Source organism: Hirsutella rhossiliensis, assembly GCF_020360975.1.
Source record: "Hirsutella rhossiliensis strain HR02 chromosome Unknown scaffold00001, whole genome shotgun sequence".
Taxonomy (NCBI): domain Eukaryota; kingdom Fungi; phylum Ascomycota; class Sordariomycetes; order Hypocreales; family Ophiocordycipitaceae; genus Hirsutella; species Hirsutella rhossiliensis.
The window spans coordinates 7,397,169-7,637,310 of NW_025408667.1; the positions used below are offsets into that span (position 1 = coordinate 7,397,169).

A 240,142-nucleotide genomic window follows, 5' to 3' on the forward strand; every position below is an offset into this window, starting at 1 on the left:
CCTTTTAATAAGAACCCTTATAGAGGCCTCTAACGTAGCGATACTAAAAAAGAGGCCCTATAAGGGATCTAAACCTTAGTAGACCGACGAGCTAACCTTCCTTTAGAAAGCCCTAAGCCTAGCCTAACGGGCTTATAGGCTAGCCTAGGACGAGGAGAACTAGAAGAGCTTTATAAAGGCCCGAAATAGCTTTAAGTACGCTATTAGGGCTGCTAAAAAGCAATACTAAGAGAGCTTCCTAGTAGAAGTAGTAGGAAAGGACGTCTTTACGGCCTTTTCCTATACTAAGGCTAAAGCTAACCCTACCCTTCTAAGTATCTCGTATATAAAAGAAGGGATAGAGGTAAAAGCTAATACCTTTACGGAAAAATACGAGGCCTTCCTAACGACCCTTTTTCCGACCCCGGACCCTAGCCCTAGCCCCCCTAGCCCCCCCTAGAGCCTAGAAAAAGAAGAACCCCTAGGCCCTATAGGCAGTAAGGGCACGGCTAAGTAGGACTAGTAAGAGCTAAAGGACCCTGAGATTAGAAGGGCTATCGTTAGCTCTTCTAATAAGAAAGCCCCTGGCCCGGACTCCCTTAGCTTCCTTCCTATTTAACACGCGTATAAGGTTATTCCCACGGTCTTTAATAGGGCCTATAAAGCCCTATTTAACTAAGGATACTACCTTAAGGCGTAGAAGGAAGCTATAGGAATTATACTCCCTAAGTAAAATAAGCTAGACTATACTATCCCTAAAGCCTATAGGGTTATAAGTCTACTTAACTGCTTAGGGAAGGTCCTCGAAAAGCTATACGCTACCTAGCTAAGCTACTTAGCTAATATAGCCGGGCTTTTAAACCCTACGTAGCTAGGGGGACGAAAATAGCGGTTAGCTATCGACACGGCCTTCCTCCTTCTATACCACGTTTAAAAGTAGGAGTCTAATAAGAAGGCTATTACTAGCACCCTCTTATTAGATATAAAAGGCGCCTTCGACTTCGTATCGAAGGAATAGCTTATAAGGGTCCTAAGGAATTAAACCTCCTAAGGCCCTTATAAGCTAGGTAGACTACTTCCTTACCGAAAGGAAGATCTAGCTAGCCTTTAAAGGGTAAACCTAGCCCTTAATAGACCTAGTAATAGGGGTACCTAAGGGTCCCCTATTAGCCCTATACTATTCCTCTTATACGTAAGGGGGATACTAGCGGCTAAGGGGTACTAGCTATCCTATATAGACGATTTTAGTATCTCTATAACGTCGACCTCGGCTAAGAAGAACGTCCGGTAGCTAGAAGCTATAGCTACTAACTTATTCGAATAAGCTAAGGACTAAGGGGTCTATTTCGACCCCTCTAAGACGGAACTTATCTACTTTAGTAGGCAAAGGCAGCCTATTTTAGAGGGTATAAAGGTAGGAGGCCTATTTTTCGAAGCGAAGCCCTTAGTACGGTAGCTAGGGGTCTTCTTCGACTTTAAGCTCCTATTTAAATAATATATCGAAAAGAAGGTAGCCTCTATATAAGCTGCCTTCGAAGGGCTATCCCGCCTAGTCTCTATATAAAGAGGCCTATCGTTTAGAGCTTCGAGGTAGCTCTACTAGGCCTACGTAACCTCGATAGTAGACTATAGGGCCTAGCTTTAGTATAAGGGGCCTAAGACCCCTAAGAGCCTAATAAAGCCTTTCTAAAGGCTTTAGAACTAGGCCCTTCTAAAAGTCCTAGGGGCCTTTAAAGGATCCCCTATTAGGGCCTTAGAAGCCGAAGCAGCCCTCCTACTACTAGAGGTACGGTTTAAAAAGGCATGCCTCTCCTATGCCCTTCGAACCCTATACCTCCTACTAAATCACCCTATAAGGCAGGCTTATAACCTAGCTATACGAGACGACCTCGCTAACTTAGGCTCCGACCTAGGAGCCCTAAGCTATATTAGGCCCTATATATAACTCTTCCGCCTCCTTAAACGCCTAGTAGCTATTATAGGGCCTAACTATAGCTTAGAAAGAAGGAAAGCTAGCTAGGAGCCCTTATAGGCTCTAGAGCCTAAGGCCTTTATTACGATAATAAAGGCCCCTAAGCCTCTAGCTAAGAAGTAGCACTAACGCCTCTTAGCTAACCTAGCTAGCCTAGAAGACTTCGGGTTACGGCCCTTAGTTTTCTATACCGACGGCTCTAAGGGGTGCCCTAAGGGGTCCCTTATAGAGACTAACGCCTGCTCCTTTTACGAGATAGGCCTAGAAAATAGGCTTAGTAAGGCGTACTACGAGAACCTAGGGCCCTCTATCGAAGTAGCTAACGTAGAGCTATTCGCGATACTAAGGGTCCTAGAGGACCTAGCTAAGAGGCCTCGGCCTCTAAGGTCTAGCCCCCTTAACCCCCCTATAAAGGCTTATATCTTTATAGATAGCTAAGCCGCTATACGAAAGGTTAAGGGCTACTTAGACCTCGCTATACGTATTAGAAAGCTCTTAACTAGCCTAGAGGCCTCTTATAATATACGGCTATACTAGTGCCCTAGCTACCTAGGGATCTTCGGTAACGAGCTAGCCGACTAGCTAGCTAAGAGAGGCCTAGGGGCCCCTACGTAAGGGACCCCTATAGTCTCTATTAGCTACCTACGAAGAAAGGTCCGATAAGCGGCTAAGGACTACTAGAAGGGCCTCTAGGCTACCGAGGTAGCTAAAGGCCCTAAGGCTAAAGGCTTAGGTAAGCACTATACGTCTATTCGAAAGACCCCCCGCTTAGCCTTTAGCCCGGAAAAGGACCTTATAAGAAGGCCTAGGCCGACCCTTTCGGCCTACTACTAACTTCTCCTTAGGGCCGGCTTCTTATTATCCTTCTTAAAGAGGGTTAATAAGGTAGGCCGAGACGATTGCCGCTATAGCTAAGGAAGGTATACGGCTAGGCACCTTATCTTAAGGTGCCCGAACTATAGGAGGGAAAGAGAGGTCCTTTACTAGGCCTCGAAGGGACGGAAGGAGGCCCTTAGCCTACCTCTTCTCTATAGCACTAAGGAAGGAAGGGAAGCCCTTCTAACCTTATTAGCTAAAATAGAGATAGGAACGGCTAAGTAGCTCGAAAAAGAGTAACCTAGGGGCCCTAGGGCCCTTAGAGGGGAAAAACACCGCGTAGGAGGAACTAAATTAACCTTTCCTTTATCTTCGCTTTTATAGCTACCCTTTCCTTAATTAGTTATAAGCCCCCGGGCTCTATAGCTAGCTAGGACTACTAATAGGGGCCTAGGCCCCTATTAGCCTCGCTATGGCCCTAGAGGCTATATACGAGTAATAATAATAATAAAAAAAAAGATAGTAAGCTAGAAAGCGGTGGGTTTAGATAGCGTCCCCTTAAGGTTTATTAAGAAGTATAGCCTAGCCCTAGTCTAGCGACTAGCTACGATCTTTAATGCCTATACCCGACTCTTTTATTTCCTAGGTTGGTTTTATAGCGCGAATATAGTAGTTATCTAAAAGCTAGGTAAGAGGCCGGACGCCTACTATATAGTAGGGGGTTAGAGACTAATGTCCCTCCTACTTATAGTAGGAAAAGTACTTAAGTAGATACTAGCCTAGAGGATCGCGGGAGTAGTAGAGGCGAACGGCATCCTATTAAACGGATAAATGGGGAATAGGAGGGAACGCTCTATAGAAGCGGCGATCCTACTAATAATAGAACTAGTACGCGCGATATAGGCCTAGAGGGGCATCGTATTATTCTTATAGCTAGATATTAAGGGCGTATTTAATATAGTTAACTATAATAAGCTTATAAGGGAACTAGAGCTTAGGGGATACCCTAGGTAGCTTACGAGCTTAATACTAAGCTTCGTAAGCGATAGAAGATCGACCCTTTACTTTAATAGGAGGACCTTAGAGCTAACTTAAGTACCGACGGGAGTCCCCTAAGGCTCCCCCCTATCCCTAATCCTATTTCTATACTATATAACCCCCCTATATAAAAGGCTTAGCACGATATATAGTATTTATACCGTTAGCTTCGCTAACGATATAAATATAGTTAGTATTAGACCTAATAAGGCTACTATAGTAGCACGCTTAAAGGAAGCCTAGAGGGTATACGCGGAATAGGCGACCGAGTTCGCGGTTACTTTCGAACTATCGAAGAGCGAATTACTATACTTTATACGAAGGAGATAAGCGATAACGACGCTAGTCTGCCTTAGGGCTAATATAGTAACCCCGGTCTAAGAGGCCCGCCTACTAAGGGTTTAGGTATACTAGAAACTATACTAGAAAGCGTACCTAAAATAACTCTAAGCGAAGTTAAAGCGCTAGACTATAGCCCTAACCGGGCTCGCGGCGTCTATATAGGGCTATACCCTACTACGCGCTAAGGAAGTCTATAGTAAGGTAATCCGGTCCTTAATCTCCTACGCTATAGTTATATTCTATAAGATAACGCCTATAGGGGGGAAACTACGCGGAATCGCGCGGGACCTTACCTAGGACTAATTAGCTTACCTCTAGGTAGTAATAGGTGCCTACTACGCGACCTTAGTCTATTAAGTCGAAGTAGAGGTATAGGTGCCCTTAATCGACCTTTACCTAAACTAAAGAATAACGGATACCCTCTAAAGGCTAGAAGACTTAGGGCTCCTAGGCTAAATCCGACGCGCGTTTAACGCGGTCGCGGGTATACTTAAAAGGAGGCGACGCTAGAGAAAGGGTAGACCCCCGGCGGCACTACCTCTAGGTAGACCCCTCCTTATAGAGGAGATAAGGGGGGTCTAGAGCTAGATAGGAACGGACGACCTCCTAGATAAAGCTAAGTCGCTTAAAAGGCTAAACGAGGAATAGGCCGCCTAATAGAACGCTAGGGAAGACGCGATCCGATAATACTAGACCACCCTTTACCTCGCCGACTTCCCGCTTCGGTTCGATAAGGCGATAACGCTAGACTATTACGAGGGCCTCCCTAAGTATATTAGCACGGCAATTACCTAGATACGTATAGGAAAGATCGGGCTTAATAACTTCCTCTTCGACTAACGGGTCCCTAGCGTGGTTTCGCTAATATACTTTAAGAAGGTATAAGTAATAAGCGTAGAATCGGGTAATCGATAACGTAAGCGGAAAGATCGGGCTTAATAACTTCCTCTTCGACTAACGGGTCCGTAGCGCGGTTTCGCTAATATACTATAAGAAGGTATAAGTAATAAGCGTAGAATCGGGTAATCGATAACGTAAGCGGAAAGATCGGTCGAAGGAGTATAGGGTAGGATTTCGTTTAGAATTTATAACGAGTATATAAGGGGCTGAATAATATATTAAAAGAATAGCGTTGTAAAAGATACTTATAAACTTACTTATCCTATCTACTACTCCTAGGGAAATCCTTTGTCTTTTATAGACTATTGCTCGCCTATTAGTAGACTAATTAGTTAGCTTTCTAGTATATTCTATAGTGCTTAAAAAGCTCTATCTATAGTATATCTTCCTAACTTAGTAGGTGGTTTAATTATAGCGTAATAGTTAACGTAAGACTATAGGTTCTAGTATAAGTAGTAGATTTAACTAGAATGTTCTATGCCCTACCTATTCTCGTATCGCGGATATCTTCGGAACCGCTAGGCCAAAATAGGCAATAGGGTATCCGTTCTGCTCGTAATTAACTTATGCATTTTATGCATATTTTTATTTATAAGGATAGGCTTATCCTAACCCGCTTTTCCTAGAGGAAGGTATAGTTATCTAGTAGAGGTCTTTGTCTTTTAAGGGTTATTCCCTTAGACTATATTATAGAGCCTCTTTTTACTAGCTTATTCTATAAAGCCTCCCTATACCTATTATTTCTTTATAATAGTAAAATAGGAATATAAGGGTATATTCTTATAGCCTCCCTTAAAGAGTACTAAGTAAATAGTGCTTTTTACTAGTTATTTCTTTTATAGTAGAATTATCCTTATTAAGAATAAGGTATATAATAGGAATATAAGGGGAAATTTTAAAACCCTTTCTAGGAAAAACCTTAGTAGGAAAAATCCTAGTTATAGTTATAATTATTTCTCTTCTTTTTAGGCAAACCTTTATAAGGAAAAAGCCTTATAAAGTTATTATTATAGGAAACCTTTTAATAAGGAAAACCCATATTTTTATAAGTTGTTTTTTACTAATAGGAAACCTTTTTAAAGGAAAAAACCTATTAGTTATATATAGAGGAAAAGCTAAGAAAGTAAAAGACTAAAAACCTCTATTAAGGGGATATAAGCTTTTCTTTTAAGGCTCTTTTAATTCCCTAAGGAAAGAAGCTCTTAGAACTTAAAGAATTTTTCTCTTCTTAGTTCCTTAGTAAATATATCGGCAATATTATCTTCGGATTTAATATAGAAAATCCGAATATTCTTTTCCCTAATATTTTCTTAGGTATAGAAGTAAGTAATATATATATGCTTTGTCTTTTTATAAAATTCCGGATTTTCAGCTAATTTAATAGCTGCCTCGTTATCCGTTAAGATAGGAGGTATAGTATTAAGAATTCTAATAGACAAGCTATTATTTATCGTATAAAATAGCCGATTTAGATATAAAGCTTCTTTATTAGCCTCCTTAAGGGCAATAAATTTAGCTTCGTAGGTTAATAGGGCTATAGATTTTTGCTTCTAGTAGGCCTAACTTATAATATTTTTATAAATATAAAAATAGTATCCGGAAACGGATTTTCTATCTATAAGGTTAGACGCCTAGCTAGCGTCGGAATAACCTTTTATAAAATTATAAGTATAAGGGATATTGCAATAATAAATTATCCCTAGGTTAGGATATTTATTTAAATATTTCTAGATAGTATTTAACGCTTTAAAATGCGTATTATCTAGTTTAGAAGTAAATCTAGCGCAGGAAATAATAGTATATAAAATGTCTAGCTTGCTTATTATAGCTAGATATAATAGAGCCCTTATTTCCCTTTAGTAAATAAGGATTTCTTTTTACGAAGGCGTTATAGTAGCCTTTTTAAGCTTTACTCCTACTATAGTAGGCGTATTAGAAGTCCCTAAGTCTTCTTTATTATATTCTCGTATTTTATTACGAGTATATTTTTCCTAGGATATAAATATCTCCTTTCTACTTTAGTTTATAATTATATATATTCCTAAGAAGTCTTTTAGTTCGCCTAGAGGCTAAACCTTTATATAATCTACTCCTTTTTTAAGTAGACTATTTATTATACCTCTATTAGGCCCTATTATTAGGAGGTCATCTACGTAGATTGCTATTGCAATTTTATATTACGTATTTATAAATACCCCTTTGTCTATAGGAAGGGCCGAAAATCCTATCTTAGCTAATATAGAGCTAAGATAGTTATACTAGAGCTTTAGGCTTTATTTAAGGCCGTATAATACTTTCTTTAATTTTGCTACTAGCCTTTTCTTTTATATAGCTCTAGAAACTATAAATAGCTAATATTATACTTATACTAGTTTTTATTAAACTAGTCTTTAAGTATTAGCTCTTTATAGCCTATAGGATTTTATATAAATATCTATATCTATTTCGGTATATATAAAGGCATTTTTTATATCGTATTATAGTAGAGTATAATTATTAGAAATAGCTATTATAAGTAGCATTCTAATAGATTCGGGTCTTACTATCGTAGAAAAGGTTTCTAAATAATCTAGGCTATAGACCTAATTAAATCCTTATACTACGTAGCGGGCTTTATATTTAATAATATTATTATTATTATCCCGCTTTATTTTATAGACCTAACGGCCGCCTAGGGCCTCCCTATCGCTAGGAAGAGGCTTTAATTCCCAGGTATTTTAGTTTAAGAGCTCTTCTATTTCTAGAAACATAGCTCTTTTCTATTCTATAGCTTCTAAGCTATTTATAGCCTATTTAAATGTTTTAGGCTCTATAGGATCCTTGTTTTCTAGTAAAGATAGAATAATCTCTTTACTTTTACTATTTAATATAGTATTTATTTCGGGGTATGCGATATAGTCTTTATAAAATCCGTTTAGCTTCTTAGGTATATTAATATAGATTTTTAGATCCTTATTTAATCCCTTTTCTAAAAGAGGATTATTTCCCTTTTTTATAAAAGGGTTATCTTCCTTTTTTATAAGAGGGTTATCTTCCTTCTCTATAAGAGGGTTATTTTCCTCTTCTTCTAAAAAAGAGTTATTGCCTTCTTTATATATAGGTTCCCTTTATAAATAATTATCCGGGACCTTATTTATAGAAGGTAAGGTATTAAAGTCGAAGTCCTTAGGTCTTCTTCCTTTTAATTTTCTATAAATTTATTTTGTAGGATAATAATATCTCTAGAAATTATTACCTTTCTTTTCGAAAAGTTATATATTTTATAAGCATTTTTAGTATAGCCTATAATAATACCCTATAAGCTCTTATCTCTAGCTTATCTAAGGGGTCTTTATTTTTATAATAAATAGTACTTCTAAAGGTCTTAATTTTCTCTAAGTCTTTTAAGGCTAGAGATTTATTTTCCTTCTTCTCTATAGGAGTTTAGAAGCCTATTCGTAAGTAAGGGGTCCTATTATATAAATAGGCTGCTATTAGAATAGCTTCTCCCTATAGATATTTAGGTAGTCTTACCGTAAATAAAATAGCTCGGACTTTATTTAAAATAGTCCTATTAATCCTCTCTATTACTCCGTTTAATTTAGGAGTCTTAGGAGGGCTAGTATAATATTTTATTCCCTTTCTTAAGCAGTAGGGTTTTATTTTATATAGGAATTCTTTTATATTATCTAAAAAGACTTCCTTTATAGTAATATTATCCCGGTTATTTTCAACCAAGGCTTTATATTCTAAGAATTTATCTAGGGCTTCTACCTTAGATTTTATTAAAGATATTTCTAAATATCTTATCTCTATATCTAAAAAGGATATAAAGGAGGTATATTTATTATAAGTAGGGGTCTTTATAGGTCCCTAAATATTAATAGCAACTCTATTAAGGTAATTATATACCTTATTAGATAGGGATTTATTCCTTTTATTAGTTGCCTTTGCTTTAATATAAGCCTTATATTCTTTGATTTTTATAATATCCTTCTTAGGGATAGTTATTTCTTTATTATATCTTTTAAAGGTTTCTAGTAAGGCTTTAAGACTTATATATCCTAGCCTTAAATGCTATAAATAAAAGTTAAGGTTCTTTATATTATTCCTTATATTATTAATATTATATAGGAATGTCTTCTTCTTTAAGAAAGGAATTTCTAAAGAGAAGATATAAAGGTTATCTTACTATTTTCCTTTAGATATAATATTAGCCTAGTTATCTAGCAGGAAAATTTCCTTGCTATTAATAAAGGCATAAGTATTTTTAAAATACGATTAGCTTATAATATTTACCCTTAATTCGGGTATAAAAAGGCAGTTTCTTAAGATAAATAGCCTTTTATTTTTCGGAAATCTAAAAAGAAGATCTCCGCAGCCTTTAATACTTATATAGGATGCCTTTCCCTAATTAACCTTAGTAGAGATAGTTCGAAAATTAATAAGGAATTTCTTTTCTAATACTATATACCTAGTAGCACCGGTATCGTATATAAAATTATAGAAATTTCTATTCTCTAAGGTTTTATAAGGGATTTCCTTCTCTTTTACCTTATATATAAGGTCTTTAATTTAAGAGGAATTTAAAGGTCCTTTACTTCTTCTTCGGAGCTTTTATAGCCTCCGGGGGTAGGAGGAGGAATAGAAAAATCGATTTCCGGTTCTTCGTCCGTTTAATTATCGATTTCTATTTTTTCTGCTTCCGATATATATAGAGAAGAGGGTTTTTTCGTCTTCTTATCGACGTAAGAGTCTAATTCGATAGGATTTCCTTCTATAGAAGGTTTTCTAGGCCTCTTAGAAGGTATTCCTTTCTTTTAATTTTTTAAATTTTTTAAAAAGCCTTTAAGGGCCTTTTCTAGGTAAAGATAGTAGCAATCTTTAACTAGATACCCTTTCCTCTTATAGTAAGTGCATTATAATATAATTTTTATCTTTTTCTAGGGCTTCTTAGTAAAGAAAGCTTGCTTAGGAGGATTTTCTAGAGACTTAGTCCTCTTAAATTCGTTTATAAGACTACTAGAGAGAGACTCTAGATTAAAAGCTTCTAAGTTATTTCGAAGAGCTTACGTTATATTAGTTATATAGCTAGAAAACGAGCCCGAAAGGCTGTTTAAAATCTAAGCTATAATAACTACTTCCGGAATTATAATATTCCGTGCTTTTAGCTCTTTAAATACCTCTTTTACCTTATTTAGGTAGCCTTCTAGGGATTCGAAATCCCCTACTAAAGTATTAAAAAGCTCCTTTATAAGTAGGTAATTCGAGGTAAAGGAAATAGGGTTATATAGGTTTTTTAACCTATCCTACGCCTCTTTAGTATTTATTATATACTTTATTTAGGTTAAAGGACTATCTTTAATATAAAGAAAAATCAAAGTAAGTGCTTCTTCTATTTTCGAGTAGTTTTCTTACTATATAGTAGTAGAAAGCTTCTCTTTAACTAAAAGAGCCTATATTTAAATAGCCTAGAAGGTATAGTTAAAACTACCCTTAAGTTTAGTAAATTCGAACTTATCCCTAGAGCCTATTTTAGATATTTCGAGGTCGTATAGTTAGTATTAGAATTTCGAAGATTTTTCGAAGTTATTACCCGACTTATAGAGAAGCCGGGCTTATAACCTATAAGAAGGTATAAGTAATAAGCGTAGAATCGGGTAATCGATAACGTAAGCGGAAAGATCGGTCGAAGGAGTATAGGGTAGGATTTCGTCTAGAATTTATAACGAGTATATAAGGGGCTAAATAATATATTAAAAGAATAGCGTTGCAAAAGATACTTATAAACTTACTTATCCTATTTACTACTCTTAGGGAAATCCTTCGTCTTTTATAGACTATTGCTCGCCTACTAGTAGACTAATTAGTTAGCTTTCTAGCACATTCTATAGTGCTTAAAAAGCTCTATTTATAGTATATCTTCCTAACTTAGTAGGTAGTCTAATTATAGCGTGATGGTTAACGTAAGACTATAGGTTCTAGTATAAGTAGTGGATTTAACTAGAATGTTCTATGCCCTACCTATTCTTATATCGCGGATATCTTCGGAACCGCTAGGCTAAAATAGGCAATAGGGTATCCGTTCTACTTATAATTAACTTATATATTTTATGTATATTTTTGTTTATAAGGATAGGCTTATCCTAACCCGCTTTTCCTAGAGGAAGGTATAGTTATCTAGTAGAGGTCTTTATCTTTTAAGGGTTATTCCCTTAGACTATATTATAGAGCCTCTTTTTACTAGCTTATTCTATAAAGCCTCCCTATACCTATTATTTCTTTATAATAGTAAAATAGGAATATAAGGGTATATTCTTATATATATACCTATAGATAAAGACGGGATACTATCTACTATACGATAATCGACTATCTATTAACGGTAGAGGCAAGGGAGTCCCTCTTAATACGGGCCCGGGACATAGGTAATATAAGAGCGGGCCTTTAAGGGAAAAGGACTATAGCGCCGCTAGCGTAATAGTTCCTCCGCTTAGGCAGGCTCCGCTAGTTCGACCTAGCTTAGAGGCTATACGTAGATATACCGGATAATAGAACCAGGGTCGCGCTAGGGATAGAGCGGCCCCGACTAGGACTACCCTAGCTAACTACCTCCCCTACTAGGGCGACCTAAAAAGGGAGAGGACTTACGATTATAGGACTATAGCTTTAACTAAACTAGACTTAAACTAAGCGTAAACCTCGCCGATTAAACTATAGACCGAATAGAACTAATATAACTTAACCGAACTAACCTTAATAGCTATAGAATAAGACTTACTACTAAAAGACCGTAACTAAATAAGACCCGACCTAGAACCGAACTAAGATAGAGCCGATAACTAGCCCCCCTTAAACCACGACCTTAGCCTAGCTCGTTAGTAGTAACGTTCGCCTCGTTATCGCGGTAAGAACGATAAGACCCCCCTAAGGTAGTACGTAGAGTATAGGAGGGAGTAACCTAAGGCTTACGAGGAGTATAGGGACTACTACCGCTATAAGAACCTTAACGACGACCGAATAGACCTAACCCTAAACCTAAACTAGAGCTAGCTTAAACGGCTAGCTTACGAGATAGAGTAACGACCGGGGTCTATACTAAGGTAGGACCTATACCGGCGGCGGTATAGAGGCGTTCGCTACGGCCTATATTATAACTATAGATCTAATCGAGGTTAAGATTAATAATAATCTTAGCTAGGACTAAACCGCGATAGCTATAAAGACGCTACTAGATAAAGTTAGGAGCGTTAATAGGATCGGTAGGCGATATAAGATAGGGACGCTTTAGGGCGGGCTCGGTGCTAGGAGAACTACTAGGCTATAGCTTAGCGTTAGAGGGAGACGCGGTTAGCTCCTAAGCTAGCTCCGCGACGGCCGCGGGCATAGATACCTTAGCCTTAGCCTTAGATAGGGCCTTAGACGCGGCTACCGCCTTACCCTTACCTTTACCCTTCCCCTTATTAATAGGGATTAAGGCTAGAACGGGCCTAGTAAGACTAATAAGATTAAAGCCGCTATCCTCTACGTTAGGGCTATCGCTAGTAATAAGATAGAAATAGTTAGCGAGATCGTTAACCGCTATAAGAGTCTTCTAGGCGACTAAGAGCGATCTAGGCCCGACCTAAGCTAAGGTCTTAATAGCGTCGCTAAACTTACCTAAGTACTTCTTTAAGGACTTATATATATAGCGGGTATTATCTATAAAATAGGTAAAAGCTAACGTAAGCGTCTCTATATTCTTAGCGACTATAGCTAGACTAAGGGCGGACTTACCTAATGCGCCCTTACCCTTAGCGGCGGGGGCCTTCCGACTAGCGTAAATATAAGTTTCTAGAGTAGTATAATAAAGGCGCTCTTATATTAAACCCTTAATAAGGGAAGGGCTATCGACCTTAGACTATACTTAGTAGAGGGTATTAACGGCCTCCTCGCCTTTAGAGGTAATCTAGAACTTAGATTAGCACTAAACTTAGATAGTACTATAGTAGGAAGGGGTTACTTACTTAGTAATAAGACTAGTTAAAGTCGGCGTAAGCGATATACGCTTTAGCCTTTATAGCTATTAAAGTTAGTAAAAATACTAAAGGTAAGACCGACCTAAGATAAAGCTAGGATTAATATATATAAGACTAGTTTTAATAGCTAGCGAAGGACTTATAGGTAAGCTTACTAGTAAGACGCCCGATATATATAAAATATAGGATAGAGCGCTCCGATCCCGCTACTATAGCGACTTTCTTATAAGGAAGGGGTTTTAGAGGAGGTAAGCTACTACTACCTAAGTCGGCTTCTTAGTTAGATATTACGACGCGACGACGAGCGAACTAGATACGGTATTAAGGAGACCTAGAGTTATAGAAATAAGGCGGGTAAGGTAGTAGTTAGGCCTATAAAAGAGATAGATAATAAAAGGATAGGAGAAGGTATATATAGAACTAGGGGGGGAGGGTAGGTATATATAGGAGCGAGCCGGGCGCGCGTAATTAATAACTACGAGATAGAGGGTAAATATAGGCCGCCGCGCCCTTAATCGGGAAATCGCGTAGCTAGACGGGAACCGATTTACGATTAGCGGAGCCGGCCGACCGAATTTCGATTAGCCGGCCCTACCTAGGAGCGACCTATATTAGCGCCCGGCCCGGTAACCGGATATTACCTGCCCTACTAACTAACGGACCGATAAGCCGACGTAACCGCGGCTACGCGGCTACGACGCGGGAGCTAGGGTAAATAAAGGCGCCCGCGAGTTAGGCCCTTAGAGAGAGACTACTGCCTATAACCCTAGGCCTAGGCTAGCGAGCCCGGGCCGCGGCCGCTCGGGATAGTAGCGGCTATAGCCTAAGAGGGCCCGCGCCGAGACGCGATTTCGTAGGAGGAGCCCGCGGTAGCTAGCGTAAATTTCCTATATACTACTACTACGACCTCGTTCGAGGCGGACCTATACTAAAAGAGGGGAGGGTTTTCCCTTAGGCACTTTAGTTTTTCCCTCCTATTTAATATTAAAGTTCTAGATACTTCTAGCTAGGTCCTTAGCGTAATCTTAATAATAATAATAATAATATATATATCTTATATAACTTTATCTTATAATTCTAATAGTATTTAGATTTTATTCTTATATATTAAAACTTTTAAATATTCTATATTATATTTATTTAGTGCTTTATATTCTTTTATTTATTTTAGGATCTTTTAGTAAGTTAAGTTATTAGGTTATACTTTAAATATTATATTTAGCTATTATTACTAGTAGTTCCCGTTTTCGTTGATTTCTAAGAGCTATCCTTTCTCTATAAGTGCCTTTATATTATAGTCGCTTCGTTAACTAAAGGTATTAGCTCGACCGTTTTTTATTCCTTTTCTATAGATTATTTTATAGTTAAATTCTAATAAGTATTCGGCCTATTAAATCTATTATCTATTTAACTATTACGTTATTATAAAATATAAGATATTCTTATAATTTATATAGACCTTAACTTTATACTTACTTTTAAGAAGGTGGTATTAAAATTCTTTAAAAGCTTAAATAATTATAATAAATTCTTTATTATAGATAGGGTAATTAAGTTCTACGCTATATAGCTTTTTTAAGTAAAATATAATTAGTTATAGTCTTCCTTTATTATCCTTTTATCTGATTTATACTCCTAAAGTAAAGTCTAATATATTAGTTTTAAGTTCGATTTATTATTTTAAATTAAAGGTAGTTAAGACTAGTTCTTATATAATTATAGTTTTAATATATTTAAAAGCTTTATTAGCTTTATTATCCTATATAAATTCTTTTTCCTTCTTTATTAAGTTATATAATAGTATTACGATCTTTCTAAAATCTTTAATAAATCGTTAATAGTAATTTATAAATCCTAAGAAACTTTATATATTCTTAACGTTCTTTAGTATTAGCTATTCTTTAACTAAGTTAATCTTATCTTATTATATTTATATCTCTCTTAATAAGATTATATATCTAAGGAAGTTTACTTCTTATATATAAAACTTACTTTTCTTTAGTTTAACTAGTAACTTTATATTTTAAAGTACGTAGAGTACCTTATAGATATATTCCTTATATTCTTTTAAGGTATCTAAGAAGATTAGGATATTATCTAAGTATACTACTATAAAGATATTTAAGTATTTATATATAATATTATTAATTATTTATTAAAAGGTAGCTAGTATATTTATAAGTCTAAATAGTATTACTAGATATTTAAATAGTCTAAATTTCGTTTTAAAAGCTATTATCTATTTATATCCCTTTTTTATATATATTAAGTTATAAGCGCCTTTAAGGTTAAGGGCTATAAACTATTTTTTACTATATAATTAATCTTATAGTTCTAATATAAGTAGTAATAGTATTCGGTCTTTTATTATAATATTATTTAAGCGTCTATAGTTAATAACTAGTTATAGCTTACTATTTTTCTTTAAAATAAATATAACTAAGTAGCTTACTTTAAATATTAACGTTTATATATATACTTTTTATAGATTCTTATTAAGGTAATCGCGTAGCGTTTATAGTTACTTTTCGTTTAAGTTATAGATCTTATAAAATATCGGCGTTATTTTATCCTTAAGATAAATTTCGTAGTCCTATTAGCTATATTTAAGTAACCCTATCTTAAGTTCTTCCTTAATATTACGACTATAGCTACTAGGCCGCTAACGGTCGACCGCGTTAAGTACGTAATACGGTTTAATAGATAAATAGTTAGTATAACTATAACGACCGGTGTTATTCCTAAGGGATAAACCTATCGAGGGGTTTATATTAGCAGATATAATAGGGCGTGGTCTAAGCAATAATAAGTATATTACGTTAGTAATAAGTCGGAGGTTATAGACTATAGACTATAACTAGGTAATTAGAATTAGAGATAGAATCGTAATAAAGATCTATATTAAAAGCTAGAGAGCTATCTATCTAAAGGAGTAAAAGTAGGTAGCTATATATACCTATAGAGACTATCCTTAGATTATAGGCCTAGCTATAATCCCTAACGTTAGATTATATAGAGCGTAGTAATCCTATTAATCCTAGATTACTTAGATCTCTACGATCCCCTCGATCCTATATCTATTAGATAGTCGTGCTAACTATTTATCCGTTAGACCGTGTTACGTGCTTAACGCGGTCGACCGTTAGCGGCCTAGTAGCCGTGGTCGTAATACGATGTCTCCCCTCCTTTTAGTCTTATCCGTAAGACCTACTATAGCTGCCTTAGCCGCCGTATATAAATATACCCTTATTGCGTCGTGCGTAAGTATATCGTTCCTTGTTTCTTTATCCTTTCGGGATATGCTACTAATAGTATATCTAGTTATATACTAAAAAATCGTTCCCGAAAAGCCTCCGAGCGCGCTGCTCTTACCGAATATATCGACTTAAGTAGAGATCCTACCGATATACCGTGTACTCGATGCTTTAAGGCGAAGAAGACGAATTATTAGATAGCCGAAAATTCTTCGCGCTATAATAATTATATTGCTAGTAGTCGTCCCTATTATAATAGTGTTTTAGTTGCCTCTTCTTATAGGTGTTTTCTAATTCTTTCTATATATAGTAGCTAATATATTTCTTCTAGTAACTAAATTATTAGCGGAGTAGCGTAGGCTATATTCTAAAGAGGAGGAAGCTAGAGAAGCCTTATTAGAGCTTTAGGCATAGCTTACGAACCTTTAGTCGCAAATATCTATCGCCGTTAATCGTTTAGCTTATATCTAGAAGATTCGGAATCGTGCGAAGGAAAAGAGTTCTAAGTTATTTCGTCGTAGTATCTAAGAAGTAGATGCCGAGGATAGCGTTTCGCCTACGCTCGATGCGTATAAGCATTAGGTAGTAAATAATTTATAATCGTTAGGTATTCCTAATAAGGCGAATTAGTCCTCGTTCGGTGTTAGCGAGGAGTTTACGGATCTTAGTCCTTTAATCCCTCCTAAACCTTCTAGTAAAATTATCGAAGTAGAGAGCTATAGTAGGTTAAGTGCTTAAGTAGTTCCTAGGTATTTTCCTCTAGTCCGTATCCCTTCTACTTAATAAGGTATTCTTATTACTAACCTTATTTTCTTATATCTAGTATTTATTCTACTTTATATTTTTAATCGTTATCGACTTCGATTTTTTCCTATAGTTTAGCGTTTCGTAGCGCTAGTTCTAATAATAAGATATAAAATATTAGGTATATCTATATTATTATTAGTAGCGAAAGTTCGTAGTTAACTTTTAAAATAGCTTTCTTAACCTTAAACGGTCTAAGTTTCTTAAAATCTAATTTATTACTTAGTCGTTTTATTTTAATGTTTCGTCGTACGAGGTAGACTATATCTCCCTCTCGAAAGATTAGTCCCTATAATCTTTTCCGATTATAGTAAGTAAATATTCGTTTTCTAACGAATTAAAGTTCTTATTATATTTCTTTATATAATTTTTATAGCTAATCTACTTATAATATCGCTCGTTCCGCTTATAGTCCTTATTAAGTAACCTTAAATACTTCTAGGTTATATCTATAATTAGCGTATACTAGTAAGAGCTTAGTTATTTCCGTAACTAAGCTATTATAAGCTAGTTACGCTATTAGTAGCTATTTAACTTAATCGTTTTATTCGTAACTAATATAGCATTATAAATATTATTTAAGCGTTTAGTTAAGTCGTTCTATTTATCTATCTATTTATAGGTAATAAGCTATACTAAGCTTATATTTCGTCCTTAATTATACTATAAGAGCTTGCTAAAACTTAGCTATAAATATACTTCCTTTATTAGAGATAATCTTATTTAGTAGTCCGTAATTACTAATAATTATTTATAGGAATATATATACTAGCTCTTCTATATTACTTACTTCTTTATACGGTAAAAAGTATCTATACTTTATTAATCTATCGGTAATAATAAATATGCTATTATATTTAACGTTAGTTATAGGTTCTTTTAATAGTAGTAGCTTTATAATATAGTCGAAAGCTATCGAATCCTATAGTTTCTCTAGTACTAGTAGCGGTTATAATTCTCCGTATAGTTTATATCGTTTAGCTTTACTTTATACGTAAAGTTTATATTCTTTAATAACTTATCGTACTACTTCTTTAAGCTATAAGAAGTTATATTATTATTTAATCCGTTCTATTATTCTTCGGATTCCTTAGTATCTATATATTAGATATTTATATATATCTTATATAACTTTATCTTATAATTCTAGTAGTATCTAGATTTTATTCTTATATATTAGAACTTCTAAATATTCTATATCGTATCCCTTTAATACTTCGTGTTCTTTTATCTATTTTAGGATCTTTTAGTATATCGAGTTATCGGGTTATACTTTAAATATTATATTTAGCTATCGTTACTAGTAGTTCCTATTTTCGTTGATTTCTAGGAGCTGTCCTTTCGCTATAGGTGCCCCTATATCGTAGTCGCTTCGTCGACTAAGGGTATTAGCTCGACCGTTTTCTATTCCTTTTTTATAGATTATTTCGTAGTCGAATTCTAATAAGTATTCGGCCTATTGGATCTATCGTCCGTTTAACTATTACGTCGTTATAAAATATAAGATATTCTTATAATCTATATAGACCTTAACTTTATACTTACTTCCGAGAAGGTAGTATCGAAATTCCTTAAAAGCTTAGATAATTACGAGGAATTCTTTATCGTAGATAAGGTAATTAAGTTCTACGCTATATAGCTTCTTCGAATAGAATATAATAGGTCGTAGTCTTCCTTTATTATCTTTTTATCCGATTTATACTCTTAGAGTAAAGTCTAATATATCGGTTTCGAGTTCGATTTATCGTTCTAGATCGAAGGTAGTTAAGACTAGTTCTTATATAATTATAGTCTTAATATATTCGAAAGCTTCGTTAGCTTTATTATCCTATATAAATCCTTTTTCCTTCTTCGTTAAGTTATATAGTAGTACTATAATCTTTCCGAAATCTTTAATAAATCGTTAGTAGTAATTTATAAATCCTAGGAAACTTTATACGTCCTTAACGTTCTTTAGCGTTAGCTATTCTTTAACTAAGTTAATCTTATCTTATTATATCTATATCTCTCTTAGTAAGATTATATATCTAAGGAAGTCTACTTCCTATATATAGAACTTACTTTTCTTTAGTTTAACTAATAACTTTATATTCTAAAGTACGCGGAGTACCTTATAGACGTATTCCTTATATTCTTCTAGGGTATCCGAGAAGATTAGGATATTATCTAGGTATACTACTATAAAGATATCTAAGTATTCGCGTAGGATATTATTAATTATCTATTAGAAGGTAGCTAGTATATTTATAAGTCTAAATAGTATTACTAGATATTCGAATAGTCCGAATTTCGTTCTAAAGGCTATTATCTATTTATATCCCTTTTTTATATATATTAAGTTATAGGCGCCTTTAAGATCGAGGGCTATAAACTATTTTTTACTATATAATCGATCTTATAGTTCCGATATAAGCGGTAATAGTATTCGGTCCTTTATTATAATATCGTTTAAGCGTCTATAGTCGATAACTAGTCGTAGCTTACTATTTTTCTTTAGAATAAATATAACTAGATAGCCTACTTTGGATATTAATATTTATATATATCCCTTTTATAGATTCTCGTCGAGGTAGTCGCGTAGCATTTATAGTTGCTTTTCGTTTAGGTTATAGATCTTATAGAACGTCGGCGTTATTTTATCCTTAAGATAAATTTTATAGTCCTATTAGCTATATTTAGGTAACCTTATCTTAAGTTCTTCCTTAAAGAGTTTATCGTATTTCCGGTATTCCTAGGGGATATTCTTTATTCTATCTTATAGGCTTTATTCTTTCTTTTAAGAGCTAGTTTCTCTTAACTTAAGCTCTTTATTAATTTATTTAAGGTCTTTCCTTAGAGTAGTAATAACTCTTTAGATCTTCGTATTATATCCTTTATTCTATTTATATCGGATGCTAGGTTATATAGCTATATTAGTTAGTATATAGGTCTTATTAGTCGATTTTATTATATCCGCTAGTTCGGTTACTATTTTCGTTTATATCGCTAAAGCCTATAATAATTTACTTAAACGGTTATCCCTTTTATCCTATTTAGTAGCTAAATTATCGTAAAATTTTACTTTCTTTTAAATCTACTAGTCCTAGAAACTTATATCTTCGTTTTAATATAGCTAGCTAGTTTTCTAGTTAATTAGTAGGTTGCTCTCCTATAGCTATAGAAGTCCTAATATAAGGTCGTGTTCTTTAATATCTATAATATCGAAGTTAACTCGTTCGTCGTAGCCCTAGATATTAATATTAAGGTAATTAATCTCTATATTAATAATTCCGTTATTATAGTTAAAGGCCTCTCCTTTAATATTCGTAAGTTTATATAGATCTTTCTTATATCTCTATATAAGTGTCAGAACGGTGGTTCTGCGGCTCGGGCCTAATGAGGAAATATGTGGGTATGTACGATGGATCAAGGCTTAATGCAGCAGCTTGTGTGCAGCTGCAAAAGAGGTTGTATCGATTGTGATGATCTGTGTTCTTTTTTCTTCTTGAGGCCTCCAAGGAGGCCTCGTCCCTAAAGGGGAAATTGGCTGCCGGATTTGCCCGGTGTCTGCACGTGATGGTGCACGTGATCCGACATGTGTTTCTACCCGTCAGTTCCGACACACCCCCCCAGCCGAGCCCTCTTCCATGTGGAAGAGTGGGAGGCTGGCCCATGATCATGTTCTTGCTCCCTGACTCATGGAGGAATCCCCCCTGCAGTCTACAGTGCCCGTAGGCAAAGGGCCCTTCTTTCTAGGCCGCTGCTATGTGCTGCCTTACACAACTTGGTCCTCCCACATCTTGTATGATTGTTCTTGAAGTATTGAGTCGGTCGATTCGGGGAGCTCTCGTGACGCAAGGCGGTCGGAGATATCGTGGAGGCCGATTTGGTTGACAAAGGCTTGGAACTTAGGTCCTTGGAGGGCCTTGGTGAGACCGTCGGCCATCATCTCGGCGCTTGGTGTGTATTTGACTTCGAGGGTTCCGTTCGTGATTTCTTGGCGAAGCCAGTGGTTGTGAATGTCGACGTGCCGCAGCTTGGTTCGTAGCGTTGCCACCTCCGCGGTTACGATGCGTATTGTTTGCGTGTTGTCGCATTGGATGCTGATTCGAGTGGTCGAGTTTTACGTCGAGTTCTCGGATCAGGCGGCTCACGTATATCGATTCCTTTGCCGCTTGTGAGGGCAAGTAGCTCCGCCTCTGTGGTTGAAGTGGTGACAGTGTCTTGTTTGTTTGCTCGCCAGCCGATGAGGCCTCCAAATAGCTTCATTGCGAAAGCTTGAGAGCTCTTGCGGTCTGATGAGTTGTCGGCGAAAGAGGCATCGCTTGCCACTTCGAAATCGTCCCCACCCCCCAGGCGGAGCGCCAGCCCTTTTGTCTGCTGCAGATAGCAGATCACGCGGTCGGCCGCTTCGTGATGTTTGGGTCCCGGGTTGGAGTTGAACTTTGATAGCTTTGAAGTTACAAACGCGATGTCTGGGCGCGTGATAACCGCAGCGTATAGCACGGAGCCTATTTTCACTTGGTACGAATTGATGTCAGCAAATGAAGCAATGCCGTTGAATGGGAAAAGTTCGTTAACCCCCATCGGGGTGTCAAAGCTCCTGTGTTTCTTCGCGAGGCGCGAGATCTTGTCGATGTATGAGGCTTGTGATAGCCAAATGAAGCCTTTCTCGCGGTCTCGAAGAATCTCGATGCCAAGAAACCACTGAAGGCTGTTACCACCTGTCAGCTGGTATTTCTCACGCATTTGTGCTTCCAGGGCTTGCGCCCTCGTCTCGTTCTTTCGCTGATATGCGAAGACGATGTCGTCAACGTAGAAGAAAACGATGATTCCGTTGAGGTGAGGCAGCAGGGCTCGTGTGGCACTGGCTTGAAGCCGAGCTTCTTGAGCGTGTTGGTGAGCTCTCGATGCCACAGCAATGGTGATTTCCTCAATCCGTAAAGGGCTTTGTTAAGCTTCAATACGGTCCCGTGTTTCCTATGGCCTGGTGGCATCTTCATGAAGACTTCCTCATCAAGAGAGGCATTTACGAACGCGTTGACAGCGTCGTATTGGATCAGTTCGGGGTCGAACCTTGCCGCCATCGCCATCAATGTGCGAAAGCTTCTTCCAGCAAGCGTGGCTGCGTAGGTTTCTTGCCCATTTCGGAGCTGTTGATCCCCTCGCACCACCAGTCTTGCCTTGCATTTTGAGAGCCTCCCGTGCTTATCGAATTTGTATACGTAAACCCACATGCAGTCAAGCACTTGGGCCTTCTTCGGGAGCTCTGTAGAGCTCACCTCGAACCAAGACTTCATGTCTTTATGGCTCTGAAGGTGTACTTCCTCTGCCTCCTCGAATTGATGTCCGAGAGGGTGGTCTCGCAGTTGGGAGTGGTGTTTCGGCACGTCTGGAAGGTCTCGGCGATGGATCTGTTTCTTCATGATCAGCCGTTCAAGATATGCTTTGTCTTTAATCTTGTGGCTCAGCTTGTCTTTTGCAAGTGGTCCTGCTTGTGTGCCTGCCATGAAGGCGGCATGCCAGTTGGCTGTGTGTTTACGCGAGGGAAGGATTCCTTGACCCTGCTGCTGAGAGGATTCCTCAAAGCGGTGTGGTTGTTGCGAGAGAGGGTTCCTCTGCTCGCTGCGACGAGGTTCCTCAACGCGTGGATGTGGTTGCAGAGAAGGGTTCCTTCTACTTGCCGTGAAGAGGGTTCCTCAACACGTGATTGTCGCAAGGGAAGGCTTCCTTCGCCTTGCTGCGAAGAGGGTTCCTCAACGCATGGGTATGGGTGCAAGAGAAGGGTTCCTTCTACTTGCCGTGAAGAGGGTTCCTCAACACGTGATTGTTGCAAGGAAGGATTCCTTCGCCTTGCTGCGAAGAGGGTTCCTCAACGCAGTGTGTTTGTGTGGGAAGGATTCCTTGCTCCACTGCTCCAAGCTTGAGGGTTCCTCGTTGCCGGGCATGATTTGCACTGTGCGTGGGAAGTGTTCCCAGCCAGGCGTGCTCGAGGGAAGATTCCCAATGTGAGCTTCCATCAATGTGCGAGGGAAGGATTCCTTGACCCTGCTGATGGATGATTTCCTGGGGCTCGTTGAGATCAACTCGCTTTTCAGGCAGATTTGTTTGTATTGATGCGGCAAGCAGGGCCGCCGGAGGAGTTGAAGGAGGCGTCGGTAGCAGCTCGAATCGGGCTTCTGTGTATCGACTTTCCTGACCTTCCGGGTCTTTCTCAGGCTCTGCTGTGTGCTCGTCATCGTCATCGTGGTCAAATTCGAAGATTTGCTCGTCAAGCGCCTGTGGGGCTGCTTTCGGGGCGATTTCGTCGTCTTCTGGAAGACTTATGTGTGAGGGCTAGAGCTAGCTCCTCGAGGTCTGCTTCCTTGACGTTTTGAGCGAGGCTCTCGAGTGTTCCATCGAAAATCTGTTGCTCGTCAAAAATAACGTCTCAGGTAGAGATCACTTTGCCTTCTGATGGTACCCAAATTCGGTATACGTTGGAGGACGTGTATCCCACAAGGTATCTATCCAAGCCCGTGGGTCAAGTTTCTTGAGGCGATTCCTCTTGTCTTGGGTTGATGGAGTCATAGCAAAGGCTTTGCAGCCGTAAGCTCGGAGATGCTCTTGTGCGGGCTTTCTCCCTGTTAGATCTTCATATGGCGAAGTCCACTTAATTCTGCATTTTGGCGTGCGGTTGTTGAGGTAGACGGCAGATTTGTAAACTTCTCTCCACAGTTTCGAAGGAAGGTTGCCTCTCATTGCACGTGCCTTGTCTTTGATCACACCCCCTGAGCGCTCGGCACCTCCGTTTTGGTCTTGAGTGTAAGGGGCCGAGGTTCGACTTTGAGGTTTCTTCCGAGCAGGAACTGTGTAACTGCCGGCTTTTGGCTCGTTAGTTCATTGTCGCATTCGATGACTTTGACCTTAAAGTCAAATTGGTACGTAAGGTAGTCGACAGCGTGTTTAAGGGTAGTGATGATGGTATCGGCTTTCCGATCTTGGAGGTAGTAGTCCCAAGAAAAGCCGCTTGCTCTATCGGTGAGAAGCATCAGGGAGTTAAATCCTTTCGAATCAGGCTGAAGGTCGTGAAAATCGATCGCCAGTCTCTCGCCTTTACAGTGGTCTGCAGTGCGAGGCTCTCGTCGAATCATCCGTTTTGCCTTTGCTGTCCCGCAATTGTCGCATTGCGCGGTGGTGATTCCCTTGATTCTAACTCCTCTGGAGCAGTTGACAAGGTGTTCTAGGGCCCTAGGTCCAGGGTGTCCTAGTCGCAGATGCCATACCTCGGCTGATGCCTTTTGAGGCTTCCGCTTGGTGAAGGAATTGAATGTGTTTCGGCGGGTGAAGAATGCCCGCCTCGAGAAATGTTGAGGAATATATTCAAGCACAAATTGACCATGGCGTCGTTCCACGAGGCCGACGATGCTTCGGTCAGGGGCGCGCAGGCTTGGTTTCCTGCTTGGGTCTTCATCCCACCAAATACCCTGTTTCTTAAGTAGCTGGTAAGAGACGAGGTTGCAAGCAAAATTCTCGCAGTAGGCGGCATCGAGCAGCCTAAGCACCTTTGATCCTATTGGAGTCTTGACCTGGATGTCGACGTCGCCGTATCCCTGGATAGGGACCTTGTCCTCGCCGGCCCAGAGGAAGTCTCCTTCTTGGGCTGTGTGGAAGTTGATGAATCGAGTGATCTCGATGAAGATGTGGATTGTGGATCCAGAATCAAGGATTGAAGAGTGGCATAGAGGGTAGGAATCAACAGTAAATGATCCTTTGACCTGACTAGGAAGAGTGATGAGGAAAGACGCGATTGAAACCTTCCCCATCGCTCGTACGAGTCAATCGTCTTTGTTGTCTTCCCAGTGCACCGTCTTCTTCTTTCCTTTGAGTTTTTCTACCTCCTTGGCGATCTCTGGATCTTGAAGGTTCTTCTCTATGATGTCTGCCCTCTTCCCAGGCCACCAGCTGGCGGCGCCTTTTGGGTCGACGCTCCAGCATTTTTCGATGGTATGGCCGTTGAGATCGCAGAGTCTGCAGAGCTTTTGTCCTTGTTCGTTGGTAGTAGGGGCTCTTGGCCTCTTTCCTTTCTTGTTGGACTTGCCCTTGTCGTTGTAGGTTGGGCCAAAGGCTCCTTCTTCACCACGGTGGGTGTTGCAGGTAGGGTGTCGATGAATTCGGTGAATATGTTTGACATGGTATGCATGTCGAAACTTAGGTCTCTTGTTCTTCCAGATACTTGGACTGATGTCACCCACGCGGGGAACTGTGGCGAGATAGCCTTAAAGAAGTCGCGGATCCAAATTGAGTGGTGGAAAGCTTCTGGGAGGCCCTCCTGGATTCCTTCGTTCATGGCTTTCTTCCAGGTATCCAACCAGAGGTGACAGTTTCGAGGGGCCTTCACGAGAGGCTTGACTGCATCTTCGTAGTTGTTTTGAAGAGTGCGGAGAACTTCTTCCTGTGATCCCTTGGCGTGTTTTTGCAGCTTTGCGTACCACACGCGCAAGGACTCATCGGGGTTGCAGCAGGTCTGATAGTATGTATGACATATCGTCTTTGAGATCCAGTCCCGAAGCTCGCGGAGTGAGTCTTCCTGTTTTTCGTATAGTCGAAAGTGATGGGTGTAGATTTGCCACTGTTGGGAGTATTCTTTCTGGGCCCTATCTCTCTCTGGGGCCGTCTGCAGCTCCGCAAAGTTTGGAGGCACTGGCTCGGCCGGGAACCTCTTGAGGAGCCCAGCGGCAGGGTCGTTGGCAATCCACAGCCAGAGCTTTCGGTCGCAGGCGTGAGCGTGGAACTTGTTGTTCCAGATGGACCAATCTTGCGGGTTGTTGAGCAAGACCTCCATCTTTTTCGTGTTGGTGTCCATCTTGCTTAGTGTTGGGTGTTTTATAGGTATATTTCGATCGCTATGTATTCGGGTTGTTGGTATTTCTCAAAGGAGCCTTTTCGTAATGGATGGTTGGTAGCAAATAGAGATGTGAGACTCTTAATTGTCAGAACGGTGGTTCTGCGGCTCGGGCCTAATGAGGAAATATGTGGGTATGTACGATGGATCAAGGCTTAATGCAGCAGCTTGTGTGCAGCTGCAAAAGAGGTTGTATCGATTGTGATGATCTGTGTTCTTTTTTCTTCTTGAGGCCTCCAAGGAGGCCTCGTCCCTAAAGGGGAAATTGGCTGCCGGATTTGCCCGGTGTCTGCACGTGATGGTGCACGTGATCCGACATGTGTTTCTACCCGTCAGTTCCGACAATAAGTCGGTAACGATTAACGACTTTAAGTAAAACGTAATTGCCTATCGCGCTATAGTTTAAAAGTATACGTATATAATATCCTGCGATTTAAATATCTAATACTATTTAGTCGCTATAGCTTACCGTTGCTATATATAGGGTCCTTAGATCTTATCGTATCGTGCTAGTCTATAGCCCTTTTATAGATAGCGTACCTCGTTTTTTACTTAGTCCTTATTCGTTTATTTAGGTATTCTTCTTTAATTTATTATTAATATCGTTTCTTTATATTTTCGTTGTATAGTATTATATTAGGGCTTAAGAGACTAATTTCTTATAGCTAATCGAAGATTTCTTATTTCTTAACGCTATATCGTTTATATTATACTACTTCGTAGTTAATTATATACTATACTTCGCAATTCTATTCGTTTTCGTACTAAAGGTTAAGTTTTCGTTTTATATCTTTCTATTTCGTACGTAGTATTTTTATATCGATTTTTCCTTAGTTAAATACGGCTTATAGCCTTTATATATATTACTAATAATCTTTTAGTATACCGTTATATCGTTTATACTATACTTATGCTTTTTTATATTTATAAACTTTATAGTTTAGGTATATATATTCGTTATAATCTTCTTCGTTATATTTAACTTATTACATAAGTCTTTAAAAGATTAAGGGTTTAGATATCTTAGAGCGAGTAGCGTTATACTATTCTTTTATTTTAGCGTGTTTATAGATTTTATATATCTCCGAAAGATATCTCGTTAATAAACCGTAATTATCGCGGTATTTAAGTAGCGTGCTATAATCGGGTTCTAATAATATAACTTAGTCGTTTAGGTAGCGTTAATCGATTTTCTAGTAGTTTAGTTTTATACTTAGGTAGGGTTTCGAAAGTACTTATCCCTTAAACCTAACTAAGAAGGCGTCGTATCGTGCCTTTACTTAGAAGTATATTATATAATCTAGGTAGACGTATAATATCTATAAAATATACTTATAGTACTTATAAGTAAGTAGTATTTATAGATCGTCTTTAAATTCTCCTTATAGTTACTATTCTCGTTATAGAGCTATAAAGGTATCGACTACGGCGATAGCTATAGTATAGTCTCCTCTATATAGTACCGGTTAATATTAAATTAGTATAGCTTATTAGTTTTCCGTGAGAATTTAAGGTATTTATTAGGTTCTAATTTTAAGTATTTCTTTAAATTCTTTAAAGTATAGAGCGTGTTCTCTAATTATAGTATTTTCCCTTAGTAGCGAGGGTAGTAGTATAAGTTCGTTCTTATCTTCCGTTTCTCTAGGTATTTCTTATTTTTTAGAGCTTATATCGTTAATACTTCGTTATTCTTCCTTAGGTTATTATCTAAGTTTCGTAAGTATAAAGGCTATATCTATATCTTCTTTATTATATTATTTATAGACTACCTATCGTTATTATCGATTTTTATTTCGTATATCTTCCTAGAATCGTTTACTATTCTTCTTAATCTAGTCTTAGGAGACTCCTTTAAGGTAGGGGTATTCTAGTTTTATAAATTTAACTTATTTCTATATTTTAGGATCCCTTTATTATATTATTATAAGGGTTTTCCTTAATAGCTTTAAGAACTATCTAGTACCGTTCTTATCGCTTAGGTATACTATATATTTATTATTATAATATATAGTCTAACTAAGGAGTTTATACTTTAGTTCCTATCTATTAGTAGCGTTTAGGTATTTCTTACCTTCTAGGGCCAGTACCTAGTAGGTTTTCTTCTCCTTACGAGGTTATCTATATTCTTTAAAGTAATATCTAAGTTTTCTATAGTTAAAATACTTTCTTTTACTTTTCTATATTATATCTAGATCTATCCTACCTAGGTTAGTTATATAGGCATAGGCAATAGGAGTTTCGCGCTTCTTTTTATAGTTAGCGCGTCGGTTAAAGTTATTCTTATAAGAAGGGTTTTAGTTTCCTCTTCCTTATTTCTTTTCTTAGCATCGCGTATACATACTATCTATCGTCGATTTATACTACTATAGTAATATAGTTCGAGAGGTTATTAAGTTAATTTTCCTTATAGAGCTTATCCTTAACTTCTTCTTTAAGCCTATTATAGAATCGTAATATAAGAGGTTCGTTATCCTAATTAAGCTTTAAGGTAACTTAATAGAACTTCGTAGTATAATCTAATACTAAGATCCTTTATCGGAGTTCTCGAAGTTTCTATTTAGCTTCTCGTTCCTTATTAGTTATTCTAAATACCTTTATAATAGCTTCTTTAAATCCTTAGAAACTAGTAAAGACTTTATCTATCTTATTATCTTATCGCGCTAGTTAGTTATCGAGAAAGTCCCTTATAATAGGTCTAAACTAAGTAAGTACCGTTCTAGATAAATAATTTCCTATATAGAGTACCTTTTCGACTAGGTCTAAGAGTTTAGTAAGGTAAAACTAGTAGTAGGCCTTAAGTTAAGTAAGAAAGTCTTAAAGTATACTATAAGTACCGTCGAATAGTCTTAGCTATTTTAGTTTAACTACTTCTCTAAGGTCCCTAACTTATCTATTACCTTCTTTATTCCTAAGTAACTATACTTTATATCGAAGGGTAATAATCTCGCGTATTATATCCTAAGGCGATATAGTAGCTCTAGAGTTAGTTAATCTAGTTTACTATATAGGTATATTAATAGTTACGATATTACTTAGAGTAACGCGGTATTATACTAAATAAGAGCTTTTAACGTATAACGACCGGTATTATTCTTGGTTTATATTAGTAGATATAATAGGGCGTAGTCTAAGTAATAATAAGTATATTACGTTAGTAATAAGTCGGAGGTCGTAGACTATAGACTATAACTAGGTAATTAAAATTAGAGATAGAATCGTAATAAAGATCTATATTAAAAGCTAGAGAGCTATCTATCTAAAGGAGTAAAAGTAGGTAGCTATATATACCTATAGAGACTATCCTTAGATTATAGGCCTAGCTATAATCCCTAACGTTAGATCGTATAAAGCGTAGTAATCCTATTAATCCTAGATTACTTAGATCTCTACGATCCCCTTAATCCTATATCTATTAAATAGTCGTGCCGACTATTTATCCGTTAGACCGTGTTACGTGCTTAACGCGGTCGACCGTTAGCGGCCTAGTAGCCGTGGTCGTAATAATAACTATCTAATAAATATAGGATTAAGGGGATTATAGAGATCTAAGTAATCTAGAATTAATAGGATTACTATACTTTATACGATCTAACGTTAGGGATTATAGCTAGGCCTATAATCTAAGGATAGTCTTTATAGGTATATATAGCTACTTACTTTTACTCTTTTAGATAGATAGCTCTCTAGCTTTTAATATAGATCTTTATTACGATTCTATCTTTAATTTTAATTACCTAGTTATAGTCTATAGTCTATAACCTCTACTAATATAATATACTTATTATTACTTAGACTACGCCCTATTATATCTACTAATATAAACCCCTTAATAGGTTTATCCCTTAGGAATAATACCGGTCGTTATATATTAAAAGCTCTTATTTAATATAATACCGCGTTACTTTAAGTAATATTATAACTATTAATATACCTATATAGTAAGCTAGATTAACTAACTTTAGAGCTACTATATTGCCTTAGGATATAATACGCGAAATTATCGCCCTTCGATATAAGGTATAGTTACTTAAGAATAAAGAAGGTAATAGATAAGTTAAGACAAAAATAGTTAAACTAAAATAGCTAGGACTATTTAATAGTACTTATAGTATACTTCGAGACTTTCTTACTTAACTTAAGGCCTATTACTAGTTTTACTTTATTAAACTCTTAGACCTAGTTAAAAAAGTACTTTATATAGGAAATTATTTATCTAAAATAGTATACGCTTAGTTTAGACCTATTATAAGGGACTTTCTCGATAACTAACTAGCGCGACGAGATAATAAGATAGATAAAGTCTTTATTAGTTTCTAAGGACTTAAAGAAGCTATTATAAAAGTATTTAAAATAACTAACGAGGAATAAAAAGCTAAATAGAAACTCTAAGAACTCTAATAAAGGATCTTAGTATTAGATTATACTATAAAGTTCTATTAAGTTACCTTAAAGCTTAATTAAGATAATAAACCCCTTATATTATAATTCTATAATAAGCTTAAAGAAGAAGTTAAAAATAAGCTTTATAAGGAAAATCGACCTAATAACCTCTTAGACTATATTACTATAGTAGTATAAATCGATAATAGATAGTATACGCGACGCTAAGAAAAGAAATAAGAAAGAAGAAACTAAAACCCTTCTTATAAGAATAACTTTAACCGACGCGCTAACTATAAAAAACGCAAACTCCTATGCCTATATAACTAACCTAGGTAGGATATATCTAGATATAATATAGAAAAGTAAAAGAAAGTATTTTAACTATAGGAAACTTAAATATTACTTTAAAGAATATAAATAACCTTATAAGGAGAAGAAAACCTACTAAGTACTAACCTTAGAAAGTAAGAAATACTTAAACGCTATTAATAAATAAGAACTAAAGTATAAACTCCTTAGTTAGACTATATACTATAACGATAAATATATAATATACTTAAGCGATAAAAATAGTATTAAATAGTTCTTAAAGCTATTAAAGTAAACCCTTATAATAATATAATAAAGGGATCTTAAAATATAAAAATAAGTTAAATTTATAGAACTAGAATACCTTTATCTTAAAGGAGTCTCTTAAAACTAAATTAAGAAGAATAGTAAATAATTCTAAGAAGATATATAAAATAAAAATCGATAATAATAATAGGTAGTCTATAAATAATATAATAAAGAAGATATAAATATAGCCTTTATACTTATAAAACTTAGATAATAACCTAAGGAGGAATAATAAAGTATTAACGATATAAGCTTTAAAAAATAAGAAATACTTAAAGAAATAAAAGATAAGAATAAACTTATACTACTACCCTTACTATTAAGGGAAAATACTATAATTAGAGAATATACTCTATACTTTAAAGAATTTAAAGAAATAATTAAAATTAAAACCTAATAAACGCCTTAAATTCTTATAGAAAACTAATAGAATATCTTATATTTTATAATAATATAATAGTTAAATAGATAATAGATTTAATAGGCTAAATACTTATTAGAATTTAACTATAAAATAATCTATAAAAAAAGAATAGAAAATAGTCGAGCTAATACCCTTAGTCGATAAAGTAACTATAATATAGGAGTACCTATAGTAAAAGGATAGCTCTTAGAAATTAATAAAAATAAAAACTACTAATAACGATAGCTAAATATAATATTTAAAGTATAACCTAATAACTTAACTTACTAAAAGATCCTAAAATAGATAAAAGAATATAAAGTACTAAACGGATATAATATAAGATATTTAGAAGTTCTAATATATAAAAATAAAATATAGATATTACTAAAATTATAAGATAAAGTTATATAAGATATATATAAATATTTAATATATAGATATTAAGGAATCTAAAGAATAATAAAACGGATTAAATAATAATATAACTTCTTATAGCTTAAAGAAGTAGTATAATAAGTTATTAAAGAATATAAACTTTATATATAAAGTAAAGCTAAACGATATAAACTATATAGAGAATTATAACCGCTACTAGTACTAGAGAAACTATAGGATTTAATAGCTTTTAACTATATTATAAAGCTACTACTATTAAAAGAACCTATAACTAATATTAAGTATAATAGTATATTTATTATTATTAATAAACTAATAAAGTATAGGTACTTTTTACTATATAAAAAAGTAAGTAATATAAAAGAGCTAGTATATATATTCTTATAAACTATTATTAGTAATTATAGACTATTAAACGATATTATCTTTAATAAAAGAAGTATATTTATAGCTAAGTTTTAATAAGCTCTTATAGTATAATTAAGGACGAAATATAAGCTTAGTATAGCTTATTACTTATAAATAGATAGATAAATAAAACGACTTAACTAAACGCTTAAATAATATTTATAATACTATATTAGTTATAAATAAAATAATTAAGTTAAATAGCTATTAATAGCGTAACTAGCTTATAATAGCTTAGTTATCGAAATAACTAAGCTCTTACTAGTATATACTAATTATAGATATAACCTAAAAGTATTTAAGGTTACTTAATAAGGACTGTAAGTAAAATAAGTAATACTATAAGTAGATTAGCTATAAAAATCATATAAATAGATATAATAAGAACTTTAATTTATTAAAGAATAAATATCTACTTATTATAATCGGAAAAGATTATAGGGACTAATCTTTTAAGAGGGAGATATAGTCTACCTTATATAATAAAATATTAAAATAAAACGACTAAGTAATAAATTATATTTTAAGAAACTTAGACTATTTAAGGTTAAGAAAACTATTTTAAAAGTTAACTATAAACTTTCGCTACTAATAATAATATAGATATACCTAATATTTTATATCTTATTATTAAAACTAGCGATATAAAACGCTAAACTATAAGAAAAAATTAAAGTTAATAATAATTAAGAATATAAAGTAAAATAAATACTAAATATAAGAAAATAAGGTTAGTAATAAGAATACCTTATTAAGTAAAAGGGATATAAACTAAAGGAAAATACTTAGGAACTACTTAAGCACTTAACCTACTATAGCTCTTTACTTTAATAATTTTACTAAAAGGTTTTTTTTTTTTTATATTATTACTCGTATATAGCCTCTAAGGCTATAGCGAGGCTAATAGGGGCCTAGGCCCCTATTAGTAGTCCTAGCTAGCTATAGAGCCTAGGGGCTTATAACTAATTAGGGAAAAGGTAGCTATAAAGGTAAAGATAAAGGAAAGGTTAATTTAGTTCCTCTTATATAGTGTTTTTCCCCCCTAAGGGCCCTAGGGCCCCTAGGTTACTCTTTTTCGAGCTACTTAGCCGTTCTTATCTCTATTTTAGCTAAGAAGGTTAGAAGGGCTTCCCTTCCTTCCTTAGTGCTATAGAGAAAAGGTAGGCTAAGGGCCTCCTTCCGTCCCTTCGAGGCCCGGTAAAGGACCTCTCTTTCCCTCCTATAGTTCGGGCACCTTAGGATAAGGTGCCTAGCTATATACCTTCCTTAGCCGTAGCGGTAGTCGTCTCGGCTTACCTTATTAACCCTCTTTAAGAAGGATAATAAGAAGCTAGCCTTAAGGAGAAGTTAGTAGTAAGCCGAAAGGGTCGGCCTAGGCCTTCCTATAAGGTCCTTTTCTAGGCTAAAGGCTAAGCGGGGGGTCTTTCGAATAGATATATAGTGCTTACCTAAGCCTTTAGCCTTAGGGCCTTTAGCTACCTCGGTAGCCTAGAGGCCCTTCTAGTAGTCCTTAGCCGCTTATTAGACCTTTCTTTATAAGTAGCTAATAGAGACTATAGGGGTCCCTTATATAGGGGCCCTTAGGCCTCTCTTAGCTAGCTAGTCGGCTAGCTCGTTATTAAAGATCCCTAGGTAGCTAGGGTACTAGTATAGCCGTATATTATAGAAGGCCTCTAGGCTCGTTAAGAGCCTCCTAATATATATAGCGAGGTCCGAGTAGCCCTTAACCTTTTATATAGCGGCTTAGCTATCTATAAAGATATAAGCCTCTATAGGGGGGTTAAGGGGGCTAGGCCTTAGAGGCCGAGGCCTCTTAGCTAGGTCCTCTAGGACCCTTAGTATCGCGAATAGCTCTGCGTTAGCTACTTCGATAGAGGGCCCTAGGTTCTCGTAGTACGCCTTACTAGGCCTATTTTCTAGGCCTATCTTATAGAAGGAGCAGGCGTTAGTCTCTATAAGGGACCCCTTAGGGCACCCCTTAGAGCCGTCGGTATAGAAGACTAAGGGCCGTAGCCTAAAGTCTTCTAGGCTAGCTAGGTTAGCTAAGAGGCGTTGGTGCTGCTTCTTAGCTAGAGGCTTAGGGGCCTCTATTATCGTAATAGAGGCCTTAGGCTCTAGAGCCTATAAGGGCTCCTAGCTAGCTTTCCTTCTTTCTAAGCTATAGTTAGGCCCTATAATAGCTACTAGGCCTTTAAGGAGGCGGAAGAGTTATATATAGGGCCTAATATAGCTTAGGGCTCCTAGGTCGGAGCCCGAGTCGGCGAGGTTATCCCGTACGGCTAGGTTATAAGCCTGCCTTATAAGGTGATTTAGTAGGAGGTATAGGGTTCGAAGGGCATAGGAGAGGCATGCCTTTTTAAACTATACCTTTAGTAGTAGGAGGGCTGCTTTAGCTTCTAGGGCCTTAATAGGGGATCCTTTAAAGGCCCCTAGGACTTTTAGAAGGGCCTAGTTCTAAAGCCTTTAGAAAGGCTTTATTAGGCTCTTAGGGGTCTTAGGCCCCCTATATTAAAGCTGGGCCCTATAGTCTACTATCGAGGTTACGTAGGCCTAGTAGAGCTACCTTAAAGCTCTAAACGATAGGCCTCTTTATATAGAGACTAGGCGGGATAGCCCTTCGAAGGTAGCTTATATAGAGGCTACCTTCTTTTCGATATATTATTTAAATAGGAGCTTAGAGTCGAAGAAGACCCCTAGCTACTATACTAAGGGCTTCGCTTTAAAAAATAGGCCTCCTACCTTTATACCCTTTAAAATAGGCTGCCTTTACCTACTAAAGTAGATAAGTTCTATCTTAGAGGGGTCGAAATAGACCCCTTAGTCCTTAGCTTATTCGAATAGGTTAGTAGCTATAGCTTCTAGCTACCGGACGTTCTTCTTAGCCGAGGTCAACGTTATAGAGATACTCAAATCGTCTATATAGGATAGCTAGTACCCCTTAGCCGCTAGTATCCCCCTTATATATAAGAGGAATAGTATAGGGCTAATAGGGGACCCTTAGGGTACCCTTATTACTAGGTCTATTAGGGGCTAGGTTTGCCCTTCGAAGGCTAGCTAGATCTTCCTTTTAGTAAGGAAGTAGTCTACCTAGCTTATAAGGGCCTTAGGGAGGTTTAATTCCCTTAGGACCCTTATAAGCTATTCCTTCGATACGAAGTCGAAGGCGCCTTTTATATCTAATAAGAGGGTGCTAGTAATAGCCTTCTTATTAGACTCCTACTTCTTTTAGACGTAGTATAAAAGGAGGAAGGCCGTGTCGATAGCTAACCGCTGTTTTCGTCCCCCTAGCTACGTAGGGTTTAGAAGCCCGGCTATATTAGCTAAGTAGCTTAGCTAGGTAGCGTATAGCTTTTCGAGGACCTTCCCTAAGTAGTTAAGTAGACTTATAACCCTATAGGCTTTAGGGATAGTATAGTCTAGCTTATTTTACTTAGGGAGTATAATTCCTATAGCTTCCTTCTACGCCTTAAGGTAGTATCCTTAGTTAAATAGGGCTTTATAGGCCCTATTAAAGACCGTGGGAATAACCTTATACGCGTGTTAGATAGGAAGGAAGCTAAGGGAGTCCGGGCCGGGGGCTTTCTTATTAGAAGAGCTAACGATAGCCCTTCTAATCTCGGGGTCCTTTAGCTCTTACTAGTCCTACTTAGCCGTGCCCTTACTGCCTATAGGGCCCGGGGGCTCTTCTTTTTCTAGGCTCTAAGGGGGGCAAGGGGGGCTAGGGCTAAGGTCCGGGGTTAGGAAGAGGGTCGTTAGGAAGGCCTCGCATTTTTCCGTAAAGGTATTAGCTTTTACCTCTATCCCTTCTTTTATATACGAGATACTTAGAAGGGTAGGGTTAGCTTTAGCCTTAGTATAGGAAAAGGCCGTAAAGACGTCCTTTCCTACTACTTCTACTAGGAAGCTCTCCTAGTATTGCTTTTTAGTAGCCCTAATAGCGTACTTAAAGCTATTTCGGGCCTCTATAAAGCTCTTCTAGCTCTCCTCGTCCTAAGCTAGCCTATAAGCCCGTTAGGCTAGGCTTAGGGCTTTCTAAAGGGAGGTTAGCTCGTTAGTCTACTAGGGTTTAGATCCCTTATAGGGCCTCTTTTTCGGTATCGCTGCGTTAGAGGCCTCTATAAGGGTTCTTATTAGAAGGGAGGCTATCCCCTCTAAGTCGTCTCGTTTTATAGCCCTCTCTATAGCTATAAGGAGGTCCTAGTCCTTCTTAGCTAGGTGTTCCGAGAAGGCCTTCTAGTCTGCTTTCCTATAGTTATAGGTAGTAGGCCTAGCTAATAGGGGCCTATTAGGGCCCCTTAAGCTAGCTTCGAAGGCTATAGGCTTATAGTCTAAGCCCGTAGCCTCTAAGAAGCGGAAGTTAGCCTAGGTTAGTTGCTTAAAGGGGCTATAAAAAGCAAGGTCTATAACCGAGGTCCCTTTTAAGCCTTCCCTCTAGTAGGTGCCTTCTATAGCTACCGTAAGGTCCGTTAGTAAGGAGGCCTTATAGCGGTCGAGCTAGCTAATAAGGGCTTCTGCCTTATAGGCCTTAGAAGATTCCGTAGATAGGTTCTACTAAGGGTAGTATAGGTTAAAGTCCCCTACTAATAGAAAGGGCTGCTATAGGAGCTAGGCTATTAGTAGTAGCCTTTCTATTATAAGGGGCCCTTGCCGGCCTTAGCTAGCTAGGGCCCCTTTAGCCTCTTTTTCGTTATATAGGTTAATAAGGGTAAACGGCTCGGCGCCTTCTACCCTTATAGCCTATATATCGGGATCGTAAAAGAGGTCGAAGCTAGGGCTAGCTTCTATCCGGGCTTCCTTCCTCTTATAAGCTATAACCCTAGGCCTCCTATCGAGCTTAGGAAAGTTAGTAGAGGGGATAGGGGTTATAACGTTATAGGCCGGATGCTATATAGGGATATAGCTATTATCGATCTTATAGAGGTAAGGCTCTCGTAATAAGATAAGGTCCGCTCTTATTTCTAGGGCCTGCTCTAAGATCGATAGGTTCGCTATTTCCTACCTATTAGTATTATGCTATATAATACTAATACGGTCGTAGTTAGGCCTAGGGGGCCTAGGGGGCTTCGGGGGCCCTATAAGCGTAAGGGGGCTAAGGCTATTAGGCATTAGTTATTCCCTTATAGACCCCGTATTATACCTTATTAGTCGTAAGGTATTCTCCCTTATAGTTATAGTATTAGGCCTTAAAGTAAGAGCACCCTTAGCTAGCCTTATAGCTAGGGTAGCTATAATCCCTAGTTAGGTGCTTTTCCGGGTAAAAGGCATACCTAATAAGCTACCGGTAGGTCCGGGGGTTATAGCTAAAGGAAAGGTATCTATAGCACTACGTGCGTATAGTATATTCCTTATAGGCCTCGACTCGAAGCTATAGGCCTACTATATAGAGGCCTTTTTTCCGGCATTCGGCCCCTATAGCCTCCGAAGGGACTATAAAGACGACGGACCCTATCTTTTACGTTAGGCCTAGGGTGCCTAGCTACCTAGGCTGCCCTAGGATATCGATCCCGCTAAAGGTCTTAGCCTCTACGGCGAAGATATCGAGGATAGGGGTCTCTAAGAGGTTAGGGACGCTCCGGGCTACTAGCTTAGTCTAGATAGTAGAAAGGTCGGCCGATTCGATAGGCAGTCCCTTAAAGTATAGGGACTACTTATTCCGCTACTCTAGAAGTTTCTTCGCTATATAAGGGGCTTTTATCGTTATAACTATATTACCTCTATTTAAAGTCGATAGAGCTAATATAGCTAGTTCCCCTATAGCCTTATTAAGCTTATTACGAAGAGTAATAGGGTTAATAGTCGGCGTTAGCGATCCCTTCTTTAGCTTTAGGATAAGCTAGAAGTCCTCTTTTATATTCCTCTTAGCCGGGGCCCTAGCCGGAGCCTTAGCCGGGGCCCTAGCCGGGGCCTTAGCCGGGGTCTTAGCCGGGGCCTTAGGCGCCTTCTTTACGGCGACCTTAGCCTACGAGCTAGCTTCGAGATTTCCTTTCGTGGCCTTAGGCTGCTAGGCGGCCTTAGGCTGGTGCGGGGGCTATTGCGGGGGCTGTTACGGGGGCTGTTAGCGGTCCGGGGTCCCTATAGCTGCCTTTTCGAGCCCTTCTATAAGGGTCTTATAAAAGGGTTCGATTTTTTAGGCTTCCTTAAGGGCCTAGAGGGCCTGTTAAAGGAAGCCCTAGGCCCGGTCCCTTAGGAAGGGGTGCTTAGGCTAGGGCTTAGGCTGCTATTGCTATAGGCGTTAGAGTATAAGCTGGGTAGGCGTAGGGCTAATAGGGCTGCTAAGAGCAGCCCTCTTTCGTCCCTTTACCTGCTTAAGGGGCTGGTTTAGCTAGAAGTAGCTAGCCCGAGGCAGGGATAGGCTAGGCCTAAAGATACTAATCTTAGGCCCGCTAGGCCCGCTAGGCTAGATCGGGCTAGTAACCTAGGTAGGTACTAAGCTTATTTCGTTATCTTCTATCTCGATATCCTCTTAGCCTTAGTCTTAGTCTCGGGCTTTAAGCTTCCCTTCTAAGGTCCTTAAAGAGCGTTAGCCTTCTAAGGCTTCTTCTAAGCGGGCCCTAGCCTCTAAGGTACTTATTTCGTCCCCTATATTAAAGGGGTCGAAGGGGCCCGCCTAGGGCCTAGGCTAGGGTCCTAGGTCGGGTCCGGGCTTAGTTACGTTTATAGGGGGTACGTATTAGTTAGCGAGGGCGGGGAAGGGTTTTCTACCTATATAGGGGAAAACCTAGCTTAGCTCGCTATCTTCGGCAGCATATTACGCACCCGCTAGTAGCTACGCGAGGCTGCACTTAGGGGGGCGTAATATACTATTCGCGAGGGTTCTAAGCGTATGCTTTTTTCGTATTTTAAGCTTAGTTTCGAAAAGTTAGCTAAGAAGACATAATAATGTTTTTATAGCTATATCTATAGTAGTTATAGTACCTTTATAGTTAGACTAACTTATTATAAGGTTTATATTAAAAGATCTATACTTTAAGGACTAAGCTTAGGTCGTAGAGCCTATTAGCCTCCTTTAAGCTACTAACCCTAATAAGTATAGTCGTCGCCGTTAATATCTTAGATTAAGGGCGTAGCGCCTAGGCCTAGAGGACCTCGACTTTATTTACCTCTATAATCTCGTAGAGTAATCGCTCCTTATTTACTATCGCTACCCTTAAAGGGACGTTCTTTATAACTACCGTATACGCGCGGTAGGAGATTATAGCCTCTAGTTTAAATATGGCCTTAACCTAGCCTTAGTCCCTTTAATAGGCTCTTACCGCGGTATTAAATATAACCGCGATATCTCCGCTTTAAAGGCGCCTCGCCGCTATAGCGCTTATAGCTTTTAGGGCTATATTTACCGCTTTTACTATATCCTTTAGTTCGCGGCTTAGGATTTTAGGCGGTGCCTTAGTAGGGACTATAATAATCTCACGTTTATAGCGCGGTAGGACCTATTTTACTATAGCTTTATATTAGGTCGGTCCCTTAGTCTTAGCTACGACTACGGCTTAGGTTCGCTTAGGGCCCCCTAGGCTTAAAGCGATACCTAGGCGGAGTTCTTCCTTAACTACCTCCTTAATTATATCCTAGATTATTATCTTAAAGCTCTCGTCTTTATAGAGCACCGCCGACGAAGCGCTACTAGCGCGGCTCTTTGCCCTAGAAAGCCGTTCGACTACTACTTATACCCTACTAAACTATACGCTTAGGATAAAGCCCGTAAGTTTATCGTATATTACTTTTTTTATAAGGTCGCTCGGCGCCTAGGCTAGTATCGTATCGCTGCTTTAGGTTTATTAACTCGCTTTATTAGGGTATATAAATTTAGGTAGCATCTCTTCGCTTTAATCGAGCCTAGTACGTTAAAGGCTACTACTACGTTTACCTACCCCTTAGCCTTAGCGTAGTATTATTACTAAGGGTAATTAATACTACTAAATTAATTCTTAGTATTAGTTAGTATTTTAGTCGCGATATATACTTACTATAGGCGTATATTAGTTTCGCGAGAAGTTTTTTCTTACTAAAGCTTATAATAATTTACTTAAATAGTTATTTATCCCTTTTATTTTATTTAGTAGCTAAATTATCGTTAAATTTTACTTTCTTTTAAATCTACTAGTCCTAGAAACTTATATCTTCGTTCTAATATAGCTAGCTAGTTTTCTAGTTAAAAGTTACTTTCTTATAGCTATAGAAGCCTTAATATAAGGTCGTATTCTTTAATATCTATAATATTAAAGTTAACTTATTTATTATAGCCCTAGATATTAATATTAAGGTAATTAATCTCTATATTAATAATTCTATTATTATAGTTAAAGGCCTCTCCTTTAATATTTATAAGTTTATATAGATCTTTCTTATATCTCTATATAAGTCGGTAATAATTAACGACTTTAGGTAAAACGTAATTACCTATCGCGCTATAGTCTAAAAGTATATATATATAATATCCCGCGATTTAGATATCTAATACTATTTAGTTACTATAGCTAACCGTTACTATATATAGGGTCCTTAGATCTTATTATATCGTGCTAGCCTATAGCCCTTTTATAGATAGTATACCTTATTTTTTACTTAGTCTTTATTTATTTTATTTAGGTATTCTTCTTTAATTTATTATTAATATCGTTTCCTTATATTTTCGTTATATAATATTATATTAGGGCTTAAGAGACTAATTTCTTATAGCTAATTAAAGATTTCTTATTTCTTAACGCTATATTATTTATATTATACTACTTTATAGTTAATTATATACTATACTTTATAATTCTATTTATTTTTATACTAAAGGTTAAGTTTTTATTTAGCGTCTTTTTATTTTTCGCGTAGCGTTTTTATATCGATTTTTCCTTAGTTAAATATAGCTTATAGCTTTTATATATATTACTAATAATCTTTTAATATACTATTATATCGTTTATACTATACTTATACTTTTTTATATTTATAAACTTTATAGTTTAAGTATATATATTTATTATAATCTTCTTTATTATATTTAATTTATTACGTAAGTCTTTAAAAGATTAATAGTTTAGATACCTTAAAGTAAGTAGCGCTATACTATTCCTTTATTTTAGCGTATTTATAGATTTTATATATCTCTAAAAGATATCTTATTAATAAACTATAATTATTATAGTATTTAAGTAGCGTACTATAATTAGGTTTTAATAATATAACTTAGTTATTTAGGTAGCGTTAATCGATTTTCTAGTAGTCTAGTTTTATACTTAGGTAGGGTTTTAAAAGTACTTATCCCTCGATCTTAACTAAGAAGGTATTATATTATACCTTTATTTAAAAGTATATTATATAATCTAGGTAAATATATAATATCTATAAAATATACTTATAGTGCTTATAAGTAAGTAGTATTTATAGATTATCTTTAAATTCTCCTTATAGTTACTATTTTTATTATAAAGCTATAAAGGTATTAACTATAGTAATAGCTATAGTATAGTCTCCTCTATATAGTACTAATTAATACCGAATTAATATAGCTTATTAGTTTTCTATAAGAATTTAAGGTATTTATTAGGTTCTAATTTTAAGTATTTCTTTAAATTCTTTAAAGTATAAAGCGTATTCTCTAATTATAGTATTTTCCCTTAATAGCGAGGGTAGTAGTATAAGTTTATTCTCGTCTTCTATTTCTCTAGGTATTTCTTATTCTTTAAAGCTTATATCGTCGATACTTTATTATTCCTCTTTAAGTTATTATCTAAGTTTCGTAAGTATAAGGGCTATATCTATATCTTCTTTATTATATTATCTATAGACTACCTATTATTATTATCGATTTTTATTTTATATATCTTCCTAGAATCGTTTACTATTCTTCTTAATTTAGTTTTAAGAGACTCCTTTAAAATAAGGGTATTTTAGTTCTATAAATTTAACTTATTTCTATATTTTAAGATCCCTTTATTATATTATTATAAGGGTTTTCCTTAGTAGCTTTAGGAACTATCTAGTACCGTTCTTATCGCTTAGGTATACTATATATTTATTATTATATAAAAAAACATTATTATATCTTTTTAGCTAACTTTTCGAAACTAAGCCTAAAATACGAAAAAAGTATACGCTTAGAACCCTCGTAAATAGTATATTACGCCCCCCTAAGTATAGCCTCGTGTAGCTACTAGCGGGTACGTAATATACTACCGAAGATAGCGAGCTAGGCTAGGTTTTCCCTTATATAGGTAGAAAACCCTTCCCCGCCCTTACTAATTAATACGTACCCCCCGTAAACGTAACTAAGCCTAGACCGGACCTAGGACCCTAGCCTAGGCCCTAGGCGGGCCCCCTCGACCCCCTTTAATATAAGGGACGAAATAAGTACCCTAGAGGCTAGGGCCCGCTTAGAAGAAGCCTTAGAAGGCTAACGCCCTCTAAGAACCCCGGAAGGGAAGCTTAAAGCCCGAGACTAAGACTAAGGCTAAGAGGATATCGAGATAGAATATAATAAAATAAGCCTAGTACCTACCTAGGCTACTAGCCCGATCTAGCCTAGCGGGCCTAGTAGGCCTAAGATTAATATCTTTAGGCCTAGCTTATCCCTGCCTTAGGCTAGCTACTTCTAGCTAAACTAGCCCCTTAAGTAAGTAAAGGGATAAAAGAGGGCTGCTCTTAGTAGCCCTATTAGCCCTACGCCTACCCGGCTTATACTCTAACGCCTATAGTAATAGCAGCCCTAGCCCTAGCCCTAGCACCCCTTCCTAAGGGACCGGGCTTAGGGCTTCCTTTAATAGGCCCTATAGGCCCTTAAGGAAGCCTAAAAAATCGAACCCTTTTATAAGACCCTTATAAAAGGGCTTAAAAAGGTAGCTATAGGGACCCTAGACCGCTAACAGCCCCTATAACAGCCCCCGCACCAGCTTAAGGCCACCTAGTAGCCTAAGGCTATAAAAGGAAATCTTAAAGCTAGCTCGTAGGCTAAGGTCGCCGTAAAGAAAGCGCCTAAGGCCCTAGCTAAGGCCCTAGCTAAGGCCCCGGCTAAGGCCCTAGCTAGGGCCCCGGCTAAGAGGAATATAAAAGAAGACTTCTAGCTTATCTTAAAGCTAAAGAAGGGATCGCTAACGCCGACTATTAGCCCTATTGCTCTTCGCAATAAGCTTAATAAGGCTATAGGGGAACTAGCTATATTAGCTCTATCGACTTTAAATAAAGGTAATATAGTTATAACGATAAAAGCCCCTTATATAGTAAAGAAACTTTTAAAGTAGTAGAATAAGTAGTCCTTATACTTTAAGGGACTACCTATTAAATCGGCCGACCTCCCTACTAGCTAAACTAAGCTAGTAGCCCGGAGCGTCCTTAACCTCTTAGAAACCCCTATCCTCGATATCTTCGCCGTAGAGGCTAAGACCTTTAGCGGGATCGATATCCTAGGGCAGCCTAGGTAGCTAGGCACCCTAGGCCTAACGTAAAAAGCAGGGTCTATTATCGTCGTAGTCCCGTCGGAGGCTATAGGGGCCGAATACCGGAAAAAAGGCCTCTATATAGTAGGCCTATAGCTTCGAGTCGAGGCCTATAAGGAATATACTATACGCACGTAGTACTATAGATGCCTTTCCTTTAGCTATAACCCCTAGACCTGCCGGCAGCCTATTAAGTATACCTTTTACCCGGAAAAGTACCTAACTAAGGACTATAGCTGCCCTAGCTATAAGGCTAGCTAAGGGTGCTCTTACTTTAAGGTCTAATACTATAACTATAAGGGAGAACACCTTATAACTAATAAGGTGTAATATAGAGTCTATAAGGGAATAACTAATACTTAATAGCCTTAGCCCCCTTATGCTTATAAGGCCCCCGAAGCCCCCTAGGCCCCCTAGGCCTAACTACGACCCTATTAGTATTATATAGTATAATACTAATAGGTAGGAAATAGCTAACCTATTAATCCTAGAGTAGGCCCTAGAAATAAGAGCGGACCTTATCTTATTATAAGAGCCGTACCTCTATAAGATCGATAATAGCTATATCCCTATATAGTATCCGGCCTATAACGTTATAACCCCTATCCCCTCTACCGACTTTCCTAAGCTCGATAGGAGGCCTAGGGTTATAGCTTATAAGAGGAAGGAAGCCTAGATAGAAGCTAGCCCTAGCTTCGACCTCTTTTACGATCCTAATATATAGGCTATAAAGGTAGAAGGCGCCGAGCCGTTTACCCTTATTAACCTATATAACGAAAAAGAGGCTAAAGGGGCCCTAGCTAGCTAAGGCCGGCAAGGGCCCCTTACGATAGAAAGGCTACTACTAATAGCCTAGCTCCTATAGTAGCCCTTTCTATTAGTAGGGGACTTTAACCTATACTACCCTTAGTAGAACCTATTTACGGAATCCTCTAAGGCCCGTAAGGTAAAAGCCCTTATTAGCTAGCTTAACCGCTATAAGGCCTCCTTACTAACGGACCTTACGGTAGCTATAGAAGGCACCTACTAGAGGGAAGGCTTAAAAGGGACCTTGGTTATAGACCTTACTTTCTATAGCCCCTTTAAGCAACTAACCTAGGCTAACTTTCGCTTCTTAGAGGCTATAGGCTTAGACTATAAGCCTATAGCCTTTAAAGCTAGCTTAAGGGGCCTTAATAGGCCCTTATTAGCTAGGCCTACTACCTATAACTATAGGAAAGTAGACTAGAAGGCCTTCTCGGAACACCTAGCTAAGAAGGAATAGGACCTCCTTATAGCTATAAAGAGGGCTATAAAACGAGACGACTTATAGGGGGATAGCCTCCCTTCTAATAAGAACCCTTATAGAGGCCTCTAATATAGCGATACTAAAAAAGAGGCCCTATAAGGGATCTAAACCCTAGTAGACCGATAAGCTAACCTCCCTTTAAAAAGCCCTAAGCTTAGCTTAACGGGCTTATAGGCTAGCCTAGGACGAGGAGAGCTAGAAGAGCTTTATAGAGGCCTAAAATAGCTTTAAGTACGCTATTAGGGCTGCTAAAAAGCAATACTAGGAGAGCTTTATAATAAAAGTAATAGGAAAGGACGTCTTTACGGACTTTTCCTATACTAAGGCTAAAGCTAACCCTAGCCTTCTAAGTATCTTATATATAAAAGAAGGGATAGAGGTAAAAGCTAATACCTTTATAGAAAAATACGAGGCCTTCCTAACGACCCTTTTTCCGACCCTAGACCCTAGCCCTAGCCCCCTTAGCCCCCCCTAGAGCCTAGAAAAAGAAGAGCCCCCGGGCCCTATAGGTAGTAAGGACATAGCTAAGTAGGACTAGTAAGAGCTAAAGGACCCCGAGATTAAAAGGGCTATTATTAGCTCTTTTAATAAGAAAGCCCCTAGCCTAGACTCCCTTAGCTTCCTTCCTATCTAATACGCTTATAAGGTTATTCCTATAGTCTTTAATAGGGCCTATAAAGCCCTATTTAACTAAGGATACTACCTTAAGGTATAGAAGGAAGCTATAGGAATTATACTCCCTAAGTAAAATAAGCTAGACTATACTATCCCTAAAGCTTATAGGGTTATAAGTCTACTTAACTACTTAGGGAAGGTCCTCGAAAAGCTATACGCTACCTAGCTAAGCTACTTAGCTAATACGGCCGGGCTTCTAAACCCTATATAGCTAAGGGGACGAAAACAGCGGTTAGCTATCGACACGGCCTTCCTCCTTCTATACTATATCTAAAAGAAGTAGGAGTCTAATAAGAAGGCTATTACTAGCACCCTCCTATTAGATATAAAAGGCGCCTTCGACTTTATATCGAAGGAATAGCTTATAAGGGTCCTAAGGGAATTAAACCTTCCTAAGGCCCTTATAAGCTAAGTAGACTACTTCCTTACTAAAAGGAAGATCTAGCTAGCCTTCGAGGGGCAAACCTAACCCCTAACGGACCTAGTAATAGGGGTACCCTAAGGGTCCCCTATTAGCCCTATCTTATTCCTCTTATACGTAAGGGGGATACTAGCGGCTAAGGGGTATTAGCTATCCTATATAGACGATTTTAGTATCTTTATAACGTCGACCTCGGCTAAGAAGAACGCCCGGTAGCTAGAAGCTATAGCTACTAACCTATTTAAATAAGCTAAGGACTAAGGGGTCTATTTCGACCCCTCTAAGACGGAACTTATCTACTTTAGTAGGTAAAGGCAGCTTATTTTAGAGGGTATAAAGGTAGGAGGCCTATTTTTCGAAGCGAAGCCCTTAGTATAGTAGCTAGGGGTCTTCTTCGACTCTAGGCTCCTATTTAAATAATATATCGAAAAGAAGGTAGCCTCTATATAAGCTGCCTTTAAAGGGCTATCCCGCCTAGTCTCTATATAAAGAGGCCTATCGTTTAGAGCTTTAAGGTAGCTCTACTAAGCCTATATAACCTCGATAGTAGACTATAGGACCTAGCTTTAGTATAGGGGGCCTAAGACCCCTAGGAGCCTAATAAAGCCTTTCTAAAGGCTTTAGAACTAGGCCCTTCTAAAAGTCCTAGGGGCCTTTAAAGGATCCCCTATTAGGGCCTTAGAAGCTAAAGTAGCCCTCCTACTACTAAAGGTACGGTTTAAAAAGGTATGCCTCTCCTATGCCCTTTAAACCCTATACCTCTTACCGAATTACCCTATAAGGTAGGCTTATAACCTAGCTATATAGGATAACCTCGCCGACTCGGGCTCCGACCTAGGAGCCCTAAGCTATATTAGGCCCTATACGTAACTCTTCCGCTTCCTTAAAGGCCTAGTAGCTATTATAGGGCCTAACTATAGCTTTAAAAGAAGGAAAGCTAGCTAGGAGCCCCTATAGGCTCTAGAGCCTAAGGCCCCTATTACGATAATAGAGGCCCCTAAGCCCTTAGTTAAGAAGTAGCACTAGCGCCTCTTAGCTAACCTAGGTAGCCTAGAAGACTTCGGGCTATAGCCCTTAGTCTTTTATACTAACGGCTCTAAGGGGTGCCTTAAGGGGTCCCCTATAAAGACTAACGCCTGCTCCTTCTATAAGATAGGCCTAGAAAATAGGCTTAGTAAAGCGTACTATAAGAACCTAGGGCCCTTTATCGAAGTAGCCGACGTAGAGCTATTCGCGATACTAAGGGTCCTAGAGGACCTAGTTAAGAGGCCTCGGCCTCTAAGGTCTAGCCCCCTTAACCCCCCTATAGAGGCTTATATCTTTATAGATAGCTAAGCCGCTATATAAAAGGTTAAAAGCTACTTAGACCTAGCTATACGTATTAAAAGGCTCTTAACGAACCTAGAGGCCTTCTATAATATATAGCTATACTAGTACCCTAGCTACCTAGGGATCTTTAGTAACGAGCTAGCCGACTAGCTAGCTAAGAGAGGCCTAGGGGCCCTTATATAAAGGACCCCTATAGTCTCTATTAGCTACCTATAAAGAAAGGTCCGATAAGCTACTAAGGACTACTAGAAGGGCCTCTAGGCTACCGAGGCAGCTAAAGGCCCTAAGGCTAAGGGCTTAGGTAAGTACTATATATCTATTCGAAAGACCCCCTGCCTAGCCTTTAGCCCGGAAAAGGACCTTATAGGAAGGCCTAGGCCGACCCTTTTAGCCTACTACTAACTTCTCCTTAGGGCCGGCTTCCTATTATCCTTCTTAAAGAGGGTTAATAAGGTAGGCCGAGATAACTACCGCTACGGCTAAGGAAGGCATACGGCTAGGCACCTTATCCTAAGGTGCCCGAACTATAGGAGGGAAAGAGAGGTCCTTTACCGGGCCTCGAAGGGATAGAAGGAGGCCCTTAGCCTACCTTTCTCTATAGTACTAAGGAAGGAAGGGAAGCCCTTCTAACCTTCTTAGCTAAAATAGAGATAGGAACGGCTAAGTAGCTCGAAAAGTAACCTAGGGCCTAGGGCCCTGAAAAAACACTATATAGGAGGAACTAGATTAACCTTTCCTTTATCTTTACCTTTATAGCTACCCTTTCCCTAATTAGTTATAAGCCCCCGGGCTCTATAGCTAGCTAGGACTACTAATAGGGGCCTAGGCCCTTATTAGCCTCGCTATAGCCTTAGAGGCTATATACGAGTAATAATATAAAAAAAAAAAGTCTAAATAGTATTACTAGATATTTAAATAGTCTAAATTTCGTTCTAAAGGCTATTATCTATTTATATCCCTTTTTTATATATATTAAGTTATAAGCGCCTTTAAGGTTAAGAGCTATAAACTATTTTTTACTATATAGTTAATCTTATAGTTCCGATATAAGCGGTAATAGTATTTAATCTTTTATTATAATATCGTTTAAGCGTTTATAGTTAATAACTAATTATAGCTTACTATTTTTCTTTAGAATAAATATAACTAGGTAGCTTACTTTTATAATAACCGGTATTATTCCTAAGGGAGAAACCTATCGAGGGGTTTATATTAGTAGATATAATAGGGCGTGGTCTAAGTAATAATATATATATTACGTTAGTAATAAGTTAGAGGTCGTAGACCGTAGACTATAACTAGGTAATTAGAATTAAAGATAGAATCGTAATAAAGATCTATATTAAAAGCTAGAAAGCTATCTATTTAAAGGAGTAAAAGTAAGTAGCTATATTTTTTTTTATTACTCGTATATAGCCTCTAGGGCTATAGCGAGGCTAATAGGGGCCTAGGCCCTTATTAGTAGTCCTAGCTAGCTATAGAGCCCGGGGGCTTATAACTAATTAGGGAAAAGGTAGCTATAAAGGCAAAGATAAAGGAAAGGTTAATCTAGTTCCTCCTACGCGGTGTTTTTCCCCCCTAAGGGCCCTAGGGCCCCTAGGTTACTCTTTTTCGAGCTACTTAGCCGTTCCTATCTCTATTTTAGCTAAGAAGGTTAGAAGGGCTTCCCTTCCTTCCTTAGTACTATAGAGAAAAGGTAGGCTAAGGGCCTCCTTTTTTTTATTTTTTTTTATTACTTGCATGCAGCCTCTAGGGCTATAGCGAGGCTAATAGGGGCCTAGGCCCCTATTAGTAGTCCTAGCTAGCTATAGAGCCCGGGGGCTTATAACTAATTAAGGAAAGGGTAGCTATAAAAGCGAAGATAAAGGAAAGGTTAATCTAGTTCCTCTTACGCGGTGTTTTTCCCCCCTAAGGGCCCTAGGGCCCCTAGGTTACTCTTTTTCGAGCCACTTAGCCGTTCCTATCTCTGTTTTAGCTAAGAAGGTTAGAAGGGCTTCCCTTCCTTCCTTAGTGCTATAGAGAAGAGGTAGGCTAAGGGCCTCCTTCCGTCCCTTTAAGGCCCGGTAAAGGACCTCTCTTTCCCTCCTATAGTTTAGGCACCTTAGGATAAGGTGCCTAGTTATATGCCTTCTTTAGCCGTAGCGGTAGTCGTCTCGGCCTACCTTATTAACCCTCTTTAAGAAGGATAATAAGAAGCCGGCCCTAAGGAGAAGTTAGTAGTAGGCCGAAAGGGTCGGCCTAGCCCTTCTTATAAGGTCCTTTTCTAGGCTAAAGGCTAAGTAGGGGGTCTTTCGAATAGACGTATAGTACTTACCTAAGCCTTTAGCCTTAGGGCCTTTAGCTGCCTCGGTAGCCTAGAGGCCCTTCTAGTAGTCCTTAGTAGCTTATCGGACCTTTCTTCGTAAGTAGCTAATAAAGACTATAGGGGTCCCTTATATAGGGGCCCTTAGGCCTCTCTTAGCTAGCTAGTCGGCTAGCTCGTTACTAAAGATTACTAGGTAGCTAGGGTACTAGTATAGCCGTATATTATAGAAGGCGTCTAAGCTCGTTAAGAGCCTTCTAATACGTATAGCGAGGTCTAAGTAGCCCTTAACCTTTCGTATAGCGGCTTAGCTATTTATAAAGATATAAGCCTCTATAGGGGGGTTAAGGGGGCTAGACCTTAGAGGCCGAGGCCTCTTAGCTAGGTCCTTTAAGACCCTTAGTATCGCGAATAGCTCTACGTTAGCTACTTCGATAGAGGGCCCTAGGTTCTTATAGTACGCCTTACTAGGCCTATTTTCTAGGCCTATCTTATAAAAAGAGTAGGCGTTAGTCTCTATAAGGGACCCCTTAGGGCACCCCTTAGAGCCGTCGGTATAAAAGACTAAGGGCTATAGCCCGAAGTCTTTTAAGCTAGCTAGGTTAGCTAAGAGGCGTTAGTGCTGCTTCTTAGCTAGAGGCTTAAGGGCCTTTATTATCGTAATAAAGGTCTTAGGCTCTAGAGCCTACGGGGGCTCCTAGCTAGCTTTCCTTCTTTCTAAGCTATAGTTAGGCCCTATAATAGCTACTAAGCCTTTAAGGAGGCGGAAGAGTTACGTATAGGGCCTAATATAGCTTAAGGCTCCTAGGTCGGAGCCCGAGTCGGCGAGGTCATCCTATACGGCTAGGTTATAAGCCTGCCTTATAGGGTGATTCGGTAGGAGGTATAAGGTTCGAAGGGCATAGGAGAGGCATACCTTTTTAAACTATACCTCTAGTAGTAGAAGGGCTGCTTCGGCTTTTAGGGCCCTAATAAGGGATCCTTTAAAGGCCCCTAGGACTTTTAGAAGGGCCTAGTTCTAAAGCCTTTAGAAAGGCTTTATTAGGCTCCTAGGGGTCTTAGGCCCCCTATACTAAAGCTAGGCCCCGTAGTTTACTATTAAGGTTACGTAGGCCTTAGGTAGCTATATATACTTATAGAGACTATCCTTAGATTATAGGACTAGCTATAATCCCTAACGTTAGATCGTATAGAGTATAGTAATCTCGTTAATCCTAGATTACTTAGATCTCTACGATCCCCTTAATCCTATATCTATTAGATAGTCGTACTAACTATTTATCCGTTAAACTATATTATATACTTAACGCGGTCGACCGTTAGCGGCCTAGTAGCTATAGTTATAATAACTTTAGATATTAACGTTTATATATATCCCTTTTATAGATTCTTATTAAGGTAGTTATATAACGTTTATAGTTACTTTTTATTTAAGTTATAGATCTTATAGAACGTTAGCGTTATTCTATCCTTAAGATAAATTTCGTAGTCCTATTAGCTATATTTAAGTAACCCTATCTTAAGTTCTTCTTTAAAGAGTTTATTATATTTTCGGTATTTTTAGGGGATATTCTTTATTTTATCTTATAGGCTTTATTCTTTCTCTTAAGAGCTAGTTCCTCTTAACTTAAGCTTTTTATTAATTTATTTAAGGTCTTTCCTTAAAGTAGTAATAACTCTTTAGATCTTTATATTATATCCTTTATTCTATTTATATCGGATACTAAGTTATATAGCTATATTAGTTAGTATATAGGTCTTATTAGTCGATTTTATTATATCCGCTAGTTCGGTTACTATTTTTATTTATATCGCTAAAGCCTATAATAATTTACTTAAACGGTTATCCCTTTTATCTTATTTAGTAGCTAAATTATTTATAAGAGCGCTACTAGGAGGTATAAGCTAATAAAGTACTCGGATATATAGTACTAATATATCGGTAGGGTATTAGTAGGGAATTATGCCTACCCCGCTTATATATTATAGACCTCTTACTACTTTAACTAAAGAGGAAAAATCCCTCTTCCTATAAGCTTTAGTCTTATAATAAGGAGAATATAATATATATAGCGTAGTACCTCTAGCTATCTTTACTACCTAACTAATCGTACTATAATACGTATTCCCTTATAATTTCTAAAGCTTCCCTTTTTAGTTACTTAGTAGAGATAGCTACTTAGAGAAGACTATATAACGCTCCTATAGCGTAATATAGTAGTTAACTAGTTAAGGCCTCTTTATTACGTATATTAAGTATCTATTTAAGAGATAAAGAACCGGAAGATATATCCTTAAAATAGACCCTTATTATAGACGATATTCTAATTATATCGAAGATATCGCTACCTATAGTCGTAAGACCGTCGACTTATAAAGAAAAGCTTACGGCCCTATAAGCGCGTATTAAGGAGCTAGAAGAGACGAAACGCCTATAAGACCGCGTTATATAATTAAAGGAGGAAATTGCTAAATATACTAGCGCTATCGCTATCTATTCGGGAAAGTATTAATAGTCCTACTCCCCTAAATCGGACGGTAGTCGCGGTAGCGAGGTTAATATTAAAAATATCGCTTAATTATCTTAACCTACTAATATATAGAAATATCTAGACTAGACTTACGATCTAAAGGACGCCTTTAGGGCAGCGCTTAGACGCTATTATCGCGATAAAATAAAGATCCTCTACGCGGTAAATTATATATATAGCGACTATAAAGTAAGATAGAGCCGATACCTTAAAGAATAGGCGTTAATTAACCGAACTAAATATAGTATAGATTAGGTATACTTTAAGGAATAGATACTCGTCCTAATTAAGGATACTATAAATAAGGAGATACTATTAGCGACGTAATTAAAGGAGGCTTATTAACGAGAAGGCTAGTCCCTCCTAGAGTTTAGCTTATATCTTAACTCCTTAAAGAGGTATTTTAAACGCCTATTAAAAAAGGCGCGTACTCTTTTATTTTTCGCTAAGCTAGAGCTATAACTTTAAGACTAAATTAACCTTTATTTAATACCTATTTATACCTACTAATAGGAAGAGCTTATATAAGTCGCCTAATAATATTAAGATACTACTATTAATAAGAGGCAATATATTAATACTACTTTTACCCTTAAAGGAACCGGGAATAAAAGTAATACTATACCCTAAGGCGGTATATATAGGGGAAGGAATTAAAGAGGCCGATAAGCTAGGCTAAATCGTTAAGGAAATACTACCGATTTAACTAATAACTAGTAAGCTAGCGATATACCTATTAAGGGCTAAACTAAGGAACGTTATTAAGGAAGAGAATCTTTTACTTAATAAGGAATTATATATTTTTAATATAATAAGCTAGGATACCTATTTATAGAATATACTAATTCTTTAAAAGTAGAAACCCTAGTAAAGACTCTTAGACTTAATATTATAAAATAGGGAAAAGGTAAGATATTAGGGTAAACGCCTCTCTTTTAGTAAACTTAATACTTATAGGATAGTTACTTAAAACTCCTATAATAATATTAAGGCGAAACCCTACTAAAGTCCCTATATACTTAAATACTTATAGTACTATTAACCTCGTAAATATATACTTTACCCGATAATAGGGATTACTATAAGTAGCGCTATTATACCCTAAGTTATTAGGGCTTAGTAATAGTAAGGTAAGGGAGTATAGAGTATAGTTAGTACCGCTCTAAATAATAAATATAAGAGGCACTAAAAGGATAATTACTTATTTCTATATCGGTACCGATAAGTTAACGCTAAACGATTAGGTATTAATCCTTTTATTAGTTACTACCTTAGAGGATAAATATATCTATATTATCCTATAGAAACGATAGTAGTAGTTTAAGTATTAACTAAGTAGCGAAACCCTATAGAATCCCTATAGATTCCTTTAAGAATATAGGAATAAGGTAAGGGTATATATAATAGCGCTTAATCTTAAGCTAATCCTACTACTAGATAAAGATAAGGATAAAGGGATTTTATAGGAAAAATAGGCTAAAATCCTACTAACTCTCTATTAGTTTAAAGATACCTTCTTAGCTAATAAATCCGATTTATTACTAGCTAAAAATAGAATAGATTACTTAATTAATTTAATCCTTAATATAGAACCTCCTTATAGACTAATTTACCTTCTATCGTAAAGGGAACTCTAAGTATTACGCGACTAGATCTAAGACGCAATAAAAAAGAAAATAATCTAGGAGTTAAAGAGCCTAGCTAAGGCGCTTATCCTTTTTATTTTAAAAAAGGATAGTACTTTATAGCTGTATATAGACTACTAAGGACTTAACTAGGTTACGTAAAAGAATTAGTACCCTTTACCCCTTATTTTATAGATTATTAACTACTATTAAGGGGCTAAGTATTTTTCTAAGATTAATATATAGAATATATATTAATATATTCGAATTTAGGAAGGAGATAAATAAAAGACCGCTTTTTAAACGCGTTATAGATATTTCGAATACTTAGTAATACCCTTTAAACTTACTAACGTACTAGCTACGTTTTAAAGCTATATTTATTAAGCGCTTAAGGGGCTTATAGATATAATCTATATAGTTTACCTTAATAATATCCTTATATACTTTAAAATAAAAGAAGAATATATTAAATACTTAAGATAAGTAATAGAAAGGCTAAGGGCTATAAAGCTTTATATAAAACCATCGAAGTATATCTTCTATTAATAGTTAGTTAAGTTCCTTAAGTTTATATTATCTATTAATAAGGTATTAATAGACCTTTAATAGGTAAAGGTAATAGCTTAATAGCTTAAACCTATAACCTACTATAATATTTAGGTTTTCCTTAGGTTTTATAATTTTTACTAATAATTTATATATAGGTACTTAGGAGTTATAGCGCCCCTAACTATATTACTAAAAGGGAGTAAGAATAAAAAGAAGCTAGGGAGTATAGAGCTAAACCTTACTAAAAGGGCAGCGTTTTAAGCTTTTAAGGATACTTTTTAAGGAGCCCTACTCTTCCGATATTACGATCTAGAAAAATATATTTATATTAAAATAAATACCTTATAATTCGCGATAGTAAGGATTATCTCTTAACCTAATAATAAAGGGCGTTACTATTTAATTATATTTTAGTTAAGGAAGTTTACTAGAGCCGAACTTAATTATAGTATTCTAAACTAAGAACTCTTCGCTATTATTAAGTTATTTAAATACTAGCGATATTATATTAAAGGGGTAGCGTATAAAGTAAAGGTATTATTAGACTACTATAACCTTTAGACGTTTATACGCTAGACCTCCCTAAATAGAAGGTAAGTAAGATAGTATATATATTTAGTACTATTTAACTTTATAATTAAGTATTATATAAGTAAATCTAACCTAGCGGACGCGCTATTAAGAATGCCTAGATATAAGGGCGAGAAGCCCCTATCTATAAAACTATTACTAAAGCTATAAGCGAAACTAGCTACTATTAATACCGTATTTATATAAAGAAATAATAAGGCATTTTTATAGGTAAGGAGATACTTAACCTTACTATATATCTATTTAAAAGACCCCCCGCCTAGCCTTTAGCCCGGAAAAGGACCTTATAGGAAGGCCTAGGCCGACCCTTTCGGCCTACTACTAACTTCTCCTTAGGGCCGGCTTCCTATTATCCTTCTTAAAGAGGGTTAATAAGGTAGGCCGAGACGACTACCGCTATAGCTAAGGAAGGCATACGGCTAGGCACCTTATCCTAAGGTGCCCGAACTATAGGAGGGAAAGAGAGGTCCTATACCGGGCCTTAAAGGGACGGAGGGGAAAAACACCGCGTAGGAGGAACTAGATTAACCTTTCCTTTATCTTTGCCTTTATAGCTACCCTTTCCCTAATTAGTTATAAGCCCCCGGGCTCTATAGCTAGCTAGGACTACTAATAGGGGCCTAGGCCCCTATTAGCCTCGCTATAGCCCTAGAGGCTATATACGAGTAATAATATAAAATAAAAAAAAGATACCTAACCTTAAGTTAATATAAGTATAGTAAAGTGCTTTTATATAAGGAAAATATATAAGCTTATCTATAGCGAAACTATAATAATTTAAGCGTAAGACCTAAATAATTAGCCGATTAAGCTAAAGAAAGAGCTAGTTATAAATAGTTACTCTTAAGGAAGACCGCTAAAAAAGCGGCCTACTATATAAAGGTTTATATAGTAGAAGTTCTAAAACTATTACTAGAGTTACTAAAACGTACTTAGTTAGTTAATATAGCGATTAATAGGCTAAAGGAGACCGAAGACTTCCTAAAAGGGAAGGGTTTCTAGTTAATACGCCTAGATAGACTACTATTATAAAAGGGTTATATTATAGTGCTTCTAAAGGCAGCCTTATAGTAAGAGCTAATATAGCTCTTTTATAACGATCCGTTAATAAGATACTTTAGCTCTTAACGTACTAGTAAACTACTAGTAAGGAACTTCTACTAAGATAGAATAATAAAAGATATAAATAAATACGTCTAGTTATACCTAGTATATTAAGGTATAGTATCTAAGAGGCATCGCCCTTATAGTATTATATAATTATTACTATATCTTATACGACTATAAGAAGAATTATTAATAGACTTTACTATAGGTCTACCTAAAGTATAGTATAATAGATAAGACGTTAATACGATCTTAGTAATCGTAGACCGATATACTAAGTATTGCCTTTTCTTTCCTATATCTAAGATAATAATAGCCCTAGAGCTAGTAAAATTATTCTATTATTAAGTTAAATTAGTATATAGACCTCTAAAAGGTATTATCTTAGATAAAGGGTCCTTATTTATAAGTAAGTTTTAGTTAGATCTCTATTTTATCTTATAAGTAAAACGTAGGCTATCGATAGTATTTTACTTATAAACCGACGGGTAAATAAAATAAATAAACTAAGCTATATAGTACTACTTAAGATACTTTACTAACTTAGAATAAACTAACTAAGCGTTACTCTTATATATTACTTAATTTATATATAATAATATAAAGAACGTAATAACTAGGTTATTACCTAACGAAGCGTTAATAGGTTACTAACTAAACTTTTATATTAATACTAAGGACGATATTATTTAAAGGGGGGTACTTAAAGTAAGAGTAAGAGTTACTAGGCTATAAGAGCTATAAAAGAGGCTTAAGGAATACTAAAGAAAGGCTATCGAATCGTAAGTAAAATACTACGATTTAAGGCACTACCCGCTTATACTAAAAGTAGGAGACCTTATAGTATTATCGATAAAGAACTTACGCCTTAAGGATAAAAAAAGAAAACTCTTACCTAAGTATATTAAACCGTTTTAGGTCCTATAAGCTATTAGAAAGTAAGTATATCGTTTTATACTCCCTAAGAAGTACTTACGCCTTTATAACGTTTTCTATATTAGTCTTTTAGAGCTATAGAAAGACTATAAAGGCACCTATAAAGATAGCAAAACCCTATTAATACTAGACTTAGAGGATAATAAAGGTAAATAAGAAGTCTAAGAGATTAAAGACTAAAAAAGATCTAAGGGCGATACCTTTTTCCTTATTAAATAAAAAGGATAGCTAGCTAAGTATAATTAATAGGTCGATGCTAAAGATATAGCGAATAGCTAAGACCTTATTAAAGAATATACTACTTACTTAACTAAGAAAAAGAGGTATAAGACTAAGTAAGGTAGGGAAACCTACTAGTATAGGGAGACGCTACTAAATCGGTAATAAATCCCTACTAAATTGCTACTAACTTATTAACGTATTAGTATACCTAAACGTCTTATAACTATATATAAAATAGTAAAATAAGAGAATAAGGGAAAAATATTTATACTACCTATTAAATCTTATTAAGGGACGGTAGATATTATTATATCTTTTTAGCTAACTTTTTAAAACTAAGCCTAAAATACGAAAAGAGTATATACTTAGAACCCTCGCGAATAGTATATTACGCCCCCCTAAGTATAGCCTCGCGTAGCTACTAGCGGGTGCGTAATATACTACCGAAGATAGCGAGCTAAGCTAGGTTTTCCCCTATATAGGTAGAAAACCCTTCCCCGCCCTCGCTAACTAATACGTACCCCCCGTAAACGTAACTAAGCCCGGACCCGACCTAGGACCCTAGCCTAGGCCCTAGGCGGGCCCCCTGACCCCTTTAATATAAGGGACGAAATAAGTACCCTAGAGGCTAGGGCCCGCTTAGAAGAAGCCTTAGAAGGCTAACGCCCTCTAAGAACCCTAGAAGGAAAGCCTAAAGCCTAAGACTAAGACTAAGGCTAAGAGGATATTAAGATAAAAGATAACGAAATAAGCTTAGTACCTACCTAGGCTACTAGCCCGATCTAGCCTAGCGGGCTTAGTAGGCCTAAGATTAGTATCTTTAGGCCTAGCCTATCCCTACCTTAAGCTAGCTACTTTTAGCTAAACTAGCCCCTTAAGTAGGTAAAGGGACGAAAGAGAGCTACTCTTAGTAGCCCTATTAGCCCTATATATACCTAGCTTATACTCTAACGCCTATAGTAATAGCAGCCCTAGCCCTAGCCCTAGCACCCCTTCCTAAGAGACCGGGCTTAGGGCTTCCTTTAATAGGCCCTCTAGGCCCTTAAGGAAGCCTAAAAAATCGAACCCTTTTATAAGACCCTTATAAAAGGGCTCGAAAAGGCAGCTATAGGGACCTTAGACCGCTAACAGCCCCTATAATAGCCCCCGTACCAGCCTAAGGCCACCTAGTAGCCTAAGGCTATAAAAGGAAATCTTAAAGCTAGCTCGTAGGCTAAGGTCGCTATAAAGAAGGCGCCTAAGGCCCTAGCTAAGGCCCTAGCTAAGGCCCCGGCTAAGGCCCCGGCTAGGGCCCTAGCTAAGAGGAATATAAAAGAAGACTTCTAGCTTATCCTAAAGCTAAAAAAGGGATCGCTAACGCCGACTATTAGCCCTATTACTCTTTATAACGAGCTTAATAAGGCTATAGGGGAACTAGCTATATTAGCTCTATTAGCTTCGAATAGAGGTAATATAGTTATAACGATAAAAGCCCCTTATATAGTAAAGAAACTTCTAGAGTAGCGTAATAAGTAGTCCCTATACCTTAAGGGACTGCCTATTAAATCAGCCGACCTCCTTAACCTCCTAGAAACCCTTATCCTTAATATCTTCGCCGTAGAGGCTAAGACCTTTAGCGGGATCGATATCCTAGGGCAGCCTAGGTAGCTAGGCACCCTAGGCCTAACGTAAAAGGCAGGGTCCGTTATCTTCGTAGTCCTATTAGAGGCTATAAGGGCTAAATACCGGAAAAAAGGCCTCTATATAGTAGGCCTATAGCTTTAAGTTAAGGCCTATAAGGAATATACTATATATACGTAGTGCTATAGATGCCTTTCCTTTAGCTATAACCCCTAGACCTACTAGCAGCCTATTAAGTATACCTTTTACCCGGAAAAGCACTTAACTAAGGACTATAGCTGCCCTAGCTATAAGGCTAGCTAAGGGTGCTCTTACTTTAAGGTCTAATACTATAACTATAAGGGAGAATACCTTACGACTAATAAGGTATAATACGGAGTCTATAAGGGAATAACTAATACTTAATAGCCTTAGCCCCCTTACGCCTATAGGGCCCCCGAAGCCCCCTAGGCCCCCTAGGCCTAACTACGACCCTATTAGTATTATATAGTATAATACTAATAGGTAGGAAATAGCTAACCTATCGATCCTAAAGTAAGGCCTAGAAATAAGAGCGGACCTTATCTTATTATAAGAGCCTTACCTCTATAAGATCGATAATAGCTATATCCCTATATAGTATCCGGCCTATAACGTTATAACCCCTATCCCCTTTACCGACTTTCCTAAGCTCGATAAGAGGCCTAGGGTTATAGCTTATAAGAGGAAGGAAGCTTAGATAGAAGCTAGCCTTAGCTTCGACCTCTTTTACGATCCCGATATATAGGCTATAAAGCATTATTACGTCTTTTTAGCTAACTTTTCGAAACTAAGCCTAAAATATAAAAAAAGTATACGCTTAAAACCCTCGCGAATAGTATATTACGCCCCCCTAAGTATAGCCTCGCGTAGCTACTAGCGGGTGCGTAATATGCTACCGAAGATAGCGAGCTAGGCAAGGTTTTCCCCCGTATAGGTAGAAAACCCTTCCCCGCCCTCGCTAACTAATACGTACCCCCCGTAAACGCAACCAAGCCCGGACCCGACCTAGGACCCCGGCCTAGGCCCTAGGCGGGCCCCTTCGACTCCCTTTAATATAGGGGATAAAATAAGCACCCTAGAGGCTAGGGCCCGCTTAGAAGAAGCCTTAGAAGGCCAACGCCCTTTAAGGACCCCGGAAGGGAAGCTTAAAGCCCGAGACTAAGACTAAGGCTAAGAGGATATCGAGATAGAAGATAACGAAATAAGCCTAGTACCTACCTAGGTTACTAGCCCGATCTAGCCTAGCGGGCCTAGTAGGCCTAAGATTAGTATCTTTAGGCCTAGCCTATCCCTGCCTCGGGCTAGCTACTTCTAGCTAAACTAGCCCCTTAAGTAGGTAAAGGGACGAAAGAGGGCTGCTCTTAGTAGCCCTATTAGCCCTACGCCTACCCGGCTTACACTTTAACGCCTATAGCAATAGCAGCCCTAGCCCTAGCCCTAGCACCCCTTCCTAAGGGACCGGGCCTAGGGCTTCCTTTAATAGGCCCTCTAGGCCCTTAAGGAAGCCTAAAAAATCGAACCCTTTTATAAGACCCTTATAGAAGGGCTCGAAAAGGCAGCTATAGGGACCCTAGACCGCTAACAGCCCCCGCAACAGCCCCCGCAACAGCCCCCGTACTAGCCTAAGGCCGCCTAATAGCCTAAGGCTATAAAAGGAAATCTCGAAGCTAGCTCGTAGGCTAAGGTCGCTGCAAAGAAGGCGCCTAAGGCCCCGGCTAAGGCCCCGGCTAGGGCCCCGGCTAAGGCTCCGGCTAGGGCCCCGGCTAAGAGGAACGTAAAAGAGGACTTCTAGCTTATCCTAAAGCTAAAGAAGGGATCGCTAACGCCGACTATTAACCCTATTACTCTTCGTAATAAGCTTAATAAGGCTATAGGGGAACTAGCTATATTAGCTCTATCGACTTTAAATAGAGGTAATATAGTTATAACGATAAAAGCCCCTTATATAGCGAAGAAACTTCTAGAGTAGCGGAATAAGTAGTCCCTATACTTTAAGGGACTGCCTATCGAATCGGCCGACCTTTCTACTATCTAGACTAAGCTAGTAGCCCGGAGCGTCCCTAACCTCTTAGAGACCCCTATCCTCGATATCTTCGCCGTAGAGGCTAAGACCTTTAGCGGGATCGATATCCTAGGGCAGCCTAGGTAGCTAGGCACCCTAGGCCTAACGTAAAAAGCAAGGTCTATTATCTTTATAGTCCCGTTAGAGGCTATAGGGGCCGAATGCCGAAAAAAAGGCCTTTATATAGCAGGCCTATAGCTTCGAGTCGAGGCCTATAAGGAATATACTATACGCACGCAGTGCTATAGATACCTTTCCTTTAGCTATAACCCCCGGACCTGCCGGCAGCTTATTAGGTATGCCTTTTGCCCGGAAAAGCACCTAACTAGGGACCATAGCTGCCCTAGCTATAAGGCTAGCTAAGGGTGTTCTTACTTTAAGGTCTAATACTATAACTATAAAGGAGAACACCTTATAACTAATAAGGTGTAATACGGAGTCTATAAGGGAATAACTAATGCTTAATAGCCTTAGCCCCCTTACGCCTATAGGGCCCTTAAAGCCCCCTAGGCCCCCTAGGCCTAACTACGACCCTATTAGTATTATATAGTATAATACTAATAGGCAGGAAATAGCGATCCTATCGATCCTAGAGCAGGCCCTAGAAATAAGAGCGGACCTTATCTTATTATAAGAGCCTTACCTCTATAAGATCGATAATAGCTATATCCCTATATAGTATCCGGCCTATAACGTTATAACCCCTATCCCCTCTACTAACTTTCCTAAGCTCGATAGGAGGCCTAGGGTTATAGCCTATAAGAAGAAGGAAGCCCGGATAGAAGCTAGCCCTAGCTTCGACCTCTTTTACGATCCCGATATATAGGCTATAAGGGTAGAAGGCGCCGAGCCGTTTACCCTTATTAACCTATATAACGAAAAAGAGGCTAAAGGGGCCCTAGCTAGCTAAGGCCGGCAAGGGCCCCTTACAATAGAAAGGCTACTACTAACAGCCTAGCTCCTATAGTAGCCCTTTCTATTAGTAGGGGACTTTAACCTATACTACCCCCGGTAGAACCCGTCTACGGAATCCTATAAGGCCTATAAGGTAGAAGCCCTTATTAGCTAGCTCGACCGCTATAAGGCCTCCTTATTAACGGACCTTACGGTAGCTATAGAAGGCACCTACTAAAGGGAAGGCTTAAAAGGGACCTCGGTTATAAACCTTGCTTTCTATAGCCCCTTTAAGTAACTAACCTAGGCTAACTTCTACTTCTTAGAGGCTATAGGCTTAGACTATAAGCCTATAGCCTTCGAAGCTAGCTTAAGGGGCCTTAATAGGCCCTTATTAGCTAGGCCTACTACCTATAACTATAGGAAAGTAGACTAAAAGGCATTCTCGGAATACCTAGCTAAGAAGGAATAGGACCTCCTTATAGCTATAGAGAGGGCTATAAAACGAGACGACTTAGAGGGGATAGCCTCCCTTTTAATAAGAACCCTTATAGAGGCCTCTAACGCAGCGATACCGAAAAAGAGGCCCTATAAGGGATCTAAACCCTAGTAGACCGACGAGCTAACCTCCCTTTAGAAAGCCCTAAGCCTAGCCTAACGGGCTTATAGGCTAGCCTAGGACGAGGACAGCTAGAAGAGCTTTATAGAGGCCCGAAATAGCTTTAAGTACGCTATTAGGGCTGCTAAAAAGCAATACTAGGAGAGCTTCCTAGTAGAAGTAGTAGGAAAGGACGTCTTTACGGCCTTTTCCTATACTAAGACTAAAGCTAACCCTACCCTTCTAAGTATCTCGTATATAAAAGAAGGGATAGAGGTAAAAGCTAATACCTTTACGGAAAAATGCGAGGCCTTCCTAACGACCCTTTTTCCGACCCCGGACCCTAGCCCTAGCCCCCCTAGCCCCCCCTAGAGCCTAGAAAAAGAAGAGCCCCCGGGCCCTATAGGTAGTAAGGGCACGGCTAAGTAGGACTAGTAAGAGCTAAAGGACCCCGAGATTAGAAGGGCTATCCTTAGCTCTTCTAATAAGAAAGCCCCTAGCCCAGACTCCCTTAGCTTCCTTCCTATTTAATACGTATATAAGGTTATTCCTATAGTCTTTAATAGGGCCTATAAAGCCCTATTTAACTAAGGATACTACCTTAAGGCGTAGAAGGAAGCTATAGGAATTATACTCCCTAAGTAAAATAAGCTAGACTATACTATCCCTAAAGCCTATAGGGTTATAAGTCTACTTAACTGCTTAGGGAAGGTCCTCGAAAAGCTATACGCTACCTAGCTAAGCTACTTAGCTAATATAGCCGGGCTTCTAAACCCTACGTAGCTAGGGGGACGAAAATAGCGGTTAGCTATCGACACGGCCTTCCTCCTTCTATACCACGTTTAAAAGAAGTAGGAGTCTAATAAGAAGGCTATTACTAGCACCCTCTTATTAGATATAAAAGGCGCCTTCGACTTCGTATCGAAGGAATAGCTTATAAGGGTCCTAAGGGAATTAAACCTCCCTAAGGCCCTTATAAGCTAGGTAGACTACTTCCTTACCGAAAGGAAGATCTAGCTAGCCTTTAAAGGGTAAACCTAGCCCTTAATAGACCTAGTAATAGGGGTACCCTAAGGGTCCCCTATTAGCCCTATACTATTCCTCTTATACGTAAGGGGGATACTAGCGGCTAAGGGGTACTAGCTATCCTATATAGACGATTTTAGTATCTCTATAACGTCGACCTCGGCTAAGAAGAACGTCCGGTAGCTAGAAGCTATAGCTACTAACTTATTCGAATAAGCTAAGGACTAAGGGGTCTATTTCGACCCCTCTAAGACGGAACTTATCTACTTTAGTAGGCAAAGGCAGCCTATTTTAGAGGGTATAAAGGTAGGAGGCCTATTTTTCGAAGCGAAGCCCTTAGTATAGTAGCTAGGGGTCTTCTTCGACTCTAGGCTCCTATTTAAATAATATATTGAAAAGAAGGTAGCCTCCGTATAAGCTGCCTTCGAAGGGCTATCCCGCTTAGTCTCTATATAAAGAGGCCTATCGTTTAGAGCTTCGAGGCAGCTCTACTAGGCCTACGTAACCTCGATAGCAGACTACGGGGCCTAGCTTTAGTATAGGGGGCCTAAGACCCCTAGGAGCCTAATAAAGCCTTTCTAAAGGCTTTAAAACCAGGCCCTTCTAAAAGTCCTAGGGGCCTTTAAAGGATCCCCTATTAGGGCCCTAGAAGCTAAAGCAGCCCTCCTACTACTAAAGGTACGGTTTAAAAAGGCATGCCTCTCCTATGCCCTTCGAACCCTATACCTCCTACTAAATCACCCTATAAGGCAGGCTTATAACCTAGCCATATAGGATGACCTCGCCGACTTAGGCTCCGACCTAGGAGCCCTAAGCTATATTAGGCCCTATACGTAACTCTTCCGCCTCCTTAAAGGCCTAGTAGCTATTATAGGGCCTAACTATAGCTTAGAAAGAAGGAAAGCTAGCTAGGAGCCCCCGTAGGCTCTAGAGCCTAAGGCCTCTATTACGATAATAAAGGCCCCTAAGCCTCTAGCTAAGAAGTAGCACTAACGCCTCTTAGCTAACCTAGCTAGCCTAGAAGACTTCGGGCTACGGCCCTTAGTCTTCTATACCAACGGCTCTAAGGGGTGCCCTAAGGGGTCCCCTATAGAAACTAACGCCTGCTCCTTCTACGAGATAGGCCTAGAAAATAGGCCTAGTAAGGCGTACTACGAGAACCTAGGGCCCTTTATCGAAGTAGCCGACGTAGAGCTATTCGCGATACTAAGGGTCCTAGCTAAGAGGCCTCGGCCTCTAAGGTCTAGCCCCCTTAACCCCCCTATAAAGGCTTATATCTTTATAGATAGCTAAGCCGCTATACGAAAGGTTAAGGGCTACTTAGACCTCGCTATACGTATTAGGAGGCTCTTAACGAGCCTAGAGGCCTTCTATAATATACGGCTATACTAGTGCCCTAGCTACCTAGGGATCTTCGGTAACGAGCTAGCCGACTAGCTAGCTAAGAGAGGCCTAGGGGCCCCTATATAAGGGACCCCTATAGTCTCCATTAGCTACTTATAAAGAAAGGTCTAATAAGCGGCTAAGGACTACTAGAAGGGCCTCTAGGCTACCGAGGCAGCTAAAGGCCCTAAGGCTAAAGGCTTAGGCAAGCACTATACGTCTATTTAAAAGACCCCCCGCTTAGCCTTTAGCCTAGAAAAGGACCTTATAGGAAGGCCTAGGCCGACCCTTTCGGCCTACTACTAACTTCTCCTCGGGGCCGGCTTCTTATTATCCTTCTTAAAGAGGGTTAATAAGGTAAGCCGAGACGACTACCGCTACGGCTAAGGAAGGCATATAGCTAGGCACCTTATCCTAAGGTGCCCGAACTATAAGAGGGAAAGAGAGGTCCTTTACCGGGCCTCGAAGGGACGGAAGGAGGCCCTTAGCCTACCTTTTCTCTATAGCACTAAGGAAGGAAGGGAAGCCCTTCTAACCTTCTTAGCTAAAACAGAGATAGGAACGGCTAAGTAGCTCGAAAAAGAGTAACCTAGGGGCCCTAGGGCCCTTAGAGGGGAAAAACACTACGTAGGAGGAACTAGATTAACCTTTCCTTTATCTTTGCCTTTATAGCTACCCTTTCCCTAATTAGTTATAAGCCCCTAGGCTCTATAGCTAGCTAGGACTGCTAATAGGGGCCTAGGCCCCTATTAGCCTCGCTATAGCCCTAGAGGCTATATACGAGTAATAATATAAAAAAAATTTTTCCTATAAATAATTATTAGTAAATATAGACTACTAAATAAGATTATATTTAATAAAGAAAGTATATTTATAGCTAAGTTTTAGTAAGCTCTTATAGTATAATTAAGGACGAAATATAAGCTTAGTATAGCTTATTACCTATAAATATATAGATAAATAAAACGACTTAATTAAACGCTTAAATAATTTATAATACTATATTAGCTACGAATAAAACGATTAAGTTAAATAGCTACTAATAGTATAACTAGCTTATAATAGCTTAGTAATAGAAATAACTCAGCTCTTATTAGTATACGCTAATTATAAATATAACCTAGAAGTATTTAAGGTTACTCGATAAGGACTATAAGCGGAACGAGCGATACTATAAGTAGATTAGCTATAAAAATTATATAAAGAAATATAATAAGAACTTTAATTCGTTAAAGAACGAATATCTACTTATTATAATCGGAAAAGATTATAGGGACTAATCTTTTAAGAGGGAGATATAGTATACCTTATATAACGAAATATTAAAATAAAACGACTAAGTAATAAATTAGACTTTAAGAAACTTAGACCGTTTAAGGTTAAGAAAGCTATTTTAAAAGTTAACTATAAACTTTCGCTATTAATAATAATATAAATATACCCGATATTTTATATCTTATTATTAAAACTAGTACTATAAAACGCTAAACTATAACATAAAATCGAAGTCGATAATAATTAAGAATATAAAGCTAAATAAATACTAAATATAAGAAAATAAGGTTAGTAATAGGAATACCTTATTAAGTAAAAGGGATATAGGCTAGAGGAAAATACCTAGGAACTACTTAAGCACTTAACCTATTATAGCTCTCTACTTTAATAGTTTTACTAAGCGAACCCTTAATTAAAAATATAGGGTTACTAAGAATAGCATCCTAGTTTAATATATTTAAGGCACTAAATAATTAAACCTCGCTAATAGTAATAGTTTCCTTATTTAATAAATAAACTAATTTATCTTAAGAAGAACGCGTTATATTATCTTCTTTATTAATAGCTTATATACCCCGCTAAAATAACTTACTACCTTAGTCCTTTAAGAAACGCTTCTATTTCTTAATCTAAGCTAGGCGAGCTATCGCTTCTTTTAACGTTTCTTTTACTTCCTATTCGTCTAAATTAATCTTTTACTATTAATTTATAATATAACGAACTAGAAAAGAAGGAATATTAGTAAAAAGAACGATAGGGAAGGAAAGGGATAAAACGAATAAGTAGACGCTATATTATAACTATTATAAGAACGGCCTATAGAGGTATATTTAGAATACCGATTAAAACGCTCGCTAACTTTATAAGTTAAGCTTAACCGAAAATAATAGTAGTAAGGTATAATTTTAATACTATAGATCTCGGTCTAGGATATTAGCTCCGATCGTTAACGCGATTTATTAGAATTATAGGAACGGGATTTTTAAATATAACTAAATATACTATTAGTAGTATATCCTAAAAGGATAAAAGAATAAGGAACGATATTCTTATATATAACGCGATAAAGGTATATTTATATACGGCGGCTAAAGTAATAGGTTTTAAGGATAAGACTAAAAGGAGGGGAGGTATCTTATTATAACTACGGTCTAGTAAACCGCGGGGACTAATATATATTATAAGGTTATATAACGTAGGGAGTAAGGAATATTAGATAGACTAATAGGCTAATTAAGTTTAGAGCGACGGGTTACTTTAGCGCTTTAACGCTCTATAGCTAGGATCGTAGGATCGCTCTAGCGCTCTAGCGCTCCTAGACGATAGGATTACCTAGCGCTCTTAGCGATCTAGGGAAGCTCTTAAGATATATAAGGAAGGAACGGAATACTCCTTTAAATAGATAGCTTAATAGCTTTTAATATTATAATTATTACGATCTCTATTATAATCTTATCTTTAATTCTAATTACTTAATTACCTAGGTATAGTCTATAGTCTATAACCTCTAACTTATTACTAACGTAATATACTTATTATTACTTAGACTACGCCCTATTATATCTACTAATATAAACCTCTTAATAGGTTTATCCCTTAAGAATAACACCGGTCGTTATAAGTAGCGGAATAAGTAGTCTTTATACCTTAAGGGACTACCTATTAAATCGGCCGACCTCCTTACTAGCTAGACTAAGCTAGTAGCCCGGAGCGTCCTTAACCTCCTAGAAACCCCTATCCTTAATATCTTCGCTATAGAGGCTAAGACCTTTAGCGGGATCGATATCCTAGGGCAGCCTAAGTAGCTAGGCACCCTAGGCCTAACGTAAAAGGCAGGGTCTATTATCTTCGTAGTCCCTTCGGAGGCTATAAGGGCCGAATACCGGAAAAAGGGCCTTTATATAGTAGGCCTATAGCTTTAAGTCGAGGCCTATAAGGAATATACTATACGTATATAGTGCTATAGATGCCTTTCCTTTAGCTATAACCCCCGGACTTAGTAGCAGCTTATTAGGTATACCTTTTACCTAGAAAAGCACTTAACTAGGGATTATAGCTGCCTTAGCTATAAGGCTAGCTAAGGGTTTTCTTACTTTAAGGTTTAATACTATAACTATAAGGGAGAATACCTTATAACTAATAAGGTATAATATAGAGTCTATAAGGGAATAACTAATACTTAATAACCTTTGCCCCCTTATGCCTATAGGGCCCTAGAAGCCCCCTAGGCCCCCTAGGCCTAACTACGACCTTATTAGTATTATATAGTATAATACTAATAAGTAGGTAGCCCCCCCTAAAGCCTAGAAAAAGAAGAGCCCCCGGGCCCTATAAGTAGTAAGGGCACGGCTAAGTAGGACTAGTAAGAGCTAAAGGACCCTAAGATTAAAAGGGCTATCGTTAGCTCTTTTAATAAGAAAGCCCTTAGCTTAGACTCCCTTAGCTTCCTTCCTATTTAATACGCTTATAAGGTTATTCCTACGGTCTTTAATAGGGCCTATAAAACCCTATTTAACTAAGGATACTACCCTAAGGCATAGAAGGAAGCTATAGGAATTATACTCCCTAAGTAAAATAAGCTAGACTATACTATCCCTAAAGCCTATAAGGTTATAAGTCTACTTAACTACTTAGGGAAGGTCCTTAAAAAGCTATACGCTACCCGGCTAAGCTACTTAGCTAATACGGCCGGGCTTCTAAACCCTACGTAGCTAAGGGGACGAAAATAGCGGTTAGCGATTAATACGGCCTTCCTCCTTCTATACTACGTCTAAAAGAAGTAGGAGTCTAATAAGAAGGCTATTATAAGTACCCTCTTATTAGATATAAAAGGCGCCTTTAACTTTATATTAAAGGAATAACTTATAAGGGTCCTAAGGGAATTAAACCTCCCTAAGGCCCTTATAAGCTAGGTAGACTACTTTCTTACTAAAAGGAAGATCTAGCTAGCCTTTAAGGGGCAAACCTAGCCCCTAATAGACCTAGTAATAGGGGTACCTTAAGGGTCCCCTATTAGCCCTATCCTATTCCTCTTATATATAAGGGGGATACTAGCGGCTAAGGGGTACTAGCTATCTTATATAGACGATTTTAGTATCTCTATAACGTTAACCTTAGCTAAGAAGAACGTCCGGCAGCTAGAAGCTATAGCTGCTAACCTATTCGAATAAGCTAAGGACTAAGGGGTCTATTTCGACCCCTTTAAGACGGAACTTATCTACTTTAGTAGGCAAAGGCAGCTTATTTTAAAGGGTATAAGGGTAGGAGGCCTATTTTTCGAAGCGAAGCCCTTAGTATAGTAGCTAGGGGTCTTCTTTAACTCTAAGCTCCTATTTAAATAATATATCGAAAAGAAGGTAGCCTCTATATAAGCTGCCTTTAAAGGGCTATCCCGCCTAGTCTCTATATAAAGAGGCCTATCGTTTAGAGCTTCGAGGTAGCTTTACTAGGCCTTTTTATTTTTTATTTTTTTATATTATTACTCGTATATAGCCTTTAGGGCCATAGCGAGGCTAATAAGGGCCTAGGCCCCTATTAGTAGCCCTAGCTAGCTATAGAGCCTAGGGGCCTATAACTAATTAAGGAAAGGGTAGCTATAAAGGCAGAGATAAAGGAAAGGTTAATTTAGTTCCTCCTACGCGGTGTTTTTCCCCCCTAAGGGCCCTAGGGCCCCTAGGTTACTCTTTTTCGAGCTACTTAGCCGTTACTATCTCTATTTTAGCTAAGAAGGTTAGTAGGGCTTCCCTTCCTTCCTTAGTGCTATAGAGAAAAGGTAGGCTAAGGGCCTCCTTCTATCCCTTCGAGGCCCGGTATAGGACCTCTCTTTCCCTCCTATAGTTTAGGCACCTTAGGATAAGGTGCCTAGCTATATACCTTCCTTAGCTATAGCGGTAGTCGTCTCAGCCTACCTTATTAACCCTCTTTAAGAAGGATAATAGGAAGCCGGCCCTAAGGAGAAGTTAGTAGTAGGCTAAAAGGGTTAGCTTAGGCCTTCCTATAAGGTCCTTTTCCGGGCTAAAGGCTAGGCAGGGGGTCTTTTAAATAGACGTATAGTACTTACCTAAGCCTTTAGCCTTAGGGCCTTTAGCTACCTTAGTAGCCTAGAGGCCCTTCTAGTAGTCCTTAGTAGCTTATTAGACCTTTCTTCGTAGGTAGCTAATAAAGACTATAGGGGTCCCTTATATAAGGGCCCCTAGGCCTCTCTTAGCTAGCTAGTCGGCTAGCTCGTTACTAAAGATCCCTAGGTAGCTAGGGCACTAGTATAGCCGTATATTATAGAAAGCCTCTAGGTTCGTTAAGAGCCTTCTAATATATATAGCTAGGTCTAAGTAGCCTTTAGCCTTTTATATAGCGGCTTAGCTATCTATAAAGATATAAGCCTTTATAAGGGGGTTAAGGGGGCTAGACCTTAGAGGCTAAGGCCTTTTAGCTAGGTCTTCTAGGACCCTTAGTATCGCGAATAGCTCTACGTTAGCTACTTCGATAGAGGGCCCTAGGTTCTTATAGTACGCCTTACTAGGCCTATTTTCTAAGCCTATCTTATAGAAGGAGTAGGCGTTAGTCTCTATAAGGGACCCCTTAAGGCACCCCTTAGAGCTATTAGTATAGAAGACTAAGGGCTATAGCCCGAAGTCTTCTAGGCTAGCTAGGTTAGCTAAGAGGCGTTAGTGCTACTTCTTAGCTAGGGGCTTAAGGGCCTCTATTATTATAATAGAGGCCTTAGGCTCTAGAGCCTACGGGGGCTCCTAGCTAGCTTTCCTTCTTTCTAAGCTATAGTTAGGCCCTATAATAGCTACTAGGCCTTTATAGAGGCGGGAGAGTTACGTATAAGGCCTAATATAGCTTAGGGCTCCTAGGTCGGAGCCTAAGTTAGCGAGGTTATCCTATATAGCTAGGTTATAAGCCTGCCTTATAGGGTAATTTAGTAAGAGGTATAGGGTTTAAAGGGCATAGTAGAGGCATGCCTTTTTAAACCGTACCTCTAGTAGTAGGAGGGCTACTTTAGCTTTTAGGGCCCTAATAAGGGATCCTTTAAAGGCCCTTAAGACTTTTAAAAGGGCCTAGTTCTAAAGCCTTTAAAAAGGCTTTATTAGGCTCTTAGGGGTCTTAGGCCCCCTATACTAAAGCTAGGCCCTATAGTCTACTATCGAGGTTACGTAGGCCTAGTAGAGCTACCTCGAAGCTCTAAACGATAGGCCTCTTTATATAGAGACTAAGTAGGATAGCCCTTCGAAGGCAGCTTATACGGAGGCTACCTTCTTTTCGATATATTATTTAAATAGGAGCCTAGAGTCGAAGAAGACCCCTAGCTACCATACTAAGGGCTTCGCTTTAAAAAATAGGCCCCCTACCTTTATACCCTCTAAAATAGGCTGCCTTTACCTACTAAAGTAAATAAGTTCTATCTTAAAGGGGTCGAAATAGACCCCTTAGTCCTTAGCTTATTCGAATAGGTTAGCAGCTATAGCTTCTAGCTACCGGGCGTTCTTCTTAGCTAAGGTTAACGTTATAAAGATACTAAAATCGTCTATATAGGATAGCTAATACCCCTTAGCCGCTAGTATCCCCCTTATATATAAGAGGAATAGGATAGGGCTAATAAGGGACCCTTAGGGTACCCTTATTACTAGGTCCGTTAGGGGTTAGGTTTACCCCTTAAAGGCTAGCTAGATCTTCCTTTTAGTAAGGAAGTAGTCTACCTAGCTTATAAGGGCCTTAGGGAGGTTTAATTCCCTTAGGACCCTTATAAGCTATTCCTTCGATATAAAGTTAAAGGCGCCTTTTATATCTAATAAGAGGGTGCTAGTAATAGCCTTCTTATTAGACTCCTGCTTCTTTTAGATATAGTATAGAAGGAGGAAGGCCGTGTCGATAGCTAACCGCTATTTTTATCCCCCTAGCTATATAGGGTTTAGAAGCCCGGCCGTATTAGCTAAGTAGCTTAGCCGGGTAGCGTATAGCTTTTCGAGGACCTTCCCTAAGTAGTTAAGTAGACTTATAACCCTATAGGCTTTAGGGATAGTATAGTCTAGCTTATTTTACTTAGGGAGTATAATTCTTATAGCTTCCTTCTATGCCTTAAGGTAGTATCCTTAGTTAAATAGGGCTTTATAGGCCCTATTAAAGACCGTAGGAATAACCTTATAAGCGTATTAGATAGGAAGGAAGCTAAGGGAGTCCGGGCTAGGGGCTTTCTTATTAAAAGAGCTAACGATAGCCCTTTTAATCTTAGGGTCCTTTAGCTCTTACTAGTCCTACTTAGCCGTGCCCTTACTACCTATAGGGCCCTAGGGCTCTTCTTTTTCTAGGCTCTCTAAGGGGGCTAGGGCTAGGGTCTAGGGTTAGAAAAAGGGTCGTTAAGAAGGCCTTATATTTTTCTATAAAGGTATTAGCTTTTACCTCTATCCCTTCTTTTATATATAAGATACTTAGAAGGGTAGGGTTAGCTTTAGCCTTAGTATAGGAAAAGGCCGTAAAGACGTCCTTTCCTACTACTTTTACTAGGAAGCTCTCTTAGTATTGCTTTTTAGTAGCCTTAATAGCGTACTTAAAGCTATTTTAGGCCTCTATAAAGCTCTTCTAGCTCTCCTCGTCCTAGGCTAGCCTATAAGCCCGTTAGGCTAGGCTTAGGGCTTTCTAAAGGGAGGTTAGCTCGTCGGTCTACTAGGGTTTAGATCCCTTATAGGGCCTCTTTTTTAGTATCGCTACGTTAAAGGCCTTTATAAGGGTTCTTATTAAAAGGGAGGCTATCCCCTTTAAGTCGTTTCGTTTTATAGCCCTCTTTATAGCTATAAGGAGGTCTTATTCCTTCTTAGCTAAGTGTTCTAAGAAGGCCTTTTAGTTTGCTTATAGTTATAGGTAGTAGGCCTAGCTAATAAGGGCCTATTAGGGCCCCTTAAGCTAGCTTTAAAAGCTATAGGCTTATAGTCTAAGCCTATAGCCTCTAAGAAGCGGAAGTTAGCCTAGGTTAGTTACTTAAAGGGGCTATAGAAAGTAAGGTCTATAACCGAGGTCCCTTTTAAGCCTTCCCTTTAGTAGGTGCCTTCTATAGCTACCGTAAGGTCTATTAGTAAGGAGGCCTTATAGCGGTCGAGCTAGCTAATAAGGGCTTCTACCTTATAGGCCTTAGAGGATTCTATAGATAGGTTCTACTAAGGGTAGTATAGGTTAAAGTCCCCTACTAATAGAAAGGGCTACTATAGGAGCTAGGCTATTAGTAGTAGCCTTTCTATCGTAAGGGGCCCTTACCAGCCTTAGCTAGCTAGGGCCCCTTTAGCCTCTTTTTCGTTATATAGGTTAATAAGGGTAAATAGCTCGGCGCCTTTTACCCTTATAGCTTATATATTAGGATCGTAAAAGAGGTTAAAGCTAGGGCTAGCTTCTATCTAAGCTTCCTTCCTCTTATAAGCTATAACCCTAGGAAAGTTAGTAGAGGGGATAGGGGTTATAACGTTATAGGCTAGATACTATATAGGGATATAGCTATTATCGATCTTATAGAGGTATAGCTCTTATAATAAGATAAGGTCCGCTCTTATTTCTAGGGCCTACTCTAGGATCGATAGGTTAGCTATTTCCTACCTATTAGTATTATACTATATAATACTAATAGGGTCGTAGTTAGGCCTAGGGGGCCTAGGGGGCTTTAGGGGCCCTATAAGCGTAAGGGGGCTAAGGCTATTAAGTATTAGTTATTCCCTTATAGACTCTATATTATACCTTATTAGTTATAAGGTATTCTCCCTTATAGTTATAGTATTAGACCTTAAAGTAAGAGTACCCTTAGCTAGCCTTATAGCTAGGGTAGCTATAGTCCTTAGTTAGGTGCTTTTCCGGGTAAAAGGCATACTTAATAGGCTGCTAGTAGGTCCGGGGGTTATAGCTAAAAGAAAGGTATCTATAGTACTATATATATATAGTATATTCCTTATAGGCCTTAACTTAAAGCTATAGGCCTATTATATAGAGGCCTTTTTTCCGGTATTTAGCCCTTATAGCCTCCGATAGGACTACGAAGATAACGGACCCTGCTTTTTACGTTAGGCCTAGGGTGCCTAGCTACCTAGGCTGCCCTAGGATATCGATCCCGCTAAAGGTCTTAGCCTTTACGGCGAAGATATCGAGTATAGGGGTTTCTAGGAGGTTAGGGATACTCTAAGCTACTAGCTTAGTCTAGCTAGTAGGGAGGTCGGCCGATTCGATAGGCAGTCCCTTAAGGTATAAGGACTACTTATTCCGCTACTTTAGAAGTTTCTTTACTATATAAGGGGCTTTTATTATTATAACTATATTACCTCTATTTAAAGTTAATAGAGCTAATATAGCTAGTTCCCTTATAGCCTTATTAAGCTCGTTACGAAGAGTAATAGGGCTAATAGTTAGCGTTAGCGATCCCTTCTTTAGCTTTAAGATAAGCTAGAAGTCTTCTTTTATATTCTTCTTAGCCGGGGCCCTAGCTAGGGCCTTAGCCGGGGCCTTAGCCGGGGCCTTAGCTAGGGCCTTAGGCGCCTTCTTTACGGCGACCTTAGCTTACGAGCTAGCTTTAAGATTTCCTTTTATAGCCTTAGGCTACTAAGTAGCCTTAGGCTAGTACGGGGGCTGCTATAGGGGCTGTTAGCGGTCCGGGGTCCCTATAGCTACCTTTTCGAGCCCTTTTATAAGGGTCTTATAAAAGGGTTTAATTTTTTAGGCTTCCTTAAGGGCCTATAAGGCCTATTAAAGGAAGCCCTAGGCCTAGTCTCTTAGGAAGGGGTACTAGGGCTAGGGCTAGGGCTGCTATTACTATAGGCATTAAAGTATAAGCTAGGTAGGCATAGGGCTAATAAGGCTACTAAGAGCAGCCCTCTTTTATCCCTTTACCTACTTAAGGGGCTAGTTTAGCTAGAAGTAGCTAGCTTAAGGTAGGGATAGGCTAGGCCTAAAGATACTAATCTTAGGCTCGCTAGGCCCGCTAGGCTAGATCGGGCTAGTAGCCTAGGTAGGTACTAGGCTTATTTCGTTATCTTTTATCTTAATATCCCCTTAGCCTTAGTCTTAGTCTCGGGCTTTAGGCTTCCCTTCTAAGGTTCTTAGAGGGCGTTAGCCTTCTAAGGCTTCTTTTAAGCGGGCCTTAGCCTCTAAGGTGCTTATTTCGTCCCCTATATTAAAGGGGGTCGAGGGGGCCCGCCTAGGGCCTAGGCTAGGGTCCTAGGTTAGGTCCGGGCTTAGTTACGTTTACGGGGGGTACGTATTAGTTAGCGAGGGCGGGGAAGGGTTTTCTACTTATATAGGGGAAAACCTAGCCTAGCTCGCTATCTTCGGTAGTATATTATATACCCGCTAGTAGCTACGCGAGGCTATACTTAGGGGGGCGTAATATACTATTCGCGAGGGTTCTAAGTATATACTTTTTTTATATTTTAGGCTTAGTTTCGAAAAGGTAGCTAAAAGGACGTAATAATACTATGTTTTCCTTTACTAAGCCTATATAACCTTAATAGTAGACTATAGGGCCTAGCTTTAATATAGGGGGCCTAAGACCCCTAGGAGCCTAATAAAGCCTTTCTAAAGGCTTTAGAACCAGGCCCTTTTAAAAGTCCTAGGGGCCTTTAAAGGATCCTCTATTAAGGCCCTAGAAGCTAAAGCAGCCCTTTTACTACTAAAGGTATAGTTTAAAAAGGCATGCCTCTCTTATACCCTTTAAACCCTATACCTCCTACCGAATTACCTTATAAGGTAGGCTTATAACCTAGCTATACGGGATAACCTCGCTAACTTAAGCTCCGACCTAAGAGCCCTAAGCTATATTAGGCCCTATACGTAACTCTTCTGCCTCCTTAAAGGCCTAGTAGCTATTATAGGGCCTAACTATAGCTTAGAAAGAAGGAAAGCTAGCTAGGAGCCCCTATAGGCTCTAGAGCTTAAGGCCTCTATTACGATAATAAAGGCCCCTAAGCCTCTAGCTAAGAAGTAGTACTAATACCTCTTAGCTAACCTAGCTAGCCTAGAAGACTTTAAGCTACGGCCCTTAGTCTTCTATACTAATAGCTCTAAGGGGTGCCCTAAGGGGTCCCTTATAAAGACTAACGCCTACTCCTTTTACGAGATAGGCCTAGAAAATAGGCCTAGTAAGGCGTACTATAAGAACCTAGGGCCCTTTATTAAAGTAGCCGATATAGAGCTATTCGAGATACTAAGGGTCCTAAAGGACCTAGCTAAGAGGCCTCGGCCTCTAAGGTCTAGCCCCCTTAACCCCCTTATAAAGGCTTATATCTTTATAGATAGCTAAGCCGCTATATAAAAGGTTAAGGGCTACTTAGACCTCGCTATATATATTAAAAGGCTCTTAATAAGCCTAGAGGCCTTCTATAATATACGGCTATACTAGTGCCTTAGCTACCTAGGGATCTTTAGTAATAAGCTAGCTAACTAGCTAGCTAAGAGAGGCCTAGGGGCCCCTACGTAAGGGACCCCTATAGTCTCTATTAGCTACTTATAAAGAAAGGTCCGATAAGCCGCTAAGGATTATTAGAAGGGCTTCTAAGCTACTAAGGCAGCTAAAGGCCTTAAGGCTAAAGGCTTAGGTAAGTACTATATATCTATTTAAAAGACCCCCTACTTAGCCTTTAGCCTAGAAAAGGACCTTATAAGAAGGCCTAGGCCGACCCTTTCGGCCTACTACTAACTTCTCCTTAGGGCTAGCTTCCTATTATCCTTCTTAAAGAGGGTTAATAAGGCAGGCCGAGACGACTACCGCTTTAGCTAAGGAAGGTATATAACTAGGCACCTTATCCTAAGGTGCCTAAACTATAAGAGGGAAAGAGAGGTCCTTTACCGGGCCTTAAAGGGATAGAAGGAGGCCCTTAGCCTACCTTTTCTCTATAGCACTAAGGAAGGAAGGGAAGCCCTTCTAACCTTCTTAGCTAAAATAGAGATAGGAATAGCTAAGTAGCTCGAAAAAGAGTAACCTAGGGGCCCTAGGGCCCTTAGGGGGGAAAAACACTATATAGGAGGAACTAAATTAACCTTTCCTTTATCTTTACCTTTATAGCTACCCTTTCCTTAATTAGTTATAAGCCCCCGGGCTCTATAGCTAGCTAGGACTACTAATAAGGGCCTAGGCCCCTATTAGCCTCGCTATAGCCCTAGAGGCTATATATAAGTAATAATAATAAAAAAATTCTTAGTAACGCCTCTATAAGCTTCGTCGGCGTCCCCTTATATATAGTAGTAGCTACTATATAGATAGGACGTATGCCTATAGCGACTAAAAGGGCGGCTAAGATATAAGAAGGCCGCTAATATAATATAACTATAGTAAAAGGGAGTGCCTATATAGCCCTATATAAGAGGGAGCGGAGCCTTATATACTAAAGTACCGTCCCTTACGTTATAGTACTAAGAGCTACTACTATACGCCGATATAAGGGGGGCGGGATACTATAAGCTTACTAAAGCTAGCTACGCGCCGTTTTATATACCTCTACTCCTTAGCTAGAAGTACTAAAGCCCGACTCCTAGGGCGCGGCCCCTACTAATAATATAGTCTATCTAAGAAGCTCGCTTAAGAGGGTATTATACGTTATTTACTAACGTTTTTTCCGCGACTAGGCGTACGTAGTCCGCGTAAGGGTTCCGTCCCCCTAAGCGTAGTATTAGGTATTATTTAGAGGCGCGCCTCTTTAAAAGCTAGGTAGGGGTATAATATAAGGGCTTTTACCCTATATAGGCCTAGACTAGGGTCTAAGCTAAGTCTATATATAAGCGGCCTCTACGCCTAGGCCTATACTTCTCTTTTTTTTCCCTTTTATAGATTATTAACCTTCTTTTAATAGACCGTACTTAAGCCTACGCCTCTACCTACTCCGTAATACTTAAGCGCGCTTAGAGTATTTACTAGTAGATTAATATATATTAGTAATCTAAGATAAAACTCTTAAACTTAAAGGCGAGATTTATACTATCGATCTTATAGTCTTAATTTAATATATAAGATAGTATCCTTCTTTAAGATATAAAGATTAATAATAGTATTAACCTTATAAAAGAGTATAACGATCGGCTATATAAGCTTAATATAGCTTTAAAGATATCTTATACTCCTAGAAATAGGAATCCTTTTAATAGAATTTATTATAATAAAGAGGCTATAATACTATATAAAGAAGATTAAGATTAAAGTAAGAGATTTTATACTTACTTATAGCTTATATATATTATTTAATAAAAGCTTTTTATAGACTTTCTTTAAATATAAATATAAAGCTAGTAAGGGAGAAATAAGGATTATAATATAATTAATATTGCTTTACTATATAATAATAAGTTAAGGGAAGTAAAGGAGTTAAAGGAAGTAAAAGAGATAAAGGAAGTAGAGGAGATAAGGGAAGTAAAAGAGATAGAGGAAACTAACTCTTATTAATAAGAATAAGTTTAAAGCTATAAGAAAAAGTAAAAAGGCTATATAGTAATAGAGGCAATAGTCGCCTCCTTTATAAAGAGAACTAAATATAGGGAGAATATTCGACCGCGATAATAGGACTTTAAATATTAAAAGGATAGTTAAGGTAAAGAATAAATAATATCTATAAGATCTTATCTTTTAATTTAATACTACTTTTAGCTATATAGCTTATATATATTTTATAGGTACCTTATATTAAGATAAGTATAAATAATTAGTATAATAAAACTAAATAGGTAATACCTATAAGTAGCTTAAATATACCTATATATATTTTTAGGTACTTATTTTAAACTTACCTACCTACTAAGTATTTATAGTAGCCCTAAAATAGCCCGTAGGTAGGTATAGGTATTATAGAGTAAGTAGAGGCGTATACGTAGGTACCGTCCGTAAGATAATATTAATAAGCTATATAGAGCTCTTCTATATACAGCTAGCCCGCCCCTATACTTACGGGATCCGGCCCTCTATACGTAACTATACGGCTTAGGCCGCGGCCTAAGCCTATTACCTATAATAGTTAAAGACTCTTATATAATGCCCTCCCTCGAGCGCGGTATAGCGCTGCCCTATTAACGGCTCCCGTATAATTAGGCCCGTGCCGCGGGCTCTTCCCTACCCTTTCCCGTTAATAGGGCCGGCCCTACTAGCCCTATTATCCCCGCGCCCGTTAGCCCGGGCAGCCGGGACCTAGCTCTATAATCGTCGGCCGGCTAGCCGTTTAAATAGGGGCATAACCTATTATATACGCTCCTAGGTAGCCGGCGGCTAGTCCGGACCTACGTAAGCCTTAGGTTACCCGTCCCCTCTACCTTAGGTAGTATCCTCTACTAAGGGGTATATAAAGCGGCATCCCCCCCTTCCCCCTTCCCTTCCTTCTCTCCCTTCTTTAACCGTAGTAGTAGTATTAATAAGTAAGTTCCGCTCTACCTAGGGCGTTAGTCCGTTCCTAGCTATATAGGCCGCTCTATTAACGTATGCTTATAGTAGTAGCGGTAGTAGTAATAATAGCCCTAATAATAATAATAACTCTAACTAGTAAGTTCCGCGCCTTATAGAGCGGGAGGCCGTATTCCGTCGTGCTAACTTCCGCGATAGATATATCCGCCTCTCCCTCTCCTACCTCCTCCTTCTTAGAGCGTGCGGAGTCGTTTGTTAACGCCGTGCTAGCCGCGGCCGACGACGACTCCGCCGCTGCCGTCGCTCCTGCCCGCGCCGCTGCTACCGCTCCTACCGCCGCCGCCGCCGCCTCTACTACGCTATTCGCTCTTACGTCGCCCCTTAGGGTAACGACGCTATCCCCGCCGCTACCTATAACGCCCGGCCCCTTAGCCCTCGCCTCCGTCTCCGCTACCCCCGTAAGTCCGTAGTTAGGTAAGCGTAATAAACGTTGTCCGCTAACCTCCTATAGCATAAGCGCTAAGTATAGGCCGGCGCCGCCCGCTCGGCCCCCTATATACGTTATACGTTGTAGGAGCTCGACTACTCCGACTAGGCCGGGCGCCGCCGCGGCGGCAGCTACTACTAGTGCGCGCGAGCCGGCCGCGCTTATAAGGCGGCGCCTCCCGTCCTACTTACTACGGCGTCGGCTTAGAAGGCCGGCTCGCACGGGCAGGCGTAGGGGGCTACTAAGAAGCGCCTTACCGCCGCCGCCGCCGCCTACCGTAACCTCCGCGCCCTCGAGCGATAGGGCCTTATACCTAAGTAAGTCCTACTCCTCCGCTCCCCTATTTTCGCCTTTAACGTACCCGGCGCTAAGGATACTACCTCTATCGCCCTATCGGCGGTCCCCTTAGCCGTGCCCGCCTCCGCTACCGCCGCTGCCCCTACCGCCGCCGCTAGCCGCCGCCCCTTTGCCCCTAGAGCCGCCGCCGCCGCCGACTAGCTTACGGGCTTAGAGGGCCGCCTTAGCGCCCTAGAGACCGCCGCCGCCGCTAATAAGAAGGAGGAGGCTAACGAGGATAACGATAATAAAGATAATTATAATAATAACGATAAGGAATAGGCCTAGGTAATCTAAGGGCTCCGCCTTATAATAAACGCTATTTTTATCTCCGCCTATATTATTGCGCTTATATTGCCTATATTACTATAACTGCCCCCTCCGCTATACCTACTTTATAGTCCTTACCTAGGCTACTATTAGTAGTCCGCTAGTCCGTTATTCTTATCTACCGTTCTAAATAAGGCTTTAAACTTATCGAGGGCTATAGTTCCCGTAAACTTATATATAGGTTCCTATATAGGGTCGAGATACCCGCGCTACTTAACGAGGACCTCCTAGCGTTTCCCCCTACCGACCTTTTTCTAGCGCGCGGCCTATATCTCTTTAACCTCGAACTCGTCCTTTCCCTCTACCTTAATTATAGGCGGTTAAGCGTCTGCTACTTCTTATCCGGGCAGCGGGTTAAAGGAAGCTCTATAAAAGAGGTCTATATTAATCTTATTATAGACCCCCGTTAAGAGACTATTAAGCTCTATAACCTATAGGCTAATAACCCTCTATACCGTAAACTTCGCGTATAGCTAGTTAAGCTTCTTTTTTAGCCGTGCCGACCTATAGTTACGGAGGTCTAGCTATACCTTATCTCCTACCGTAAACCTATCTACTAGGGCCCTAGTCTTATTAGCGTACCGCTCTTAATCTTACGCCGCGGCGGCTATCGCGGATTAGTAATAATCCGTAGTCTCCTATAGCTTTTATATAAACGCGGAGGCATAGCCCTCTAGTAACGAATTACTATACTACTCCGCTACTACGTCTATAGTAAAAGGAACTAGTAAGGGTAGTTCGAAGCTATATATTATAAAGAAAGGGGCTATCCTAATAAAGGTATATAGTCTACTATTTAACGTAAGTTAGGCCGCGGGGAGCTAACGGTCTTAGTCTACTTAGTTATAGGCTACGACGGCCTATAGGTAAGCCTATGCCTCTTAGTTAACCCTCTCGGGCCCTCCGTCGGTTTATAGGTAATATACCGTGCTAAGTAGCTACGTAATTTAAAGTAGCTAGTATAGGTGCTACTAAAAGCGGCTAGTTTAATTCGATCCCTTATTACTTATAATAGAGGCTAGCTAGCTATACGAGCGGGCCTAGTACTATAGGAAGCGCTTTATATAAGACTCTATATCTATAGATAGTATTGGCTTTAATACTATAGACTTACTAAGTCGGTCCTTAATTACCTATATATAGCGGTTACCGCCCTCTATAAGTAGGAGGTCCGTTATAAAGTCTATCTATATATATATATAGAACTGGTCGGGTACCGGAAGCTACTTAAGTAGCCCCTTAAGCTACGCCCTTTAAATCTTAGTACGGCCGTAGATATCGTAGTTATAGAGGAAGCGGCGAACGTAGTGCTATAGGAGGGGCTAGTAGAAATCCCTCGCGAGGCCTACTACTATGCCCTGCCTACCTAGGTAGCCTATAATACTAGAGTTATAGACGAGCTAGACTAGCTTCCCTTAGAGCTCGTTCCGTTCGTCTAGCTCCGGCGGTCTATCCTTCTCCCTAGCTTCTATAGTATATAGCGCGCCCGGCACCTATAGTCTCCCCCGCTAACGTAGGTGCCCCTATAAGTCGATATAATAGTCGGCTACTTATACCTTTAGCTTTAGCTTTAAATCGAGGCGTCGAGCGCTAGACTTAACGGCGCGGCGCACGCTCTCGTAGGTACGGTCTAGAGACGATATCCTATCCTATAAGCGCTAGAGGACCTTATCTTAGAATACCCGCGCTGTACGCGCCCCTAGGCCGGTCTATCCCTCCTTGCTAGGCCGAGGCGAAGGTATAAGGGAAGGCTTATCTATTAGCGCCGCGCCTTCCTTTACTAAGGAAGCTCCTATATAAGTCCGTAGCGCTTCTTACGGGATAAGCTATAGATCCTAGGCCTCGATATCCGCTCCCGTCGGCCGGTCCTAATCCCTCTAGGAAAGCGTATCTAGGACTACGGAGTCCCGCCCTAGCCGGTACTTAATCGAGAAGTTAAAGTATAAGAGATACTCCGCCTAGCGGGCTTACTACTCTGAGAGGTGCTAGCGAGTTATAAGTACTTAAGGTTCCTATAGTCTATAAGAACCTCGAAGCTCTTATAGCTCTAGAGCTCCGCTTACTATTACTTAAGGTAGCTAATAATCGCTAGTATCTCCTTATCGTAAATAGCGTAATTCTACTTTACTAAGGTTAGCTTATAGGAGTAGAACGCTACTAGTTACTTCCGCCCGTTTACCTCCTAAGAGAGCGTTCCTCTAAGTGCTTAGCCGCTATAGTCCGCTTTAACTAACGTAGACCGGTCGAAGTCCTACTAGAGTAGTACTAGGGCTTAAGAGAATAGGTCCTTAAGCGTATAGAACGCTCCTTCCTATATAGGCCCCTAGCGAAAGGCGGTCCGCTTTCCGGTAATCTCGTTTAAGGGCATTATAATATAGGAGAAGCCCTTAATAAATATCTTATAATAGTTCGCGAACCTAAGGAAGCTCTATACGCCTATCTACGTAGTTAGGGCAGCCTAGTCCTAAATCGCCTAGATCTTTATAGGATCCGCCTATATACCTATGCTAGTATAGATAATAAAGCCTAGGTACTTAACCCTCTTAACCCTAAATTCGCACTTATCTAGGTTAAGGTAGAGCCTATAAAGTTAAAGGCGCTCTAAGACCTTCTATACTTTCTATATATAGTCCTCGTAGGAGCCGCTTATATAGATAAGGATATTATCTATATATATAGAGGCGAACTTATCGAGGAAGTCCTAAAGCACGTTATTAATATAATGCTAGAAGGTAGCGGGCGCTCTTAAGAGGCCGAAGGGCGTTATAAGCTACTCGAATAAGCTATAGCGTATATAAAACGCTGTCTTTTACTTATTACCCTCTAAGATCTATACCTTATATAACGCCTATTTTATATCTAGCTTTATAAACTACTTTGCCTTTAAAAGGTTATAAAGCGTATCTAAGATTAAGGGTAAGGGGTAGCGGTCTAGCTTTATAATTACGTTTAGAGCCCTATAGTCGTAATAGAACTATATCCCGCCCCTTAGTTTATATATAAATAGGACCGGCGCTCTTACTTCGGAGCTACTTACTTAAATAAAACCCTTATTTAAAAGGTCCCTTAGCGTCTTCTTTAGTACTAGCAGTTCCGCGTATAATATACTATATAGCGGTCTAAACGGTATAGGCAGTTCCTACCCCTTCTTATTAGTATAGAGTACGATCTTATAGTCTACCCCTAGCTTATATAAGTTAAGCTTATCCGCTTCCTAGGACTTAAATAGCGGTAGGAGGTCGTAAAAGCGCTCCGGTATCTACTACTATAGCTTAGAGGGCGACTTCGGCTTCTTCGCCTAGAGGGCCTTATCGATATCCGCTAAGCTAACTACGTAGACCGCTATATTAGCCGCTGCCCGGCCTTCCTCCCGCTCTAACCGTCGCACGGTTCTTATAAAGATAGAGGTAAGGACTTCTTATACTAAGTATAAAGCTTATACGCTTAGTCCTATGCCTATAGAACCGTCGTTATAGCGGACCTACCGTTATATAGGCCTAAACTATAGCTTCTTTTAGTATAGAACTAAGTATAACTCTATATATAATAACTAAGGTTTCCCGAGGATTAAGGGAAACTCTAGTTAGGGGATTATATAGGCTACGATAAGCTTATAGTAACTATCGACCTTTATAGCTAGCTATATAATACCCCTAATTACCGTACCCTCTATCGCGCCTAAGGCGCCCTTTACTCGCCTTAAGGCGATCTTTTCTACTAGCACTTATATCTCTTATATAAGCGCCTCGTTAACTACGGCGTAGTACTAGTAGCCCTTATCTATAAGGGCGGCGATAGGTAAGGAGTTATTAACTATAACCTATATTAAAGTAGGCTCCTCTTCTATATAAGCGGATAATTCCTCCTTCTCCTTTACTAGTATTAGTAATTAGAGCTCTAGAGCCTATCTTTACTCCGGAGCTACTCTTTTTCCTCTAGGCCTAAGGGAGCGGAGTCCTCTTCGTCGTCTAAGGTAAGGAGCGGTTCTATCTTCGCTACTTAAACTACTATAGGCCGCTTAGCTAAAAGGAAGGGGCATTTTAATATAAAGTATATAGACGCGCCGTAACGTAGGCAGCGGCCGTTAGCCTTCCTTTTCCTAATTTCCTCGCTTATTACCTACTTCGCCCGCTACTTAAAGAGCGGGATAGTATAGGGGATATTCGAAGATAACTTCCTACCGCGTTTAGCTCGGTCTATATAGGTAGCCGATATTAGGGTATCTCTATTAGTATCGATAGTCGGCTATTCCTCTTATAGAGGGGCGGTAATCCCGTTACCGCTATACGGCGTACGCTTACGAAGCTTCTAGAAACGCGGCGTCTACTTATAGCCCTATACTACCTTTATTAACCGGCTTATATACTCGCCGTAGTTAGTAGGTATAATTACGGGGATAAGTAGCTCCTATAAGGCCGGCGTAATCGAGTTCCGTAACTATATAAGCTTCGCGCTATCTTCCTATACCGTGGTTCCCGCTACTCGTAAGAGCGTCTCTTTAAAGTTAGGGAGGAATTCGCTAAAGGTTTACCCGTCCCTCTACTTAAGGGTCTATAGCCTATCCTACGCCTTCTCCTACTTCTATACGTTGCCGAACGTATATATAAGGTATTAGAAGAAGTCCTATAGGTCGCGTTTACCTCTAGGGCCGCCCTTATCCTAGAATCCGGAGATCTGCTATATCTAGGGCTCCGGTAGCATATAGAGGAGCGAATACTACGCTATATTACGATAGCCGTTTAGGCCCTATTTCTCGTCTATTATAAACTTCGTCTATAGCCGGCTAAGGAAGAAGTAGAAGGACTTAGGCTTACCGTCTTAAGTCGGCTAGGGAAGCGGCTTCCGTATTAGTAGTGCCGCCGCCGTAACCGGTGTTGCTAAGGTCGTAGGGGTTAACGCTAGTCTCGTAGACGGCTCCCTTAGTATAGCGAGAACCTCGTTCTTCTCGCTAGCCGTCGCGCTTCTAATCGCTTCTAGGATAGCTATAATACTTCCTATCCGCCTAGGGGGTAGCGGGGTGCTCCCTTAGGGAAGCGGCACCCTTTCCGGGGAGATATCTATTAAATCTATTAGTTAATAGCTTATACTATCACGGAGTAGGCAGAGGCGTATACGTAGGTGCCGTTTATAGGATAATATTAATAAGCTATATAGAGCTCTTCTATGCGCGGCTAGCCCGCCCCTATACTTATAGGATCCGGCCCTCCGTACGTGACTATATAGCTTAGGCCGCGGCCTAAGCCTATTACCTATAATAGTTAAAGACTCTTATAATAAGTAGCCTATAAGTAAATACCTATAAGTATTTTTAAGTCTAGCGGCTATAGCCTAAGAGGGCCTACGCTAAAATATAAATATGCGGGAGAAGCCTATAATAGCTAGCGTAAATTTCCTATATACTACTACTATAACCTCGTTTAAGATAGACCTATATTAAAAGAAGGGAGGGTTTCCTCTTAAGTACTTTAGTTTTTCCTTCTTATTTAATATTAAAGTTCTAGATACCTTTAGCTAGGTCCCTAGTATAATCTTAATAATAATAATAATATAGGTTATATATATAGGCTATATATATATATAAGCGGGCGTAAGTATAAGTATAAGTATTTAGGTAGTATAGGTACTTACTAAGTACGCGCGGTATAAATAGGTAGGGTAGGCTAGCTTTAGTATATATCTTAAAAATAGGTTAAGTATATAAATAGTAATATACTATTATATAAATAGTAATACTTATCTTAAAAAGGAGTAACCTAAGGGCCCTAGGGCTATTAAAGGGGAAAAACACTACGTAGGAGGAACTAAATTAACCTTTCCTTTATCTTTATTTTTATAGCTATACTTTCCCTAATTAGTTATAAGCCCCCGGGCCCTATAGCTAGCTAGGACTACTAATAGAGGCATAGGCCCCTATTAGCCTTGCTATGGCCCTAGAGGCTGCATGCGAGTAATAAAAAAAAGATACCGCTTTAGTCCCCTAATATTTTTTAAGCAAGCGTTTAATTCCCTCTTTACGTGGAACAGCCTGCGAGCCGAACTATATTAAGAAGTAAAAACCTCTCTCCCCTGGGTGAACACAGCCACTATATTCCGATCGTCTCCTGTCATAATGAATTTATCGAACATGGTCCTAGAGGAGTCCTCGGGCTGCAGGGGAGTGGCCACGCCGCCTCGCAAAGTGCCCATGTCTACTAGCAGCGCATCGAACTGCTTCCCAATGGTAAAATCACCGATCTCGTCCCCAAATCCAACCACACGCGCCCCCCCGATGGTGGCCATGTGGAAGACCTGGTCGAGCGACAACGAAGCATCCCCGTTCTTAGCATAGATGAAATCGCGGGCAAAAGAGGCCACTAGTGCATGACGCATGGCGTTTAGGATGGACGGGGAGTAGCCGCCTCCAGAGTCAGTCCCCAGGCCAACATCGATACCGCGCTCGAGGAACTCGTGCACAGGAGCCGCCATGAAACCCCCTCCCACGGTCATGTTGGCGGTCGGGCAGTGCGCAATGCCACAACCAAGACCCTGCAAGCGTTGCATCTCGTACGGCGTCATGAGGGTGCAGTGGGCGAGGATGGAGTGGGGGGTGAGCAGACCGTAGTGAGCGTAGAGGTCCGCCTCATTCGCAAAGCCCGGGAAAAGTGACAGAGTGGTCGACGTTTCCTGCTCGGACTCGTTGAAGTGCGTCTGAATGGCCATGCCGGGGTTCTCCGCAGCCAACTCGCCGAGTCCAGCCAGAAGCGACTCCTCGCAGGAGATGGCAAAGCGAGGTGTCAACACTGGTCGCACCAGCTTGCCCTCGGGGTCGATGCTCTTGATGTGGGCAATGCAGTCTCTTGTGACTCGCAGGGACTCGTCCACACTTGCGTCGCGGTAGTAATCAGGCGAGTTTCTGTTCATGTTGCACTTGCCCACGAGCGCCCTCTGGCCTTTGTCAAGACAGATGTCAGCCAGTATTTCCGTGGCTTCACCATGCAGTGATCCGTAGTAGCTTGCCGTGGTGACGCCTTGCCTGAGCATCCCCGTCACGACGGCATTGTACGCTTTCCTGGCATAAGCCGTGTCCTTTAGCCGGGCCTCGTTCGGAAAGGCAATCTTGGACAACCAGTCGAGGATTTGCATGCCCTGACCTAAGCCGCGGTGCATCCACTGAGGAGCGTGATTGTGGGTGTCGACGAAGCCTGGGATGAGAAACTGCTCGCGGGAAAGCTCCCTGACGGGGCATTGGTCGAGGTTCAGCTCCGCCAGTTTCCAGGCAATATCGGCCCTTGGCAAGTCGGCTTCCAGCGCCACGATTCGACCGGCCGAGTCAACCACGATGAGAGCACTGTCCAAGACCTTTACTTCTGTCTGGCTAGCCGAATGGGCGACGACGCCATAAATCGCTTGCAATCGATCCTGATTCTTTCCGGCCATGGCGGATGTAGCGCTGCTTTTCCTGGAAATTCTCCGCCCTTTTTCTCTCTAGACTTCGCCCTGCTTTTGGGTAGAGAGGTGACTGATTCAGCGTTCGTTTCCTAAGGGCGTTCGCGTGATGTGATGGCAATCCAGGTCGTTATACCGCGGCGGAGTGTGCAACCTTGGGAGCGGGCGCGTCAATCAGGCGGGGAGACGGACTCTCCCGACGCAAATCGGCCGTCAGTACGTCAGCATGACAACACCAGGTCGTATCTGACAGGCCGTTGTTTCCATATTGGGCCGCCTCGCGTTTCTGTTCGCGCGCTGCATCAGTAGGTAGTTGACGCCCTCTGCAATACACCGCTACGCCTCAGACGGCTGCAGTTATTTCAGTCTACTTGCAACGCTGGAAATACTCATGTCGGAGAATAATCCCCATTCCATCGCGTCGCTCAAGGGAGCTGTACCGGTGCCTTCTCTCGTTCCAGACCTCGCAAAGATTCTTCAGTAGGTGTCGACGACACGCTTTGAGACAATGTCAGCGGTTGATCCTCCGACAATAGCCCTTAATTGCGTAGGAATTTGTCGGTGGAGGCTATCGATTGTTCTTTGCTCCTAAGCAGTGGCTTGAGAGCACAGTGGAAGATGCATAACTGCTTACCTAATGAGAGGATTGACCCCGCGGGATAAGATAAGGATCTATACAGGTATGTAAAAGAAAAAAAAAACGGCGGTGATCGTATTTTGAGAAGAAGATTGTGCTAAACCTCCTCAGCCAGACAAATCTGCCAGTACGGTTTAATTCTTTATTTCGCTGCGCTCCGGGTGTGCGCGATCCCGACTTTTTCGCTTCTAGTCACAACATCCAGATTGAAATCGCTCTCAATGAGTCGCCCCCAATCTTCTCGCAAGCGGAAAAGCCTTGCCGCAGTCGCGCATGTCTCCGATAGCGACGAATTCGATGGCGACGTCCTGGAAGGCATCCTTTCGCAGAGCGATGACGGATCGGAGGATGAGCTTCCCAGCTCCAGTGAAGAGGAATCCAACCTGGAAGGCAGCGACTGGGACGGGCACAGTGCCTCCAGCGAGGATGAGCTCGAACACTCTGGCGACGACAAGGGCGTAGATGCCAGCCACTCAGTCATGAGCCGCCCTACGTATCGCATTGTCGCTGACGCCAACGGGGGCGAGCGGTACGAGTACAAAGAGATCGATCCCATTTACGACAGCGACGACTCAGACGCGCAGGAGCCCGTCAACACCATTGGAGACATTCCGCTCTCGTTTTACGACTCGTACCCTCACATTGGGTACGACATCAACGGCAAGAAAATCATGCGCCCCGCTACTGGCGAGGCTCTCGACGCCTTGTTGGACAGCATCGAGCTGCCCAAGGGCTGGACTGGCCTGACAGATCCCCAGACCGGCAAGCCACTGAATCTTACCCAAGACGAACTGGAGCTGCTCCGGCGACTGCAAACCGGCGAGGTGCCCGAGGACGGCTACGACCCCTATCCCGTACGCTCCTATGCGGTTCTTTGTTACCAGGCAGTGTATTTTGCTGACATGCATCCAGGAATTGGTCCCCTACTTCACCAGCACCGAAGAGAAAATGCCTTTGAGTGCGGCGCCAGAACCAAAGCGCAGGTTTGTTCCATCCAAGCATGAGGCTAAGCGCGTAGCGCAGCTTGTGCGGGCCATCAAAGATGGGCGCATCCTGCCCTACAAACCCCCCGAGACCGGCGACAAGGAAGAGCAGGAAAGGGGATCTTGCTACGACATTTGGGCCAACCAAGAACCCCAAGAGCCCCATGTGATGAGCATTCCTGCCCCCAAGCTGGCACCTCCTGGATACGATCTCAGCTACAACCCGCCTCCGGAATACCTGCCAACCGCCGAGGAAAGACTAGCTTGGGAGAACACGGATGCTGAAGATCGCGAAAAAGACTATCTCCCAGCCAAATTTGACTCCCTGCGCAAAGTGCCTGGCTATGCTGGGTTCGTCAAGGAGAGGTTTGAGAGGTGTCTGGATCTTTACCTAGCCCCGAGGATCCGCAAGAACAGGCTGAACATTGACCCCAACTCGTTGCTTCCCAAGCTCCCCCGCCCAGAAGAGCTCAAACCATTCCCAACAATGTGCCAAACCATATTCAGGGGACATGATGGGCGAGTGCGCTCGATCGCGTTTAGCCCCGACGGAGAATGGCTTGCATCTGGTGGCGATGATGGCACTGTCCGTGTGTGGGCGCTCAACGGACATCAGGACTGGACCGTCAGGCTTGCCTCTGAAGAACCGGTCAACGTCGTTCGCTGGCGACCCAACAAGGACACGTTTGTTCTTGCCGCCGCCACCGGAGAGGATTTGTTCTTCATGGTGCCGCCTCTGTGCAGCGACTTGGTTCAGAAGTCGAGCCGCGACGTTCTAGATGCTGGTTTCGGCTATGCAGCTAATGGCGCCCAATCGCTCGCCGTCCACAACGGTGCGCAACGAGAACCGCCGGCACGATGGTCTCGGCCAGGCTCCAAGCTTGAAGAGGCTGGCGTGCTTATCAAGGCCACGGTGAGGACGCCGATCAAGACGTTGAGCTGGCACCGACGCGGCGACTTCCTCTGCACCGTCTCACCAACCGGGCAACGGAGCTCCGTCACCATTCATACGCTCTCAAGACATCTAAGCCAAATTCCTTTTCGCCGGCTGCCTGGACTCGCCCAGACCGCCCAATTTCATCCCTCACGGCCGCTCCTCTTCGTCGCCACGCAGCGCATGATCCGGTGTTACGACCTGCAGAGGCAGGAGCTTGTCAAGGTGATACAACCAGGGGCTCGCTGGATTTCGTCTTTTGACGTCCATCCGGGGGGGGACAACTTGATTGCCGGGTCGTATGACCGAAGGCTGCTGTGGCACGACCTGGACCTGTCAAGCCGACCGTACAAGACCATGAGATTCCACACCGAGGCAATCCGAGCAGTCAAATATCACAGGGGCTTGCCGCTGTTCGCCGACGCCAGCGATGATGGGACGTTGCAGATATTCCACGGCAAGGTCGTCAGTGATTTGATGGAAAGCGCCACCATTGTGCCCGTCAAGATGCTCCGGGGCCACACGGTCGTCAACAAGATTGGAGTCATGGACGTGGACTGGCACCCTCGGCACCCATGGTGCTTGAGCGCAGGAGCGGACGGAACCTGTAGGCTGTGGGCGTAAGAGTCTGTCGTCTAGCGCGTCATGAAACTCGACATGAACAATGGCCGAGTTGGGGCCATCTCAACTCGCCCTCGGGCTTGCGGGCCAGCCTTGGTGCGTCGGAGCCCCCGTGATTCTAGGCACGGATGACCTCGCCATGCATGTTGAGCCATGTTTCATTTTCACGAGGATACTGCGACTGCTTACCAATGGCCTCGGTCTGGTCAACCGGTGGAGTCATCTCAACCACAAGCACAGACCATTGATTGAGGCGAGCGCGGCTTTTCAGCACAGAGACAGGCCCCTGACTGCCGGAGTTGTGCTGAGGCGCCCGGTGAAGGCCTCGAATAAGACATTGGCTCGTTGGGTCAATACAGATATGTATGTCAAAACACTAGGCAGAAATCGCGGAACGACAAAATTCTTGCTTGGGTTATCATGTAGTGTTTTTCTTGCCATGATGCACATACAGCCGTTTCTGCCCCTCAGCATCTTATTGCGCTGCTTGACTGTCTCGTAGCCTGATTGAGGCCCGGCGTAGTTGGTCGGAGAGCGCACATGTTGCACAACGACGCCAACCACGGACCCAATTCACCTCGCCAAAAAGAACTGGTTGCACGCCCAACTTTAAGGCACACGACATCCAGCCAAGGCCGATAGTTTGCCAAATGCGCCGCAAAGAAGCAACTGTAAACTAGACTAAAGAGTCACTTTCCCTGGTGTACCGCATCCCGAAGCGTCAAACTCTGCTCTGCCCCAGTCATAGCTTCATAGACATCGTTGGTCGATAACGTCATGCACAAAGCACGTTTTTTGACTGTTCCCCATAACTGTCACGATTTCAACGTGGAGACCAGCGGAGAATACTACCAAACCGTCGTCCATGCACTTACAGCTCCTCCCTGGCCTCTTTAGCTTTAGCCTTGGCTGCTGCTTCGGCTTCGGCTGCCTTGTCCTGAGCCGCTTGGTTACCCAGATTGAGCTGCTGAGCAACCCATTTCCAGCTATCCTTGGCCGTCTCCTCGAGCTTAGCGAAGAGCGTTCCGCCAGGAGACGATGTGCCATATTTGAAGTACGTCGAGTGTTTGCGGGCCAAAGCCTTCAACTCCTCGACCTTGGATCCCTGGGGAACAGGGACGCCATAGCTGTCGAGATATGCCTTGAGGTCGGTGTCCGACCAAGCATCGAAAGTATCCGTCTTAGCAGTTCCAGTGGCCGCTGCGATGGCGCTCGTCATGGAAGCAAAGCCGGCCCCGCCTGCGGTCGAAGCCGACGAGTAAGCCGAGTGTGCCACGCTAAGCAGCTCGTCACGAGAAGCATCCTTCTTCTCAGCCGCAGCCTTGGCTGCCGCATCCCCGTTCTTGGCCAAGTAATTCTTCAAACTTTTGCGTGACAAGTCATCAAAGGTCCAGGCATTGCCGCCCGTCCAAGCCTTGTGGGAATTCTTGCGGACAAGCGCCCGAAGCTCGTCCACATTGGACATCTGGGGAACGGGAACGCCACGAGAATCGAGGTAGGCCTTCAGGCGACTCTCGGACCATGCTCCCACTGCCTGGTTGAACGCATCCTGGGCCGCCAGCGAAGCATCATCCGAAGCCTTGGCGAACTGGTTGCTGGCCTTGGATGTGGCGGCACCGAAGGCTGAAGATGCACTGGCGCCAGCAGTATCGCCAAGGATCTCGGCGCGGTTCTTGCGAACGAGGGCGCGGAGTTCGTTGGCCCGAGTACCCTGTGGGACGGGAATGCCATTCTTGTCACAAAACTCCTTTAGTTGAGATTCGCCCCAGGCATCAATGATCATGTCAGTCAGCGTCGAGTACGCGGCTTGGGCACTGGCAGTCGCGCTGGCAGCGTCTCTCTGGGCCTTGAGATAGGCAAGCCGAGAATTCCGGCGCACCGCGGCGACGAGCTTGTCTCGTGTTGATGGCTGAGGGACCGGGAACCCATTGGTGTCGAGCCAAGACTTGAGATCAGACTCGGACCAGGCCGTGTAGAGCCAGTTGCCCGGATAAGCAGCAGTCTCGCCCAGCTTCTTCGCGGTTGTTTCATAACCAGAGCGAGCCTTTTGGAGGAGAGTATCTCGATGACGTGGCTGAGGGACTGCAAGGGGGCAATTTGGGCAGTTAGCAGGTATGCAAGGACGTCCGCGTCTGCAAATGAATGGGCATATGGGGTGCCTTAGAAGACGGGGTGAATTGAGCTTGAAAAGCCCGGGAAAACGCACCAGGAATGTTGTTCTTGTCGCAGAAGGCCTTGAGCTGGCTTTCAGTCCAACTGTCAAAGATCCAGTCTTTGACACTGGCCCAGGCCTGGCGAGCATTATCGTCCGTTTCGTACCAGCTGGCCTTGACCTGAGCGACGAGGCTGTCCTTGGTCTCGTCGGCCTCGGCGGTCGCCTCTTTGCCCTTGGCATGGATGAAGTTGCTCAGTTGAGCCGTGTCCCATTTCTTGTAAGGTTCGACGATGTAATCGTTCCAGTTTTTGTCGACAAGCGCCTCCAAATCGGCACGATCAGCCGCCGTGGGATACGGGACGTCATGGTCAGAGAGCCAGCGTTCGAGCTCCGACTCGTGCCACTTGTTGTAAGCTATACAGAGTATGCGGTTAGCTGGAAGAGCGAGTCGTGGGGTACGCAAGCAAACGGCACTGAAACAAGGGGTGGCTCATGTACGTACCAGCCTTTGTGCCGGGAAACCAGCTGCTGGCGACGGTGGCAGAAGCGGCGACAAGAGCCGTCAGAATCACCGTGAGATGCCTCATGATGCTGCAGCAGAGGCGGAAGGGCCGCGAATGCTGGAGAACGCTCTATCGACGTCGGGCTCGGATACTGAAGAGAGGCGGCAGACAGCAGAGCAGAAATAAGGTTGATGTGGAATTAAGTTTAGCGCGTTGAGAGGGCAAGAAGTGCGAAAGTGAAGTCTGCGTTGATGCACAGTTGCGGGAGAGGATGTAGGAAATGGAAGGGAAAGGGAACAGAAATGTGAGGAAGAGTTGGCTGGAAGAAGGAGGAGAGGAAGAGGTGGACTGGGGAGCTGATCCATCACGTCACTAGTTGCTTCAGGCCTTGCAGCAAGCGAAGCACATGCTCGTTCAGGTACTTGCCTGCTAGTACATCCTCAGAGAGTGTACAAAGTACGCTACTTGGAGCATTCGTGCTTTCTTCCTACGCGCGCGGGGGGGGGGTGATTTGGGTAGAGAGTGTGACAGCCAATAGAGGCGCAAAACAGCTGTTTAGGCGAAGCTTGACGACAGCTTGGGATAGGTAGAGCAGACTGCCAGTTGCGTCCTCTGAGATGTCACTTACCAGAATAAGAGAAAATATCTTGTTTTCTGGCCAAAAGCTGCCGTCAGCTTTAAGAGCTATTGGCGCCTTCGAGAGCTACTGGGTCTCTACAGTACTCTCTAGTCTCTACCTTCTATCAGCAGTCTCTGCCGTCTTTCAGCAATCGCTGCCATCTATTAGGACCTTGAAAAGCTGTTGGCATTGACGAGCTGCTGAGATTGATAAGTTCTTTCCCGCCGTGACTGTCGCCCACGGCGGAAGGTGCTTTCTCTTGCCCTTGCGCCTACCAAGTAGCGCAACTGCCCTTATAGAGATAAACGCAGCTTCTTTTTCAATTCAGTAGACCGTTTGGTCAAACGGTAGATCTTGTAGACAGCACCTGTAGTCCTCATAGGCGTGAGTTCAATTTGTAGATGCGTGTAATTCTTGCTTGTTGCTAGTTCCTTGTTGCCGCGCACTGCGCGCGCCTCACGTCTCTTTCTGTCAGACGCTTCGTTTTGTCTCTCTCTCACGGAAGTCGCAATAACTGTAGACAGGAAAGCCTTTTGCCAGGGAAAAACTGCTGGCTGTTGACAGGCCACCAGCTTGGGGCGAGGCAATGGCTATCGCCACCCCAATCGCTCTCACACCCCCTGTCTATCACCCCCTCCCCCCCTCCCGGTCGAGGTATCTTCCTATCAAAGGTACTCCCAAGTGCACGTTGAGCCATAAGAAGTCGATATCCACCCTGGCTTGATGGGGCGGGAGCTTGAGCTCGTTTTACTATGACGTAAAGCAGTTTGGGAAAGCTCCGTCGCCGCGCAGACGCAGTGATGAACGCGAACAGGAGCGAGCACTTGCACTCCGTGCAACATACCTACATACATGAAGAAATTATGAAAGACTCTTGCACAGGAGCAGAATCGCGCACAACGTGATGTATTTGCTCACCTATCTAGGTACCTGGCAGCAGTGCACTTGCCTGCCGGGGACGGTACATGATGACATCACTACGCCAGTTTGGCGTTCTGGAGCAAAACATCCGGGGCTTGACTGACTGATCGCGATCAATCCACTCCGCATCCTGCTAGTTGTCACGTCACGCCTTCGTGAAATTGCAGCTGCGGTCCTACTTGCAATGCTCGACGAGACCGCAATGGGCAGTCCGTGTTGCATAAGCACATGTCCAGAGGGAGCACCATTCATCATGCACCGCCGATGCAATCACCGGGGCTAGTCCCCCGGTACCCCAGGCGAACTCATGGCCACCACCCCGTGCACACGTAGCTGTCGCCTCACGGAAACTCCCGCGACAGCGCAAAAAGGGCTTGTTTTCGGCCCTTGATGCGGCTAGGAAGCTGTTGCGCGTGGCTTAGGCGAACCGCATCTCACTCCAGGGGCGACCTTGCTAATAGATGCTTCTCTATGTATGTATCAACGCCCGTTGTTGTATCCCGTGCCGCCGTCACGACGGCACCCTGTAGCCTCCTACCTAGTTGCGGTGCAACACCATTACGCGTAAAAGTTGACCGTCTACGCAGCGTGGTTAGTTCGGCTCGCTCGTCGTCACCAGTCCGTCGCCAAGGGGCATCACTTACATCCTTCTTCTTGGCTTGCACCTCGGCAATGGCGTCCACGTAGTGCTCGTGGCCAATCTTGTTCTTCCCAGACCGCAGCGCTATCATGCCTGCCTCGACGCACACGGCCTTCAACATGGCCCCTCCGAATTCATCGGTGCTGCGCGCCAGCTCACCCCAGTTAACTCCGGGATCCACCTTCATCTTTCGTGAGTGAATCTTGAGAATCTGAGCGCGTGCTTCCTCGTTCGGCAGCGGAAATTCAATCTTGCGATCAAGGCGGCCTGAGCGGAGCAGCGCCGGGTCCAGAACATCAACTCGGTTCGTCGCTGCCAACACTTTGATCCTGTCGTCCGATGCGAAGCCGTCCAGCTGATTGAGTAGCTCCAACATGGTACGCTGCACTTCTCGGTCACCGCTCTTCTCGCTGTCGAAGCGCTTCGTGCCCACGGCGTCCAGCTCGTCGATGAAGATGATGGCCGGGGCCTTTTCCTTGGCCAAGGCAAAGCAGTCCCGGACTAGCTTGGCACCGTCGCCAATGAACATTTGCACAAGCTGGGGTCCGGCGAGCTTGAGAAACGTGGCATCCGTTTGCGCGGCACACGCCCTCGCAAGAAGAGTCTTGCCGGTACCGGGGGGGCCATACATCAAGGCGCCTAAATGTCCCCACATGCAGTCAGAACACCATGCGCCATCAGACCTTTCGTGATCCGCCAGAGGAACATGAGAGACAATAAGGAAGTGGTGCCCTGCGTACCTTTGGGGGCTTTAATGCCAATCTTTTTGAATCGATCGGCTTCCTTCATAGGCCATACAATGGCCTCGACGAGCTCCTCGATTTGCTTGTCCAGCCCTCCCACGTCCGTGTACTGCTCTGTGGGCTTCTCATCTACCTCCATGGCTTTGACCCGGCTGTCGTATTCGGCAGGCAGGGTATCGAGGATGAGGTACGAATCCTTGTTGACACCAATGAGATCACCGGGCTTCAGCTTGTCGGAGTCAACAAGACCGATGAGCGGCAGAAATATGGTCTGCCGGGTAGAGGTTTTGATGACAGCTGATTTGCCCACTCTGGTCGCGTCCAAGTCGATATTAGCACCTTCCTCGGACGACTCGGCGGTGGGGTCGAGATCCAGCAGCTCGACGACGTTCCCGACCAAGTAAGGGAGCTGTCTGCAGTTTCAGCGTTAGTGGTCTGCTGCGACCATGGATGGCAAAGGTGCAGTTTGGGCGAGGTTACTTGCCGGTTATTGGCAATCTTGTCCACGTTGTCCTTAATCTTTTCTCCCATTGCTGCTTTCTCGTGCGACAGTCTGGACAGCTCGCTCTTCATGATCCGGGAGTCGTTTTCTAGAAGCCGCTTCCGAGTTTGTATGTCTTGGGTGCTGAGACCGAGAATTTCATCGTCAAGGATGTCGTCTTCGTCCTTGTCCTTCATGACCTCGTCACTATCCGACGCTTTCTGCTCGCCCCTGCCATCTGCGCCACCTCTTTTCTTGTCATCCTTTCCTCTGCGGTTGAGATCGTCGAGTTCCTCAAGTGTCGACATGGCGATGCGGCGGCGGGCGAAGCTTAGGCGACACCGACCGTCAAGGATGAGCGACGAGGACGGCAACGGACAACTACAGGGTCAGAGAGTAGAGCCCCGAAGAGAGCAGGGGGAAAATCAACACGAGATGTCAAAGCGCCCTGAAAAGCCGATTCCGAGGTGGTGGCGAGAATGGAGATTGGACGGAGAGGCGCACGACAGAGGTTGCTCTTGGAGACTCGTTGAGGTGGAGGATGCGAGGCACCTGCACCTGCGTGCTTTCTAGGCAGCTGGCATGGCACGCATCCGGACCAAGGGTACGAAGTACACGGTATTTTGTACACAAAGCTCCCAGGAACCAAATTACCTACCTTACCTTAGTAAGGTAAGGTAGGTAGGTAGGTATCTGAGGTATCGTATTCATGTGGCACACTACTCCGTACGGAGGACCTACCTACCTACCTACCTACCTAGGTAAGAGTTTTTTTGATATTTGTTACTTGGGCCATTGTTATTCTCTATGTAGACGTTAAGTTTCTCTTGTATATATTATTAATTGCCCAACTAAGTCATTCGTCGTTATAATTATATCCCCCCAATCTTCTTCAGGCATACCTACTAATTATATACTTATATCAATTTCCTAAGTTCCTAAGTACGTGGTACGTAGTAGGTACCTTATACAGCTTTTCTTAGTCCTGATGTACTTTCTCCTCGCAGCGTAAGAGCTCAAGCGCAAGGGGTGTTAAAAAGGGTTAGAGGGTGGCTCGGTGCGCCGGTGGGTCATTGAACCCCATTACCATCTCCTTCTGCTGGCGATTGCCGACACCGCCTCGGCTTGAAGACACCTTATCCCCCCTCGCAATTTTCCATCGCCCTCCGGCTGCTATACCGCACAATGGCACAGAGATTGGCGGTCCCCGCGAGGACTTGTCTTCGACATCTGACCTCGGAGCGCGCGACTCGCAGAATCTCATGGGGCATCGCCAGCTGGCAGCACTTCTCAACGACTCTACCAGGGAAAGCCACGACCTCAAAGTCCATTGCCGGCGGTGGTCAGTTGTCCGCCGACTTCACCCCGCCGACTAAGCCCCCAAGCGCACGCCCCGTCGAGACGAGGAAAAGCCAGCTGATTAGAACCTACACATCGTTGCTGCGGACCAGCCCCGTCATTCTTCTTTTCCAACACAGCAATCTGACGGCTACGGAGTGGGCTGCGGTGCGAAGAGAGCTCAAGAGGGCCGTTGCCGCTGTGCCGGCGTCGAGTCCGGCGCCCGGCGCCGATCCATTGGACCTTGCGACGAGGATACAGCTTCAAGTTTTGAGAACAAACATGTTTGACGTCGCCTTGAAGATTGTGGAATTCTATAGCCCCGAGACGGCGGGAGCCCTTGCATCCACCCCACGAACGGCGAGGGGACCGCTCGTGCACGATCTGTCGCAGGCTGCGTACGATGCAGTCCGCAGGACCAACACACCGCCCGAGTCTAGCTACACGCAGCTTGAACCGCTCATGGTCGGACCTCTGGCGGCACTTATGCTTCCTGCTGTTTCGCCCGCACACCTGGCCGCAGCCTTGAGCGTGTTGGCTCCGGTGCCGGGCAAATTCCCGCCGCCGACGCGGAAGAAGTGTCCAGGGTACCACGACGCGACATGCCAAAACGGACTGGCGAAGATTGTGCTTGTTGGAGGGCGAATCGAAGGCAGGGCATTTGATCAAAGCGGCATCAACTGGGTCGGCGGCATCCAGGGAGGCCTGGATGGACTCCGCGGCCAGCTTGTGGGCATCCTCCAAGGGGCCGGCCTAGGCCTCACGACGGCATTGGAGGGTGGTGGGCGGAATATCTGGCTTGCCTTGGAGGGGAGGAAAACCCAGTTGGAGGAGGCCAAGTAAAGGTGTTGGTAGATAGTGCCGCAGACACCTGCATCAGAGCGTCTGCCTGTACGTCACGGCGCCTGTTTATCGCCGGCCTGGAATATTGTGTAGGCGAGAGGGCTCAATCCATGAGTGGTACCGTGGCTGTAAAGGCCAAGCAAGCAAATCAGCAGGGTGGGGGGGTCCCCGGGGATGCGGCGCAGAGGAGATAGATGACTTCAACTCGCAGGCGGAAGTCGGACGCTCAGCAGCCACGGTTCGAGCAACATATCAGCTCCACTTCGGTTCCCTTTGCCTGCGTGTCGTCGCTTTGCATGAATCATACCTATTACAGTACCTTAATGCCCCCATATGAGTGTACAGGTGGGTAGGGATGGACGAACCAGACAGTGAACGGGTTCAATCTGGCAGAATTGCAGACGGGTAAATCATTGTCATGCACTAATAATAACAACGTACTTGTCGAGTTTAATACGTAATTACTTGGAAGTTGGAACTGTACTGAGACGTGCCTTATCTTATCGGCAAGGGTGCTTCAGCTCACTCTGTCCCCGAACAACCCCCCATCCTCCACCCTGAAGAGACAACACTGCCCGCCGCCGCGACAGCAGGCAAACCGGCGCCTTTTCTCCTTTCAAGCCTCCGTCGCCGGCCCCAACATCTGTGACTTCGATACGCATCGCGGCATAGCGCACGCCCGCCCGACTCCCGGCGCCAGACCGCGAACACACGCAGACTCGTCGAGACATGCCATCGGCGTGATCCGTCGCCGCCGCCGCCCGCTCGCCATGGACTTTGCCCCCTACCAGTCGTCGCCCCCAGAGCACTCACGCGTCGCGTCGCCCGAGTTCCCCGCGTCGCCTCCGCGGCCCTCCCTGGACGCCTACGCCGCCGCCGGGGCCACCCGAAGCCCGCCGCCGCTCCAGCACCCGCAACCTCAGCGCGCCTGGGGCGGGTTCGACGGCCAGGCAGCTGGCGGCTGGTCTGGCGCCGGTCCCTCGTCCTCGGCAGGCGCAATCCCCGGAGTATATCCCGCCCAGGTCAGCGAGTTCGATACGAGTCTTGGCCTGCGTCTCGACTATGAGGCTTGCTTGGCATACCTGGCCCTGCCGCCCCTCGGCGCCATCATCCTCCTCATTTTGGAGCGCAACAGCGACTACGTCAGGTTAGACAGCATTCACTCGTCTTGTCCGACTTGGACGGCGCTCATCCCATGCCCTCCCCGATCGATTGGCGCAGTGTCGCTAACAAGCAAACAATCCACTTCTAGATTCCATGCCTGGCAGTCCGCCCTGCTCTTTACAGCAGCCCTGATACTTCACATCATCCTCTCCTGGTCCTCGTTCCTCAGCTGGCTTCTCTTCCTTGGAGATGTTGCGCTCATCGCGCTTCTGACTCGTAGAGCATACAGAGATGCGGAAATACTCGACAGGTAGAGTCACCCCTCCCCCCCCTTTCTTCCCGCGTCTGGGGCGGATGCTTACAGTAGTCGTCGTCAAAGGTTTGAAGTACCCGTCTTTGGCAGTATAGCCAGCCGTATACTGGACGACGAGTAGCTACGCAGACACGCATATGCGTGGACACGAACTTGTTTTCCGTGGATGGGATATGGCTGACCTGGCTCATGCTTCCTTGCAATGTACACCTATACCCCGTGTTTCCTAGAATAGAGGGCCACCTCAGGACTTTGCCCGATCGACCTGCTTGCCAACAAATGCTATTACATGATACCCCTCAAGACTAAGACAACCGGGGACCCTGCACGTGCTGAACTCCAACCCTTCGCGAGGTTGCTGATCTCATTACACTACCTAGCCAGCCATCTTGGCCACCGCTGTCTACCGGCCTTGTGTTACGCCAGATAAGTTACATAGTAGTGGCACGCAATCGAAACAACTCGGGCTCCTTAATGGAACCCGGACGCCTTATGGCGGGCTTGTGGACTGCAAAGCCACGGCGATCGTCTGGCTTCCCGGGAGAAATTCTACTTATTCATCTAATTTCCCATAGCTGTGTTTAGCGAATGCTGCCCGCCGTTCCGTCCCGAACACCCCTTTAAATGCCTCTGTCTTACCTTGCCAGTACACCTCTGACATCCCCCTTGACAGTTGGATTGTTCCGGAAGACCACCTCGCCAATCCCGCCCTCTGAAACGCCCTCCATCAGCCACTTGGCCAGCAAATCATTGCTCTCTTTGGGTTTCACCGAGTTGTCCCGTGTCCCGACAGTCACATGAGCAACCCGGTTCACACACTCCCACTTTCCTTCCTGGTCGATAAGACGGACTACAATGGCCATGATGCGATCATCAAACACAACCTAAGCGGAGTGGAAGAAATCAATCCTGTTAGCGCTGTAGCCAAAACACTAAAGTGAACAACAGTAACGGCTGGTACGCACCCGTTCGAGCATCAGTTCACAGCTGCCAAGCAAATCTTCGGTCCCGCCGACGGCCTGGTGGAGTTGCGCATACCGCTGCCAAAGCTCGGGATGCTCCTTCGAGGCTGCACGATGCATGAGGGTAACGTGAAACTTGTGCTGAACTCTCCGTGTTTGCTGCAGCTGCTTGTAGAAGCGGGATGTCTGCGAGTCTGTGCCACGAAAGGCCTGCTCGAGTGCTGCGTTGACGGAATGGCTCGGAACCTCTACAGACATATACTCCAAGGGCTTCTTCTTCTTCTTCTGTGGTTCCTGTGACTGCTGGGTCTCGTTTTTGCGCCCATTTGCTCGAATGGGGATCTCGTGCCTGAAGGTCGGCTGGTACGCAATGGCTCCGTCAATGGCAGCATCGAGCCGTTCGGGAGACGGCACTTCCTTGACCAGGTTCGGAAAATACTGGTGAAGCCGCGTGACTACAGTTTCGAGATTGACGCGGCTGCCGGCCGTGGGATCCAGGTCTATCACAACGTCGAAGTCGCTGTCCGGCTGGACGTGGGGATTGCAAGGCTCAAACCTGCCAATGAAGCCCTCCATGACGCCCAAAAACCTTTCTCTGTCCGTGGCAGCGCGAATCGTTTGGTGGTTGTCGCCACGAGCGACAACCCTCTCCTGGGTGACGCGTCGAATCTCGTCTATGGAGTCCTCGTCATGCTGAAAGTTGAGACACACGAGCTTTGCCGAGGCGTTTTGGAGTCTCACGTCGGGAATGAGTTGCTTCCTCTCATGTCGCTGCGCGTTGTTCCGGTCTGCAAACACAGCAGGATGCTGCTCGAGCTGGTCCAGAACAGCCCTGGTGAATCGAGGCGCGCGCCCCTTGCCAGAAATGTTGTCGTTCTGGATGTGCCCCCATCCAAAGAGATGGGTCAGAGCCAGGGCAAGGGTTGTCTTCCCGCATCCAATGGTCGCAATGGGGCACAGAATGACGTTTCCAGTGACCTCCGTCATGGCGACTGGCTCCAGCTCGTCCATGTTGGCGGCGTCGGAACCATTCAAGTTTTTAAACTTGAGAAAGTCGTCGCGCAGGGCAATGATGCCGTGGTTCTGGTTGTATAACCTGCCAAGGTTTTTGTCGGCAGCCAGACGCTTGCGGGCGTACGTGAGGTATTCTCCCGTAATCTTGGCGTGCTTTTTGAACTTCGGGTGCTTGCCGGAGATGAGGGCCTTGGTGCATTCACGCCACTGCCGATACATGAGATACGGTTCTTCAAACTTGAACTTGAAGAACCAATCTTGGTAAGGGTGTGTGGCCGGATCGAGGCTCTTTCTGCAGCGAATGACGAAGCCTTCAACGTCCCGGCCACCATGAGCTCCGGTCTGGGCCGCCTCTTCAAGGAAGGCCTTGACTTGGAGCAAGTCATCCATGGTGATGAGTCCTATCTTGTGGAAGCCCCACTGGCCGGCAAACTCTTGCACGGCGACGCTCGGGTAGGTGCTGAAGCTTGGCAGGTTGAGATTGACACCGTGGAGGTACAAGCCAGCCTTTTCTGGGCCGTAGGCCAAGATATGCTCCTCAAAGGAGTCATCGCAGAGCTCGGCAACGGCGGTTGCGTTGCGCCGGCGTAGTTCGCGGGCGAAGTCGGCCTTGGTCTTGCCGATAGCGGCCAGCTGTTTCTCCAAGCGGATCTCGCCTGCACTGGCATGGCTGACGTCGGCATCGGCGCGGTCGCCAGTCGAGTGCTTGCTGCACACGAGCAGAGTCTCGTCCTCGAGCCCGGAGATGAAGATGATGCAACCGTTCTCTTTGAGGGTCAGCTCGTAGGGCGGCTGCGTCTTGGCAATGACGTTGTCCCACTTGGTATCGTTGACCTCGCCCACGTTGAAGAACTTGTCATAGCCCCTGACAACGATTTCGGGCGTCCCGTTGCGTGTCTTGGTGGTGAAGAGGCCGCGGGCGTAGGTTGGCAAGCCAGGCCGCTTGTAGTCCCAGTCCTGGAGTCTCCACGAGTCGACCTGGATGCCATCCCGAGACGACTTGACGTCAAAGGTCGTCTTCTTGACCGAGAAGCCGCCGCGACGCTTCTCCTTGCGGGCCGACTCTAGGGCATCCAACACACGGGCGACCTCCTTGGCGTCCTGAGGGGCATAGGGGGCGGATGACGCCATGCTTCGAGTGGCAAGCCGCGATGGCAAAAGAGGAGATGGTGACCAGAGAGAGAAAGCAGCTGGGGGGTGACGGTGCGTTGCAGAATTCGTAAAGACTGGCAGCCTGCGGCAAGCTGTCGAGGCAATGCTCATGAGCCTAGCAGGGGGGCCTGGGCCTCGATAGTTCCTCCTTCTAATTTATTTAGCGGTGGATTGCTCTTTGCTTGCGAGATATCTGACGGAAGCAGCTCCTAGACGTGCTGTCTTGTCAGAAAAGGTATTTTATAAGAAGGACAAGCTCGAAGGCCTTCGCCGGCCCTGTATGTTTATGGCGAGAGCCGCGAGTCAGATAGGCGGATGGAAGCCACGGTCACCTACCTCGAGCTGATTTCAAGACGCCGCGCAGACGAGAAACACTGTGAAGGCGTTGGTGAGACGGCTTGAGAATCTGTGGACGAGCAGGAAGGGACCAGAGGATAGGTAGGTAGCTAGGCAGGTGAGAGGAGGCAGCGCACTCGGCTCGCACCGTTCACGCGTTGTTTCCTCGAAGGAGCACCGGGACGCCTCTGGAGACAGCCCAGCTCAGCCTGTCACTGTCACAGATTCGCCTTGACCCACTGGTAGTCCAGTGCTAGGCCCCGGACCTGGAATTTTTTTTTTGTTGCGCTCAGAAGAGCGTCACCAGAGCACGCCCGGCGCCTTTATGCCAGTTGCTCTAGGTCTGGCTTGTGAGTCATCAACAAGCACCCTGAGGCGCCTAATTACAGTACGTAGGGTGCTCTGGTAGCGGCTCCGCACCGATTACTCCTCGCCAGTGCTCCATCAAGCCTTTTTTTTTCTTGCCCGATTCCTCATTCGGTGAACCAACTCGGTGCTGTGCTGCAAGGCAGTCTCGATTCACCCCCAGCTCTGCGCTCTTCATCACGCCATGGCTCATAATCAAAATCCGTTTCTCCTTGCCGCCGACAACAGCCCTGAGCTGCTACCCCTCCTTCGCGACAACCCCGCGCTGGCCTCTGCTCAAGATGAGCATGGCTACTCTCTTGTCCACGCCGCCGCCAGCTACAACCACCTCGACCTGCTCCGAGCTCTGGTGCACGAGTTCCACGTCAACATCAATATCGTGGACGAGGATAACGAAACTGCCCTCTTCGTCGTCGAGACGGTGGGCGCTGCGAGAGTTCTAGTGGAGGAATTGTCCGCAGACGTCCGTCACAGGAGCTCAGAAGGATTGACGGCAGCCGGAAAAATCGAAGCTGAGGGTGACTTTCCGGCCGTCGCAGCCTATCTCACAGGACTCGGATCCTCGACCATCGAGGCTGGCGAGCCGGTGGCCACCACCGCTGTTCCTGACATCATGAACCCTCCGCCGATTGAGGGCATGGATTTCACCCTGGGTACCCTGGATCAGACGGTAGATATTCCTACCGAAGTCGATCCAGAGTTTCGCCGACGCATTGAGGAGCTCGCCCAGAGAGACGACTTCAACACCCCGCAGGGGCAATCTGATCTGCGCAAGCTGGTTGAGGACGCCCTGATGGACCAAGGCCTGGGCGAGGAGCGCAATGTTCGTTCCAAGCGCGCTTGAGTCATCAGTCGGACCCCTTTGCCTCCCACATGAGATATTCGTTGGCCGTTCCAGATGCACGCAACAGCGTGAGGTCGTTGGCGTTCCCGGGAACACTACGCGGGAAACCAGTGGCGCTAATTGAAACCCAGAGGTGCGGCGGGCATGTCTCAAGGGCATCCGTGATGAGATCGCGAAGCCAACTCGCGCCGAGGAACCCATGCCAATTGAGCAGACAGATCTGAGCTTGACCGCCCTTGCTGCACGGTATGCTATATCGTGAGAGAAACGGGTCCACGGCGTCGCCGAGAGTGGCCCGTGGACTTTGCAGGCGATGAAGCGACAGCCACTCGTACAATTCGGTTGCCGTTTCCTCTAGGCCTGAACGATCCTCCTCGGCCAGGATCGAAGCCGGTACACCGAGCTCGACCTGGGGGACTTGTCGTTTCTGCACGACGGCCGGCGCTACAGTGTGATATGTGGGCTTGTATCTCTCCAGTGGGTCGAGACCAGATGCTGTCAAACAAGCAGTCAGGTTTCAGCGTGAGGGCAGAAGGGGCGGCGGGATATGACGCACTTGATGGGTCAGCGTTGCAGTAGAGCCATGTCAGCGGCGTGTTAAGGACGCTTTGGCAGGCATATACTAGCCTGTCGAATCCCTTCTTGCCGATCATCATTGCCGGGCTCATGAGGTCGTATGAGACAACTTTGCAAGAACCAGTTAGAAAACGAAGAGTGGAACGCTGTGATATCCGGAAGAAAATCCTACCCCAACTGGGTTTGAGTCCTCGGTTGCCTTTGGGGCCGTGAGGCTTTCCTGTAAGCCCGGCACGCTCGTATGTCTCCTTGTCGAGATACATTTTCAGCACACCTAGGCCATGGAGGTTCAGTCGCTCGTCAACGATGCGCTCTTCGTGTCTAGCTGGGTACCTTTGTGCAGCGCAAACACGTTATCCGTTGTTGTCCTACCCTCCGAAAGCATCAAGGCGTCTCCTGTGTCGACCGCGTCAGCAAGTCATTGTCGTGTGCAAGGGCACGCCGTCAGGGATCTTCATGCCTTCCTTGATGCACTCGGTGAGAAAGTTGGCCTCCAGAAGCTGGCCCAGCGTCATGGTAACGCGGGCGTACACTGGTTGTTGACGCTGCTCGACGAGCTTCTCGTATAGAACAGAGAAAAACTCTTGAGGAGCAATCAAATCGACCTTTCACAGTTAGCCTAGCTTGCCGTTTGAATTGCAAAACGGAGCCCGACGAGTCTACCGCGGGAAAGCATAAGATTGTCGTAGATTTAGTATACCTTGTGGATGAAATCTTGGGCAGCAATCGCCGTCCACGGGTTGCCCCTTTGTGGCAGTTGTTTACGGTCAACATGGCCCATTGTGCCGTACGTGACGAAGCACGCGGACGACTGGTAGATGGACGGGGACGGCTGGGGAAACATGGCCGGCTGAGCCTCTCTAAGATGAGAGGTCTGAGTAGGGGTGAGGACCAACTGGCTGGTCAGTGTCAGGCTTCGCAGGCGAAGTCCACAACGGCGTTGCGCAACGCTGGTCTATTGCTGTATCGTAGGCTGTGATGGGTGAACTGATCCAAAAACTCGTGCAAAAATAATCGACCCAGGCCAGCGTAGAGGAGAAGGGCGTTGCGAGGGCGCGGATGCTTGTCGGTGAAATTTCGCACACGTCGAAGTGGACTCGGACTTCACGACCTGACTAACCAAACAACGCCACAATCTCCCAGCTCTGGCAGGCTGGAAAACGACAACACCTCTCAGGCCAGCAGCCAAGGTGCAAGCAAGGCATGACCAAGTCCCTGTTGTCGCAAGCTCCCGAACTTTGCAGAAATGCCTTAACATTGGCAGCCACACCACCCAAAAGAGGGCTCGTGCAAGTGTAGGTCGACGAGCGCTCTCAGCCGCACAGCAAAGTCTTGGTCAGCCATGGACTTTATCGTCAAATTTGCCCAAACGCACGAGTCGTTTCGGCTGGCCGAGATTGAGGCCCTGGCCGTTGTCGAGGGCGTCGATTTGGCAGTCGTTAAGTACAGCCTCGAGGCGAGTCTGCTCACCACCACCCCTGAGGCAACGTCCCCGGGAGCGCAACTCTGACCGGCCGCAGTCGCCCTTGTGCCTCGTCCGGCTCCCATCTCTCGAGGCCGCTCAAAAGTTGATTAGACGGTCTGTTCTGGCACAGTCAATCCATGAGCTCTGGGGTTCCGGCGCCACCTTGGACGAGCTTCATCGGTCTGTCAAGGAGCGGACAAGCCAGACATGGGCTCGGTTCAAAGGCCTGTCGTTCAAGTTTGCCATCGACTCATACCAGGGGACGCGCTCCGACGGCCAAAGGCTATCCATCATCAACTCGTTCCGGTTCCTCCCCTTCGAAGGCCCCATCTCCATGTCCCGCCCGGACAATGTCTTCACCGTATTTGAGCTCTGGCCTTTCAACAGCGTGCCCCTCGGCGTTGAAAATCCAGACATGATGTATCTCGGGCGACTCGTCGCGAGTTCATCGCGCGACGTCATCCTCAAGTTTGACCTCAAAAAAAGAGGCTACATCTCCACCACCAGCATGGACTCGGAGCTGTCCCTGGTGACGGCCAACATTGCACTCGCCGCGCCAGGCAAGCTCTTCTACGACCCCTTTGTCGGCACAGGCTCTTTCCCCATAGCCTGCGCGCACTTTGGCGCCGTCGGATGGGGGAGTGACATTGATGGCCGGAGCATCCGTGGTGACGGGCAGCGCAAGAGTCTACGGGGCAACTTTGAGCAGTACGGCCTCGGCAGATGCCTAGGCGACATGTTCGCAGCGGACTTGACGAACACGCCCGTAAAGAAGGGGAGAAAGATATGGGATGGCATCGTGTGCGATCCGCCCTATGGCGTGCGTGAAGGGCTGAGGGTGCTTGGTGTCAGGGACCCGGAGAAGACCCCTTGGGTCATCGAACAAGGAATGAAAAAGGCAGGGTGTGTATTGTCCCTCATCCTTGCTTCCCCCCTTGCCTGAGAGTGCTTTGAAAACACGTCGAGAGCCTGACCTCTGCAAAGACTTCCCGATTTCGTGCCGCCAAAGAAGCCCTATAGTTTTCTGGCCATGCTCAGCGATATCCTTGAATTCTCGGCCCAGACCCTCGTGGACAACGGAAGGCTTTCCTTCTGGATGCCCACCGCCAACGACGAAGACCAGGAGATGACAGTGCCATCGCACCCATGCCTCGAGCTTGTGGTGGTCTGTGTCCAGGTCTTCAACAAATGTGAGGCGATCCCGTGCTCGGTTTCCGCGGGTTGAATGCTGCATGCATCCCCCCTACGAGCGGGCCCAAACATGTGCTAACTAGTTCGTCAGGGTCGAGGCGTCTCATCACATATCGGCGCATTCCAGATGACCAAGTCTCGCAGTCTTTGCTCGAGGCTTACGAGGCACAAAAAAGCGTCCAGCATGTGGGCACAACGGCAGACGAACTGAATCCATTTCGCCGCGGGTACTTTCATAAGTTCGAGACAAAAGACTAGCATGAGAAGCTGACCCAGCCACCATCTCGTCTCCTTGCCCAAGCCTGTGTGTCGTGCTTTCAGTATGAGCCTGCGCGTCGGTAGACGTAACAAATGTCCTTTTCTTGCTTCGACACCAACCCGGCCCCATGCCAACCCAGAAACATAGTTGGTGTCATCTATGCTGTGTCCCGTTGCTTACGAAGATGTCATTATGGACAAGCGGCGTGCCGCCTTGGGCATTGCCAGATTCATGTCCCAAGCTCCCATAACATCCTTTCATATACCATTCCAATCGCATATCCCCCCTGTCGCTAAATCAAGGTATCCATCACTTTGTCAAGTGCTAAATCGTTACCGAAACTCCGTAGCGCTGAAACATCCACGGTCCGGGACGTGCTTTAACTCCAGCTGCTGGAACCTAGAGTCCGCCAATAAGCTTCAACAAGTGGCCACTGCTGCGGATCAGGCATGCTTACTTTTCGCTTTTGGAGTGGAAGTAGATCCCGTTCACCTCTCCCTTCATCTGGTTGAAACAAATGTAATAAAAGCCCTCGAAGCTGGCTCCCGTTATGGTTCGCACGCGGTGGTCGGGCACCAGGAAGTGCTCCTTCCATCGCATGAAGATGTTTTCTTTCTGGGCGACATCCTGTATGACGACCGGGCCCTTGCGAACATGCTTCTGGAAAGGCCGGAACGCACCAAACTTGCTCCAGTGATTCATGTCCGTTTTCAAGCTCGCGCCCCAGTCCTCGTGCTGAGTGACGAACCCGTACTTTGATCCAATGATTTCGCCCTCAAAGTACGTCGTGAGGGTTGGATGATCTTCGGTAAGGCCTATAGGCGAAGGGGAGCGTGAGCCCATGTATTCGTTGCCTCTTCGCGGAACTTGTCTACCCACCTTGGATACGCAGATAGCCGCAAAGAAACGATTCGCGCATATCGACGTGCTTGATTTCTACCTGAACATCGTACACCTGCCGCTCGGATTGCTGCGTTCCATGAAATCTGCTGCCGGGGCGGAGATATGACGACGGTGATATTGGGATGGTCTGTCCGCGGTCAGCTCACAAAACCGGCAGTCCGAACATGACGATGTGCGCTTACCCGCATACTGGAAAAATCCATTCCCATAGAGGTGGAGCTAAAGAGGTCATCCCCGTCATCGTACATGAGCAAGTCCTGAGGATCCATGTCCCGAGCGAGGGAAGAAGTCGAAGTCCCGCCGGGTGAGCGCCTTGACGCGGTCGACATGGTTTGGCTGACAGGTCCATCAGGCCCGGATTCGCAGGCCTTGGCTATATCATTGTCTGGCCCGCTCGGCACCGGGGAAGTGATTTCCGTGGCAGTGGATTGCGGGCCAGGAGAAACGGTCGTGGCTCTCGAGGATGGCTCGGGGGACGATGGTTGGTAGCCTAGGACGCGAGCCTCGTGGCTAGCAACATGTTCCCCTCGGTCGGCATGAGATTCGAAAGCCGGTGGCGACGGCCCGTCGAGTGATGAGTCGGGTCGCACCTCAATGCTATCAGGCTGCTGTGATGTGGCGGTGGCCTGGTGAGGTGAGCGGGGAGGATACTGCACGTCGTCGGGGCACGTCGAGAAGGTAAAGGGAGGTGGCGACGAGGGATCGGGCGGTTGGTCTGAAGAAGGAGTCGGCATCGTCGTCGGAAGGGGGACGAGGGTGCGGTAGGATCGTGCGGGATTGCCTTGAGCAAAGGAAATGTTGCACCGTCGGCGGGTTACGCGGCGGCTGTTGTGACCAAAGGCCGGCCGAAGGCTTGGGCGTCTTGGTTCGACAGTTGTTGCGCGCAGGCGCCGCCAGCCGAGCGGGAGCGTCACCGGTTGGGCGACAGGGATGGATACGGATACTTGGAGAGGGCTGTCGACGAGACCGAATATCACCCAGAGGTGCCGTCGAACGTTGGCAATGTCATGAAAGCCAGCCGTTCAGCGCATGGCCAGGGAGTGAGCGGATGGTTTTGCGGCCAGTTACCGGGCGCGGGCGCGGGAAGACAAAAATGAAGAATGGGCGAGATGGGCGAGCCAGCGGGAAATGGTAAGGCGTGGGTTGGCGGCGACAGGAGAGCGACGAGGCGTTTGGCGGAATCGGTTATGTCAACCCTTGGGAGGGCTGGCTGACAGCAGGAGATGCGGTGCAAGTCAGTCGAGGCGCTTTTGTTGCAGGACGAGCGAGGCCGTACAGTGTCGTACCGAACGCAACCTTCACTGTACCCACATGCCTCGACACCACCGGTGTACGTATGTACTTATGTACAGTACCTTCCGTACCCGGAGGGACCAGGACAGGCAAGGGTAGCCGAGGACTCTCCGGGCACCCTTACTGTGGGCACCTAGGTACCTAGGTAAGCTGCTAAGCAAGCCCAGGCACTAATTCTATCTACCTTACTGTACGGAGTAGTGCAGTACTGTACTGTACGAAGTACTTAATACCTATCCAGGTACCTACGCGCGAGTGGGGTTTTTGGACAGGGGGTGTGAGAGCTGCTGGGGTGGCGGTAGCCTCCGCCTTGTCCCGCCTGTGGACAAGGGGGGGAAAAGCCTTTTCAGGCTGGCTATTTTTCCCTGGCAAAGGATTTTTCCTGTCGTCAGCTATTGCGACTTCCCGTAGGTACTCCGTGCGGGAGGGAAAAAGGATAAGCGCCCTAGTGCTACGAGGCGCCTGGATCACGTGATACATGGCACGCCGAGGAGGCAGGCTACGATGCACGAGGAACGAGGCACAAACGACAGGGAACAAGGCAAAAGTTACACACATATACGTATCGGACCGACGCCCATGGGGGTCACAGACACAGGGGGCACTGCTGTTCGGCCAAACAGTCTCTACATTGAAAGAGCAGCTACGTTTATACTCTATAAGGGCGATTGCGTTGCTTAGTAGGAGAGGGCAAGAGAGAGCGCGCCTTCCGTTACGTGGGTAACAGCTTTCCAAGGCTCCAGCAGGTGGCAGAGACCGCCGAAAGATGAAAAAGACTGCTAGCAGCTCCTGAAGCCGGTGATGGGGGTTTACTGGAGAATACCTTTCTCGTATTCTGCTAAGTGACATCTCAAAGGACGCAACTGCTGTAGCAGTCTTCTCTACTGTAATGGATAGCTGTCGTGACTCTGAGTACTTGTACCTAAAAGGCTTCACCTAAGAGCTGTTTTTACGCCGCTATTGGCTGTCACACCCCCTGTCTAAAACACACACCCGCATGGGTACCTATCTACCTAGGTAGCTAAGGTAGGTACCTAAGTGTCTGTCAAGTACACGATCTTTGCTGACAGTGGTGCCGGGTCAACTGTGGCATCAGCAACCCTCTCGAGAACTAAGTGCCTAGTAATTAAGAGACCTACCGGCCAGGTCGAAAAGGCGCTACGGAGCAGCAATTGACGACGAGGTGAGGCAACGACCGATGATGCATCGGCATTGCGAGACCGCGATCGTGATACTCGCCCCGCCGAGTCGCCCACTCTGATTTTCCAACGAGCAGAAACAGAGGGACCAACCTTGCCTCGGGTCCTGTACGGGCAAGACCCCGGCTTTCTTTCAGTCGTTGAAGCGGCGTGCGTGGCGAAGACAGTCGTACTGCACAGGCTATCAAACCCGCGCTTGCGGACTGTGGCGAGCAATACCCTCCATTCTGGATGCGCAAACCTACCCCAGACCTCCCGAGCGCTGGGAGGCCCCTGCGTCGGCGTGTCAGCACTGCTCTCCCACCGGCTGTTGACAAGCTGGTCTCGGCACTGGGGGATAAGGTGTATTTGAAGCCGTCCTTGCCCCCCCCCCGTCTTTTCCGTGGTCCCTGATGTGCGTTTGGGCGACCAATTGGGCACCCAGCTGCTTCTGAAGGTATCCGTAACTTACACGTGCTCCTAACCAGCTCCCCTCCTACGCACCCCGACCGTACCCTTTTATATTTCCCGGCAGGTCCAGCACCCCTTGGGTCATCGGGGCATCTTCCCGAGCAGCTCGGGCCTCAATTATCCATGGTTGGGCACGAAGCCAACGAATTCCATGATGAACCCTCGTCACACAAGCTGTGAGTGGCCGTGACAGAGGTAAGTTACACGGTCACAGAAAGGCGAGGCCGCCGGGTCAGCAGACAAAGCACCGACCGTCAGTGCATTGGCGCAGCCGATGTGTTAGGCGTCATTCGTCAACGTCCAGGATCTAGACGGACATCTATCGATGCGATTCACACACGAAGTACTCCTGTGAGCAGTATTTCCTGCCCCACGCCCTTTGCACATACATCCTCGATGATCGAGACGGGACAGCCGCTTCCAACGCTTTTCCGGAACCATGATCCTGTCATTTCTCGCCAGTGGTTGATTGCACACGTGAGCCCAGGCCCCGTTTGACGGCGAGTTCCTAGCCAAAGCTTGGCAGAAAACTGAACGATTGTCGTAGGTGGTGTCATTGAGCCGTTATCATCCAAGGCTGTGCAGGAAAATAGCCTATTTCCCCATACTACTCAAATAGGCTTGATCTTGAAGTGAAGAGCAATCAAGCTAAAAACCAACGCCTTGAGGTCCTGGGCGAGATAGTAGAAGACGCGGAGGCCCTCGGGGTCGGCAGATTCAGTGACGTCGACCAGCGAGCCGATTTTGGCCGTCTGCGAGTTGTGAGCGCCGGTTACGACCGGAGAAAAGCGCACTCGACACGAACCTCGAAGGAGATGTGCTCGTTGCCCATTCGAATCTCGAGTTCTTGACGACCGTCCTTGTTCTTCTGTGGCCATTTCGAGTCATCTTCCCTGTCGCGCTGTCAGAGCATGTAGTAGACCAGAGAACCAAGGCTGTCCGACTCACTTGACGATCTCACTCGTCTTGACAATACGCTTTATTTCGTCGACAATGACCGAACTGACACACACTGTTTCAGAAGTCGACGACGGTCAGCGCATCCACGCGCCCTCCTCAAGACGCGCGACCTTGGCGTCATACTTACTCTCTTTGCGAATGAGACTGTCGTTGCGATAGTTGGAGTTGTTTGCGTATCGCGTCACAGCACTGCGGCCGTCGCCCACGGCCCTAAAGTCAAATTCTGCGATTTTTCAAGTTAGGATCAAGGCCGTCGCCGCAGATGCAGTGGCTCATGGGGAGGCTCATACCCAGGAACTCATGGCCAAAGCGACCCATGTGCCCCGAACTGCATGTGGTTCTCCGGTGAGCATGTTGATGACGACGAGCACAGCGTCAGGCACGGCAACAACTCACTAGTATCGAAGATAGAACGGCTCGTAGGACGAAGACATGGCGGCTGTGGATCGTCGAGCTTGAAACAAACGAGTGCAGCCAGCCAGGCCTTGCACACAAGGAGGTGGGAGGATGAGGAAAATCCCTTACCTAAGCGTGGCGCCTGGTCTTTTCACTCAGAGACCCTCCCGCTTAGTAACCCGGTACAGTACAAGCAAGCCTGGCGGGCATTCATTTCATCAGTCCAGCTGCCATGCTCCTAGAAGCCTCCTATCTAGCGTAGGCACATATGAGAAGCACATAACTGGTGAGTGATTTAGACTCTCAACTCGATTTAAACAACTATACAACAAGAACAGAAGGATGAACACTCCTAATATAGGCGTAAAGGGAGATGCTAATTGGCAGAATCTTTGCTCCCCACTTGTAGCAGGCCGAATGGGAAAGGAGTCGCCAAGGGTCCGCTGTACGGTACCTTCCACGTGACACGCCAGGTTGCCAAGTCGTTCGTGCCACCTGTTTCTAGCTGTCGGGCCAGCCATTGCATCTCCGGAAAGTTGGCCATTGTCCAAGTGAAGAGCTGGCTTCTATAAACTCGGCACGCCCTGGCGACTCCGGCCCTGGAACTGGTGTTTCGACAACGGACGGGACTGTCGAGCCAGCCAACCCACTCAGTCCTCTGCATCCTGGCACTCTCGCAGCTCCCGAGTCGCCGAGCCCTTGAGCCCCTCTCCCATCCTACGGTCGTGATTCCACATCCAACGATTGCCGAAACAGCGCTGCGATAACCAACCGCCGCCATGTCTGGCTTCCTTGAGAATGCCTACAGCCTGGTCCATCAGGACAATGCGGCCGACGTGCCCTCGGTCCCCGACCTGCGCACCCAGCTGGAGAAGGGTACCGACGACACCAAGGTCGAAACCATGAAGCGCATCTTGACCATCATGCTCAATGGCGATCCGATGCCTACCCTGCTCATGCACATCATTCGATTCGTCATGCCCTCCAAACACAAGGCTCTCAAAAAGCTCCTATACTTCTACTACGAGATCTGCCCCAAGCTCGACTCCAGCGGCAAGTTGAAGCAGGAGATGATCTTGGTCTGGTAGGCAGCCCTGCTTCCGCAAGGCGACACAGGCTGACCGAACATGCGTCGCCTCTAGCAATGGCATCCGGAACGATCTTCAACATGCCAATGAGTACATTCGAGGAAATACGTTGAGGTTCCTCTGCAAACTACGCGAGCCAGAGCTGATTGAGCCACTTCTATCCTCGGCGCGTTCGTGTCTTGAGCACCGGCACGCATACGTTCGAAAGAACGCTGTTTTTGCCGTGTCGTCAATCTACTCTCACTCACCGTCCCTCATCCCCGATGCGGCCGAACTCATCTCCAACTTTCTCGATGGAGAAACTGATGCTACATGCAAAAGAAATGCGTTCGCAGCACTGGCCAGCATCAACCACGATGCCGCGCTTTCATATCTGAGCTCCGTCTTCGAGGGCATCACAAACGCCGAGGAACTGCTGCAGCTAGTAGAGCTCGAGTTCATCCGCAAGGATGCGGTCCAAAACTCGCAAAACAAGGTACGTCCAGGACTCGGTTCGAAAGCCAAGCACGTCACCGCTAACAGGACAAGGCCCGCTACTTGAGATTAATCTTCGACTTGTTGGATGCTGGGGCGTCAACCGTGGTCTACGAAGCCGCCTCATCCCTGACTGCCCTTACCAATAACCCAGTCGCCGTCAAGGCTGCCGCCGCGAAGTTTATCGAGCTGAGCATCAAAGAGGCAGACAACAATGTCAAGCTTATCGTGCTTGACCGCGTCGACCAGCTGCGCAAGAAGAACGAGGGCATTCTAGACGACCTGACCATGGAGATTCTTCGGGTACTGTCGAGCACAGATATTGATGTGCGCAGAAAGGCGCTCGGCATCGCCTTGGATATGGTTTCGAGCAGAAATGTCGAAGAGGTGGTACTTCTCCTCAAGAAGGAGCTTTCAAAGACCGTGGATCAAGAATACGAGAAGAACACGGAATATCGCTCGCTTCTCATTCACTCGATTCACCAATGCGCCATCAAGTTTTCGGAGATAGCTGCGAGCGTAGTGGATCTCTTGATGGATTTCATCGCAGACTTCAACAATGCTTCCGCCGTCGACGTCATCAACTTTGTCAAGGAAGTCGTGGAGAAGTTCCCTGCCCTGCGGAAAACGATCGTGGAGCGACTCGTCTCGACTCTCGGCGAGGTTCGCGCAGGCAAGGTGTACCGAGGAATCATGTGGATCATTGGCGAGTATTCCCTGGACGAGGCAGACATTCGGGATGCGTGGAAGCGGATACGAGCCAGCCTTGGCGAGATCCCCATCCTCGCCTCGGAGCAGCGGCTACTGGAGGAACACGACAGCGACAAAGTCGACGAACAGGTCAACGGCAGTTCGAAGCCGGCGGCGCCAAGCGGCTCACGCAAGGTACTCGCGGACGGCACATATGCCACCGAAACGGCGCTCACTAGTCAATCATCGGCTACCGCCAAGTTGGAAGCCGTCAAGGCCGCTCAAAAACCACCGTTGCGACAGCTGATCCTCGACGGAGACTACTATTTGGCCACAGTCCTGGTGTCAACCCTGGTGAAGCTGGTCATGCGACATTCTGAGATCTCCGCTGACAAGGCACGGACGAATGCACTGAGGGCCGAAGCCATGCTCATCATGATCTCTATACTCCGCGTCGGACAATCTCAGTTTGTCAAGGCGCCCATTGACGAAGACTCTGTTGATCGCATCATGTCATGCGTGCGCTCTCTGGCAAACTTCAACGAGAAGAAGGAGCTGGCGACCGTATGGCTGGACGATACGAGGAAGGCATTCCGGGCCATGGTTCAGGTGGAAGAGAAGAAGCGGGCTGCCAAGGAGGCGTACGAGAAGGCGAAGACGGCCATTCAAGTCGACGATGTCGTTCAGATCCGACAGCTCTCCAAGAAGAACGTTGGTGACGGTTTTGACGAGATCGAGGTGGACTTGGAGAGGGCAACTGGCGGCGAGTCGACCACCGAGGACCTTTCGTCCAAGCTCAGCCGCGTCGTCCAGTTGACTGGCTTCTCGGACCCCGTGTACGCCGAAGCGTATGTCAAGGTTCATCAGTTCGACATCGTCCTTGACGTGCTCCTTGTCAACCAGACAACCGAGACTTTGCAGAACCTGTCCGTCGAGTTTGCAACGCTCGGTGACCTCAAGGTCGTGGAGCGGCCAACGACGCAGAACCTGGGAGCGCACGACTTCCACAATGTCCAGTGCACCATCAAGGTCTCGTCAACAGATACGGGTGTCATTTTCGGCAACGTGGTGTACGACGGGGCCCACTCGACTGACACCAATGTCGTCATCCTGAACGATTTGCATGTCGACATCATGGATTACATTCAGCCGGCCACTTGCACGGAAACCCAGTTCCGTACCATGTGGACCGAGTTTGAGTGGGAAAACAAGGTCAACATCAACTCCAAGGCCAAGTCGCTGCGGAATTTCCTGGATCAGCTGATGGCGTGTACCAACATGAGCTGCCTCACCCCCGAGGCAAGCCTAAAGGGAGACTGCCAGTTCCTGAGCGCCAACTTGTATGCCCGTAGTGTGTTTGGTAAGTCCAGAGGGAAGAGCTTGAGATTTCTTTTTAGTGAGTCGGCAGCTGACCATTTTTTTATAGGCGAGGACGCGCTCGCCAACCTGAGTATCGAGAAAGAAGGAGAGGACGGGCCAATCACGGGTTTCGTCAGGATCAGGAGCAGGTCGCAAGGCTTGGCCCTGAGCCTTGGCTCCCTCAAGGGGTTGAACAAGATTGGCTCGCAGTAGGACGTCATGTGGTAATGTTCATGACCGTTTCCAGTGATGGGCCCCGTACTGGGGCGCGTACAACCAAATTCAATGAAGATTTTTTCTCGCGACGCGGGTGAAGGGGAGTCAGAAAAGGGTGCGCATGGTCGACTTGGCACGGGAAAAGCTCACAGGGCGGACGAGAACAGGATGCTGTTCTTGCTGTCGGCGGGTCGTGTAGATGGCATCAGTGTCTAGCATAGTAGAAAATGGAAGAAGTGAAGCAGCGATGAGGCCAAGGCACAATCACGGGACTGGGCCGAGATGAAGGCTGGCGTCCGATGCCGCAGGTGGCGATGGCACGGGTCGCTTGCTATATGATTCGTACATACATTTGCAAATGCCGTGTCCCAAGAACAGTTTGGTAGAGCAGTAGGGAAAGCTGGGGGGGGGGGGTATATTGTAAGGAAATGGGGATATTAAAAGAGACGTGAAATCGCCCATCAACTCCACAAACATGGTTATGACCCAGATGCGTCGTGCCTGATCCGACAAGGTGCTATCCAGCCTGGCCGAGACGACTGGGATTAGAGAAATGCCCGCAACATCAATGATGGGGAATCTCGGAACCGCGCAACGAGGGAAGGCGGCCGCAGAGACACGGTCTGTGTGCGGCAAAACAAGAGCTAGAAGACAAAGGCATTGATGACGTGGCCGCCCTGCCAGCCCTGAGCCTCAAGTGTCGAATTCTCCCTGAGAATCTTGCCCATGTAAGCGAGCCGGATCCTCTTGTTGGAGGGCAGCTGGGCGCGAGAGGTTTGTGGTCAGCGACATTGCATGCTTCCCGGATAGAGATGGTAGGGAGGGCATACCGCTGCTTCTAACGCGATGCTCCTGGCGACGCTGCGTGCTAGATCTGACTTGCCCATGCTGACTTGGACGTCACGGCCGGTCTCGCTTAGGCGTGCGCGTAGAGTCATCTGCTCGCGTAGATCAAGGACCGCCTTGCCCTTTTCCTCGCGACGCTTCTGCGCATCAGTGACGGCTAGCTCTTGGACCTCTTCGGCAGAATCCTCATCCGGGGTCGACAAGTCTCCCTTGGCGTTTGCGTCACCATCCTGAGCTAGGTTGCTGGGGTCGGAGACGACCCAGCCGGGGAGTTGATAGTAGTTCCCTAGCGAGTCGTATACGCCATTGGCGAGATCGCCAGTGGGCAACGATATTTCGGCGGCCGAGAGTATAGACTGGGCGGTGGCGAGGCCGTCAAGATCGTCGTCGTTGGAGTCGTCAGGAGCGGTTGGGTGCCACAGGACCTGGAGGGCAGCGTGAACTGTTTGCCATACTTGGGGACGGCCAGTTACCCTTGTGTCGAAGAAGTCGGCACGCTCCGAGTCGAGCTCATGGCGAGTCCATCGGCGATCCTTTGAGGACCACTCGTGGCGACGTAAAGGCTTGTTGATGTGCTGATCAAGAGGACCAGGGTCCCGCCGTCGACGGCGAGAGGAAGCCTGGCTGGCAGCGGTCGGGGCGGCCTCGGTTTGGTTTAGAGAGGGTGGTGGATTGATATGGCGGGCGGAGGCGTTGGGGGCACCGCCTGGATATGGGGAGTTGGGGCCCGCGGAACTGGAGAAGCAGCAGCCCTGGAGGGGGCGCGAGGACAGAGAGATAAGCTGAGACGGCTTGCGCAAGAGGTCGGGGACGAAGGACCAGGATACATACCATGGCGAGTGGCTGGATAATTGAGCAGGGAAAAAGGTCCCTCAGCTCAGGCGGCTTATGATTGGGAGGGAAACCGTGTTGTTGAGGAGGCGGCGTTGCGGGCGCGCAGATGGGAGGCGGTTTATTGACGCCATACCAGCCCGAGTAGGCGTGGTGATGGCGACCTGGGAGAGGCGTGCGTCGATGAGCCGGGGCGGAGCGAAAGCACCGTGGATGGCGGCTTCGAACGACTTGTCGGATTGGAGGAGAAGCCCGTGAAAGGGCTGGAAGCAGTCGGAGGGGGTTTGGCGGCAGGACGGCACGAGGGGCGGAGGCGCGCGGTTGACAAGTGATTTGTGGACGGCGCAGCAAAGCATTCTCTGTAGAGAGAGCAGAGTAATAAACTGGCAAAGGACGGATAGCCCCGGCATGGATATGAATGGTGGAGTTGGGCGCCAAACACGTGCCAGTGGTGGAGTGGGTACTTACCTAGGTAGATGCCGACCTTGGGTAGGTACTGTAGGTGCTAGCATGCCATGGGTTCCTACGTACCTAAGGTACTTATCTTGAGGTGCCTGTCCAAATAGGTACATACCTATGAAGGTACCTAGAGACCTACCCTGCGAGGTACTCTCAAGTAGGTACCACGACCGTCGGCTGGTGATACCCTCTCCTCACTCATCGGTACACGACCAAGGCAACCTCGACGGCCAGCCTCTCGCCGGCTGTGATTATTTCGTGGAGCCAGAGGTCATGAAAGAGCAGCAGGTGAAGAAACCTCGCGAAGGACCAAATTTTGGCGCTGAACATTTTGGAGCAAAAAATCTCTGCGGATTCCGGCTTGAATTGATCCAACGACTCCAGCGCCTCAGCTTGTCTGACAGCACTGGGGCTGCTTCCTACTCGGCGTCAAGTGGCCATGGAAGAAGCAATCAAAACACACTTTTTCCACCACGGCAAAGGGGTAAGCTCACTCACAACCCAGTCCCGCGTCGAGCCAGCAGAGGCGCTGACCCCTTTCCCATGTCAGAATACTACATACGAGTGCCACTGGTGTCAGTTGCGCTCGTTTCCCACTCACCAGACCGCTCCCATCACCGTGGTCAACGAGGTGGACAGCGAGATCTTGCCGCAAGGCTTCCGCTTCATCGACGACAATGTCCTGGGCGGAGGCGTGGAGCCTGCCGAGGAGTGCTTCCGTAGCGGCTGTACGTGTGTTGACGACGCCGACTGCCAGTACACTGGGTGTCTGTGTCTCGCAGACCTCGAGGAGGAGGACAAGGACGAAAGTGTCAACGACGCTGTCAACGACTCTGGCGTAGACGACTCCGTGCCACCCCAGAAATCCTACGCCTACCATACACACGGCGCCAAGGCTGGCTTGCTGCGATCCAAGCTGCACCCATCCAAACTGCCTCTCTACGAGTGCCACCAGGGCTGCTCATGCTCAGCCGACTGCCCCAATCGAGTTGTTGAGCGAGGCCGGACCATCCCGCTCCAGATTTTTCGGACCGAGGACCGAGGCTGGGGTAGGTTTTCAGTTCGTCGTTGATTTGGATCGCATCTGACCTAGGCTTGCCCTCGCCTCACAGGTGTGCGCACGCAGGAGTCTATCAAGAAGGGACAGTTTGTCGACCGCTACTTGGGCGAGATCATCACGTCCGCCGAGGCCGACCGGCGCAGAGCTGCCGCCGCCGTCTCGCAGCGCAAAGACGTCTACCTCTTTGCCCTCGACAAGTTTACTGATCCGGCATCCCTTGACCCGCGGCTCCGGGGCCCGCCCCTGGAAGTGGACGGCGAGTTCATGTCTGGCCCCACGCGCTTCATCAACCATTCTTGCGATCCAAAACTCCGGATTTTTGCTCGCGTCGGTGATCATGCCGACAAGCACCTGCACGACCTGGCCCTCTTTGCCATCAAGGATATCCAGAAAGGCGAGGAGCTGACGTTTGACTATGTCGATGGCGTTTCGTTGGAGGAAGAGGAGCGCGAGGGAAATTTCGAGGACATGACGAGATGCCTCTGCGGCAGTTCCAAGTGTAGGAAGTTTTTGTGGTGAGGTGCCGTGGTGTCTACCAAGGGCGACAGGCGGAATCGATTGCCATGGCCCGCTCGCTTTCCCGAGGAGGTGCAACGCCTCCCGAGACACTTTTCTGCGACCTCGGTGTTGTCGATGCAGGCCAGCATTGCCGGGCAAGTGTGACACAAGGCAGCCATCTCGAGCAGCCGTGGACTGCCAAGGCAAACGGCTCGGCCTTGGCTTGGAGAGCAAACCGCCACGCACTCTCCAATCATTGACTTGGCCCGATAAGAACCTGCTCCCGACATATCTGCTCCCGATCTACGTGGGCCAGACAGGCCCTTTGAGAGCGGCCGGCCGCAGAGATGCTCAGCAAGTTATACTCTGCCGCCCTTGGCACTTTGGCTATTCATGTGTGCAAAGAGTACCAAAACCCAAGTCGCAACTTGGCCAAAATTGCATTTCAAGTACCAGTGCCTCTATAAGCCGCCTCTGCAAGCCATGCCGAGGTAGTACCTGTCTAGCGACCTTTGCAGTGGCCTTTCTTTGCCTGCCTTTATAGGAGTAATTATAGTGGCCTTATAGTAGCATTTGCCTGCCTTTGCCTGCCTTTATGGTGGCCTTTGCCTGCCTTTACAGCGGTCTTTGTAGTGGCCCTTGCCCGCCTTTATAGTAGTAGGTATTTTCCGCCCGCCCCTGTAGTAGTATTTATAGTAGTATTTATAGTGGCTTTTCTACATCTATGAAGTGGCTTTCCGCCTTCTAGTGTCCATCGTTGCTGTTGTGGCCAAATCGTGATTCCAGGTTTGGCACATTTTGCATACATTAGCCAACGTGCGACCGTACATGATGAGTGTTCCATCCGAATCAGCCGCAGGGTCTCTGTCGCGAGGGAGGCTCCTGCTCCGTCGAGAACGAGAACGCAAGAAGCGTTTCGAGCATCAGGTGGCACGGGGCAGACCGGACACTGGGTGGAGGAAATGCGGTGACGGGACATGCTCCCGGCCCAGCTGCCGCTACGAGGACATGAGCGGGACAGTGAGAGATAAAGAGAGCAACCGGAACGGGATCCCGACCAAGGACATGTTTCAGAGGTTTGCGGATGAAATGGTAGGCTGCATGTGGCCAGACGAGTGCCTAGGCGGGAGCAGGGGCTCGAAGCATCGGGCGGTCGAGTCTTTGGCCACATCACCACCTACAAGATTCGCGTTCTGGCAATTCCGGGAGACGTGCAGAAAGCAGCAGCTGCAGCCGTCGGAGAAAGGGATGAAGAAGATGCTCATGTCGCTTCTGCCGGGGCTCCGGCGGCATATGCCAGAGGTCGAGTCGCTCGTGCACCAGGAGGCGGACGCCGACTGCAGAGAGGCAAGCAGGGAGCGGAGGCTGCACGACGCTGCCATGGAGTTTGTGGTGGATGTTGAGGTGTGGCGGCGCTCACAGGATGGGCGATTCCGGGCCTGGACGTTTGGGCAGGGGGGCGAAGCGGCCGAGTTTCTGGCGGCGCTGCTGCTCCATCTGTGGTTGATGGACAGGGAGGACTGCTTCGAGGCGGAAAGGGGGATGGACGGGCGGCGATGTGACGAGCTGTGGCAAGAGTGGCTGGACGAGAGGCCGGCGGTGGTGTTGGAGGAGGAGGCGAAGGAGGAGGCGGCGGAGGGGAAAGAAGGCGAGATGCGGAGCTATATTGGGGGATGGGGAGAGGCGCGATGGCTGGGAGGAGGAGAGCGACGAGACTGAGGCTGGTGATGACCGTCAGTCCAGCCAGATGGCGACCAGGATGAGCATAAACGCCACTAACATGGACACTCTTCCGGCCTCTGGCCAACTTGATACGCTTGCATTGATTTCACCATCTCAACGCTGCACATGACCTTGCTCTGGAAGGATACACAAGATTCCCCAGTCCATCTATTTGGCCACGGTATTTCTGCCGGTCCCAACGCTTAGCCTCCGTCTTGGGCTTGTCCGTTAGTATCGTCTGATTTTAGGTCTTGTCTCTCTCCCTAGATGGACTCGAACCGACTACACGGAAAGGCTTTGTCCTCGGCAAAAAGACGGTTCGCGGCGCGCCCAAAGATCGTCATTACCCACAAGAATTACAATTTACCGAGGTAGAGAGGGACAGTACGAGAATCAAGCAAAGCCCAGCTCATACGGTGGCAGCAGGGGGGCCCTTGCGGCCTCGACGAGTCTACGTAGCTTCTTTTCATCGGCGTGCCTCGGGCCGTCTGACGTTGCGTCATGTTTTGTACTGTATGTACCTCTGCAGCACGCACCCTTTGGGTGGACGAGAATGTACGTACCTGCATCCAACGTGGCCGTGCCACAATCATCACCTGATGGTCTCCCGATATGCGCCCCCTCCCCCGCTTTCCCTGTGGAGGCGGGGGAGGGGCGCAGGGGTCGCTGTTGACCTCGGGAGCCCGGGCGGGGGTAACTACGGATACTAACAACTTGGTTCCCCTGCCCCGAGAGTCCAGGCGCGCGTGTGCTTGTACAGTACAGTGCAGGGCAGGGCAGTACAGTACAGTACAGCACTTTGGAGGCAGTGGGACGATTTCAAATACTTTAAAGCACATCATGCCTGCTCGCCCAAGCCTGCCCAAGCCTACCCAAGGCGGGTGGGTAGAAACTAGAATGTAACTCGGCCCCCCTCAGACTCCGCTCAAACACGACATAAGACCCGAGGTCTCCCCCCATTCCTCCCCCTCTGGTCCCCCGTGGCGAACCTCTTCTCCTCTGGCCCTGCTCTTATCAGTTCCCACCACGCACCCGAAAGAGAGAGAGACACACACACGCACTCCGCTCTCTCTACGCGTGCCCCAGCCTTGACCGGACCGCGGCGCCATCGCCGACAATGTTCCGCGCCCCCAGGAGCTTCTCGACCTCGGCCAGAGTACACCCTAGTTTCCTGCCTCACCTGCGCAACTCCCGCCGCATGCCCTATCGCTGGTAAGTCGGTCAAAGCAAAGCGAGGGAGAGGGGCGGAGAGAGCAATGGCATCACCGCCGCACCCAGCCTGACTTACCCGGGCCCTCGAACCACGGCCGCCGGCCCGTTAACCATTCAACCCCATAGGTTCGTCTCCGTCGCAGCCATCTCGGGCGCTGCCTACGCCGCCAAGGGGTGGCTCGACCGCGCCGGCGCACGCCGCAGCCAAGACGCCGAGCGCGCCGAACGCGACGCTGCCGAGCGCCAGCGCCGCAACGACGCCCTCATGGACGTCTACGGTGACCGTTCCAACCTCGAGGCCCTCGAGCAGGCCGTCAAGTTTTACGAGAAGAAGGAGCGATAGGCGTTGCCCACGGCCAGAGTCGCGCGGAGCAGAGAGAGATTTGACTAGGCTTTCGACGCAGACATGCCAAACAAGGCAAGAAGCACACAAAACGACGACAAACCTCCCAGAGGAAAGGGCCGGGGGGGGCAAGAGTGGGACGCAAAAGGCACAAGCTGACGCAGAGGAGAAGAGAGCAAAGGTAATGCGCGCAAAGAAGGAGGCGTCCTCTGCGCTGCCGGGGTTCCTTTCTGGGCGATATTATAAGGCGTTCAAACTGCGGCGCACCTGGTTTCATCTGATTATCACGCCGGGCGTCACTGGGATTGACGGGCTGCATTGCATCAGGGAGTTTGTCTACCTTCTCTATCTATCCTCATGTACACGGGTAACGAGAAAACCATCCGTCTTCTCTTGGTAGCTGATGCCTGTCCAAGTAACAACAGGCTTGATAGACGATGCGCATTCTGGTCCGGAACATGTTCGTCGTTCGTGCCAAGTCTGCGTCCAGTCTTGCCTACGTGACTGGTGAGCATCTCCAATCGCCACCATTCCAGGCCCCACGCTCCCCTTATCTCGCTGTTTCCCCGTCTCCCACTTCCGCCAACGCTAATCCAACCACTCCCAGTCCTTCCTTTCCTTCTCCTTCGTGCAGGCTACAGAAACAATTCAACAGTTTATGGTTTTTTTCTCCCTTGTAAATGTGTAACGAGTGTCTGCCGAACGTCACGCCTCCCTACGAGTCAGCTTGCTATGTCAAGCAAAGAGCAAGAGGAGAACGAACCAAAAGAGGTGGAGTAAGAAGAGAGAGAGGTAAAGGAGGAAGAGAGAGAAGAGAAAGCGCCAAACCCTTTCGCTGCCGGTGTCGGGGTCGCCAGTCGCCGCTTCATTGGCAGTGCAGAACCTTGGGAAAGACCGCCAAGTTCTCCGACGATTGTACAGGCGCCTCCAATGGGCGGAAAACGGCATCTGCCACCTGGCGTGACTGATTTCTCCCCGTCTCCTCTTTCTCCTCTTCAGCTCACGACAGTCCACCGGTCCACCGGCGAGAAGCCTCGCCCTGATCTTGTCCAGCTCTTTGGCTGGCGCGCTCATTTTCGACCTCGCTCAACGACGATCCTTGGGCTTGCGGATGGTGACTCTTGCGCGGTCGAGCTCCCAGCCAACGCCATCGTTCTTCTTGAGCTCGTCCCACGTCGACCCGGTCATGCGCTCCAGGAAGTCGACCTCGACCTCCATGTATGTCTTGCCGATGCACTTGAGCGCGTGTATCCTCAGGTCCGCCTCGGCCCATTCCATAATGCGGGCCTTGTGGCCGTCGACGGCCCTCTTCACACGGCCAAAGGCAACACAGTTGTCATGAACAAGCGCTGCCAGAACGGCGCCGACCTTGGCATCCCGGAGGCCGTATTGTCGCCGCAGCACAAAGGCCTCGGCGAGCTGACGCCGCCGGCAGGCCGTGTCGAGGACAAGATAGCCAACCACCTCCTGGAACTCGACCGAGGTTAGCGGCTGGCGCGGGTGTATCGTCTGCAGCAGATGGAGGATGGCTGGGTGGTATGACTCGGGCTGCTTGACTAGGACGGACAGGCGGATGCAAAAGAGATAGGCCTGGACGGCGAAGTCGTCGGCCCGCTTCGATGCCACGACACCCTCCCTAAGCTTGCGAAGTGCCGCTATGACGTCCGAGAGCGCCTTGGAGTTTGCCGGGCTCTGGAGAGCCTCGACAGACGGGCTGGCCAAGTGCTCAGCCGGCGGCGGTGCTGACGAGGAAGGGGGCCCTGAATCGCTGGCAATTTCAAGGGAGGAGAAGCGGCGCAGCAACTCATCGCGGCGGCCGGCATCGGAGCAAAAGGTCATGTAGCGCTCGACAATCTTTGTGTAGTACCTTTCCTGCGTCTTGAGATCGAGCAGGCTGGGGCCTCTCCAGCGTCAGCAGATGCGGCCACCGTCAAGCATGACATTGCATGGCGGCGTGTCCCGCCGACGGAAGGGTACTCTCACCGGCTGTCTCCCTTGGAGGGCAAGCCCATGCTTTCCAGGACATCTTGCTCGACGGGCTTGAGCCTGCCCCATGGGCCCGACGGGGCCCTGTCGCCTCTGTTTGGCATCACGGGCTACTCGAGCATGACTCTGCAGGTGACGACGGGTGGTGCGAGATGGAGGGCGCAGGCAGTGCTTGGCACGGTCGGGAGATGTGCTGGAACGGGGGCCGTTCTTTTTCGGTGCGTCCGGCTCGGCGAGAGATGACTGGGAGTGGGAAATGGTGATGATGTCTGAGCAGAGGTGGTTGCCGCATCCAATATCTAATCAGCGGCGCAGCTCTCCGTGGCGGGGAGAAGGTGGGGTGGGGTGGGGGGGTCCTTGTGCACGACTGCCGGCGCCGGCATTGAGTGTTCCTCGCTTGTTAAGAAGCTACAAAGTAAACTTAGTTCCGAGTATCCATGTCGAGTTCAGCACATTGTCTCTCGCTTTGGCCATGAATGCCACCGTTTTACTGTACAACGCTGTAGTCCAGGTTTATATGCCGCTTATCCGTGCGGCGCGGAGCCCTTCGCTCCAGGGTATCAATCCCGACTCCCCCCCGTCTAATCCACACGTCAACCGGCCGTCTCGCCGCCCAAGCAGCCCACCACTATATCCTGCAGTGCTGACACCTTCCACGTGCCGTCAGGCATGCAGCCTCTCCGCCACAGAGACCGAGTCCCAATTGGCCGGTCCGTCCGCCTCAAAGCACCCCCGCTTGGAGATGACTCTCCCGAGCGCCCGGTGCACCTCGGCCTGAAACGGTGCAAACGGCACTCGTTCTCCGTCAATGCTGATGTAGCCCTCCTCTTGCTCGCGGGGGATGATGCGGTATGCCGACACCTTCTTGTACGACACGTGCGGGCTGTCGAAGAACTTGCCCGTCTCGACAGACATGAGCGTCTTGAGCGCCGTCAGGGGCCACAGGTCGCCATCGATGGACACCATGTCCATGCAACCATCCGAGGCGATGGCAGCCGAAAAAAAATTGATGTCGGGCGCCATGTAAGCCATCTGCAGGCCGCACTGCCGTCAGCCAGGGAGATCAAAACCAGAAACGCACGACATGAACAGTCTCACATTGCCGCAGTAGAAGGTGCCAATCTTGTCATGCGAGGCCAGCTCCCATTCGCCGGGTAGCTCGTCTTGGACCGTGCCGTATTTCAGGGGCGGCAGGCCGTCGCCGTCACCGTCGTCACTCGGCGCGGGGGCTTTCTCAAGGCTCGCGTCGCTAGCGTGGCGTTTGTAGTGAGCCCGGACGCCGTCCTTGCCGTCCTTCTCTCCAACCTCGACCTTGATGGCCAAGTCGCACGGATAGCATTTGCGCCGGAAGACGCGCGTAAAGACGCCCAGGTTGAACCTTGCACTGCCCATCCACCGGAGGTGCTCGGTGGCGAGGTCGCTTTCGGCGATGATGCCAATCGCCTGGGAAAGGAACGAGACGAAGCGACGATCGCCCTGGGTGATGGAAACGAGGTCGAGGGGCGTCACGACGCCCTTGATGATGGCCAACGCAGCGAAAACGGGCCGGTGAGAGCCGTAGAGGTTGCAGGACATGGCGTTGCCCGAGCCGCACGGAATATGGCTTACCGCAATCTTGGACAGAGCCCTCCTGGCATCGGCCCGCCTGGCCAGGCCGTTGAAGACCTCGTGCGGCGTGCCATCGCCCGAGCAAGCCATGATGGTGTCGTACTTGTCAATGTCGACCTTCTCGGCCAGCTCAGCCGCCTCTCCGCCGCGGGTAAGCATCACGACATCCATCTGCATTCTGGCCGCCTCCAAGAGCGGCAGCACGTCCTGCTCCCACTTGCGCAGGGCACCGCCGGGGCCGGAACTGGGGTTGATGAGCACGTATGCGCGCCTTTGCGGCCTCGCCTCGCCATAGGCGCGCGAGACAAGGTCGGCCATGAAGGATTCCGGATGCGAGTCCTCGGGGTAGTCGTCCGAAGCATGGACCTCGCCTGTCCAGGACTCGGGCGTGATGGACGTCTTGGAGGGCTGAGCGGCGTAGGTGATGACCACCTTTGTTCCGGCCAACTCGGCCCACAGGACGTTGTACAAGGGAATCAACCGCCGGCCAGAGGCACCTGCGAGGACGAGTAAGTACGGGTGAAGCTGGCACGATGGCGGTGCCGCTAGCCGGCTGGGGGCCACTGACCCGGAGGCGTGGTGGCGCTGACAGAGGCCCAACAGGAGCGCCTTGACTTTTTGAAGGCCGGGTCTGGATAGACGACGTCCGGCATGAGCACAGAGCTCTCTGCGTCTGCTGGCACGGTGCCCTTGTCCAAGCTCGGCATTACAGCCGTGCAAGAGCGAAGCGCCCATCCGGAGTCACGCGCACGGCAACGTACCTTGAAGAATCAGATGTCTCTCGTCCATGGTCAGCGACTTGTCGCCCGCCAGGGCCAGGCTGGAGCCGGCGTCGGCCTTGTCCACCGGGGAGTCACTGTTGTCCATGGCAGCCCGCTTGCGGCCGTGTCGCGAGCAAGCGCCTTTGCCGCAAGGGCCACGTGTATTCCGAGCCCACTCGAACCGGCAGCAGAGGCAAATAACGAGCGAAGAGGAGGCCGACGAGCAGGTGGAACAGGACACGGGCCGTGCACGGCACGCGCGAGATGCTGCCAGAGAGAAAAAGAAAAAAAGTCCAACGAAAAGCGATGCTGGCTGGAGCGAATGAAGGCTACGAGAATGCACACGCTGCCGACACGAAGTAACTTTGCGAAAAACAGGTCACCCTCCGTACCGCGTCCCTTTTGCCCAGAAGGTGGCTAGTAGCAAGGGAGGGAAGGAGAAGGTGCGCCGAATTTTAGGTCCCGATCCACATCGCCTTGGGGGAAAAATCAAGGCGGGACTCGACTAATTAACTGTACCTACTTGCCCGATATGATTTTGTTAGTGCCCGTGCCTTGTAGGTAGCCCGTCGGGCGGCGCCCCTGTACTACCTTAGCTTGGTTACACGGGGCCAGCCGAGGCGCCCAGCAGACTCCAGCTCTTCGACGCAGCTTAACGTTGCCGTTGCATCGATTTCGTCATGCATGCACACCTATTGCACGCAGGTACGTACTTGTTGCGCCAGAATCTCCATCTGGTGCGCATGCAAGCTACTGTACATACCCATCAGCCCCGGCTCCGTTGACCACGGCTTCCAATTCCCCCTTTCGACATGTTGGCCCCGTCGACCTCTGGTCCATGTTCCTGGAAAAGTCCACGCTCACTCACGATAGAAACAGCAAGACGACGACGACAAGGCCTCCTGCACAGCTCTGTGTACTCCCCTGCCTGCATAGGTATACGATACACATCCTTCACCCCTCCCCTTCGCCTATTCTGTTCCCCAAGCCCACGCGTCGCCAAAACGCTGGTAGTAGTCATCGTCTCGTCTATGCCAAACCCTCCTTCGCCTCGTCTTCAACCCAGCCTCGTAACCTCTGGCCACTTTGCCCGTGCCGCCTTCTTGAAAGCTTGCGCTTCTGAGCTCCTCCAACTTTGAAGAGTCTCCAACATCGACAGAGCATCGTCAACCGTGATGCCTGTCATCTCCAGCAAGCCCACAGCTTCCTTGTCGCACTTGGCCTTGTCCTCGCCCATGCGTCTCTTGGCGGCAATGGCCGAGAAGGCGTGCCGCGGGCTGCCCTTGTGCCTTCCCTGGAAATCCTCCACGTACCCGCGCGAATTCTTGGCCCCGCCCATGGCCTTGAACTCGCCCTTTAGAACCTCGGCCACTTTTGGTGCCAGGTCGGACGCCGAGTCGAGCATTGTCTGGAAGGTGACGACTTGCTCCACCACCTTGGGGAAGTCAGCATCGAGCGCGACGGCAGCGTTGAGGCAGCGCAAAGCCAGCACATATTTTTCTGCGGACGCGCAACCATTGTTAGCCTGGCTTGTGCCTTGGTAGGGACAATCCCCAAGTCCGCAACTTACTGCGCCGCATAAAGACCTCGAATCCCATCGTCTGCGCTTCCATGCTTTCCGGGCACGCTTGCAGCAGAGGGCCTAGTAGCTTCATCGCCTCGCCCAGCGGATCTGTCGTCGCCGCCAGATTTAGGCCCAACGGATCGTCGTCCTTCTTCTTCGTCTCGCCGCCTTGGCTGGCCTTGTTCGGATCCTGCTTCGCTTGCTTCTCCGCTGCCTCTCGCTCCAGACGCTGCTGCTCCTTCTTGGCCTTCTTGGCCGCCTTCTTCTTGGCCAGTGCGTCCTCGCAGTCTACGTCCTCGTTGCCGTTGACCCCGTTGGCTGAGGGCTTGTCTGCCATCTTGATGTAAATGGCAATGGCATCGAGGGCCGCTCTCGAGTAGAAAGGGTGGTCCCGGACGTGATCCTCCCATCGCATCATGCCAATGTAGGCCCGGACCTGACCCTTCCTTAGGGAGAAGCTGTGGAAGTCGAACTGGTCCTCCTGCCAGACCTCGAATATGTTGGCAACGGCCTGGAACCGCTTAAGGGCCAGGCCGATGTTGCCTTGTCTGGCGTATGCCTCGCCGTCTTCCGTCAGATACCAGACGCACTGCATGTCCAGGAGGTCCGCGAGTGGTCCGCCCACGGTGTCCGCCCGCGTGAACATGCCAACCGTCTTCAGGGCCTTGTCGTTCTCGTTGTTGCGCAGCTGGTACTTGGCAGCTTTGCTGTTGATGTATCTGTCCTTGAGGTCCAACATGCGAGCGTGGTCCATCATCTCGGAAGCCCTTTGAAGATTGCCACTGTGCTTCAGTACCCTGGCCTTGGTCATGTGGAAGTCGACGCTGTTGGCATCTTTTTTGATGGCTCTGTCGACGTACTCCATTGCCTTGTCCAGATCTCGACTTAGGTGGTAGTTGTGGTGTTGCGCAAGATAGTACAGAGCAGCGGCCTCGCCCTTGTCCTTGCTGGACGAGTCTGTGGACTGTGATTGCAGATACTCCTCGGCTAGCCCTCTCAGGGCGTCCTTCTTGTCAGGGTTGGAGTAGAGATGCTTGAGGTTGGCAAAGGTGGACGGCACGCCCTTGTTCAGCATCAGGTTCAGGTACTCCTTGGCGGCCTGCTTGAAATCGTTGCCTGCGGCCAGAACTCAGCCCTCGTTCGGACGAAACTTAGACTTGTCGCTTACCTTGGAGAAAGTCGAGAGGGAGGCGCTTGGCAGCGTCGCTGCGGGGCGACTTTTGCACGTACTCGTCGTATATGGCCTTCCGCGCCTTCAAATCGTCCTGGGCTATGTCGAGCTCGGCCAGAAGCTTCTCATAGTAGGCAGGGTGCTCCGAATTGCGGTCAAGGAGCGCCCTGTATGCTTTGGCTGCATCTTCCTTCCGCCCCAGTTTGCTGAGATACTCTGCCCGCGCTTCCATGATAGCCAGACGATCCAGGTTTTGCTTGGCGGCACCGCTCAAATGATCCAGAGCCCGCTGGTAGTCGCCCTGCTCCGCCATCAGGGAGTTCTTGTACATGATGGCCTCGGAGTGCTCGATGTCGTGTCGGGAGGGAGTCGTCTTCAATGTTCCTTCGTATGTGGTGAGGACGTTTTCCGCCTCGGTCAGGTTTCCGGCGAGATGATGCGAGATGGCGAGGGCCGTCCAGCTCTGACGCAATTGCGGGCGTGCCTGGAGCATGGCAGTGCGACTCTGGACGTAGCCTTGGTAGTCACGCATCTGAACCTGGAGGATGGCGAGGTCCCGTTGAATCTGCGGGGACTCGGGTTCCAGCTTGAGCGCGAATTTGTAGGCCTTGATGGCTTCCTCGTAGTTCTTGTTGGCCCTGTATAGCAGCCCGTAGACATGCCAGCAGATGTGCGACTTCATGTCGACCGTCAGGGCCTCCTTGGCAAGCCCAAAGGCTTCGTCCGTCTTTCCCTGACTGTTGAGAATCAGGGCCTTCATGGCCATTGTGTCTCCATGCTTGGGGTGCTTTTTCAGGATAAGGTCGGCCGTCTTGAGGCCGCGTTTGTACTGCTTGTCTTCGTAGCTGCGAATAACAGCCCGGAAATGCGCCGCTTCCTTGGGCGCCAACGGCTGCGGCATCTTGACGAATTGTCGGGCGAGCTTGCGAAGAGACGCGCGTGAAAGGCTGGTTGAAGGAGCGAGGGAGCGCCAGACACAGCTTCGAGATCGGGCGCTTGCGGGTTTGGCGTGTTTATTTTTTTTCCTGCTGCGTCTCTGGGAAACAATCAAGAACCGGCGCCTGTGACTTGCAGAGGAGACTGAGGGCGCACTTCACACGAGCATCGGGTTTAGTCTCGTAAAATCCCCCTTTGTCCGCGGAAACAGCTCAGCACGGTGCGTTCGGACAGCTGTCGTCACCAGGCCGCAATAAAATTCAATGGGAGCTTTCGGTACGGAAAGGCACTAGGCGTCGAAGTTTCGGGCCGGGGTGCGTACAGGCGGAGAATCGGAGCTTGAATTCTTCCACCTCCCGCCCCCGCTTCTGCTCTGGTTCCGAGGGGTGTTTAGGTACTGTAGCACCGGCACCAGCTTCAAGGCTGCTGCTCGCCTGGAGGCCATCGCAGGAATCGCAGGAAAGTAAATGGCCGAGCTCCTGCGCTATGCATTGCGGCAACTAAGGATGAAAGACTTTCTGCCGACGACGCGAGTTGAGAAAAGACTAAAGATTTGAGATTAACGCATTGGCGACGTGATGTTGTACAGCTAATGTTACAGTCCGTGTCTTTTTATCATGAAGCTCGACTCCTCCCCCTCCCGCATCGACTCATGCGGCCATGATCGAGCTTCCAAGTCGAAACGGTTATTGCCCGGGACTAGGCCTCGTGGACGAAGCTTGCGTATCGCGCCATCGCCCGACGGCATCTTCCCAACTCTCTGGTGGCGCCGCGCAGCGCTGTTGAACTACATCCCAGGTCCGACTCCGTACGACGCTCTCGACGCCGCATTCCTGGCGGATAAGCGTAGCCAGTGTCTGGGTGCGGGCTTCTCGTGGGAAGAACCTGCCGGAGTACGGATCTAGACGCTCGTTGACTACCCGCTCACGGTCTCGCTGATTTTCGACTTCTCGAATCATGGCCTCTGGGTCGTCCAGGTCGGGGCTGGTGGCGACGAGTCCGCAGTAGTCGAGCACTTCAGTCCGGGCCTGCCACGCTGGGAACAGAACTGTGTCTTTGAATGACTGGCATGCCCCCGGGCTGATTTGGCGGGATGGTGGTGCCCACGCCCGCCGAGACGTTGACTGCGGATCGAAGCCCCCTTCTGCAGGCATCACGAGTGCATTGAGGTTCTGGGTGATGGAGTCGTCGACGGATGACCTCGACAGCCGTAGAAATTCTGCGATTCAGTCAGGCGGTGAGTCTGGGTATAGAAAAAGAGCATGACTTACCGCGAAGGGTCCCGGATGAGAAGCAGAATTGCGGCGACAAGCTCGGGTGGTTGACAGGCTGGGTCATTGTCTGCGGCCGAGGCGGCGGACCACTGCTGCTGGAAGCATCCGTCGCCGTCGCCTCTGACTTCCAGAGGAGGCGAGCCAGTGTGAACAGGCGGACGTCTTTCTCGGGGGTGGGAGAGTCGGTGAACGGGGCAAAGTCGAGTTCTTGTCTAAGGGCGAACTCGACAATGCTAACTTACCTGGTTAATTGTCAGAAGCGTCATGTGCATCCGTCAATCACGGACGCACTTGATGTGGCGAGCGGAGGAACAAAGATCCGCAAAGATGAGAGCTAGGTATCATGGTCGAGGTCCCGATGAAACCTTAGGTACTACCTTAGGTAGGTACCTACCTAGGTAGATACCTGGTAAACTAAAGCATTTAACTTAGATACCGCGGGAAATGATAGGTGCAGGCGCCTTGACTTGTATATTTTTCACGCAAACAAGCCAGCCGCTGTACAGATACATGCCAGCACTAGAGAGGTGAGATGGCGGGGCGGCGCGACCCCGCCAGCGGCTTGATGACGGCAGTGGTCCTTCCCTCAAACTGGGGTTGCAAGGGGAAGATGTCAGCAAAGAAAGGTCAGGTCAGAAGAAAGTACTAAGGAATGGCTAGCCGGCTTGAAGAGCTTCAGTCAGAAATCCGAATGCTTTTACACATCTCGTTGTAAATATATTTGCATAAAGGACTGCTTGAAAGCGAGTTCTGCGCATGGGTCCCCCCCGCCTCCACTTCGGCCTCGAGACCACTTCCCAAGGGGGCGCCTCGCAGCGCAAATCTCCAGGGCGACGACACTGTACCCGCACCTCCATCCATTCCATCCCGCCCCGCCCTCCCCTACCAGTATCTTGCGTCGCAAAATCCATCCAAGCCTGGGGCGCGAGTTGCTGGCGTTATACTCTACCGTCCTTACTATATTGCCCAAGCCTCTTCCCCGTCCTCCTTTTCATTTCCGCTCCTCGCGCCCCGAGCAGAGGCCCCTCCGTCTTGACACAACAGACATACGTGCAGCAGGGTACACATACTGGTTCCACGCCTGCCCGTCCCCCGTGCCGTCATCCTTGGTTCGCAAACAAAGCAGCCCACCGCCTCCGAAAAAGATGTCGTCGTCTGGAACCCCGGCGCCTGCCCAGGCCACGAGCGGCAGCTGGTCTGCTTTTCTAAAGGTAACTGGCGTGCTGGCGAGCAGAGCGCGGTGAAGCCGCCTGGAAAAACAAGGGACGCGCATTTGCTGACGATGGCTTCGCTCCTCGCAGTCCATTGCATCGTTCAATGGCGACCTCTCCTCCCTCACCGCGCCGCCCTTTATCCTCTCCTCGCAGTCCCTCACCGAGTTCTCCTCCTACTGGGCCACGCACCCGCCCATCTTCGCCGCCCCCGCCGCCGAGTCGGACCCCGCCAAGCGCGCCATGCTAGTCCTCAAGTGGTTCCTGTCGACGCTCAAGCACCAGTACGCCAGCCGCAGCGAGCAGTTTGGCAACGAGAAGAAGCCCTTGAACCCCTTCCTCGGCGAGCTGTTCCTCGGCTCCTGGACCGACGAGGCCGGCGAGACGTCGCTCGTCTCGGAGCAAGTCAGCCACCACCCGCCGGCCACGGCCTACTGCATCCGCAACAACAAGACTGGCGTCCAGCTCGAGGGTTACAACGCCCAAAAGGCCACCTTCAAGAGCACCATAATTGTCAAGCAGATCGGCCACGCCGTCCTCACCATCCCCGTCGGTTCCGGCAACAGCAAGGAGACTGAGCGCTACATCATCACCCTCCCCTCGCTGCACATCGAGGGCCTCATCTTCGGCACCCCTTTTGTCGAGCTGGACGGCACGAGCACCATCGTCAGCTCGAGCGGATACACAGCCAAGATTGACTACAGCGGCAGGGGCTGGCTGTCGGGCAAGAAGAATAGCGTCACCGCCGTCGTCCACCCCACGGACAAGGAAAAGGACGTCTTGTACAACGTCACCGGCCAGTGGACCAAGGAGTTTGAGATCTACCAAGGCCCCGCCAAGAAGAACTCCAAGTCGACCATGGTCGCAGCCTACGACGCCGCAGGGACCCCGCAGACGGAGCTCAAGGTCGCCCCGCTCGATAAGCAACACCCCCTCGAGTCCCGCCGCGCCTGGGCCAAGGTTGCCGAGGCCATCCAAAAGGGCGACATGGACGCCGTCTCTGTGGAAAAGGGCAAGATTGAGCAGGCGCAGCGCAACATGCGCATCAAGGAGCGCTCCGAGAACCGCTCCTGGGAGCGGCGGTTCTTCACGGCCGTCCAAGGCGCGGACAAGACGCTCCAAGAGCTGGGCAAGGCTGCCGTCGTGCCGCTGGACGGCGAGCAGGACAAGACGGGCGGCCTGTGGAGGTTCGACACCGACAAGGCGTCCAAAGCCTCGGCCGAGCAGCTGAGCGACGGCGATGTCAAGAAGATCGAGAAGGAGGTCTTGGGCCAATAAGCTGCAGGGTCGAGAGGGAAATACGTTGTCAAAGGAATCGGACGGGAGTTGGGGAAACCGGCGCGCGGAACCGGCCTCGGACATGGCGGACTGACGATTCAGCTTAGCAGCCCTATCGTCACGGGGAGATGTAATGTACTGTAGCCGACGGCGACAAACGTTGCTGGGAAGACGAGGCCATGGGTCATGCTTGATTTCGATATATGACGATAGGACGGCTGTTCGCCTTCATGCGCGTGACATTCAATGATAAACGCCCGTTTCGTAGAAGGAGCTTGATGCGGCGCGTGCTGCGGGATCACGTCGAGAACAAGAGAGCACGCGTTACATGGCCACGATTGTTCGTGTCACGGTGAGGGAGCTTTGCGTGGAAGCAGGTGGACCATGACTTGGCATCTAATTGTGATTCTTGGTTCACACGGCTCATTCGACTTTTGAACCCCCCCCACCCCCCCCGGAGCTACCCAACTTGCGAGAGGTAGCGGACTCCTGACTGACCTTGATGTACGTATTGATAACAATCTAAACAGTCTTGCGCCAGGACGAAAGCCAGCGGTGGGGAATTGCCGTTGCCCAGCTTCTCCCCGTTGACCACGTCCGTACGGCGCTTGATTTAGGCTGATGCCCCCAAGTTAAACGTGGCCCGAGCAGTTGAAGTCCTTGAGAGCCTCGGTGACGCGGGCGGACATTGTCTTTTCGCCCTCGCGGACCCAGACACGCGGCTATTGGTTCAAGGTCAGCTTCTTTTGCCCGTTTCCCGGCGGGGCCCCTCGATCTGCGCCTAGAGTTGCAGGCCACTTACGTCGAAGAACTTCTTGTTTGGCTTGTCATCGCCATCGGGGTTGCCCACAGACTTCATGAGGTAGTCCTTCTTGTTGAGCATGTAGTCGCGGATACCGCTCATGTAGGCGAACTGCATATCAGTGTCCATGTTAACCTTGACCACGCCGTGCCCGATGGCGTCGAGGTACTCCTGCTTGGAGGAGCCGGAGCCGCCGTGGAAGACGAAGAAGACGGGCTTGTCGTTCTTGGCGCCAATGGCCGACTTGACGTGGGCTTGATGCTTGCCGAGCAGCTCGGGGTGGAGGCGGACGTTGCCGGGCTTGTAGACGCCGTGGACGTTGCCGAAGCCGGCGGCAATAGAGAAGTAGGGCGAGATGGGAGACAAGGTGTTATAGATGTTGAGGATGTCCTCGGGCTGGGTGTAGAGCGAGTTGTTGTCGACGTCCTCGTTGTTGACACCATCCTCCTCGCCGCCGGTGATACCGATCTCCATCTCGAGCCACTGCTTCATGGGGGCGGCGCGCTTGAGGTACTTTGCGGTGGTCTGGATGTTCCAGTCGACGGGCTCCTCGGACAGGTCAATCATATGGGAACTGTAGAGGGGCTCGCCGTTGGCCTTGAAGTAGGCCTCGTCGGCGTCGAGCATACCGTCGAGCCAGGGGAGAAGCTTCTTGGCGCAGTGGTCCGTGTGAAGGATGACGGGCACACCGTAGGCAGGGGCGATGGAGCGGATGTAGTGGGCACCAGCCACGGCGCCGGCGACGGAGGCGGCCTGGTCGGTGTTGCTGACGCCCTGCAATGCTCACTGTAAGCAGCGGTTGGAGCAAACAGCCGGTGGAGACTCGTACCTTGCCGGCAAAGTAGGCGGCGCCGCCCTGGGACATTTGGAGGATGATGGGAGCCTTGGCATCGCGAGCAGCCTCGAGCGAGGCGACGACGGTGGACGAAGAGGTGACGTTCTGGAGCATGCGTTAGCTTGCCGAGTCGTGGCTGTTGGGTTGGACTCGGGTACGCACGATGGCAGGGACGGCAAACTGCTTCTCGCGGGCGTACTCGAATAGCCGGAGAACGTCGTCACCGACAATGACGCCGGACTTGCGGCTCAGAACGTCTGTGAGGCCCATGATTGCGGATCGAGGGGGTGCGCTTGCAGGTCTGGACTTGTTGGTGTCTTGTAAGTCTCAATGCCTCGACTTGGGGGGGATGGCGGAGGGAAGTGCAGTTTGATTGCAGAGGAGGAGGGGGGAAAACGTCTGTGGAGAGGCCGAGAGTCGGCCAGTACGCAGGCGCGGGGCAGTTGGCTTATCGTTATCGGGCAACGACTCAGCACGGGGAGGGGTTTCAGCCTTGGTTGTTGCTGTGCTGAGCTTTGTCGAGGGGTTAATGCCCTGTCTGCAATTGGATACGGGTCCGATGACGATGTGTCTGGGACAAGCACGGCAACGGCCACTGGCTTGTTTCTCCGCCACACATGCTGCTGTTCCATCCGATCCGTTCGGCTTGCCTTTCCCACCCTCTTCCAACTGCAGCGGCGCCGGAAGCGAAGCGGGGCAGAGCTTGTAGGGAGCGGGCAAAGGCAGAGGGGGGCGAGGGCTCAACAAAACTTACCCGTTGGATGCGCAACGCTGTCGTGAGTTGGAGGACGACAGTGGAGGGGGGAAATGGGGATTCAATGAAGAGAGATGAAGGCAGCAGAGAGGAAGCGGGGCCAAGCCTCGTCGTTTTCGTAACCGACGGAAAGATGCGGAACGGCAGCCATGCCATGTGATGAGTATGCGCTCGTTGCCACACGTCACTTTTTGCACGACTTGTGACATTACCCTAACTCTTGCTTCATGCCTCGCTTGTGCTGCTGGTCTATCTACCTACTCCAGATGGCCCAGAAATCACGAGAAGCAGTGACGGCGCCGGGGGACCTGCATGGACATGGGATCTTTCACCTCCCCTGACCCTCAACCGAGCGCCGATTGCTCAGTCGAGGAATCGGGGCTACCCTCACGTCTGTTGCCGGTTCAAGCTGCAGGAGGGCAGCTCTGACCGCAGCTCTGACCGGCCGGACGCTGAAAGACTGAGTGGATGTTGTCGGACTGCTTAGTCATCGACTCAGTCTGGGGGGAGCCAATAGAGGCGCGGACCCCCGCGCCTTTAAAGTCGGCGCGGACGTCCGCGCCTGTTATGTAAGCCCAGGCGGAAGATAGTCGGGCCGCCCCCTGACCTGTACTCTCCTTTTCTATTGCATGTGGCAAACTGTCGCACAGAGAGCCAGCCTCATATAGCATACCATCTGCGCTCAGAGTAGTTGTCCGCGGAAGCGATGCTATAATCCGCATATTAAGGTCGAGCGCCTGCATGCGTGGTGCTTGGACCCCATTGAGGCCAAAGCTCAAACGCAGGCTGCATTAAACCTCGCAGGCGGCCTCGGTTACAAGGGTTCTGCACCACGTCCACAAAGCAGGAGTTTCCTTTCCTTTGTGTATAAAGAGCTGCTCACTGTCGTGCACTACAGCTAGCTCTTCAAGATAATTCCAATATGGGGCTTACTGAATTCCCTGACGATTGCCTTCCTCCTGAGGGCCAGTTCGACTCGCGAGAGTCTCTTCTTGCCTCAATTAATGCGTGGGCGGCTCCAGAGGCTATGCCTTCACCACAGGCAAGTCCACGAGAGACCCGCGGTCCGGAAGACGCACAGTCATATTTGCCTGCGATCGTGGAGGTAGACTTGGGGCTCATACAAGCAAGGACCAGAAGCCAGCTGATCGGCAACGGTCTACAAGCTCCCGTATCACTGGATGCCAGTTTTCCATCAATGCGAAAGAGAGCCTTGATAAGTCGTACTGGTATGTCAGGCATCGCCCAGGCGAGGAGAAGTCGGTCCACAACCATGAGCCCAGTCTGCATATTACAGCACATCCAGCTCATCGTGCCCTCTCCTCAACTGACCAGTCAGCTATTGGGAACCTCTCAAGCGCTGGCATAGCACCAAAGGATATCCGGACATATATGCGCCAGAGCTCTCAGACTGCCCAAGGAGCGACACAGCAAGACATATATAACTGTATCGCACAGCGCAGACGAGAGCTCCTTGCTGGCCAGAGCACAATGCATGCCCTTGCCAATGAGCTTGACAACGAGGGGTTCCAGAGCCGCATACAGCTTGATCATGATGGCCGAGTCACAGCAGTCTTATTCGCACACCCAGCGTCTCTAGGATACCTCAACGCATACCCAGAATTACTACTGCTAGACTGCACATACAAGACGAACAAATATAAGATGCCACTGCTCGATATGATCGGCGTTGATGCCTGTCAGCGGTCATTCTGTATTGCCTTTGCCTTCCTCAGTGGTGAAGACGAAAATGACTATATCTGGGCACTGGACCAACTCCAATCGATATACGAGTTATATGACATTCGCCAGCCATCGGTTATCCTGACAGATCGCTGCCTCGCCTGCATAAACGCAATTTCCGGTGCTTTCCTGCGTCCAAGTCTCTGCTTTGCATCTGGCATGCGAATAAGGCGGTGCTTAGCTATTGCAAACCAGCTTTCGACCGTGACGATGAGGACTCTAATAGTGATGAGAGGTGGGCTGAGTTCTTTGGGTATTGGCACTCAATCGTGGGCTCGAAAGATGAGGAGACATTTGATCAACAAGTTGAAGAGCTCGAGAAGCGCTTTGTGCCACGATACGTCAAGGAGGTTAGCTACATACGGAAACCTGGTTGGACCCGTATAAGGAAAAGCTCGTCAAGGCCTGGGTCGATCAATATGCTCACTTCGGCAATGTGGCTACTTCCCGGGTGGAAGGCATCCACGCATTATTGAAGAGTCACCTTAAGAAGTCAACATTAGACCTCTTCGAGGCAACGAGGGCAATCAAGCAAGCTCTCCTCAACCAACTGGCCGAGCTACAAGCCAACCAAGCCAGGCAGCATATACGGATGCCAATTGAGCTCTCTGGAACCGTATATAGCACGGTACGTGGCTGGGTATCACACGAAGCCTTGCGACAGGTTGCAAAGCAACACAAGCGCCTCAACGAGAAAAACACCCCATCTTGCACAGGCAGCTTCACCAAGTCTCGCGGTCTCCCTTGTGCGCACGCATTACAGTCTCTCATAGTGGAAGATCTGCCCCTCCGGCTACAACATTTTCATACACATTGGCGCCTTCGACGGGATAACAAAGAGATTGGTCAGGTCCTCATAGAGCCTCGTCGGCGACTAGACCAACTTGTCGCCGCATCAAGGATATCACAGTCATCCACACAGCGCGAGCCAAGTGCATTTGAAGCCATAGAGTCAGATCTACGGCCAAAGGCGCCGCCTACATGCAGCAAATGCCACCAGCAAGGGCACATCATGACATCTCGCAATTGTCCTTTACGCTATAGCGACATACTGCAGCGGGCAGAGGCACGGGCGGCACAGACTGCAGAGACTGCAGCAATTGCAGGGACTGCACAGACTGCACAGACTGTACAGACGGTAGCAGTTCCAGAGACTGCGCAGACTGCAGCAGTCATGGAGAAAATGACAGTTGCAGTCACTACGGTCTCTACAGTCTCTACAGCAATTGCAGAGACTACAGAGACTACAGAGAATCTATTATATGATGACCCACGAGCCATCTATCAGAGGTATGTCAGGAAAGAGACTCTTGGTATAGAGCACAGCCTCGCGGCAGTCTCAAGACCAACCAGGCATACCGAAAGGCAATGGGCTTGCCATTGCGCTACAGCAAGACTGAATATGACTGGTGCCTCGACTGGAAGCAAATGTCAAGGAGCTGCGGCTCGAGGCAATGGACCAAGGTAGAGATGATGGCATACCTTGATTGGGATAAGGCAGAAGAAGAGCGATTAGATGCCCGGGTGGCCGAGGAAATTCAGGTGCAGCCTTTCTCACGAGAAAGAGGTACTGCAGGTATATGGGCTGACTGCGAGAGAGACTCAGAGGAACAGCAGGCATTTTATTCACATATATAAGTGGTGATGATGCCGGCGATGCGAAAATGTGAGGCAGATCGTGAGATCACCGACATGCACCGGCGTGTAGCACTGTAGCTGGCCAATTTTAAGGCGGTGAACTTCCGCGCACCCTCCTTGCCACGCAACAGCGGCGCCCTTTGCGTCACGTCAATCTACCAAATAGGAAGGCTATGGGTTCGAACCCTAAGGGATATCCTCCTTTGCAATTAATTGAAGCTATATGTATGCAGCAAGCATGCTGTATCGGTGAGGCCGACTGCGAGCGCAGTTGGCGGCGGCCCAAATGGCCTGCCAGGCTTACATAACAGGCGCGGACGTCCGCGCCGACTTTAAAGGCGCGGGGGTCCGCGCCTCTATTGGCTCCCAGTCTGGGCCGGCAAAACGGCGAAACAAGCCTTGCGACAGCTCTCGCTCAAATGTCCCACGAGATTCGGAATGTCGACCCCCTCTCCTCCAAGCTCCCTCTTCAGCCTCGACGCCCTCTTTGACAATCCTCTTTTCGCCGGAGGCATCGGCCTCGCCTCCCTCGGTGCCGCCGCCGCATTCGCCCGCAAAGGCGCCATTGTCGCCCTCGGAGCTGCTCGCCGCCGCCTCCTGGTCAATGTCGAGATCAGCAAGCAAGATGCCGCGTATCCTTGGATCCTAACATGGCTTTCGCAGCCGCGCGACACGCCGGGCCTCATCGCCTCCCGACTCACCCGCATCCACAATCTCTCCGTCACAACCACGACGAGCTCGCGGGGGTCGGGCGTGCAAGGGCCGACCAGGGCGCACTTCTTCCTCCAGCCCGGCTATGGGCGCCACATTGTCAAGTTCGGCAACGCCTACATTGCCGTCAACAGGGAAAAGCACAGCACGGCCAACATGAACACGGGAGAGCCGCACGAAATCGTGCAGCTGACCACGCTGTGGGCTCATCGCCATGCCTTTGAAGCCATCTTCGGAGAGGCGCACCGGCTGGCTGCCAAGGCACACCAAGGCAAGACAGTCGTCTACTCTGCCCGTGGCATGGAATGGGCACCCCTTGGCGACCCGAGAAAGAAGCGACCACTCGGCTCCGTCATCTTAGACGAGGGCGTCAAGGAGAGCATCGTTGGCGACGTCAAGGATTTTTTATCCAAACAGCAATGGTACGTCGACCGGGGCATTCCGTATCGAAGGGGCTATCTGCTGTTTGGACCCCCGGGAAGTGGAAAGAGTTCCTTCATCCAGGCGCTGGCTGGAGAGCTGGATTTCAGCGTGGCCATGATCAACCTCAGCGAAATGGGCATGACGGACGACAAGCTGGCCTACCTCCTGACAAAACTGCCCAAGAGAAGCTTGTTGCTGCTCGAAGATGCGGATGCGGCCTTTGTCAATCGCCGCCAGCGTGATGCCGACGGCTATTCCGGCGCCAGCGTCACGTTCTCGGGCCTCCTCAACGCTCTGGACGGCGTCGCCGCCGGCGAGGAGCGCATCGCCTTTTTGACCACCAACCACGTCGATCGCCTAGATCCGGCGCTGATACGGCCCGGCCGAGTCGACATGATGCTTCGGATCGGCGATGCAACGAGATTCCAGGCAGCGCGCATGTGGGATCGCTTCTACAGTGAGGTGGACGAAAACGGGCATGGAAGGGAGCGCTTCCTGCGACGGCTCGATGATCTGGGCCTGTTTGGCGAGTACAGCGGACGCAAGCCCTCCAATCGACATACCAGCACTGCGGCGATCCAGGGGCTTTTCCTGTTCAACAAGGACGACATGCAGGGAGCCATTGACATGGCTGAAGGGTTGATTCCAAGGAAATTTGACGCCGAGGCTCGGAACCAAGATGAGACGACAAAGACACCCAGGTGATGAATTGGTTCCCAACGTTTACGTACACTGTGCTTTTAACGCTCAAATATACCCTTGTTTTGGCCGCCGACATACGACTGCCTCTACCTCTCGCCCTTGGCGCTCCCTCTCAAGCTCTTGCCACGCATCGCGGACGGCTTCACCCGCGGAAGGAAATGCATATCTCGATTCGAACCAATTGCCGGACAGGATTCCCTCGACTTGGTTTGGCATGCATCGAGCGAAGCACACAGGTGTCAACGATAAAGCATACTCATGTTTTGGAATACCGAACAGTCAACAGGTGATTCGTCTACTCACGGGTATTTCTACTGGTGCCTCCCGACCTGAGCCTCACCATGGTTTCGAGTTTGTGTGGATGGTGATTGCTGAAAGGAACGCTATCGCCTGACATCCATCGAGAAACAAGCATTGAGATTGTGCCGGGAGTCGTACGTGCTCGCGACTTCTGATATCTCTTCTATGGGTTCCCTCTGGGCCTGGCAGTGGCGAATATGGCGTTGGCTCCCCGTCGCCTTCCCCATGCTCAGCGAGGAGAGGACCAGGCGGCGTGATGAATCTGAAGGGCGGGAGTGAGGATAGAGGAGCTTGACCAGTCGCGATCAAACTGGCAATACCTCTTGACCAGGCAGAAGTGAAACACTCCAACAGACGCGATACTGGTGCGGATTGTAGCAAATTCCCTTGTCTGCTCTGTCTGACAGAATCAAATCCGTCTCTAGAGGATGACATTTTCGCTCCCCAGGGACGTTTTCGCTTCCCAGGAGGTGCTGGGGCCAGGAGGTGCTGGGGCCAGGAGGCGCTCTGGTTGCGATGGAGTTGCTGGACCGGGAAGGTCCGTAAGGGAGTTGAAAAGGAGACTTGAGGCGTAACTCCCCGTGGGAGTCGGGACTCGAACAATTGGGAAGGCAAGCGAGGGTCTTGACCACTTGGGTGTACAGGGACAGGGTACCTTTTTGAGTGACCTACCGACCATCAGGTGCCCAGTGCTTTTCTTGTCTTTCTCTGAGGCTTGAAGTTTACTTGCTGTGACGTTTTTTGGCGCACGACAGGGGGAACCCTACGAGAGAGGCATACTCATGCGATGTACTGTACGTCGGTTGACGATGGAGATTGCCTGGCAGCTGCCGATACTCACGTGACTGGACGTACTGACGGTTATAAGTTCACAGTGGACTGGAGTCACTGGACGGTAAAACGCTCTCAAAGCCTCCCTCTACACTTGCAACACTCGAGAATGCCCGGGTTTCGGCTTCTACAGACACGCGTAGGAGGCATTTGACGCTCTGTTGTCGCCATTCGAGGCCGGGGTGATTGGCGTAAAATGCGGCCATCTTTTGGATAGCTGTCGGGTCCTCGGCCCTCCTTTGGCCGCAATGCCCAAATATCCAACTTCAACATTTTCAACTTTAGTCGCAAGATACTGCAACCTGACTCGCGCCAGCAAACACAATCGCGAGCTCACTGGACTAGAAATCATGAATGATACCCGGATCACGCCCGGGTCTTCGCATCGGCATGCGGACAACACGCGTCGGAACCAAGAGCTCGCCGCCACGGCCAGAGAGACCAGCACTGTCCTTCCAGGCATCCTCGAGCAGCTTCCAAATCTCCAGCCCGCACACTCTGAAGCGCTTTCATTGGACACCTTGGCGCCGCTCGACGCCTCCGAGTGCCCCAAGCGGACTCCGACGGCCATCCGAGTGGTAAACAGCGACACGCTCAACGCAGCTATCGAGCTGTCGGCTGCTGGCCGCGTCGCCGTCCTGAACATGGCCAGCCACGTGAACCCCGGCGGCGGCTGGCTCAAGGGCGCGCGCGCGCAGGAAGAGGCCCTCTGCTACCGCAGCTCGCTGTCGCTGTCGCTGCACCGTCGGTACTACCCCTTCAAGCAGCGCACAGGCGTCTACACGCGCGACGTCGTCGTCATCCGCGGCGACATGGCAACCGGCCACCGGCTGCTCGTCCCGGGTGTGAGCCCACAGGACCTTCCCGTGGTGAGCGTCCTGAGCGTGGCGGCGCTGCGGAATCCAGAGACGCGCCGGAGCCGGGACGGGGCATCGGAGAGGCTTGTGTACGCGGACACAGCGTCGAGGAGCCTCACCAAGGACAAGATGAGACTGTGTCTGCGGATGGCGGCGCGGCGGCACCACGGGCTGCTGGTGCTGGGGGCGCTGGGGTGCGGCGCGTTCAAGAACCCGGCCGGCGAGGTTGCCACGTGCTGGCTAGAGGTTTTCCGCGAGGCCGAGTTCCAGGGCGGCTGGTGGGACGAGGTCTGGTTCGCCGTCTACGACACAGGGGGCGAGGGCAATTTCCACGTCTTTGAGCGAGTGCTCGGGGGTGTCGAGGTGTGATTTGGGAAGACTAGCTGAGGGACCCGATGCTGCTGGTCATGGCTCTCTTTGTTGACTCTGATTTCAAGGCGGGCCTGGTTTCATTTCCATGGTCAAGAGCGTTCGTCCCCTGTCGCCCGTCAACAACGGCAATGGGAGGCTCTCGTTCGAACGACATGATGCGGACGTAACACGATATTTCATCTTCTTCCCATTCTAGCCCCCTACCGACTCGTCATGGCCATGGACATGGCAGTGAAAAACAAACTGCACTAACACAAACCTACTTGCATCATTTGGTGGACCGTTTCCTTTGAACAGAGCAGTCTTTGCATTCGCATCAAAGGATCGGGCTTAACATTGAGCATTTGAAAAAAAAGTCATACCAAATCTCCCCTCATGCCACCCGTCTTCTCCTCAAGACCAGCCAGATTCTCAGTTCCCAGATTCATGGCGTCCAGGTTGGCCACATGGGCCTAGGCGGATCTAGATACACTTCCCGAAGGTCGGAGAGCCCCTAGACTGGTCACAGACTTTGCCCTTGGGACAATCATACGAAGACCGGCAAGCTGAGCAGTTTGGATCCATCAGCGCAGCCCATCAATCAGTCGGGGTCGATATGCAGTACCTGAAATTGGGGCAACCAAAGCCATCCAGGCGACAGCCACGGCCATGAAAGTTTGCTGGGAGAGGTGCATATTGGCAGATTGTTTCTCGAGTTGATGGATGAATTGTTGGCAGGTTGTTGATAAGGCAGCCGACTCTCCCCCCCTTTATACACAGCAATGGAAGAGGCCGAGCGCGAGTCTGAGCTCTCGCTTACGGCATGGCCCTGCGAGACTGCGGAAATCTCGACGTCTCGTGTCCGCCCCATGACTCGCCTTGGCCCTCGACAACGTGGCTCTAGAATGAGCTGATATCATAGCTACCAGTCGCGGCAGTTAGGGCATTGCATCACAGGCGGAGCTTGTGGTGTAGTCAAGGCGCAAATCGTCGTCTTCGGCTATACGAGAAAACAGTTCGGTATCCGCCCCCGGAAATACATCATGAGATGCTGGGCCTCCTATCTCCAGTTGCTACCCACCTAGGCGAAATACGAGAGCCGACACCCGGGGCTACTCGGCATCATGGCTCACGTGTCTATTCGAATTATACCTCAAGTCTGTATTAATGTATACGTAGATGAGAAGCCATGGGTAAATCATTGAAACAATGCATGGGATATCCAATGGGGTCCCTTTCTACTAGCCAAGCATGAGAAGAGAGAAGACAAACTCCTTTCGTGCGCACCCAACTCTCAAGTGTACGCGGCCCCCTGTGCTCAGCCACAAGGCCTCCGACATCGCCCACGTCCGCAGATATCGACGGCGGCGGGAAAGCGATGGTGCAAGTAGCTCAGCTGAGAGGGCAGTGCCATCCAGCCAGTGTCAGAGGGACCCTTTGGCCTGCCTGTCGATGATTGCCACGCCTTGGCGGATCAACGCCCGTCTCCTCCTCTTCGACGCCAGAAAGCCCAGTCCATCCAGCTCCTTTCCATCTCCACCCCGTCAGTCGCCGTGGCCGACGACGCACCCTACACCGGTTCAGCGAGCTGCAGACCTGCCTGACTCGAGCCGCATGTGACCACATGCCCGATGTGTTGGCGTGGCGTTGCCGGCTCGCCTTCAGACGCCGATGTTGCAGAGGCTGTCTCAACACCGCCATCGACCTTCACTCTGTACCCTTAGTCTTTCCACACGACAAGGATACTCAGCGGCGGGCATTCCTGCAGTCTCCGCCAGTCCTCGTCGTTGCCATCTAGACCTACTTCTCTCCGCCACTCCTCACCGAGGAACTCACAGCTCCGCCACTCCAGCCTGCCCTGCATGTCGCCAGCCCGTGCCGCCTCTTCGTATAGACATTTCTTGAGGTGATAGCACATAAAATCGACTCCTTTGACCGAGGGCGGAGCGCCTGGCTGGGGAAGGCCAAAGACCTGGACCTGGTATCCTATGCCGCCGGGAAGCTCCTCCCGGTACCGGTAACAGACGCCCGTCTCGGCCCACACGCCGCCATGCAAAGCCGACGCCAAGGCCGTCACATCATCCGTGGGGTGAAAGCAAATACCGACAAAGACACCGCCGGACTTGAGGTTGGTTGAAATCGTACGGAACATGCATGTCAGCTGGTTGACGTCCTGGGCGTAGTTGAGGAACCAAGCGCCAGTCACCACCTCAAAGGCGTCGAGGCTTGCGCTGTATGTCTTGGGCGCCAGACCATCTCCTTGGACGAAGCGTGCCCGTTTGGCGTGCCGAGTCTGGCTCAGCCGAGCCTCTGCGCCTGCCAACATGCGGGCTGAAAGATCGACGCCGGTCACGGAACCAGCTCCCCAGTCCAAAAGGAGGCAGGAGTAGAAGCCTGTGCCGCAGGCTAGGTCGAGGACAGCGGTTTCGGCTTGCTGCAGAAAGGGCCCAACACTCTTTTGGAAGTTGAACCGTTCCAGTTCGTTGAAGCTTGTTGTCTTGATGACGTCGTATCGAGTGCCGATGGAATCGTACTGAGACATCCCGAACCCTGGGCTTGTTGAGTCAAGATTTATACGTGGAGAGAGCAGACTGCGTTCACTGCCGGCTTTATACAGTAATCAGCCGTACATGCAGCCAGACACGGAAACGTGGCGGCCAGAGCAGGAGAATATATCAAATATAGAGAGAAGAGTAAACAAGGCAGATAGGGTCCTCTGCATCGATGCCATGGCTGGGTGCCGGATGAGGCGTGTCTATACTCGCCTACACCACAGACCTCCCGTGCTACTCTGTTCAGTCTCATGGACACATCTCCTTCACGACGAACATATCCACGGCTCATCCCAGATGGAAATTCCCGAATGAAACTCGACACGCCTCCCATCAAAGATGGCTCAGTACGACTCTCTGGCCTCCTCGTACGACATCCTCGACCGCCTTCCGTACCGAGCAATGGAAGTGCACAATGTCCGACTTGCCATGGAACCGCTGCTCCGGCCCAACATGGCTGTTCTCGAACTTGCGTGCGGCACGGGCTTCTACTCTTCGCGGCTTCTCGACTGGGGTGTGGACTCCCTCACGGCAATGGACATTTCTCCCGCCATGCTTGCCGCCGCCGCCGCACGAGTGCCGGCCCATGTGCAGGCGGGACGTGCTCGCTTCGTCGAGGGAGACGGCACCAAGCCCCAGTCGTTTGCTCCCGATGGAAGCCCGGGTTGCTTCGACCTGGCCGTTGGGGCGTGGTTCCTCAACTACGCTCACTGTAAATCGGAGCTTGTCTCCATGTTCCAGAGCATCTCGCTCAACCTCACTTCCGACGGCCTTTTCGTGGGCGTCGTACCGCATCCCACAAACCATCTCGGTCCACGCGCCGCGGCGCACGGCAAAGAACCGCTCAACAAGATGTGGCCCCGAAACGAATACACCGAGGAGCTCGAATCAGGCGACGGCTGGTGGCTCCGGGTCTTTCTGAATGACGAGGGGGTTGACTTTAGGACGTGCCACATGAAGCGGCAGGTGTACGAGGAGGCGGCGAGACTCGGGGGCATGAAGGGCAAGCTGGAGTGGAGGCACGAGATGCTGCTTGGAGACGAGTGGGCAAGGGGATATAACTTGACGCGTCACGAGTGGGAGGTGCGCGAGGCAAACCCTCACCTGGGGATACTGGTTGTCTGGAAGGCGTAGGTGAAGGGTGCGGTCCATACTGGCAGACGAAGAAATTGTTGTTGTTTATATCCAAGTCATGGATGGGCTCGCAATAACGAGGCAAGCCTATGATACATGAATAGAGCCGAGGACAATTGGGAATACACTCAACTCAAAGCTCCATCGCTGCCTTCGCCATGTCCCGGGAGCTGAGTTGTCGCCGGTGCCACTATGCCCCGGGAGAATCACCCCGGCCGTCACGGCCATTGGTATTGGAAGCGACAGGCCAACGTACAAGCCGTATCATCGGCACGTTCACCGTGCGCTGAGATATGCGCGTTTGGCCGCCAGCCAGGATGCAAACCGCCGGCGCCAAGAACATCTCGAGGGACTGCTGGCTCTCTTTCATGGCTCCCTAGCCAGTGTCCCAGGTAAATGAAGCGTTCATTTCTCCTTCTACCTCAGCATCGTTGGCGGCGGGTTTCTGCTCCTGACGGAGTGGAGCTGCGAGAGGCACCAGGGAAGAAGGGGCAGAGGTCTCTGCTCCTGGGCCATATGTATACACCAGAGGTGGCGCCGGCCATCATGGTGCGATTACTAGTCCACGGCCCCTGGCATCAAAGACTTGCCTGAAGCACTCGGCTCGCTCGCTCGGCGGCCTCCTGGCACCGAGGTCCACGACATCTGCATATAGTGTGCTACAGCCTTTTCTGTCCAAGGGATCCATGGATACACCTTCTATCGTTCCTGGCGGGACTTTGGGCCCGAGGGCTCGCCGACTGCCCCGATCTGGAAGGCTGCCGCAGGGTGGACTGCCCACTTGAGTCCGGCAGCGTTTCGGCGGCTGTACGAGTCTGTCGATGGTGAGCATCTTCAGTGTCTGGGTGGGTGGGCATGCCGCGTATACTGAAGTGGACGGGGCTGGTCACGTTGGATACTGGCATGATACCTTGTAGTTGAATGATGCCGTTGTCGCCGGGCTCTGCCATCAGTGCGAGCGCCTGTAGCATTCTCAACCGCTGCTGGAACCGGCGCGGTTTTCTAACGGGGAAAGGGCCCTCTGGTGACACTTAGGGTCTACACGAATCAAGCACCAATCGCTTAACTCGCCATGGTCTCGAAGGCCATAGTCCCGGGCGTAGGCGACACGTAAGGGCGTAGATTGCAGTAGTGTTGGCTTTGCTCTTGAGCGGTTGGCTCATGTGCCGCATCCGTTACGACACGGCGCGGGCATGGTGGCTGGCGAGGACATCGTAGGCGCTGGTTGAAAGAGGGAGAGTCGTCGAAGTGGAATCGGATTGCTTAGAGTCGGTTCGGACATGGTTCGGACGACTCAGGCAGACTGCGGCAAGTTAGCAGAGGCCCGGGATGAGGCAGGCAGAGACGAAACCAGGCGCGCCTTGGGCTGAGGAAAAGCGCGAATGAAAGAGAAGCCAGGCCGCAGAGCACGCAAAAGCTCGGTTGGAGTTTTGTACAGCCAGCAAGCCAAGGTGGCAGCAAGGAGAGGCTCCGCTGTTCTGCTGCTGCCACCTTCCCATAGACCCTTTGGCCAAGGATTGCCCAAAACGGATCCCGTGGCGCCCACTCGGCTGGCTTGACTATCTTAGGTACAGTAGGTGCTGTAGGTGCTGTGGGTAAGCTGTAAGCTGTATCTTAGGTGAAGGACTGCCCGTAGACTGGTTTGTCCTAAGGTAATCTCGAGGGCGCATGACGTGACAGACTCTCGTGCGTTAGACTGGGCGGGTCCTTGTCCAGCTGTTCTTAGCCTCGTCTATTAGTAGCTTGTGATGATTCCGCTTCACCACTTTTATTATATAGACGCAGGCAAGGCCAGAGCCAATTACATCAATTACATAGCACCGCTTTCATTATATCCCCCCATCCGCGCGCTCTCTCTCTCTTTTCCTCTCTCTCTCTCGTTCCTCCCCCCACTGTTTCCTTTGCTATTCCTTACCGCCTCTGTTTGCTTCAGCTTTTCATCTTCTCCCCCCCCCCGGACGAGTGACGAGAGAGAACCGCCATGGTCAACCGCCGCAAGAACAGCAGCGATGGCGACAAGCTGTCTGGTGAGCCGCAAGCAGCCAACACCTACAATGACGACGCCACTCCCCGCTACGGCGCCATTGAGTCGCCGAGCTTGGAGGCCCGCGACGACAGCCTCATGGATCCCGACTCAGGCGTCAAGCGAGGTCTGAAAAACAGGCACCTGTCCATGATGGCTCTCGCCGGCATCATCGGCCCGGGCTTACTCGTCGGCGCGGGAGGCGCCTTGAACAGCGGCGGGCCCGCCTCGCTGCTCATCGGCTTCGGCATCATTGGTATTCCCTCTTTCTGTGTTATTTTATGCCTTGTCAAGCACTCCCAACTAACATTGCCAGGCCTCATCGCCTTCGCCATCATGCAGTCGCTCGGCGAGGTGACGACGCTCTTCCCCGGCGGCGGCTCCTTTGTCTCGCTGGCTGAGCGCATGGTCGACAAGTCCTTTTCCGTCGCCGTCGGCTGGAACTACTTCATCATCTGGGCCACCGTCCTCGCAAACGAGTACAACGTCATCTGCAGCATCCTCACCTACTGGGCGCCCAGCGTCCCGCTCTGGGGCTTCTTCCTCATTCTCTGGACCGTCTTCATGGGCTTCCAGCTTCTCGGCGTCGAGGCCTTTGGCGAGGCCGAGTTCTGGCTCGCCCTCTTCAAGATCCTCGGCCTGACGGCATACTTCATCTTCTCCATCGTCTACGCCGCCGGCGGCCTCGCGGGCCAGACCCAACCTCTCGGCTTCCGCTACTGGCACGACCCGGGCGCCTTCAACAACAATGGCTTCCGTGGCGTTGCCGTCGTCTTCATCTTCTGTTCCACCTTCTACGCCGGCGTCGAGTCCGTCGCCGTCGCCGCCACCGAGACGAGAAACCCGGGGGTCGCCGTGCCCCAGGCCATTCGCCAGGTCTTCTGGCGAATCATCTTCGTCTACATGGGCTCGGCTCTGTTCTTCGGCATCACATGCCCGGCCGACGCCGAGGGGCTGGTCAATGGGGGAGCAAAAGCACTCCAGAGCCCCATGACCATCGCCATCCAGAACGCTGGATGGCAAGGAGGTTGGCCTCCCTGTTCATCCCCTACCCCCCCCTCTCTCTCTCCCATAACACGCACCCGACTCCACTCATAACATACCGACGGCTGCAACACGGCCTGATTCCATGTCTCTGACCCTTCCTCACAGGCGTCCACCTCATCAACGCCTTCATCTTCATCACGTGCGTGTCGGCCATCAACTCGTCTATTTACATCGGCTCTCGGACCATTTTGTACATGGCGCAATCTGGCAAAGCCCCCCGATTCATTGGCTGGACCAACAAGATGGGTGTCCCCGTCTGGGCCATTCTCATCACCAACGCCTTTGGGGCGATCGCCATGATGAACGTGTCGACTGGTGCGTCCACGGCTTACGGCTACATCGTCAACCTCTCGGGGGTGAGCACGTTTCTCGTCTGGGGAAGCATCAGCTTCATCCACATTCGCTTCCGCCGCGCTTGGACCATGCAGAACCGCGACATCAACGAGGTGCCCTTCAAGAGCATGTGGTACCCGTTCATTGCCTACTTTGGACTCGCCGCCACGGGCTTCCTGGCCCTCGTTCAGGGCTGGACGAACTTGTCGCCGTTTGACGCTGCCAAGTTCGTTGACGCATACATCCTCTTGCCGCTGTTTGGAGTCATCTACGTTGTATGCAAGCTTTACTGGAGAGGCCAAGACAAGTTCAAGCGCAGCTGGGAAATCGACCTGGACGGCGGTAGGAGAACGGACCTGGACAACAAGGGGATGGTTCCCGAGGACGAGTCTCTGGTGCAGGCCAAAGTTCCTTTTTGGAAGAAACTCTGGAAGTCGTGATAAGCCTGAGTCCACCCTTTCCCACCCACTTTCTTTCCTCTTCATATTCCTCGTCAATTTTTCTGTACTTGCATCGGATATAGACACGGACATTCGTGTGACGAACAGCATCATGACCTCGGGGGATCAGTAGGGTCTGCCGCGGGGCGGAGTCACGGAGTCATGGAGTCACGAGAGACGAGAGACGAGTTTTCTTCTTCTTTTTGCATTTTCCGTCGCATGAGTTGCGTGCGGCCTGACTTGGATGCTGGATCTTGACATGGCGGTCTTTGGAATCGGTTGGAGCCGAGGGCATACTCTTGATTCCCGACACCGGCCGTTTGTGCATCCGTCTTGGGACACGATCGTAGAGGTTGCGGCGGATGCCAAGCAAGACGCATCAAGACTTGCTCGCCGCGAATCGAATCGAAGTTGCTCTCGATGCCCCATCTCCCTCTCGTGAGATGACAGGGCCTCTGAACCGGCATCTGTGCCATGCGATGGCTGGGGATCTCGCAACGCCCCGGCACACTTTCGACTTCCCCTCCCCCTTTTTTCAATGGCTTGCATGGTCTTGAAGTTAACATGTATACAGCCCGGCAAGCAGTGGCCCTGTTTCGCCAGGCCGCATCCAGGCCTCGCCCGTTTCTGGCTCCCAGGTCTGCTCTGCTGGGTCCTCGGCTCGAGCCTGTCAGCCTGCCACTTTGGCAGAGACACTCGTCATTGAACGAAGAGGGCCTTGAACGGTTCGTCCTCGGCACGAGGTCGGGCTCATTGTGGCTTGGCCGCTGATCAGGTGCGTTGTTTTGGCTCAACGCGGCCATACCCACCACCCATCTACATACACGAGAGATAAGCTACAACCTTGCTCGGAGAGGAAAGTGTGTTTTGTGAGCGTGAGCTGCAAAACCAACGCGAGCATGATATGTCAAACACGTGAGCCGACCTGTATGCTTCGTCTCGATGTCGACGAGGGGGAGGGGGCGCCGTGGCAAACCTGGCTGGCTGCCCACCCACAGGGCCGCCTAGTACTGTACTGTAGAGCGCATGCCCGCCTAGCATATGCGTGGCAATGTGCATCAGCCGCCCTGAGCTGGGCTGAGCATCACCCGTCACGGGTATGCGTTTGGGCCAAGACTAGCCTAGCAAGCCGTAGACTCAAGACGAGAGTGACAAGTTCTCCCACCAAGGTAATGTTTACGCAAAGGGTTGAAGATGAGCTCCTTGCTTGGCCATGGCGGGGCCTCTTGGTACCGGCCCAGGGCGATGACCGTGCGTGACGGCGCCAAGATTAAGCAAGATGGCTCAAAAGAGCTGATGCTCTTCCTGGGACGGCAGTTGGTCGTGTAGGTTGTAGATGTGATCGTCTGCTCCCGCCGCGCCACAAAGCTTGTTGGTGTGGCCCGCATGTGCTAGTACCGAGCTTTTGCCCGTCTGGTTCTCCAAGGTACTTTGCGAGACTCGGGTGCCCCTCGCAAGCGCCTTGCCCCGCGTGCAGCTACAGTGTAAGCTCACGTACCTGGCAGCTGCGGTGGCGTACTGCCGAGGTACCTCAGTCCCACAGCTTCCATCGTCGTCATGCCTGTGCGTGGTGGCATGAGCTGGCCCTTTTCCTTTCTCTTCCTCCCTCGTTGCGCATGCATCAGCCGCCCAGTCATTCACGCAACAAAGGAGCAAGTCGGGGACAAAGAGAAAGACGATACCGAAGACGAGAAAAGGGCATAGCGCTCGTTGCATCGACTGCAAACCCCGGCCGCATACTCCTGCGCGAACCCCCCTCAATCAATCAAGCTTGTCTCGCCCTTGCAAACTGGAGAGCCGCAGTCACCAACTAATACCATAGCTGTCCTCCGCCATTCCTTCGCACACACCACCACCGACCGTCATCACATGTCTTTTCGCAATCCTGCCAGCCATCCGCGCCGCCAGCCTCCTCCATCCCGTCCGCTGCTCCCTTGGTGGTGACGGGGCCGACGAGGTTCACGACACTCCCTGGGCTTCCAAGTCGAATGAATGCCCCCGCTAAACCCCTTCCTGGCCGCCTTCTTCAAGAGCTCCGTCGTCGCCCAGTGCACCCCCGTCCAGCACCATATCCTGCTCGTGCCCCTGACGGATGTCCTCCTCACCCACCGTGACACCGAGAACGGCCTGCCCGCCGCAGAGGCCGTCGCCACGGACGAGTTCCTGACCAGCCATGTCCTCCGCATCCCGAGCCCTGATGCCTCCGCCGCCGGCAAAGACAGAGACGCCCTCGCCCAGAATCTACGCGACCTGAGAGGCAAGGCCAAGCAGTTCTCCACGCTCAACGGCCGCAGCGTCGTTATCAAGGATTCCTTCGTCTACAGCAGCAAGGGTGACCGCCACCTGCCCGGGCCCAACGCTTCAATATGCTAACAATCCCTTTGCAGGCTTCAAGATCACTACCCAGGCCCAGATCCTCAACGACGCCACCTGGTACCCCGACGTTTTCGAACCCAGACAATGGCTGCTATACTTCATCTCGAGGCCCCTCGTCGGCACCTGGGACGAGGTCAAGATCGCCCCGGCACTCCTCATCCACGGCATCAGGGAGATCAGAGCGGCAGAGCAAGGCGGGGAACTGGGCGCCGAGTCGTCGGAAAGCGTCATGCCTCGCAAAAAGGATATTCGGAGCTTCCACGATCTTCTCAACCACTTCCCCATGATTGCTCGGCAGATGCAGGTCGGCCTCGACAGGCTCTTTCTCGAGTTCACGGCCGTCTTCGAGAAGCCTCTTCCGCCTCCACCGTCCGCCCCAGATATACCCGATCCGCAACCCAAGGGCCCGATAGCAACCGCGACAAACAGGGCCCGTTCCAGCAGCCTCGGCTTGACCAACGGCAACGAGTCTCGCGCCAGTCTGCCCGTGACGGAGAACTTTTATGCCGAAGACGACGAGGATGTCATGAGGGCGGCGCTTGAGACGGCCGTCACAGCGGCCATAGACCTCTTTCAAGGCGTCGACAAGCAACAGCTGTCCCTGCTGGGCGCCACCACCGACCTGACTGGTCCGCTTGTCGAGAAGCTGATTGAGCGCTACGTCACCGAGAATGTTCACCATTTGCTCTTTCCAAAGCTCAGCCTCCTGAAACGCCCTGAAGACCTGGAACTCGAGTCCAAGATCAGGCAGATGGAATTTATCGACATTTCGCAGCTAGGTATCGCCATCGACGGCGGCTCGCGGGCCAAGCACGACCTCCTCATCCAGCTTGGGCCCGTCACAGAGGAGTTCAAGAAGATCGCCTGCGCCCGCAGCCCGGGCGAGATGATGGACACGCTGCTGTCGACCACCAAGACGGTCTCACACCTGACTCGCATTTCCAAGACGCAGGGCAACGGCGAGGAGCCGACGTCGGAGAAGACCATCATGACGGTCAACGCCGACACCCTCGTTTCGCTTTTGCTGTACGTCGTCATCCGGTCGCAGGTCCGCAACCTCCAAGCAAGGATCACCTACGTCAGAAACTTCATTTTCGTCGACGACGTGGAGAGCGGGGAGATGGGTTATGCCTTGAGCACTTTTGAAGCCGTGCTGGCATATCTGGTCATGGACTCGGCCGGCTTGCGCAAGGCCAGCAGACGAAACAGGGCGCTGTGGGAGGCGACCAAGAAGGGAAACCTGGATGACTTGAGAAATATTATGGAACCAAGCACCTGCGCCATTGAGGATGCCGACGATGACGACAAGGACGGAGGGGACATGGACGACGGCGGGATGCGGGTGAAATTCGGAGCAGACCAGCACTCCTCGTCCAACATGTGGACGTTGACGAATGGCTCGCCCAGAATGACCTCACTACCCGCGACGGCTGCAGACCGATTCTCGCACGGCTCTGGCCTGAGCCACGTATTTCCTTTTCAGGCCAAGGGCGATTACGGGGCAGATCTCCTTCCAGCAAAGAGGATCAAGAGGGTCGCCATGGACACGAGGAGCCTGTCGAGCGAATCTGAATTCTCCTTTCACTCCCGCACGGCGAGCATTGGCACCATTGGGAGCGCGCTCGAGGGGGACATATCGGTGGAGAGGCTGGCTCAGACGAGCGACCCGTTTGGCGAATCAGTGCTCATGATGGCGGTCCAGAACGAGCGGCCAGCCTCTCTCAGATATCTGCTGGCCCTCTCCGGCTATTATCCGCTGGACGTGATTTTGCAAGACATGAATAACGAGGACACGACGCTTCTCAGCGCAGCCATCCAACTGGGCCATACACAGCTGATAGACGTGATCCTAGATCACGTCGTCTCGCTGGCCACGTGCGAACAACTTACCCATTACTTGTTTGAGCAGGACATTTGGGGCCGCAGCGTCGGCCACTATCTCTTCCACGCACCGTACCTGATCAGCCGGATCGGCCGCTTCATACCATGGCGCCAGCGAGATAAGAATGGCCAGACGCCACTGTTTGCGCTGTGCCGATCCTACGACCACGCCGACTACCACAACATGGTCGAGACTGGCCTGAGAGTCGCGCAAGAGGCACAGGGTGACGGGCAGCCGCTGCACGTCGACGACCACGTCGACGGCAAAGGGAACACTCTGCTGCACATCATCAACGACGCGAGACTGGCCATGAGGATCCTGCATTCCTGCGACGTGGAAGTGAACGCGACCAACGACAAGCGGTTCACGGCGCTCATGGTGGCGAGCAAGTACGGGCGGTACGACATGGTGAGGTGTCTCTTTGCGGACCCGCGCGTGGACGTGGCGGCGAGAGAGCTGCGAGGCCTCACGGCGGTGGAGCTGGCCAAAGACGACGACGTGCGGAACAAGATTGACGACCTGGGGCTATTTAGCATGCCGGCCGGGCGGGACGGACGCATCACGGGTGTTGTGCGGGCGTATTTCGTCGAGGACGGGAGCGTGCGGCTCGTGCTCAAGTCGGCGGCGCCGACGGACCACGACAGCTACACGGTGACGACGAGCCGGCGGTCACTGGCCGAGTTTGAGCGGCTGGCCCATCTCCTGGCGCAGGAGCACCCGGCGTCGTGGATACCACCCATGGCGGACACGCGGTCGCCGTTCCAGCTCCCGACGAAGCCGTCACGGGCGCTCTTGCGGCACATCCAGGCCAGGGCAGACTGGTTCTTGAGAATAATGCTGAACCACCCGACGCTGTCGACGCACGAGATGCTGTGGGAATTTTTCCTGGTGCCGGAACTGCAGCTGGACGCGATGGAGCAGCGGACGAGGCTCAAGGTGGAAACCCGGACGGAGAAGATCAAGGAGGAGTACGAGCCGGTCGAGGACGTGAGGGAGGTGGAGCAGTTTGCGAACCATGCCAAAGACATGGTGAGGAGCGTGGGCTATTCGACCAAGAGCGTTACGAGGAGGGCCAACGGCGTCGAGCTCGCGTCATCCGGTAAGTCTCGGCCCGTCGTCCCTTTACTGCAGATGCTGACTTTGACTGATTTGCCAGATTTGCACGATTCCCTGGTTCTCCTTCACAGGCAGGTGGCGGCGGTTGAGTTTCTTCCCACGTCGCACGTTGTTGCGCTCGAGGCGTACGTCAGGGCCATGGCACCGACTCAGTCGAGCCCGCAGACGGTGTTGCATACCGCGCTGTTGGCAATGCAGTCGACGGTGCAGGCTCTCCTAATGTCGCTGTCACGACCGGCGACGCTGATCAACAGGATCTGGGCGGCGAAGAGAGAGGCGGACAGGAACGAGAACGCGGCGGGGCGGTCATCGCGATGGCCGCTTGGTCTTTTGGACGAGACGAGACAAAGGCTGCAGGATGGCAAAGAGCTGCGGGCACGCAAGTCGCGCGAAGAGGCCGAGTACGCGTCGCGGGAGCTGCGGCACACGCAGCAGACGGTGGCGGCGGAGCTGGCGGGATGGCAGGACATGCACGAGAAGATGGGACGAAGCGCGATGCGGGAGTTTGCGAGGGGCATGGCGGTGCAGGAGCGGATGAGGCTAGACGGGATGATGCGAGCGCTGAGGAGGGTCAGAGGGGGCGGAGTGGGGGCGGACAAGCAGGCAGCGGCCGGGGCCGTCTCGGGAGCACAGGGACAAGGTGGCTGAGGCGCGAGAGCGAGAATCTTGGTCGCGTGACGGTCGCGGTGGCACGCCAAGGTCGGACGACTGGTGGAGGCGGCTACCGGGGGAAGGATGCGAGGCTCACGACTGCACCAGCGAGGAGAGCAAGACAGGGGCGCGGGCTGTTTGACGAGTGTCGTCTACTGTGTGGCCTGGGGTTCCCACGGCGCTGGAGGGCTAGCGATGGTTTATATCTACCTTGGCACATGACGATGGCGAGGGGGAGGGGGGGGGGCGTTTGGCGTTGAAGACGACGTCGAAGGGACGAGGGCGAGTGGCGTGTTGCCAGTGCGTGCATTGTCACGAGATTTACGTGGACATAGCTATGCATGTCGATATATCCATGTGAACAGGACACTCAACGAATCATAGCTCGGAGGCTGCCGCCGGCGCGTCAACGGGGGGCGCGGGCGCGTGCGGGTTGGCAGCCAATGGAAGGGGCAGGAGGGCGGATGAGGCTCGCATGGCTGACGCGGTGCGGTACGCGCCTGGTGGGCAACACGGCTTACAGTAATAGCCAAGTTTATTAGGAGGCAGAGATCCAATGTGTTGCAATTCCAGGGCTCGATGTTAGCCGCCGGGCTGGGCGGTGCAATGTCGCGGCTTGGAAGGACGTTGAGCACGCGTGACCTTTTTCAGGTAATACGCAGGCGACTGACTTGTACGAATACCGAGTAATTAACGCGAGCGCATAAAGGACAGTAGGGAAGCGGTCGCGGTCTGTCGGAAGGGGGGGCGCGACGATTCTGCGATGCGGTGCGGTGCGGTGCGATGCGATGCGATGCGATGCGATGCGATGCGATGCGATGGGGCAGCGAACCGTCCAGGTGTGCGCGCGTTGGCTGTCTGCCGACAGCCAATTCAGAAGACGTAGGCTCATCAGCCTGAAACACGATTGAAGAAGAAACGAAGAAGCCCATGTGCATACGCAGTGCAGTGCCTGCAGAGACGACGCTGGCCACTCAGGCGGCCGGCGCCTGCAGCAACCCGGCGCGCGCTCAGAGGACGGGCGCGCGTCTCTCGACACTGGCCCGGTCATTGGCCCGGTCATTGATTGGCCCGGTCATTATTGGCTCTGCCTGGAGGCTCGTACGCGTCCGTCGTCGGTGGTCGTTGTCCATGATGGGCCAGCAGCCGGAACGTGCCGCGCTCGCGCCTATATGGAGAGAGAGAGAGAGAGAGAGAGAGAGAGAGATGGCCATGGCAGGTGGTCGCAGATGGACTGAAAAGATAAAAAGAGTCGTCCGTCTCCGGCGTTGCCGTTCCAATCATCCCCCCCTTGTTTCCCGTTAGACGCCCGCTGTCTCTTTCTTTGCTGCCTTTTTCTCGTTACTCGGTTCTTCCTTCCTCCTTCAACAGACCAGACCGCCTCTCCGCCCGTATATACATTTCTTTTGTGACCCAAAGTCTCCTCTTGCTTGGACTCTTCAACGACTCTTCAACCTCATTCCCAACTTCGGACCAACAAGATATACCCCTCTAGACGAGCCGGCCTCACCTTTGGCAGATCCGAACAGACTCTCTCTTTGCCTTGCTTCCACTCACTGGCTGGAGCTGGCCTCCGCCATATATAACCAGACACAACACCTCTTCGCTAATACAACCAGCCATGCCTGCGTGAGTCCACCTATCCCACGACCCGTGGCAACTCCTGCTGACTTGCTTCCAACAGTCTGGAAGCCGGCGTCGCCTTCGACTTCACCTTTCCTTCCCCCTGTACTCCTCCTCCTCCTCCTCCAAGCCAGCCCGCCCTGGCCATGGACAGCGACGATGCCGCCTTCTTCGCCTCCTTTGACTCGTCTTTCCTCGACATCCCATGCTTCACCCGCCGCCATGTCCGCTCCTCCTCCAACGCCTCCTCGGCCTGCTCGGCCGTCTCCACCGTCGAGTCCACCCCCGACTCTGCCTGCACCCGTCTCTCCACACCCCCTCGCCCCAGCCCTCCGGTGCGCCATCACGGGCCCCTCCTGCTTCCCAAGATTCGCCCCCAGGACCAGGACTTTGACCAGAATCATCGCCCTTTGTCCACCAACCTGCGCCGCGTCCGCAACAAATCTCGGCTCACGCCCTCTTCTAAGCCTCCCTCGCGGGCCCCAAACGCCTCCCGCCATGCCCGCAGCTACACGAGCCCTGACTGCTTTGCTGGCCTGACTCCGTCCTCGTCGCCTTCTCCCCCCTCGTCTTCCGACCGCTTGACGGCTCCCTCCACCGCACACCAACGCGCAGCGTCCGAGACTGCGCCGCTCTTATGCTCCCCTGCTCCCTTTGCCCTCATCTCGGACTCGCAACACATGATGCCCTCCGATGTCTGGTCCTCCCGTCGCTCCTCGACTGGCTGCGCCATCGACACCTCGGCCCTCGACGACTACGACTTTGCCGCTTATCGTCCCCCGTCCTGTCTGATGCAGAGCATGCCGCTTCCCAGTGCCGCCAGCGCCGTCACCTCTTCCACTCGAACAGACTTGACCTTTTCCTCCTACAACCCGCGGGCCCCATCGCCGCTTGGCTTGCTTGCCTCATACCCCGATGACGACGCACCAACGACGATGATGACAACTACGCTTGTCGACTTCCTCACCTGTCCCAACCCGGCCGCCTCGCTCGTCCGCAACATCTCTTTGCCCCTGCGAGATCCCAGCATTAAGCACTTCTGGTGGGACGTTCGCAGCATCCGCTCTTGGAGCTCCTTCAACGCCTCAGCCGTCCTCGCTCTGCCCGGTGCCTCGGCTATGCTGACCACGCCCGTCCCGTCGCCCGTGCTCCCCCAGCCAAGTATGTCGTCGCGCCACCCGGAGACGGAGGCCTCTCTCCACGCCATATACATCTCCTTTTACCTGCCCAAGCTCAACGCGGCCTTGGCCATCTCGTCGGGCCGCCCGCTGCAGCTCTCGGTCCCGGCCAAGACGACCCACGGAGTCAACGATCTGCTCTTCGTGGCCAACGCCGACGGCGAGTCGGCCACGGCGGCTGCCTTATTTGGCGGCAAGCCCTCGGCGCGCCTTGTCGGCCTCGTCCGCAGCTTTGACCGCTTCAACACGGGTATGCGCGTCGAGGGCAACATCAAGCGCGTCGAGTACCTCCGCGGGCTCGCCGCCCTGCACTACGCCATGCGCGAACACGGCTGCCGCTACGGCTTCATCCTTACCGAGATTGAGCTCGTCCTCGTCCGCTACGGCACCGACTCGACGCCCTTCTTTGGCGACCTGGAAGTCACCTCGGTCCAGTTGGCCGCTTGCAACCAGCATGATGGCTATAGCACGGCCGCTCCCGAGACCCCCCTGACGGCCTGCCTCGCTCTCTGGGGCCTCTGCCAGCTCGCCAGCGACGACACCTCCGTGGGCCATGCCCACTGGAGGGCCGAGATTGGCGCCCCCGCCGCGGGCACCCGCCGCAAGGCGCGGCCGCGCGACGGCTGGATGCCGCAGCCGCAGCTGGCCGAGAAGCGCGAGGCCAAGAGGAGCCGCGGCTGGGTCTGGCCCGAGGACCCCATTGGCAGGAAGGAGCTCGGCAAGCGGGGTGTCCGCTATGGCGCCCCCTAAGCGTGTCTACTTCCTATGTGGAAAGGGACAAGAGGAGAATTGAGGTCTGGGACCGAACGGTTGAGTGTGCGTGGAGTGGAAAGGGGGTTTAAACGGCTGGTCCGTTTTCACGCCAAGGAGGCGCCGGGTAATTAGGGCAGCAGGGAGATAGAAGAGGCCTTGATAAGCGGCGGTCCCTTCCTCGGGACATGTTTGCGAGATAAAGGTTGGCGACCTGGGCCACGTTCTCGGCCAACCCTCACGGGATCAGGTCGAGAAATGCTCGGGATGAGGGCGGGGGGCCAAAGACAGGGAATTCGAATTGGATAGTCCCAAGTACCTACCTACCTACCTCTACAATGATGGATGGCACAGCTCATGTAACGCAATCCGTCGCCTGACGAGGGGCCATCACGCAGTACCTAATCGCCTCGCTCCGTGGTCTTCCATAAATCAGCCGGCTTCTGACCATGGGCGTGTTTCATGTAGGGGCGACGTGGCCATGAACAAAGCCCGGGATGCTTGCTTTACAATTTTTTTGTATTGCTAGGCACTAGAGCCTCTTTCTTTTTTTAACCTCATATTTACTACCAGTCAGGCATGCATCATCAGCCCTTGGCAGCGCCGGCCTTGATGAGCAGAATATCACCGTCCTCGACCACGTACTCCTTGCCCTTGGTCATCATCTTGCCCTTGGCTTTGACCTCGGCCTCGTCCCCGAGCTCCCGGAGAGCCTCGTAGTTGCAGACAATGGCCTGGATAAACGTCTTTTCAAAGTCGGTGTGGATGACGCCGGCGGCCTGCGGGGCCTTTGTGCCGACGCGGATGGTCCACTGGCGGACTTCGTCGGCGCCCGTGGTGAAGAAGCTGCCGAGCTGGAGCGTCTTGCGCATCTGTGTGATAATCTTGGGCAGCGCCGACTCGGCGCCCACGCTCTTCTGCTCCTCCCGGGCGGCCTCCTCCGTCTCGAAGCGCGTCAGACGCTCCTCGTACGAAACGGAGATGGGAATCACCGGGTCACCGGCCGAGTGCTCCTTGATCCACTCAGCGACCTTTGGCAGGTGCTTGTTCTTCTTGCGGACAAAGTCCCGCTCGGACAGGTTGACCAGATACACGACGGGCTTGGCCGTCAGGAGGAACAGAGGGTTGATGACCTCGACCTGAACTCGGGGTCAGTATGGAAAGCTCGAGATGCGGGCAAGAAAGGCAGTGTTTAGGCAAAAGAAGGACAGTGTTTGCTATCAGGTAAGATTTTATCTCATAATGCACTCTAGCGTTGTATTGGGTGAGGCATTCGACGAGCTGGGATTAGATTCAGGCCAAATGGCCTTTTGTCATCATGCAAACGGACACAAGGAAAAGTCGTGCGCGTGAAGAAAAAAAGAGGAAATGGCATTCTCACCTCCTTGGGGGTCCAGTCGCCCTTGCGGACGTCTTTGCCGTCCTGGATCCAGGCCAGGATCTTCTCAATGGTGTCCTGTTCCTGCTTTGCCTTTTTGAGCTCGAGGCTTTGGCCGCCCATGCGCGTCTTCTTCTTTTGGTTCTCCAGGGCCTTTTCGACAAACTCAATGTCTTTCAGCCTCAGCTCCTCGCTGATGATGTCGAGGTCACGCGTAGGGTTGACATCGCCCTCGACGTGGATGATTTCGGCATCGTCGAAGCATCGGACAACCTGGAAGATGGCGTCGACGGCGCGGATGTGAGATAAGAAAGCATTGCCGAGACCGGCACCGGTGGAAGAGCCACGGGTCAGACCGGCAATGTCATAGACGGTCAGGTTGGCGGGGACCTGGGATTTGGGCTTGTACTTTTCGCAGAGCCAGTCGAAGCGGGCGTCGGGGACAATAACGCGGGCCTCTTCGGGGTCAATGGTGGCGTAGGGAAAGTTCTTGCAGCGAACTGTCAGCGAGCGGCCGGGACCAAGCGCAGGCGCAAGAGGGCTCCAGTGCGTACAGCAGGGTTGCCGAGGGTGCATTTGGTGATGGCCTGGAACAGAGTGGATTTGCCGACGTTTGCAAGGCCGACCTGGCGAAGGGGTTAGCCCGAGGATTGTGTTTGCAGGGAACGTGGGGGGGGAGCTCACAATGCCACTCTTCAAGCTGTTCCCGGGCCTGCCGAGGGGGATTTTTTCTTCTTGGACGGGCTTTTTGGGCGGCATTTTGCGTGATTTTGCGTAGTGGCGACACGGGGTATATGAGAAGAGACGGGAGGGAACAAGGCGCGGAGCCAGTCCGGGAGAAGCACGCCGGGTTGCTGCGCGGGGGCGGGAGAAGAGAGAGAGGAGGGGAAGCACGCGGAGGGACGGGAGAGAGGGAGAGGGGAGGGAAGATGGGGAGGGAGAAATGGGAAGAGAAGGAGATGAGGAAAAGAGAGCGCGTGGACAAAAGGTCGGCGCAGTGCGAGTGGCCGTCGCCAGAGAAGGACGCGAGAGGGCAAATGGACGACTACCTAGGAGGTTGAAGCCATGCGGACAGGAGGATTTCTTGCCAGCGAGCCTCATCCTCCTCAGAGGGAGGAGGGGGAATGGAAAAATGTGTGTGTGTGTGTGCTTGCCAACCTAATGAAAAATGAGCTATTGCTGTCCCCTCCATTACTGGGGCATTTCTCTCGAGTGGCCCAATCAAAGCTGCTCTCTGCGCCGAGCCTTACCCGAAGGCTGTTAAGCAAGCCGCAGACGGATATTAGGGCAAGTGCGATGCCCAAAAGGCGTGAGCTCGAAAGATAAGATAACGTAGCCCAGAAAGTACCTACCTCGAGGTACCTTGGGTTGAACACTTTGAAAGTTGATGACGGTTCCCGCCATTTCATCGCCCTTTCATCACGGCCGTGCGGGGCTGTCGATGAGCACGAGGTCGGCTTGGGCGATTCAAACGACAGAGCCCATTGACGCCGAAACTCTCACCAAGATGGACCGACGACTCCCATGAGCGGGTTCGGACTTGAACAAAGAGTCACACCCGCTGTCCCAAACCCGTGCCATCAAGGGCATACGTTACCTTCGGATCCGTCGACACGCACGTCGATGCAGCACATCAATATTTCGGCACCAAAGCGCTTGCCTTGGTGCGCAGGGAAGAGGTTCCAATTCGCCACCCGGATCGTTTGCGCACAGCAGAACGCCCCATGAGCGGCACTTGACGTTGGACAAGGCCACCTTCTGATAAGAAAAGAGACAACGGGCATTCGGACGCACAGACGAGAGACTCGTATCTCCACGTATCTCAGTAGACGAGCGGGCTTGTTTTTGGCGGCGCCAAAATGGAGGCCAAGTGTTTGGATGAGGGTACAACTCATCCTCAACTCGTGGAAGACGCTACACGGACGTCACCCACGGCCTATGGATAGATATCCAAATGTCCTGGAACTTCGAGCCGCATTGTATCGTTGTACATATTTGGCAATGGCGGTTCCAAAGACTCCAATCAATGGCTTTGGATCAAGCGGCCCGTGGCGCCCCTTTTTGCCCTAGATCATGTCCGATTGGATGGGCGCTCGCATTGGCTTTCGGTGTCGAGCAACGACACATGCGTCTCGATGCTCGGCCAACTGGACGTCCTCCTGCAGTGCTACGGGCAAACTGGCTTGTATGGAAAGCCACGTTCACGGCATAAGCCACCATAGAGGCCAAGCTTGATGGAAACCGTATCGACAAAGTGCATGGCTCGAACACCATTCGTCGACTCAAGCGTCTTGGCGTGTATAAGACGTGCAAGCCCAACCCGCCCACCAAGGTTCATCCCTCCGCTCAGAAAGGCCATAAAAAAGGACTTTTCTGAAAGACTTGAGCAAAGCACGTCTCGCGAGCTTGAACCCTCCCGAAGTTCAGGTCTACTCTTTACAAGAATTTTTTTACCTCGCCTCCAACATGAAGGCTCTTCCTGTCTTGTTGTCAGCCGCTCTCCCAACGCTGGCTTTTGTAAGACGTCTTTTTGGCTTCGCCAACGTCAGGCGAGAGAGAGACTGACTGGTGTTAATCAACGGACAGGACGTTGCCGCGGCGATTCGCAAAGCTTCTCCCAAGGTTGGCCCTTTGTCCACCCAGACGTCGCCTGCGACACCGACTGATTGCATGTTAATGTGCTCAGGTCTTGCACGGAGACGCTGTTCAGCTTAGCAGCAACGGCTATGGGACCGGTCTTGTGCAAGAGCTTGTTTGGCACGGCGAGGTCAAGGCCGGCGAGCCCAACATGACATTGGCGGGAACTGTCCAGGAGATCTACGACAAGATCTCCATCATGAACCCGGACTTTTCCCACGATGGACTGTTCGACCAGTCTGAGCTCAAGAAGCGCGATACGAACGTGAGAAACTGTCAAGCCGTCGAGGTCACAAGCCGTGGTTTTGAGCCGAGACTAATCTCTGGATAGATTAAAGAGGTTGACTGCGATGCAGGAAGCCTCGTGTTTCGCAAGTACATCCACTCCGGGATGCATCGTGCGTTGAGCCTCAGACCCTTGATACTCTTCTGCTATTCCTGCTTTACAAAGCACGATTCTGACTATGCAAAGACTTGATGCGGGTTGGCAAAGGCAAACAGGTCTGCATTGCGCCAGGCGGTCGGCCAGGGGCAGGGGGCTGCGCTCGGGTCAGCTGCGAATGGGGAGCCGCCATCTTTCTCTGCAACGAGAACGAAAACTCGATACACATCCCGTGTAGACGTGTCGCCATCATCGCCGCGCGAATCGACAATGATTGCCAGGAGGTCAGCCAACCTCGACCTCATCTGTGCTTTGCCTCTCCAACACGGCAGGGACTCGCCGCGGCTGACTTGTGGAACACAGAATGATCGCATCGGCCGACCAATCTGGGTGCGTGGCGAGGTGAGTGCAACAGCGCGGCCACCCATGGTGACGCTTCTGGATGCCTTTGATGCTAAGCAGACTTATTTGTACTTGTAGGCTACCACGTCGGACAATTGGAGCGTCAGAATCACTAGGTCGAGGTGCTGAGCCGTTGCTGCACTTGGCCATTCTCTTGCAAGACAAGAATGGCTAGCAGCACTGGGCAGCGTATCCTTTGTCGATGCGTGCTCACGGCAACCATGGTCCGTCCCGACAAGTTTTAGCACGAGACACGACGATGAGATTTTTGGGTTGGTATCTCTTGTCAGGAGTACGTTCGAACGATCGCTTTCCCGACGAGAAGAGGCGGTGCGGTGGCAGCATACATTTCTACCTTCTTTTGCCACGTACAAGCAAGACACTGGCCAAGTTATGAAAAATCCTTGCGCTTTGGCTGTAATGCAATTCGTAAAGTATCGCCTGGCCCGTGCTATCTGGTGAATAGCGTGTCTGGTGCCTCACGTCGTGCCCGATCTAAGGCGCGACGAACACTGTGTTGTTGGTGTCTAAGGTAGGTAGGTAGGTAATTAGGTGTTGGTCAAGAGTTGGGACTGGAGTCGCTTCAATGTCGACTCCATCGTCACGTGCTGCCAGGTTCCGTTGCAGTGCGGAGCGCTCAAGGTACCAGTCCGAGTTGCGACATCTCGGGGCCCTGATACCGAAACAGCTGCATGGCGAGTCATGCGCTAACCCACGGTACTTGCCCTCTGCCGGATCGTCGGTTTTTCCCTGCAAAGCAGGTACGTACCTGCCAGTACGCCAAGCTGCGTCATGGCTCTTTTCGGCCTTTCTCGAACTGCGAGGCGAAACGCAAGCCCAGACCCCCAAGGCCAAGGTTCAGTTCCCACAGCCACGCCGCACAGCATCACTTGGCAGCCCGTCCGTCGTCCTCTTTTGTCGACGGTTGCTGCTGCTTCCCGCAAGCCCCATCATCTCTTCCCTCTCTGTCTCTCCCCCATCGCGCCGGCGGAGCCGCGTACGACTGGATCCATCGTCGCACACCAGCGCTGTCCTCGGCGTTATAGCACGAGACGGACTGTCGAGAGCATCTTTCTGTATCATACAATTTGGCTTCTTTCTTCATCGCCTCATGAATACAATCACCCTTCGTCAGCATTGTTGGCTTTGTTCACCGACGACGGCACTTCTCCTTCGCCTTTGAAACATCCCCCGCCGACTTGTTGCCTTACGGTGAGACAATCTCGGCCTGGCCTCGACATGCCCGCCCGCGACAACCCGGAGCCGCCTGCCAGCAGGCACAGGTCGACGCTGTCTCTGCAAAAGACGGAAATCACCATACACGTCTACGACCTTCTTCCGGTGAGCGCGCTTTGCCCCGGGACTAACAAGAGTCAGATCACCACGTTGCTCACGCTCTCCTACGTCCAGCCCGGTCGCATATCCTCCGTCCTGTGGACGTTTGGCGCTTCGCTGCTCCACTCGGGCGTCGTCATCAACGGCCGCGAATACGCCTACGGCGGCCACGACAAGCGCCGAGTGACGGGCGTCTACTGGACCAAGCCCAAGACGGAGCCCCCCGGCGGCACCTTTCGATGCGAGATCCTCCACGGCTTCACCCTCGCCACCCACGAGGAAATCGACGCCACCCTCCGCGCCGCCTCGGACGACTTCCTCGGCACCTCGTACAACCTCCTGACCAAAAACTGCAACCACTTCACCTCGTACCTCTGTCAGAAGCTCACGGGCACCCCGGGACCCGGCTGGCTCAACCGGGCGGCCAGCATCGGCGTCGCGCTTCCCTGCGTGGTGCCCCGCGACTGGATAGAGCCCCCGGAATACGACACGGCCGACGGCGAGCTTCTCGACGAAGTCGACGATCCCACGCACGAGCAGTCCCGCATGCTGCGCCAGTCCCGACCACACTTGCTGGCCCAGGGCGCGTCCGGCGAGGATACAGAATGGGACAGCGACGAGGAGAGACGGAAGGGGGACAGTGGCAAGGGAAAGGGCGCTGCGGTAGACACCGACGGCCGACATCTTCCCGCAGCGGAGAGGGCTCCGAGACGGTAGCGCCAGCAGGCCGCTCGGCATCCTCAAGTCTGTGCGTTCTTTTCATGCGACGCTTAACTGCTAGATACCGTGCGAGGCGTTCTGGAGTTGTCTTGGTTACTGGGTGGGAGTTTCGTTCGCGATACCATTGATTCTGATGTTTTTCTGACTTTGGACCGGGCAAGCCGTCTTTGTCGCTCTGCGGCACATGGGAAGCTCTCGGGTTCCTCCTGTGTGCGTGGCATAGGTCATACAAAATATGGTACAAAAATTCGCTCTCCCTTTTTCCCCTCCTCACTCCGCATGCGCCGGCCCGTTGAAAGTTCTTGACCATCTACAGACGCCTGGGTTTCTCGCTCCTCGTTCCGGCAAACTTGACGCGCGTCGAGTCGGCCACCCGGATAATCTTGTCGCGAAAGAACTTGCCCTCGGGGCTCATGAGGACCTTAATGGCGGCCTCCCTGCCGGGCCCGAAGCCTCGCATCACCAGCTCGAGGCGGTCGAAGCGGACGCCCGTGTAGACGAGGCGCTCCAGCACGTACTTTGTCAGCGAGTAGGCCGAGTCAAAGGTGCCGCGGCGGGACTTGCGGTAGCCGAGGTTGCCGCACGACAGGGACATGATGGGCTCGCGGTTGGGCCTGGTGAAGGTGATGTGGGTGTTGTGCCGGTGCGAGAAGACGTGCAGGTGATGGGGCTCGAGGTCGGCCGCCGCCCGGGGCATGGTGAGCTTGGCCGGGTCGCCCGAGAGCGGGCTCGTGTCGATGGTGGCCGTCTTGCCGAGGGCCTTCATGACGAGGCGCTGCGAGATGTCGTCGGTCGGGTTCTGCGGCTGCGCAGCCTGGCCGGTCGCCAGGGAGCCGCCGAAGAAGTCCCTCAGCGGCTTTTCCGCTGGCGGCGTGCGCAGGGGCGGCTCCGGGGAGGTCTCGTCTTGCCGTCGCGGCCTCGTCGTGGACAGGAGCCGCGTCGTCGTCGTCGTCGTCGTCGTCGTCTGCAAGGGCCGCCCGAGTGCCGCGACTCGAGGGGCTCCAAGGGACGGTAGTGCCGCGAGGCAGCGCGTCAGTGGGCGGCTCATCTCAATGGCATGGCCGTCGCGGCCGTTGTGACGTGCTTTGCGGGTTGCGTTGTGGTGCCCGATGGTTTTATTTTTGACTTGAATAAAAGCAGGGATCAATTGCTCGGCCCAGTTAAAGCTGTAGGCTATTCACTGCAGAGCGCCATCTAAGCTGCCGTATTCTGCCGTGGTTTCGCCGCCTCTCCGCCTGCCCTTCCTTTCTCTGCCGTGGCTGAAAAAAAGACGGCAACAAAATTTCCTCCCGCAGCCGCCGCCCCCGAGCTTCGCCTGCACCCTCTCGCCCCGTCCACCGACCCTTTCGAGTCCCCGTGGACCGCCTCTCTCCTCGGCGCCAGCATGCCATCCTTTTTCCGAAGCGCGGCCAGCACGGAAAGTGCCCTCTCGAGGCTATCTCCTCACCTCAACTACTCCTACGGCAGATCTCCCGCCTACCGCAGGTTAGCCTCGCACCTCGCGCGGCCCCCGGGTCGGCATGGTGGCTCCTTACTACAGCAGCACGGCGCGGTGATGGGCGCCATCTATACCCCTCTGCGATACCGGCTTTCGCCTGCCGAGCTGCGGCTGCTGCGCGCCTCGGCCGCGCAGTCGCGGCAGTTCCACATGAGCGACATGAGACGCAAAGAGGATAAACCGAAACCAGCAGCAGACGCCGAAGCAAAGCCCGCTGAAGACACCTCAGAGCAGCAGGCAAAGGCGGACGGGCCGGACGCCGAGTCTAAAGGCGAGAGCGCCAAGGACACCAAGGAGGGCGAGGATGGCGACAAGTCAAAAGACCAGGGGGGAGAGGGCAAGGAGAAGAAGGAGGACATGCCCCCTCCCCCCCCACACGGCGACAAGACGCCCTGGCAGGTGTTTATGGAGACGATGGACACTGAGTTCCAAAAGTCCAAGGAATGGAACGAGTCGACCAAGCAGATTGGGGCCGCCGCCCACCAGTTCACCGAGAGCGAGTCGGTGCGCAAAGCCCGCGAGGCGTATGAGCGATCGACGGGCGCCGTCTCGTCGACGGCATCCAAGGCCGTCAAGTCGACGGCCGGGGCCATTGGCAAGGGAGCGGCGTGGACGTGGGAGACGCCCGTGATGAAGGGCGTGCGCAAGGCCGCCAACGTGACGGGAGAGGCCATGGACAAGGCCACCAAGCCGATCCGCGACACCGAGGCCTACAAGAACGTCAAGAACGTCATCGACGACGGCAGCTCGTCGCGGTACGGCGGGTGGGTCGAGAAGGAGGAGCGGAGGAAGAAGAGGGCGCTGATGGAGGCGGAGCGAGCCAAGGACGACCAAGTCATGGAGGAAGATCCCAAGTGAGTTCATGTCTCCCCCGGGCACGAATACGCAGTTCGGAGACTGACGCGCACCAGTGCCGGCACCAACCTGACGCTCCACAAGGACGCGGCGTGGAAAGAGGCATGGCGGGACTTTCGGGACACCAACACGCTTGTGCAGGGCATCTTCAGCATGAAGGGCAAGTACGCCGAGTCGGAGAACCCGCTCATCTCGACGGCGCGCAGCATCACGGACCGCATCGGGGGCTTCTTTGCCGAGAACGAGACGGCGACGGTGACCAAGAAGTTTCGCTCCATGGACCCCAACTTCCAGGTGGAACCGTTCCTGCAGGAGCTGCGGGAGTACATGCTGCCCGAGGTGCTGGACGCGTACGTCAAGGGAGACACGGAGACGCTCAAGCTGTGGCTGTCGGCGGCGCAGTACTCGGTGTACGAGGCGCTGACCAAGCAGTACCTGCAGGCGGGGATGAAGTCGGACGGGCGGATCCTGGACATCCGGAACGTGGACATTCTGCGGGCGCGGATGCTGGAGCCGGGCGAGGTGCCCGTCTTCATCATCACATGCCGAACGCAGGAGGTGCACGTGTACCGCAACGCAAAGACCAACGAGCTGGCGGCGGGCATGGAGGACAAGGTGCAGCTGGTGACGTACGCGATTGGCATCACGCGGGTGCCCGAGGACGTCAACAACCCGGAGACGAGAGGGTGGCGCCTGATCGAGATGCAGAAGAGTGGGCGGGACTGGTACTGAGGGAGCGATGCATCTTGCGCGGAGCTTGGCGTGTCTGTGTCTTTGTGGGTGTGAATTACCTGTACAGTACTTGCTGCTCTGCCCTCTTTGCTTGGACGTGGCGGACTTGGGGGGTGAAACGAACTGATGCCACGAGCAAGACACCACGCCGCTCTGCTGGACAAGACGTCTGTGTGTACGATATTGGGGAAAGGGATGGGCGCCGGGGTAAAAGATAATAGACGTCGGCCGGCCACCATGATGGCGAGAAAGGGGCTGCCTGCAATGGACTTGTTGACGAGGGGCTCTGGATGCTGGCGTATATATGCTTGCAGGCCCCATTTATATCGTCACTCGGTCATTGAATCAACGACATTTTTTAAAAAAAAAATAGAAAATAAAACCCTCCAGAAAGACGAATGCATTCTACCTGGGTAGGTGACGCCCACCGTCGAATCCGAGATGGAGGCAAAAATGGAGAAACGGGGATTTGAACCCCGGACCTTCTACAGAGAGTGTGCAAAGCAGATGTGATAACCCCTACACCATTTCCCCCTGCACAAAATTGTTCCATCATAATGGGATATATGTAGGGTTAGCGTCGGGGGCTTGTTGCCCTCGCTCGTGGCGTTTCCCTGCTCGTGGCGTTTCCCTGCTCGTTGCTTACCGTGGTTGATGGACGTTGACGGACTTTGTGCGTACCAGGGGAGAGGGCCGAGCTTGGTCTTGAAAGAGTTGTTTGGTTGTCGGAGGGCTTGTGGGGTTGAACGACACCCGAGAACGGCAGGCTTCATATGTGTGTCCTCACCATGTCCCGGCGCCGGAGCCTGTTCTGGCAACCAGTGCGCCGGCCCAGGCAAGCAGCATGTCCAGGCCGCTGTCTTGAAGCAAGGGTGGCGGAGAGTAACATCGATTCGGCCCGTCGCAGGTCAGCTTCTAACCACGCCACCTTATGCCGGTGCTTCTCGCCCGGATTCAGGTACGCGAGGCTTATTGGGAAGCCGAGGCGGACTGCCTCGACCTTGACGCCTTGGGCCTCGGTAAGACAGGCCGTGCTGACGGAGAGGATCGACAGGGGATCGGCGCAACGTCTGGCTGTTAACAGATGGCCAAGGACTGGTGTTCATGTGAATCGAAGCAAGTTTCAGTCAACAAACGCGCATTGGCTGTGGCTTGGAAAACTGCCCGGGCCATCGGAATGGAGCATCGTTTGCGAGGTCCTACCGACGACTTATAAGGCGCAGTCGTTGCTTCAAAGGAGCCCCTCAGCCCTATATGCATGCATGGCGTCTCCACGGCCGGGCGAATGGGGCGACGGCATAGTAGGAAGTTGGGAATATGCACAAGAGAGGTATGTAGAAGCTAGTAAATGCATATACCAGTCAAGAAAGGAGTGTCGGGGGTCTCCGGGCCTTGTACGGTGAACAAAGCAAGTTATACGGCTTTGTCTCATGTCTACTTAGACGGTTCTAGCTCAGCTCCCCGACAACATGGCCCCTTCTTGATACTGTGGCAGCTTGTCCTTGATCTTTGCCTCCTCATCTTCCAGCGCCATGTAGTCCTGCTCGTCAACAAGACCCACGAGCCCGTACAAACTCCCTCGGGTGCCCCCTGTGTTCCTGCGAGCGTTCCTCGGCCCAGCCAACCTTTCCTGGACGGTGATGAGAAGACTTACAGAAATGGCACTGGTGAGCCGGCAGACGTCGGCGTTGCTAGGCTCTATTGCAACAGCAAGCTGGCAGCCGCCAAACGAAAGGCACCGACAATCTCGAGGAATCTTCTTGACTGGATCCACCGGGCGGTTGCGTCAATCTCGCCATCCAGGCTGTGTCTCTGTCGAGGGTCCGGCCGAGCGACGGCTTTGTTGATATCGCCATGGCTGACGTGGACAGATGCTCAAGAGTGTCAAGCTCGGAGCGCAGAATGGCAGGCCTGTCAGCATGCCTACGTATGCAAGCTGTAGACAAGAAAAAGTCCCTCGCGCAATCCGCTGATGACGCGGCACACAACCAAGGCAGCAGCGGCATCGTCGGCGTCGGTCGCTCAACACACACCGGCATGAGTCACCCGGCCGGTGTCAGCGACGACGAAGCTCGACGCGGGGGGCATATAAGCCTGGACATGTCGGTGTCGTGTCGAAGCCACACGCAGCGAGTAAAACCGGACTCAGCCTGTATATCGTCTGATTCATCTCGCGCCCTGCCACCGCCCACATCCATCGCAGCATGAACGGCACCGCACCGCAGCCGCAGACGGCGGACGGGGACTCGCTGGCGGCCCGGATGCGCAACGTGTGGCGGTCCAGCCGGCTCGAGTACCGGGCCATCGACGGCGACGACCAGGCCTTTATCCTGCGACACGTCCTCAACGACCCGGCCGTGGCCGTGCTCTCGTCGGGCGACCTGTTGAAGCCGCAGACGGCCAAGGACAGCGACGACTTCGTCAAGCGGCTGGGCACATGCACGCTGAGCGTCGCCATCTGCCTGCCCGACGCGGCCGCCGCCCCGAAGACGACGCCCGGCGGCGGCGAGATGATCGGCTTCCTCTGCCTGGCGCCCACGCGGCCCCTGGCGCAGCCGCACCACCGCTCGTGCGACCTGGCCATCAGCCTCGCGGCGCACCGCCAGCGCCGCGGCTACGGCAGCGAGGCCATTGCGTGGGCGCTCGACTGGGCCTTCGGCCACGCCGGGCTGCACCGCGTCGGCCTGTGCACGGCCGCGTTCAACGCGCGCGCCCTGGGCGTGTACCGCGCCCTGGGCTTCGTCGACGAGGGCCGCCAGCGCCAGCGCATCCGCAGCGACGGCGCCTGGCACGACCTCGTCTTCTTGTCGGTGCTCGAGCACGAGTGGGAGGCGCGGCGGGGTGGGCGGGAGAGTGTGGTGCTGGTTGGTCGTTGAGGAGGAAAATGACGAGATACCTCGGACGGGGTTTGCAGTTGGTATTTGTTTTATTTGCCTTGACCATGAAACCGCATGTACATACAAACAACCACAATAGACTTGATCCATGGCCGTCCCCAGAAAGAAAGGAAGAGAAGAAAGAAAAGAATCCAACGTCAAGTTTCAACAATTCAATTCTTCGTGACCGTCGTGCTCCCCCCTAAGCCATGTAGAAAACACCCCCGAGCCGGGCGCCTACCCTACACCTCCGCGTTGCGCGTATCTCTTACCTCGGTCCCGTGAGCTGCCGAATCAGACGACGGCTCCTCGGCGTCCAGCAGCCAGCTCCATCCTCCTCCGCCACCGCCATCACCACCATCACCACCTACAATCCCGCACACACACACACACACACACACACGCTACGCAGTCGCCCTAATCGGGGCATCATCGCCAGCCCGCGTCTCCCCAACCATGGACTACGTCGAGCACCGCATGGCCCAAGAGGCCGCCCGAGAAACAGCCAGGTAGGTCCCGCCATGCTCGACAGCACAAACCGTGGAACCGAACGCTGACGGCGCCTCATCCCAGCGCCGCCCTCGCCACGCCCCTCAACCTCATCCTCGCCTCCCTGCTCGCCTACACCGTCTACACCCTCTTCCGCCCCTCCTCGTCCTCGTCCTTCCTGCTCGCCCCCTCGCCGCCCCCCACCGTCTTCAGGACCTACACGCCGCGCACCCTGCTCCCCTTCGACGGCAACGGCCCCGCCGGCCTCGTCTACCTCGCCGTCCGCGGCGACGTCTTCGACGTCTCCAGCGGCCGCAACTTCTACGGCCCCGGCGGGCCCTACGCAAACTTTGCCGGCCGCGACGCCTCCCGCGGCCTCGCCTGCGGCAGCTTCGACGAGGACATGCTCACCGAGGACCTCGACGGCCCGCTCGACAAGCTCGACGGCCTGCGCGACGACGAGCTCGAGGCCCTGCGCGGGTGGCAGGAGCGCTTCTCGGAAAAGTACCACGTTGTCGGCCGCCTCGTCTCGGCCGCCGACTACGCCAACCAAACGACGGCCGCAAAGGGCGCGGGCCTCTCCGACCAGGGCAACTAGCTAGCCGGGTCTCTTCTGGCGATGCGAGAGATGCGGGCCGACGCAGTCATGAATTACGCACCATGTAGTGACATATCGGGGACATGGACTCGGAGGATTCAGCATTTTTCATTCCCCGTCACCATCCAAACACCTGTCTTCATAAAGTAAGGAAGAATTTTTTTATTGCAGTGCAGAGCTGCTCATCAACCAGGCTGTCCGTCCACCCGCCCAAGACGGGAAAGGAAGAGGTCCCGATTATCATCCCGTGCAGCCTCAAAACAAAACAAAAAGTCCCAACTCCATGCAATGAATGCCCTTTGATGTACAAGAGCACGGGTCCCGCACTATATACCCGCCCACGAGACAAAACGACAAGACAAGAAAAAGACGGCGCTTGCCAGAAAAGTATAGCCCAAAAAACCGTGTGCCCCTTCACTTCGGATCCATCTGCAGCACCGTCGCCGCCTGCCGCAGAATGGCCGCCGTCTTGGCCGTGGTGCGCCGCGCCAGCGCCCAGTCGCCCGCCTCGACCGTGTCGCGGATGGCCGGGAAGACGGCCTCGTCGTAGCCCGACCACAGCTGCGGGCCGTACACGACGTGCTTGAACTGCGTGCGGTTGGGTATCTGTGCACACCGTCAGCTCGCGGCCTTGAAGCCAAGCCCAAGGGATCAACTTACGCCGCCCCCCAGCTCCAGGTCCAGCAGCGCCGTCTCAAACGCTGCCATCTTGTCATTGTACTGCATCCGCCGCCGCCCCAGGTCGTTGGCCTCCCACCCGCCGCTCGACAGCACCAGCCGGTCCCACTCGAGCTCCCACCTCTCAAACTCGGCCGCGTTGCTCTTGACGAGGTCCACCGCGTCGTCCAGTTCCTTGAGTGACACCGTCGACGCTTCGTCCTTGTTGGCTCCGGCCTGGCCCTTGACCCACCCGTCCAGGTCGCGCACCCACGCCTTGAGCGCGTCGGCGTATGCCACCATGCTGAACGGCAGCACCGCCCGGTCCGCCAGGTCCAGCAGCAGCAGCCCCACCACCTGGCCCATGAGCGTGTGGTAGACGAAGCCCGGGTCCAGGATGCTGTCGACCAGGTCGAAGTTGTCGTAGCTCGAGTGCATCGGGAACAGCCCCCCCCGGAACTCGAGGTCCAGCGAGCTCGTCCCCGAAATGTCCTGGAATGCCACGTAGTCGCTGCCTGCCCCGAGGCTCTTCATCCGCCCCCCGGGCGGCTTCCACAGCTGCCGCAGCGTCGTGTTGGCGTTGGGGTCCACCACCCGGTCCAGCGCCCGCAGCAGCGCCCTCTCGAGTGCCGGCGAGCCCGCCGCGTGCAGCTGTGTGCCGCCGATGACGGTGTCGAGGTTGATGTAGGCGTACGCGCTGTCGCGCAGCCTGTCCAGGTTGTTCTCGACAAACTCGGTCGACCCGACCAGGTTGTACTCCTCGGCGTCCCAAGACATGAACTCAATCGTTCTCAGCGGCCGCCAGCCTCGCTGCACCAGGCCGCCAAAGATGCGCGCCAGCTCAATCATAATGGCCGTGCCCGTGTGCGGGTCGACGGCGCCAAAGGCCCACGCGTCGCGGTGGTTGCCCAGGATAACGGATCGCGCCGTCTGCTCCATGCCGACAATCTTGCCGTAGACGTTCCAGATGGGCTGCTGCTCTATCTCGTCCTGCTCGTTCTGCAGCCGCACGACGGGCGACGTCAGGTTGCCCGTCCACCACTCGCCCACGTCGGGCACGCCGCCCTTCCACCCGTCGGGCACCTGCTGGCCGTGCCCGTGCAGGTGCTGCAGCAGGACCTGGGCGTCGCGCCACGCCAGCGGGAGGCTCGGGATCTTGACGAGGCCGGCCGTCTCGTTGACCTTCATCCGCGGCAGGTCCTTTTTGCTCTCCCACCCCGGCGTCAGCACGTCGCCCACGACCCAGCTCATCATGCTGACGGCGCCGCGCTGAACCCCGTCGGCGGGCATAAAGCGCCCGTGGGGCGCCACGTCGCCCTTGAGGAAGCCGTCGTCGGCCGGGTCGCTGTAGATGAGGCAGCCCGCGAAGCCCGCGAGCTCGGCCGCCTTGACCTTGAGAGAGCGGTCCGTCTCGGTGCCGTAGTAGCGGACCAGCGCGATGGCGCCCTTGGTGTCGATGCCCTTTTCCTTTAGTTTCTTGAAGTCGTCGCGCGAGCCGTAATTTGCGTATATCAGGGGCCCCTTGACGTCCCCCGACTTGGAGTGTCCGTGAAAGGCATACGTCTGTCGCCCTGCTGTTTCACCACCAACTTCGTCCTCTTCCAGCTTGGCCGTCCAAATGGCCTTTTCGCCGCCCTTATCCATGATTTGTACGGTCCGGCCGTCCTTTCGCGGATAATTGACGTAGACGTAGTACTCGTCCACCTCGACCTTGTCGAGGCCAGCCCTGCTGAACATGTTCTCCACGTCCATGGCCGTCGCGTAGTCGCCCTCGGTGCCGGCAATGTGTGCGTAGTGGGAAAAGTGCTGGACCGAGGCGCGCATGCGCATGGCCTCGACGCTTCGCTGGACGTGCTGGCGGAGGTCCTCGGGGTCGAAGCGCAGACCGACGCCGAGGCGTGACGACAGGCCGCCAAAGATGCCACTGGCGAAGAGAAAGTAGAGGAAGCCCAGGACGACGATGAGGGCGACGAGGCGGGCGAATGCGAGGATGAGGGTGAGGTTGTCCAGCTTGGGCATCTCCCATCGTCTGGTCTGGGCGGCGTCGTTGTCTCGGGCGTTGGCGTCGTTGGCGCCCTCGGAGGCGGCTGGGTGCGACGGCAGCTGGATGCGTAGCTGGGGAAGTCTGGGTCGCCACGACCACTTCCACCGCGGCAGGGAGAGTCGGAAACCTATTCTCTTGCTCCAAGTCGAGCCGCGCGACCGCGACGGCTCCTCAATGTCCATTTCCTGCATCTCGCGCCGCACGTGGGCGGCCTCTTGGTCGTCGTCGTCGTCGACATCGCTATCGCTTCCAAACAAGCTGTCCTCGTCGTCCGTCTCTACCATGGGGGGGCGGTAGCCGGTGGGTCGTCTGGAGGAGGCGGCCGAGGACTCTGCGTGTGGCAGCAGGGATTGCGACTCGGGCTCGTCGGCCGACGACCGCGGGGGTGGCCAGGCGGCGTCGCGCCGGCTGCTGCTGGCGAGGGCCTCATCGTAGGTGGGCGGGACGGGGTCGTAGAAGGGCTGCTTCTCCGAAGGCATGATTGACGATTATGCTTGAGATGGGGCAAGATGGCCAGCGGCCATGCAGGCCAATGACGGAGGCTGTGGCCGCAGGCGAGTCGAGTCGTGATGCCAAGTATGCGTTCAAGGGCGTAGAATTCGATGAGGATGGAGGAGGAGAGAGAAAGAGAGAGAGATGGAGAGAGAGTCAAAGGTGTAAAGGAGCGCTAGGAATTGAAAGGAGCGAATGGTGTAGCCAAGGCGTTGCCGAAATGAGAGCCCTCTGCATCGGCATCAGCGTCACATAGTAGTCCGACAGGCAGACGGGTTGGATGTTGAATTGGAGACGACGCGCAAGGAGCAAAGGGTGTGCGGTGGTTGTGGTGGTCAAGGTTGACGCTCGGCCACGTACGTAGAGGCGATGGAAGAGAGAGAGCGAATGCAGGGGGGCAAGTCTCAGTGGAGTTTGGCGATGCCCATGCTGCTGCAAGGCCCCGCGGCTGTGGCGGAGTTTTTGGATGTACGCGTCGACTTTGAGTCCCTCTGCAAGCTACTTGACGAGCGGCGCCGAGGACGCAGAGAGGGTCAGGTACTGCCCTTGTATCTTGCTCGAGTAAGGAGGTACACTACATATCCCATCTTTTACTGTAGGTACCTAGGTACGTACTGACCAAACGCCGAGGTTCTGTAACAACATACTAAGTACCAAGTACTGTCGGGACCAAAGTTTCTGACAATTATCCTCCCTGTGTCTAAGCCGGATTAGGCGTAGCTATAGCTATGGACGTACAGTACATCATTTTAGCCGCAATGTGTATGCATATGTATATGTACCGACCGTCGCCACATATAACAACCCGCATCTCAAGGCACCGTGCCGGGCATACAGTACATGTCGGGTCAACACCACAGCTGCCATCAACACCACAAGCAGGCATCACGATGCTATAAACCCCCGTACAGCCGCATACACACCAGCAGCCACGAACCTTCAAGCGGTCTGAGTCTGCAGCGAGCAGCATGATGCGCCTGCCTTGCGCCTCTGAGGAGTTCGAGCCGCGGCCGGCACCCGCGGGCTGGGCACGACGAGGGCATCACGAGCGCCCTCGAGGCATCACACTGACGAGGCCGGCCAACCTGCCTTTAGTCTCTAGGTCTTTACATCACTCTTGCTATTACAACCAAAGAACGCAGCACATGTAGGCCAGGCAGAAGGCTCGCCAAGACGAAGACGGGGCGTTGGGAACCTACAGGCGTATGAGCAGGTGTGGCAGCCGAGTTAGAGGATACATGTAATTGTAACGGCATAATTGCGTCCCTTATCTAATACGGCTTAGGCACAGGGGGAGGATAGTTAATATCCGTAATCTGTACGCGCGCACAGAACGCCTGGCAGCTTAACGCAGAGGCCCATTACCTATAGGGTTTAGTTCCTCCGGGCGCAATTAAACCATTCAATCATTCATGTATTTGCCGCCTGACATGACTCAGTTCTTGCCTACGGGGGGCCTGGATCTTATCTCTCAATCAACCCTGTCCTCTTCTATAATTGCCACCAATCAGCTGTCCAAGAATTCCGGCAAAATTCTTGCTTTATACCCCTTAATCTTCTCCATCGTGTGACAACTTCACTTCCCCCCACCGCTCTCTCGGGATGGAACTCGAACGGCTCCTGGACATGCTTGCATAGGTGGGTAGCAGCATATCCATTGACAGAAGCAATAGTCTACGCGCTAGATAAGCTCCAAGTTCGATCCAAGGCTGGATTAAGATACGCAAAAGACTCACATCTTCGGGGATGTAGTTTCCCGCAATCAGTCTCCCTCCCTTTGCTACCACTCGAGGGGCCCCTCCTGCCATGGCGGGAAAGACCCTCAGTGCTTCCATGCATCCAAATACTGCAGCTCCTCGGCCCTCGATAAACAGATTTCACCCTCAGACTTAAACTTCAAGCGAATCTCATCAGTAACTCGAGCAAGTTGTATCGGATTGGTAACCATAAAGTAGATGAATGCCGTCAAGGTCATAGAGGTGGTCCAGTAGAACCATTCGTTCAGATCAATTGCAATCCCCTTTGCGTTACACTCTCCCGCCATATTCCTATCTGGCCTATCAGCTTCCTGCTAATAGACATTTCGTAGCTATTAGATCAATAACGTCTACATGCCCTATAATCAGCCCTTCTTGCCCTCTTATGGCTCGGTTAGAAAACCCATCGGCAAAGAGTCCCCTCATGACCATTCTGAGCTGACAATCTGAATTGGCTGTGCCACGTCATAGGAGGCTGCGTCCCTTCGGCATCATTGACGCCCGCCAACTGTCCGCAGGTTGCAATTTACGGGCCTGCCAAAAGCCTCGACATGACGGGAACCAACAGCTGGCCCCCTTGCCGTCTGCCGGTAGGCTCGAACCATGCGTAAACCGTCACGACCCGAATCACTTATAACAATCCGTCTTCGTGATTGGCTCTACCGGGAGGGGCTACAATCCGACCGCGGATCCGCACTTGTGGGAAAGAAGCAACTCCCTAGGCCATCAATTTTCTTGCCTCCAAGGCACCCTCAATAAGCCACAGGGCACTTATCCGTACATCACCTCTGTATTGCGCAGATATTATCAAGTACCGGTTGTTTCCCCCCAATCAACATATCTTTCTCCATCAAACCAGCCGTGCTTGTTGTTCAAGCCAGTCTGAGAGACGTTGTCTTGTTGCCACAGCCGTTTCTTCTGCCATGGTATCGTGATGCTCATCGGCGTCAGAAGTATCGTGCCCGGCGGAGGGGATGCCTCTCCATCGTCTCCGCCCGCTAGGATGATGCAGGTTCGACACTATTGCTCCAAACTAAGTGTGAGTGTACACTTTTGCTGGTGGCTTAACCGCCATCTGACACATAGCGAACGGCTTGTCACGGTCCGATCTTCACTGTCGACACGATCCAATAAAAAAAAGTGCACTTTCGATACATCATGGCTCAGTCTTCTTGGGCCCTACAGGCGATCAACCGCTTCTTCAGCGGTCACCAATCGCCATCACAGATGCAATGCGACGAAATTGCACGAGCCGTTTCTGGCGCGTCAACGGTCAGGCCGGTCATCAGCCCCGGCTCCATGAGCCACACCGTCATCTGCAACGAGCGCCCTGGGCCACAAGAAGATCTCATTGTATCCTTTAGAGAGCCGGGAGCCAGGCTCGACGGGCAGATGGTCGAGCTGGCCAAGGGAATCCATGGCGACCTTGTGGTGCCGGAGTCGACCTGTCTCGGCAACGTGGAGGGAGCGGATCCGCCGCTATCCATCTACTTGATGCCCTATCTGCAAGGCTCCTCTTGCATTGAAGTCCTGGCCTTTCAGGTGGAAATGGATCCCGAGGAAGAAGCCAGGCATGGAGTCTTTGTCAAGCACTTGGCTCGGTAAACTCTTATATAAACCGAGAAGTTAGAACAGTCAGAGGCCATTATGCTAATATCCTCAAGGTACTTTGGACGATGTTGGTCTGGCCCTCGCTGGCTCGACCGTCAAACCAGAACAGAGCGGCAACAAGGAGTCCGTAGAAGGCTCGCGCGGCTTGCGGAAGCACCACCGTCTCCCATCTTGCCACCCACAACGCTAGCCAGGCTCAATGAGAGCCTTCCCTTGCTCTTCAGTCAAGATTACCCACAAGTCCTCACGCATGGCGACTTCTCGCTAACGAACATTCTGGTCGATGAGAACGAGTTCGGAACCACAGGCATCGTCAATTGGTCTCCAGCGGCGGCTATGCCGTTCGGAATGGAATTAGACATCCTCTTCTTAATCACAGGCTTCATGACCAAAGATGGCTGGTATGACTATAGATGTACGCAGCTGCTACAAGAAACCTTTTGGGAGGAGTTTTGGGTTGTCACTGGGACCGAAGGAGGGGAACGTCGGGGCAGGATACGGCGTCTAGCTGAAGCTGCGGCCCAGATTGGCGCAATTCTGCGGTTAGCATTTCGGCGCAACGCCGATGGGTCACCATCTGAAGATGTTTTGGCGCTGGAAAGCAGGATGGAACAGCTGAGGACGTGGTTTGGGCTTCGGGGCGTGGATTAGATGTGGAAGGCCGGGGAAGCATGCCATTCACCCGTCGTCACATTGTGATTCAGATAAGGCGTCGCAGAACATGCGCACTAGAGCCAAGTAGGGCCTTGGGCAGGTTACATGCCACACGTTCCCTTCAGTGACATACGAGCGTCAACCCACTGACCATCGCCGAGGCTGTGCAAAGAGCAGTGAGGGTGTGTAGAGCCCAGCCAGCGTCACTAAGCCATCGCTACGATCTCCCTCCTCAGCCGACGTCTTAATGGGGCCGTCATACGTCCGGCACCATAAACTCGCCCCGGGCTGAACCCCGATGTTATGAAGCATTCCCGGGGGCACTATTTTGACCATACTCCGCGAAAGTGGCGGCATTAATCATCTAAGGAGCCGGATGGGATGATAGGAGGCCCTCGTCGGGGGTATCAGTGGTAAAGTTGGGCAAATTTTCTCTCGTCAGTGTCACCATGAAAAGGCATGCGTGCCAAGGAAAGAAGACTGCCTTGGATAGACTCGGCCCCTGCCAACAGGGACCCGGGCCTCCTTCCGAGATTACCAGGTACAATTCGGCGGACAAGCTTTCACAGCCGTCAGCGAGCGTTACAGCCACGGCTCCAGAAAGACTCGCTCGGTAGTGCCTCATCGTTTCCCATTCGACCCTGTCAACGCAGAATAAACCGTCCTCGGCTTGAGCAGTCAATGCCCCCGGAACCCCAGCATCTTCAAGTCGCAGTCCAGCCCAAGAGAAAGCACCCACGAGGCGCTATACTTGCAATATACTTTCGATACACGGCTCAAGGCCAGCGTAGACAGGCATCCGGAGGAGAGACACTGGATAGTGCACTTACATCGCTCGACTCGCCTCACTGACCCCGTCCCGCCTCTTCCCAGGAGACCCTTGCCCTTCCCCCTCTCGTCTTTCCCAGTCTGTCTGACTCACTCAGCTCGGATACAGCACCACGCCCTCAAACTGCCTACTCCGGATGTTCTCCAGCGTCTGGTGAAAGTGCTTCTTGCTCGTCTCAATCGAGCTCGACTCCTGCTGGTTCCCGGCCAGATTCGAATGTATCAGCTCGATCAGGCCGTTGAGATACTTTGTGGTAACCTGTAGTGCGAGCGTCAGCCAACAGCCTACCGAGCAAATGTCGACGTCCATGCGTACCGATTCGTTTTGCTGGTCAAAGTAGTACACGTATCGGTCCAGGATCTCGACAAAGAGCTCAATCGAAGCCGCCGTCTCCATGCACGAGTCGGCCACCCGCAGCGCCCGCTGCAGGCACTCCAGCACTCGCTTGCCGTCGCGATAGAGCTGCGCCGCAGTCGTTAGCGCCAGTCGGCCAGACGTCTTCGCACACAAAGGGCATCAACCTACCTCGACCTCTTCCGTCTGCCCCGTCATCGGGGTGGCCCACCACAGATGGCTTGCCAGGTACACGGCGCGGCACTGGTCCGGCTTCCGCAATAGCTTGCTGCCGTGCTGAGCGCACTTTGTGATGAGCGTGTCGTAGTTTTCCTTGCCAAAGTTGCGAGTCTGGTGCAGCGACGACGCGATGACGCACACGGCCTGGAACTGCGCCTTGGAGTCGGACACGGCCTCCTCGTAGACGGTAAAGGCCTGCGCGTAAAACTCGTAGGCAACCTCCTCGAAGCCAGTCATGTCTGCCGCTTGCCCGGCGCTGCAGAACAGCCGCAGCGCAAGCTCGGCGGCGCCCGGGCCGTTGACGCGCGTGTACAGAGTGCTCAGGGCCGAGTGCATAAACTTGAAGAGGGCGTTGCTTTGGGACTCCCAGTTGTCGTCGTAATGCTCCCGCGCCTTGAACCGCCTCGCGAGCTTCAGGCACGCCGTCATCACGGGCGGCGTCGTCGTGCGGACCCGGTCGTTGCCCTCTGCGTATGCCTTGCACGTCATCTGCAACAGCTTGAACTGCGTGTCGTTGTCCTCGGCTTGCAGCAGATGCACCATCCTCGCCAGCCATCCCTGCTCTTCCACAATCTCGTCTGTCTCCACGGCCCGCCGCTGTGGCGCCCCGGGGTACCCCTGAGATGCCTGCGAGCCTTCCTTGACGAGCACCGACATGATGTCGAGAATGTTCTCCAGCTGGTCGGTCTTGGAAATCTTGGTTTGGTCCTTCAAGAGCGTTCGCGCAATCCCGCCGGCCACGGCGCGCCGAGTTGGGTAGGACTGGCACTGGAACAGGGGCACGTAGGTTGGGAGGGACAAGGCGGTGAAGATGGAGACGTATCGACTCAGCGGAGCTTGGAGGAGCGCCAGGAGGCTCTGTTGGGCCGCGGGCGAGTGCAGGTCGGCGTTGTTGATATTCTCCTTGGTCTTGCTGGTGGCGTAGGCAAAGATCTGATCGACGTAGTCGAGGCGATCAGGGTAGTTGTTGAGCGCCAGGTTGCAGAGCGAAACTAGCAGGGCAATCGTGTCCTGTATGGGGAGATGCTGGGCCTCAACCAGGTTCTTGACCTGACCAAAGAAGATTTCGTAAAGCTGCACGTTGCTGCCGTTTTTGTCCTGACCGTTGACCGCGGTGCTGTCTGTTTCGGCGACGGACCCTTCGGCAAGCGTATCGGAGTTGTTGCCCGGCGTCGGTGCTGCCTCGCCCTCTTGGCCCTCGCCATTGGCATCCCCCGCGAGGTCTGCCGGTTTGGGACCGAGGTCCGACGCAGGAGGCTGCGGCGTCTCCTTTTGGAGCCTGACCTTTTGAAGCAGGTTGGCCAGGGCGTCAGCCTCGACCTTGGCTTGGTCCGGCCCCTTGTCCTTTGCGCCTTCGCGATCGGCGTACTCGGAGAGGCGGTCCATGAGACCAATGACGATGGCCTTGACGTTGACGTGAGGGTTCAGGCGGGACACGGCGGCAAGAAACTGGTCGAGGGTGTGCAGGTGGAACTCGTCGGGGAAGACCTGAGTGATTACCTCGAGGAGGTACTCCTGGGCCAGGACATCTCGGCATTGCACCACCTGCTCGAGCAGGGGCCCGAGGATGCTCGACTTGTACGTCTCGAGATCGACCAGCTGGCTCAGGCGCACAATGTTGCTTCCGACGAGGAGCTGCAGCTCTTTTCGTTCGCGGATCCTCTGCTCGCGTTCCCGCGAGTGGCCCTGGTGCTGCAGGCGCACCCACAGCTTGTTCATCTCGACAAAGTTTGTGAGGATAAAGTTGATGGAGTCGCCCAGGTTGCCCTCGGGGCCCTCGCTGTCGGTGGTGGGCAGATAATCTCGAGCCTGGCCGGAGAGGTAGTATCGGAGGAAGAGGCCGCGGATGGGGTGCTGGACGCCGCGACTCATGTCCATCATGTCCTTCATGAGCTCCTTGACGGGGGCGTCGTCGATGGACATGTAGGCGGTGCCGACGGTGATCATGAGGTACATGCGCGGGATGATGTTGCCGGCGTACTGGACGAGCTCGTAGAGGTCGGCGAGGTGGTTGACGGGGTGGTTTTCGCGGAGGTGGACCGAGAGGTAGCGCAGGGCATCGAAGACGGCCATGTAGAGCTCGTAGTACTGCTTAGGCCCGAGACTGCTGGTCCGAAGTTCGGAGACGAGGGTCGAGCTGCCATGGTCAGCAGAGGAGGCGGCTGGGCCGGGGATCAAGAGGGCACAGACCAGCATTTGAGGGCGTCCATGAGCTTGCCCGGGGTATCGAGACATTTTCGCATGAGCGACGTCTGCTGCCGCACAGCCACCAGGGCGTCCTCGAGCAGGCGAGCCTGGTCCTCGGGAAGCGCCGGGGTTGCCATTGTCATCGGAGCTCTGCGTTGCGGCGGTCGAAGAGGGCGGGCGCTCGAGGCAGTCGGTCAGTTACGCCGACATTGACCGCGGCGGGAGGAAGAGCGGGCGGCTTGGTGTGTCGATGGAGGCCTCGAAGGGCACGCGAGCGGGCTTTCGCGGCAGGACGTAAGGCCAGGTCGTTGGCGACGACGGGTCTGCCTATCTGCGTTGAGGGGGGCAAAAGTCGGCGTCGGGTTGAGTTGCAGAGCCAGGAGCAGCTTCCTGCCCACTGACGAACCCCTGCCAGTGCGACTCTGGTCGAGGGGAGCTGGGATGCGCCGCGCAACGTAATATCACGTGAGATCCGTCCACCGCACTACGCATAATGGCACAGTGCTCGTACTCTGTACTCTTACAAGCTACCTACCTTACCTACCTAGGTGCCTACAGTATCTACAACTCAATCCTCGCTTGCCCGCCGCTGGCATGCTGTCGAGTCTCAGACATTGCGAATGAAATGCATGGATGCCGAGTCGTCATTCACCTCATCATCAGCTTGTCCGCTTATGCGGTTCGCCTACGCCTAATGGCCCGAGTTCGCGGTGAACCGACGACGCTCGTGCCTGACTATCCATCATCTTCACGACTTGCAAATAGAGACGCCGTCTCCGCCGTCATCTAATGCAAAATGACTGCTGCCATCTCAACCGACAGATCCTACATCGGTGCCGTGTTTGACAGCTCAGCTACTCTGTATCCTCTGCGCTTGTTCCCTCCACCAGCGTTGACGCGCATCCATCAGCCATGACCTCGACGCCTTTCCAAGTCCGCGACGGCACGTCACCAGATGATGCCGACTTCATCGTCGCCGCCTTCGATTCGTCCATTGCCTACCTCGACTCGACCGGCAACGGCGGTCAATGGGGCACCCAACTCTTCTCCAGTAGCAGCGGCTTCCTCGAGTCCACCCGCCACGACATCGAGCAGTCCGTCAACTTCTCCCAGACGGGCCAGGGAGAGCGCATCCGCGTCTTTATCGCCCAGGTTGACGATGCAGCAGCCGGCGGCCGAGACAGCAAAAGCGACAGCGACAGCGACAACGACGGCCTGTCGCGCACGACGGACCGAAAACAAGGCAAGACGATGCTGTCCGTCGGCGCCATGACCATTCGCGACAACGAGTTTGCCCGGTTCATTGACCTGGACGGCGGGGATCTGAAGCCGCATGTGGACGCCGCTCGAGGCGCGGGCGGCTTCGTCTTCGTCGACGTCGTTGTCACCGACTATCGCGCCGGCGCGGCGCGGCGAGGGGCAGGCTGTGCTCTGCTCGACAAGGCCAAGGAGTATGCGCGGGACCGGGGAACGACGGCCGTCTACCTTACCTGCTGGACGGGTGGCACGGGCAAGCTGGTGCCGTGCGTCTGGCCATCCGCTCTTCCTTGCTCCATGGAACTGTCTCGAGGCTGACCGTGTACGCAAACAGATACTATGAAAAGCACGGGTTCAAGGCAATCCAAGCATTCGGCTTCGACCGCAAAGACGGCAGTGTGTGGCCTGGCATGTTGATGCGCCTAAGCATTTCCAGCAAAGAGGCCCAGTAAGGCGGCCAAGACGTGGAATCGCAAGCTCCCCTGTCGTCGGGGCACGGAGCCGCCGACGATTCGTCACATGCGCTAGGCAAGATACTACGAGCCAAAGCTTCGCGCGGATACTGAGCGTGGGGAGAAGGCTGGTCCCAGGTTGCATTGCAGACTCGTCTGTACATGTCTTAGACATCTCCCCAGAAAGGCAAGGAACCCATCAAGCCCGTGCAATCCGTCCGTCGTCTCAACAAAAATAAAGACATCATGATCCGAGAGGCGACCTGAAAAGAAGAGAAGAAAACGGGGGGTCGGTAAAAAGAAATTCGCAAAAACAAGGGTAGCCGTTTGAATGCCAAATTTCATCATGCTCGCTCGATATATATATATATCTCCCCTTTCTGCTTGGGCCGCGCACACTTGATACAAACGCCAGGAGAGAAGACGGGTGGGCGCGATGATCCCAGCGGCAAGGGCAGAAGAGGAAAAGACAAACGATGGCGGCCGTGGCTACCACTTGATGACCTTTTGAGGGAAAAACTCGTCAATGAGCTCGAGGTAATAGGGCTTGAGCTGCTCGACCGAGGGCACGTCGTCGCTCTTGCTGTAGAGGTCGTAGGGGTTGAAGGCCTGGACGGCCTTGAGCATGTCATGATCCTTAGGCGACATGAGCTCGCGGTAGGCGCCCTCGCGGTGCCAGGGGTAAAAGGAGTGATAGCGGATCATGGCGAGGGCCTCATCGGGCAGGGTGGACTGGTCGCGGACAACGTGGTACAGGTACTCGTCGTGGCCCCAGCTGAGCATGACGTTGTCGAGGCCGCAGCCGGGGGTGTAGATGCCAAACTTGGAGCTGTAGGCGGCGTTCCTGGAGTCCGGGTTGAGGGCAAAGGTGTCGGGCAGGATGATGCGGCGGTCAAAGGCGCAGCCGACGGGGAAGGTGTCGCCGACGACGTCCCACTGGCCCTGGGTCTCGAGCTCGGGGAAGAAGAGCATGAGCTTGCCGAGGTCGTGGATGAGGCCGGTGACCTGCATCCAGCGGGGTTTGCCGTCGCGGCGGATGGCCTCTGCCGACTGGAGCAGGTGCTCGATCTGCGAGAGGGACGTGTCCGGGTCCGACTCGTCGACGAGCGTGTTGAGCTTCTCAATGGCCTCCCAGATGGTCATGCGGGGGCGGGGGCGGGCGGCGCTGTGGAAGCGGCTGCGGGCGGCCAGGTTGTAGGCGACCGTCTGCTTCTCGTGCTGCAGCTTGTAAAAGGCCTTTACGCGGTCGCAGGCCTCCTCGTACTGCCGGAACTGGGCCTTGTCCTTTGTGGCGTCGAAGCGCGACTCGTCGTCGTACTTGATGCAGTTGACGTCGTCGATGGCGTCGGAGACGTGGTCGAGCTCCTGGCCGGCGGGCCGGTAGTCGTCGACGACTGCCGCGGGGGCCATGTTCGACGTGTGTGCCGGGGAGGGGTGGGGGGGCTGAGTTGGAAGAAGGGAGGTTGATGTGGGAGTAGATGGCCAGCAGGCGACGGACGAAGAGGAGCTGGTTGGTGATGGGAAAGGAGATGCTCTGGGGGTAACTCGGGTCAAGGTCGAGGCAAAGGCAGGGAACGGCAAATGACTCTCACAAACAAGGAGGAAGAGGAGAACCCAGAGGAGAACCCAGAGGAGGAGAGGACGCAAGAGTGGTGGTCGAGATACTTATATAGACGTGCCGACTGGTAGATTCCCCAGCATCCAGCTCCCCCAGACCCGCAGCCACGGGCTCTTTGGCCTTGCTCTCCTCTCCACATGTTTGTTTTTTGACTCGCCGTCGCCGCCCAGCAGCTCAGCGGTATGGATTCGTGAAACCGCCCTTTGCGAGCAAACGTCGGCCACGCTCTTGCGAGAGGGATCGAGCGGCGGCCCCCAGCCCTGGTTGCGAGCGGGCCGCCAGCGATGCGGTGGGACGGTCCCCGTGTCGGTCGAGGAGGGCCGCGGCGAAGGTTGCCATTCCGAGTCTGTCGACGTCGACGCCCCTCCGCTCGAGGTTTCCCTTTCGGGGAATTTGTCGGGCCGAGGACCACCCGGAAGCCGGCGCCCATTTCCGGATAGGGAGATTCTGCCTCCAGCCGGATCCCGCCACTGTTTGAAGTCCCCCTTGGTCTCCCGCGACGTCGGCAGATCATGTATCACGTCGATATTCTACACCACTCGCCGAGCATGGTTACAGGCGACCGACTTGCCTCCAACCGATGCCTGTCAAGGGAGCCAAAGTTTGCCGATCGCTGCTCCGCCCGCCCGCTGAAGACGGCACTCCACACCTGCTTTGCTGGGGAACAAGGAACCCCGTTGCTTCAGCTCCCTGGTAGTTTTGGCCTTTTTTCACTATTATTTCTTCTCACCTTGATCCCCATCATGGCGTCGAATAGGGCATTTCGCGGTCAATCCCTGGCCCACAGGAAACAGGCAGGCGAAGCAAAAATCCACCTAGACAATGAGCCGTCACCACCGTCGAGTCGAGCCGAGTTCAACGGGCGTCCGGGTGACGGAGAATCACGTCAACCTGAGGTTTCGGCGCATCAACGACCTGAGGCTGGTCGACGGCGGCTTATCCATCATACGGACTCCCCACCCCGCCGCACCCATCCACCCTGGACCGCGGAGCCACGCCCGTGACTCGCGCGCAAGGGATCCCCCGCATTCTCCTCTGCCATGATTACATCGTACATGGCCCAGTCGGGTTGTCGACGGGCACACTTGCCTCAGGAGCCGGCCCGCGGCAACATTCTCCTTGGGCATGACCATCGGCCCATCCGCGATTCGACGCCCTTGCCCCCTCGACGCTCTCCTCCGGGACCAGCGACCTGTAAACGAGGTCCGGGGGAGGTCGCCGCGACGCACATGGGACGACAAAGCTGCCAAAGTCGCCCACGAGCCCGCTCCGACACCTTCCACCTTTGGGAATGAGCTTGTGCAGCTTCCCGCGGGATCCCGACATGATGCTTCGCGGACAGTTCCCTCTTACGGCAAGGCAAGCCAGGGTGTTTCACTCGGGCCCTCCCAGGATCCGGCGAGGCGAGGCGAAGCGTCCGTGTGTTGGTATTGCCCCGCGGACAGGTGCTGAGATTGCTCCTGCTGTCTGCTGCGTGCCTCTTGGCCGCCTACACTGACTTGGCTCGTCCCCAAGAGGCTCGACCACTGAACGCGGGTGAGTTTCAATTCCCCGGCCTGGGTAGGGGACGCCATTCTTGGCACCGTCTTCCCGTAGCGCCGAGAGCTGTGGGGAAGCCAAGCCTGGAGAGGCTCGAGCAGCTGGGGCGCCGCCTCGACTGGAGTCTTGGGCTTGCTTCGAAATTTCCCGCCGTTTCTGTCATCAATGCCATGAGCTTTCCAAGAAAACGCAAGTGGCAGGCAACGAATTCAGCATCCGCGCGGCTCCGGCAGCAGCCTTGACACGAAGCCCGGGAGTCCATATCTCAACGACCCCGTGAGTGAAGCTCTCAAAGTCATCGAATCGCATCCAGCTGGCCGTGAAAACGTGCCCCTGCCTCAATAATCGTAGACCTGGAGGCAGGCAAGGCCACAACACTGACAGACAGGGCAGATCCTGAAGTTAAATCAAGCCGGCTCTGGATGCGTTAGCCCTTCTCGTCAACTACCTGACAAGAGGGTGAGCTGGTGGTCCCCTTTAAAGACAATCTGGAGCTGGCTTGCGACACTATAATGCTCCTGCCCGGTTGTTGTAACCATGGACTACAGTCTACCTCGGTATCAAACACCTAGGTGAATGGAAAACGTCGCCTGGTGACTACATGCACTGTAGCAAAGTCCACTTGAGGCTGTGTTGAGCCCAGCGTCTCGACCAGTTGGACGACTGCTCTCCGGGTCCCAGGCCGGAGACGGTGAACTAGGATGGTGCGAGCCGTGGCAAAATACTGAAACCCAATACCCGCCGCCAAAGGAACGAGGAACGAAGCAATTGACCCGGTCGTTCGTCATCGACGGGTAATTGAGTGTAGAGCAGAGCCTACTGCGCTGGCGCCGGGGCCGGAAACGCCGGGCCGCTCGCTGGCCGACAAGGCCCGGAGCCCGAGCGTTGCCGAACATGCCGTGTAATTACACAGAGCCTGGATGGGACGCAGCCTAGGTCCCGTCCGGTAGCTGAGAGTCTCAATCTCCTAGCAAGACGCTGTTCACCCGAGAGGCCCGCGTGCTAGGATTCCTGGCTGTAGTGTCCATGACGGCATACATATCCTCCGAGCCAGCAGATCAAACTCGACAGCTCGTAAGAAAAGCCAACGCTCGTGGACACTTGACCGAACATCATCACCTACACCTCAGCACAGCCATCCACCAGCCCGCCAGCCTCAAGTAAAACCACCCGCCCACCATGTCCAAGCTCTTGACCGTCTTCGGCGCCACGGGAAACCAGGGCGGCTCCGTCATCAACGCCGTGCTCGCCGACGCCGCCCTGTCGCGCGACTTCAAGATCCGCGCCATCACCCGTGACGTGTCCAAGCCCGCGGCCCAGGCCCTGGCCGCCAAGGGCGTCGACGTCGTGGCCGTCCGTTTGCCCCGGTCCCGGTCCAGCTTCGCTTCCCTCAATGCCACAAGAACCCCTCCAATCACTGAGAGCACAGATTCAACGACTGACACCAGATCGTGGTAAAAAAAGGCCGACCTCGACTCCAAGCCCTCGCTGGCCCAGGCCCTCAGCGGCTCCCACACCGTCTTCCTCGTCACCACGCCCGACTTCGCCTCGGGCCAGAGCCAGGAGCTGGCCCACGGGCGCGCCGTCGCCGACGCCGCCCACGACGCCGGCGTCTCCCACATCGTCTACTCGTCCCTGCTGCACGTCAGCGACGCCACGGCCGGCCGCCTCGCCCACGTGGCGCACTTTGACGGCAAGGCCGACGTCGAGCGCTACATCCGCGCCCGCGGCCTGCCCTGCACCTTTGTCCTGCCGGGCTACTTCATGACCAACTTCACCGCGCTGCAGATGCTGGCGAGGGGCGACGACGGCGTCTACTCGCTCGCGTACCCGGTGGGCGGGGAGGCGCAGTTTCCGCTCGTCGACGCAGAGGCTGATATCGGCAAGTGACGATCCATCTCGTCCCTAAGATACGGGCCCTCGGCCATGCCAGCCTCGCACTCGACAAGTCTCCTCTCGCTGACCAGCTGTCCAAAGGCAAATTCGTCGTCGCCGCCATCAAGAACCGCTCCACCCTGCTCGGCAAGCAAGTCCTCGCCGCCGCCGACTACTACACCCCGGCACGCATCGTCGCCGAGTTCGAGGAGGTGACGGGCAAGCAGGCGCGCTTCCTGCAGGTCGACGCCGACACGTACAAGAGCTTCCTCCCGGCCCCCATGGCCCAGGAGATGCTGGAGAACCACCTGTTCATCGAGGACCCGGGCTACTACGCGGGCGAGAGCCTCGACGAGAGTCGGCGTCTGCTGGCCGGGGTTGGCTTGGCGCCCACCACGTGGAAGGAGTTTCTGGGGAAGAACAAGGGCGCGTTTCGGTGAGCGTGTTGCTGCTGCTGGGGATAGCAGTCTCTAGAAAAGTACCAGTCTGTTCGGTTTCAAACTTGTGTCTTGGCCAGCCATGTCTGATTCAAAAGCCCCGTTTGTCAGGGGGTCAACCTCTGAACACGAATTGCCACTTAATTATACACCAACGGTGTTGGTAAAAGCCGATACGTTGGGCATGCATCCTCGCCGCGGCATTCTAACCGTCCCGGCTCGCCGCCGTAGAAAGATTAGTGCTCGCTAGACTGTCAGGCCGATGCAAGCGCGCCCATGCCCTGGCCAGCATTCGCCCACATCTGGCCCAATTCACGCCGCTCGCAGTCTAAACGGAAACGCGAGCCCGCCCGTGACAACGCCCGCCGTGTTGACAATCTTGCCCTGCCGAAAGCCGATGAGCGCACTCGACACCTCGGGCGTCGCTACGCCCAGCTGCTCCAGGATCTCGGCCACGGCGGCGTACAGGACGTCCAGGTTGCCGTCCTCGATCTTGACGGAGATGCCGAGCGCACCCGTGGCCCCCAGCTGCCTCGTCTGCTCCGACTTGCGGAGGCCGACTGCGTAGACGCCGTCGGCGCCGACCTTGCCGATTAGACGACCCTGGAAGGCCTTCATCAGAACCGTGCAGAAGCGGTCGTCGCCGGCCACCATCTCGGGATACTGGGTCATGGCGTTGAAGATGCGAGCCATGGCCCGTGTCCGTGAAGAGGGAGTGCTATTGTCCTCTCGCTGCTCCTCGCCGTCGGCGGCTGCTTGAGCAAAGAGCGAGTAGCTGTATCCCAGGCGATCGAGAGGCAGGGCCGGCGCCGCCATGTTACAGCCGTCGACCCCTCATTGGATTTCCTGCGACTGCAGGCCCGAGAGGTCGCCCACAACGTCCGCGATGCGAGCCTGCACCGGATGCCCGAGGAGGTGATAGTCGGCCACGTCGGCGCCAATGGCCTTTGCCGCCGCCAGCACGCCGGCATGCTTGCCCGAGCAGTTGCTCCACACGGCCGTCGGCACCACGTCCCTCCTGATCCAGTCGCGATGGATGCCCGGCATGATGGACGGGTGCCCGCCGCACCTCAGGCTCTCCTCGGCGTTGCGCGCCTTGCCGAGCATGGCCCTGGCGCGGGCAACGTGGCGGTCCTCGCTGCTGTGGGACGCGCACACGAGCGCCAGGTCGGCCTCGTCGAAGCCGTAGCGCTCCAGCGCGCCCGACTCGGCCACGGCCAGGGCCTGCAGCGGCTTGGCGGCGGAGCGGATGAGGGTGAGGCGCGAGGGGTTCCCGAGGGATAAGAGGAGGCGGCCGGTCGAGTCGACGACGGCGGCGTGGATCTCGTGGCGGTTCTCGGCGATGCCGTTGCGCTCCGACACGACAAAGTCATGGCTCGTTGTATTCGTCATTGCCCTGGTCTCTGCGAATCAGGATTTATAATGCATACAGCAGAATCTATAAATCAAGCAGCCATGAGTTGCTTCGCAGCGCTGCACAAGACTGTCTCGCAAACCTCGGGCCGGAGCCGGCGCCGGCGGCGCACACCCTGACAAGTTTCACACTCCTCAACCGGGCTGTCCGGTGACTGCAACGACAGCCCGACCGGGGCGGTGCATTCCGAGCGGATCAACGGGTGCTGCTGGTCCCAAAGAGAGTTGACGAAGCCCAATGTAGAAGTTAAATCTCACCCGCCTTAGCCAAAGGCTAATCCATGTGTCCGAGAGTCGACAAACCAGGTCCGATGGCACATGGCATCAAGGTATGCAGCTCCTGGCTGTAGGCGCTACCGACCAGATGGGACAGAGGGAGCACTACCTACATTCTCAGCAAAGCTAGCCGGCCGCGAAGAATCCTGCTCCTGGATCTATAGGGCCGCGATATATATCATAGAGTCTTACTATTTGCACAGACAAAATCCTCTATTTACACAGAGTTATATGGAGCACCTAAACTTAAAGTACCTTAAAGTCACTTTAAGGTACTGCCTATACTTCCCCTAGCTGCCTTACCTAGGTACCTACTAAGAAGGCCTCGATTACGAACAAGCGCACCCGAGCACCCGAGCCAGTAGGGGAGGGGTCCCCCTTGGGGAGGGGCCCTACTGTGGGGGTCTATCCCCCGCGCGAGGTGAGTGCGACGTGCAAGATCGCGACTTTTGAGGGACTTAAAAAATACACGAGGTGGAGTACTAATTACTTAGCGGGTTAAGCCACTAATTAAAAGAGAGGATTTTAAGAAATTCTGTGCAAATAGAGAAATATATCTGTGCAAATAGTAAGACTCATGAGATATAGGCGATGATGCGGGCGACGCAGTGGGAGTGCGTCAGCCGAGGCCAATGATGGAACATCCACGGCAACGTCTGCCATGTTCCTCGTGGCAACTCGGTGGCTTCCTTTCCTCGGGCCCGAGAACCGGCATCCGCCCTTTGTCTTTCTTTTTCCTCGCCCGCGTTGGCGTGGCTCGATGGAGAAAGGGCAGGGCCGCGGACCCTGATGGGGCCAAGCCGAGGCAGGAGGTTGAGCGTTGGGCGGGCCGGCGAATCGGAGACGAGTGTGCTTGACCGCCATTGCGACCTTCCTGCCGGCGTTTGTCATGGACGACCGGGGAAGGCGTCCTGCTTCGCGCGAGGCGACGATTGGCCGTCCCGTCGCCTCCCCCTCTCCGCCCGGGCACATGGCTATGGCAGCGGGACGAAGAGGAATGTTGGGTCAGGAGTTTCATCTGCACGAAGCATTGGCTGGCATTGGGATGTGAGGAGAAGATGGGCAGGGGTAATTATATGACGTTCCATTGCCGTGGCGAGGGGAAGAAGAGGCATGGGGAGGAGGAGAAGAGAAGGGAGGGGGGCGGTGACTGAGCCGGAGCTATCGAGCAGGCAGCAGCCTATAACTTACTTACTTGTAATTACTGCAACTGAACTAAGGCCGCGCACGAATACTGTAAACCTCGCCGCGACCTGCTCTCTGCCCTGGTGCCGAGCCGATTGCGCGCTATCGACGCGCTGCAAGCTGGGTGACGATCAGGCCATGATGATTTGCTACCGATGCCGCGGCGCGTGCTGCTGTGAGACGTTAGACCGGGGGGATGCTGAACGGCCAGTCAGTGGGCATGGCCGTGAAGCTGCTGCCCGTCCGGGTCAAGTCGGGGGCCATGTTGGCTGAGATGCAGAGCAAGAGTCTGGCGTTGGCCGGGAAATGAAGACGATACGACGCCGTGCACCAACTTGCCATGATGAGTCAATCGAGAGACACGAGTGACGGGCTTACAGTAGTCGGCCGTGGATGACTGTAGCAAGTGGTCTGATGGAGAAACAGTGTGCTCAGCCATGTCGGGCCAGGCTACGCCGCAGCGGGCTAGAGGCCGAACTGGCATCTGCTTCCGGAGACAAAGAGGCGGCGGTGTTTGTGAGACAGGCCCGTGGCAGAGGCTCCACGACAGCAAACCTGAACGGACCTGCAGCCGCAGCCTCTTACTGTGCAAACGGGAAAAGAAACAGGGGGGTGAAAAGAAAGTTGAGACAGGGGGGAAGGGCCCTCTCGGGAGTTGGTCTGGCGCACGTGCATGGACATGCACAACCCTTGTTTGTTGACACGGAAAACTTTCCGCCCATTTTTGCAGCGAGTAAGACGAGCGGTGGATGTCGCAGTCACTCGGTGTGAATCAGCAACGAGAAGGAGGCAAATTCATTGTTCAGGGACAAAGGCCCTTCTTTCTCGTGCCAGTGCCTACTGCCTACTGCCTACTGCCTACTGCCCGGGCGCCCGATCGAACAGGCAGCAGGTGCGGGTGCGCTGCAGAGGCTGGTGGGGACCTTGAAGGACAGGCAGGCACTATCCTGTACTCCGTAGTGAGTGAGTTGCTTCCCGTCAGCATGGGGGGGGCAAGATCGGATCAGAGACGGCACCTCGCTGCGACCGGGCCTGGGATACGGATAACGGGTACACAGACGGAGCTCCGTCCAAGGTACCCCGCCCGCCGACGGCCGCCCAGAAATACCTTGCACGCGAGCTGGCCCCAAGTCCCTCCTCCAGGGCTCTCTCGCCTCGCCAATGCAGCATCACCGACCTCCATCCAACCAACCTCGAGTCACCAGCATCGGCCTGCCTTAGTACTGTACTGTACCGCTCCGCTGCTGGGACAGCCCGCTGACATGTCAGGTGCCCTGCAAGCTCTCTGTATCTCTGTATAGTACTGTACACACTGCCGACAGCGGAAACACCATCGGCAACGCCATCTCTAGCCCGTCGCTAACTTTCTTCGCCTCCCTGCTCGTTGTTGCCTGCGCAGCCGCAGGAGCGTCCATTGAGCGACAAAGAGTCGTCCCTCAGCCGTGCGCTGCCTATTCCTGCTCTGCCCTGCCCTCTGTTCCCGACGCTGTACGAGCTTGCCGTCACCCCTCCGCGACTTCTCTCGCACCCCCTGCAGTCCTTTCTTCTCCCCCTCGCCTACTTTTCTCACACGCGCGCGCTTCTTCACCCTCCATCTCTTGCGCTTCCACTCCTTCTGTCCACGTCGGAACCGCCCTTGCCGTCACCAGCAGCCTCCTTGGCCGGCTCAGTTCTTGCACCCATGTGCCCGCCCTGTCTTACAACCACGACGACGCCCGCCACCGCCGCCGTTGCCGCCGCACCACGCCCTGGACCTTTTGTTTCGGCCTCTCCAGCCCACCAACTTCTAGACGCGCCAGGCTCGCGTCATCGGCCTGTCCCGGCTTCCCGACGTTGCCCAAACTGTCTTGCACAAGCTCCAGCTCGACGCCTTGCATGGATCCCGCCGCGGCGCCCTTTTCAGCCGTCGTGCCCCTTCTCTATTACACGTACCCGGCCGCCGTCTTCCTCTTCTTCCTTGGCTCCTCGCTGGCCTCGGTATGCACTCTGCAGCGTCTCAAGGATGACCCGGGCGCGCCCACGCAGCGCCCCGGCCGCCGCTCCGTCCTCGGCATTCTCGGCACCTTCGTCCTGACCTACCTGGCTCAACTAGGCACTCTGGTATCCTGTTCCATTACCGACGGCCACTGGCCCCCTGCCGACTACCTCGTTGTTGGCATCCTGTCCTGTCTCCTTGTCTTCGGAATCCAGCTCAGCTGGCTCTCGGAGCCCAATCGCTCCATTGGCTACCCCCTTTACGGCTCCTGGCTGCTGGCACTAGCCTTCGAGGTCGCCATAACCACCTTTGCCGCCGTCAAGGTTGACTCACCTTGGCACGCCAGGTATGAGATAGCCGAGACGTCCTTCGCTGCCGCCAGGTGCGTCTTGCTGCTGCTACTCGGCGCCGCCTCCTGGAGGGCCCTCAGCGCTCGACGCGCACCGGCCGCCTCGGACGAGGAGCATCAGTCGTTGCTTCCCAAGGTCGGCGACACCGCCACAGCTCAAGGCGCCACCGAGTCCGGGTATGGGGCCACCTCGGAATCGGAGCAGTCGTCTGGACATGCTGGCGAGTACAATTGGGAGCGTCGCGAAAGAGAGGCGCGCCAGGTCATGGAGAAGCGGCTCAAGGAAGGTGGAAACTGGTTCCAGTATTCCAAGGGCTTCATGGTGAGTTTCCCTCGCCGTACGCACAGCATATCCAGCAAGCATTCGAAGCCGCTAGACCACCTGCCTTCCCCCGTCGATTGTGTGCCAAGGCGTCAGGCTCGTCGTCTTTGGACACCGCTCGTCATGATTTCCTTGCTAGTTGACGAGCCCGGTGCTGTGTACTGCTTCGCGTCGTTGCTAATTGAAGTCAGATTCTCTTCCCCTATGTCTGGCCAGTGGGTAATTACGCTCTGCAGCTCCGCGCCGCCGGCGTCGTGCTCTGCCTTCTCGGATCCAATGCCCTGCATGTCCTCATCCCTCGGCAAACAGGCATCATCATGGACAGCTTGGGCGGCAGCAGCTCAGCGAACACCTGGCTCGCCGTCGTATTTTTCGCCTTCTTGCGGCTCGCCTCGTCGGAGGCCGGGATTGAGCTTGTTCGTCAACGGCTGTGGATCCCAGTCAAATACTACGCCCACGACTCCATCAGCCGCGCCGCTTACTCCCACATGATGCATCTTTCGGCAGACTTCCACGACTCCAAAAGCTCCTCGGACATGATGTTGGCCATCTACGGCGGAACCGCCGTGTCCAACGTTGTGGAGAACATTTTACTGCAAGCCGTGCCGATGCTCATTGACATGTGTGTGGCAATCATGTACCTGTCCGTTACCTTTGGCCCGTACGAAGGCCTCACCACGGTGGCGACCGCCACCATCTTCTTCATGATGGCCAGCCGGCTCGTGGCCGAGTCCAAAGCTGCGAGCCGGAAAAGGGTCCACGCGATCTACCAGGAGCACTACATTCGTCAGTCAGGCTTCCAGGGCTGGCAAACCGTCAGCTCTTTCAACCAGATTGGCTACGAGGACAACCGACACGCCGACGCCGTGACGAACCGCTGGCTTAACGAGCAGCAATATCTCCAGAGCTGGGGCGTCTCCATCGCCTTCCAGACCATGATCCTCACCTGCGGCCTGCTGGTGAGCGCCTTCTTGGCAGTGTCGAGGATCAGGAGCGGACACGCAACCCCGGGTCAATTCGCCATGCTTATAATGTACTGGGGGCAACTCACGTCGCCCCTGCAGTTCTTTGCTCGGCTGGGAAAGAGTATGAGCGACGACTTCATCGATGCCGAGCGGCTGCTGGACATCATGAAGACGAAACCCACAATCGAGAACAAGAAGGGAGCGCGGCCGCTCAAGTTTGTCGCCGGAAAAGTCGAGTTCAAAAATGTCTGCTTCACCTACGACGGCCACAAGGGGACCATCAAGGGCCTCAACCTGAACATTGACCCCGGTCAGACGGTGGCCTTTGTTGGCTCAACGGGCGCTGGCAAGTCGACTCTGCTGAAGCTTCTCGACCGCTTCTACGACGTCACCGACGGCAGCATCTCTATTGACGGCCAAGATATTCGTGACGTCGATTTGTTCAGGTGAGTCGGAGAAAGCAAAAGGAGGGATGACGCAGAAGTTGGTGGAGCGCGCCGCTGACCTGTACAGCCTTCGGGAACGCATCGGCGTTGTCCCACAAAACCCCATTCTCTTTGACGACACCGTCATGAACAACGTGCGCTATGGCAGACTAACGGCAAGCGACGAGGAAGTGTTCGAAGCCTGCCAGGCAGCCTGCTTGCATGATAAGATCAAGGGCTTCACGGACGGTATGCCATGGTGTGGGCTCTACTGATGTGAAGTGCTGACCAATCTCCTCACCAGGGTACGATACACGGGTTGGTGAGCGCGGCGTGTGAGTAACCTTTTTGATGAGCGTAGGACTTCGGACGACTGACTTGTGCAGAAAACTCTCCGGGGGTGAGCTCCAGCGAGTCGCCATTGCCAGAGCTATATTGAAGAGGCCCGATATTGTCCTGCTGGACGAGGCGACCAGCGCCGTCGACACCGACACGGAGCAGCAAATCCAGCTTTCCTTCAAGAGCCTATGCAAAGGTCGCACAACGTTCATTATTGCGTGAGTGTGACCAATTCGCAATACGCACAGTCTCTCGCTAATCGACATAGGCATCGTCTTTCCACCATTATGAATGCGGATCAGATTGTCGTGATTGAACATGGCGAGTTGGTCGAAAAAGGCAGCCATCTCGGACTCCTTGCCAAGCAGGGGCGCTATGCGGACCTGTGGTCGAAACAAGTCTTCTTGAAGCCTCGTCAAAAGTCCGACACGATGGATATAATTGACGACAGGGTGGAGGCGGCCGACGACTCGTCTTCCGAGCAGACTGCTGCCGATCGATACAAGGGTGGAACCACTGATAGTGATAGCGAGGTCTTTTGTACGGAACAGGACCGGGCGCAAGGAGCGGCAGATACGCCGCAGCAGAGGCAAGAGGTATGTCCACCCCGATCAGGCGCCCTCGTCACCCGACACGACTCTGACTCGGTTGCTGTAGGGGTCCAAGCTGAACCCTATTGCTCCTGAATTCACGCCTCGGGCCCTGGCAGCATCGAACTCTGAGTCCGAGGAGAAGTCCACCCGCGAACAAGCCGCGGACGCCTCGATAGAGGAGGTCTCGGGCATGGCCTCCGAACCCTCTCCCGGCCACTTAGGCTTGAGCGAGGTGTCGAGTACGAGGGCGGAAGTGGAAACGGAACTGACAACCCCGCTTGACGATGCGGAGCCTGCTTCTTCAGCCAAAGCCCCCGCGAGCAAGGACAAGGCAGCGGATGACCACAAGGATTCTGCACAAGACGCCTCACCCCCAGCAACGAGGACCGGTCAAGCCGAGGGCACGACGGGCGGGAACCACAACAGTAAGCAACAGACTCGGGCCTGCGGATTGGCGAGTGTAAAGTGTGCTAAGAATGAGATAGATGCCCCTTCTGACGCTTAGGAGGCGTTGGAAGACGACGGAAAGCCCGAGACCGGCTCACGGACTGGGGCTGTCGGGCTGAAATACCCGAGATACTCTCGGCGGGTGCAGTCCAAGAGCGAGCCATCACAATCCTCACAAGATCTGTTGCCGGCAGTCTGCGGATCCTTGACTTCGGTCAAGAATGTGGAAGAGCGGGAGCCATCTGTACGTGAATCGGAACAGTCCTGGTGAGCCTCGACTGACACCAACGTTCATCTGCAGCGTCTCGAGCTGGCTCCCTCTCTTCAACCTCACGTACCAGCATCACAAATCCCGAGACCAACCAGCCATGGATCAACGGTGCTGCGACCAGTCTCGTTAGTGTCTGAGGGGAAGGAAGACAAGGTCATGCCAGCACAGGACGGAAAAGGTGCAATGGAGAGCACCATGGGCGACCATGGAATCGTCGCTGTTAAAACGGTGCCATCGGGTACCGGTAATGAGAATGAGCCTCCGCAAAAACACGCCCGAGCGTCGTCTTCCACGGTCTCCGGACGCGGCTATCGAGGCGGCCGGCGAGGTAGAAGTTCTTGGCCCCGCGGTCACCGACGTCGAGGGGGCGCTTAGGGCGAGACGACAGCCCGCAACCTTTGTACGGGACCGGCCAGTGGGACTTGTCATGTCAATAGAAATCACGGCGTTGAGCAGTGTCGGTTTGGCGAATAGGTATTTTTAACTAACCCCCCTTCTGGCATCAGACGACTGGGGCGTGCGCAATACATGGAGCTTTGTTGGGCGGCTATGATAGGGGCGAGATTCTGTCGGAGACAATGGAGGGACAAGTAGCCGTAGATGGACGGGTAACGCTTTTACCCCAGGGCCGGCGGCGGCCGTTTAATGTCATATCATTGCGTACCTTGCTCATGCTTGGTGTTGTTGATGGGTAGCGAGCAAGGGGGGCGTAGAGGCGTGTAATGGTGCAGAATTGATTGATGTTTTTCGTCGTCTCTTGTATGGCATGGACCCGTTTTGAACCGACTCGCTTGCTCATGGATTGGGGATGTGTATCTAAAACACCATGATCGTAGATGGATGCGCGCCAGTTGCCCGGACAGCCTCTCTGCTCCAGTCTGTCTGGCTTGTCTGTCTGCGATGGCGCTCCGGGCCCTCGACGACTCCGCCGCCACCACCACCTCCGCCTGCTCTGCTGCCGACTACTATTATGCCCGCAGGTCCGCTTCAACGGCCCTTGGGGTAGTCTAAGATGGCGGGGTGTTGTTGTTGTTGTTGTTGTTGTTGTTGTTGTTGTTGTTGTTATTGCTGTTGTTCCCACCGGCGTTATTGCCGCCGGGGGCGCCGGGACCCGCGCCGCCCATCATGTTTCGCGCCCTGGAAGCCCAGAGGGAGCCTGTCAGCATTTCGGTGCTACATTTTGCTTCGATGTTGACGAGGGTGGAGTGAGAAGATATTGGGGTGCGACTGACATGTCTGCAATGTTGGGGTCAGACAGAAGGCTGCCAAAGTCGGGCATGCCGCCACCGCTGGTGAACTGGTTGGCCATGTCGCGCAGGCGCGGGTTGCCCATGAGGTTGCTCATGAGGTCCGGGTTGCTCATGAGGTTCTGGGCCATGTTTGCAAACATGGGGTTGCTCATGATGGAGCCGAGGTCGGGCATGCCGCCGGCGCCGGCGCCAAAGTCGGGCAAGCCACCGGCACCAGCACCGGCACCAGCAGCAGCGCCGCCGCGGGCGACGCTCTCGTCGTCGGCCTGCATCTCGTCGACGCGGCGCTTGGCCGTCTCGTAGCCCTTCTTCATGGCGTCGGAGCCGCCGTTGCCCTCGTGGCGGATGCCCTGCTGGTAGGCGTCCATGGCGCCGCGGGCGTCGCCGAGGGCGAAGCGGGCGAGGCCGAGGCGGGACCAGGCCTTTGTGTAGGCCGGGTCGATGGCGACGGCGGCCTCGGCGTCGAGGCGGGCGGCGGCGTGGTCCTTTGCGGCCGAGTGGGCGGCGGCGCGGTTGGAGAGGAAGACGGCGTTGGAGGGGTGGATGCGCAGGGCCTGCGTGTACAGGTCGATAGCGGCCTGGTAGTCCTTTTGGGCCATGGCGGCGTTGCCCTTGCTCTTGAGCGACTCTGCCTCCTTCTTTTGCTCGGGCTCGGGCTCGTTTGCGGGCTCGGCGGCGGAGCCATGGCCGGGGGCTGCGGACGACGACGAGGCAGCGTCAGCACCACCGGCGGCCTTGAGCTTGTCGTAGACGGAGTAAATCTGCAGCAGCGACTGGTTGCCGACGGCGGCCTGGACTGCGGCGTCGTCGGCGGGGTCGACCTTGAAGGACTCGGCGATGCAGCTGACCGCCACGTCGACCGACTCCTTGTCGTCGGGCGTCAGGGTGCCGTCCGAGGCCGACGTGTTGAGGAAGTGGCAGATGGCGAGGGCGAGGCGCTGCTTGGACGAGTGCTGCTGCGGCTGGGAGGCCTTGTGACGTTCCTGGTTTTTAGCTATTGCGTGTTCTTTGTTTGAAGACGTGGAGCGGCACGGCAGTCAGTGAGTGGGTGGGTGGACTGACCATGGCGGGCAACGGGGACCGGCTCGCGCGGTGGCGAGAGCGGGTAGATGAGGGGAGGGCGAGCGAGTAGAGCTATGTATCGAGGGAGAGAGCGACGCCTTGATGGCAGAGGAGATGCAGAGACGGCGGCGGTAGCGGAGACGTAGAGGTTGGATGAAGAAGAAGTGACCGAAAAGTCTAGATAATTTCGTCTCTGATGATGCCCCGCAGTCGGCAGAGGACAGGAGGGCGCTGACGAGGGCGGGCGAGCGGGGTACGTACCCCGTGTCGCGGCCTGGAGTCGGACTGCACGTGCTGTGCTGGAACATTCGCCGCCGCCAGTTACATGTAGGCTGCACTAACAGCCGCGTCACCTGGGATAGCTTTAACGGGTCCAAGGAGTACCTGTTGAGCGTCTTGCTTTGGCCTGGTCTAAGTTACAAGGCGAGGTTCACGAGGGCTGAAGATGAATGACAAGAGCAGTTCACTTTCCCGGATTCCCGTTGAAAGTCTCGAGGCCGCAATAGTTGGGGATTGCTGGGGCTCTCGTTTCGACGTAAACTACGGATAGAGGTTGGTTGGCGAGTACATTACATCTCTGACATGCTGTCATTGGCCAGTATCCTACAAGACAATACCACACTAGAATATAGTCAAGGCGGGGCGGGCTGGCGTTAGTACGTACGTATCTTAAAAATGGGGTAAGTGTGCAAACAGCAATATGCTGTTGTGTAAATAGCAGTACTGTCAGGACAAGGGCCTATAATACGCGTTAGGAACACCTCTATCGGGGCTGCCCTCATTTTGCATCGTGTAGCGGTATTTTACCAGCTTGACAAGTACTCATACTCATACATATACCGTTTAGCCAGGGCAAAAGTGGAACGCCATGTAATAATACTAGTGCGGATTAGCAGGCGGATTCCTGGCCTGCTAACTGCTCCCAAAGCATCGTTTCTTATCTTCCACGCTCATCTTCCTTGATTCCCAAGTCGGCGTCATCCCCGATTCTTCTCGTGTCCAAAAGCTTCAAATGCAATATTTCATAAATAGTCATCACGAAGTCGGCCGGGCTAAGACCCCAACCGCTCTCTCCTAGCACAAGCACAGAGTCAAACCCGACCTTGGCCCACGATACTGTCATTATTTCCACTAATTGCCTTGACTATATTCAAACTGGTGCTGTTCCTCTTATGTGACGGGCCAGGCAAGGCGGTTAGCGCGCCCGTCGGCAAGAAAGGGAGGGAAAGGGGGCGCGAGGCATGAAAGACAGCCCAAAGAGTGATTAAAGCTGGAAAAGAAGGAGAAAGAAGGGGGCTCTAACGTTTCTGCGAGTGACCAGGTGACTAGTTTCATAGGAATGCCCTGTCCGTAGCAGCTCCCAAATTACCAAGATTCTTCCCACAAGTCTGGTCGAAATCCAACTCCATTACGCCCTTCATATATATATCCTTGATACTCTGTAGTTCCTTCAAAGACTCCTTGCCAAAATGGGTCTTTTCCAAACTCGACTCGGTGGAGATCATCCCAGAATCGATCTTTTAGGACATTTTCATCCCTTTTTCGACCAAGCGTATAGCCAGTTTTCCACCTATAGAAACCTGACATTGCGGATTTTTTTGGAGTTAGTACCCATAGGTCTGGAGAAAACCCTACCCCAAGGGTATTTTGAGGTCCTTCAGTCTCCGTGTATGCTTGCCTGACTCCTTGCCAAAATGGGTCAACCCCAAAGGGGACTTTCCGTTTTATGTCAGCTGTGAATCGAGCCAATCGTTCGTCTTCCTTTTTCTCTAGAACAGAAGCCCGCCCAGCTTCCCATTCTTCCATTCCTTTAAGCTCTCTGTATCCATCATATAGTCCTAGCATATAGGGCCCGTGTTTTTCACGAAAGGCTGCTTCTTCATCGCCAGTTTCTTCTATTTGGCTTCTGTGCCATCCATTTTTGCCGTTGGCTAGCCCACGTTCCCACAAAGAAAATTGTTTTTGCCAATGGATAATATTTTCGTCGTTCGATCGAGTGGCCAGACTATTCTCGTTAGGTCCAGGACCGAGATCTCGGCGCCAGATCTCGGCATCGCCACTGGATGCGGCTTGAAGGGCCCCTGTCTCGACCCGGGACACGGCATATGATCGGCATTGCGTTATGAGCAGAAAAGAAGTGAAAAGAATGTTGTGGCGCATTTTGTTGTATTGGAGAATTTGTCGTTTAATGTGCAAGGCAGAAACAATCGGTAGGGTGATGATAGATCCTGCCTCGGGCTGTATGTACTTGCCCTAGTTTATAGTCGAACAACCTTATGTACAGAAGAGAAACTATTACTATAGAGACGCGTAAGCACATGAACATCGTTGACCCGTCCCCATTGATTCGAATCTTGGCGGAGGCTCTCGACTCTGCGAACAACATGCTGCGAGAGGCCCGAGGGTCAAGCCCCTTGTTTCGAATCTCAACGGCATTTAGCAGCATTGGCAGCTACATATTGCGAGAGACCGAGCTCATTTACAGGAAGCATGTTCCAAGAGCGTGTAATTTCAACAATTCATCTAGGACTCAGCAGGTATCCAGAACCAGGCAGCAAATGCCAGGGGCCGCAGCACCAATCTGACTGCAATTTGAAGCTATTTACAGGGTACAGCCACAGACCAGAGTCCCGTTGTCCCCCCCCCCGCGGTTCGATGAGTGATTGACGCCTCTCTAGCGCTGAAACTGTGAAAGGCCTCTAGTGAGTTGATACAACTAACTAGTCCCTATGCTGTTTACTATCAAGATAGAGAAGAAAGAAAGAAAGAAAGAGAATCTACTACATGAGAGCACAATAGCATTTTATAGCTTCGAGCCAATGGAAGGTTCTAGAAGCTAGGCGGCGCAGCCGCCGTTAAAGCGGCTTGCCCGTTACATTACCTCCTCCCTTCCAACGTTTCCTCTTCCGGGGTCGTGGCAATCTGTGGCAAGATGACTTGAGAAGGTGACACTCCTTTATGCTTCTTCCATTGCTTCCATGCATCGGTGTGTCGAATAGTAGTAAGGGGTTCCCACGTAGGCTGCGAGTAATCATGCCATTTTACGAGCACCTTCTTATGCGTACCTTCCATTCTTTCATCCAGAATTCTTTCAACAAGGTACATCTTTTCGCCGTCCACCAGCACCGGTGGGGCACTCTCTTGATCGAGTTTCTGCGAAGGCAATGGGTCTCCGGGGACTGGCCGGAGTAGGTCGACGTGAAAGACTGGATGGATGCGCCCAGGCACATCCAACCTGTAGGCATGTGGGCTAACTTCCGCGAGCACTTGATATTTGGCATGTAGCCAATCGAGCTTCTTGCAGGGTCGCGATGTTTTGACATTTCTCAAGTTGAGGTATACCCAATCCCCAGGCTCGTATCTCGGTGCGGCTGTCCTGTGCTTGTTGGCTTGCGCTTGCTGTATTTCCTGGGCCATAGCTATCGCTGCTTGCGCAAACTCCGTGGCGTCCTGTAGTCTCTGAATAAAATCCTCCGCTGTCGCTTCCCCCTGCGTCGTGTCTTCCGTTCTTCGATGCTCAACTAATTGGATTGGCTCGTTGTGGTAGCCGTGCATGAAGAAGAACGGACTCAGTCCGGTGGAGGTTGCTTCCTCTCGTTAATAGTCGCCATCGCGATTGGAAGCAAGTCTAACCAGTTCTCCTGCAGATAATTCGTCCATATCCGAAGAATCCTCTCTACCTCTTGGTTCATTCGTTCTGTTGCACCGTCGGTTTGTGGATGGTACGCCGTCGACAACCGCTGCTCGATCCCTAGCATCTGACAGAAACTTTTCCACATACCACTGACAAACTGGGGACCCCGATCACTGGTTATAGCCGTTGGGATGCCATGGACAGGGTAGTGTCGTTCGAAGAGTCTTCTTGCAACCGCTTCTGTGGAAATATCGTTCAATCCTTCGAGTTCGACGCCTTTGGTGAGTCGGTCCGTGACCACCATGCAGTTCGTCGCGCCATCTTTCCCCGACGGTGGGAGGTCAGTAATAAAGTCAATGGTAATTTCGCTCCATATGCGTTGCGGAATAGGAGCGGCTTTAGGAGTCCTTTCTTTGTATCCTCCAGATGGTGTTTCGTCCGCAAACCTCGCAGTTGCGCACAAACCGACGTACATCGCTAGCGGCACCCGGCCAGAAGAAGCGTCTCGACAGAGTCGAGTACGTGAGGTCCCTTCCAGGATGTCCGGTGATATGAGAGTCGTGAGTTTCCTGGATGATCTTTGTACGTAGCGGCTCCGAACCGGGTATCCAGACGCGTTCTCTAAAGCACAGCAGGCCTCTATTGTCTAATGAGCATTCTGAAATGCTGACAACCTTCTCCTTCTGTAAGTCTGTTGGCACACTCTTCGCTCCATCTGCTACCAGCTTCGTGAGTTCTTGATAAAGCTTGTCTTCTTGCCGTGCGGCGTGCCACAGCTGCTGTAACTCCTCATCTTCAAATATCCTGATCTCTTTTCCGAAGTTGATTTCCTGGGCACCCTCGGTGTTGGTAGACAATGTCGATATTGGGACCCTTCTAAGGTGATCATTTTGGAATAGCCTCATAATGCGTCCCTTTAGTCGTTCATCGGAGTAGTTGGCCGGCATATCCTGGTCCCGTCGAGAGAGTGCGTCAGGCAATCCGCCCTTGCGGCCCGGCCTCCATTCGAGCTCGAATTGGAACCTGGACAGGAACTCCGACCACCGCACTTGTCTCTGTCAACCTCCTTTCCGAGTAGAAGTACCTCAGGTTCTTGTGGTCCGTTAGGATCTTGAAGTGCTCTACTGCCCGTAGCTCTGGTTCCCACTGCTCCAAACATCTGAGAATGGCGAGTAGCTCCTTGTCATGGATAGCGTAGTTCGCTTCGGCTGCCGAATGTTTCTTCGAGAAGTATGCGACAGGTCGTACCAGTCCATCCTTATCATCTCTCTGCAAGAGCACGCCTCCCGACGCGAATCCTGAAGCGTCTGCTTCCACGATAGTCTCCCTTTCTGGATGGAAGTGTGCAAGGATCGGGGCCGTGATCAACAAGTCCTTGAGCTTCTCGAAGGCTTCTTCGCACAATTCATCCCAACGGAATGGCACGTCCTTCTTCGTTAGCCGCGTTAGCGGCTCCGCTATCACCGAGAACTCTGGCATAAACATCCTGTAGAAGTTCGCGAATCCAATAAAACTCCTCACGGACTTAACATTCGTCGGGGTTGCCCATTCCTTCACAGCCTCAACCTTCTCAGGGTCGACTCGGATCCCACACTCCGCCTCGATGATAAACCCAAGGTATTTCACAGCCTTGACTTCGAATTCACTCTTGTTGATATCCAGTTGCAGCCCGGCGTCCATCAGTCGTTGGAGGACCTTGCCGACCTTGTCGCGGTGGTCTTGCAGGCTTCCAGAGGAGAAGATCAGGACATCGTCGATATATGCTGACACAAAATCGTCTAGGTAATCCTGGAGCGCGCTGTTAATGTACCGCTGAAAGGCTGCTGGTGCGCCTGTCAGGCCGAATGGAACTACCAGCCATTCGAAGGATCCATAGCGCGTTCTGAAAGTTGTCTTTTCCTCGTCGCCGGGGGCGACCCTGATCTTATGGAACGCTGCTATAACATCTACCTTGGTGAACCACCTTGCCTTGGCTATCGTTCGCAAGGTCTCGCTCAGTAAGGGCAAGGGATAGCGGTCCCTCTTCGTTATATGGTTCAAACCTCTGTAATCCACGCAGAAGCGGATGCCTCCGCCGGGCTTCTTCACCATAAGGACTGGTGCCGCGGCTGGCGAGCTGCTGACTCTAATAAATCCCTTGTCGAGTAGTTCTGTGAGAGTCTTCCGTAGTACCAATAGCTCCTCGCGGGACATGCTGTAAAGCGGTCCCCAGGGTAGGGGCTTCTCTCGGCCATGCTCGTCTTTCAGCACTTCGATCTTCAGGTCCACACCTGGCCGATGAGGGGGCAGCTGGTCGGCCAGTTGCTGAGAGAAAGCTCGAGACCACTTGTGGTACTGTGGTGGCAGCTTCTCCATTACGTCAGTCTTCGGTTTCGGTCTTAGGGCCTTGTCAATATCCGCCATCGTGACCGAGTGAACTCCAATGCCGCCTTTGCGTTTGTCACGGCGTGCTTCTGCTAAAAGGTTGCGGCCATGACATTAGAGACATCTAGCTGTGGAGGCTGGTAACGTCGTCGGTCTCGTACTTGAACTCCATTGGACCCGATCTCGAGATATCCTTCCTTCGCATGGATGTGAACATCCTGGTCTTCCATCCATCGTTTACCCAGGATCATATCCCAGTTCAGATCGTCGATGACGTACATGAAAACACGATGCTGCTGATGTCCATCGAGGTCGATCGACACATACGTGATCTTGTCGATTTTGACCTCCTTGCCGTCTCCCGCTGCATTCTCCAAGATGCGCGGCTGGACGCGTATATGTGGCAACTGGAGAGAGTGAAATGTGCGCTTGCTAACCGCGCCGTAGCAGAGGCAGCCATAGTCGACAAGAGATGGCACGAAGTCTGTGCCGTTCACCCTGACGTCTGCTATGAACGGTTCTCCGTCCATTTTTGCTTTTCCGCTCACATCCCATTCTCTCACAGCCGCCGCGTGTCCCTAGTCTGAATCTTCATCGTTATGAGAAGAAGTATCGTCTTCGGCGACCTCGGCTTTAGTGACCGCTGGTCGTGACGGGGTCACGGCATTGACCTGAGTGCGTCGGGTCGTGTTTGCGGGTCGGATAGGCGCAGCCAATGGACAGCGCTCGATTCTGCAGTTGTCTCTTCCACAACGGAGGCAACGCCCTTCACGGTAACGGGCGTCCATCTCGGCCTGGTCGACCCACTTGGCACGCTTGCCCAACAGCGCTTGGTCTTCTGGTCGCTTGGATTGGTAACCATATGTGTTCTTATCACTGCGGGTGCGCGCAGCGTTCACTTTCGCGGATGCTTGTAGAGTTGGTTCCCATTCCATCATATCCTCTCGTCTAACTTCGGTTTTCTGGCCAGGCTGTTTCTGGGCAGCCTGGCCTCCATGATTCTGGTGGTTGTCATAGTTGTCCGAACTCTTTGTGTTGCCTCGAGGCCTTTTCCACTGACCCAACAATTCCATCTGGCTGCTCAGCGAATCGCACCTCCTCGCCAGCCCAACATAGCTGCTGATGGCAGAGGGTCAGAGCCTATGAGGGCTGCTTTCATTTTATCGTTTAGTGCCTCCTGGAGGTAGGAAATCTTGCTGTCATCTGGCCAATACTCGGCGTTGGCATTGGCGATCTCCCTCTCAAAGCGGGGGTAAAAGGACGTGAACGGTTCATTCTCTCCTTGCTTAATCGAATGCAGGTTGCGTGTAGCTCTCTGCTTGCGATCCCTCTCCCCGTACAGCAATTCGAGGCGGTTGAGTAGTTCAGCAACATTGAACGTTTTCTTCTCGGTTTGCATCTCCACAAATGTGGTCACGTTGTCTTTAGCCTTGCCTTCTAGGCTCATGAAGATGTACATAAAGTGGCCTTCTGCATCTCCAAGGGCTTCTTTGTCGACTCGTAGCTTTCCTTCGGTTTCTAGTTTCCAGCTTCGCCACTGGGCCTTGTCGCCGCCGAATTTCGGTATGTCTCGTAATTTGGGGCGCTTGGTTGGGTGAGGGTTGTGAGTGGCGACCACACGAGTGTCCTCAATGGGGACAGCCGGGGTGACAGATGGCGTTGGCTCTAGGAGTTCAGACGAACGGGCTTGCTGGTGTTGTTGGAGTTCCAGGGCAATAAAACGTTCTTCAAACTGGGTGTTTCTTCGGGAACTCTCTTCTCTCAGACTTCGTATCTCGGCAACCAGGGCGCTGAGGACGTCCGGCTGCATGTTGTTGTTATCTTCGGCCATCGCGACTTCGCTGAACGCTAATAGTTCGACGGGACTCAGTTTGGTGTCTTCAGTGTCTTCGGTGTCTTCGGTGTCTTCAGTGTCTTCGGTGTCTTCAGTGTCTTCAATGTCTTCAGTGATCTTGATAGTATGTGAAAGGCCTCTAGTGAGTTGATACAACTAACTAGTCCCTATGCTGTTTACTATCAAGATAGAGAAGAAAGAAAGAAAGAAAGAGAATCTACTACATGAGAGCACAATAGCATTTTATAGCTTCGAGCCAATGGAAGGTTCTAGAAGCTAGGCGGCGCAGCCGCCGTTAAAGCGGCTTGCCCGTTACAGAAACAACCAACTGGGTACAAAATGCGCGCTCGAAAAAGATGCTATAAATAGTGTTGATGTACTGACTATGCGAGGACGGTTTGCTGTCGCCGTATTTTTGTTGCCGAAATTATTGACCACTGGCACATATAAGCCGAGACTTTCAAACCAGTAAAGGCATAGAAATCGCTAGGTCGATGACTCGTCTAATAACAGGGGGCTCTGCGATTTACACATAAGAGGGTCACCTGCCAGCTCCCCTGTCACGGTACTAGTCAGGCCATACGAAGACGTACTGCAGCGGAGAACCCTTGCCGTATAAGATTTGCTGGAAGGCTCTCCATAGAATGCGCTGGCAGGTCGTCTATTTATATGCGCTAGAGGGAAGGTAAGGTTTAGGGCCGGTTAGAGTACGAATGTAGTTAAAGGAATGCTTGATCGAACAGTGACAGGAGGCCCGGGAGACCTCCTTGTGTGTAAATGCTTTGAGCGCAATCTTCATATATGCCAACGAACTACCGGCGAGTCAAAAGCCTGCCATCACCAAGATAAATGCGACAGGTTGCTTTACACATTTCTCGCATGATGTACACTGGGGGACTCAAACTCCCTTCATCTAGACTCCGTAGTAGAGCAGGAGGGGCCTCCTAGTAGCCAGCTTCCGTCTTCATCCCAAGTACTTCGTACACGGGGGAAACACAGTCTATGCCTCAGGATGGATTTCCGAGCTTCGCATAGTCGAATACAGGAAAACGGGCCCACGCCAGACTCACGCAGCTATGCATATAACAAGAGGTGACCCACGATACGTGTAATTCTTCATGCCATCGCTTTGCCCACACATCGTCACCTAAAATAAGTTTGGGCCTCACTGCCTTTGCGAATCCTTTCGCCTTTGGTCTCGGGGTAACTTTCGTCACGTAAATGGTGCCTCGCTGCCTTGCCGATTTCTTTGCGCGACCGCAGTCGTGACACTTATATGCATTGTGAGATATGACCGCTCTGTCAGCTGCGAGGACCACGCATACTCATATGCCCCAGTGGATGGCCACCAACTGGGATGACGACGCAGGTGGTATGTACAAAGCCCCTTTGCCTCCCACGTCGAGGTCCCTCGAGTCATGTCACCGTTTCGACGTAACAACAATGCGTTATTACACGTGGCGAGTACGCGGATAGCATAAGGATGAAAACGTTACATCGACGTTGCTGGTTAAAGAGCCAGTCAGCAGCGGGACAAAAGCGGTGAACAAGATGCCGGGTACCCTGCAGTCGATGGACTGGTTGCTCTGCCCGGATCGGCCGAGCTCATAGAATGCTTCGAGCGTGTTAACTTTTCAACCAACAGGCAGCTTGGCCGGATCCCGGGGGCCTGGTGTAGGGGGCATATCGGAGCCGAGGTGCGGATGGCGACGCCGCAGAATGGTCTCCAACAGCGGCAACCCATCCTCCAAGCTCGAGAAGAAAGTATGGCATAGTTTTAGAGAGATCCGAGTGCCATGGTTTTCTTGCTCATGGTCCCCCATCAAAGCCAACCGCTTTACCTTCTAAAATAATAAAGGATGTAAAAGAAAGGATTCAACAGCACGCCGTGTAGCAGACTCAAGTAACTCGATAATAGACTCATTGCCGGCTCCAATAGCCAACAGCAGCATTGTACGGTCTAACCTTTCAAGATCAGTCTTTTTTGCGGCGAGTAGTAGCTTAACGATAGCCACGTTGCCGCTGACGGCGGCCTCGTGCCCGTACTGGGCGACCAACGACAGCGGCGTCTGGCCATGAATATTCTTGGCGTCGATCTCCGTGGTAGTTCGGCTCCCTCGCTGTACAATGGTGGTCAAAAACCCTGTCAATCCATTCCCCGGCATGACGTGTATGAGTTTTGTCCCTCGTGGTGGGTTGAAGACGGAATAAGCGCGCTCTACTACCCAGTAATCACGCACCCCTATATAGTTCTACGAGAGGCCCCTTTTGAGGAAGAAGTCCTTGACAGACTGGTGGATGAATTGCACGTACAACTTCTTGGACGACGATACAATCTCGGCGAGTCCGCAGCTGAGGGTTTTGACTCTTCGCTCCATTACGTCGCAGCCGCATTCGTCGTCGCAGTTACAGGCGTAATCGCCAGAGGTCCGACATTCTTGCAATGTCCGATATGGGCATTCAGCGTCAACTATCATGACCCAACGCAATTCGTCCAGCGACAGCGGCCGCATAGCAAAGCAGATCCACTGAATTAGCTGCAGTGAAACCGTTGTATTGTCCATGCTTTCGACGAGGCCGTTGTATACGTCATTCAGACCTACGGGGACAGAATTGACTTTCGCTTTGATCTTTGTGAAAATGCCCCTGTGCGACTCAGGTTCTGAACGAGCTCCACCACGAGATGCGCCCACATGAAAATGCCCTCGGCACGGTGGATAATTGTAGCCGGAACCGAAGACTCCGTCCGGCAAAGTGTGGAGAGCCTATCTTGTACATAGGTTGAAATATCCTCCTGGTTTTCTTTCTCAAGACATACTTCGAATGCACCGTTCGGGTCCAGAATCAAATAGTGACGACAATTAAAGCAGATGCGCAGCCGTTCAGAGGCAGAGAGCGGGAGACTCTCAAGCAGAAACATGAACTCGTCGGCTAGGCGCACTGCATTCTCTTCGCCACACTCGTCCAACGCGTCGACAAACAACCAGACTGCGCGAGTCTCTAGGACCTTGGGAATAGATGACTGGAAGAAAAGTCGTAGCTCTTCTTGATGCCATTGCCACTTTCCACCCGGCTTGCCGGACTTTTTGCGCTTCTGTTCATAGGTGTCGACGAGATCTTGCAGTGCGCGGGGCATCTGCCCAAGGACTTGATGAAGGAGGGACCGGAAGAGGTCACAAGGGGTTCTTTGGGGTTCATCGCCGCGACCATGGAAGGAAAATGAGGAGCAAGGTCACTGTCTCCGGATACACGATGGTCGAGGGCGTATTTTAGCAACGTCGATCTCCCAGAGCCCGGCTTTCCCTTGATCCAGAGCAGACCTCGATCGCAAGCGACCCAACTCTTGTACGTCCCGGGACCCAGCAGCTAGTCGCATGTACCCTTGTGGGCGTCCCCAATGTCATGGGAGTGTTTCTCCATTTGCGGAAAGGATAGCGATCTGAGGCATTCTTGAGACAGCTGCGAGAGTTTCTGTCGCAGTGATAAGCCTGCGATGCGTTCAGCACAACTATTTGGTCCTAAACAGCCTGCTCAAGTGAGCATCTACGTACTCTTTGTGCTCGAGCCCTGGCTCTGACTCGGTGCCGCAAGCGCCCGCCGAATAAGGCCTTGAATCCGGTTTTGAGCCTTTTTATACTCGTGGTCTTCGGGCCCGAATTTGACCATTTCCGAGTGCGTGCGGTTGACGGCGCAGATGTGCTCCGGTCCGTCCTCCCATGGCCGGCAGTGGGTAGCTGCCGATTTGGTCACCAAGACTGCCCGTGGTCCTTTCATTTGCCACTTGCCCCTTTGCATGCCTGAATGGCCGCCGGCGACTTGACGGTTTCGTAGAAACAAACAACCTCAGTCTCGCCCCGGCCACGTAGCGCCCCGTGAAACTCTCTCTGCTGTATGCTAAGGATTTGGGAATTAATGTTTCCAATCGACTCGACGAGGAATCGGTTCGGCTCATCCCCCACCATTGAGATGGGTGAAGTGATGTCCATGCCGTCGTGTGGGACACCGAAAAAGACGATTCCGTACACGGCTCTAACGAGTTTCTGGTCATCCCGGTTGCTTGACTTTGATAGTGATATGAGGATCTACCGTCTCGTGAGAATACTGCACGACACATATTGCAAGTGGACCTGCCTGCTTGACGACTATGCCCCCCAAGCTGTGGGCGATGAATATGATGGGCCTCAGAGTCGCCGAAGAAGCCAACGCCAGGAGGCTGCTGTGAAGAGACGTCCCGGGGTCACATTGCGAAACGTGGCCGTGGCTGTACGCGAGCGCCCATCCGTCTCATGGGCCAGAGTCCAGACGTCGGGGCCGGTAGAGTTGTCCTGCTTTGGGAGGAAAGATTGCAGTTGCTCTGTGTCCTAGCCGAGGGCCACTCCACGGACGCGGAATGTCCGTCCCTGGCTCTCGCCGTCTTGCTGGCTCTCGCGGGGCTGCCTCCGCCACAGCCATGGAAGCATCGCGCAAGCTCAAGACCCCGGAATGCGTCGTCGGATCCGGAGCAGAGGCGATGGATCTCGAGAGGAGAGCAAGAGTCGCCAAGAAGGCGGGGTGGCCGGCCGAATGCCACAGCGCCTCCTCCTTCCTCCTTTGGGTGTGCGGAAGGAGCAAGCATGGCATGTCGTGGGTAAGGATTCCTCTACCCAATGAGAAAGAATGCCTCGTTATCGTCGGTACGGTACATGTATCTGCCAGGGAAGCTCACCATGAAAGAAGTCCCGGGGGCTCTGCCGCGCACAAGTCGCGAGGATCCCTGCCATGCAGGCCATTCATGGATATTGACCAGTCGCCCTTTTGGTGGCTGATTCGAGGGTTCAGCATCTCGAGGCGTCGAGCGCTTGCTCGTACCGTCTATCAAAGGCTCTATCGAAACTCCGTTGCATGCCCGCTGCCCATTCCCAACGTTGACATCATCATACATGCACTCCCCGTCTCACTGCCGCGAGGGCCGGGAGAGATTCAGCGTCAACCCGTCGGTGCGTCGTCACTCCGTCCTCGTCTGCGCCTGTCCACGTTCTTGACCCGTCGGTTCCCCAGAGCCGCCACCCGGCGCGACTTGGTGTACACCCTCACCGTGTCCTTGAGCACAACGTACAAGCACCCCCCTATCAAGCTGCGCCCCCACTGCTGCTGCAACAGGCCTGGACGCCCAACCGTCCCGTGGCGGCTTGCCTTGGTCCACGCCTTGGGGAGCGCCAGCCGCAGCGCCTCGCCCATGGCCAGCGAGATGCCGGGCAGGATCAATGCGCCGACAATGGCATTGGACACGTTGGACAGGATGGCGCCGATGCCCAGCCGGCGGGGCGGCGCTTGGGGAGCTTCGTGACCTTGACCCCCCTCGTCTGCGTTGTTGCCTTGGTTCGGCGGGGCGACCGGTGCTGCTGGCCCGTCGTGGGCATCCGCCTCGGGTTCGGGGTGCTCGACGATTTGGGCCATCTCGATGAGTTCCTGGTCAACAGGAATGCCGTCCTCGTCCCGCTCGACCTCTCCGATCTGGAGCTCCACCATTATCTCGCCTTCCATGTGGCCGTGGGCCTCGCCTTCCTCGTGGACGATTTCGATGTGATGAACGTCGTGGCCGCCGGGCTGGTCGACGTCGTCTGGATCCAGAGCATCCATAATCCCCTGCAAGATCCCGAGCACTCCTCCCTCGGCGTTGTGCTGCCCGCCACCTTGGTTATCCGCCATCTGCTGGCCCGCGTTAGGCCGTTCCTCCACGGGCGGCAGCCCCACGAGTTGCCGGTTAAGCTTGACTTCGTGGGGCAGGACAAACTCCCGCCAGAGGTTGTAGTACATGGACCGGACGTACGGAAAGACGGCAATGGCGAGGCGAGGCGAGGGTGGCCAGCTCACAAAGTCGTCTTCGTGCATGATGTGGTACATGCCATACTGGTTCATGTCAGTTGCTCTGCTCAGAAAGACGGGAAGAGGATAAGTGCGGGATAGAGAGGATGAAGCGGGCAAAAGCAGAGGGAAAGAAACAGAGGAGTTGAGTAGCTGGGGTAGTGGCAGACTCACCAGAGAGGCGGCCGGCAAATACACCTTGTTGCTCAAGCTGGGCAGCAGCCTACCAAAGAGCAGTGCGGGCGCCACGTTCATCATGGCCAGGGCCCTCCAGATGCGGTCCTTGACGAACCCAACGCTGCCGGCACGGGACGCGTCGATGACCAAGTCGGGTCCCAGCAAGAACCGCAGGAGCGAGTCCTTGCCAGCAAACGTCCACAGAGCCAGGGCGCCATACAATTGAAGGCTGAACTGGACGCCCATGGAGACGCCGGTGAAGAGGACAAAGGGGCTGACGCGAGTGAAGCGACGGTGGATTGCATCCTCGGCGGCGACGACAAGGTCCCAGTGGCCCTCGAGCTCAATCTTGGACTTGCAGACTGGGCAGAAGAGCGGCTTGTTAGAACGCTCGCAGTCAGTGACCCAGGAGAGCATGCAGTCCTGATGGGCTTCGAGCGTGCACGGGCACGGGTCAACCCACGAGCCAGGGGGGTCCGAGGGATCCTGGTCTGTCAGACAGATAAAGCACCGGCGGGGGGCGTCGACGGGGCGAGGGGCCGCGATGGCGTCGGGGGCCGCGGGAGGCAGCGTGGGGGAGGCGAGGCCGTCGTCATCCGGTGTCGAATGTCCCTCCATGGTCGACCGGGTGGGAAGCTGGAATGGTTCGTCTTGAGTATGGGTCAAGCGTGCATGCTAGAAATTCGGAGACTTTATATCGTAAGAGCTTTGAAGGAGTAGAGCGAGGGGCGGAATAAGAGAGAGAAGTGCAAACGGGCCGGGCGCGACGAGGATCGGCGGAATCGCTGGTTTGGCGACGGGTCAGCTGTTGCTTTGCGTGTGTTGCCAAAGTTTGAGCGTTGGATGCAATGGCGAAAGAAAAAGAGACAAGAAGAGAGAGATAAGGGCGCGCAGAAGGAGGGGGGGAGGGAAGTACCGGTAGGTAACAAGAGGAAGGATGATGCGAGGTGAGGGCATCGCAAAATCAATGGGTTCACTGCTGATGTCACGCCGAGGACCGCTGACATACCTATCCAAGGCATATGTATGTACCTATGCTGACTGTGTATGTGTATGGAGTACGGTAATTACACTGCCAGCCCTGGGCTCTGTGCTGACTGGACTGGCTCGGGTGGCCAATCAGAAGGCCAAGTGGGTGAAACCCCCGCACTCGTGGCACGTTAGAGCCCTGACACCTTGCGAGTAAAAGCAAGGGCGCAACTACGAGGCCGACGACGACGACGCCGGGCTGGGAGCGCCGCATGAGGCACTGTTGGGGTCGTGTCTCGCTGCTCACCCCACCGTGGCTCATCTCAGACAGGGTTGCATGATGCAACGGCACGCAGAGATGGCCTCGCGCGGACCGGCCCGGGCGGGTGCCGTTGAGGGAGATGTGAGCAAGTTTTGGACAAACCGCCAGCGCGGGGCGGGAAGAGAGGGGCGCCGAGAGTATGGGGGCTCATCTAGCTAAAGAACTGGCCAAGACGTGCTTGTGGTTGTCAGCCTTGCAGCTTCCGATGCGTGGGCTGCGAGTTAAATCAAACAATCTCCCCTCCTCCCTGCATACTTGCGCCGTTGGGAGCCGTTGGATAGGTTGTCTTGTTGCCTAGACTGGCCCGAACACCACAGGGGAGAGCGTGGCAGATGTCGCTGATGGGATGGAATATTCGGCATGACGGGTAAGAGCATGAGCTGCGACTCTTGGGACGTCGTATGTTCAGGTATGATATAGGTACGCCTTGGTAGAGCCGTCACATTTGACTTCGTCGGGGCATTGCAGCATCAGCAGGCACAATGGGAAAGATGAACGAGACACGATGCTTGATCAATTTAGGAGACTTAGTTTAACATGTTCATCCGTCTTGGGACAAAAGAGAATTCGCAACCCCCACGTGTCCGAGTACCTTGCGCGTCGGGCCATATCCCATCGTCCAAGTCGCAGACCTGCGGATGATTGCATTGTTTATTTGTGCTGTGGGAAGATATTAGTCTGCGTTGGGCACTGGGGCGAAGGGATGATGGCTCGGAAGGAAACCCACGGGGCAGTTGGCGCAAGAGCAGCTGGAGCCGCAGTTGCAGGAGCCGGAAGTGGCACAGCCGCAGTCGCCCATGATGGATAAAGTTGTGTGAGGGTTGGAGTTGTTACAAGTTGGTGGTTTTGATGTAGCTGAGACTTGTTGTTGGCTTGTGGTGGTGAGGAGGAAGAAGAGGAGGAGAGGGACGGTATGGACGGGCCCCTTTTAAAGGTAATCGCTTCCACGACGGTGGTACTGTACCTACCTTGCAGTACCTCTTCCGGAGACGGTCGGATGGCCGAGGGCGCCGTCGGTCTCTGGCGAGTCCGTATAGAGGCCGTACCTCCGCGCAGGAGACGACGGGACAGGATACAAGATGGGTACAGATCGAGGGTTACATGCAACTCGGCGAGATGGAGGAAGGGGAGGGGTAAATGGTAAATGGATGCCTCCCCCTCCTCCTTCCGCCGCCCTCCTTGGCTGAAGCACACAGGGTTAAGGTTCGAGAGGCACTACGACGGCGTGGCGACGAATGACGTTGATGGCATGTCCCCGCCCATTTTCGGTTTTACTGGACTGCTTTGCTTTTGCTCTCGCTGTTCCGGGATAGAGGCATGATGCAAGAGCATAGTACCTACTGTAAGCATACGTACAGTAAATACCGACGGCTTGCTCCCATGGCGGCAATGCCCTGCCGCCTCACCCCTCGGCCCCTTGCAAGGACAGGATGCCCATCTCTCGACAATCGGGCAGCCAACTGGTCCCCACTCCGTGGACCCCTTTCCCCTCTTACATCTTGCACACGCATGTCACCACTGCACGGAGAATCGGCCGAGTGCATGCATCGAATCGTACGTGACCGGGGTCCCCCTTCTTCGTCGACGAACTGTGCCGCTGACTACATACCTACTGTATTATTAATTACTGTAGTTGTTGTGTAGCAGCCACCGCAAAAGGGCCACCGCAGAGGGCCACCGCAAAGACGCCTTCCCAACGGACCGGTCACGGCCTCGCATGCGTCACCGACGTCGTCGAGACTAGCACAGACATGGACTGGTTGCTAGCGGCGGCGCTTATCGCGACTCGGGCTGTCGGGGAATGACGAAGCGGCGTGCCGTCCTAGACGTGACCGATAATGAATTACGCTTTGCCCTGAACCGGATGGCCTGGGGGCGTCGGAGTGGATGCTGGACTTGGATCCCATCGGACGAGTGAGCGTGGCGAGGGACCAACAGGACGCTTCTTCTCCATGCCTTTCCGGAAGCTGAGCGTTGGTCCAGAAGCAACGCTTGCAGTTTTCTTTTTCTTTTTCGGAACTGCCCAGACTGGTTAGTACGTCAAACTTGTGCTACGTAACCAGTAGGTAGGTAGGTACAGTAGGTACGGACTACGTAGTTTGTTGCCTGGACGGCTGTAGGCAGAAGGAGAGGCCTGACGCCCCAGCTTGGACGGCTGTAGGGCGGTGAAAAGCTTCGCTGTCGGGTGAGGTAGATGCCCAGTGTCTGCCCAATTGCTGACCGAGGGCGCCTCCACGCTGTGAGCTGTGACCTGCACCCGCCAGCTAGAGCTGTACCCCGGCAGTACCTGGCCGTCATCATGTGCGGAATCATCAGGACTTTCCTCCCATCTCGTCCTTCTTCAATTCTGCCTCTCATCTTGTCTCCATCTTGTCCATGACTGCACTCGTGTGCATGGTTTAAGCCGCAGCCGGCTTGTGTGCAGGCCGTAGCGAGGCCAAAAGAATCCTCTCAGCGCAACAATGTACAGCAGATATTCCCGACAGCCATTCTCCATGCCATTTTGCTTGCTTGCCCAGTGTCGAAGCACCAACCAAAATCTGCACAAGATATTCAGGCCAAAGTGAAGCCGAGGCGGGGTGCTTTTTATTTTATTTTTGCCTCGCGCAATCGATCATGCGTCTGCCCCCCCCTTCAACCTTGAGCGTCATCGACGAGGGGCACTGCGGGGTTGCGCGCCTTGCAGGTTGGACGCCGCGCTCTTCTTCACCCTCCATACTCTCTCTCCTCATGCCGCTATCCAGTTGGACAGCCTCTTCTCTGCTTTGAAATACCCCGGCGGCACTCGACTCGCCATCGTTGTCATCCAGGCGGCAACTCGTCCTTGACCACCAAGCCTCGGCTCACGACGCCATGCCCTCCTCGGTCCCCGTCGCAGGCGCCCTCGCCGACATCTACCCTCTCCAGGCCCTCGGCCCAGAAGCCGCGCGCTGGAACAAGCTGCTGTCGCGCTTCCAGGACACCTATGGCCGTCTCCCCGCCTTCGTCGCCCGCTCGCCCGGCCGCGTCAACATCATCGGCGAGCACATCGACTACTCGCTCTACTCGGTGCTGCCCATGGCCATCACCTCCGACGCCCTCCTCGCCGTCTCCGCCACGCCCACCGCCGACGACGCCACCGCCTTCACCGTCCGTCTCGCCAACGTCCACGACGCCCGCTTCCCGTCCAAGGAGGTCCAGGTCCCGCTCGACGGCGACGTCGACATCGACGCAACTCAGTTCGAGTGGACAAACTACTTCAAGAGCGGCCTGCGAGGCGCCCTGGCCCTGCTGCGACGCAAAAGGGGCCCCAACTGGCGGCCCTGCCACCTCGACGTTTTGATGGACGGCAACGTGCCCGTCGGCGGCGGCCTGAGCTCCAGTGCCGCCTTTGTCAGTGCCAGCGCTCTCGCCGTCCTCGCCGCCAACCAGGAGACGCCCATAGACAAGAAGGAATTGACGGAGCTGGCCATTGTGAGCGAGCGTGCCGTCGGCGTCAACTCGGGAGGGTGAGAGCATCCTCCAGCCCTACCGATCCCCATGCCGCTAACGCCACCCTTTTCTCTGTGTCCTGCCAGCATGGACCAGGCTGCGTCCGTCTTCTCCGAGCAGGGCTCCGCTCTCTTCGTCTCCTTCACCCCACAGCTCGCCGCACGGCCCGTCAAGTTTCCCCCGACCAGGCCCGAGCTTTGCTTCGTCATAGCCCAGAGCTTTGTCGCATCCAACAAACAGGTCACCGGCCCCATCCGCTACAACCTCCGCGTCGTCGAGGTAAGCCTGGCCGCCGCCTATCTCAACGCCGTCCTCAACCCGCCCGGCACCGAGCTACCCACCGACGCCGGGCCCCTCGGCACCAGCCTCCAGGGCTTCCACGATGCCTTCTTCTACCACCGAAGCGGCTCCGACTCCGCTGCCGCCCAGACCCTCTCCAAGGAAGAGGAGCTCGGCAACCTCGTGGCCCTGACCAAGGAGACGCTGACACAGGAAGAGGGATACACCGAGGAAGAGATTGCCAAGGTGCTCAATCTCTCCGTTCCCGACCTTGAGCAGCGCTTCCTGTCGAGCTTCCCCGTGCGGGCGGAACGCTTCAAGCTCCGCCAGCGGGCTCTCCACGTCTTCACCGAAGCACTCCGCGTCGTCAAGTTCCTCACGTACCTCGAGCGTCCACTGCACACGGGCGCGTCAGACACGACACCATTCAACCGCGAGCTCGGGGCGCTCATGAACGAAACTCAGGACTCGTGCAGAGACTTGTTCGAGTGCAGCTGCCCCGAGATTGACCACATCTGCAAGGTGGCGCGCGCCGCCGGGGCCTATGGCAGCCGGCTGACGGGGGCCGGCTGGGGGGGGTGCAGCGTCCATCTCGTCCCGGCGGACAGGGTGGCCGACGTCAGGCAGGCTCTGGAGCGCGAGTACTACGCCGACAAGGAGCTGACGCAAGAGCAAAGAGAAGGCGCCGTCGTGGTGAGCCGTCCAGCCGGCGGCAGTGCTCTCTACTACGTCGAGGGACCAATCGTCGGCGACAGTTGAGCTCGAGAACCCGAAGTAGAGCGGCATAGATGCCCAAGGCAGATTTTTGCGACGGCATGAGGAGCGTCCCGAGCAGTACGCAAGAGGAAGCGGTTGCACAAGAGAGACAAGAGAGCTACTGAAGCCGCGGCTGGCTCGGCTCGCGTTGTCTCTTGTTGGCTGCCCGATGTCGGACTTTGGTGGGACACAGCCCCGGCTGAAGCGGCGGTGGATGTTGATGATGTAAAGCGCGTCTTTCAGACCGAGGACTCCGCCTCCCTCTTCTGGGTGCGTCGGCCGCGAGATACCAATGAAAAGCTACATGATCTGAAACTGTGCGACGTCACGTTGGCAGCCATCTGGGCGCTGGCTTCCAGCCCGAGTGCGGAGGTGGCGGTGTGTCTTCGGGGCGCTGTCCCGAGTCGACATTACAGCGGTGACGTACGGGATAGGGCGCAGCGCTCAGGGACAAGCGAAGGGAGTGGTGGTCGCTCGGCGCCCGGGATGTGTGAGCCGTGGACGGTGATTTGCATGCATAAACGACGGACCTGTTCGGGACAGCATGCTTGAATATATGGTGTCCCACGGGGCATCGATAAGGCCGCCGACGGGCAACGACGAGGCGCAAGAGGGTGAATGGCCGTGGTGGACGCGTACGGCGCGGATACGAATCCAGAGCTGGCCGGGCTGTGTGCACGCGTGGGTGTGTGCGCCGCACACGTCAAGACGGTAGTCTCCACGACCGTGTTACCACATATATAGGATGGTGGAACACACGGGGGCCAATATTACGAGCCGAAACCAACGGGGCTCGGTCCGGCGCCTCTCGGCGTCTCCGGCCGGCAGGTGGGGCCGCGCAACCCCACACTTCTCTTCCGGCGGCTCGGAGGAGGGGGAGAGGAGCGGGACCGCGGAGGCTGGTGGCTTCGGAACGCCACCCACCGACGAGCCCCTTCTTTTCACTTGTGCCGCATTGTTCCTTTACGGGACGGGGATTGAAATGCACCTCACGCTGCGTTTGTACGTACTTTGTACTCCGTACGTCGTTGAGGGTACGGATACGACCTGTCACCATGTTTATGTTTATTTCAAGCCTTATTTCTTTGTTTTTTCTGGCTAGAAAAGCTGTCTTGGTGCCTTCCCCCTGTCACGTCGGCGTCTAGAATTCCATGGAAGCAGAGGTACTACCCACCTGCGAGGGACGAGCAAACGAGCTGGAAACGGGGACCCTCCGCCTCCTCCTCAGTCCGGGGGTATGCCCCTCGTCGCCGTTTTTGCCCTTGTTTCTTTTTCTTTCTTTCTTTTCTTTTGGGCACCCGTCTCCACGGTTCTGCTCATTTCCACGGCAAGGATGAGAATGAGGGAGAGCCACGGATGAGGAGGCGGGGGAGGCGCTGGAGCGGAGAAGGAAGAGGATTTGAGAGGCATTTGCAAGGCTGTACAAAGTACAGTGGTTGTTTGCCGTCGCATCGACAGATTACCCCCTTTGCTCGTAGCGAGAACCAATGGCCGGCGTGCTGGTGTCCCCTGTGTCCCCCCCCTTATTCGGCAGTTTGTCCCAGTGGCCAGCAAGCAGCCTCTGGAGCGAGAGAGAGTGTCTCATATCTTTTGCTCTTCCTCCCCGAGCGTCTGGTCCGTCCGCCCCGCCATGTTGACAGAGATCAGCGCGCACGGCCGCGTGCGGCTACCCTGCGCGCGGCGGGCCGTGGCGCTTTGTGAAAACGGGCTCTTGGGGCGGCTGGGACGGCGAGACGGTAAGGTGTGGGAGGTGATGAGATGACGGGCAGGTGCCGGGTCATGCGTGTGTGTGTGTGTGTGTGTGTGTTTTTAATCATGCCAGATAGCGACTATATATATCTGCAGTCTGTTTTATTTACAATCTGGATCAAGACATTTGCAAGCACACGTGTATGTTTGATATACAGACTTACATACAAAGAGGAGAGTCGGCACTTGTAAACGAACATGAGACCATGTCAGGAACGAGAAAGACAGGATTCCAAATCGCAACATGCGACGTCAACCCGTAGCCCGCGACAATTGACGTGGTCCAGGGTAACATAACCCTTGGGGGCCGAGATTGGAGACGCTCAGCCCTTGGCCCCCCCCGGCTGGCGTGGGGGAAAGGGCCTTGCTTGACTGACGTGCGCCGGCTGTTTCATTCCCTGCCGGGGGAGGGGACGATGCCTGTGATGATCCTTCTTTGTCATCTGGTTCGTGGTGATAACTCATGTCTCGGTGAGCGCGAGGAGCACGGTGGGTTTTGGGGACCTGGCTGTCGTGTAATTGCAGTTCTGTTGCGAGCACTTTAAGGAGCTCGGGCATGGGAGGTTTGGTAATGGATTGCCTGCTCTTTGTCTATGGTCTGGCTGCATTGTCATGCAAGCCTCTCGTTGGTGTATTATTTGACAAATCCCACGCCGGGCATGCATTGCAGTGCATTGCATGCATAGAGCACGCAGGAAGGAGAGGCCTATAAGTTAGATGCTAGCAAGTGCGTACACTATACTCCGTACATAGTGTATGTACAGTGCAGCAAGCACATGTATTCGCGAGCAGCAGAGCACCGGGGCTGCACGGGCTGATGCTGATACGCAGCCTGGTGGCTTGCGGCTTGGGGGTCGTGTCTGCTGGCTTTGACGAACGCCGACGATCGTTGCCTCCAAGGCGGACGGACCGTCAGCCGCAGGAGCTGGGGGGAACAGTGTACTCCATGCTACTTGGTAGCTTTGCATTGAGATGGAGGATGCTTACTTGGGGAATAGGTCTGGCGCTCTCACCACCTGTGGCGTGGCCATGCTGTTGGTCCTTTCTCGTCACGTCCGGCTTGGGCACAGACTGAGATTTGAGTTTACAACAGCACATCCAGGGCAAGACATGGCGAGCTCGGCACAAGAATCCCGTGGCGATCACCAACCGTCGTCGGAGCCCACCCCTGCCCCCGGGATATCTGGCACGCGAGATATCGCGATTAGAGCGCGCAGCGTGCAGCTCCTAGACCACGCGCCATGACGATGATGTGCCGGCCGACTGCCTCTTTGTCATGAGAGGGGGGTCTCCAGTAGCGTTTATGACTGTGCAGATGGTGCGGCAACCATAGTGCTCGACGATGGCATCTCGTTGCTTTTTACCGGGGGAGGGGAAGGGGGAGCTTTCGCTCTTCTTTTTTGCAATCCTTCATCTTTGGCGCCATTTCGACTAAAAGCCGACGGACTGGGCGTCGGCGGGCGAGTGCATCTCGATGAAGCCACGGGAGCCAACGTCGGGCGTGGCTTGCGCTATCGCGAACCGTCTCGCGCGCCGTCCGGGCGAGAAGCAAACACACGGGGGCACGAAACGAAAGCATAAGCTACGTAATGCACAAGGAAGAAGACGCGGTTGAAAATGTGCATGGGGATGTCGACCAGCACGTACAGTACAGTGGTCTTGCCTGCTTGCAATAGCTCAAGGGGGAGGAGATGCAAGATGAACCCAAGAGAAACACGACGAAAAAGCAACGATGCATATTATGTACATAGGGGGGGGGGACATGAAAAAGAAACAAGGCGCAGAGGAAAGCCGGCCAAGAAGAGGCTAGAGGGAAGGAAACAAGACGAAGGGAGAGAAGAGAAACCGGGCCTTGGGGACTTCATCAGCGGCAGTGCGTGCGTGCTCCCCCCCCTTGCTGGCCGGTTATGCAAGCTGTCAAGTGCGTACATGGATATCCATAGGCCCTCGTTTGCTGTCCTGCCAAGTGTACACGGGCGTCCGCCTCGCGGGATATATACTGCACCCACGGCGGAGAGAGAAAAGAGCGAATAGCAGTATACCACGCACTGCGATGGAGCAGTGCCATACTCGGACCCAGCCATTCGTCCATTCGTCCAGAACGAGCCCCCCCCCCCCCCTGTAGTTCGAGGCCTCTGGTGGGAAAGGAAGCGGCACATCTGGTCCCGAACACAGGGGGGGCCGGCAGCGGAGGGAAGGGGGGTGACGCGGCTGTGCTGCGGTGCGAGGTCTTTGACAGGCGGACTGAGCATGGGACAGGCAAGCTGGCAGGCAGGCAGACTGATGGGGACGAGCTTTGAACGGATCCAGGGAAACAAAGATGAATAATAAAACGGTCTCTTGACCAGGGGTTTTAGCCGGCCCCCCTGATCTGCATCCAGCCCATCCATCTTACATGCTTGCTATTGCTCTGTGCCGTTTCAGATTCCAACGCGTCTCTTGTTCATCTTATTTGGCCCTCGGCAAGCCCGTTTGTCCCTATATTTTCGCTCCTGCACGAGTATTTACGACATATATGTAGATATAGATCCACGCTGTGTCCGAAATCGCATCCCAAGAATGGGCCCTGTTGCTGTAGACGCCTTCCTTTTTTCCTTCCTTCTTTTATAGAAACCGCATCTCTACTGTCTTACCCTTTAGTAGTAGCCTTGACTCTGCTGGACAACAGTCCGCCTCAGCCCCGGGGATCGTGGACGGAGCTCCCCGGCCACACGGATTACGCCCTCGCCCCCAGCACCAGCGCCGTCGCGCCAGGGCACCTGCTTTGGTCCCCCGCGAGACCGCGCCTGGCAGCGGATCACGGACCCGGCTTCCCTGTCGTTTCCTACTTTTCCTCCTATCTCTGTGGGCTTCTTTTTTTTTTGCTTTGCCCCTCCCCCTCCCCCTTCTTGTTTTGTTTTGTTTTGCTGCCCCGTCGACGCCATTCGTGATTTAATGCGTGTTCACAAGGATGACTTACATGCGTAGGATAGACGTACATGACGGCAGACTTGAGCACGTGTGGACATGGTAGTCTCCTCCCCCCCTTTTCTTTTGCTTTCTTGCTTCTTCATTTTGTTCCTTCGTGTTCTTTCCTTGGCCTCTCGGCCGAGTGCTGGACCTATCGAAGACACATACACATACCCGAACGCACGGAATGGATGCCTTGAGCTGGCGGAGTCTTGGCATGTCAACGGAGCCAACGGCAGAGTTCATTGCGTCTCGAACCTTTCTCTCCAAGAAGCATGGGAGCTTAGCCTGAGCCTCTCTCACTCAGAGACGGGTAGGCTAAACTGGTAGTCAGAAAAGAAGCAAAAATAGAACAAAGTACGGGAGCCCTAAATGACGAGAGCAGATCAAACCACCTCACCGGGCAGTGCCCCGGTTGCCCCCTCTCTCCTCCCACCCCCTGTGGCCATATTGTTTGTGCAACTAACTAGCCGTCTTCTCTCCGCCTTGTACTCCTCGGTGTGGGTATCCAGGGCCTGACGGGGTCGTCTAGCCGGCAGACCATATGCTAAGTTATCTGTCAGTTACAAGGACCGCCTGCCATGCAGGATCCAGCCCAGCGGCCTGGGTGCTGGCGTCGTCCATCGTCCATGCACATGCAGCATTCCCGTCCCCGTCTCCAGCTCCGTATCCAATATCCCCACGCGAGTCGAGCCAGTCGCTTGCCCACTCGCCTGGGACGAATCCCCTCCTCTCCCTTTTGTTTCTTCTCCCCGGCCGGGGGAGGGGAGACCCCTGGTGGTCTCAACTCCAACTGTCTCTCAGGCTTTCCTACTCGTCGACGCTAACAATGGATCGAGTTACGACAACGGGACAGCCCTGGAGGCCCCCCCGCCCGCCCTCCTTACCATCCCACCTTTGCCGTCTGCTTACCCATGAGTTACACACTCAGCACTATTCCCCAACCTTGTGTACCACGAGCATGAGCCGGGCCAGGCGCCCCATTTCCCCCAGAGGGTCCGGCGTCTCATGCGTCGCCTGTCTGCCCTGTCAAAAGCTGCAAGCCACTGGGGCCCCCGCCCCATCGGGAGCAGCCCCAGATCGCCGTCTACTGGCCCCGTCCAGGTCTCGGCGGCATGAGCATCTGTAGATGGAAAGGTTCTCGGCGCAAACATCGGCTAAGACGAGGAGGGGCTGGCTCCGGGAAAGCGCTGTGCCATAAAGCCCGACGCCTATCCCGTTCCTGAAGCCGTTCCCAGGTCCTTCCCTGCTCCGGTTCTCCTCCTTTCTTCTGCCACTTCTCATCCTTCAGCCACTCGACAGCAACTCGGGTATGATTCACTAGGCGAGGAAGCGGCACTACTCGTCCTCCAGTCCACACCTACATCTACGTTCCCTAGCCTCGCCCCGGCTTGAAGCGTCTCGTCCGGCCTAACCGGGAAAGACTCCTCGTACCGCCGGCTTGTGCCAGTTCGTCGAGCCCGTCCTTCTCTATACCGCGAGCCGACGCTTCGCCTTGGTCTTTGACGACGTGGTCTTTGTGTCCCTGGCATTCTGATGTTCCTATCCTGGTGATAGCTCATCGCCGCTTCATACGCCTCGACCAGACCACAGCTGTGCTGCCTCAAGGGGCGGTCAAGGCCACTTGGCAGGCGGCATCAGCTCTGAAAGACAAACCCCTAGGCGATTGTTCCCAGCACCATCCTACTCCTCCCTTCTATACCATGTCTGGAGCCTCGAGCCCGGTGTCCATGATGACGCCCGAGTCGGAGAATGGCAGCCTCGCGCCCTCGTCGCCCCGTTTGGAAAGCCAAGACAGCCGCATCATCATCCGCCGCCTGCTGTTGAGATATGGCCGCCATGAGATCGAGAGACTGCTCGAGGAAGAAAGCTGCGAGCCCTCTTTGTGTAAGTTTGATTGGAAGATGATGGCCTTGCGTCTCGGAGGCCGTGATCCAGGAGCAAGAAGGAGAGAAGGGAAAAAGACTGACGTTTGTGGATCTGACAGACGGCCATCAGCCTTCCTCTCTCGCCTATGAAGGCAACTTTGCCCCAGTCGTGTCTGAAAACATCCCCCCTGGCATGGCGAACACGGCCGCCAGCGTCGTGAGCTATCCCGGCGTGTCGTCCGGGCCGCGCCAGCGGGTCTTTTCCGGCCTCGCGGGAGGCCCGGGCCCGCTCTTCTCCGTTGCTGCCGGAGGCTCGAGGCCGAGCGGGCGCCTGTCGTCGTCGTCGTCGTACAGGATGGACTACGCGTGCGGATTCTGCGCCGAGATCGGCATCACCAAGACGTGCACACGCCGCAACGACCTGCGGCGGCACATCGACCAGTTCCACAACACAAACGCCCAGTGGCTCTGCCAGCATCCCGGCTGCCGCATGGCCTTTGACTGGCAGACGGCCTACCAGATCCACCTGCGCAACGAGCACGGCGGCTCGCAGATGCGCATGGAGGAGGCCAAGGTGGTCCTGTGCCCCCAGACCGTCTTTGCCTGCGGCCACGAGGGCTGCCACCACGTCCTCGAGGCCGCCAACGACTCGACCGCCCCGGCCACCTGGAAGGCCTACACGGCCCACCTCATCAAGCACTGCGAGGAGGGACGCGCCGGCAGCGCCGGCAGCTGGGACTACTCGCACCGGATGCGGAACCTGCTGAACCAGTCCCGCGTCGCCGCCGCCTGGAAGAGCTCCGGGGCCGAAGAGGCTGGGCCGGCCCCGCTCCGGTGGGACCCCGGCGCGAGCCGGACTCTGCGCAAGCTGCTCGAGACGAGGCACCTCGACAACCTGCCGCGGCTCCTCGGGCTCGTTGTCCTCCTGGGCTCCCCGGGGCCCGACGCGCCCAAGCATATTCACGCAAAACTCGACCTCGACCTGCCCGTCAAGAAGCTCTGTCCCGCGGCCGCCATCAAGCACGAGATGCGCAACAGCCCGCCGCCGCACCCCGAGACTCTGCCGCGACAGGGGCTTGGCTTGGACGCCGCCGACCTGTACAAGATGTCGGGGACGGAGATGTCGCCCTACCACGGCGTGGCCGACAGTCCCCGACCCCATCCGACCCCCAGCATGCCGTTCCGGACCTCGGCGGGACCCGATGCTTACAGTGTATGCAATAATGACGACCAAGATCACTCCAAGAACAGCGGCGGAAACGACGGGCACGCAGTTGACACGCCCATGACCCCCCCGCAAGGATTCTACGGCATGCTCGCCCCGCCTGTCTACCCGCAACAGTATGTCGCCTTCCGGCCGCCGACGGGCCCGGGTCGTCCCGCAGACTCGTGCGCCGTGCCGCCCTCTCACCCCGTTGCGACGGAGCAGAGCATCGTCCTGGGCGGCGGCGCCGCGGCGGCCATTCCTAGGGCCCACCACCATGACGGCTGGGCCGAAGTGTACGGCTCGACCGGTCTTCAGAGCCCGGCATTGACGGACGCCTACTACGACGTGGGCAGTCCCATGGCGTCGGGCCACCAGAACATGCTTGGGACGTATGTTCCTCCGCCTTCTTGACGGCTTGTGCCCTGGATGGACAAGTATATGCATATACGTGTATATACAAATTCTATATGGCATCTCGTCCGACGTTCACTTATGCCACGAATACACACGACGAGCTGGACTTGAATGGCATCGTATGCGTTGAAGAGACACACGAGTTGAGTAATTCCACACTGTCGTCCGATGGAGGGTTCCTCGAGAGACGCACGCACCCGGCAACGGGCTGGAGAGACTACCGTAGGAGGACCGGGGTGGTGGGCGACTACTTGACAAGTTGCCTGGGCTTGGACTTGGGAGAGGGCGGAAAAGCTACCAATCATGGTTGAAAGTTGGCAGAGAGGGCCGGCGTTGGTCATGATACCTTTTTGGCGGCAAGGGGGGGACCATCCTTGTTCCGTAGCAGCAGACGTCTTCTTAATCTCTGAAAGAAAGAGGGGGGAGACAACATGGCCTTGATGCAGGCAAGATGTCAAGGTGATCACTTTTCCTCCTTAGCGTTGGCAAGCACCAGCCTCTCCGGCAAGGGGGCTTGGAGGAGGGTGAGGAGGAGGAGGAAAGCTGAGACACCATTATACTGGCCTTGCATACATGGACGGGCCAGGATCCAGCTTACCAATATCTCCACGTGTGAGCACTTGCTTTTGCCTCCACCACCGGAGTAAAACGGCTTGTCGTACAAGACTGATGCGAGACACTGCCACACGTGGCAGGGCCAGGCCCGAGAGTCCTGACGCGAGGCGCCACGGCGATTCCAGACGGACGGCCCTTGCGTCGGGACCTGTGAGCGGGCCCCCTATCCTACCCGAACCCGACAGCAGTCGAGGAGGAGCCGTCGTGTTCTCGTTTGGACATCGGGAGAGTGAAGTCAGGGGGTGGACTGGAAGGAGGAAGCGTAAAGGGTCTCCATTCCTGGTGAAGAAGCGCGAACGATCCGGGGCAGCGGCTTTCTCGGGAACTGTGCTTGGCATCGGGTGGCAACGAACGGGGGCTGGACTCGATGGCGAAGCTCGGCTGAACCCCTGTCGCCACTCCTGTCCAACCCCAGGCGAAGGGCGTCTGGCCGGTGAAGGGGGAACAACAGCCATAGATTGACGAGCCCTTCCGTAATGGCTGCAAAGAACGGCTGAGGGATTCGACTGATTTGCGACGGCGGGGAGGGGGAAGGGGGCGCCGCTACGCTAGGCAAGGACCGAGCGGGATGGGCGTAGGGATGGGCGTAGGGATGGGCGTAGGGATGGGCGTAGGTATGGGGGTGACGGGCGATGGGTGATGGGTGCTTACTGAGATGATGGCTCCCCCCGACTCCAGTCGTTCAGGGAACTGGATGGCAAGGCCACATCGACTGCGTCGAGACCAGTCTGGCCATGGCTGTGTTGCTAGGGGATGTGGTTGGGAGTTACAGTACATAAGAAGGGAGGGGGAGAGCCATGTCGGTCCCGAGCCAGTCCATCCGCTGACTTGCAGGGCTTCAAGTGTTTGAAGATTGCCGAGACAACGGACTCGTCGAGTAGAACTCGCCTCGGACTGGGTGGGCTTGAAACTCGATCCTACGTTTCATCTTTGCCCGTCGACGTGAGCCCATCCGGGGACCAGACGTCCAAGACTGCCTGAGAGAAAACCAGTCGCCGAAGTGTACGCTTTGAAAGTCGTAGTCCCCAGAAGCCGCAGCAGCCCGGCAGATGATCTTCCCCCCCTCCTTCTCATATAAATCAAACATGCCGCCGACGCCATCAAAGCAGCTCCTGGCCGGGCCGGGATCCAGCGTCAGGCTGCTGCAGCCCAGTTGAACCCAGCCCTGAATAAACCCACGCCCTTCCCAAAACCGCCACGCTTTCCTTTTAACATGTCCTCTGAACCACCTCCCTACCAGTTCGCTCCGGGCCAGCCGCTTGCCGCGCGTAAAGGCAGCCGCTTTCCCTCGGCCCTCGAGTTCCGGCCCCGAGCGGCGAAGGGGGACATCCCTGTATGTGTAAGTGTTGGAGTCAGCTATCGCGCTGGCCTGCCAAGCTTGGAGCCGCAATGTTTTTTTCTTTTTCGTGGAGGTCCGGCTCGCCACCGCTGATACTGACATGTCTACTGCAACCGGGCTCGACTATTTGTTTTGCCACTATCCGGCCTCTGTCTAAGTCCCCGGCTGGTTTGACGGGTTGTGATACAAGTGGGCTGCCAACGCATAGTCCTTGGGCCGAAACGTCAAGCTACAGCGCTCATTCGGCTGCTGCAGCGTTACTATGCTCCAAAACACACGATGAAGGAACACGTCGTACGCATTGCATCAAGCTGACCCCAGCTCTTACGTCACGCTTGACCTACAAGGGCGTCGAGCAGCATGTACATGTAGATGGACCAAATGTTGGCTTCAGTCGGATGGAGAATGATACTGTCGGAGCCGAGAAAGGACTTATACTACGCGTTAATAACACCTCCACGGGGGTGCCCCTATTTTGCCTGGTGTAGCGGTATTTTATCAGCTTGACAGCTACTATGAAAACTCCAGCGGCTGGCTTGGGCCAATATCATCACACTTTTGTATGCTTCTTCGGAAGAGGTTTTGCGTGCTACAATCCACAAAACCGGGCTCGGAAGCATGCCCATACCAGACACGGCGAATTCAAATCTTGAAATTCAGTGTAACAGCCTGGGACATGCGCATAGGATTCGGCTTGTGCCATCGGCCATGTTTGGGCAACTCTTCTTATACCTTGTTACACTGTCTCTAGTCACCAAGTCTCATTGTTGTCGCTCTGTCAACGCTTGATGTTGAAGGAATGAGGACGAACGCACTTCTTTAGCCCTGCTATGGGCCCCTAAGACACGTCCAAGTAGATTCAAGCGGACAGGTGAAAGTTTTCCTGCTCCAAGGTCTGATTTCAAACAACTGAGGAGGGGAGACAATGTAGCACTAATATGCCCTCGACGACAAGTCAGTCCCTGCACTCGATCGGCCAAATGCCCAATTCGGTGCAATAGCAGTCAGCAGGATCAAACTCCTGGTCGTTTCAAGCTGACGCAGAATCTTGGTCATGCCCGTCAGTGCATGCGTAGATGCCATATACGGGAGAGGGACGGATGATCTGGCACTGCATCCGGTGCGTCATCGAATCCTTCGACTCTTCCAGCCTGTTGATATACGGATCCAATCTATTGGCAAATAGTGCCATCGTACGGAGAATATGTGCATGCAGAACCATGGGACGAAAATACTGGCTCGGAATAGCCTTGGTGGGGGCCATTTCCGCATGCTGGTCGAGTCTGACGAGACCGGCAAGGAGTCAGGGTCAGGCAGTTATCTGATCTGTTGGTTTCGATCAAGCCGATACAAGCCAATGACATCGTGAGGTCTTTCGGAATAAGTTGTCGTCGAGTATCGGTGCCTGATGTGAAGAACTTGAGCACATGTACGCATACGAGTGGAACGGAATAAGGTGAATGGGGTCAAGAGAAAGTCCCTGTCTTCTGGGTAACTACGACCTTGATCAGGGCCGTAGATGCAAGAGCAGAGGAACAAGTTGGGGCACTGGAGATGAAAAGAACCAAGCAGGAAAGATGAAATGAGTTTCTGCATTGAGGCTATCGTGGGGAGTGGCCATGCGAGCAAGGGATGGACTCCGTTTCTCAGATGGCCGATATTTGCGATCCATAGACAGCCTACTTATGCGCCAGGACAGATATCTTCATTGTGCAGGGTATAGTCACAGTGGGTTGAAGCGGAGAGGAATCACGCCCAGCCACCGGCCGGGGATCACGGCGGCGCCGGGGCTCGGAGCGGAGCACCAGAGTGGTGCGCACCCGGGACGAAAGCCGTTGGAAGGGCAAGGCACGCCCTCATATAACGATTGCGCCGTTTCCATTACTCCGTGCCCATGGTGGCAATGGAAGATAACCGAGGAGAATCTACTGCGTTTCGCCATCGACGCGATCATCCCCCGGACTCTTCGTAAGATTTGAAATCCCTGCCAGGGGCTTGTTTGATCCCTCTGGCTGACGTCTAATGGAATGGTTAGCCAGGAAGAAATCAAAGTAGCCCCCCTGGGAAGACTCCAGGCTCAAGGATTCTCGAAGGTGTCACTGCTGAAGGGATTGACATTGTGCACCGACGAGTGGGAGGTATATGCGGAGGTGACGGGGCCAGGGGTGCTTCGGACAGCAAACAATGGAGACACATGATTCAAAAACCAACTTGCAAGCAACCCGGCCGTGCTTTTTCGAGTCATATGCTTCGTGCTCGGCTCTTCAAGACAAAGTGGCGTCTGTCACGTCGCACGGCGTCGGAGGTCGAATCACCATGTTGGCAACGCCACAAGGTCGTGCTGGCAGTGGCGAAATCGAACCCTTGGCGAGCTGAACGAAAGCTGGAACTACCAACGAGGACGTGTAGGGACACTTGTGTCTCTCGCAGCCCCTGTCCCCCGCGTTCCAGGAACAAGTTGCTGCCCTGGTCACGGACGGCGGATCGGTAAGATGGAGCGAGAGAAGGCAAGAAAGCAAGGAATTCAGGGTTCAGGTAGGGGAGTCCCAGCAGCCACTTTTCAGTGCTGTCTGAGATAACTTAAGTTGCATGACACTTGGAGGTGGTAGGGGGCTGCCTCTCTTTCAAATCGCGTTTCTACCCAGAGTCTGGGCAAGAGGAAGACAGACTTGGCACACATATCGATCTCGTCGAGCATGTGGGCATTGATGGAATCTCAGAGCTCGACCATATCCGGTGCCGTGCTCTCTTCTTGGACCGACGGCTTTCACCGGCGCAAGGACGCCACCAAGCCCGGCCGGCTGGGCAAGTGCTCAATACCAGATGGACGACAAGAGATTCTACCGGCACCGCCATCGGCTATGAGGCGCCGGCAATCAGAGCGGCTATCCAAATAGCCTTTGGGCACAGTGGATTGAATCTTGGCGGCAATCTCATCTATACGCCGAATTAGCCAGATGAAGAAATTCTCCAAAGCCGTTGAGCCGGGCGCTGGAACCTTGTTTTCAAGCCTGCGGACATGGGCATGAAGACGGCGCCTGGTGTCATTTATACACCCACATTGGCATGAAGTTGCTGTGTTGTCCGCGGCTCTGCTCATAACCGAGACAGGCCAAAGGTTAAACGCTGGGTCTAGCAGGCACAGGAACTATGGTATGGGATTTCCTGGCGAGTCTCATGCATCGGCCTGCCCATTGACGACTTATTTCCGGGCCTTGCGAGGTTGACAGCCTGACAAGGCTTTGAAGCAAACTTGGGTGTTTAGGATGATAATAGTAATGAGGGTAATAATAGAAAAGTTCAAACTAGATGAAAATACGGTGAGTATGGGTGGCCAATCTCAAACTCGTCCCCACACTCCACCCTCGTCCCCTTTGGGCAGCGATGGTAGGTAGTCTGAGACTGAGGCTGCTCAAAATCGCAGCTTCGATGACAGGGGACTGAGACGCGGTGTCAATCTCAGACGACAGGCGAGTGCAGAAGCCAAGGAGCCCAGCGCTGCAAGAGGAGAGAGACACGGTGAGACAGCCCAAGGGGGTGCGCGTGGGCGAGGAATACGAAGGACTGCGTCTGGAAGGATGGCGTGGGTGGGCAACGAGACATGATGCCAGTCGGAGGGCCCGGAGAGACTGGCTTGTACGACGCTTCTAGAAAGGCAGAAGGAGGAGACTCCCGGGAGCCACGTGGCATGGGCGGTGACGGTCGTGATTTGCTGTCGTCGCCGAGTGGTGTCGCCGTTATGTTGCATCCATGGTGTAATTGTATGCGACGGTTGGTT

At 51.1% G+C, this 240,142-nt stretch overlaps 56 protein-coding genes and 1 non-coding gene across 57 annotated transcripts; 28 read left to right on the top strand and 29 right to left on the bottom strand.

Annotated features, from left to right (window-relative positions):
- Nucleotides 1–20,856: 20,856 nt before the first annotated feature.
- Nucleotides 20,857–22,271, bottom strand: HRG_00985 (reverse transcriptase (RNA-dependent DNA polymerase) domain-containing protein; the record flags this gene model as incomplete). The annotated part of the gene is made up of 4 exons (XM_044859456.1): nt 20,857–21,138; nt 21,236–21,255; nt 21,326–21,952; nt 22,253–22,271. 4 exons carry the CDS (start codon nt 22,269–22,271, stop codon nt 20,857–20,859), a joined length of 948 nt encoding a protein of 315 aa, XP_044725856.1.
- A 2,627-nt stretch (nt 22,272–24,898) lies between these two features.
- HRG_00986 (uncharacterized protein) lies at nt 24,899–25,926 on the bottom strand (the record flags this gene model as incomplete). The annotated part of the gene is made up of 2 exons (XM_044859457.1): nt 24,899–25,091; nt 25,316–25,926. 2 exons carry the CDS (start codon nt 25,924–25,926, stop codon nt 24,899–24,901), a joined length of 804 nt encoding a protein of 267 aa, XP_044725857.1.
- A 53,110-nt stretch (nt 25,927–79,036) lies between these two features.
- Nucleotides 79,037–80,189, top strand: HRG_00987 (uncharacterized protein; the record flags this gene model as incomplete). The annotated part of the gene is made up of 3 exons (XM_044859458.1): nt 79,037–79,055; nt 79,670–79,857; nt 80,121–80,189. The coding sequence occupies 3 exons, from the start codon at nt 79,037–79,039 to the stop codon at nt 80,187–80,189; spliced, it is 276 nt and encodes a 91-aa protein (XP_044725858.1).
- Nucleotides 80,190–86,594: 6,405 nt separating this feature from the next.
- HRG_00988 (amidohydrolase family domain-containing protein) lies at nt 86,595–87,968 on the bottom strand (the record flags this gene model as incomplete). Its single annotated transcript, XM_044859459.1, has 1 exon — nt 86,595–87,968. One exon carries the CDS (start codon nt 87,966–87,968, stop codon nt 86,595–86,597), a length of 1,374 nt encoding a protein of 457 aa, XP_044725859.1.
- Nucleotides 87,969–88,835: 867 nt separating this feature from the next.
- On the top strand, nt 88,836–91,155 carry HRG_00989 (WD domain, G-beta repeat; the record flags this gene model as incomplete). Its single annotated transcript, XM_044859460.1, has 2 exons — nt 88,836–89,468; nt 89,527–91,155. The coding sequence occupies 2 exons, from the start codon at nt 88,836–88,838 to the stop codon at nt 91,153–91,155; spliced, it is 2,262 nt and encodes a 753-aa protein (XP_044725860.1).
- Nucleotides 91,156–92,023: 868 nt separating this feature from the next.
- Nucleotides 92,024–93,894, bottom strand: HRG_00990 (putative stress-responsive nuclear envelope protein; the record flags this gene model as incomplete). Its single annotated transcript, XM_044859461.1, has 3 exons — nt 92,024–93,234; nt 93,359–93,721; nt 93,810–93,894. The coding sequence occupies 3 exons, from the start codon at nt 93,892–93,894 to the stop codon at nt 92,024–92,026; spliced, it is 1,659 nt and encodes a 552-aa protein (XP_044725861.1).
- A 2,014-nt stretch (nt 93,895–95,908) lies between these two features.
- Nucleotides 95,909–97,522, bottom strand: HRG_00991 (ATPase family associated with various cellular activities (AAA) domain-containing protein; the record flags this gene model as incomplete). The annotated part of the gene is made up of 5 exons (XM_044859462.1): nt 95,909–95,929; nt 95,995–96,629; nt 96,731–97,030; nt 97,073–97,146; nt 97,218–97,522. 5 exons carry the CDS (start codon nt 97,520–97,522, stop codon nt 95,909–95,911), a joined length of 1,335 nt encoding a protein of 444 aa, XP_044725862.1.
- Nucleotides 97,523–98,399: 877 nt separating this feature from the next.
- Nucleotides 98,400–99,395, top strand: HRG_00992 (uncharacterized protein; the record flags this gene model as incomplete). The annotated part of the gene is made up of 1 exon (XM_044859463.1): nt 98,400–99,395. One exon carries the CDS (start codon nt 98,400–98,402, stop codon nt 99,393–99,395), a length of 996 nt encoding a protein of 331 aa, XP_044725863.1.
- A 770-nt stretch (nt 99,396–100,165) lies between these two features.
- Nucleotides 100,166–100,933, top strand: HRG_00993 (UPF0132 domain-containing protein; the record flags this gene model as incomplete). Its single annotated transcript, XM_044859464.1, has 4 exons — nt 100,166–100,328; nt 100,389–100,542; nt 100,648–100,809; nt 100,879–100,933. The coding sequence occupies 4 exons, from the start codon at nt 100,166–100,168 to the stop codon at nt 100,931–100,933; spliced, it is 534 nt and encodes a 177-aa protein (XP_044725864.1).
- A 514-nt stretch (nt 100,934–101,447) lies between these two features.
- On the bottom strand, nt 101,448–103,919 carry HRG_00994 (fungal tRNA ligase phosphodiesterase domain-containing protein; the record flags this gene model as incomplete). Its single annotated transcript, XM_044859465.1, has 2 exons — nt 101,448–101,696; nt 101,778–103,919. The coding sequence occupies 2 exons, from the start codon at nt 103,917–103,919 to the stop codon at nt 101,448–101,450; spliced, it is 2,391 nt and encodes a 796-aa protein (XP_044725865.1).
- A 907-nt stretch (nt 103,920–104,826) lies between these two features.
- HRG_00995 (ankyrin repeats (many copies) domain-containing protein) lies at nt 104,827–105,486 on the top strand (the record flags this gene model as incomplete). The annotated part of the gene is made up of 1 exon (XM_044859466.1): nt 104,827–105,486. The coding sequence occupies one exon, from the start codon at nt 104,827–104,829 to the stop codon at nt 105,484–105,486; it is 660 nt and encodes a 219-aa protein (XP_044725866.1).
- A 4-nt stretch (nt 105,487–105,490) lies between these two features.
- Nucleotides 105,491–106,906, bottom strand: HRG_00996 (ribonuclease subunit domain-containing protein; the record flags this gene model as incomplete). Its single annotated transcript, XM_044859467.1, has 6 exons — nt 105,491–105,981; nt 106,043–106,171; nt 106,235–106,336; nt 106,396–106,458; nt 106,523–106,667; nt 106,763–106,906. 6 exons carry the CDS (start codon nt 106,904–106,906, stop codon nt 105,491–105,493), a joined length of 1,074 nt encoding a protein of 357 aa, XP_044725867.1.
- A 498-nt stretch (nt 106,907–107,404) lies between these two features.
- HRG_00997 (putative RNA methylase family UPF0020 domain-containing protein) lies at nt 107,405–108,976 on the top strand (the record flags this gene model as incomplete). The annotated part of the gene is made up of 4 exons (XM_044859468.1): nt 107,405–107,518; nt 107,583–108,430; nt 108,512–108,717; nt 108,810–108,976. The coding sequence occupies 4 exons, from the start codon at nt 107,405–107,407 to the stop codon at nt 108,974–108,976; spliced, it is 1,335 nt and encodes a 444-aa protein (XP_044725868.1).
- A 333-nt stretch (nt 108,977–109,309) lies between these two features.
- HRG_00998 (vacuolar import and degradation protein) lies at nt 109,310–110,614 on the bottom strand (the record flags this gene model as incomplete). The annotated part of the gene is made up of 5 exons (XM_044859469.1): nt 109,310–109,376; nt 109,435–109,481; nt 109,554–109,792; nt 109,857–110,007; nt 110,063–110,614. The coding sequence occupies 5 exons, from the start codon at nt 110,612–110,614 to the stop codon at nt 109,310–109,312; spliced, it is 1,056 nt and encodes a 351-aa protein (XP_044725869.1).
- Nucleotides 110,615–113,433: 2,819 nt separating this feature from the next.
- On the bottom strand, nt 113,434–114,216 carry HRG_00999 (mago nashi protein; the record flags this gene model as incomplete). Its single annotated transcript, XM_044859470.1, has 6 exons — nt 113,434–113,574; nt 113,628–113,715; nt 113,771–113,834; nt 113,910–114,005; nt 114,073–114,110; nt 114,179–114,216. 6 exons carry the CDS (start codon nt 114,214–114,216, stop codon nt 113,434–113,436), a joined length of 465 nt encoding a protein of 154 aa, XP_044725870.1.
- Nucleotides 114,217–114,957: 741 nt separating this feature from the next.
- Nucleotides 114,958–118,002, top strand: HRG_01000 (coatomer beta subunit appendage platform domain-containing protein; the record flags this gene model as incomplete). The annotated part of the gene is made up of 4 exons (XM_044859471.1): nt 114,958–115,262; nt 115,321–115,741; nt 115,795–117,790; nt 117,857–118,002. 4 exons carry the CDS (start codon nt 114,958–114,960, stop codon nt 118,000–118,002), a joined length of 2,868 nt encoding a protein of 955 aa, XP_044725871.1.
- A 647-nt stretch (nt 118,003–118,649) lies between these two features.
- Nucleotides 118,650–120,038, bottom strand: HRG_01001 (ubiquitin-binding domain-containing protein; the record flags this gene model as incomplete). Its single annotated transcript, XM_044859472.1, has 4 exons — nt 118,650–118,766; nt 118,836–119,276; nt 119,325–119,557; nt 119,819–120,038. 4 exons carry the CDS (start codon nt 120,036–120,038, stop codon nt 118,650–118,652), a joined length of 1,011 nt encoding a protein of 336 aa, XP_044725872.1.
- Nucleotides 120,039–120,580: 542 nt separating this feature from the next.
- On the top strand, nt 120,581–121,720 carry HRG_01002 (SET domain-containing protein; the record flags this gene model as incomplete). The annotated part of the gene is made up of 4 exons (XM_044859473.1): nt 120,581–120,625; nt 120,722–120,869; nt 120,924–121,190; nt 121,254–121,720. The coding sequence occupies 4 exons, from the start codon at nt 120,581–120,583 to the stop codon at nt 121,718–121,720; spliced, it is 927 nt and encodes a 308-aa protein (XP_044725873.1).
- Nucleotides 121,721–122,530: 810 nt separating this feature from the next.
- HRG_01003 (uncharacterized protein) lies at nt 122,531–123,418 on the top strand (the record flags this gene model as incomplete). The annotated part of the gene is made up of 1 exon (XM_044859474.1): nt 122,531–123,418. The coding sequence occupies one exon, from the start codon at nt 122,531–122,533 to the stop codon at nt 123,416–123,418; it is 888 nt and encodes a 295-aa protein (XP_044725874.1).
- A 1,120-nt stretch (nt 123,419–124,538) lies between these two features.
- Nucleotides 124,539–124,976, top strand: HRG_01004 (uncharacterized protein; the record flags this gene model as incomplete). Its single annotated transcript, XM_044859475.1, has 2 exons — nt 124,539–124,633; nt 124,760–124,976. 2 exons carry the CDS (start codon nt 124,539–124,541, stop codon nt 124,974–124,976), a joined length of 312 nt encoding a protein of 103 aa, XP_044725875.1.
- Nucleotides 124,977–126,062: 1,086 nt separating this feature from the next.
- On the bottom strand, nt 126,063–127,066 carry HRG_01005 (putative sac3 ganp nin1 mts3 eif-3 p25 protein; the record flags this gene model as incomplete). Its single annotated transcript, XM_044859476.1, has 2 exons — nt 126,063–126,870; nt 126,960–127,066. The coding sequence occupies 2 exons, from the start codon at nt 127,064–127,066 to the stop codon at nt 126,063–126,065; spliced, it is 915 nt and encodes a 304-aa protein (XP_044725876.1).
- A 559-nt stretch (nt 127,067–127,625) lies between these two features.
- On the bottom strand, nt 127,626–129,437 carry HRG_01006 (diacylglycerol kinase catalytic domain-containing protein; the record flags this gene model as incomplete). Its single annotated transcript, XM_044859477.1, has 5 exons — nt 127,626–127,994; nt 128,061–128,125; nt 128,171–129,067; nt 129,139–129,243; nt 129,332–129,437. The coding sequence occupies 5 exons, from the start codon at nt 129,435–129,437 to the stop codon at nt 127,626–127,628; spliced, it is 1,542 nt and encodes a 513-aa protein (XP_044725877.1).
- A 951-nt stretch (nt 129,438–130,388) lies between these two features.
- On the bottom strand, nt 130,389–132,967 carry HRG_01007 (NMDA receptor-regulated protein 1 domain-containing protein; the record flags this gene model as incomplete). The annotated part of the gene is made up of 3 exons (XM_044859478.1): nt 130,389–130,831; nt 130,902–132,011; nt 132,064–132,967. The coding sequence occupies 3 exons, from the start codon at nt 132,965–132,967 to the stop codon at nt 130,389–130,391; spliced, it is 2,457 nt and encodes an 818-aa protein (XP_044725878.1).
- Nucleotides 132,968–133,688: 721 nt separating this feature from the next.
- HRG_01008 (caffeine-induced death protein 2 domain-containing protein) lies at nt 133,689–134,340 on the bottom strand (the record flags this gene model as incomplete). The annotated part of the gene is made up of 2 exons (XM_044859479.1): nt 133,689–134,221; nt 134,274–134,340. The coding sequence occupies 2 exons, from the start codon at nt 134,338–134,340 to the stop codon at nt 133,689–133,691; spliced, it is 600 nt and encodes a 199-aa protein (XP_044725879.1).
- A 1,081-nt stretch (nt 134,341–135,421) lies between these two features.
- On the top strand, nt 135,422–136,765 carry HRG_01009 (oxysterol-binding protein; the record flags this gene model as incomplete). The annotated part of the gene is made up of 2 exons (XM_044859480.1): nt 135,422–135,487; nt 135,578–136,765. The coding sequence occupies 2 exons, from the start codon at nt 135,422–135,424 to the stop codon at nt 136,763–136,765; spliced, it is 1,254 nt and encodes a 417-aa protein (XP_044725880.1).
- A 632-nt stretch (nt 136,766–137,397) lies between these two features.
- Nucleotides 137,398–138,672, bottom strand: HRG_01010 (fructose-bisphosphate aldolase class-II domain-containing protein; the record flags this gene model as incomplete). The annotated part of the gene is made up of 4 exons (XM_044859481.1): nt 137,398–137,487; nt 137,568–138,341; nt 138,397–138,507; nt 138,565–138,672. The coding sequence occupies 4 exons, from the start codon at nt 138,670–138,672 to the stop codon at nt 137,398–137,400; spliced, it is 1,083 nt and encodes a 360-aa protein (XP_044725881.1).
- A 4,303-nt stretch (nt 138,673–142,975) lies between these two features.
- HRG_01011 (ATPase family associated with various cellular activities (AAA) domain-containing protein) lies at nt 142,976–144,376 on the top strand (the record flags this gene model as incomplete). The annotated part of the gene is made up of 2 exons (XM_044859482.1): nt 142,976–143,670; nt 143,731–144,376. 2 exons carry the CDS (start codon nt 142,976–142,978, stop codon nt 144,374–144,376), a joined length of 1,341 nt encoding a protein of 446 aa, XP_044725882.1.
- Nucleotides 144,377–145,752: 1,376 nt separating this feature from the next.
- On the top strand, nt 145,753–146,730 carry HRG_01012 (mitochondrial chaperone BCS1; the record flags this gene model as incomplete). Its single annotated transcript, XM_044859483.1, has 1 exon — nt 145,753–146,730. The coding sequence occupies one exon, from the start codon at nt 145,753–145,755 to the stop codon at nt 146,728–146,730; it is 978 nt and encodes a 325-aa protein (XP_044725883.1).
- Nucleotides 146,731–148,432: 1,702 nt separating this feature from the next.
- Nucleotides 148,433–149,254, bottom strand: HRG_01013 (methyltransferase domain-containing protein; the record flags this gene model as incomplete). The annotated part of the gene is made up of 1 exon (XM_044859484.1): nt 148,433–149,254. One exon carries the CDS (start codon nt 149,252–149,254, stop codon nt 148,433–148,435), a length of 822 nt encoding a protein of 273 aa, XP_044725884.1.
- A 349-nt stretch (nt 149,255–149,603) lies between these two features.
- On the top strand, nt 149,604–150,398 carry HRG_01014 (methyltransferase domain-containing protein; the record flags this gene model as incomplete). The annotated part of the gene is made up of 1 exon (XM_044859485.1): nt 149,604–150,398. The coding sequence occupies one exon, from the start codon at nt 149,604–149,606 to the stop codon at nt 150,396–150,398; it is 795 nt and encodes a 264-aa protein (XP_044725885.1).
- A 1,981-nt stretch (nt 150,399–152,379) lies between these two features.
- HRG_01015 (amino acid permease domain-containing protein) lies at nt 152,380–154,374 on the top strand (the record flags this gene model as incomplete). The annotated part of the gene is made up of 5 exons (XM_044859486.1): nt 152,380–152,677; nt 152,738–153,448; nt 153,574–153,824; nt 153,897–154,143; nt 154,325–154,374. The coding sequence occupies 5 exons, from the start codon at nt 152,380–152,382 to the stop codon at nt 154,372–154,374; spliced, it is 1,557 nt and encodes a 518-aa protein (XP_044725886.1).
- A 1,859-nt stretch (nt 154,375–156,233) lies between these two features.
- On the top strand, nt 156,234–160,263 carry HRG_01016 (vacuolar sorting protein 9 (VPS9) domain-containing protein; the record flags this gene model as incomplete). Its single annotated transcript, XM_044859487.1, has 4 exons — nt 156,234–156,573; nt 156,629–156,986; nt 157,047–159,598; nt 159,656–160,263. 4 exons carry the CDS (start codon nt 156,234–156,236, stop codon nt 160,261–160,263), a joined length of 3,858 nt encoding a protein of 1,285 aa, XP_044725887.1.
- Nucleotides 160,264–161,887: 1,624 nt separating this feature from the next.
- Nucleotides 161,888–163,817, top strand: HRG_01017 (putative sialidase; the record flags this gene model as incomplete). The annotated part of the gene is made up of 4 exons (XM_044859488.1): nt 161,888–161,895; nt 161,951–162,337; nt 162,398–162,423; nt 162,505–163,817. 4 exons carry the CDS (start codon nt 161,888–161,890, stop codon nt 163,815–163,817), a joined length of 1,734 nt encoding a protein of 577 aa, XP_044725888.1.
- Nucleotides 163,818–164,404: 587 nt separating this feature from the next.
- HRG_01018 (50S ribosome-binding GTPase domain-containing protein) lies at nt 164,405–165,954 on the bottom strand (the record flags this gene model as incomplete). The annotated part of the gene is made up of 4 exons (XM_044859489.1): nt 164,405–164,956; nt 165,199–165,684; nt 165,750–165,821; nt 165,880–165,954. The coding sequence occupies 4 exons, from the start codon at nt 165,952–165,954 to the stop codon at nt 164,405–164,407; spliced, it is 1,185 nt and encodes a 394-aa protein (XP_044725889.1).
- Nucleotides 165,955–167,661: 1,707 nt separating this feature from the next.
- HRG_01019 (uncharacterized protein) lies at nt 167,662–168,163 on the top strand (the record flags this gene model as incomplete). Its single annotated transcript, XM_044859490.1, has 3 exons — nt 167,662–167,712; nt 167,782–167,817; nt 167,882–168,163. The coding sequence occupies 3 exons, from the start codon at nt 167,662–167,664 to the stop codon at nt 168,161–168,163; spliced, it is 369 nt and encodes a 122-aa protein (XP_044725890.1).
- Nucleotides 168,164–169,855: 1,692 nt separating this feature from the next.
- On the top strand, nt 169,856–170,668 carry HRG_01020 (PPPDE putative peptidase domain-containing protein; the record flags this gene model as incomplete). The annotated part of the gene is made up of 2 exons (XM_044859491.1): nt 169,856–169,957; nt 170,027–170,668. 2 exons carry the CDS (start codon nt 169,856–169,858, stop codon nt 170,666–170,668), a joined length of 744 nt encoding a protein of 247 aa, XP_044725891.1.
- A 313-nt stretch (nt 170,669–170,981) lies between these two features.
- On the bottom strand, nt 170,982–171,719 carry HRG_01021 (ribosomal protein s11 domain-containing protein; the record flags this gene model as incomplete). Its single annotated transcript, XM_044859492.1, has 1 exon — nt 170,982–171,719. The coding sequence occupies one exon, from the start codon at nt 171,717–171,719 to the stop codon at nt 170,982–170,984; it is 738 nt and encodes a 245-aa protein (XP_044725892.1).
- A 336-nt stretch (nt 171,720–172,055) lies between these two features.
- HRG_01022 (tim44-like domain-containing protein) lies at nt 172,056–173,756 on the top strand (the record flags this gene model as incomplete). The annotated part of the gene is made up of 2 exons (XM_044859493.1): nt 172,056–173,023; nt 173,081–173,756. 2 exons carry the CDS (start codon nt 172,056–172,058, stop codon nt 173,754–173,756), a joined length of 1,644 nt encoding a protein of 547 aa, XP_044725893.1.
- Nucleotides 173,757–174,210: 454 nt separating this feature from the next.
- HRG_12044 lies at nt 174,211–174,290 on the bottom strand. The gene has a single exon. It is a non-coding gene; the product is annotated as a tRNA-Ala (tRNA).
- A 1,670-nt stretch (nt 174,291–175,960) lies between these two features.
- On the top strand, nt 175,961–176,632 carry HRG_01023 (acetyltransferase (GNAT) domain-containing protein; the record flags this gene model as incomplete). Its single annotated transcript, XM_044859494.1, has 1 exon — nt 175,961–176,632. One exon carries the CDS (start codon nt 175,961–175,963, stop codon nt 176,630–176,632), a length of 672 nt encoding a protein of 223 aa, XP_044725894.1.
- Nucleotides 176,633–177,088: 456 nt separating this feature from the next.
- Nucleotides 177,089–177,719, top strand: HRG_01024 (cytochrome b5-like heme/Steroid binding domain-containing protein; the record flags this gene model as incomplete). Its single annotated transcript, XM_044859495.1, has 2 exons — nt 177,089–177,141; nt 177,206–177,719. 2 exons carry the CDS (start codon nt 177,089–177,091, stop codon nt 177,717–177,719), a joined length of 567 nt encoding a protein of 188 aa, XP_044725895.1.
- Nucleotides 177,720–178,133: 414 nt separating this feature from the next.
- HRG_01025 (transferrin receptor-like domain-containing protein) lies at nt 178,134–180,899 on the bottom strand (the record flags this gene model as incomplete). Its single annotated transcript, XM_044859496.1, has 2 exons — nt 178,134–178,325; nt 178,380–180,899. The coding sequence occupies 2 exons, from the start codon at nt 180,897–180,899 to the stop codon at nt 178,134–178,136; spliced, it is 2,712 nt and encodes a 903-aa protein (XP_044725896.1).
- A 2,773-nt stretch (nt 180,900–183,672) lies between these two features.
- Nucleotides 183,673–184,931, top strand: HRG_01026 (uncharacterized protein; the record flags this gene model as incomplete). Its single annotated transcript, XM_044859497.1, has 4 exons — nt 183,673–183,708; nt 183,855–184,270; nt 184,334–184,347; nt 184,471–184,931. 4 exons carry the CDS (start codon nt 183,673–183,675, stop codon nt 184,929–184,931), a joined length of 927 nt encoding a protein of 308 aa, XP_044725897.1.
- A 925-nt stretch (nt 184,932–185,856) lies between these two features.
- On the bottom strand, nt 185,857–188,660 carry HRG_01027 (vacuolar protein sorting-associated protein 35 domain-containing protein; the record flags this gene model as incomplete). The annotated part of the gene is made up of 4 exons (XM_044859498.1): nt 185,857–186,021; nt 186,079–186,225; nt 186,289–188,473; nt 188,527–188,660. The coding sequence occupies 4 exons, from the start codon at nt 188,658–188,660 to the stop codon at nt 185,857–185,859; spliced, it is 2,631 nt and encodes an 876-aa protein (XP_044725898.1).
- A 775-nt stretch (nt 188,661–189,435) lies between these two features.
- HRG_01028 (uncharacterized protein) lies at nt 189,436–190,232 on the top strand (the record flags this gene model as incomplete). Its single annotated transcript, XM_044859499.1, has 2 exons — nt 189,436–190,046; nt 190,115–190,232. 2 exons carry the CDS (start codon nt 189,436–189,438, stop codon nt 190,230–190,232), a joined length of 729 nt encoding a protein of 242 aa, XP_044725899.1.
- Nucleotides 190,233–190,721: 489 nt separating this feature from the next.
- Nucleotides 190,722–191,243, bottom strand: HRG_01029 (myo-inositol oxygenase domain-containing protein; the record flags this gene model as incomplete). Its single annotated transcript, XM_044859500.1, has 1 exon — nt 190,722–191,243. The coding sequence occupies one exon, from the start codon at nt 191,241–191,243 to the stop codon at nt 190,722–190,724; it is 522 nt and encodes a 173-aa protein (XP_044725900.1).
- A 3,325-nt stretch (nt 191,244–194,568) lies between these two features.
- On the top strand, nt 194,569–195,704 carry HRG_01030 (nmrA-like family domain-containing protein; the record flags this gene model as incomplete). The annotated part of the gene is made up of 3 exons (XM_044859501.1): nt 194,569–194,742; nt 194,854–195,271; nt 195,367–195,704. The coding sequence occupies 3 exons, from the start codon at nt 194,569–194,571 to the stop codon at nt 195,702–195,704; spliced, it is 930 nt and encodes a 309-aa protein (XP_044725901.1).
- Nucleotides 195,705–196,013: 309 nt separating this feature from the next.
- Nucleotides 196,014–196,394, bottom strand: HRG_01031 (l-asparaginase II domain-containing protein; the record flags this gene model as incomplete). The annotated part of the gene is made up of 1 exon (XM_044859502.1): nt 196,014–196,394. The coding sequence occupies one exon, from the start codon at nt 196,392–196,394 to the stop codon at nt 196,014–196,016; it is 381 nt and encodes a 126-aa protein (XP_044725902.1).
- A 141-nt stretch (nt 196,395–196,535) lies between these two features.
- HRG_01032 (l-asparaginase II domain-containing protein) lies at nt 196,536–197,093 on the bottom strand (the record flags this gene model as incomplete). The annotated part of the gene is made up of 1 exon (XM_044859503.1): nt 196,536–197,093. The coding sequence occupies one exon, from the start codon at nt 197,091–197,093 to the stop codon at nt 196,536–196,538; it is 558 nt and encodes a 185-aa protein (XP_044725903.1).
- Nucleotides 197,094–200,450: 3,357 nt separating this feature from the next.
- On the top strand, nt 200,451–204,048 carry HRG_01033 (ABC transporter domain-containing protein; the record flags this gene model as incomplete). The annotated part of the gene is made up of 10 exons (XM_044859504.1): nt 200,451–200,675; nt 200,766–201,035; nt 201,105–201,221; nt 201,413–202,632; nt 202,700–202,860; nt 202,916–202,946; nt 202,998–203,168; nt 203,219–203,546; nt 203,608–203,968; nt 204,029–204,048. 10 exons carry the CDS (start codon nt 200,451–200,453, stop codon nt 204,046–204,048), a joined length of 2,904 nt encoding a protein of 967 aa, XP_044725904.1.
- A 1,220-nt stretch (nt 204,049–205,268) lies between these two features.
- Nucleotides 205,269–206,576, bottom strand: HRG_01034 (tetratricopeptide repeat; the record flags this gene model as incomplete). The annotated part of the gene is made up of 3 exons (XM_044859505.1): nt 205,269–205,398; nt 205,494–206,494; nt 206,574–206,576. 3 exons carry the CDS (start codon nt 206,574–206,576, stop codon nt 205,269–205,271), a joined length of 1,134 nt encoding a protein of 377 aa, XP_044725905.1.
- Nucleotides 206,577–209,450: 2,874 nt separating this feature from the next.
- On the bottom strand, nt 209,451–210,128 carry HRG_01035 (chromo (CHRromatin organization MOdifier) domain-containing protein; the record flags this gene model as incomplete). Its single annotated transcript, XM_044859506.1, has 1 exon — nt 209,451–210,128. The coding sequence occupies one exon, from the start codon at nt 210,126–210,128 to the stop codon at nt 209,451–209,453; it is 678 nt and encodes a 225-aa protein (XP_044725906.1).
- Nucleotides 210,129–211,179: 1,051 nt separating this feature from the next.
- HRG_01036 (reverse transcriptase (RNA-dependent DNA polymerase) domain-containing protein) lies at nt 211,180–213,101 on the bottom strand (the record flags this gene model as incomplete). The annotated part of the gene is made up of 5 exons (XM_044859507.1): nt 211,180–211,428; nt 211,489–211,635; nt 211,729–212,229; nt 212,296–212,541; nt 212,733–213,101. 5 exons carry the CDS (start codon nt 213,099–213,101, stop codon nt 211,180–211,182), a joined length of 1,512 nt encoding a protein of 503 aa, XP_044725907.1.
- A 551-nt stretch (nt 213,102–213,652) lies between these two features.
- Nucleotides 213,653–214,402, bottom strand: HRG_01037 (retrotransposon gag protein; the record flags this gene model as incomplete). The annotated part of the gene is made up of 1 exon (XM_044859508.1): nt 213,653–214,402. One exon carries the CDS (start codon nt 214,400–214,402, stop codon nt 213,653–213,655), a length of 750 nt encoding a protein of 249 aa, XP_044725908.1.
- Nucleotides 214,403–219,370: 4,968 nt separating this feature from the next.
- On the bottom strand, nt 219,371–221,044 carry HRG_01038 (RING finger domain-containing protein; the record flags this gene model as incomplete). Its single annotated transcript, XM_044859509.1, has 3 exons — nt 219,371–220,005; nt 220,078–220,294; nt 220,424–221,044. 3 exons carry the CDS (start codon nt 221,042–221,044, stop codon nt 219,371–219,373), a joined length of 1,473 nt encoding a protein of 490 aa, XP_044725909.1.
- A 3,526-nt stretch (nt 221,045–224,570) lies between these two features.
- Nucleotides 224,571–226,226, top strand: HRG_01039 (galactokinase galactose-binding signature domain-containing protein; the record flags this gene model as incomplete). The annotated part of the gene is made up of 2 exons (XM_044859510.1): nt 224,571–225,205; nt 225,275–226,226. The coding sequence occupies 2 exons, from the start codon at nt 224,571–224,573 to the stop codon at nt 226,224–226,226; spliced, it is 1,587 nt and encodes a 528-aa protein (XP_044725910.1).
- Nucleotides 226,227–232,624: 6,398 nt separating this feature from the next.
- HRG_01040 (zinc finger domain-containing protein) lies at nt 232,625–234,407 on the top strand (the record flags this gene model as incomplete). Its single annotated transcript, XM_044859511.1, has 2 exons — nt 232,625–232,808; nt 232,909–234,407. The coding sequence occupies 2 exons, from the start codon at nt 232,625–232,627 to the stop codon at nt 234,405–234,407; spliced, it is 1,683 nt and encodes a 560-aa protein (XP_044725911.1).
- Nucleotides 234,408–240,142: the final 5,735 nt, after the last annotated feature.